This window comes from Mustela nivalis, assembly GCF_964662115.1.
Source record: "Mustela nivalis genome assembly, chromosome: 14".
NCBI lineage: Eukaryota > Metazoa > Chordata > Mammalia > Carnivora > Mustelidae > Mustela > Mustela nivalis.
The window spans coordinates 24,100,382-24,388,739 of record NC_139033.1 but is presented as its reverse complement, the minus strand read 5'-3'; the positions used below and the strand labels follow the sequence as shown (position 1 = coordinate 24,388,739).

At 45.7% G+C, this 288,358-nt stretch overlaps 2 protein-coding genes and 1 long non-coding RNA gene across 23 annotated transcripts; 1 reads left to right on the top strand and 2 right to left on the bottom strand.

The window, feature by feature from the left end:
• Positions 1-79,334: 79,334 nt before the first annotated feature.
• On the bottom strand, positions 79,335-269,651 carry FBXO15 (F-box protein 15; the record flags this gene model as incomplete). Of its 21 annotated transcripts, XM_082698871.1 has the most annotated exons (12): positions 79,335-79,441; positions 177,183-177,237; positions 232,735-232,859; positions 249,786-249,928; positions 250,916-250,998; positions 252,476-252,602; positions 256,160-256,384; positions 256,927-257,169; positions 260,231-260,335; positions 262,889-262,996; positions 268,592-268,690; positions 269,524-269,651. In XM_082698871.1, the coding sequence occupies 11 exons, from the start codon at positions 269,649-269,651 to the stop codon at positions 177,217-177,219; spliced, it is 1,407 nt and encodes a 468-aa protein (XP_082554997.1). In that variant the 3' UTR covers positions 79,335-79,441; positions 177,183-177,216. The 21 variants fall into 21 exon arrangements, with proteins under 21 accessions (XP_082554997.1, XP_082554994.1, XP_082554998.1 ...); XM_082698868.1 differs by lacking the exons at positions 79,335-79,441; positions 177,183-177,237 and adding an exon at positions 191,101-191,866; XM_082698852.1 differs by lacking the exons at positions 79,335-79,441; positions 177,183-177,237 and adding an exon at positions 226,894-227,281.
• TIMM21 (translocase of inner mitochondrial membrane 21) lies at positions 269,617-276,303 on the top strand. Its single transcript, XM_082698873.1, has 6 exons — positions 269,617-270,824; positions 273,459-273,521; positions 273,620-273,717; positions 275,544-275,617; positions 275,702-275,807; positions 275,887-276,303. The coding sequence occupies exons 1-6, from the start codon at positions 270,524-270,526 to the stop codon at positions 275,977-275,979; spliced, it is 735 nt and encodes a 244-aa protein (XP_082554999.1). The 5' UTR covers positions 269,617-270,523; the 3' UTR covers positions 275,980-276,303.
• A 1,356-nt stretch (positions 276,304-277,659) lies between these two features.
• LOC309847941 lies at positions 277,660-282,948 on the bottom strand. Its single transcript, XR_014302732.1, has 2 exons — positions 282,749-282,948; positions 277,660-278,175 (listed from the first exon to the last, which is right to left on the bottom strand). It is a non-coding gene; the product is annotated as an uncharacterized lncRNA (long non-coding RNA).
• Positions 282,949-288,358: the final 5,410 nt, after the last annotated feature.

Genomic DNA, 288,358 nt, shown 5'->3' with positions numbered 1-288,358 from the left:
AAAGCTGGTTTTTCAAAAATATCAACAAAATTGACATATCTTTCATTAGACTAACCAGAGAAAACTTAATTTATTAAAATTAAATTAAAGAGATGTTTATTGCCAACCTTCTAAAAGAAAAAGAATTATAAAGAAATCCTATGAACGACTGTTGAACAATTACATAATTTAGATAAAATGGTTGAATCCCTAGAAAGACATAAATTACTGAAACTGACTCAAGAAGAAATAGAAAATCCGATACCTCTAAAACCATAAAGGAAAATCTAGATGAGCATGAGTTTGGTGATGTCTTAATCTATTCTGGCAGCTGTGACAAAATATCAGAGACTGGGTGACTCATAAAAAACAGAAATTTATTTATCATAGTTCTAGAAGCTGGAAGTCTCATATCAGGGTGCCTTCATGGCAAGGTGAAGGTTCTTTTCTGAGGTATAAGTTGACAACTTCTCACAGTGTTCTCATCTCACATGGTGGAAGAGGCTAGAGATCTTTGGAGCTTCTCTAATAAGGGCACTAATCCCACGCATGAAGGATGCACCCTCATTACCTACCAAGCATGTAAGCACCTTTCAAAGGCCCCACCCCCTAATGCCATCATTTTGGGGGTTATAGGATCTTAACAAATGAATTAAGGGACAGGGCAGATACATTCAAACCATGGCTGGTGATGAGTGTTTAGACATGACATCAAAAGCCCAATCCAAGAAAGAAAATATTGATAATTTGGAATTTATGAAAATTTAAAACTCCTGCTCTGTGAAAGATGGTGTTAAAAGAATGAACAAAATAAGCCATAGATTGGAAGAAAATGATTTCAAAACATATACATGATAAAGGACTTGGATCGAAAATGTACAAAAACTCTTAAAATTCAGCAATAAAAGAACAACCAGTCAAATTAAAAAGTGGGCAAAAGTTTTCAACAGACACTGCACAGTGTCAAGTTTATAGAGCAACAGGACTTCTCATTCACTGCTGGTGCAAGTTCAAAATAGTGCAGCCACCTTGGAAGGCAGCTCGGCAATTTCGTACAAAACTACACATAGTCTTACCACAGAATCAGCAATCTCATGCCCAGGCATTCAGTTCACTCAACTGATTTGAAAACTTATTTCCCTACAAAACCTGCCTATGAAAATTTATAGCAACTTTATTTATAATAGCCCCAAACTAGAAACAACACAGATGTTCATTAGGCTAAAGGATAAACAAAATGTGTCTATCCATACATAAAATGGAATGTTATTCAGTATCAAAAAGTCATTAAGTATTGATACATACTAAGCATTTATCTTGAGTTAAAGAAACTGAACGCCAAAAAGGTGCATGATTTCATTTATATGAAGGTCTAGAAGAGGCAAAACTAATCTCGAGTATTATAAACAATATTACGACTGGCCTGAAGAGGGGTTAGAAGGATCCCAGGGATCTCTTTGGAATGCCAGAATTGTGCTATGTCTTTACTGCAGTGCTGTTTCATGAGGGTACATATTCTCAAAATTTATCCAATTGTAGACTTAAAATGAAAATATTTTATTTTATGTAAGCTGGATTTCAATAAAGTTGAAAGGGAAAACTATAACAAATAAGAGCTACCTGTTAATGAAGTACCAACCATTCTCATTTCCGATGCTCTTTCAGAATGCTGAAACCCTTAGATTTCGGTTGTCAATCTGACCACTACCTGGGTGGTCAATGAATGAAGGTCAATCAAAACCTTTGATTTTGGTTGTCAATCTGACCACTATCTGACCATTCACTTTGGGTGATATGATCGCCCCCTATCTCCTTGGAATAGTAAAAGTATATGGAAAATGTCAATCCTAACTAAAAATCTTAACTAAAAATCCCAGTGAGCCAGTCTGGTAACTCCTCCTCTCGTCACAATTTAATCCTAGTTAGCACTAGCAAGATCCTTTATGTATCTCTTCTTTGAAGCAATTTATACTGCTTTACTTTTCTAACCGCAGCTTTTTATTTCCTACAAAACTTCTCTCCATGTAACTCATGATTCCTTTGATATTAGTAGTGGCTACAATTCTCCCAGTACAAGAGCTCCATTTAACTATCTAAGCAATAAAAACTGAAAATAATTCACTAAAAACCTGTGTGTTTCACCAGCTAAATAATCTTCCCTTATTGGCTTTTGTAGCTCTAGATATTTGGGAGAACTCATATCTTTCTCATTATTTCTTTACCATCCAAATTAAGTCATCATGTAAATGCAGCCATCATGTGTTACCTAGAACGTAGCAGATGGTCTCCTGCTTTTTCCTGTCTGAGCCCCTGTCAACTACCAGGCAACTTTCTCCCTGGCATGTAACTCACTGTTCCCAAATAAAAAACAGATAGTCAGTCAATACTGATTTCCTCTGCAAGTCATTTTTTTCAGGGTGAATTTTTAACTTCTTACTGCTATAAGGTAATCATAGAGAAACATTTTGTGACTTCCCTAAAGACACGTAGTATATAGTCTCTAGCAGCACTGTGTAATACACATCTGATGCAAGCCATGCATGTAACACAAACTTCCCCAGTAGCTACGGTATAAAAGTAATAAAGAAACAGTTAAACTACTTTCAATGACACATTCTATTTAATATATCCAAAAGTATTACCAGTCAACATGTAACCAATGAAAAATTATTAGTAAGACATTTTACATTCTTTTTTCACAATAAGTCTTGGAAATCCAATGTCTGTTTTACGCCTGCACACCTCAATGCAGGCCAGCCATATTTCAGGGGACCCCTAGCACCCAAGGCTAGTGGCTCCCATAAGGACAGCACACCTCTGTAGTGATGGGTTTCTTTGAGTAGATGGAAATGTGCTTTCAGAAGCAACTGACTTTGTAGTGCCCAGAGCCAGCCCAGATAGAGTCTACACAGTGAAATTAAGCACATTTCCCTTTGCTTAGATCCAATTCCTTTAGTTAAGGGAAACTGGGAGCCTTTTTGTAAACACTCCCCTAAAAGTATGCAAATATCTAGAATTTTTAAAGAAACAAATTTAGAAACACACATCTGCTTAGGTTTCCAGGGCAGAGGTCTGGAAAATGGAAGGAAACATTCTGACACAAGTCACTGCAAGAAGCAAGAAGACAGGATTGGGAAAGCAGGTGTGGCCTGGCCAATAATGTTCAACTCATTATATAACGTGTCGTGACAGCTGCTGGTCTTTCTCACCTTCTTATCAAAGGTAGACCTTAGAGTTACATCAGTGCTAGTGCTCCGGACCATGCCAGGGCCGAATGATAATCTTACCAAGACATGATCTGCATGATGTACATCTTATAAAAATGCAAATAACCAGGGTGCCCTCAAGGCTTTAATGAACCGTCACTCTTGATCTCTGTGTATGGACATTTATTTTAGACTAAAGGATTCTGAAATCCTTCTTCTGATCAAGAGCCTGCTTCCTACTGTTTATAGGACATCTTTTAGGAGCCCTAGTATTCATTGATGAGGAAGAAACTGAATGGTCACTTCCAGAAGTCCCCCCGGTACAGAAAGCCACCTAGCACAATCAGGGGATATCAGACTCTGCTCATGAGAGAGCTTGGAGTAAAAAGTAGAGTGAGGAAGGCCAGCATACCTGGATCAACAGCCCACACACAGACAAAGCCAAGCTTGAATAGAAAATTCTGGAAATTCTATAATCTTAAGGTCCATATTACCATCTCCTTACTTTTTTTCCTAGTTGACCCATTTCTACAGCATGATTTACTAGGACTATTATATAACTGGACTTTTTGGTTAAATAATATTGACAAGTATGTATCTGTAGTCATCTATAACATTGGTAAGTGACAGTATGACAATATTACGATCTATAATTTTATAAGTATATCAGTTATACATTCTATAAACATGAGTTTATACCAGAGTCACCAAATGGTCAAAACATGGGATCTCATTCAGGCAAATTAAGAGAGTTCTCACATATCCACCAGCTTTGGTCGATGGGACTAAGCTTCCTTGTTCTCCAGCTGTTGTGATAAGGGTAGGCTTCCCTACTCCTCACCGAGGCCACCTCCTCAACTCTGTTATGAGTCTCCTACAATAGCGATCAGCTACTTCACCTACGTTTGTCCTATACACATTTTCAATTGACACCCTTAGCTGCCAATTCTTTACAACCATCCATCTAGAATATGTTCCAAAATTACAGGTACGCCTTGTACATCCAATAAGGTTCAACTCATTATATAATTAGACCACTTTCTGTATTCCCTAATTAATTAAATGGAGGGCTAGTGGTGAAGGAGGAGGAAGACGTTAGGAAAGATTATGTTCCCCTTGCTGACAGCTACAAACACAGACCTAAGAATTCGGGAAGTCACTTAAAATAAATTACTCAAGATCCTGGATCCTAGATGCTGCAGAAAAAATGAAAAAGACCACATCGCCAATTATATCTTGTATTTCTCTACCTGAAGTGCTGATGGCACTAGAGCAGATACGGAGTCCTTAATTAAACAAGGAAAATGTGCCCATCGTGAGCACCCTGCCAAGCATTTCTCCTTCCCACACATGCACATGACTTGGGACGCGCACTGGGTAAAACCAGGAGCCTTCATTCTTGCTTCAGGAAATGCTACAAAAGGCAGCAGCTTCTTGTCCTCGACCCCAGCCACCACCACACCAGATCTCAGCACCCTCCCCCTCCCATCATGACAACACCACACAGCTAAGTTTGCCATTCTAGTGAGACTTTCCTTTTAGGCCATTGAAGGGATGACATTGTGAGGCCAACCCTCCCTTCCTGGAGCAGAGCCAGCGGTACACACCGCAGTGTGTTCTCCTGAGGACTGTTAACCAAGCACAGCACAATCCTTGCACCCACGTTACCTTTGAAACAGGTTAAAAGTCACCTCGTCATTTCTACTGAAAGAGCAAAATGGCTCAGAACCTTGTCCCTTGACATTGCTTTTGATTCCAAGAAGAAATATGATGTGTAGGAAAAACTCAGTGGCGCTAGTAAGGAGGAAAGGAACCCGAGAGCAGCTAAGGGGAGGAGAGAACATGAGAACTGCTCGTTGACATCGAGTGAGCCACTCCCATGCTCCCCAAACCACTGGGATTTCTGGATTCTCTGTCAAAGGAACACATTACTAGAGCTGTAAACCCGAAGTTGCTCAGTTCTTGAACTGGTGAAAGCTTTGGAAGATGCAGGATTATGCCTTGCTTATCTCATCACTGTGGAGTTGTTTGAATCTCTTCCTAGTTTTGTGGTCGCTGTCTGCTAGCAAATGGTGCTTTAGGTAGACGAAGACGAGCAAGTACATACCCCCAAAGTACAGCCACATGGCTGGTATTTCATGAGAGACTATGCTCCGTCCCCCCCTTTAGTTTGACAGTGAATCCTTCCAACAACTACGTTCTGGTTTCTCCCATTTTGCAGACTAGGAAACAGAGCTGTGGAGAAGTCGGCCTACTAGCCAGGAGCACCCACTTGAGATCCCATTCAAACCCAGATAGATGGGTTTGGATATATACGAAATGATTGACTGACCTTCCTATTAATCTTGCCCTGGGAGTTAGCCATGGACAGGTCTGGAAACAGAGAGCCAGCTGCCAGCTTGGAAGCAGCTGGAGCCTGGGTCCTGAAGTGTGGGTGAGCTGCTTCTGTTGATGGCAACAGGAGGGGTCCCTACTTCCAAAAGCCATGGAGAGAGACTTCCTCTCCTATCTCTTCTCTCCACAAAGCAGCACAAACTCTTCTGTGGATTTTGCACCAACACATACTTCTGATCTCTCTCTCCCATCTGCATATATAAAACAGTCCTAAAACCAACATAATTATTCCATATTAACCTTTAACAATTTGAATGTCACTCTGCTACTCAGCCAACTTTTCTTGTAACTAACTCTGGAAAATGGAGGCAATAAATAGATGCTTATTTTTTAACATAAGAAGGTGTATCTCTAATGAATCATTTGCCCAATATTTAAAGAGCTATTATGCTCTAAGAGACACTGGAGAAAATTCTGATCAATGAAGCCTGGTGTCAGTACTAAATTATTTATTTATACACCAAGTATTTTATAAGATTGTTTTAGACTATTATTGTTCCCACCAAATTTTCTCTGAAATGTTATGTTTCAAATATGAAACAGTAAGTTCAAACCAACCTCACACCCTCTCTTTCTCTGCACACACACATACACACATGTTCATGAATACACATTTTCAAGCTACCCTTCAGCTCTGCAGAACTAACATGATTATTTTTGTTTGCTGCACAAATAAAGGTAAAATATCCACACTATTCCTACAAATACTGACAATGTGCTGATAAAAAAAAAAAAAAAATCAGAGTTAAACTCTTTCCCCAGAATCCTACTCCTTAGGAAAGGCAGGGGGAAAGGGGTGCAGAGTGTGTCTCTCCCTAAGAATATATACAGCCCCTTGATGTCCCTTGAGGCTTACAGAGTGACAACTCCCCCTCACCCAGCCTGTGGCTCAGGACCCATTCACACACTGAGGATGCTTGTACTAAGCCTCACTCCAGGAACAGGGAACCTGACACAGTCTGCAGAATGAAAATGAGTTATGTTCATGCACAGGATCAAGTCTGTACTCTGAGCTACTTATCAAGGGAACAATGATGGGCAGTGATCAGTTGATTACCATGTCAACTTCAGTATTTAAGATATTGTTTTAGATAGAATTTGTCTTATGTATTTACCTTCTCAATGTGTGCCATATGTGGGTTCAAAAATACAATCACATTTTTGCAAAGTTTTTGCAAACTGGTGCCCTGCTGGTCTTCTCCCTTGTTCATATATGTTTGTTTAGGCAGAACGACAGGTGTTTGTTTTGTAATTTATTCCATTTGAATGCTCTTAGGCAAATTATTCACTTCGTTAGTTTCCTGCAGTCCAAAACAGTCCCCATGGCCCAATATTGAACACTGAGGGCCAAGAATTTAGATTCCAGTTTATGTCCTTGCCAAGCCCCTACAGACAGAGAACTGTGGTCCCATCTAGTTTAAAGAATGTCTCTTCAACAAATCATAGATTCTGAGGACTGTTTCATTTATGCCATTTTTAAGCATCTATACATTCAAAATTCTAATGCAATTTCCAAGCACACAAATCTTATATAGCAAAATATAGTTCTAGTATTCTAGGATTTAAATTTAAAAATTGGTAGAAGTAGATTATTATTTAAAACTTATAATGAAGCTTAAAGTCCATGTTAAAATCTTCTTTAATAGAAACTGGGCAATGGGTATTAGATACCTCCTTTTAAGAGTTATAACAAAGAGTGCCTGGGTGGCTCAGTGAGATAAGCCGCTGCCTTTGGCTCAGGTCATGATCTCAGGGTCCTGGGATCGAGTCCCACATCGGGCTCTCTGCTCAGCAGGAAGCCTGCTTCCTCCTCTCTCTCTGCCTGCCTCTCTGCCTACTTGTGATCTCTCTCTGTCAAATAAATAAATAAAATCCTTAAAAAAAAAGACTTAAAAAAAGTCATAACAAAAATATATTAATCAATTTATAATTTTCTTCATTGTTTTGCCCATTTTGGATTTTTAGACTTATAACTCTTCTATCTTGTCTGTATTAAAATCATCAACTCAACTAATCTTCGTCTAAAGGAAATGAGTGAATTATAAATGAATACTTATTAATAAGGTCTTAATGCTTCTGAAATTATACTGTTTTATATTCTAATTATTTAAAGTAGGAGGACTTCTTTTTCATTTTCACCTGATGGTGAAAAATGTCTGGCTACCATATGTTTTTTAATCTCAAAAGGGAAAACTGGGTCCCCATCAAAAAGACTGAACTTCCTACTTGAATGTATTTAGCACCCTGGCTTCGATAAAATTAATTAATTAATTTAATTACACAAAATCTAATTTCATTGTGAGCACCTGGAAGAAGGTGGCAGTGGATTGTAGCTGCCGAAACCGAGAAGTCAGAACAGGAGATAAAGGAGAGAAGAAACATCAGCGTGGAAGTCCTGGCCAGAGATCAGGGAAAATGCAAAGCCTGGAGCACAGAGTAAGATGAGCCCCGTGAAGCAGAAGTGAGGGAGACAAAAATCAGTCTATGCAACGACACTGAGAACAGTTCCATGTGCCTTTTGGGTGCCGGGGATTCAGCAATGGTTGCAACCCTTTTCCAGTTAAAGCCAATCAGATTGTGCATAAATGGGGAACATCTGAGCAGTGATAGGCCAGCTTCCCATGGGACATTGGGTAGCATAGGATCTAAAGGTAAAGCACAGTTAGGGGCCAAACCCCCAACATCCAAATGCAAGTTATACTCAAGACTCAGCAGGACCCGGTTTCATCGGAATACATGCCCATTGAAATCAGGGGTCCACTTATCATGGAAAGGGACAGTAGAGGTTGAGAAGGGGCCTGTTCTGGGGTCTAGAGGTTTCACAAGGCCACAGTGCCGCTGGATGGATAAGACGTTGGCTTCTAGTTGACCTTAGACCAAGGCTAGCCTGTAGGGCAAGAAGATCTTGGTAACAGCCCTCACCAAGTAGAGGTAAAAATATCCAAAATATATAAACAGTAAAATTGCCATCAGGGGAAGGGGTAAGTGTCCCTTTGCCTGAAAGTTCAAGACTGATTGTTGCAAATGATCCACAGTGCTAAAGCTTTCCTGTGAAGACAGCTGTCTTCATTCCAAATGACCGAGCTTGAAATGGGACCGAGTGAGTTGCCAAGGTTTTATAGAGAGGACTCCACTTATTTTGCAGGGAGGCAGTCGAGGAGGCCTCATGGGATGTTAAACAGAACTTCAAAGAACAAACGAGGCCTCACCTACATCGGAAGATACTAGCACTCACTTTGGCTCTTCCCCACTCCTTCATTCCCAGGCGCAGAATGTTCTGGCAAGGCGCCTGGAGCCCCGACACCAGAGCCAGGCTTCCTGGCAAGGCGAGCCACATGGCAAATCTGTACATACCCACGGCAGGGTGTTCAAAGCACCGCAGATCTGAGGAACTCGGGGCATGCTTCATGTTTTCATCTGAAGAAACCCTGAGCACCACTTAATCCTGTAAATATCATCCCACAATTTACAGTCCACATGGCAGGGGACATGGAAGGCCAAAGTTGGGGCTGATTTCAGAAGCAGACCCACGAAATGACTTGTCTCCCAAAGACTTCAGTGATGTTTCCATGGCTTTGAGGGACTAAAACTCTGAAGGATCACTGACCCATCTGATTTAGACACCACAGCCCTCCTCTGCGTTGTCGGATGTGTTGGTAGAGTAGAAGTGGGCACAGACATTTCTAGTACCCTCAAAAATTCAAATTAATACATAAAACACATTTGTGGAGACAACTGGTGTCACTTATCTGACAATGGCATAATTTTTTCTACACGAAGATGTTTATAAAAAAAAATTTTTTTTCTGAGAAATTGCTGCCCCTGCTTTCCTTCCTCAAACAATTTGATGTCCAACCTGTCTTTTAGTGTTTTCATCTGAGAAGAAAATACTGCAACGTACTAAATAAAGACATGTGCTTGCTGATTTTGACAATGCAATTCAAACAACAAATTAGACTTGCTTCAGCTCAGCATTTCACAGTGCCAGGCTCACTCCAGGCGCCAAGCCCATGAGACGACTCACGGGTAGCCATGCCTTAACCATCAGAGTCATTCTCTAAAGATGCCCTCAATGCCGTCCCCGATTTCTCCCTCGCCGTACTTTTGTGACTATAGGCTACTGCAATGAGCCATAAACCAGTCAACGTTTTCTAACAAACGAGCAATGATATTCCACTCCGTTGTGCCTTAGAAAGGACTTGAGTCTTTACTTGCAAATCTCACCGAAACTTTCAACAGCATGCTATCGTCATTTCATGTAACGGTTATTTGCTGATCCCCTGCTCTGTGTCAGACGCTTCTAACCAGTAACAATACAGCCCAGGGAAAGCCCAGAGTTCTGCGGGTTCATGCGTCTACATCCTAGGGGAGGAAGCGTTCTGTAAACAAGTAAACAAGAAGACAGGTGCTCTGAAGCATGACATGACACAGCATGTTGGGGGGATGGGGATGGGGGAATTTAGCAAGGATGTCAGGAATGCTTCTCTCTGCAGGCGGCATTGGAGCCAAGACCTGAGAACCAAAGGAAGCAAGCACGGGAAAACCTGCAGAGCATCACTGCAGGCAAAGGAGCCCCCAGGAAAAGGGAGGTGGGAAAAGGGTTGGGAAAATCAGGGAATAGAGCAAAGCAAATGAGGCTTGAACACACTGAGCAGAGGGAATCATAAAGTGAGAGAAATCCGGAGACCAAATTTTATAAAACTGTAAAGACTTGGGATTATTTTTGCTCTGGGTTATTGGAGAATTTAAGAAAGAGGGATTTTCATATTATAATATCAAACACTTACATAGATGCTGTCCTAAGAACTTTAATGTAGTTTTATTTTTCTTTAGAATAATTATTATTCTTTGGCATTACAGTGCATACTTATTCATTTCTGTGATCATTTCCTGCATTTGTAAGCAAATTCCATCAAAGCCAGTGTTACTGTCTGCCTAGACCACAGCCACATCAAGAGTGTCCATATGGGTGTGAAGCACAAAGTAGATACTCAGTAAATATTTCAGGAAAAATATGAATAAAAGGATGAAGACCAGAGATGGGACAGTTAGCAGACCAGGGTCTGCTGTGGTTCTACCAAGTGTGAGACAGTTTTTCAAACATGTACATGAGATATCAATGAACAGCTTGCCATACAGATTTGGAGTTCAGAGAAATCAGGACCAGAAAAAGAAATTTGGAATTATTCACATAAAAACAGCCATGGAACTCACTGAGATAGACGAAACAATTGAAAATATTAATCCCAATAACAATAATAATAATAATAATAGTGTTATTTATCAAGTACTTGTGACATGTCAGACACTTGGCTAGGAAGGCAAAACTGTTCTCTTGGCTTGGACTGCATCTCACTTCTTGTTTTGCTTTTTATTCCTTAAGCCACACCTTGCAAGCCCTAAAGGATCAACCTTTTTAAAATAATTGGAATGGAAAACTTCCAAAATAATTAGCTCCATCCTAAAGGAAACGAAAGCTTTGACTCTTTCAGGAAATAGAAGGAACTATGCATTTTATTGTTGTAATAAGTAAAATAATGAGCCTGAGTCTGCCTCCAAGAGCAGCAAAAATGGAAACCAGTGGAATGCATTCAAAACTGCCCCATTCTGGACTGGAGGCCACCATGATGCATTAGATGAAAATTCAATTGCATGCAGATTTTTAACACCCTCTGTCCCCCTCAATCCTCTCCCATTCATAGATGAAGATCTGGCTGAAAATCTTCTCCTGTGAGTTGTATATTTTTGTCTTTCCCTTCTAAGTACAAAACATTTTTACTGTTCTTCCCCACAGTTCTGAGAAGGAGAAACACAGGGACAACCCTGACAAACTTGGGGAAGTATGCGATCAATGCCTAAGGCTGTTCAATAACCGAAGGAAATTAAGGAATTAAAGCTTGTTCTATATGCTCTTTACAAGTGTACTGCTAGTTTTTTCAAGAACCCGGTAAGCTATATACACTTAATAGTCTTCTATTACAGCTCAATAGTGTTTCACCGACTCCCACACTCAAGTGAGTCATCTACAGAAAGAGAAATCACCAGAGAGGGAACCAGAAACATTACATCCTGTTTATGCAGTTGCTTCTCCTTGAATTAGTTACTTACTAGACCAAAGAGTATCTCTATGCCTTTCCCTGGTTCTGGAAGATTTGTATTTAATAGTTAAGTGGCATTTTGCCTAGAAGTTGTCACACTAGATTTCTTTTTTAACATATAGATCCCCTCTGGTTTGCCTGCACTGTCCCCGTTTATAGCTCTCGTCCCAGAACCACCATTATTAGTGCCCCTTTTGCTCAGAAATGACCCTGAGTCAACAGTAAGTTGTATGACCATATAATAGTGTGGGACTCATTCATGGTCATTCCGGATGAGCACACTTTATCCCCGTGTTCACTAAGCAAACCTCAGTCTCTGCAAGGGAAGCCCCTTCCCTCACAGACTTCAAAAACTTTAATATCTGTCATGAGTTTTCTTTAGGGATGGAAAAGATTTTATTTCTCTAACATGAGAAGTACATACTTCTCTTGGTTCAATAGAACCTCTCACTTAACTGCCTTTCTTGAAAGGTCACGATCCCTACACATCCCCTTGAACATCTCTGTTAGAGGAAACTGGTTCATGTAATCTTAGCGGATTTATAGTTTATAGATGAGAGTTCTGTGGCCCATCGTTGCTTCTCCCTTCAACAAACATCACACATACTCGGCTCTTCATGAGGTGAATTTTGTTTTCCAAACCAGTGGTTAGAATCAATAGCCTAAGAATTGAACTGAAACAGATCTGGATGCTTATGAGGTCTCAACTGGAGGACCACGACAATGTCAGCCCAGCACTATGTCCTTCGGAGGATGCTGTTGACAATCAGCTGTGACATGACTGTTTTCAATGAGATTCTCTGTCCGCAAGACAATAGTCAGAGAGAATTGAACTTCCTCTCTACACACTGCTCTCAGTGTATGCTGTCCCTTACAGCAGTGATTAGAATGAAAACTGACTTTTTATTTGTAATGCATTTAATCTTTTCCAATTATTCATTAGAGCTCCTTTAGATACTGTAATAAAAACAATAGCAATAACTAACATTTATATAATTCTCCCTGGGTACCAGGCACTGCTCTAGGCACTATAAACAGATTAGCATTCATGCTCACTAATTCTCTGGGTGATTGGTACCATTATTAACCACCCACTTAGAGACGGAGGTAGCAGATGCTGAGGTTGTCACATGACCTCCCGCGCCCACAGCAAATAGGTGGCAGAACTGGGACACTAACCCAGGGCTCCTGGTTCCAGAGTGAAACTCAGCCTCTCTGCCTCTCTTCTTTGCTTAATTTACCCTGACATCCCTCCCACAATTTACTTTCATTTTAAGACAAGAATAATAATAACAATAAGAACAAAACAAAGAAAACTAAAAAGGAGTGCCTTACTTATGCCCTTGTCCCAGACACATCACCGTGCCAGAACTCCAGGCTGTAACCGTCCATTGGGTTATATAAGCCTCTTGTCCATGTTCATCATGGGAGTTCCTTTCTTTTAACTCTAAATTATGTGTCTAAGAAACTTGCAAACAATATATGAGCAGTATTTAGGAACTTGCTTTTGGGAAAAAATGTGAATTCTCTGAAACGTGCACTGAGGCATCTTCTAGAAAATACCATTATACTAGCTGTAAAAGCTGAAAAAATTGCATCCTTCTGATATTTTTATGCACTTATCTGTCTTTGGAGAGAGAATCAATGAAATGAAAGACAGGCAATAGAGTAGGTAAAGTTCTCTTATGACATTTTCTAAAGGACTCTGAAGAACAAATATTATAAAGGGAGAGGAGAAATGATATTACTGGATACATTAAATTTTGGAAGTGCTTTCGGTTAGGTCTTCAAGATCTATGAAGGAAAATGGTTTAAATGAAGTTTCTATGAGAAGATCTTGCTATATAAAGTCCTAGACTAAAGATTAATTAATTAACTTTAAAATCTATCCATTTAGTTATCCTGTAAGTAGTATCAGATAAAGTGTTAAGTATATAGATATACATGAATATAATATATATTAGTATGCATTTATATGTAGTATATTATATACTTATGTATATGAGTATGTATTCTAATATATTTAAGTATATACAAATATGGTATACATAGATGTAGTATGTATATATTTGTACTATATAGTTATTAAAAGGTATTCTGATTGCCAATTTCCAACATAGAAACGTAGGGGAGGGGATTCCTCCACACCAACAATTGTTTGTGATTCTAGCTGGATGCCTACCATTTAACTCAATTCTGACACTGTCTACACTGAGACTGCCTCCCATCCCAGAGATTAAGGGCTCAGACCTACAAGACTGCCCTTCCAACCCTGTTCAGATATCAGTTGCAAGTCCACGTTGCTACCTGTACTTCTGACTGACTGGCTGTAAAATCAGAGGATCCCATAACACCTGCCCCACATTGCTTAATTTGCTAGAGTGGCTCACAGAACTCAGAAGAGTATTTTACTTACCGAATTACCAGTTTATTATAAAAAAAATACAACTCAGGAACACAGACGGAAGACAGACATAGGGCAAGAAATGGGGGAAGAGCATTAGGTTTCCACAACTTTCCAGATGCACCCTTCTTCCAGCATCAACATGTGAAATGTATATATTTATATATATAGTATCACAATAGTGATGGAAGCTATACTGAAAATCCACATCGTAAATGTAAACATCATTTAATTTACACAGCAGATAGATGTGTCTTTTTTTTTTAAGATTTTATTATTTGACAGAGATCACAAGTAGGCAGAGAGGCAGTCAGAGAGAGAGGAGGAAGCAGGCTCCCCACTGAGCAGAGAGCCCGATGCGGGTTTCGATTCCAGGACCCTGGGATCATGACCTGAGCTGAAGGCAGAGGCTTTAACCCACTGAGCCACCCAGGTACCCCTAGATTTGTCTTTTTAAAGGACTAATGATGTGGGGCACCTGGGTGGTTCAGTGGGTTAAGCCTCTGCCTTCAGCTCAGGTCATGATCTCAGGTCATGATCTCAGGGTCCTGGGATCGAGCCCCGCATCGGGCTCTCTGCTCAGTGGGGAGCCTGCTTCCCCTCCTCTCTCTCTGTCTGCCTCTCTACCTACTTGTGATCTCTGTCTGTCAAATAAATAAATAAATAAAATCTTAAAAAAAAAAACCTTAAAAAAAATAAAGGACTAATGACAGAATTTCTTGTACTTCAAAAATGTGACATTTTTGGTGCTTAATCTTATCAGTAAATAAGAGTCAACATTTTTCCTCATTTAAGAGTACACACGAATTCCTTACGCATACCCTGTGTGAATGCACTCAGCCTCTACTACTATTACCCGAGAACCAGATGCAGTTCTCTCAAAGAGGTTTGGACCCCATGGGAAGCAGACTAGAACCCATGATACCATTTCATTGAGCCTCCTGAATCACAGGTCATGGCAGAGACCAGCCACCGAATATTGTACCCTAAAGATACCCTTAACGTTTTCACTTTTGAATCCTGGGTATGGGACACTCACTAGTTATTCATTTACTGTTCTTACACAGACTGGACTTCGGGAGCCCAATTTTTTGATCACATGAAATAGGGCTAAAAATTTAGTATTTATCTGTTTCACGGTTTTGGTAAGATTAAAACAGAATATTATAGGTAAAGTGGTCTTCAAATTATAAACCTACAAATGCTAATCATTTCTATTAGAACCAACTGGAAGAAAAAAATGTGTATTTTCTTTAATTTCCCTATCCCCTTAGTAAATATTTCAATGAGGTTGATTTTAGAGCAGGATTCCATAATAAAGTAACAAGAACCATGACAGAAACATTGAAGATGTCGAGTCTGTGAGCATTTTTCTAAGCAGAAAAACTTAGGCGTCCCCAGGAAAAGAAAGAAGGAGCTTTGTGGACTTCAGAGAAGTCATTTGAGGCCCCCAGCTAGTTCATGATCTGGGCTCCTCTGCCTCTATTTGCCCAAGAACAGTTCCTGCAGAACTTCTAGGAGATTCTGGAGCCACAAAGGAATGAAAAAAGGTCACGAGTCAGGATTTTAAGGGACCAGAACCAATGCCAAACCTAACAGTCTCTACCAGGCCTGGAAACAGCCTAACCCTATCAGTGACTGTGAAACAGTGACAAAATTCCCAGGGCTGCTTCAGAAGTAAAACATTGATCTAAGGCACATTCATGAGTCATTTTTGCAGGATGTAAGCCCCTTCGTGCACTCCAACCCTGGGCCAGCTGGAGCCCTAGAATTGGTTACACTGACCCTTGCTGGCCCGCCTCATTTCAGTCACCCAGGACCTGGACTCTGACAAGTTAACATGAATATGCCTCAATTCTATAAAGAACGCTCCATTGTGAGTCCTTTTGTGAATATGCATGCACCCTTAGCTTAAAACTTCCCCAATTGGGGGGAACACCTGGGTGGCTTTAGTCAGTTAAGTGTCCAACTCCTGATTTCATCTCAGGTCATTATCTCAGGGTCCTGGGATCCAGCCCCACATCAGTCAGGCTCTTAAGAACTCTCTCTCTCTCCTCCTTCTGCCCCTCCCCCCTGCTCACACCCTCTCTCTCCAATAAATATACAAATTTTAAAAAGAATTCTCCAATTTTGTTGTTCTGGGAGATGCTGCTTTGGGAAATACCCCATGTTCCTCTTGTTGCAAATGAAATTCTTTCTTTTCTACCCCTGGGTTGTGTCTTTTGGTTTGATGCTCACCAAGAGGCAAACCCAGTTTCAGATTATACTTTCACGTAAGTTTATCTTATTTTATCCCCATCATAACCCACAGCCCATGGAGAACTCAGGCACTATCATTACCAACATTTGGTTTTAGAGACAAGAGCAAGGAGATGTAATTTGGTCTTCAAACTTGCCTGAGAAGACTCATTAAGAAACGGGGCCCAACCTTGTCTTTCTTCTGCCCCACACCGCCCAAATTCAACAGTATCATCTAGAATTACAGCCCACTGGTTCAGTGTGTAGGAAAGAAACCCTTTCCTAGCCTTATCTGGAAGTGTCTGAACAGTAGCAGAGAGGACCCCTGATCCTGATGATTTGTGATGCTCAGACACAAAGGGGCAGGTACAGGATGGCCTGGAGGGAGCTGGCCTGACACAGCTCTGGGCATCACTGCACCCTCCGCGCCCCAGCTCCCTCTGAGGTCGTGTACGAGTCATCTCCACTCAGAACACGGGATTCTCCATAAATGTTTGTCAAGTAAGTCTAGCATGTTGAAGAGAGGGGTAATTTCAAGCATTTTTTTCTATGACTTCGTTATACTTGAGGAGAAAGAAAAATCACTTAAAAGAAAATTGATGTATGAGGCTCATTTGTGCCTTTGAGACTAATTTTTTTTATCAACAAAGTAAGGATGATAACACCTGTCAGCAGGAGTCTTTGCGTGGAAGGTGAAGAAGGAACCAAGCATTATATCTATTGTTTTCCTCTGTCTTTAGTCTTATTATTTCCAAGTTGTTAGGTGGGGTTCTTCCTTAGAAAAAAAATGAGGAAGAAGCCTAAAAATTGCCAAGGCAGAATCCATTCCTTCAAGCCTCATTATTACAGAGTGTAATTTTGATTTGCATTATGGGAACAAACAGCACAAACTGAAAAGATTTTCTTTAATCATTCAATTCATCACAATGTTCCCTTAGAGGGGGGGAAAAACAGTCAATAATAATGTTTAAATGTAGCAATTGCACCAAAGTAAAATACAAAAGTTCTTTTTGCTCCACGTTCATTTAAGTATTCAGTTTTTCTTGTGAAAAAACAACCTTTCTTTCAAAGCCTTACTTTGACAAGCATCCTCAAGATTGATGGAAAGAAGTAATCATGTAGAACCCTGTTTTCAAATCTCTTTACACCATTATTTTAAGGTTGCAGATCCAGCAGGGAAATAGAAGACACACCATTTAAATTCATTCAAAGGTTTAAGAAGGCAGAAATTTTATTAGAGACCTGTGGAAAAGAGAGAGCTGTGCTTCTTAACAGAATAGAAAACAGAAAGAGAAAATTTGCCAAAAGCCGGGGGTCAGAGTGGTCAGATAGATGTGGTTAACATGAAAATAGATGAGACTCCATCCTTAAAAGTAAAAGCATCATTTTCTTAGAGAGCCAAAGAAAAACTACTTTTTTTCCAGCTTTATTTAGTATACATGAAAGCAGGAATTATATATATTTAAGGTGCACAACTTGATGTTTTGATATACCTCCATCTTGTGCAGTGATTCCTGCAATCAAGCTAATTAACATACCCATTGCATTACCTCACACAGTTCCCATTCTATTTCCTGTTTGTTTTTGTTTTTGTGGTGAAAATACTTTAGATGACTCAACAAATTTCAAGTATATGATACAGTGTTATTAACTAGAATCAGCGGGCAGTATGTGCTATTTGCAGAGCTTACGCATCCTGCAAAACTGCAACGTCCTGCCTTTGACTACCATCTCCGCACTGTCCCCACCCACCCACTAGCCCCTGGCCACCGCCTTCTGCTCTCTGCCTCTGTGAGTTCGACTTTTTCAGATCCCACATATAAGTGACATTGTGTAGCATTTGCGTTTCTATATCTGGCTTATGTCACATAATACAATGTCCCTCACTTTCATCCATGTCATCACAAATGGCAGGATTTCCTTCTTTTTTAGGCTGAATAATATTCCTTTACGCTATCCATTTATCCATCCAACTAGGTTTACGTTTACTGGTATCTGTTGCAGCTACAATTCCATCCCTGCCCATGCTAGATAGACTTCAAAATTCTTGAAGTGTAAAAAAAAAAATAATAATAATAATAATAATCTATACACAATATAAAACCTGGATACCCATTACTAGTTTTTGTGTGAACTTGGCCCTAAGTGACTCCACCATTAAGATGGGGTTTGAATCTTCCTAAAACGTTATTACATTAATTAGAGAAAAATGTAAATAAATTTCTTAATGCAGGACCCTGCATGTAGTAAGTGCTCAGCAGTGAGAGGGCTAGGGTGAGGCAAGTGAATATTCTTTATCCTGATTGCTAAAATTTGGGCACTCCCCAAGCTTTGTGCCTGAGCCAGCTATCTCCTATCCTCCCTTTAGTGATAGCCAGTGGTGCTCATAAATATTAGATTGTTACTATGATTACAACCAGAAAGTTCATTTTGCAAGGTTTTATGTCCTTGCGTCTAAGACAGGCCTCATATCAGGTTCTTGAGAAAGGCTCAGTAGTTTGAGAAAAATGGTGGGGATGCAGCACCCAGCATTTCTCTTTCTACTTTAAAAGGTTAATAAGAATATATGATATTTAAAGACTGGTTTAGCTATTATTCTATCTAATAAGTGACCATGAGAGAATAAGATTTTATGCTATGTTTATTCATTCACTTCTATATTTTATAGGCATTAAGATAAAGTGAGTTTTTAAATTCCAAATTATATAAAAACTAAATAATATTCAGATGTGGAATTTCTATGGCTTTGTGATGCATGAAACAATACCTCATTCTCAGAATATTATATAAACTCTATTTGACTTGTTAATATAGGTCTAAAATGGCAGAGAGTAAGAAGAAAACACATTCTACAAAAAATATTATATAAATGTTAATCATATGTATGTATTAGTTAAATGTATGTTAATATTAAAATCTCGCATTTCTTGTTATTTCTCAAGTGCATTATGAAGATCAGAATAGTAGCCAAGAAAAGTAAGTTTTTGATGTTTGTAAATTTTAGAAATTCAAATTTCCCCCCAAAATACTTTATTTACTTTTTTAGCATTTAACTTTTTGCAAAGAAAACAATTTAGACACAGAGCACAGAAAAGAATCTGCCTAGCACGTTGCAAGTTACTGTAGACATAAAAAGTTTAAATGAAAGATGTGGTTTTTAGTCCTATTTTTGGTCGCTTTGCCATCTGAACTGACTTTCTTCAGCAAAGATTCTTGATGCCTATTTAAGTTTTAAATAAAATGAAAGTTTTAAATAAAATAAATAAAATTAAATAAAATTTCCTCTCACTATTCATTTCACTTCTCCTGTACCAGTTTACCCCCAGTAATAACCAAACTATCTCCTAATTTGAAGGACTTAATTTGTAATAAGATCTGTGAGAAAGGCTATACAAAGACAGTATGAAAAAAATGAGCTTTCTTAGAGAGATAATAAATGTAAAGATTTAAAAAACTTCATACAAAATCAGGCACAAAAAATGCCATTAAACTTGCACTATGACTGGTTAATTGACGTATGTCTAGTGAGAATGAGGACAGTGATTCTCATTACAAGTACAAATAAGACAAAATATGGGCCAGCACTTCCTGGTGTCACACTGGATTGTTTTTATTGCCCATTATTTATTCACAAAAGCAGGGGATGGAGAGTAAACTGACCTCACCTTCGACCTCGGATGGCTTGAGATATCAGAGAAGTGTTTCGATTCTCATTACAGGGAATAAAGAATTTCAGATTATCTTCACTCCTGATACAGAGAAAGCTGAAGATCAAGAGTGTGGTGTATGAGGATAAAATCAGAAATAGCTGAAACCCCATAGTTTATTTTGATGATGTTTAAGGTCAAGCCATTTAAATTTTAAAAAAAAAAAAAAACCCTCTTGATTCTTTCCAACCTATTTTACAGAAGCAAGTTCCTCTCCATGTCTCCTCTGAGTGTTCTAGAGTGGATTCCTGGTGCTTAAGCGTCCTTAGAAGAAATGGTCCTGGGCCAAGAACAGACGAAATCCTCAAAATAAATACACCCATGTCCCTTTGCCAGGGCACCAATCATTCTAGCTCTCTCTCAGTCTGGTAACCTTTAGAGAGATTTATAGAACATTTGGTATCAGACATGGGAAAATCTTAACCATCCATTTCTTAAATATCACCGTCTTTTGATAGACCACTATATTTAATAGAACTATTTAAAGATTTTACATTTTACAAGCTTACCAGCAATCAAATCACTTTCTTAATTTTTAAAACTCTATTTAGACAAGATGATACCTCATCAGAAATGTGTTCAAATTTTATGACCACCATCTCTAGAGAGTAAGGCACTATGGAGGATACTGCGTATATTCCTCACCTGTGACATTTATAACCCAGGACCAGAGATGCACATAATAGAAAACACCAAGATCAACAAGAGGTAGAGATTTTCCCATACACCTTCTACTCCCACATTATCAACACCCCCACTGGAGGGGTCCACTTCTTACAGTTGGTACAACTACACTGACACAACAGAACCACCTAAAGTTTACAACAAAGACTGTAGTTTACCTTAGCATATACTCTTGGTGTTTGTTTTACATCCCATGGGTTTGGACAAATGTATAATGATGTGTCCCCATTATTACAGTGTCATACAGAGTAGTTTCACTGCCCTAAAACTCCTCTCTGCTCTGCCTGTTCATCCCAGCAACCCTTCACCTTTTTATCGTCTCCACAGTTTCACCTTTCCCAGAATGTCACGTGGTTGGAACCAAATAGTATGCATCCTTCTCAGGTTGGTTTCTTTCACTATGTAACATGGACCTAGGGCTTCTCCAGGCCCTTTCCTGGCTTGGTACCTCATTTCTTTTTAGTGCTAAATAGTATTCCAATATCAGTATGTACCATTTATTTAGCCATTCACCTACTGAAGGATATCTTGTCTGCTTCCAAGTTTTGGAACGTATAAATAAAGCTACTATAAACATCTGTATGCAGGCTTAAAAGCATGGACATAACTCTTCAGCTCCTTTTGGATAGATACCAAGAAGTGCTACTGCTGGATTATGCGGTAAAAGTATGCTTTTATTTAAAAAAAAAAAAATCATCAAACTATCTTTCAAAGTGATTGTACTGTTTTGCATTCCCACCAGCAATAAATGAGAGTTCCTGCTGCTCCACATCCTTGCCAGAATTTAATGTTGTCAGTGCTCTGGATTTGGGGCATTCTAATGGGTGCATTGTGATATCTCGTTGCTGTTTTAATTTGCATTTCCCTAATGACATTTGATGTCATATGTTATTCACTATCTGTCAGTCTTCTTTGGGGAAGTCTTTGTTAAGGTCTCTGGTAGATCTTTTAATCAGGTTGTTTTCTTATTGTTGAGTTTAAAGAGTCCTTTGTATATTTTGGGTAACAGTCCTTCATCAGACATGCTTACTCTAATAAATTGTCTTTGTTGCTGACCCAGTAGTTTTGAGGATGAAACTTGGCAGGCTGATGTGTTGGTTTGCAACAGGGATAAAACTTCAGACCTTGCAAATCTTGACCACAGCTCCTTTGAAAAACTTGCAGTACCTCTAACCTGCCAAATATTTTATATGTATGAATGTACATGGGATCATACTCAACAAAATAAATGCTGCTGTGAACAAAAGGACATACACAAAAACGTCCATGGCAGCTTAACTCAAAATATTCCAGACTACAAGCAATCAATATATCCTCCCACATAGAGTAGTTAAATAGGTTGTGGTCTATTCATATAATGAAATACCACACACAACAAGGAAAATACATAACCTACTGACACCTGTAAGAATAAGGGTGTATCTCACAGATACAAAGTGAATAAAAGAAACCTTATACAAGAGAATATACTGCATGATTCCTATTACACAAAACTGATAATAAGCCAAAGCTCGTGGGATGATAGCAATCCACACAGTGATAGCTCTCGGGGGTGCACTGACTGGGATAGGATACAAAAGCCTTCTAAAGTAGTGAGAAAGCTCTGCATTTTACCTGCAGGAAGGGTACGTGGGTGTATACACATGTAAAATGTCATACAACTACAGAGTTTAGATCTTTTTACTTAATGTTTATTGTAACTCAAGTTACAAAAACATCTAAAATGGAAAATAAATGGATACAAATGCAAAGAATGTCCTTGAAACCCTTTCTTGTCTGTCGAAAGTTTACAAGTTGGACAGCCTCTTATGGACAAGCTACGAGGATGAGGTGTTCCCACACACGCCTGACAACATGTAGACCAATCCAGCCGCTGTGAAGGCTAACCCACAACACTGATCCCAGTTACAGACGCATGTGCACCTGCTCCTTCACCCAGACACCCCACTTCTGGGAATTTATCACATAGGAAAGGATGTGTGTATAAAGTCGTTCATGGTTGCATTGCCTGGTGAGGTCCCAAATGTTCATGCCCAGGTAACTGGTGAGACACACCCTGAGCTCTCCACACAACAGAACAGTACTCATGTGTAAGAGATGGAAAGCTCCCTGTGCACGCACATGGGAGAAGCTGTAGGAACAATGGTTAACTGAGAAAAGCAAGGTTCAGAGCCCTATGCCGTTCATATTTAAGAAAGGAAAAATGAGAGTATCTTTGCCTATTTGCTTTATTTGTACAGAGAAACCCAGAATAACACAGAAGGATGGGAAGAGAGGGTACAGGGAGTAAAGACAGGAAGGAAGTCCCTCAGTGTGCATTTTGTAACATTATGTTTCTCTTCAAACCGTAAGAATGTATTACCTATTCATAAAATTAACCTAAAAATTTTAGACAGTGCCAGCTCAGATGACTATATGTATAAAAAAATAAAATAAAATGAGATCCTTATCTCTTACTATACAAAGGAAAGAAAGAAAGAGAGAGAGAGGAAGGAAGGAAGAAAAGAAGAAAAGAGAGGAAGGAAGGAGAAAAAGGAAAGAAAGTCGAAAAAAGCAAGCTTGCAGAAAGGAAAGTTTGGGGTTTAAAAGGAAATATAGGAGAACATTTTTATATCATAAAAGCTAGGAAGGACACTACTGCATTAAATTTGAAAATATGCAGAAAAAAAGACACCATAAATAAATTGAAAAGCACAGATTGTGAGATGGTATTTGCAATGCGAATAAACCACAGAGTATTTTTGTAGAACATTCATACACAGCCCCTTCAAACGGATAAGAGACAAACAACCCAAGGGGAAACAGGCATAAACATGAACAAGGTAGCCAGAAGGGAAGAAACCTGAATGACCAATAAACACATGGGGGAGAGAGACACTAGTGTAATCATCTATGAAATGCAAGATGAAAGTGAGATACTTAAGACACCTATCAGATATGTAAGTATGATAACTATGATAATTAGAAATATCAATTAGGATGTGGGAAATGGAATTATACTTTGTAAAATGATACAGTTTGGGGCAATTTGAAGATCTGGCAAAGTTGAAGTTGACTTCTGGTCCAAAGATTCCACTTCTATGGGTCTCACCTAGAGGAAATCTCACACATGGGCATGAAAGACCCCACCCCAAAAGATGAACACAATTCAACTGTAACTCAGGATGGGGATAAATAAACCATGATTGATTTATTCAGTGAACCACTGCAGAGTGGTTAGGTGAGCATACAGAACCTACAAGTATCAACATGGGCTAATTTTAAAGACATTTTGGGATCAGAAAAGCCAAGTTGCAAAAGGATTTGTACAGTATGGTGTCATTTGTGCAAAAATTTCACAACTGAGTTTATGCAAATATATATGGGTACATAAATATGTGATAAACGTAACAATTTGGAAGTAAGCTTAATACAAATCAACATAAAAATGGTAATTGATTTTGGAGGAAAGCAAGCTAATGGGATCTGGTCACTCATTCAACAAATGTGTATTAAGGACTTCCTATGTGCCCGACACACGGCATGAGGGATGCTGGGGCGACTAAGACAAATTCAGGAAGTTTATCTTCCAGGTCCAGGGATGTGAGAGAGACAAACAATAAATGCGTCATGATCTCAGTCGTTTATATATACAGTGGAAACAATGGAGCAAAAGGAGAGAATGTCACCTTCAGTGCAGGGGATCCGTGTGGGAATGCCTCCAAGAGGATGTGCCACAGAGCAGAGATCGGACGGGAGGGAGGGAGGGGGTCAGAGAAGATCCGGGGAACGAGTTAGCCAGAAGAGCCCAGAGCAGGAATGCACTTGATGTGCTCAAGGAGCAGCAGACAGGCCAGGGCCAGAGAGGCCACCATTCCAGACCGTGCTGAGTGCTGGTACCAATGACCAGTGCGGATCCTTCTGAATGGGATGTGAGGACAGCCTCAGTCTGTTCAGGCTGCTCTGATAAAATACCACAGACTGGTGGTTTACAAACAACAGACATTAACTTCTCACCGTTCCAGATCCTGGAAGCCCAATCAAGGTGCAGGCAGATTCTGTGTTTGATGAGAAAATCACTTTCAAGATGGCCACCTTCTCCATATGTCCTCACACGGTGGTGGAAGGAGCTAGGTTCTCTCCGTAGGTCCTTAATCCCATTCGTGAAGGCTCTGACCTCATGCCCAAGGCACCTCCCAAAGACCCCGCCTCCTCATACCATTGCTGGGGGATTAGGTTTCAGTGTGAATGTTCAACCTACAGCTGTAAGGACTGGGTATAATTTGCTCTTTAGGAACCACTGGGTTGCTGTGTGACAGACTGAATGTAGAAGGTGAGTGGAAACAGGGTGACCAGCTGGAGGCCACCATGGAGGTCCAGGTGGAAGATGATGATGCAGAGAGTTGGTGCATTTCGGAGAAATCTTGGGTCAACGGAGGCACTAGGGGTGGGTGGGGGAGGGGGACAAAGCAAAGGCAGGAGTAAGAGAGTGATCCATTCATGCACAGCAAGTGGGGGGACGTGGACACCTTTTATGAGATGGAAGAGCTTGAAGGATGCACATACTTGGTTGGAAATCAAAAGTTTCGTTTATAAAATTGAGTGACCTGAGGTCAATGGCAGAGTCTCAACCTAACCTGAAACATCTAATTTCTTTCCTCTTTTTTTCTTGAAACCCCTAATTTCTTATTTTTAAAGTTATAGGCAAATACCAGCGATTATTAAAATGTGTTAAAAACCTCAGCAGTGGGTACATGAGTGTTGGTAACCCTCAGTTGCTCAACGTATTTCAAGTGTAACAAGAGGAATGGCCGAGCTGCCGACAGAGCTATGCTTTCCTGGTTCGGCCAGCCGGTTTTTCTGGGCTGCGGGAAGGTGAACCATAATGCCTTTTCTACCCAAGAATTAAGAAGAGGAGAAGGTGGTGGGAAGGAAGTGACCAGATGCGGCCGCTCCACCGGGCGCAGCTAGAAGCTGTGCGGAAAGCGCGTCAAGGCCGATGGGCAGAGCTGCTGCGCACGTGCCCTTCCGTGCTACTGAGCAAGGCTTCGCACGAGCCTCTCATCCCAGTGTCGGAAATCACCCTGCCCCATGCTCACGGCCCCCGTAGACCTGTCTGCATGACCACAGACCTGAGTTTCTAGTTCAGTCCTCCAGCAAGACGCCTGACCTCTGCCTGGCTCGGCCTTCTCACCCGGAGCAGACCCCACTCCGAAGCGCTGGCGCTGCAGTGTGTGCCTGAACCCCCCGCCTGATGCCCCTCTCAGGGGAAGCATTCAGAGAGCGTCAGCTGCAGGAACCCTTGCCATGAGTGATGCCGCAGGCGCCGTGTCACTCCTGTATCGGAGGCCGGATCAATAGAAAGGGAGAATTATGAGGTGATCAGACCTAAACATGCCACAGAGCACCCTAAAGACAGCAGGTCATGTGGGATCACATCACAACATTTTTACACAGAAAGGTCCTGAACTTGATCCTTGCTCTGTCTCCGTCCGCTCTGTGATCCTGAACAGTCACTAAAGTGATTCCAGCACCAGCTGCTTAATCCGAAAATGAAGATAAATCTGCCCTATGTCTTCTTGGGGTTGGGGCGTCAGGAGGTAGCGGATATTAGAGCATTTAAAGAGCAAGTGGGACAGCATGTCTGCCTCCCCACCAGAGCTTTTTCCACGAAACGTGGACAGGTGTGCCCGGAAGTGCGTCAGGCACGTGGACAGCCAGGTGAACGCAGCACTGACTTGAGAACCGGCAGCTGCAGGTCCAGTTCCTGCCTTCCCCGCAGAAATCCCAGCATGGCTTAGAAATGCCCTGAACCTCTCCTATCTCCTCACCCCACACCCGGCATTTCATTCTCTCTCTGCAAGAGAAACAGGTAATTCTCAGCTTCGTGCCAACGGGAGGAGAAACCTGCAGCCATCTGCATGACCAACCAGAAGCCGAACCTTCATAACTATGAGATTCGGGATACATTATTAAATGTTTTCAAACTCCATAAATGGGGAAAAGTGAGACTTCATGTGTAGAATAGTTGAAAGTGTTAAGTGTAACAGGTTGGGTGGAACGCCTTGGGCCGTGTTTAACCCATAGTGAGTGTGCAATAAATGTGTGCTCCCTTCTCTGAGAGCAGGTGGTGATCCTGTCTCTCGCCATATTCCACAACCAGGGATCACTATTCTCTCCAGGTTGGGTAACATAGCTCTGAGAATGGCTTCTTGAGCCCAAAATGAAACACGAGCGTACACCGACTGGAACGGCTAGAACAGAAGTGCATGGTGACAGCGACACAACCACGACATGAACCGGCTGCATGTCAGAAAGCCACACGCATCACACTGCAGACAGGTGACCAAGAGAAGTGCGAGTCCTTCCATTTGCCGTCGGAGCTTTCAACCTGGTCCTCACCTTCCTTTCTAGCCTTTGCAGGGGCCGGGAACAAAAGTGGAAAGGAATGAAGTCTGATGTTTTCATAGTGGAGGGAATGATTTCCTTTCAGTAGAGCAAGAAAGTGAAGGGAGAGAAACTTCATGGTGTTCTGGGTGCCAAAGACAAGAGACAGCGGGGCGAGGGGGATATGAAGACGGCCACAGGCATCCAAAGGCAGGAGACGAAAGCTGAGGAAGAAGGCGCCCAATGCCAGCTCGACAACCCAGGTGACCTACGAAGCATCCCTCAGTGATGATGATAAGAAAATCATGAAGTACACACATTCCTGTGCTGAGAGCATTTTTGTGCACAACCCAAAAAATCAACAACTATTTGAAGAGCTTCACTTATATATGCACAGTGCTTTACAGCTGACACAGTATGAGGCATGTTAATTCCTGAATGCTCTGAATAATGGTCATTATTTTAGTTTTATAGACGAGGAAACTGGAGCTTCCATGCCTCGGTTACCCATGATCAAACAGCTAGTTGGTGGCAGAGATACGCTTGAGGAGCCCTCCGATCCTAAACCAGGGATCCTTTCTTCTGTGCTGGGGAATCACACTGTGTTGCAGAGGCCAATGGCGACGTCTGAAGACATTTCTGATCACCACAGCTCAGAGGGGCTGGTGAGTGATGCCCTTGTGCTCTGGTGCCGGAGGTAAGGAATACTGCTCTGACACTGACAGTGTATGTCAGGCCCTGTAACAAAGAATTATCCACCCCAAATATCCATAAAGCCAGGATGGAGAAACCTGCCTTTATACCACAGCTAGCTTCCCAGGTATATGTTGCAAAACTGGTGTTGTAAACAGCTTTTTCTCCAGCTTGGAGGCAACAATAACCAAAGTAAAACCAAAATATATCAATTTTGCCTCTTCTTCCCTTTCTTCTTGGTTCCACCATCACCCAGGACCAACACGGATGTCTGTTTGCTTCTACTTTTGAGCCACAGCTAGTCACTGGTGTGTGGTCGCCCACACCACTGTGGATGGTGCGTCAGTCCATTGATCAAGATTATAGCACTTATTCAGTGACAGCAAAACAAATAAACAAAAACTAAAAAAGAAAAACAAAGATTAATTCCTTATTATATGTCCAAAAAGTGTTAGTGGGTCCCAGTCCCACAAATCTTCAGGGTTACAGGACACCAGAGGACTCACCATTTGGGAACTGAGCCCACAGCACACAGATCCCACAACTGCACGACAGGAGGCAGCTTGGAGGTTGCATTCCAGCCCTCACGCCTCCACAGCCTCCCCCCAGATCTAAGAGAGTACAGGGAGGCTGGGGATAAATGTCGGGGCTCTGGGAATAAAGGTGCCCCCGCTGCGGCGGAGAATACACGCACTCGCTCTCTCGAGACGGATGAGCTGAACAGAGAGCCGAGGGGGACCCAAGGAATGTTCTCTCTGGGAGGAGGTGGGATAACTCAGTGCTCCAGGGCATAGAATGAACTGCTGTCTCTTGTACGTTTAGGGCTTGGCCTCAGGACCAGTCAGCAGTGCCTCGCCCTTCACAGAAGTTGAGTCTGTAGTTGTGCGTTCAATTCAATGCCACTGAACGCCCTGTGTGTACAGGGAAGTATGTGCTTCGTAGGAACATACCAGGAACATGGGATCTCCAAGAAGTATGTGAAGGAACTGGAAGTTTACAACCGCACAGGGGTGTGATGGCGTGATTTTAGAATACGTGAAAAACGGCAACCGGGCAAGTCAATAGAGATGGGCGTTTCTAGGAGGGTTTGAAGCCCAGGACTTCTAGAAGGGGATAAGAACTGCACACAGACTTCTCAGACGCAATTCTGACTGCTTTAGGGGCATCCTGAAGCCTTGTGCTAAGCAGGACCCTGAGGCTGAGCCACAGACGAGCAGGTAGTTGGAATCAAAGTCTAGGTGAAGGGCACTGTGCTCCAGGCTGCCGGCTCTGCCCAAGCCTTTGCCCCCAGTCCCAGGCTCTCAGATGCCTGCGGACAGCTTCCCAGCAAACCCGCTAGCTACAGATTCAGGCATGCCCGTGGATTCTCCCAGGTTTGATAAATTGCTAGAATGACTCATGGAATTCAGGACAACACTGTACCCACAATCACAGGGGCTTTTTATAGCAAAGGGATAATAACCAGAGCCTGCCCTGTCAGAAGAAGAGACACTGCCATCCACAGAATGTCTGTCCCCCAAATTCACATGTTGAACACTTAACCCCCAGCGAGATGGCATTAGGAGCCAGGCCTTTGGGAGGGGACACAGTCATGAGGCTGGGGCCCGCATGAATGGGATGAGACCTCAGAAATTCCCCTCACCCCCTCCACTATGTGAGGACACTATGTGAGGACAGGGGAACATCTATGGTCCAGGAAGTTCTTACCAGATACCAAACTGGCCAGTGCCATGGTCTTCAAATTCCCAGCCTCCAGAACTGTGAGAAATAAATTTCTATTATTATAAGCCACTCGGTGTATGGTGTTTTTTGTCACAGCAGCCCCTGAGACACATAGGGTGGAGTTAGGAAGGTTCCGTGCCCTCAGGGACCCCTGGCCTTCTGGGCACCTGTCCATGGCAATGCGCACACAGAGAATTAACACCTCGGGTCCTCTGAGTTCAGTATCCAGAGTCTGTGCTGGGGTTTCCTTAGGCAGGAATGACTGGTTGAATCATTACCCATATGACTATCCAGTGTGCCTTCCCGCAAATCACTTGGTCGGTCTTTCTGGTTTGGCCAGCCCCCTCCCTGAGTCATGTACTTAGCCTGAGATACCAGGTGTGGTCAAGGAGCCCACCAGAAATCACAGAGACCCTCCTATCACTCAGATAATTTCACAGGGTTTAGAAGTTACCTCCCAGGAGCCAGGGACAAAGGCCAGAGGGGGATGTCTTGGGTAAGGTTAATTTTTCACTAAGCAGCAGGAAATACTAAAAATGTTAACAATGATTTTATTATTAATGAGTTCACCTATAAATCATTTCATAAATAGTTAATTATCAATGGTACTATTCATGAAAAGCAAATTATGTGCCAGGCCTTGTGCTAAATATTTTCTACAGGAATTTCCTTCACTTCTCATAACAACCTTTGCAATGGGTAGTATTTACCGAGGAGGAGACTAGTTTTATAGGGTAACTTGCCCACGTAATATTAGGGGAGGAGCCGTCGAAGCCACAGGCCTGACTCCAGCACAAATGAGCCTAACCACTCTGCTATGTCGCTGTGACCAATGGCCACTGTCCCTCTTGGGCACAGGAGTGGTACACAGGGTGCACAGCTACTGGCCTAGGACAGGTTTCTAGAAGGCAAGGAGTGGACGTGAGGCTTGGTTCCAGGCCTCACATGAGCCCCATGTTTGTTACCAACTCTGCAGTCAACAGCCACCTCTCTGCCGACCCCACAGCATCTCAGGGGACACCCCCACCCCCACCAGCTAGCAGAGTTGGGACAGGCTCAGAGCTGAGGAGAAGGGCCTCTGAACTGAGTCACACATGGAAGCCCGTTGGGGGGGTCTCTTTCTCCTCCACGCACGTGGTCTGTAAACCTGGATCCTACATCCTCTCTCTGGTGCTTCTCTGGAAGCACCCGAGTCCGATTTCCCAGCTCACCCTCAGCCCCTCATCTCCTGAGCTGTTTATTCTCTTCCCTTCATTCAAGGACTGCCCCGAGTGACCCAACCTAACAAGGGCCTTCCTGCCTTCAGGAAGACTTTCCCCTACCCCAGAAGCAGGGCTCTGCCCCCACGGCCAGGCTCAGCTCCCCCACTGCTCACTGACGCCTCCCACTGAACGGAGTCTTCCCTGATGTCACTTGAACTTGAGCTCTGCTCGCCGTCCCTCCCCATGGCTGCCCTCCGCACGCTTGCTGCCGCGCCCTCCTGACTGGCTTTCTCCTCCCACCTGCCCTTCCCTTCCTCTGTCTCGGCCCCGAGTCTACTGCCTTTGCCTTCAGTTGGCTCTGTGTCTCCAGCCATACTGGCATTTTTACCCCATTGGGGCAGGACATGGGCAAGAAGAAATTAGAAGATAGAAGAAATGTTTCAAAATTAGCTCCCAGTTTATGCAAAATGCTGGAAAATCGCTCCAACTAGAATGGCCAAAGAACAAAAAGTCTCCTAAGACTTTTAAACGTGCCTATCTCCTAGCCCTGTGGGAGACGATGCACATCAGCAGGGCCCTCACTCTGCACAACTTCTTCTGCCGCACCCGCTGATCTACCTTCACACATGTGAGCGTGGAGAGCAGGCTTTCCAAGGACACGCTCAGAACTGGAGGTTTCATCCAGCAAAGAAACAAATGATCATATCACAGCACGTGGAAAAGAAAAGGGGTGTCCATATTTTGGTATCTTGCTCCAATGAAATCATCTCCAAATGTACAGGGGGGTATGCTGGAGCACAGAAGCCAAGAGTGGACTTTATATGGCCAAGGATTTCTTCTGCACTCCCACACCGGCTCCAGAAGCCTACGTGTGTAGTTAGGGAAGAGTTTGAGAGATCAGCGCAAGCCACACTTGCCATCCTCTTTGGTCCTCGGAATTTTCTAGAGGTTGACATTAAAGACGCCCAGGACTGCTGTTTAAAAGTTGAAGTAGTTCTGAAGATCGCTTCTGGCTCAAGCAGCTATTTCAAATCTCCTAAAAGCAGCAAATTTGGCAACACTGGGAAGCAGCCCTAGGTTAATTGTTTACTTTGGACAGAGGCATCAGGAATGGATCCAGAGGGCATTTTCAGTTGTTCATAGGACACCACTGGTCAAATGCGCCCAGGCTGGAATCAATCAACAAAGGGAAAATGTCCCAGAGACCACGAGCCACAGCGACCCTTACGGGGAAGCGGCTCGTAGTCAAGACTCAAAAGCGTACCTTTCCCATCCTATGTTCACATCACGATACGCATGTTGAAAGTTGTACTTTTCTCAAACCCTGGCACGGCCGCTCCAGACACTGCGCTTTTGTTGCATCCCGTCCATGGGCGGCTGCGTTTCTCAGAATTTCTGATTATGCAAAACTCTGATTCAGTCATTCCGTCTCAGATTATTGTCAGACGTTCTTGGAAGTAGTCATTTCCTGACTAACTAATGCAAGAATAAAAACTGGCAAAGGTAAAATATTGCAGGGAAGACCCTGGAAACGTGCCTGCAGCAAATTCACAGCCTCGTTCCCGTTTGCGCAAGACCCAGTGCAGTGAGGCTCTCCGTGTTTTCTGCGTCCGAGATAATGTATGATCTCGCTTCACCTTCGGGAGTCATTGGGAGACCGGCGAAAGCCATGATAGGGGTCTGACCCGGTCCCTCAGATTAGAGGGAAGACTCCCAGGAATGCTACTTTCTGAAGGAGCCTGCAAGCAGCAGCGAAGGGAGCTTTAGACTCCGAACTAGGGCTCTGAGCGTCAGATTTAGGACGCAAGGAGGAGGGTGGCCTGGCAACGGCGACCGTGAAGGGCGAGACAGGGGGCGCACCCCTACTCGGGGACAGCGCCTTGTCATTAGGAAGGCCTGGGTCTGAGTGTATCTCACACACTTGCCCCTTACACACCTGTCCTTCACACATCTTACACACCTGCCCCTCGCACACCTCCTCACGCAGCTCTGGGGAACTTGCCCCAAGGTCTCCGCTGAGGTAGGGGGTGCCAGGCTCTTTTGTAGGAACATGAAAACGAACTCAGGAAGCAGCTGCGGGAGCCCAAAGGGAGGAGCTGTGGGAAGACTCCCTGGGCCGTTCCAAACGGACCCTTTATTCTCAGTCAAACGCCTGCCTGTCAGCCCCCCAAGAAAGGCGGTTGGAAGAGAGACAACAGCTGAAACAGGTCACCAGGTGTGTAGTTCAAGTCCTTCCAGGGAGAACTTGGAGGCTGAGAGCTTTTCCCTGGAGTGAGGTGGAGGACAAGGAGCCCAGGGGAATGTTAACATCATGCGGGATATCTGAGGTCCTTCTGCTGGGGCAGAGGTTTCTCTCCGATGGCTGAGGGACAACACCAGTAAGAAGAGGACCGAGCAAACAGGCCCACAGCACCACCACGAAGGGACTGCACGACCGTGGTCGTGGGAAAGCCTCCGGGACTAAGGCTAAACCCACCTCCCAGGGCCATGTGCAGGGAGAGGGAGGGAGAGTCGAGTCCCCGGAATCCTACTGAATGACTGCCATGGTCATTGCAAAGCACTTTATTTTCCCGTTATGGGCCTCACCTTGGAAGACGGGGCTCATCCAGAAGAAAGAGACTAGAACAAGGATCAGTTAGATACTAAACAACAGCTTCTTTTTGATATAACTTTGTAGCTCTCTTATTTCTTTTCCCATGGGAAGAAAGGGACACATTTAAAACATTTTATTCTATTATTTTATTTCCAATAAACACCTTTCCTCAGAAGCATCTGTGATGGGTTGACTTGTGCCTCCTAAAATGATTCGTCCAAGCTCAATCCCCGTGGGACCTACAAATGTGATCGTATTTGAAAACGGGATCTTTAGAGATGTGGTCAAGTTACAGTGAGGTTGCAGGAGATTAGGGCGGCCCCAATCTCGTGGGGAAGTTCAGGCGAGAAACACAGAGAAGACGCGAAAGCCAGGGACACACTACAGTGTTGGGTCTCCAAGAAAGATAACGCCAAGTTGGCCAGCAACCCCCAGAGGCCAGGAGACACACGGAACAGATTCTCCACAAGAAAGCAACCCGCCGGATACTTGAATCGCACACTTCGGCCTCTGGAACTGTGGGAGAACACATTTCTGTTGTCTTGAGCCACCGAGTGTGTCGTGCTCATTCATCACGGCGGCCTCAGCAAACTGAGAAAACATCATCTAAATTTTTCTCAAAACTTGGGGCGCCTGGGTGGCTCAGTCGGTTAAAGCCTCTGCCTTCGGCTCAGGTCATGATCTCAGGATCCTGGGATCGAGTCCCGCATCGGGCTCTCTGCTCAGCGGGGAGCCTGCTTCCCCCTCTCTCTCTGCCTGCCTCTCTGTCTACTTGTGATCTCTCTCTGTCAAGTGAATAAATAAAATCTTTAAAAAAATTTTTTTTCTCAAAACTCATAAATTACAGGGTTTTTGAAGCAGTGGTTCACTCAGTCACCACTCAGGTGAATTTACTGCTCATAGTTGTTACCCACCCTTCCGTCAATTATTTTACCTCATTCCTCTGATTCCCGTCTCTGAGCCAGCTGTCACTCTGGCCTCAGATAGGGTGCTTCCCCAAGTCTGCGTCTCTCTATATCTTACCCCCCCATCTCTCTGTCTCTCTCTCTCCCTCTGTGTCTCTATCTCTCTCTCCCCCATCTCTTTGTCTCTGGCTCTCTGCCTCAGTGTCGCTCTCCTTTCTCTGTGTCTGTCTCTGTCTCTCTGTCGTGCCTCCGTCCCCGCCATCTCTCTGTCTCTGTCTCTCTCTCCAGGCACCACGCGGCATGCCAAGCTCCAGGGCATGAACCCAGTGGGTTCAGCCCAGCCCTCAAGCAGCTTATCCGGAGAAGTTCTTCCAGGCAGTATCTCTGTCTGCCGGCTGGGGGTAGAGTATTCAAAAGTCATGCTGTCTTTATTTTCAAAACAGAAGAGAAAGCACCTACATGACAGTTCTTTTATCAACAGGAAACAGATGCCAACTGCTATCTTTTTCTTAAGCTATCTTCTTTTTAAAAGAAGGCAGGTGAAGAAATATTCAGATCAGTAACCGAGGAGTCTCACGGATCACTAGACCGAGGCAGTGGGGGGCATGGTCGCTGTGGGCCGCCAGCACCTTCCGAAGGGTTTACTTGGAGTAGTTTACTGGGCACAGAGCCCAAAGGGAGGAGAGATTCCATAAAGATGAGGAAGTAGCTGCTGTTTCTCAGAAAGTCACCACTAATACAGAAGGAAGAATCCCATCAAATTAAGTTTTTCTGAACTTGAGACGTCCTTGGGGACACAATAAACAAATGAAAAAAGATAACACATTAGAATACTCACAGGAGAGAACCAAAAAGGACAAATCAATATGTACAAACCCTTGCTGACTTGGGCTAAGTGAAAGGCCAATATTAATTAGTGAAAGGTCTGAAATATAGAACCTTACCTAAAATATCTGTTCATGACTCTCCAGACCACTTGGAAGCACCCACCCTCCTGTGTCTGCCAATAACAGGAATTGGAAATCAGTATGCCAAGTGAACTGCTGGGTCTAGGAGAAGTTTAGCTGAATCTGTGTTCTAGAACAGTCCAGCAGTGCGTGGAGAGTGTGGCATGTCCCCAGCAAGAACCTAGGGTCCAGACCTGGAGTGTGGGATTCCAACAGCAAGGGTCCAGGAACCTCACACACCTCACAGAAGTAACTAATGCCTTGAGGCAGTTGAGAGTCCAGGCCAGGAGGCCAGTGTTGGGTTCCAGTCCCAGCTTCCTTCTCACCAGCTGTGCAAATAAATGTGGGCAAGTGACCAGAATGTTCTTTGCCTCCACGTCCTCCTCAGGAGAGGAGCATGAGAGTAGCCCTCTGTCCCACGGGACCTCTGGGAGGCACACAGACAGTGCTGAGTCGAGCCAGCCACCTCTACCACCGGACCTACCATCACCACTTCTGGGCGACCCTTGCAGCTGAAGCTGGACGAAGAGATCCAGCCAGAGCAGTGACTTTAGTCACCCCTTGGGCCTGCTGTCCACAGCAACCGCAATCCTAAAGCCTCCGCCATAGAGCTGGGCTCCCCTCCCCCCTGCCCCGGGACACTCTCATCCCATCTCCCAGCAGAGTGAGTAAGTAACCCATGGTTATCCCAACTGGGGCAAAGCTGGCCCATTGTGCACCACCTGCCCCCACGTGGCCAGCCCCCAGCAGAGGGCGCCAGGCGGCAGTGGTGGCGTCCAGGTCTACTGTACTGTAGGAGCCACGAGGACAGCCTGTGCCTGGCCGTCACGCCCAACGCACTAGGTGCTCTATTCACGGCCTGTTCTAAAGCTCGAAGCCTGGAGCAGAGGCTGTCTGACACCCACGGGACAAACCCCTTCCTGACGGGTGCTGTATCCCCAGTGTCCTGTCTTCAAGTGCCATCAACGTTTCACAAGGTGCTCACGTGTGTCCTCATTGCCATGAGACTGCGGACACACACCGTCTTCCTATGTGGGTGTGCGCCCTGGCTTCCTCCTTCGAGCCCTTCCCTGAAAGCCAAGCCTCCAGACCCAGGCCAAAATCTGCAGACATACCAGTACGTGGAGCACATTCACTCCATCCAGCGGTGATGACCGAGCTCCCCACACTGCCCCTGAATGAGGCCCCAGTGGGCAGCACCCCAGTCTCTTCAAGCGCCATGATATTGAGCCACTGCCTGGGAGCTGGGCCCGGGTCTCTCCTCCTTAGTCAGCGGGTGAACCACCAAGGCCACAGCTGGAAGCTGAGGTGGTGGGACGGAGGTGCCCGAGCCTGTTCCTGTAACCAACAGAGCCTCTAGACCCACTCCAGAGTGCTCTCCAAAGAAATGTTTTCCGTGTAGGATTGGATGCTACACCGGCCTGGCCTGCTGGCTTGATGGCTCTGACCACACCCGGATCCCCACAGAGGCCTCCAGCCATGTCTTCAAGCCAGCAACACAGCCCCTTTCAAAGTGGGGAGTAGCTCCCCACTGCAGAAGGTATGCTGCTGCTCCAGATCGCAAAGAGTCTGCACTGACTCTTCTACTTGGGGATGAGCAGATGTCTCCTCGGCACCTCCATCCACCGTGGACAGCTCCGGACACATCAGACTCGCTGAGTCCCACATGACCTGACCATCCACAGAGCAGTTTGCACTTCAGCTGGACATGCTGCAAAGTTCTATTTTGTTCTAGGAAACTTTCAGAACGGGGAGCATTTGAGGCACCTGATAAATGAGTGGACACAACACTCTGCTCCTAAATGCCAGAGAATCTTACCCAGCAGCAAGCCTCCTTCTTCATCGTAGGGAAGGTGAATGCAATCCCATGCCATTGGCATTTATCTAAAAGAGGATAAGGCATTATGTCTCCAATGACTGGCACCTAAAACCTCATCAAAGCGGCCAGCCACTGACTCTGCAAGGGGCTTATCTCCAGCCTCATTGCATTTGTGTCCTCTTGTGGTATTCCAGGGTTCTTAAAGGCACTGGTGTTTGTCCCTCTCGCTCAGGTTCCTGTACTGCTTTATGAAAGGGTGTGTCCTCTGAGCCCCTTCAAGGAACCTAATTCTGATGATAGATTTTCTTCTCTCACATAATAAACACATCCCCACCTCTCTCCCACACTGAGCCTTCCTTCTGTTCTGTTCTCAATACTACACCAGGGCATTCGGGGATCTCAGCTCCTTCCTGTAATGCATTATGTATCTCAGCTTCAAGGGTGTATTCCAGCAGCACCATAGGTCTTGCCCCAGTGTCCCTGGAAGGATGCTGAATCACAAGGCAAGGCAAGTGCTCTCATGACCATAATCATCTCTTACCTACCACTTATCCAGTTCACTGCAGCCTTCATCATCAGGACACATGTGATCCAGATCTAGAACACCATCCCCACAACCACTTTCCCCTGGTCTTTTCCAGAACCAGAGACATACCTCAGTGTAGGTGCCATTTGGAGACACGTGATCCCAGAAACAGAAGTGGGGGTTGAGAAGAACAGAATAAAGAAAGAAAACTAACACATAGGTATGATATTGTGCTGTCCACCATTGTGGACATGAGCTTTGTCCTGCTCGAACCCCCTAAAGAATGATGTAGAAAGTGCCTCAGAATTGTTCAGAAGAAAGGAATCTTTTTCTACCAGCTCAGACTTCATTTATCAACTGTAACCCAATAGGTCAAACACATACACCGCTCTACTGTTGGGTTTGCACCTGAGCCCCCATCTCAGGCTCCAAAAAGCCAGGGAGTAGAAAGAGTGGGTCATGAGACTATGTGAAATTTCACAGGTCACATTGTGTGGAGCGCCTTTCAACATGAATAGAGCAGAAAAGAGGTCAGCAGAGAGGATACAAGGCACAAACCACATCCAATGTAGAAGTATAGAAGCTTAGAAGTAAAACCAAAAAGGCAAAAAAAAAAAAAAAAAAAGTTAGTAAGAGAGTCTTTGGTTCCGTCCAATTCTCATAGCAGAAGGAGTCTAATTGTGGACCTCGATGCAGCAGAAGACCCTTGGGTGCAATGAAAATTTGAGTCATGTGACTGACTCCCCTGAATTCCAGGCTTGCCACGCTCACTATCTAAATATAATTTGGCCTCCACATGACTCAGCTTCAGGAGAATGCACTAGAGAGAATGTGATTTTCTTGTCCTTATGGCAATTACAATCTTCATTATAAATTAATTAGGGCAAAAGGATTTGATACATCAGGCTCTTTTGAACTATATGACTGAGTCAGCAGTCCCAGGGCAAATACCCACACACAAGATTGACTTTTGAGACTGACATGATCTTGCTGTGACCAGGGAGAGAAGTGGGAAGAGAATTTTCAGGGATCCAAGTCACTAAGGTTCAAATGAGCCTGGAGGACAGGGGCTAGTAAAATTGCATGATTTGACTTGATCTGTGTCAATGGACTATTAAATCTTAGAAGACCACAATCTATAACATCCATAGATAGTGATCAGTTTGTCATAAGCTAAAAGCCTCCTTTGAACTCTGTAGGTAAGGTCCAAGAGGAGGTAATTTTCAGTATAAAATGACTCAGATAAGAAGTGCGTGTATGTGGGTGTGTGTGTGTGTGTGTGTGTGTGTGTGTGTTAAGAACACTTAATGCAAGATCCACTCTCTGAACAGATTCTTAGGTGTTCTCTGCAGCATTGTGAACTAGGGGCGCACAGAGATCTAGAGCCGATTCCCCTGGCCTGACCAACTTTCTACCCACCCAACTGCAACCTGCATTTCCTCTCCCTCGGCCCCTGGCATCCACCAATCTACCCTCTGACTCTGTGCGTCTGACGACTTGACACTCCTCACGGGAGTGGAATTGTGCAGCCCTCGTCCTCCGCGTCTGGCTTCCTTCACTCAGCTCCATGCCCTCCACGTTCGTCCGTATCATCACAAATAGCAGCATTTCCTGCTTCCCGCGCTGAGCGACACACCCCTGCATGTATGAAGCACCTTCTTTTCATCATTCATCTGTCCACGGATATTTTGGTTGTTCCTGCATCTCAGCTATGGAGAACACAGCTGCAGACAGGGGAGCCCTAATATCTCCTTGAGATCCTGATTGCAATTCTTTTGAACACCCAGATGTGGAAGTGCTGAATCATAGGGCAACTCTATCTTACTTTTTTGAGGAAGTTCCATGTTGCTCCACAGCGGTTTCACTCACCCCAACAGCGCATGAGTTTTAACTTCCCCACATTCTCACTAACACTTGTTCTCTTTGGCTGGTTTTTGACGGTTGCCTTCCTAATTTGTGTGAGATCATGTCTCATTGTGACATTGACTTGCGTCTCCTGACAATGTTCCCGACGGTTCCTGATGATATAGGACCATAGTTTCATACATGCTCTGACCACTTGTATGTTTTCTTGGAGAAATGTCAGTTCAGGTCCTTTGCTCATTTTTATATCAGGTTATTTAAGGTTTTTGTTTTGTTTGGGTTTTGGTTTTTGGTTTTTTTGTTTGTTTTGTGTTGTTGTTATTGTTGTTGTTGTTGTTGTTGTTGCTACTGAGTTGTTGGATATTCACCTGTTATCAGATACGTATGGTTTGTAAAATATCTCCCATTCGAGAGAATTGCTTTTTCAGTCTGCTGTTTCCTTTGCTGTGCAGAAAGTTTTTAGTTCTTTTTGCAGATTTTTGCTTTTGTTGCCTATGTCTTTTGGTGATATGTTCAAGAAACTTAATCATTGCCTAGACTAATGTCATGAAGCTCTTCCCCTGTTTACTAGATTCAAGTCTTACATTTAAAGCTTTAATCCATATTGAGTTGATTTTTGCATATGGCGTAAGAGAAGAGGAAAAAGAATTTCATTCTTTGGTGTGGGGGTATCCAATCTTCCCAACACCATTTGCTGACAACTGATAACACTCTGGCCTCTGCTGGCCTTCAAGTGAGGCTTTTAATCAATGTGTTTACAAGCCGAGAGTACGCAAAAACAAGCCAGGAAGGAATCAGAACTTATTATATGCAAAATACTACATATAAAAAAAAGGAAGGGCCCTCAAGAGCAGAGGGAAGGAGAAAACACCCCTGTGTGGTGAAGAAGTAAGTACAAGCAACATCATTTTGGGGTGTTTTATGTTCAGAGTCCTGGGGCCACAGGGCATCTGCCTTCAGAGTAGGATTTGCAATTCATATAATAGTCACGGGAGCTTGAGATCATCCTGTCTCCCCTTGCCTTCAGATTTCTTCCTTGGCCACAGGAAAAAAAAAGAAAAGAAAAAGAAAACAAAACAAACAACTTATTTCCCAGGTCCTAATAAGAGGATTGAGGTTCTTTGGTAAGTATAGATGTTCTGTCATTTTGGCCGAAAGGGTCCATGCACTGGGAAAATAACCACACCCCCTGCCTTCTACAAGCATCCCACACTCCTGGGTATTTGGGCATAAAGGGCTATTTAAGCAAGCAGTTCTCTTGCTTTTAGGATGTGAAGCGATAAACAACAGCTGTGATTGTTTAAATGCTGAAGTGGAACGGAATCAGTTTAATTAATCACAAAAGACATTTGCTGCAAGTAAGCTGCAAAGGCAAAGACACAACTGTGATCATACCAAACGGGGGGAACCGGAGAAGGGCGCTCTTCACTTCTTTGGGAGTGGTTTGAAAATACAGATGCATCTGTCCTTCTCGTTTGTTCTGGTAATTTATTGTACATATTTCAGGAGTGTATTGAATGCAGCCAGCAATGTTAGCCAGGCAGGAATGAATGCCAATCACAAGAATTTCAACAAGGTCGAGGGTTTCTTCCACTATAATTCAAAATAAAAGTAGCTCTGAGACTTCTCAGGGAAGATCTGGAGAAAAACTATGATGTAAGAAAAGGGAATCCTCAGTGCCAAGATATTCTTAGGGAAAGTGTCTCATAGACGAATCTCTTTGGGTATTAGCTATCGAAGCAAGATTGCCAGATAAACTTAAAATTTCAAGGGGGAAAAACACGCTACGTGTTGCTTATCTGAAATTTAAATTTAACGGGGTGTTCTGTATTTATTCTACGTTGTACCTGGCGACCCAACTCTGAGGTCACCAGTCTGACTAGATGACTCTCCCAGTAAAAGGTAACATTTCCTGAAAGAGTCGATACAACACGTATTTCAGCCAGTTCCGAGATTAACATGTATCACAAAAAAACGAGAAAGGAACTCTCCTCTGTGCAGGGTGAATCAAGGGCATCCTGAGAGTACCTGGAGGGACCTTGCTGGAGTCACCTAATGTCTTCGTGTCTCTCCGAGAGGGAGGATCTTACGGTCCAGTTCATCGTTACGTGGGTAGGCGTTGCCCCTGACGTAAGCAGCAGGTGAGGTGTGTACCTCTTCTTCCTGGTCTTCATACGAACCCCATAAGACACAACTTCATTGCAAAAAGTTGGACTCGGACCATCCGGCCACCTTCCCTGTGGGAGATAAGCAGGGATAGAGCAACGGAGAACTCCAGGTCGCTCAGCAGGAGCTGAGAACGAGAAGGGAAGCGGGGACGCCACGAGAAAATGAGGCTGTTCCCACGACATTTCACAGATCAGGCCTTGCGGAGCAGATGAGGAACGTCCTCCGCTGAAGCGGAGTGGAGAGTTGGCTGCGGAGACATGTGCAGAGAACATTCCTCCGGCCACCCAAGAAGCCGGAGCCTCAGGCTCATGATGGGTCTCTTGATTCCCTCATTGCTTTGCCAGGAGAGTGGAGGACTCTCCACCGGACAACCCGATCCATAGGGCAGGGACCAGGGGACTTCGCAAGGGGACGATGTGGCTCCTGCGAGAAGTCGGGAGGGAAAAGCAATGGGCCCGCCCGCAGCCCCCAACCCGGTGTGCGACCAGCGAACATAATGGACCTGTTTGGAGATGAGCGGCCAGATCCACAGAGAAAGCCAGTGAAGGCTGACGTTCATTTCACCAACTTCTGCTTCAGGAAACTGCTAAACAAACATTTGAAAGAGTCCACCCCTTCAGCATCCTCTCCCAGAGTTGGGTACGGAACCCGCAGTCGCCGAGCTCCGCTTGGTCCCGCCCTGACGCTCCACAAGCCAGACAGTCTCCCTCTGGCACATTCTCTACAGCTCATTGCATCCGGATCCTGGCAGACATCGAGGCCACCACGGAGACTGGCCCAACGCAGCCCTCCACCCCTCCACCTCTGCAAGAGCCAGATGCCAGGCAGGGGGGCTGCCTAGAACAGGGAGCCTTAATAGAGTCCCAGCGGGGGAGGGGAGAGTGAAAACACATTATCTAAAGACAGGTAGCTTGGCTTCTTTATTTAATGAAGGGAAAACAAAGAAATGTGCTTAACAGAGAAAGCATGCAGAACGGCCGATTCTACGCATCTTACGTAGAAAAACACAGTCAAGGCTGTAGCTGACTTGTTAACCTTGACTTGTAGTTTGTCAAAAGGGCCCTTCTTAACAAGGCTGGGATTCTTGGGCTCTGCCCATAAAAAGGTGTCACTGCAGCTCTGGCTGTTGAGTGACACATGGTCTCCCCTCCTCCACGGGGCTGGCGAGCAGCACCCCCGTGAAGGACGGGCTCCTACATGACCCCCAACTAGAAGCCAGCCCTCTACCTCCTGTGCTGGTCAGGACATGGCCCATCTGAGAGGCACCAGCTCCATCCTGCCGGCACCGGCTCCATCCTGCCGGCTGCAAATTGCTACGGAGCCAGGAATACCTCTGACAGACACTGCATCTGTGCTGCGGGTTTGAAAAAAAATTAGGGCAGAAGAAATTCTTAAAAATGCTTGCAGCAATTGCCATGCAGTTAGAACGCTGTGTGGGCCCCGCCCCCTCCCTTCTTTCTTGATGTGGTCATTATGCAGCTAATGGTCTAATTAGAACATTCGTGTTGCCCAGCACTGTGCCCTCCTGGCTTTGAGAACTTCAGGTTTGCAAAGCCCTAACTTTCCAGCGTCTAACTCAGCGTTAAATGTAAAGGAGGAGTAGCACAAACTCGAGGCGTAAAGTCGGAAGGCAGCTCGGAGCGTCCCAGGCATGCCAGTGACAATCCCCGTGACCTTGGGAGAGTCAGCAAATCCCCGTGTCCCTCACACCATATTGCGGCAGGGCCTTGAGTCAATAAGCAATGAAGTTAGCGCTGCGTCCTCCTGGGGAGGTGGCCGATGAGGCATCCATCATGTCGCTCTCTCCGCCTGTTCCAAGGAGCCAGCCTCAGAGAGCTGGAAAGCCACTTCCCAGGCCCATTAGGCGTCTGTCCTGTGGCGAGGTAGCAGCTGTCACCCTGCACAGAGGCCAAGTGGGGGCAGAGCGAAAGGCGGGTGTGGAGCAAGTACCCGGAGGTGAGGCAGGGCCTTGCCTCCAAGCCCAGAGAGGCCCGGCCTTCCCCTGCTCTTTAGGACCGGCAGGCTCCAAGTCAGCCCTGAGGCTGCGGTCAGGTCCAGGGAGGCAGGAGTCAGGAACCCAGAGCCCTAAGCGCCTCGGGGAGGCTCCAGACACTGACACTGTGGAATAACGCAGCCCAGTGAACCCACTTTGTTTTACAAAGAATGTGCTTCCGGGATACAAAGAGAAGACAAACAATACAGAGGAGCAACAGATGAGGAGGAAGAGTACTCGCCACCCCTTCCCCCTGGGCTCCATTTCCTGAGGATAACAGCTGCCACTCTCGTGTTCATTTTTCCAGATTTTTCTGCGCCGTCCAAGCACCCACACAAACATGTATCCACATAATTAATGGGTCCTTACTTTCTATGCAAGAAGTAACAGGACAGGGGCACCTGGGTGGCTCAGTAGGTTAAGCCTCTGCCTTCAGCTCAGGTCAGCTGCCTTGACCTCAGGGTCCTGAGATTGAGCCCCGCATCGGGCTGTCTGCTCAGTGGGGAGCCTGCTCCCCCTTCTCTCTCTGCCTGCTGCTCTGCCTACTTGTGATCTCTCTCTCTCTCTGTCAAATAAATAAATAAAGTCTTAAAAAAAAAAAAGAAGTAATAGGACACAAATGCCATTCTGCCTTTCTTCACTTCTTAGTTCCTGAATATGGTTTGAAGATGTATCACTATTTGGACGATATTTCAGTAAATGTAAGTCAGTGTGATTCGTCTGTCTGAATAACGGCACCACATGCCCTGGACCCATACACCCCCCCCTTCATTTAATCAGTCCCTTCATGGTAGACGTGTAGGTTAGGTTGTTTCTAGACTTTTGTTCTTACAAAGGCTGTTCCAATAAAAAATCTTCACACATGCTTTTGACTTTTTGAGCAAGCATGCAGGTAGGTTAAATCCCAAGCCCTGGAACGTCTGGGCCCAAGCATAAGTGCATTTTAAATGCTGTTTGCATGAGCCAAGCAGCTCTCCAAAGAAGTCATACCTCTTCACGTCTGCCCATGACAGCGGCTGAGCTCACTCTCCAAGGGGTACCTCTTCTGCAGCCAATAAAAGAGTCTGTATCAATAAAACGTAAAAGAAAAGCGTTGAAAAGGTTTACAAACATACCCTAACCAAGACCAAGTGGCTAAATACTAAATCACAGCTTAGATTGGACAAGGTCCAAGCAGAAGCAATCTCGAGCAAAATGACACATGTTGTAGGGGAATGAGAGCCAGGCACAGGCACAGTGGTCCGCGGTCTGACCTCAGGGCGTATCTGTTCCCCTGGACTCCAAAGCCCATGCTTCAACTTTTCAGCAATTATATGCCACTGGCTAGGTGACCCAATCATTTTTCACCAGTAAAGATGCTTGTTTAATGGGAAAACAATGTTACACATCGAATATGCATTAAGCATCACAAAGATACTCAAGCCGCTCACTGCTTCCATTCCCAGGGAGATAATATCTTGCATGAAAAGTTTTTACTACCTGAAGTTGAAAGCCAAACAGGATAGAGACCTCACGGGGTCTTCATCATTCATACATCTTAAGGGACACAACAAAGGATTATTCCTTCATTTTCTTTAACTTTACTTTTGCCTTCAGAAAAGTAGGAACTGCTCTAATTAAAAAGTAAATAAAATAAACTAAAATATAAAATAAAATAAGGCAAAATAAAATTCATGTCTAAATTTGAATCAGAAGTCTATTTCCTCCTAGTATGCTTAACTAGAAACAGAATAGTTTTGTGCTGGACAGATAAAAAGCTGTCAAGCTGACATTTTATTCCCAAGATCTCTACCAAAGTTGTCGAGAAAGGCAAACAGTCATTACTTTATCCCCAGCCCTATCAAGAGCCCCATTATTTATTTCTTCCATCATTTCAAAAGCTGAATGCAAATGCTTTCTCCGGCTGCTCCACCTAGCGGATCCCGCAGACAATCGCAGCTTTGACAGCTCCCTCGAGGCCAAGCCCCAATACCGGAGAGCAATCTTCCTCCATGTAAAAATGACATCATTTGTTTAATTTTCATAAGTATTTAATAATAGAAGTTACAATCTCAGGTTGAAATAACACCCACCCTGAAGATGAGTTTGTATTTCCCTTGGAGGGAAGAGAAACGTTGTCAAGATCGCAAGAAAAAAGACTGCCTTAAGCTCGCGTGGTAACCAGAGTTCCCCGAAGAATCAATCAAGAATGTCATCGGAAAGTGACTATGAGATAGTTGGCATGGTAACTGGGACACTGAGGCCGTTCTTTGTTGTCTGTGCTCACACTCATTTAGAACTCAGGAGTCATCATCCCCAGCAAGGTGGGGGGGGGGGTGGGGAGGTAAGAATGCTAATTAATAAAGTGTCGCCCAAATATTATGCACTCCCCAGCCACGGCAGCCGGTGCTGGCTCCACAGAGTGCGGACTGGTAATCACCCTGCTTTCTAATCTAATGAGATTATGATCCTTGCAGCGATTCCACAACCAAGGTGTTCACCATTGTCTCCGGGCAGAACGACATTGGGCAGTTTGATAAACCGGGGGAAGAAGCAACAGGCTGCCTCACACTCGGGGCCCTGACGCAGTGGATCACAAATGAGATGCGAGCTTTAAGCACACAAGCAATCAAGCGTGCACAGCGGGAGCCTAATGATTCCCATAAACGGCAGTTTAATCAAATGCTTTATTCCTGCCTGGAGTGAACTCGTCCACAATCCACAGATCAAATTTCACCCAGTTGCATTTTCCACCTGGTACAGCGAGATCTCCACTCTCCTGGCCTCCCCCCATCAACTGGGGTACACCCCCTGGGAACCTATTTTAAGCAGGTGGCCGGAATCGGCCCCCAAATCAGCACAATGAGGATGGACCAAAGGTAATTCCAGGTAAAAACCAGATGTAAACATGTCCCCGCGGCTCAGGTTCTAACACAGAAGGATCGTGGCTCCCAACACAAACTCAGGATCCGTCTGGACAAAGAGACTCCTGTTTCAAAAGCGTGCAGACTACCAGCGAAAGGGCACCAGAGACTCTTTAGACCGATGCCTGTGTACTTTTTGTCTTGGTAAAAGTTTCTGAGGCCTCAGGTGACTAAGCTGACTGTCCATAAGCCACAGTGGAAGAGAACCAGAGGAGGGCACTGGGAAACACCCCTGAGCCATAGCTCGGGTCTCTGGGGCCGCCCCTGCCCAGTTCCGGGCTCCGGGCAGCGTGACGCACACACACTGTCTTAGCACCGCGCCAAAGACCCGGAGCCTGAGAGCAAGGTGTGCAGCACCCGCGGGGTGCTGCCTCCGAGGACTGACTTCCCGGCTTACAGAAGGCTGTCTTCCTCTGTGTCTTCCCGTGACCTCCCCCTGGTGTGTGTCTGTGTCCCCATCTCCCCTGAAAAGGACACCGGTCATGGGATCGTGGCTGAAGGGATTTAGGAGGTGCCACTCTGGTGCGAGAATTATTTGGGGTTAAAGGTGATGGGAAACCAGCAGCTATAGGAAAATCTCTTTACCTCCCCATAAGTGCTTAAAGTAAAGTATTTATTTCCCCTTTCGTAAAGGAAATTTCCATTAATCGAGGTCTCCGCTCCAGAAGGAGGACTACTCCCGGAGATAATTTTGTTGTCTGAGAGATTCTCATCCTATAACCAGGGAAACGCTGTCTGATCTCCGCCCCTCCCCCACCCCAGAAACTCCAAACCCCCGCTGCTTCCTGAAGTTCAGGGTGGCCTGTGTCTCAGTCACCTGGCCACCTGCCTTGGAGTCGCGTATTTTTGTGAATCTCCCATGCATATGTGTCTAATTAAACCGATTATTGTCTCCTGCTTATCAGTTTTATGTCAACTTAGTTCTTGGACCAGCCACAAGACCAAGAGTACAAGGAAGCCTTTTCCTTCCCCTGCAGGACCCACCCAGATGACCTCGTTTTACCTCAGTTATCACTCCAGAACCTGTCTCAGAATACAGGCGCGTTCTAAGGTCCTGGGGGGTGGGGTGTCAGGTTTTCAACAAAAGAATTGGAGGGGACACAACTGAACCTACAGTCATTCCCTCACATGTCCTGGAAACCTGGAAAACAGGGGAGAGGAGATAACTAAAGATGGTGTGGGGAGAGAATCCCTCCCCAGGAAATGTGGGGTGTAGGCACAGACCACCCGTCTCTGAGAGCGCCCGAGAAAGAAGGCTCAGGGAGTCTGAGTGGAAGGTGTTAGCACCCTGTTCTCTGGTACCTCAGAAGCAGACAGGGAAGAGAGGTGGCCACCGAAAGGGTGAAGAGGACCTTCTGAGACTCTGCAGGAGTCTGGTTTCTCTCTGCCAGGAGGACCAGGACTTCCCCAGACACTCCGCTACCACTTGCTGGGGAAACAGAAGGAAAAGCAAAATATCCTCCCAACCCAGAAGCCCTCTCTGCAAAGGCAGAAAGAAAACACTATTATTACTGAGTTAGCTTGAAACTACCACGTGACAGGCATCACAGGCAAACCGCCAAGAAATGCAAAGATAGAAAGAAATCTCACGCAGAACATGGCCACGCAGATACCACATACTACACGCATGCTCTCAAGGGACACGATAACTAGTCCTCAAGCAGAAGACTTGACAGCACCGTTGGTCAGGCAGAGTTCATCCTACTCCAGCCTGGTCCTAGGGCAACCACCTGTGTTGGTGTTCGCTAGGCAGCTCTGTTCAGAGGAAAAACAACCTTCTCCTACCTTATGAGAGGAGGTAGCTTTGCAACGTGAAGCAAGCTCCCGCAAGAGTTAGACTTTGAGTCCCCCAACAGGGACTGGGAGATGGGGTGCTTCCTCCCTTCCTGGTGCTTGAGAAAGGCAATCCTGGGTCCCAAAGCTCACCAGAGACCTATCTAGTCTGCAAAGGGGTTTATATACACTTCAGAGAGAGGAGAAAGAATTTACAATGACACATTCTCTAAGGTAACTAGTCCAACACAGCAAGGAAGGGGATGGAAGTCTTCCCCCTGATTTCCAACAGGGAGAATCAGCTTCTTAGTTCTTACTTGTACTTGTGCTTTGCCCTTGTTTAAAGGCTCTGCCACATCCCCTCAGCAGACGGTGGTGGCCATGGACACTGTGCCCCAGGTGTTGGGACAGAACCCCAGTAGGGATCAGCTACACCTCCTTGGAAAGCCCTCAGCGGGCACGGGGGTGACATCACCACTGCTAGGAAGGATGGAAGTTAGGGAGGGAGCATGGAAATTGGTCCATGATGGTGGTGACGTTCAGGGGATGCCTGCAGTCGTTCAAGACACAAGCCTTACACTGAACACTTAGAGATTCTGAATAAAATAAAACCAGACCTGCGTGGGGACAGGGCTGCCGAGAGTCCGCGTCCACCCAGTGGGTCTGGGCCCCCCCAGGTGTCTCGGGGCCACCATCCATGGAAGGGGCTGCATGGCTCCTTCTTCCCCAAGGCAGGCGAAAGAGAGACAGAGACAGAGAGAGATAGTTAGAGAGAAAAGCCATAACTAACACCGGGAATCAGCTACCTAATCCCTGGAGGGCAGCAGGGCAAATGCGTTGTGCTGAATCCGAGACATTCAGTGAAAATTAACGAATTCTTCTAAAGTTGACGAGGGAGTTCAGAGGGTCACACACAGCCTTTACTATAAGCTCGTTAGATACAGACACAGTGCTCAAGGCATGTCTTCCTCTCCAGATGGAAGCCGGGATCCCAAACGCCTCTTTTAAAATGGCTTCTGCCTAAAGAAATAAAGAAATAAATAAAAATAAAATGACCTCTGCCAATTCTTGAAGATGTTTAAGACAGGAATCACAACTTCTACGTTATCTTGTGAAATGCATGAAAAATGCTTTTAAAAAATCAGATTGTTAAGTTTCTAAGAACACAAATAGAAAATATTTGCTTGCTCCCCCCGCCCCCAGCAAATTTCCCCGTATTTAGCTTAGAATCCACTGGGCACATTAAGGCAACAGGCCCGCAGAAAACCCCGCATTACAAGGTGGTGAGCCGATGCGCGTCTCCCACCAGCTGACTGTGGGCTCAGACGCCAGCTCTCTGCCCATAGCCATGGCCCAGGCCTTAATGGCCTCCCCACTCTCAGTCCACGCCCCCCGCTGTGAGTCAGGGTGACAACACAAATCATGAGGTTCTCAGAAGGCCTGAGTGAAACAGTATCTATTTTGTGAGTTATAGAGAATAATATTTAAGAGTTCCTGGCAAGTAGGTAGTAAATGCCTCATTGGTAAATGGTGGATATTGAAATTGCAAATATCCTTCTATGTGATAAAATGTCTAGTATGCTTACATTAAACACATACGTGGACTTTTTTTTTTTGAAAATGTGTTCCTTTACCCTAATCCCACTACAGACACTGCTCAGTTTCTCTAAGAATCTGTACTGAAATACCTTGATGATGGGGTTTGTCTTCATCTTTTCAGAAAGCATGGGTTTTTTCCTGCAATTCTGCATTTGTTAATCGAAGCTCAGTTTTCTTCTTCCCTTTCCTCAGACCGTCCCCTGTGTGTTGGTGTTCACTCACTCCAACAGCCGCCGCTTACAGCCTTCTCTCTTTGACTAATCCCACAATTTCATGAATATCGAAATAACCTCATCTTCAAAGTGCTGAGCGTTAAAATTGAATTTGGATAAACACGGATACCTAAAATATAGGTTAGGAAGAAAAAGGGATGATCAAAGGAAAAGCCCATGTATTCTGAAACCGTACCATGGATTCTTGGCACCTCACCGGGAGTGCGCAGCCCTCGGGGACATCGGAGGCCACAGTAGAGTCTAAGAAACATGAGGTGCGGAGTCGCCCCTCCCAGCCCCTCCCCCCACCTCCCAGGAACTGGGGTACCAGCAGGAGGATCAGGAGGGGCCTCTGGTTCAGACGTTCACCGGCTGATGCAACCAGAAGGCAGAGACCTCTCCTCATCGCGTGCGGAGCCCTCCCTCTTTGTGGGGAGCCAGACTTCACGAGGAACGGCAGGAGACACAACTTCTCTATCGTCTCTGGCACAGACACCCCACAAATACCTCTTCCCCTCTCCACTAGCCAAAAGCAAACAAACAGAATGTCCCCTTTCGAGTCAATCCTAGTGGCTTCTGTTCACACAGACACGACGGTTTCAGCTGCCGCTGAAAAGTTCCCTCTTCTAATAAAACCTTGTTCACTTGAAATAAACGGGTGTTGGTTTTCCCCACATTACAGGCCATTTAAATGAAACATTATCTCAAAATGAATTCTACACCTTAAATTAACAAAATATTCTGTGTTTTTTAAGCCAGGTACTACATAGAAGGCGTACTGGCTAAAATCAACAGTGACCTTACCTGAAAGCCTATCATCTGGAAGAAAAATAAGACAAAACACAAAAACTGTGTCACCAAGAGTTAAAGTTGACTAAGATTTGGAAAACAAGAGACAAGGGAAATTGGTCTCCACTAATAACTGCAGACAAATCCAAAGCAAAGCCTGTATTCTGGGGCAGGAAAAATATAACAGGCTCCATACTGGGGTGCTGAGCTGTCCCAGTCCACCAGGGATGTTGCCAGGAGCCCCGACGTGAGCTGCCTGGGGCCCAGCAAAAGGGACCAGAGCAAAACTTAAAGAAACCCTAGTTTGAGGACAACGATTATGGATGGAGAAAGAGTTGAGAGAGTTAGAAGAATCAGTGAGATCTGGTGACCAATGAGCCAGTGAAGGAAAGAGCTTTGGAAAGACAGAGTAACCAGTTATGTTGGCTGGGGTGGGGTTGGGGGGTGACTCAGGAGAAAAAACAAAACAAAACACGTTTTTAGTGATTGTATTTATGGACCGTATTTAGTCCATAGTCCATGGGAGAGCCCATCCATGGCTTCTGTCTTCTTAGTGACAGTGGCAGCCAGGTTCCTGGTAACTTCCGGTGAGCAGGGAAGGCTCAGCACAAAAAGAAACGCAGAGAAGGAGCCAGGGAGATGCCCAGCCGCAGCGAGTCTGTTTGACGGTTCACGGACTGGAGAAAAGCTCGGTGTACAGCCGGCCAATTTCAAGGTGAAACCGTGTCACCAAACAGGGAGTTGACACGGTTGTAAGCCATTAGACAGCAATCCCACCATCCAGAGGTGAGGGGCGTGAATATCCTCGCAGGCGCGAAGAACAGTGGAGTGTAGTAAAAAGACGACAAGGGCTGAGTTTAGGGTGTTTACCACATGTGCTTGTTTTCAACACAAGTTCACATTATTTAGTGTGTAATAACTACTACGTTTAAAAACCTGCTCACATTCCGAATTCCTGAACAGGTAACGTGCAGTACTCAAGCATCGGTACAAGCGGGTCCCAGCACACCACAGAACGGGATAGAACTGATTGTCAGATAGCAACGTTTCCCTTGTTTTGTGAGTAAATAGGTAGCCATGGCCTCCAGATGCTCGCCCCTCTCTGGAACCTGCTGGACCTTCCCATGATCCACAGACTAAAGAGACAATTTCCAGGAAAGGTAGGTCTTCCTCTCCAAGATCTCTGCCCACAACGGTCCCCTCCAAGTGCCCCGTTTCTCTGCACCCCAACCACGACCTATCCTGAATGTCACCTTACATGGGCGTACACGCCTATGTTTGTGATGAGAGAAGCCCCGAGTACCGGCTGTACACACAAAAACATATTTTCATCTCCCAGAACTCACCTCCTACTCTGTTCCCTTTGAGGTGAGATGCAGAACAGCCTAGCAGCGGCTCTCATCACCCAGAACATTCCTTCCCAAAGGCTACCAAGTGGCCAGTGGAGTCTGTCACCTTACGCTGAGACCAGCTCTTGAAAATCACCAAGGGAGGAAATGGTTTTAAAAGGTTTGCTCAGAAATTCTAAATTCCCACCAACTCTACATAAGTTACTCGCCAAGAAAACTGTCTTAAGCTACGACCTCCGTGGGCCACCGTCAGCTCTGGGTGAGGAGAGGGTCAGTGGTGGAGCCTGTTTCCTCTCCTGGGGCTTCAGTTCTGAGGCCAAGAACCCAAGAAAACAGAGCAAATCAGGCCAAAGAATGGTTGAAGAAACAGTGATGAAAATAATTAAAGTTCTTGGTACAGAAGAACTCAGTTATCAAGGGACATGAGTCAGTAGTAAGCTGAAGCCAAAAATGAAAGAGGAAAAAAAAAAAAAAAAGCCTGCCTTGGGGCATTGCTGGAATTCTTGCTTACTTTAGGAAAGTTCTCTTTTCAAAGAACATCTTGAATCTGTAAAAATTTGAGCAACAAGGAAATGCAGCAAAGAGAGAGCTTTGCAAGAATCTCTACTTTTGATAGCCTCAGCAAGTACAGTTTAAGAAGGAGTCGGCGGGGGAGGGAGAAGTTGGTCAGGGGAGGAAGGTAAGATGAGGGTCCTTGCTCTGGTTAAACTAGTCTCTGGCTAAGTGACCCCATGACAATCGCTCCTCAACTCTGGGCCTCATTTTTCTCAACTATCAGGAAGAAAAGGTGGCAGTCCATAACACAGAGCAGAGTTTATCCTCAATAGAAAACAGTTTTCCGTACCTTCAGGATCTGTCCCCGACGCGCTGAAATGAATGGTGTTGCAGTTCAAACTGCAGATCAAACTTGAGATCAAACAGGTGAATCAAACAGGGCAAACAAGCAAGTGAACACCTCCTTGTATCTCTCCTCTGATAACCCGTTCTAACTTAGCAGCTCAAGGCCCATATGTATTTGAAGGGCTCTAATATGCAGTCTTTGGTTAACAGGATTACAACAGAGAATGCGAATGGGCAGGGGGAAGGGAAGCAAAGACCCAGTGGTGAAACCAGGGGCTGCTGGCCATCATCCCCAGAGCCTTACACCCTTTGAAGCACTGCAGACTCCTGCTTGGAAAGGCCTTTACCCGAACAGACGCCTGCCTCACACAATCCACGTTCTCATCACTTGCTCCAACCTGTGTCGGCTAGGTCGTGCCCTTGAACATCATGATTTAGAAGCATTCTCCCTACTTTACAAAGATTAAATACGACACAAAAGACCTAGTCCTACTTGGTGTTTGTTTCTGCTGTTTTTTAACCTGGACATAACTTCACTGAGTCGTCGTCTTGAGCCACAGAATGACTATCCTGCCAAGACTCTTCTGTCGTTTAAAGAAAGCCAAATTCCACCAAATAGACTTTGAAGAGTCCCTTGAAGTAAACCTAATTTTAAGAATAGGAATGTAAGGAGAACAAATGGTCTGTGTATCTAAGATCCCTTTCCCATCCGTCCTGACAGTAGGTCCAAGGGCATAAACCAGAATGCTAATCGCCCTATCGGGGGAGCAAGGTCTTTCAATGCCATCCATTGCACCAGCTCAGGGTGAGGCAGGACCTCACTGGCTCCTCCCCAGCTCTATGCTCAGGGCCTGCTCCCGCCTCAGGCGAATCCTGCTAACTGGTCGCAGCTGCACTAGCCACAGGCAGGTGACCTTGACAACTTTGGTTGGAAAGAAAATCTTCCTGAAATAGTGCTGGGGAAGAGCTCTGGGGAAAGTTGTCTTCATAACGTGACCCTAGAGCTGGTCATGAAGGAAACCCCTCTTGGCAACAATTTCTTCAAAGAGGCAGGATGGAGGTAAAGGGGGAGGAAAATTCGTCCCCATGCACAAGGCCGGTAAGACAAACCTTATATTTACAGCATACGACTTTTGACATGAAATTCCTGCTGATAATTCATGGAGAATCATCACAGGCTGAGAAGCTATGCAAATGAGCTGTTTTCAAAGGAAATTTTTTTTGAAGTTTGAATGACTGCAAACTGATTAATATGATCCCTTTCACGGCTTTTTTTTTTTTTTTTAATCATAATTCTCCTTAGATCTTCCCTCTGAAACAAAGTTTTGAAACACTAAGTCTGCAGATCACAGTCATCCTCCATTCTGCACAGATGGTCAGCCAGGGACCGAGCAGTGGGACATGGGGGTTTCTCTCGCATGTTGATTAGAGGACATGCACCCCAACCCTTAGAAATGCTTGAAGCTTTCCAGAGCTTTAAGCAAGCAAATGACACTGATTCTCTAATGGTACATAAAAGAGAGGGTCGCGAGCACTAGTAGACATTAAATTGGCTGACACAGGTGGACCAGACCGTGAGCACATGTGGACATAGCACACGGGCACGTGGCCACGCCTCATGCTGTTGTATAGTAAGTTCTTGAGCATGAATTTTCCAGGTATCTTAAAAAAAAAAAAAACTTTTAAGAAAAACATATTGGGCTTTAAAAGTTTCAGAGAGAATAATATTAATCAGAAATTAAATGCCAGCATAGGTTTCCCAGGGAAATTTGGAGTCAACTCAAGCAGGCTGACATTTAATTTCATACACAAAGGCCTCATTCCAAATGTCTCAGAGCTCATCACAATGTCAGTGCATGGTGGGAGTAGGGAAGGTGCCAGAAGATGCTGAAGAAAAAGAAAAATCTACAAAGACTCATAAGGGAATGCCTATAAAAACCCATGCGCTTCTATGGTAGGTCAGTGATACGAATTTTAGTCTAAAATTTCCACTGGTTCCACTTTCTTAGAACGTATACTGTTAAAGGAGATGAGTAGAATGTCTGACAGAGCTGAGGTTCATAAACACTGAGCAGCTAGCTGCCCCAAAACATGGAAGCAGGGGGATGCCCACCAGAGCTCAGACTCCTCCCTCTGTCCTGGGCCATGACAACACCTGTAAGTGTCCCAGCACCCAGCCGCCTGCCATCATACGAGGCTGGCTGGCAGTGGCGTGGTGGGTAGAACATTCGATCTGGAATTCTAGCACCAGAATCTGTACCTCAGGATGGCTGCAAACCAGCTCCAGACCTCTGCAAGACACCTGAGTTCTATGAGCTGAGGCTGTCCCATTTGGAGAGCAGGATGGCAAATGGTCGGCAGGAGTGATGAAGAGGATATGTACCCACAAGGCAGTCACTCAATGTGCTTCAGATTAGCAGAATACTCATGTTCTTCTAGGATGTCAGTTTGGGGCATTAGGCATGGAATAGGCAAGATGTCATTGATGGAGACCCTTTCTTCAAAGTACCTTCCACGTAAAGATCATCAGAGAAGACCACAGATGAGGAAATTAAGGCAGAGAGAAGATAATTAACTTGCTGAAGGTCACAGAAGTAGTAAATGCAAAATCCAGGGTTCAAATCCAGGCAGGCCAACTACAAGGTCCATCCCTTTGACCATAATATACAGCAAATATTATCGAGGAAATTAAGATAACCAGTTTTATTTTTAGATCAGCTAAATTATAAATGGGAATTTGGGGAGAATTGGGAATTCTGATTGGAAGCAAATGTGATAAACAAGGTATGGTGCACTTTTGGGTCTTTAAATAACTAGATATTCTTAAATCTTGTCCTGGGATCTAGCAGTTGGAGCAGAATTTGGGATCAGAGAAGAGGGACACTGTGGACAGTGGGCCAGTGAAGTTGACTGGTCATCAGCAGAGCACACCTCTTTTATGATGATATTAATTTTGTGTCAACTTAACTGGACCATAGGGTGCCAGATATTTGGGTAAGCATTGTTTCTAGGCGTAGCTGTGAAGGTGTTTCCACACGAGATAGACATCTGAATCCATAGATTGAGTAACAAAGAATGCCCTTCCCAGTGAAGGTGTGTGTTGTCCAGTATGTCGAAGGCCTGAATAGAATAGAACAAAGGAGGGAGAATTTCCTCTCTCTGTCTGACTTCTTGAGCTGGACATTAGTCTTCTCCTGTCCTTGGTCTACGACTTCTTCCACCAGCTTTTCTGGGTTTCTGGCTTACAAACGATATATTGTGGAACTTCTCAGTCTCCATAACCACTTGATCCATTCCTTATAATACATCTCTTAGGAGAGAGAGAGGGTGAGCGATAACTTGGATTTGGGACTTTAGGACACTAGTGCATTAACTATAATTCCTAATCAGGGCTGGGATGGGGTGGGGATGAAACAAAGCATGTAAAGTTTTTGATAATCACCTGTGTTGACATACAGAAAGTCACAGGCATAAGGTTCAACTTGATTGAGGCTCTTTGGAATTGACCTCCGCCCAATGGAGTAGAAGCCTCCCCTGAGAGCAGAATTCAGGCTCCTCAGACTCCCCTCCAGCACGCAACAATCCCTCAGAAGGCTGCCATTTCTCGGTGCACCCTGGGCTCCAATGGGACCCTCCCATCTGGCCTGCCTCAAAACTCCCAGTTTTGCCCGGAAACTAGTTTGTAACAAGCAGCAGAGCTTGCCAATGCCTGTCTGAGAAAAAAAATCAGTTTTCTATCCACATGCCTAAACAAATAATAATAATTCATTTCATGTTAGGTATGTTACCTACTCTCTCAGAACTCAGTTGAAAAATACCCAAACTCATTTATAGAGAAGAACTTTGCAGAAATGCCAGGTGGAGATGTGGTTTGGTACAAATGTGTCCTTTAAGTACTGTGCACTCCTCTTCTGTAAACACTAAGTTCACTTTGTGCTGCACCCAGGGCCTCTTCCTGAGAGCTACGACCAACTATCACTCATGAGTCAAGACACTCTCAGAGTCCACTCACCTGTCCTCAGGCAGTTTGCTGCCTCGACTTACCTTAGCCTCTCCCTCTTCATGTGTTGGAGCTCCAGACTGAAAATCTCTGGCCAATAAAAATCTGTGCAGAAGGAATTCTTCCTCATGGATGTAACCTTAGTATTTTCTCTTTTGACAGAGAAATCAGCCCAGCACCCTAAAGATGTTGTCTAGAGAAACATTTGGCCCTCTGGCCTCTCATGTGAGACATATGCCAACAGTTCTAACAGCAGACAGAATGCCTTGCCCCATTCTGCCCTGCCAGGAAATAATCCCCAGGCCTAAATATGAAATTGGTATTGATCTGATGCCGTTGAACTTATGTCTGCTGTTTATGAGAGAAGAGTACTTGTTCCATGAGGCAGACAGTGATCTGTTTCACTCTAACGAGAGAGCAAGACCTAACAGGTATAAAGATTTTATCTTCTGTTTTCTAAATCGAAATAGCCTTGGGCTCTGCACTCCTTCCAGAACAATCTCTACAAGAGGGGTGCATCTTCTAGATGTGTCTCCTGGGGACGGGCTGGCATGCAGCCCAGGTGGTCCTCTGGATGGGGATCAATACCACAGGCTGACTTGAATACCTGAAGCCCCAGGAACAGGCCGCCCCAGCAGGAGGCTGTCACAGACTGTGGTAAGATCCCACCCATAGCCTACATTGGATCTGCTCTGTTCATCCTATGAATGGAGATGAGGATAGTGTTACTGATCGTTCTATCAATCTTCTTTAGTCTTTCCCTATCCTGTCAATTTTGGGGGCAATTTATCAATGACATACTTAATATTCATTTCTAGGACTCACGAAATTGTAGAAAACAGAATAGAAATGAGAAGAACACATGATAGCTATTACAGGTTGAATAAGATATATTGGTTCTTAACCCCCAGTACCTCACAGTGACCTTATTTGGCCATAAGGTCTTTGCAGAGGGAGTCCAGTTAAAATGAAATCTTCACGGTGGGCTGTATGCCAATGTGAACGCTGTCCTTATAAGAAGGGGGATCTGGACACAGACATACACGGAGGGGAAAGCCCCATGAAGATGAAGGCAGAGACAAGGGTGATGCTTCTAACAGAAAGGAATGCCAAAGACTGCCGGCAAGCCAGCAGAAGGGAGGAGAGGCAGAGAACGAGTTCTTCACCGCCTCAGAAGGAACCAGACCTACGGGCCCCTTGCTCTAGGACCTTGAGAGAGTGAATTGCTGTTGTTTGGGTCTGCTCGTTTGTGACACTTTGTTATGGTGGCCCTAGGCAGTTAATAGAGTGTCTGTCACAAAATAAAAGGGGCGTCCTTGGGCAGGCACAATGTCAGTGTCGGGGATATCGTAGAGGCATGGTACCTTATTCAATCATGCATGCAGAGCTTATCTTGTGTGTCAGGTTGGGGAAGACAGCAATGACCAGGAGGCCACTGGTCCTCTTTTAATGGAGCTTTCCATCAAACAGGAAATGTGTACGTACAATCCCCTGCCCCTGTCCATAAGAGTTAGTCTCAAAGCTTGCAAGTCATCCCAGGAAACACTGTGAGTTTATGAGGAATGGTGCCAAATTCCCTGCGTCCATCTTGAACATGAAAAAACAGAGATGATTATTTCAGAGCTTAGAATATGATTTTCCTCAGAAACATGTGCCAGTAACTCTACAGCCCTATAATTTCAAGCAATCAAAAGTTATAATTAAGTGTCTGCACTTCCAATTCCAAGGGAGAAAAGTACACAGAGTTCTTGATTTAGTGGTGGAAGCCAGTTAAATGAGCCTCTGGTGTGCATTAAGAAGCTGAGTGGTGAGGCGGTGAGAACCCGGGTCTAGAAGCCCATTCTGTGTCCACCTCCACGGCTCCATGGTCATGACCAAGGCAGCTCACCTTCTGGAGTCTCAGTTTTCTTATGTTATAAAAAACAATTATTCTGAAGATTAAATGGAACATGCTGTTAAATTTTTTTGTAAAAATATAAGCACTTTAATGCATGCTTTACTTTTGTGCTATAAACAACCGTTTACATTTTCCAAAACATTAAGTCACCAGTCTCATCAGCAACTGTATGAGGACAGTGGCCTCCACTATATTCTACATGAAAACTAAAGCCCTGATAAATGCCATGGCTCACCCCAAGTCCAACAGTCAAGGGAAGAGGAGAAATCAAACTTCAGTGCCTGCTCCCATCTCAAGTGTTTCCCACCCAGGCTGCTTCTCATCCAACCAGGTTCATTAATTTAGTCATTCGTTCTTCTTGGTTCTTATCACCAAACCACAGGGGCTAATCTGCAGTGCACTGGGAATCGCTAGCTGCACTGGGTCATCCCCAGATGAGCCCACAGGAGTTTTTCCCATCATTCCCATGGTCACCCACCCAGAGAAGCAGAACCTGGGTATATTGCTAATGGTGGGGCCTGAGAGCTCATTGGGAAAACAGCAGTCCTACAAGAGATGGGGATGAAGGGGGCACTGATCCTGGGAACAGAGAGCACGGAAGCAACAGTGACACAGGCCTCGGAGGCAGGAATGACCCAGAGGGGAGACTGCTCTCCACAGCTGGAAGGGCTTCTCGTGGCCACATCAGGTCTTTGGGCAGCACGTGCCACGTGCCACGACTGGCCGTGGAGACACAACCCCTCCCGCCAGCCTGCTTGGTTGGGTGTGTTTCTCCACATCATTCTTCTCCTTGGCTCTGATTTTCTACTCATCAAGCAATCTTCAGATCTGTAATTTGGTCTCTTGAGTGAATTCTGGAAGGGGGCCTTGTAAACGTCTGATCATTTTATCCCTGATTAAAATCCTTCGATGCATTCCCATCACCCCACAGAATAAAACCTTCTCGACTCACTTTCAAGGGCCTGGATGGTAAGATCCTTCCTCTCTCTCCAGGCTTGTAGCTCACCACCCCCCACCGCGTGAGATCTATGCTCAGACATGCCTAATGCTACAACACCCCCAGAGCATCCTGATCTCTTCGCCCCCAGGCCCTGGGGGCGCACTCTGCGTTCTGCCAGGGCTCCCTCCCCACTCTCCTCTGCTACAGGGGCTCTGTGCCCTCTTCTTGAACTTCCCTACTCCCAAGCCTCCTCTGAGGACCCAGAGCACCTGTGCTGAACTCCCCTGTTGCTTTTGGCGCATCTGTCCCTCTGCCCCACCAGAACAGGACGTTAGTGATGTCAGGGCAGGAAGAAAGTCTTATTTGTTACTAGATGCCCCGCAGAGTCGGTCAGCTTGTTTGTAACAGACACGGCGCAAGTGTTTGACAGCGAGCGAAAGGTGAAGTCTTGGGCCGAGCCAGGTCCCTCTCCCACTGCAGTTCAACAGCCCAGCCTAATCCCTCAGCCTGGTACCCGCCCCCCCGCACAAGCAGGCTTAGGACATGATGCGACCTGAGAGCCCTTCGGCGGCCTGGCAAAGATCCAGACACACAAAATGTGAACCTGCCCCAAGCTACCCACGCTGAGCTTCAAAATCCAACCAGCACAACTGGAAGAAACTCAAACCCCTGACGGCACAGGCATCCGAAGCCTGCGGGACGGATCACAGGCAGCGCGCAAAGTGTCCCTGGCGCAGAGCCACACAAGCACAGTGAGCCCAAGGGGCCCCCGAGTTTCCAGCGGGCACTGCCACTCTCTTACTCGGTGGCATTCTGGCTGCCAACAGCGATGCACCTCCACGGACACAAAGGGGCCCTCTGCTCAGATGCATCCATTGCTAGGGCACAAGGCCTGTGTGTCCCCTGGGGAACTCTGCGGCCTCACAAAGCCCCTTCCTCTTCCGAAGACACGTGAAGGCAGCACAGCCCAGCAACACAGTTCAATTTTCTCACTCCTGATACACTTGGATTGATTTGCAGGAGCTTCTACAAAATGATTTCTAGGGATGTGGCCAGCGGAATGATAGGGTCTTTGCTGTCTTAGTTGCCTTTTTAGACTGACCTGTTGCTGCAACTTAAAATCTACCATGGCCATGTTTTTTATTCAAGCACCCCCCCCCCCCAAAATCTGAAACAGTTTAAGAAGTTCCTACATGTTAAAAACATCCTGTTTTCAGCTGGGACATCTGGGTGGCTCAGTCGGTTTAGCATCTGCCTCATGATGTTGACTCGGATCATGATCTCAGGGTCGTAGGATCGAGTCCTGAGTCAGGCTCGTGCTGGGCCTGGAGCCCGCTTAAGATTCTCTCTCTCCTGCTCTCTCTGCACCACCCCTCCCCTACGCTCACACCCTCTCTCCCTCTAAAAGAAATAAATAGAAAATAAAAACATGCCGTAACCTTGGGAAAGGTCAGAAGCGACACTGGAGATAGGAAAGCCCAGGGATCACCACCACGTACTGGCGACGGCTAACGTTTTCCCGGCACTGACACTGACGCTGCACATGACATTCGGCAAGGGGCTCTGCAGCTATGGTCTTGTTTTAGAACACAGCAGTGGAAACGCTCTGGTCACTCTGTCGTATAGATGAGCAAACACACTGCAGGGAGGTCAAGTGCTTCCCAAAGTCCTGCAGCTGGTAAGCGGGACTCATGCCCATGCCCCGCAACTGCCGAGCAGCCGCTCTCAGCCCTCAGCCTGCCCATGGGCTCCCACTGAGTGCTTGGCAAGTTGAACAGTACATCTCTCACCCTTGAAGCTGTGCTCCCGTGTCCCCACTGCACGTACCAGTAAGGGACATGGGAACCAGGGGTTAGGGGACCTGTGGGATGCCCCAGGATGAGTCTGTGGTTGAGTCTGAAACAGAGGCTGGGGCTTCTGCAAACCGTTCGCCTTTGCTTTGGGCTCTAGCATCCCACATTCACCCTTCCCAAGAGCCCCCTTCCTCACTGTGCCTTCCACTCTCCACCTCCCTCTCCAGATGACCTGTGCTCACCGGTTACTCAGGACCACAGAGCTGGGCTATAAGCTGAGCCACATGGCCCAGCAAGGTTCCTGCCTCAAATCAGCCTCACAGAAGCTTCTTTACCCAGAGCAAAATGCCCCCATCCCCTTCCCACCAAATTCTGCCTGCTGCCAAGTATATGGGCATGTACACATGCATATCATATATGTGCACACATAGGCACGGGTGTTAGAGTGCATATTACTGTATTACTTTTGTTTTGAATCTATTTCTATAATTTTATATTTATATTTACTACACAATGTTCAAATATAATATGTTATAGATTAAGTACAACTTAATATAACAAATTATAAGCTGAGTTATATTTATTACTGTGCCTTATATTTTATATTATGCTGTTTTTATAAGCCACAGGCAGGAACCATACAACAAGTCTACAGATAAGTGTAAAGTCTAGTTCCTGGAATCAAAATTCATCTGGATGGGGAAGATGTGAGTAAGAAGCCACATCTACAAAAAGATCCTGGAGTTCTAGTCAACTTCGTGCTCAAGATGAGTCAACAGTACCAAAAAACCCACCTCAGACCTCAATGGTTGGAATGGAATGATCATGAGAAGAAGGCAATCCAGTCTGGCCTGGGATGGCCGGCCCCACCCTGGGCACCACCTGCTTCTAGAAGCCACAGCACAGGACAGAGGCAAGAGACACCCACAAAGTGGAGCACATCCAGGGCCAGCCAGCAGGAGTGTGACATGTCTGGAAACCATATAAGAAGTGACTGGCAATAAAAATAATTCAATGGACAGGATAATAAGTCCGTGGAGACCTCACTAAAATACAGAACTGTGAGGACATGAATATATGGGTTCGTGGGAATCCAAAATGTGTTAATGGAAGCTTACCAAAATACAAAAAAACCCAGCCAGCTAAAATAATTTCAACTGAACTCCCCATCTTGAAGACTCTCCTTCCAGAAGGGACTGATGTGATGTCAGGCCTTTTAAGAACACTAACTTGATAAGACATTCTGTACCCAAAGTTCTGTGAGCCAAGGACAGCAAAACCATTGATGTAAACAGCAGACCTACAAAATTACTCACCCTAAAAAAGTGCTGATGCCACATAGAGCATCTCCACACTCGAGGAAGTGTGTGGGCATCCCAGATGGTGTATGGAAGATCCATGGAAAAAAATGACTTTCTCAAGGGCATGTCATTGAAATGGTAACTGAATCCAATTCTTGATTCTTCCCAAGCGTCTGTGTGTGTGTGTGTGTGTGTGTGTGTGTGTGTGTGTACGCACATTCTCGTGAATACGTGAGAGGAAATTGATGTCTGTAGAATTAGTTTGTAGAATCTGTAGAATTCCAAGACAAGACTTGTGTTTCATCAGTGATCTTACATACACCACATTAGTAGTTTGTTACACGGTTCCCTCTGAGATGTCACGCCCGAGAGGGAGAGGGACAGAGGCTGGCCGGAATTCCTCATCCTGTTCCTCAAGGTTCACCTTCTTCACATTTTCCTTCTCCTGATGAGAAGTGTCCACCAAATACTCCAGTTCCCTGGTCAGGACTGCTGACCGCTTTCTCTAGACTTTCTAGAGTTTCAGGCCCTCCACACGTACGTGCCAATGCGCGATTGAAGACGCGGTCAGATCCTGGCACGGAGGTCACAACGACTATGAGTGTAGCTACCTGGAGAGGAATAGAGACGTGAAGTTGAAACAAAAGATTTCCAGAGGCTTCAATCAGCCAAGGAGAATAAGAGGAGAGAATGGTTGAGGCTGGCAGGTGCCTGCGTTTGCTGTGCGGCATCCTGAAGGCCTCTCAGCAGCTGGCAAGATGTGGACCTAGAAGGGGCCTGCACACCAGCAATTCGGCCTTCGTGAGTGGCCTCTCAGAAATTAATTCCAACCGTATTGGAGGTAGCAGTTTTTAATATTTTACTTCTCATCCTTTAAAAATATCATTATTGGGGCGTTTGGGTGGCTCAGTGGGTTAAAGCCTCTGCCTTCAGCTCAGGTCATGATCTCAGGGTCCTGGGATGGAGCCCTGCATCAGGCTCTCTGCTCAGCGGGGAGCCTGCTTCCTCTTCTCTCTCTGCCTGCCTCTCTGCCTACTTGTGATCTCCATCTGTCAAATAAATAAATAAAATATTTAATAAATAAATAAGTAAATAAATAAAAATATCAGTATTAATGTCCCCTGTGTCTCTGACATGTTCATTTCCACTCTTCACTCTACACTATCGCAACCTACAACTGAAGACAGTCACACGGTTTCTCGTAAACTCATCAGAAGTAGAGAGAATCATCTACTTGGGCTCTGTAGGTCAGAATTTGGGATAATTTACTCAAAGACGGTCTTCCTAACCATCCAATTTATTATCCGATTCCCTTTTTATTACAGACAATGCCGTTTATTCTCCATCACTGAAATATTTGTTAGTTATCAATCACATTCAGATAACTTCATGAGCTGCTTTTTTTTCCTACTATTTCCTCTATTAGTTGCTATCTTGTCCTCTAAATAAAATGCTACTGACAGTTGCTAACCACAACCTCCCTTGTTGTGATTTAAACTGACATTTTTGTTCCAAAACTCCCAAGTTTTCAGTCACTTTTGAAGACAACTGTTTCATTCCATTCACCTCTGTAATCAGGGCACCATAGCTCTCAGGGTCACTGCTCACATTTGAAGGCAATGAATAGTATTTGGGGGATTTTTTTGTGTTTTTTTTTTTTGTTGTTGTTGTTGTTGTTTGGTTGGTTGGTTTTATCTCTCCAACTAAGTGGAATCACCATAGAGTTTGTCTGGCAGGGCTGACCCTTTCTCCAACAAGTTCTTTCGAAGTAAGCTAAAACATAGCATAAATGTCCTATTTTTGTAAATTTCGATTGCCAAAAGTCTGTGTCACATTGATGCCATTGACAGGGCCCCTAACGCAGCGGTCCGGCTGTAGCTCCTCCTGGGCCCGTGATGCTGGAAAGGCTCCTGCAGCTGACAGCTTTCTCTCTTCTTTCAGGACAATTTTTTTTTCCTTCTGTTTCCTTTTCTCATGCCTTGATTCCAACGTTGTAGTCCTGCTCTTGGGCTTTTCGCAGTCCCTGACGTCCACAGCCCAGGGTCCTGTCTCGGAGCCCCGTCTTGCGGCACCGCCGTGTCTGGCGTGCGCTGTCCGCTGGGTTCCTCGTGGTCTCTCCCCACCACTCCGCACGCCAGGCCGCCCCGCACGCGCTCCCACACTGCTGCATTGCGCCGAGGGTCTTTAGTCAACAACGAGTGCGTCTGCCACCAGAGAGATCTTAGTCACACTGCAGAATGGCTATTATGTCGTGCTCACGTTTCCTCCCTCAAGATCGGCTTTCCCCACCGGCTGAATTCGGGAACTTGAAACCCAATGTACTTTTGTAAATTTTAAATTGAGCTCTCGGGGGTTCTTCCAAGATGCTGGCAAACTTGCCTGTGGAAAGTGGTCTCTTTAAAACCCGCTTTAAATTCAGAGTTTTCTCCATATTGTTGTTTATTGCCTCGAACTATCTTTTAGCAAAGGCATTTTTCTCACATGAATAAAAATTTCAAACACTTTAATGGGAACATTAAATTCGGCTTCACTTGGTTCTCCCAACTGCCGCAGGTCTTTCGTCAAAAACACTGACAGACCACGACTCTTTTCCACCTTTTCATAAGCAACTTGTTATATGAATCTATGAAATGAAAGCCCCCTTCCCCTCATCAGCTGGGCCCTGTGGCCAAGGGTCACCTCTATTTAACCATTTGGATTCAGACTGCAAGACTGTCCGATTCAGGAGCCATTTAGGCTCCATGAGCTGCTGCGTAGTCCCCGACGTCCGCCATCCGCTGTGACCGGCCGCTGCGAGCTCTGTGCTGGACGGGTACATGGAGAAGTGAAGGGGTGAGCGTTTTACACTCCCCTTGGTTGTGCTTGTGGAAAGTAACTATTATTCTCGCTTTATTTTGGAGGAAGTAGCTCATCATTTTCGTTTTAGGATTTGTACTTACGACCACTAAAATTTCTTTTAATTCCAAAATATTAATAATGTCACTTCCACTTCAATATTAAGTGAAAGGTCACAGTTGTTGGAAGAAAAAAAGAGAGAGAGAAAGAAAAGCTCTTGGACTTCTCCTGAGAGTGGTGATGGTAGAAGCAGTTCCATAAGGAACATTTTTGAAAGCCAGTAGACACCCTTAGCTCCCCACACAGCCCCGGAAGAAGCGGGGGCCTGCGAAGGCACGTCCCCGTCAGACGGGAGTGCTGTCCGCGGCTCTCCTGGCACACCGCAGCCACAAGCCTTTCCTAACAGACGAGGGCACCAGAGGAGGCCACAGGAAAAGAACCAGTGACTAGGGAAATGCATCGTCACGAGTCCTTCACACAAAACCACTTGTTGTAAAGTGGGTCGAGAACAGAATTATTCAAGAAAATAAAACCGTTAGTAGACTTGTTGAGTCCCACATTGGCTTCTTTGGAAATTCTGTTTGGATTCAACTTGTTTCTCGTTCTTCTCTCTCCACATCTGCCCACCCCCTTGTATTCAGTTCTGTCCCTACGCCCTTTTGCAGAAGCCCTGGTCCGTGCACTCTGGAGTTGGATTCTCCAGTGAGAAAGCCTGTGGGGCAGTGGCTGACAATTCTGTCAGTGCGCAAACACCACCGGGTTGTATCTCTTGAGGCCAGGAGCTCCTGGAACAGTGGTCTCAGGCTGTCTCGGCTGTGCCTGTGGGTAGATCTCCAGCCACGAGATGAAAAGAGCCTTCATAGAATCACCATGACAACATTAGTATAACTTGAGGCACTGTTTTTCCCATGAACCATGAAAAAAAAAAGTGAGTGCACACATTTTTTAAGCCATTAACTTCAGAGCTATAAAATTAGTGAACATATTTTACTTTCTCCCCCTCTCTTACTTTATCAGCTCAACAAGATGGTTGAGGTAAACCTGTCCACTAAATCTTGATGTGAAGCAAGAATAAATGGGTGTGACTTTTACAATCTGTCAGAATTTAATGCTGTTCGGGAAATGGAGTCTGGTTTTTCAGGTGCAGTGGTGATTACAGACAGCCTTGAAAGAATGTTCTTCTTATTACCTTTTTAGAGTCGCTGCGTCTGTCAGACCTGATCTTTCAGGGCCCCCTTGCTTTGTGTCAGCTATGCAAATGGCCTTAAATAAATGAAACTCTCTGTGGTCCCCCATCAAGGATGGTAATGCAGAAAAACTACCCACCCAAGCATTAGAATAATGCAGCCCTGTTTAAAGGACATGTCGTAGCTGCTAATAACACTGAAGACAAATGCAGGAAAATGGCTACACTGTGGTTGTACCACAAGCAGACAGAGGGCAATCACACATTTTAAGGAAGCTCTCAGGGATTTATTAATTACCCGGAAAAGGACACAGGAAGATCATGTCATCATTGGACTACAATCGTGTTGGAAATGGAGTTGGGAGTACATCTAAATCAGTCACCATGTTACGGACATGGCAGATATCGGCGAATTCTCTTTCATTGATTCTTTATGTGCAGTCATCATGCTCCATCGTTCCCAGTCAATCGTCTGAAGGCTCATGCTAGTTACTGACAGAATCGAAACACGTTAGCACAGGGAAAAAGTCAGTCTTGATGCTACTTGACATCAGCATCCACTCCTGAGTCTCTAAGCTGCCTTTCATGTTCGGGGAGGCGGGACCATCAACCCAGGGATCACGGCTTCTACTCCCTTAGTCACTGTCTGCCGGATAAAGGACAGTCCACCTTTTGCGGGTCACCTGGTGATACCCCTAGCCCACTCAACAACTGGCAGATGACAGCAGTTATGGTGACAGAAGAGGGAAGAGGACACAACGCACAGGGGGAGGGGAGGGATCCCATGTCAGAATTCCATCCCTGCTGCTCCCTACAGGTGTCAAACTGTCATCCTGTGGCCCCACAGGAAAACGACCTGTTCCATGCTCCCCCCCCCCCCCCCGCCCCGGTCTAACTGGTCTAACTGGTCTAACTTCATTTTAACAGAGCCCTCTGGTTCAACACAATTACTCGAGAGCTAGACATTTAACACCTGCTGTAACCATTTTGGAATACCATCATTTGCCTACGAGAGGAAGACACCGGAGGCCCAGACGTTCACTGGTTACGTGACACGGAATGGTAGGTAATTCTTGGGAAACTCACTGGGTGCGCCTGACAAGTCTTTGGTGACAGGCAACGCTGGATTTAGAGGCAGAAGACAAGCCATCCAAGTCCCAAGTGGACCCCTGAGAAGCTCTGTGGCCTTGGGCAAGTCATAATCTCACTTAGTCTCCATTCCTTTTTGTATAAAGGGATGGTACTGCTCCCAGCCCGCAGCCAAGCACTGTTAGGAGAACCAGTGTGTAACATTGCTGCTATTATATGACATGATGTTATGTTACTATATATTCATAACTATGAATGCCCTGCAGGCCACAAAGGGCTAGGCAACATAGAAGTGTGCTGTTCAGCATGCTACACACACCACACACAACACACACACACACACACAGGCACGCTTATCCTGCATGGCAATTACAGCAAGTCCACAGGTGTCCTCAACAAGAAAGGGAAGTAGCACCTAGTGGCCAAGAGGCAGGGACGCAACCACATGTCCTGGCCACCAGAGGGCTTCCTCCTCTCTGGGGTAAACCACCCACAGGACAAAGCCCTCCCTCCAGTAACCAGCTCTGACTTTAGGAAGCCCAGAAGTGTAGAGAATACTCAGTAATTAACACTGATGATGATGCCCCCTGGGTCTGTCCCAGAACTTCCACCTTTCCTTCCTCCAAAACGTGTGTGTGTGTGTGTGTGTGTGTGTGTGTGGCGGGGGGGGGGGAGGGGGGTGGTGGCCATGTTTACCTAACTACATGAATTAAGCAACATTCCATGGTCTATAAGGTTTCCGCGAGCTCAGTCCCTGCTAGGTAACAACAAGGTAGTCTCCCTGCAAGGAACACTTAACCAAATTTCATAAGAGACAAAGTCAGTCAAAAGGGTCTGTGGACAACCACTGCCCTCCTGTGATCCTGGAGCTCACACTCTGACTGAAACTTCTGAGGTGAACAGTAAGGGGCAAACCTCTCCCCTTTCCCAAAAGTATATTTCTGTATGAGGAAGGCACAGCCTCGGGCTATCCTACCTGTCACTCGGAGAACAGGCGCTGTTACTACGTGCCAGGCACCGAGAATGCAGACATCTCTTCCATCTCAAGGGGCTTCCCATCCTGCGCACACACAGCACACAGGGGCTGCTTGACCAGACGAGTGAGCAGCGGGACAGGGCACCGAGAGCCCGCGGAGGAGGGGAAGGGAGAGGGTTACAGATCTGGAGGCTAGAGAAGGTCTTCCTGGAGTTAATCCTTAAAAAGCCGAGGAAATCTGGCCAAGGACAAGGATTTCTCTCAATACAGGGAATAGCAGATAGAAGGCAAATAACGAGGAAGAACGTGCTGGGCGGGGGGGGGAGCATGAAGTGGGGAGTTGCAGAAGGTGAGACGGGAGACATGACAGGACCATGCGAAGGAGAACCTTCCGGTCTCCGGGAAGAAGCTGGAGGTCAGTCCTACAGGCCAGTGGCTCCATTTCAGGGGATTTCAGAGCCCTGTGATGATACGACAAAAGGCTCTGGTCCCTATCCCAAGAAAAAAGGGACAGACATCAAGCATACGCACTTTCTACCCTGCAGCCCTGCAAGCTGGTGGACTCTGGCTCTGTACAGAGCTCCGCGCCTGGAAGCTGTTTCAGGGCCTCAAGCAAGGGATGGAGGGGATCAGAGCTGTGTGTCCAGGACCCAGTAGCACAGGGACATTATCTCATCAAGGGATGGGGAGGGTCTGAACTGTGTCCCTGCAGGGGTCTCGTGGGCCATCAACAGACCTAGGAACAAACCCTCTAGGAGTGACTGAATATACATCTAGGGGGTGCGGAAAGACAGGCGGCCCTTCCGGTGTCAGTGTTTGGGATCAGGTTTTGGACCAGAGAAGGACAGCTCAGCTTGGGCCTGCCGGTGAGTGATCCCCAGGGATGTGTAGGAGGCAGGTGGGTACCCGGGTCGGAGCACCCGATGTGACTCTGGGCGCTGGATGGAAGTCCGGTCCTGGCTAGGGAAGCCATGCAAGTCCCGGAGCCTGCCGCTGGGGCCCGGCGCCCCAGCACGCCATCAGCAACGAGCCCATGAAGTGCATCCACGGAGGAGAAGGGATTCATTTTAGAATTTTAGATATTTTGGTACTTACAAAACAGAGGCTGAGAGCAGGCAGGAATGGGTGGGTGCGAGGAGAGGACGCTGGGATGTGGAAGAGGCAGACACGAGTCCACAGCGGGGACGATGCAATGGGAGAGGAACGGGAGAGAGGAGGAGGAACAGAGCAGAGTGGCTTGGTAGGTCCCCAGAGTGCAGGTTTAGAGGCAGGAACCGCCGCAGATTAAAACCACAAACATATCAGGATGGTCTCAGGAGGCCAGCAGGGGGTTTCCCGAAGACGAAAAGAAACAAGCTGAAACTCAATCTCAGTCTGCACAGAAAGGAGAGAGGAAGGCAGACGGAGAGACCTCTGGGTTTGCAACGACGGGCCATCTCTAGTAGGTCATGTCACATGCATATTCGTCTACTGGATAATATTAGAATAATCATTGCCAATCTTACAAAACGGGAAACCCCGTGTCCGAGTGACTGGCCTGAGGTCACACACACACACACACACACACACACACACACACACGATGAGCTCCACACCCTCGGGGCGGTGGGGTGGGGGGGCCAGCGCCTCCTGCTGGAAACCAGCCCCTAACAGGAGGAAAACCACATTAGGGGCATAAAATGCCTTCCCTTTACCTTCCCCCTTTTGAAAGACACACTTAAGTAAAACTTCCAATGCTAAAGGAAAATAGAAAATCTTTCTGCCACCGAATGAAAATGACACCAAGAGATCAAATAAATGCCAAAGGAAAAGGGAAAGAAAAAGTTAGAAATGCTTTTGTGTTCAAAATCCACAAAATGCACTTCCATTTATTTTGTAGTGATGGAGAATATCAACTGTTGGTAAAGCACATTAACTATGCTAAGTGCTCGCCTACGCATTATAGCTCCAAGTGATCTGCCAGGGCTCAAATGAGATGTTGAATAATGATGGCCCATCTTGCCATGTACCATTGCTGAAAATAAACCACCGTGCACAGTCCTAATCAGAGGGATGCCACACAAGGTTTTGACAAAACAGTATTAACTCTCATAATTTGGACTCCATAAATAAACTTGCCATATGTCAAAGACAGGTACTCATGGGTTGAGATGATCAGGGAGAGATTTTGCCCTTTTTAGAGTTCTGGAAATACATCCACCCTAAGCCCCACTCTGATTTTAAACCAGCATCATGGTGTTTCCATCAAGGAGGAGGTGAGAGACCTTTGGACGCAAAGAAGCGGCAAAAGCAAATTTGTGTAACTTCCAGAGACCGACACTCTTCCCATTGGGTGAAAAATCAATGGTCAAAGGTGGGTGTTGTGGCTTTGTTTTTGTTTGATCTGCAAGTGGCTATTGCAGGATTTCTTGATGAGGACCGTGGGTCCAGGGAACTCAGTCGACACGCCCTCGGTTTGGGAACAAGGCTCAGGGAATGAACCTCCACATGCTCAGGGCCGTAGTTAAAGGAAGCGTTCCTCTTGAAAAGTTAGCTTTGGCATTATGACTAAACAGAAGAACGGTCTTTGGACTTGTGAGTGTTCTTTGCACATAAAATCAGGAACTCTTTATTGCGCTCTTTCTACATGCAAAGCACTGTGCCACACACTGCAGGTGATGCAAAGAAGCAAAAGACTCCATCTCTATCCTCAAAAGACTCATGAGCGGAAAACAGATGGGTGGTTACCAGAGGCGGGGGTGGGAGTGGGGGGTGCGTGAAATGGACGAAGGCGGTGAAAAATACACACTTTCACTTACAAAATCAGTCCTGGGACTTAACGTACAGCACGGCGACTACAGTTAACGACGCTCGACTGTATATCCGAAAGTCGCTGTGGGAGTGTTTCTTGAAAGTTCTCAGCATAAGAACATTTAAAAAGCATTCGTGGCCCTGCATGGTGACTGATGGCCACGAGAATTATTGGGATGATCCTTTCACAATACACACAAACACTGACTCATGATGCTGTATACTGGAAACAAATGTAATGATGTGTGTCGATAATACCTCAATGAACGCAGCCTCACGGGCATGTTAGAAAAGACGTCTGGGCGACGGGAATGTAAGATGTACTACCAGGTTCAAGGGGAAATGAAATAGTGTGTCAAAGGGACGGTCGTATTCCTGCCGAGCGCTTCTGCTCGCTGCCTTGGTGAGAGTGACGTCACAGCTCCCGCTGGGGAGCCTGGCGCACAGCAGGCTCCGTGACCGTAGCATTTGTTCTTCCTGCTCTGTGCTGACAATACGAGCATCACATTGTGCTCAGTGAAATGTCTGCACACCCGAGCCCCCAACTATAGGCGCACTCCCCTCTTCTCATTCTAAGTTTTAGAGGGAAAGATGATCACTGAAGGAAAAGGGTATCAAACTGATTCGATTACCCAGTTCATGTTCACAGAGCAGCATGTGCTGTGCTCCCAGGCCCGAGTCAGGAACCTGCCCATCCACATCAGACTGTCACCTTTAACCCATCCACTGAATAATTTAGGAAAACATACATAAAATCATCTTGCAAACTGCAAAACACTCTCCCTATGTAAGGAACAGCGTCAGCTGCCGTGGTGCAGAAGATCAGCCTGGTGTAGCCAGGAGGCCCCAGTTCCCTGCATGAACTGTGTGCGCTGGGGCAAAGTAGCTTCATCTCAAACAGCTGACATTTCCTTATATATAAATTGGGCTGATAATGTAATTGTAAGGATTAAATAGCAAAATGCTTGCAAAGCATCTAGCATAAAGCATGGCATAAAAGAAGGTGTCTGTTATATTTTTTCCTTTTCTCTTATAGGCCCCAGGGGTTTTTGCGCTCACTGACTGTTTGATTGTCACAATTTAGCCTTCTAGACTGTAGAGTAGGGATCAATTTTATTTCAGGACCCACCCTTAATAGCTCCCAAATAAACACAATGTCCTTGGTGTTAAGCATTAAAGAGCCTAACTGATCTCTACCTGGAGATACAGAGAAGTCATCAAAACTAGCAAACCCCTAACTTCTTCCTTGAGGACCTCCTTAAATTCCCTGACAGCTGTAGGATAGAATCTCCAGGATAGATACCTTCTTCTCTAACTTTGGCTGTTTTTATTTTTATTTTTAAAGATTTTATTTATTTATTTGACAGAGAGAGAGCGTGCACAGAAGGGGGAATGGCAGGCGGGGAGAGGGAGAAGCAGACTCCCTGCTGAGCAAGGAGACTGACACGGGGCTCCGATCTTAGGACCCCAAGATCATGACCTGAGCCAAAGGCAGGTACGCAATCAACTGAATCACCCAGCCCCCCTAACTTTGTCTATTTTTTAAATGAAGAGATGAACTTCTGTACTCTGCCTCCCGCTGGTGTTCAAGCACCTTTACCACCTAGGAGCTTTATCCTGCCCTGTGAATCCTGGATCCTGAGAGCATACGTTTGCGTTTGAGTGCTGCACAGGGTGCCATGACCTCAGGCAAGCCTGTGGCAACCCAGGAACCTCTACAGTGTTCAATGAATGTGTGTTTCCCAAAACGTCAAGAGCCCAGAGGAAGAAGGTGAGAGCCTAAGTTGGGACCTTGAAGGAAGATCCCAAAAAGACCCCCTTTATGGAATGTGTTCTGGCGTGGTACAGGGTAGGGAGATAAATTAAAAGGAGTCCTTAAGAGATACTGCAGTATGGAAAAGTATACCTATCTCTATAAATGCCAAGAACGTTTGATCCTTGGAGTGGACCGTAAGACATGGTAGCTCTTCTCTCCGTGCTGTGGTGTATCACAAGGTCAGAAATCATCCCTGAGACTATGCAACCTGTCCTGACCTCCACCTCCCCCAGGGTTACCCCACAGTGTGTGGTAGTCATGGCCGTGAAGGGGAACACAGGGACACAGATCGTTGTTGCGTGAACAACGTCTGTCCTAGAGAAAAAGGCAGCCAGTTGTTCATTCTGTTGCTTTAACAGGCATTGTTCATAGGTCTACCCATGCTAATTCTGAAACTTTCAGGATTTTGAAGGGTAATCAAAGACACTGGGGAAGATCTGGCACAATCCCTAATTCCTATTTCCCAGATGCAGAAGCTGGTCTCTATCTAATTTGGAAACTTCATTCCTAATTACACACTAAATCAACTCTTTCACTAGAATGTCCGAGTTGCTCCTGAAAAAAAAAATATATATATATATATATATATATATGTCTTGGAAATATTGCATATATTACAGGTACATGTTTATGAGCACATGTAGATTGTGAATATATAATTATAGAATCCAAAATCCAAAATCTGGCTATGAAAAATTTCAGTCAGCGTTTAATTTTGTACTTTGTAATCACGCGTCACCGTATCTCTCTGCGTAATTACTACTTTGTTTGTCTCTTACCATCACCAGCAAAAGTCCCTATTCTTTAATTGGATATTAAACACATAGTCACAGTTGATAGAATGCATAAATGCTTTTCATAATGCTGGTCATCTGGAGCTCCGGCATATTAATTTCTGGCACAGCATCTGAGGTTTGATTGAAACTGTGGAAGTGACATTTGTATTTGGTTAACTTGAGGGCTTGCAGGAGCAAGGACATCCAGAATTTGCCTGCAGCAATGAACACTCAGCTGCCTTTCTGAGATGGGGGGGTCGGGGGGGTCAAGGAGTTGCTATTCCGAGCCTGTCTCAGCAAGTCCTAGGCATGACCTGGCTCTTTGTGCAAACTGAGAAGGTTGGGATAAAGGAATGAGCTAGAATTAAAACTCATTTGAGAACAAAAAAATAATAAACCGACATATTCTACTGAATGTCTATAGTAAATTATTTCTAACACCTGGTTTGGGGGGCACCTGGATGGTTCAGATGGGTAAGAATCCACCTTGTGATTTCGGCTCAGGTGATGATCTCGGGGGTCATGCGATCGGGACCCTCAGTGGGCTCCATGCTCAGCGGGGAGTCTGCTTGAGATGCCTTCCCTCTGCCTCTCCTGGCCAATGTAAATAAATAAAAAATCTTTTTAAAAAATAAATTAAGTAAAACCTGGTTTGGATGTGGCCATAGCACTCCAGTGAAGACACAGATTTGTGTCCAGTGAAGTGGTAACAGGAAATGAATACAGAGCTGGCATCCTCTGAACAGAAAGGAAATTGAGCCATCCCTAATTACCAGGAGCTCAGCAGACAGTGGCGTTCAGTGAAGCAAAGCCAGCCCCACAGAACTAAGGAGGCAGAAGGGACCATTTCTGCACACCGCAGCTACGCACCACTTGGCTGTCTGTGGAGGCCCCCACGACTGAGCTGCAGGAACAGGAAGCTGTGTCAGGGTTGCACTGGACTTACAGGGACCATGGCCCGGAGGTTCCCCGAGGCTAGGTACACGGTCCAGGTATAAGACCCGCACAAGCGGGTGTCCCTGTGGCACAAAGAAGGAGCTGAGAAAGTGCGAGACAGGGAATGCGTCGACTGCCTGCTTTACCCCATTTTACCTGCTTTTCCAGGAATTCTCCTATTATTCACAACCTAGAAGACTCATATTCTAATTTTGTGCATCTCAGACTGTGGCTGGAAGTGTTCTAATGAAAATGCATGCTTTGCTCGGGAGCCCATCCCAGCATAAATGGGATACAGACATAGCATAAAGCTGTGTCTCCAAAATATGTGGTGTGGAGCTGATCTCCTATGAACTGTCAGTGGCTTTTATGGTTTTTTTTCTTTATTTTTTTATTTTATCTTTTTATTTACTGTTATCTTTTAAAGATATTACTTATTAGAGAGAAAGCATAAGTGGGAGAGAATGGTAGGAGGAGAAGCAGGCTCCCGCTGAGCAGGGACCCAGGACCCTGAGATCATGACCAAAGACAGATAAGTTCATAAGCCAAAGACAGATGCTTAACCGACTAAGACACCCAGGCACCTCTACTTATTTTTTTTAATTACAAATTTTTATTTAAACTCTAGTTAATTAACATATAGTATAATTGAACTGCTGTTACTTGGCAGAAATTTTTGTTAAAAATAAAGGTGGCACAGTAAATTAAGCGTCTGCCTTAGGCCTAGGTTGTGACCTTGGGGTCCTGGGATCTGGCTCCCTGCTCGACAGGAATTCTGTTTCTCTCCTTCTTCCCCTCCCCTCTGCTTGTGTGCACACTCTCTTTCTCTCTGTTTCTCAAGTAAATAAATAAAATCTCTTTAAAAATAAATAAATAAATAATAAAGGTTCTACAATATAAGCTTATGAGAGCAAAGACCTTCTCTGTTTCGGTCATAGCTGTATCCCTAGCTCTGGGAAAATGGACAGGCCCTCAAACATCTGTCGTATTAATAAATAAAAGTATTAATGATCAAAAATGGGGAAAACACTAGAATATAATTACATAACATGAAACGGGTTTCTTTCTGTACGTTTTCTCAGAGCCGGCCAATCCCTAAGGTTTACCACAACCTTTAAGAGGCAATCCACCTGGCATGCTTCGCAAATGGAATTCACCGCAGAAACCCTTTCTCGCAGGTGGTCTGGACAGTGTTAGGCGGACTGCGTGAGACCAGCAACCTTCACGCTCCGGGGCCGCTCCTCCCGGGGCGAAACGCACGCGCCGCTTCCACAGCACTTGGTCTTCGATGGCGATGGTCAGCTCTGAAATACCATTCTCAACCTACTCCACAGCCCACCCCGGGACTGTACGACCCACCGATCGACTGACTCATCGACCCACAGAGAGAGAAAGGACTGTGATCTGCTGGGGGTGTTTGCTTCACAGGCGCCGCCGACCCTCTGGGGCCTCTCTTCTGGAGAGCGGCCTGTTTCCCGGCCAACAGTTCTGACCTATATTGATTCACTGGAGATGTACGAGTGAAAAACAAGTACAAAAACATCATCTCTGCGGCAAGAAAACAAAGGAAACGTGTCATCTGGCTCTTCCAAAGCATGTCATTACCAGGGTTCAAGGTCATGGCCTATGGGCGAAAGCAGCGGCCCGCCAGCAGCCAGGGGCGGGTGACCGTCCTCAGGTGATGTGGGAGGTGTGCAGGGGCCGACGGCGGCTGGCGCAAGTCCACCGGCCAGGGTCACGCCACACGCTGAGAGGGACTGAGTCCTGCTGCGATGGCAACAGCCCAGCAACCGTAGTGCACAGGCCCAGACCCCATCTTCCAGGGGCGAACTAACACGGATTCGTTCCACCAGATCGATACACGGAGCCAAGGCTCCACACCCCGAGCTCACGCAGTCAGCGGCGCAGTGGAGGGTGACTGCGGTGAACGGCTCTTCCCAGTCTCCTCCCCTGAGCTCCTGCCCTCACTCTCCGAGCATCTGAGGAGGCCCCCAGGTGGTCCCGAGCACCCCCCCTCCACTGCCACCAGCAAAGGCTCCCATTTCTCGGGCTTTGCCACAGGATTTCCCAGGCCGTGGGACTGCGTACCATCAAAGATGGGCCCAAACATGAGCCCAAAACAGATCTGGAGGACACGGCCCAGGAAAGTTCGCCTGTTGCTACGAATTCCACTGGGAGATTAAACTCTCTGAAGCCCTTCCCCTGGAAGGCAGAGGCGGCTGGCCCGGAGGACGAGTTCGGGGCAGCCCGACCCCCATGTCCAGCTGCACACTCCCCGCAGGACAACAGCCTGAGCCTGAAACACAGGTCCACACAGAGCAGACTCCATGAACACGTTCCCCACCCAAGTAGAGCCTCTGACTCCCCCTTGTCCATGATTCCCTGCCATTAAGATGGAGGTCCTGGTTCTGACTCACTCTTCATGATGACTCAGTAGGAACAGTGCGCAAAACTGTGTCACCTTGAGCAAGGTTTCTTTTCTCTTAAAACACCCCATAGTGGGGGCGCCTGGGTGGCTCAGCAGGTTAAAGCCTCTGCCTTCGGCTCAGGTCATGATCACAAGGTCCTGGGATCGAGCCCCTCATCGGGCTCTCTGCTCAGCAGGGAGGCTGCTTCCTCCTCTCTCTGCCTGCCTCTCTGCCTGCTTGTGACCTCTGTCTGTCAAATAAATAAAAATAAAACCTTTAAGAAAAATCCCATAGTAAATATTAAATACTCCGGAAGTACAGTGTCTTGTTAGATGAGGATTTAAAAGTCAGTGATAAAAATCGTGTCTGTTGAGAAGGGCACCCCCTTACGCTCGGTGAAGATAGAAAGGAACCGAATTAAAGTTGGACATTAATGAAGTCTAGAGAACACTTAGGGGATGGAAACAGAGCCTGAAGGGTGCACCGAGCAGTGGCTGGACGAGGGGACTGGACACGCACACGGGCCCGGTGGCCACAGGAGGCAGGGGGAGGCCGGAGGGGAAGCCCGCTGAAAAGCCCGGGTGGCCCTCGAGGCTGGCTGTCCTCAAATCCTGGTGGTCAGCACCAGGCCTGTTCGTTCAGGCCACGCCCCTTTCTGGGAGCAGCGTGGCCATGTGGCAGTGGCCTAGCTGTCACCATGCTCCGGCTCCGTGAGCCTGAGCCCCAGGCCAGGGCTCCTCCTGGCCCTCAGTGTCCTGACTGATTCGGGGTGATGTATTAACATGGTTTTCCCTGTGAGGGGGAGCGCGGTGGGAAGGCACGTTTCTGCCGTTCTTTGCACGTGAAGGTCTCTGCACCAGAACAGTGGGATACAGACGTTCATTAATCGCTATTATTGTACTATAAATTATACAACATTCGGAGGGGGATTTGGAGGAATGCACATACCCGGTCACATTCACATATCTTAAAAAACATTCCTAGAAATTACGAACGTTAATGTTTTCCCTCTGTCACCTATTTCTTCACATTTAAAAGACCGTTTTGAGCTCTCACATTAACAATGCTTTTGTTGTCATTTTCTGGTGTAGCTGTAGATACGGAGGCTGAGAAATTTAATTATTTTGCATAAGCAGAGAAGGACATAAGCTTGTATTAAAATACTTGGCTTCTGCCAAAGAGGGCAAAAAGAATTCTGTGTTTGTGGAGGGCTACTCTGCAAAGTTTCCTTTTGTGCCGAGTGACCCAGGTTTGGAATGAACAGACGAGCGGGCTCTGTGGCTGCTCCTCACTGGGGGCTCAGATGTTGAGACTGGCCAGCGTGACACAGTCCCCAGGAGTGGAGGAGTTCGCACCCATGACTAGGCCTTCCAGGTGGCCTGGCAGCCAGGTGGCCTGGGGGCGAGGTGGCGGAGGGGGGGGGGGGTCGCTCACGCCTTCCGATGCGCCCAAGGGTCTTGGTTTTCCCTGTGCTTCTGGTGGGCTCAGGGTGAGAGACCCCCCATCCCTGCTCACTCCAGTAGCTCCTTCACAGCCCCAGGACTGTCGTCACGGAGCCCAGGCCGTCATCAGGTGACACACTGACATTTCACCGAGTCTGGAAACGAGCAGAGCTTACGATGAAGAGAGGGACAGAAAGACAACCAAGGAGCGGCCACCATGTGTCCGCTGTCCAGCAGGCTCTGCGGTGCTCGTCTGACAAGTCGGCTCGTCTGACAGTGCCAGCTGTCACGGAAAGAAAATCATCAGACTCTTCGTCCCTCAAGCAGGACGTCTGGCGCACTGGCACACTGACTCGGCACGAATCGGTCCTTCCGTTATGTGACCCCCAACTCTGCCAGGCGCCGACGGCAGCCACATGATGGCTGTCCCACTGGAACTGCTTGTCCCCCACACTGCCCAGGCAACGCACATCTAGAGAATCAGACTCAGAACCCCCACCACGGGAAGTGCCACCCGGGGCTGTCACCCCAGGAGAGCAGCAGCTGGGGGCTGCTGAATGGCAGAGCATGTAGAGTCCAGAGAAAAGCATCCCTCCCCACTGGTGCAAAAACGAGCCGCTGTGCCTTGAGATTCCAAGGGCACACACAGGCCTACTAACAAGGATGGCTTCAAGGTATGTTAAAGAAGTTAGAACCAAAAATGCTGCTGCTGTAGGTTTCCATCCTTTGAAAAGGACCCGTCAGTAGTTAGGCCCACGAGTGTTTGTTGATAGCCCCGCCGTGCCTGACAGTAAGCCGCACGCAGTTTAAGGGATGAACCCAAATCCCTACAAGTGTACCTGGAAAGCCAGCCATGCAGACAACACAGAAAACATTAGCACGGCCTGGCTTGTGCTGGGTAGGTGAGCAGGGCTGTAGGAACTCAGGGGAGAGTGAAAAATGCAGCTGTGCTCAGAAAGGTGGGGCTTGACCCTAGCAGAAGACGTCATCTCGATGACAGGACGGAGGAAGGAATTCCAGGTAGAAGACACAGAGGGAACATGGCTTTATGAAAAGGGACTTCTTGAAAAAGAGTCGGAAAAGGGGCATCGCTTTACGTTTGCAAATCTCCTTTGTGTGTGGCTTGATGAAGGGAGCTGTATCCTCAGATCTGCTGATGCTCAGTCTGGTGCGGCTTCACGGGCCGTGCCGCTTCTGGAAAACTCCACCACACGCTCATAAGAAGACGAGTGGAAAAGGCAAATATTGTCCTATCAGCATGATGAAATTAGTTTTGACCTTGCAGACCCTGAAAGGTGGACCACTGCTATTTGACATGAGGTCCTGGCAGCAAAGACTATGCCCAACTCACCTATGGGTCCCCAGACACACACGGTCACAGAGTAGGTATCCAGTGAACCAATGGTAGACCATGTTCTAGCAGTTAACAGTCATTTGCATAAAAACAAATTATAGTTTCATCTACTCTTTCAAAAACATTGAATACCAAAATCCTCACCACAGATATAAATAGTGGGATGATCGACCATTCTGTTTCACTCCATCATTCTTTATGTCCATCAAAAAATAAAACAAAACAAAAAAATAGTGTCTACTACTGAGTAGTGACCAGAGCTTTAGAAATGTCTTCTTTAAGTTACTGACCAAAGAGCAGGCTAGATGGGGGCATTGGATCATACAGAGAAAAGCACTGGATTAGAAGAAACTGGATTCCAACCCACTTCTGACTGAACCAGCTGTGTGGTCTGAGGAAAGTCACATGGCGTTTTATTTTCTCGGCTATAAAAGAAAGCGGTTAAACAGCAGGCACTGCAGTGCACTTGACCTCCACCCGTCCGCCGCTCCCACTGCTGCTCCCGACTGCTCAGTAAAGGCACGTCCCCCTACCCCTCTCAAACCCCTGTTCTCAGGCACACCAAGAGTCTGATCAGAGTGATTTTTCTCCAGTAGACTACCTGCCCAGGGAAAAAGTGCTGTCACATTTTCAAATGTATGCTTGAGTCCCTTCAAGATTATCTATCTGAAGGAAACAGAGAGATATTTTTTTTTAATAGAGAATTCTTTAAGTGAGTGTATCTACAGAGCATCTTCTTTAGAAACAAGGCGATAGCAATATTCTTATCCTGCCAAACCCAAATGCCATTTTGAAGAGAGCGGAGAAATTACCAGCTGAGTTCTGAAATCCATTTTTTACATATGAAAAAACCACTTTTAAGAAAATGCGGAACTAACTTCAGCTAATTCAAATTTATAGAACCTGCACGTTTCATGTTTAAAAATCTGAAGAAGTAAACCCCAAGAGGAAAAATACACACTGTCCATACTTATAACAGTCTTTTTTTTACTTATATATCTATCTATTTATTTATTTATTTATTTGACAGAGAGAGAGAGAGGCACAAGCAGGCAGAGTGGTAGCCAGAGGGAGAGGGAGAAGCAGGCTCCCCACTGAGCAGGGAGCCTATGCAGGGCTCCATCCCAGGACCCTGAGATTGGGACCTGAGTTGAAGGCAGACGCGTAACCAACTGAGCCACCCAGGGCAAAAGTCTTAATGATAGCACACGGTCATTTCGTGGGTTTATAACTGTATCAAAAAAGTTTTGTGGATTGTGCACCAGCTTAAGAGTTGGGACACAGCACACCAGCTTCATCTCTGGGGGCAGAAGGTGCAACCACCCCCCAAGCACTGCGTTCTGGTGTTCTGGTTCTGGGTTCGCTCATGCTGGTTCTGACCTGGGCACCCCACATCTACCTCCCTCCCCTCCAGGGGACCCTGCTGCTCACTCAGGGCCCTCCAGGCTGGCACAGTTAACCCTTGGAGGCCAGAGATCTGTTTTCTAGATTGCTCTCTTACTAACCAGCCTTGTGAGGTCACTTGCCTTTGGCAAGTCACAATCTCCCCAGGCTTTAACTTTGTCATCTGTGTAGTGGGAACAATACACAGGCAGACACAAACTGCCTGAAAGACTAAAATTGTTCACTGACAAGGCGACTTGCCATGTGCAAAGCCACACCACAAATGACAATTACTGGTTTTCCTTTGATCCTTAAAGAAGGCTTAAAGTAGCCCTTTCAGTCAGGAAGCTCTAAAGAACTGGGAAACGTGGTCTTTTCTCTTGTTACTCAGAGTGCCCTGGCTCTTTCCTCCTACAAGGCCAGGTACAGAAAGCAAGGGATACATGCACAACTTCGAACATTAGTTCCCACGGCCTTCAGAAACTGGGGTAGCTTTGAGGTCACTTAAGGGCCTTGCAGACAGCCCTCTAGCAAACGGGGAGTTGGTGATGGATACGCGCCATCCCAGGTCGCACTGCTGGAAGCTGAGCATGAGGCACGGGGATGAGGCATGGCAATGACCCTTCTTCTCAGTGGAAGCTCTGTGAAGTGCCAAGACCCTCCAAACTGGGAACTGCAGATTACAGCAGCACCAGAAAAGTCTGCTGCCATCAGGAGCATTGGCCTTGCCTGGGGCCTTTCCTCACTGTTTAAAAGATTGGCAATTTACTCCACATAATGCTTTTCATACTGGGGGAGTATTCCCTGAGCATCCACTATTTCCCAACTTCTGCCACATGGAGGGCATTTACAAGTCCCTGACACTGTAAGTACTTCCTGTGGCTCACTACCGCTATTAGAGGAGGTGAATAAATTCGTCTAGCACAGTTTTATAGAAAAACAAGCTGTGTATGGGATGCCTGGGTGGCTCAGTAGGTTAAAGCCTCTGCCTTTGATTTAGGTCATGATCCCGGGTCCTGGGATCGAGTCCCACATAGGGCTCTCTACTCCGCAGGGAGCGTGCTTCCTTTCCACTCTCTCTGCCTGCCTCTCTGCCTACTTGTGATCTCTCTCTCTCTCTCTCTGTCAAATAAATAAATAAGATCTTTTAAAAAAGAAAGAAAGGTTCTTTCCATAGTTTGGCTATTGTGGGGGCTTAAGTGGGTAGGAGAAGAATAAATGAAACAAGATGGGATTGGGAGGGAGACAAACCATAAGTGACTCTTAATCTCACAAAACAAACTGAGGGTTGCTGGGGGGAGGGGGTTTGGGAGAAGGGGATGGGATTATGGACATTGGGGAGGGTGTGTGCTTTGGTGAGTGCTGTGAAGTGTGTAAACCTGGTGATTCACAGACCTGTACCCCTGGGGATAAAAATATATGTTTATAAAAAATAAAAAATTAAAAAAATAAAAAATAAAAAAGAAAGAAAGACAGGCTGTGGTTAGTTAAGTGGAAGAGTTAGGACTACAGCCATTTAGAAATCTATGTACTACAGCTCTGAGTCTCCACCTACACATTCGTCCCCTAGCACATATCTCCCAAGTGCACTGCCCAGGTTTAAGAGAACCTGTAACAGAAGCTCACAGCCTTTAAGTCTTTCAAAGCTCAGAACAGTGTACTAATGTGAAGAGATATGGGACCCGGAGACCTGGAAACATTCCAACCTCAGTCCCTGAAGGTCAGCCCTATCTCGGATCCCCAAAACCAGCAACTTAAGTTTTACACATTGTTTGCATAAATTGTAATATGTACATTTCTTTTGCAAGGAAATTCTGGGTTCAGACTTATAAAATTATAGCCTTGTTTTCCCATGTAGTTTAAATAAAGTCAACAATCTCAGAATGTACACAATGAAATGGCTGCTCTCATGCATTGAATTTGCAAGGAAATTCTGGGGTCAGACTTATAAAATTATAGCCTTGTTTTCCCATGTAGTTTAAATAAAGTCAACAATTTCAGAATGTACTCAATGAAATGGCTGCTTTCATGCATTGAATTATGTGTAGGACCACAGCGTCAACACTGCTTTACATGTTCATCATAAGCCATGGATTATAAGTTGCTTAAGGCTTCATTTTCCCCCTTTTTTCAAACCTACAGGTAATATGCAGTTATTTTTGCGTTTCAACTCAGAGTCAGTGTTTTGTTTTGCTCTGTTCTGTTTTTATCCATCATTTCCTTACTTTGGGAAGATATGATAAAATACAAAATACAAAATAACTAGATGAATGAGTATGGTACGGTATCTGATCCTTGAAATGGTTAGTGATGATGATATGATGATGGCTATAATTTTCAGGTTATAAAAATCCACAGAGACAAATGCTTCTATAGTAAAAATACAATTGGGACAAATTGCAGAATTACAGTAGAGAAATTCTAATGTGTTCAAGTAAAGTATCATCTATTGCACTGATTGCAACTAATTAAAACCACTTCGTTAATTGTGTTGCCATCAATAGAACACATGGAAATTTTTATTTTCAGTAGCAAAGAGACATAAGTGAGGTCAAAAGTGTTTGCCACACATGTTCTTTAAAAATTGCTTAAAAAAAAAAATCATAAGAGGTATCACTGGTATTCCCAGAAATAAGAGTCAGGATTTACCGAACATCCCCTGATTGTAAGGCACACTGCTACGTTCTCTAGGGAGTGCAATGATGAACAAGACAGTAGTTTGCCCTTAAGACCATTCTGGACTAGAAGATGGAAGAAGAGGCAGAATGAAAAGAGTACTAATGAGAGACAGAGAAAGATAGGGAGAGATAAATGAAATCTGACTCTGGTGTGGTAAGAAAATGTTTCAGATGAGGAGAGGACTTCTTGCCATGGAAGTGTCCATTGACAGATGAATGGATAAAGATGTGGCATATATATATAAACTGGAATATTATTTAGCCATTAAAAAGAATGACATTTTGCCATTTGCAACAACATGGATGGAGCTAGAGAGTATTATGCTAAGCAAAATAAGTCAGTCAGAGAAAGAAAAATACCATATGGTTTCAGTCACATACGGAATTTGAGTAACAAAACAAATGAACAAAGGAAAAAAAAGAGAGAGAGAGAGAGAAACCAAGAAACAACTCTTAATTATAGAGAACAAACTGGGGTGCTCAGGTGGCTCATTCAGTTAAGTGTCTGACTCTTGATTTAGGCTCCAGTCATGATCTCAGGATTGTGAGTTCGAGTCCTGCATGGGGTTCCTCGCTGGGTATGCAGCCTGCTTAAGTTTCTCTCTCTTGCTTTCCCTCTGCCCCTCCCCATACCTCCTCCCTCTTTAAAAAACAAACAAACAAAAACAACAAAAATCCCTATAGAGAACAAACAGATTTACCAGAGGGGAGGTGGGTTGGGAGATGGGGGGAGTGGATGATGGGAATTAAGTGTTCCCTTGTGAAGAGTACGGGGTGATGGATGGACGTGCTGAATCACGATATGGTACACCTGAAACTACTGTAACTCGGGACATTACTGAATGTTAACTTTACTAGAATTTAAACTAAAAAACTTAATTAAAAAGAGTTCTCACACAAAAAAGAAAGGAACATATGGAAACTTTTGGAGGTGAAGGACATATCTGTTACCTTGACTGTGGCAATGAGTTTGTGGTTCATGCCTATGTACAAGCTCATCAAACAACGTATGTTAAAGATGTACAATTTTGTGTGTATTAACCAGATCCCTTTACTTCAATAAAAGTAAAGAAAAACCCCTGCCAGTTGCATCGGTCAGTTCTTCTCTAGACAGGAGGTTGATTGGTTTGGTCACTGCATCTACTTAAGATGCTTCTAGTCTCAACACATGTGAAGAAACCAGCCCCACGCAATTATAAATGACAGGAAAAATACAAAATTAAGGATAATTTTAATTAGGTTAAAGCTTTTTGTTTTGGTACATAAAGGAATCTCCTTTAACTACAAAAAAAAAAAAAAAAAGAAAGAAAGAAAGAAAGAAAGAAAGAAAGAAAAGAAAGAAAAACCTGCTCACAGGAAAGTGGCCAGTTGTCCCTTACTGCGCAGATATTTAAGGCGCACCCGCTCGCGGGGGTCGGTCCACCTGCGCACCTGCCTGTTTGGCACAGCTCCAGGCCCAGAGGGGCCCCAGGGGCGGCGGTGCCCGTGTCTCCCGACCCCTCCTCACGCGTGACCCTTTCTGCTGAATTGGGGCAGTTCTCCTATTCAGGAAAGAATTCCTCCGTGTTGGGGTGACCCAAATCAGGAAGGGGCGGGTCGGAGAGAACCCCTGCCGGCAGGATGTTCTGCTGGGCGCGGCCTTGTTCTTCCCACCCCGGACCCCTTACAGAGGCGAGAAACTAAAACAAACAAACAGAAAGCGGATGGAGAAAGCTCCGTGGCGCAGGGGCAGCGCGCCCAGCGGCCCTTCCCAGCGGCTTCGTGGCTGGCGACGAGCCCGGACCCGCATTCCAGTCCCCCGCGCACACCTGCCTCCTGAGAAGGGCACCTGTGCGCCCGGCCAGCTGCGCTGCGTCTCACCTGCTGGGCCGCCGGCCGCCCGCAAGGATGTGCTGAGCTTTAAGGCTCGTGGTGGAAACCTCTCTACCACCAGCGCCAAGGCGTTCTTGGCCTATTTTGCTTTTCCTCCAGTCCTTTCCTTTTTTTCTAGAAGGAGGGTTTCAATGGCTGCCCTTGGTGTCTGTCTCTTCCGGAACACACTGCGATTCTGACCCCAGTTCAATTCCGACCATCCCTGTGTCTTGGGTTCTGTCGTGGTCAGTCCCTGCTCTGAGGCCTGACCAGTGAGGGGTTTAAACTAGAGGGGCGGCTGCCCCCCGGGGCCTCTGGTGTTAAGGCCGTCAAAGACCTGTGTCTTGTCCACAGGCTCCCGCACACACAGCAGGTGACACCCCAGGAGACACACTGCAGGGGAGGTGGCTTTGCACTTAGCCCCGACAACTCGTGTGCCCCTGTGACAGACAGCACGCGTACCAAGAATGGAGCAGCAGCCGCCCCCCCACCGAGGGGTAGCCAAGGGATCAGACAGGAAGGCCCCTGGACCTCTCTCCCACCACCCACACGTTTTCTTTTCTCATAAAGGATATGTTTAATGATACGATGGAGAGACAGAGCATATTTTAAGCAGTGTTAGAACAAAGAAACAAGGGGAAGGAATCCTGTAATTTTAAATCAAGATACAAGAAGAAAACCTAAATGTTTATTTTCAGACTTTACGAGTTACTACTGTGTTTAGGAGCCAGAGGTAAGAATTTATGGTGATTGTTTTATTCAAAACCAGCGGTGGAACAGGCAACATCTGCACACCAGAATATCCCTCCACAACTCTCTAAGAATCACACCTCGGATTCTGTGTGCAGCAATTCATCACGCCAGCGGGAGGGCCTCCCGGCAGCCCAGGGCTTGGCGAGGAAGCAGCTGGCCCCGAACAGAGTATGTAACTCAGCGAACAGAACCGGGGGTGGGGGGGGCGGGTTTCTGACTCCTCTGCTTCTTGGCACCTAAAGGCTGTTTGTCCTGTGGCAGAGCCGGGACACGAGAAGACCTAGTAAGACCATCTAGGGCGGGGGCAGCGGCAGCTTTGCGAATGTGTAGGAGGCAAAGGCAAAGGCAAGCGGGTGAGAAGGGGACCCAGGAGTAAACAACAAGCCGGCATAGATCCAGTGAGAGCAGAGATGGAGAAGAGTCTCCAGCCGCAGGTCAGCGGCGGGCGGGGGTGTCTAATTAATTTATCTGAAATTAACGCAAGAGGCAAATCTGCTGCAGTTCAGGCCCATGGGACCATTTGCTGGGGGGGAGGGTCCTTGGCATGCAGGGGACACGGATGACAAGCAGAAGGGGCTTTATCCCCCAACCCCATGCACCACGCCTACGGATGGTCCTTCCATATTTTGAATTTGGAGAGCTGATTCGCAGAGAACTGTTACATCTTTGTCTTGTTCTGTGGTGGTGAAGATGAGTGTGATTGTGATACAAGGACCGGCGGTCCCCCACCCCCCGGCAGAGCCTTCTGGAACAGAAGCTGTGTCTTCCCCTCCCCCCAGGAGCTGGCAGGCACCGCCCAGCCGGGCCCTGGGAGAGATCATCGGGGCCGGCGGTGGGGCCGGCGGTGGGGCCGGCGGTGGGGCCGGCGGTGGGGCCGGGACTGGGCCTGTTGGGCCCTGGTGGCGTTCCTTTGTGAAATTTCGCTAACCCACATGACTAACTTAAAAATGCTACTTAACTTTTTCTTAAATACTGTTAAATGCCGTTTAGCCTTTCTAAAGAGTAAGGTAAATGCATGCAATGAAATATTGTTCGTCCTTAATGAAGAAGACAGTCCTGCTCTGTTGACACCCTGGGGGAGCTTGGAGGCCATTTTGCTGAGTGACTGAGCCAGTCGCAGAAGCACAAGGACCGCACACCTCCACTCATGCGGGGTCAGGAAAACAGTCACGGAGAATCAGAGACTACGGTGGCGGTTGCCAGGGCCTGTGGGATGGACACTGGAGGTTGCTAATCAAGGGGCATGAAGCCCCATTATGCAGGACGAGATGAATACGGTCCAGAGAGCTGCTGTCCGACACAGCACCTACCATCGGACAGTACTTGCTCATACACTTCAAAGCTTCTTAAGACAGTAGATCTCATGTTGTGTTCTTACCACACTGAAAGAAAAGGAAGGGAAGGGAGAGAAAGAAAGAAGAGACGAGAGGAGAGGAAGTATAAGGTGTTATCGTATCAGTGAACGAATGGGTAGAACCTTGGTGGCAAGTTATCTACCCCACGACTGTCGGGGGCGGGGGGTCCCGCAGCCTTGGACCCCTGAGCTCTGCCGGGCTATTGGGCAATCTGGGCCTAGCCACGCTTTCAGAGCTAAGCCACCTACAGGTTTTCGTGCCCCTCTCGAAAATGAAGGGTCACTCTTTAAAGCTGGCTTCATAAGAAGTCAGGGCGAGAAAACGACTTGGCCGGCACTGCTCACAGAGCGAAGGCAGCTCCTGCTGCTGCCCTACCCATCCTAAGCCGACGCCTTCTCTTCAAGGCATGGAACACCCCGGGTCTTGGCCCCTGTTACTTGACCAAAGCCACCAGATGTGAGGTTAAAAACCTATTTGGTAGGGGAATGTGGGTGGCTCAGGTGATGAATCTTCTGCCTTCAGCTCAGGTCATGAACCCAGGGTCCTGGGATCGAATCCCCCCTTGGGCTCCCTGCACAGCAGCGAGTCTGCTTCTCCCTTTCCCTATGCCCCTTTCTCTCTCTCTTTCTCAAATAAAAAAATAAGTAAAAATCTTTTAAAAAGTCAATTTGGTAAGGACTGTTCTTTTTTCCTTTGTTTTCCTCTCTTTGGGGAATCGGGGCTCCCAGGAGAGAAATGTTCTCTCTGCTTCAACCCTGCAGGAATGTTCTGTCATCTTCCTGATGGTGGGGCACTCCGGCTTCTCACATTTTCTAACTCCTCGAGTCCTTTCCCTTCTTCCCCTACAACCCGGCCAAGCACAGAACACAGGAGCGGGTCACCAACACAGAGGGGCCGCTGACAGCATTCAAGAGACAGAGTCTTCACGGTGGGTTCAGTTCCCGGGTTTTCACCTGTGGATTCTGCCTGTGTGAATGGGAAGTCAGGGGCAGGGGAGACCAGAAGGTCCAGAGCCCTGTGAGGACTGGAGAGCCTAAAATATGTAGCTTTTCTAACAAGCGTTCTGAGTATCCACTACATAGGAGGAAGACTTGTGTAAAGGATAGTTCTTGTCCCAGAGTAAGTACACAGTAAATGTTGGTTACTGTTGTCTTTATCTGGTCTGGAAGACAAGAATAAGAGTAAGATGGGGGCCTCTGCCCTGGGGGTTAGGAATGACTGCAGTAAGCAGGCTCGGAGGGCACCCAGAGGGGAGCCCAGGACACGGCTACTCACGGCTCGTCAAAGGGCACATCAGCCAAACACCTCTGCCAGGCCACTAAGCTGTAAAGTTGAGGAAATTAAATTTGATCACAGCTGATTTTGTTGTGAAAAAAAAAAAAATTCTAGGTCATTAATGTGGGATTTCTATTTTGATCTTCAGAGACAGAGTACGATTCCTAAGGGCTTGTCTTCTGAGGCAGCACACGCACTGCCATCCGTCTTTCCGTCCCCAGACCCCCAGATCCTGGTTCCGCCGCGGGCCCTCCTCTGTTCAAAAATGATTTTATGCAAGTTTGGACTAAAAAATTCAAATAGTAGGAACCAAAAAAAAGGGGGGGGATGCAAGTTAAAAAAAGTAGGTGAAAGAAAATTATGCTAGAAATCAGGAATTAAGAGAAGGCCTGCAGTGGAATAGACACTTTTATTCTGAATTGGCAGATTGTCAGAACTGGAAGAGAAACTTTGTTTGTAGGCAAATTATCTTCTAGCAAGAGAAACAAGCAATTCACATTTCACATCATATTCATTGTTTTGTTTAGCCCATATCTAATGTGGCCGCGTGACAGGCAGTGTTCTAGAAGATTCCTGCCTAAAACCCAAGGAGGTCCCTAGGTTCATAACACTAGTTGGCAGGCGGGGGAGGAGTCTGAGGGAAAAGTCCAACCAGACATGCCAGTGAGCAGAGCTGTGTGAGCCCAGACAAGTTACCCAACCTCTCAGAGCCCCTGCTGCCTGCTGCTAAGACAAGCCTAGCAAGATCTACTCTCCAGATCTTAAGAAATGAAATAAAATGAAATGAAATGAAGATCCAAAGAAATGAAACAGGGCACCGAGTGCAGCGCATAGACACAGTAGGCAAGCTTTAATTAGTGGGTTTTTTTTTTTTTTTTTGGTACTCTCACGACCGTCACCATCAGCTTCCAGGAATCTGTCTCCACAGCGAGCCACCACCATGCTCATCCTTGTCTCCTCTCTGCTTCCTGTGAAGAAGCCAGGCCAAGACATTCTGCAGGGAGAGCGCTGATCTCACCCCTGCTCACACATCGCGACCCACGACGTCCCTGCCTTCCTTTTATGTAACAACGTCAGAGCAGTTTTCCAATCAAACTCCGTTATAAATATCCTTCAGGTAATTTCTCAAGACTCGTTTTCCGTCTCCTTCCTCACACATGTGGAGTCCCCCTGTAAAGTGTTTACGACGAAGGGAAAAACCTATACTGCTATTAGTGAGTAGGAAAGTCGAGGCTGAGAAAGATGAAGTATGTTTAGGAGATGATAGAGCAGCAGAGCTTACATTTTGGAAAAATAAAGAAGCTGAGAATAAAAAAAAAAAAATATTCCAGTGGCCTCTCAGTGATCCTGTGGTCTGACTGCTGTCTATTAGGGGAGGGGGAAAGGCACACTGGGGTTTCCTGCTGCATTCCTCGGGCCTCAGGGCAAGGATCGCTCTGCAGCTCCCCGGGCTGCCGTAGCAGCGCTTGGAAGAGCCCCGGGACTTTGCACGAACTCCGCGTAGCTAGGATGACCTGAGCCGTGAGACCTGTGGCCCGGTGCATTTTCGGACAGAAACCCTGGCCTTGCTCTGTGCCTGGGAGACAGTGTCCCGCAGGGAGGAGAAACTGAGGGACAGGGACAACGGGAAGGCTGAGACAGCGTCAAATGGAGATAAAAGTGGCCGAGCCGAGGCTGTGACCAAGCCCGAGCCCCGGAACAGCCTGAGAAACGAAGAGCGAGAAACGCCCTCACCTTGCAGGCCTCTTCGGACACTTCCTGGGCGTCTCCGGGGCCAAGTGGGAATCGAATCGGATCTCCGAGGGAGAGGCAGCGGGCAGGGGCACGGAGCCGGAGCAGCGCCCGCCCAGGGGGCAGCAGGGGCCGGGGCACCCTCCGCCGCGGCCGTGCCACCCCGGGGCACCTCCAGGGCCCAGCAGCCAGGACTCTGCGGTCCCCACGCCCCGCTGCTGGCGGATAGCCGGCCCTCCCCAGCCAGGGCAGGAACGAATTCCCGAAGCCTTCAGCTCCAGACGCGCGCCTCCCGGACAGGGAGACCTACCGACTGTCAATTCTGTGTTCAAAGGACTCCTATCCCAAAGAAACGTTTAAAATGAGGCAGTTTTACAGAAACCTGAGCGTTCTTTTTATCATTACTATTATTATCTTTATTATTATTATTCTTTCCAGTAAGTGTGCTGTTTTTTCCAGCCTTTTGCAGATCATTGTCTTGAAACAGGGGCCATAAACGTGGATTTTCTACTCACGGAAGCAATTGCATACTCAGAGTAGGACGGGGTAGAATGACAATAAAGAAAGGACAGGCTCGGGCGCCTGGGTGGCTCAGTGGGTTAAGCCGCTGCCTTCGGCTCAGGTCATGATCTCAGGGTCCTGGGATCGAGTCCCGCATCGGGCTCTCTGCTCAGCAGGGAGCCTGCCTCCCTCTCTCTCTCTCTGCCTGCCTCTCTGCCTCCTTGTGATCTCTGCCTGTCAAATAAATAAATAAAATCTTTAAAAAAAAAAAAAAAAGAAAGGACAGGCTCCTCTAACCGGCTCCCTGCTCGTTATTCTACCATTACGTTAACAAAGAAAGGAAAGAAAACCAATCCAGTCGCTTCCCCACAAATCTAAGGAAAACGGGTCCACTTCAAGGCTGTTCCGCATTTTCTGTCCTTTCTGGTACTCAGGTCCACAAACGCTGCTCTGCTGTCAAGAATCCAGAAGAGGAAGTGATCACCTTCCTGCTTATCACCAATTCTCCTAACCGAGTTAGGAGTAAGAAAACCAGAAAGCATGCCTCCCTGCTGCCACGTTTCCTGTATGGATATGGTTTGATGATGGTAAAAGTATTCTACATACTCTAAGTCTTTTCCAAAATGATGATATTACAAATGCACGGAGTAGTGGTTTTCAGTTTCTAAAGTGTTTTCCATCTACGAACTCTGTTCTTCTTAAAACCAGATACATTTTTCAAAACTATCTTTAATCCGAAAACTGATCACCACTACAGAAATCCTGATTTTCTTAATGACAAACAGTCTTTGACTTCAACACTCAGGATCTGCTGTTTTAATTAATGAATGGGAAATATAAATAAGCCTGTTAATGTGATTTCTTTCATTCAAATAAATGACGGCAAAATCCACCAACAGGAGACACCTGGAAACTAAAATTTATTTTATTTCAACATGGACCAAGCACCGTACTAAGAGAGAAGAACAACAACCCAGGATTTTACAGTCAAGCAGGAAAAAAAGAGAGAAGACAATCAGATATAATGAAAATGTGACGACCATTGTGTAATGGAAATTCATTTTAATGCTACAAATTTCAAACCTAATAGACTTAAAAAAATAGATTTGTGCTTAGGCACAAATCCTGGTTGTTAATGGTCAAAAGGGGTGTTTGATACTGGTGCCCAGAGATTGTCCAGAGCCTCGGTAACTCCTGTGTAATAGAAAACCTTTCCTGGTGCCGCACCACCTTCGTGACAAAAGCCAGAGTCAACACATGAGCTCTCCCACCCCGAGGGGGAGGAAGGACCCTGCATTCAGGAAGAGACACCCCTCTGTACAGATGGAGAGTCACTGTCGCGGAAGAAACAATCATAGACCAACTGGTACTCAATGCCCCCGATGCAAGCAAGTAATTATTCAGGAATACAATTGCCGTGAACAAAGGAAGATTAATAGAGAACACAGAGCTGAGACGATGAAGAAAAATCAACTAGCCTTAGACTAACATGGATGGTTTTCTCCAGTTTCAGAGTTGGAAGGAACAGGACATTAGCATCAGAGCACCATGAGAGGTGAAGCCTCTTCGGAGCACCTACAACATAGCAGTGGTTTTGTGAGAAATGAGGCCCCTATTCTTTTTCTTTTTTTTTTTTTTTAGATTTTTTTTTACTTATTTATTTGACATAGATCACAAGTAGGCAGAGAGGCAGGCAGGGGGATGGGGGGGAAGCAGGCTCCCCGCCGAGCAGAGAGCCTGACGCAGGGCTCGATCCCAGAATCCTAGGATCATGACCTGAGCTGAAGGAGGCCCCTATTCTTAGAGACATCCATACACACAGACTCAGACAAGTGCATTTAGCTAGTTATGCCCAGGTTAACCAAGTAAATGTCTGTATGTCTCTCTAACCCCTTAGTAGGGTTTTGGTCCACCTCAATAATGTTTTGGTCATCTTTACAATACCCCAAGTGAAAGAATCTCCTTCAGTCTCTGTTTTAGCCATTTTTAAGAACTTCACAAACACAGATTAATATTAGTCATGAAGGTTTTTCTTTTTTTCTTTTTTTTTTTTTTAAGAGAGAGAGCTCAAGTCTAGGGGGGCAGAGGGAGAGAGATCATCTTAAGCAGGCTCCACACCCAGCACAGAGCTTGATTTCACGACCCTGAGATCATGATCTGAGCTGAAATCAAGAGTCAAATGCTTAACTGACTGAGCCACCTGGCGCCGCAGCAATAAAGGTCCTGGTAAATAGCACCTTCTTAATAAATTTCAATGTAAAGGGTCCCACCACATAGATAGGAAAAAAGAAAAATATAAATTAGTATGTGGTTACAAAGATCTGACTTGGAAAAACTCAAGTTGTGGGCACATCTCTGTTTAAAGTCAGGAAACTGGAGGTTCCCTGAATTCAGGCTCCATTAGTCTTCACCTGTGGAGGCTCCTTGTCCCATCCTTCACCAACTTTCTCTGTCACTTTCAGGAGCTCCACAAGCCTCCCTTCAGAACCTGGTGAGCAAGTATCAGTAGACATTTGCAATACGGCAGTCCACTTGTACCCCTGACAGGAAACGTCGGACCGAAGGTCATTCCCCGTACTAATAATCTAAAACCGTAGAACGTTATGGGATCGCTGTCCCATTTGTAACTAACACAGAGAAAGCACACGATATTATATCATTTTCTTCCTGAGGGGTTATTGGTTTTCTGAAGGGCAGCCAGGGCCTTTCAACACCCACAAAATAAATGACAGAGTACCTCTGACACCATTCATCGGTTTGTCCCTTTGTCCTGGATGCATATTCTCAAGAGAGCCGCTCCAGGAAACCCACCAGCACTCTCTGCAGATGTTGCCGTCAGCAAGGAGAGAATAAAAGATGCAAATATGAATGTCAAAACCCCCAGAAATAGGGCATTACCAGATTCCTTATGCTTCCTGACCAAAGGCTTCTGTCAAAAACCGAATTCAATACTGACAACGTGTTCAAACAGGAAAGCATTTCTAGAAGCGACAGGTTATTTATTTATTTTTTTAACCAGAGCCATTCTCGTGCAAATATCAGAATATCAGAGGTCTCCGTGGTTGAATGCCCACAGTCACGCCCAGAAGGATGTGGATTCTTTCAGTTTTTGTGTTTTGGGGTTTTGTTTTTTAAAGAAAAAAGGTTCTTGCTCGATATATGCATTGAACATGATCATGATAAAATTTTTTAGCAATACATGAAAGTTTAAATAAGTACAGTCACCTAAAATACCACCATCCTAAAAGAACCACCACTAATATTTGGGGAGCACACTCCACATATCTTTCTATAAACACACAGATGCACATACACACGCATACAAATGGAATTGTATTATATATGATGATTTTACCTGTATTGGCCCTTCTCTCCCCAAATTCAGAGGCTTATTTCTTAAACAAAAGACAGAACATTCTTTGCCAATGTTTTTCTAAGCCACTGTCTGTGTATGCTGTTTATGTGATATCTTTATTGTACAGCTTCTGGATTTTTTCTCTTCCTCATGCATTCTCAATTCCCAGTCTTCGAAATCAACTTTTAAGATGTGAGGTTTTTTTCACTTATTTTTTAAATTCACCTAAAATTTTGTTATTTTGGGGTATGAGGTAAGAGTCTAATTTTCTTTTCTTCTTGATAAATTTCCATTTGTGCTAGCAACATTTATTAAGGTAATATATATCAACTGAATTGAAACACTAAGTTTGTCCCATATTAAGTTCCCCGTACATCCAAGACTTGTTTATGATTCTCTTTATGCTACTTGGGACTGTATATCACATTTTGATATCGGGCATTATTTTTGCTCATTCTTAGGTATTTGTCTTCTATAGGGAATTTTGATCTAATTTGAAATGTGGTTCTATTTAGGATTTAATTACCCATAACATGTAAATTGTAGAGGAATTTATTAACGATTTTCAATAATTAAATATTCCCATCCATGGCCAGTAATTGTGCTAATTGAAAAAAACATTTTTTAATCCTTCAAAAAACTGTATAATTATTTGTAATGTAGATCCCTTATCAAAGTCATGAATATTTCATAGCTTTTGTTGTTTTCCACATTTCTGTGTTTAGCTGGTCATTGCTAACGGTTAAGAAACTGTTGATTTTTATGTGTTAATCTTATACTCGTCAAGTCAAGTCTTCTGGGTTTTCCTTTTATGAAATCATATCTTCAAGCAAACGAAATGTTTTGCTTTTCTTTCCATCATTCAAGAAGTAGGAGTGATCCTGATACTCAGTCTAGGGTGTCTCCCTTCTGCCAGGCAGCCAAGCTGCACTCAGACTCAGCTGAGACCTCCTCTGGCTGAGGTCACCGTATAGCCCCATGGCCACCAAGGTCCGCACCTTCACCCAGATCTGCAGGTACAAGGCAGCCGAATTTCCCAGAATCTCCTGGGAATACCCATCACTACACAGCCAGGCTGCTTGTTTTCCATCTCTGTCACCTTCCACAGACAGAGTTCCTTTCTCATGCTCATGCTCACGCTCCAGGAAGAGAGAGCGACAGAAGCGGCATCCTTCTAGGAGACTGGAACACAGGCCAGGTTCCAATTCTCCCGTTTATCAGTAAAACCTATTCCGTGACCAGTACCCTGGGACGTTGTAGAAGTCACCTGGATCTCCTCCACGACAGGAGACAGCCCAGACGGGATCATTCTGCGAAGATGCTTTATTTTCCGATCTTCATAACAATTATTTAATTTTTCCCCTGTGAACTTTAGTAGAATCTGCAAAACAATTTAAGTGATTCTGTTTTCTTTCATTTATTCATTTCCAATTATCCACTAAAAGGTAAAAGAAACTCATCTCTGTTTAGAAATAACTCTATGATTTTCCATTTTAGTAATTGACAGTAATTTTTTTAAAGAAATTTCAACAGGTGATGGGGATGGAGTGCACCTGTGACGAGTGCCGCCAATGTTTGGAAGTGTTGAGTTACTGGACTGCACACCAGAAACTAATATAACACTGTATTCTCACTATACGGGACTGAAAATAAAATTTAAATACTGGAGTGAAAATAAAAATTTTTTTAAAAAGGAAGATAAAAAGAAATTTCAATATATGGAAGTAGTTTCTACTTATTTATATTTTACTTTGTATTTTTATTTTATCAACAGAACAAAAGTTAACAAGTATTTTTACTGTACTATATCAAATACTTTTAATGCCTCCAGACATGACCATACTGGTTTTTTCCTCCAATGAGGAAATGTAGTTTGATGTAGTATGTTGATACAATTCCTGATACTGAATTTCCTTGCTTTCCTTAAATAGACCTGACTTGCTCAGTATATTTTTCTTTTCATTCTCTTTGTTAACATTTTACTTGAAATGTTCATTTCTCTACTCATAAGTGACATTGATCTATATTATTTTCTTCTTTACCACCTCTATACGTTTTGGTATTTAATTTTTAAAGGCTTCAAAAATGAGTTGTGATCTTCCCACCTTCACATATAATCTGGTTTAATGTGACTTGGAAAATATCTTTTCTTTAAGTGTCACCTAGAACTTGGATATGAAACTATTAATCCTTGGGGCTTTTTAAATAATAGATTTTAATCCTATCTCTAATGTTGATTTGAATTTCCTATGTCTCCATTCCAATTTCGGTAATTTATGGTTCACTATAAAATCATCATTTCCCTCTAGTTTCCAAATTTCCCATTTCCCTCTAGTTTCCAAATTTGAGGCCAAGAAATACACACAGTTATCTCATAATTGTCTTCATTTCTTCTATTTCTCCTTCTTCTTTCTAATTCTTGTATAATTTTTATCTTTTTCCTTAGAGGGCTTACATATTTACTGGGCTTTTCCAGAGATAAGATACTTTTCATTTATTTATCTTTTGAATAAAGATAAATTTTCACATATATTTTTACATATATTTCACATATATTTCAACTTTTAGTTTTGCTAATTCTGTTTTCCAACTTTCTTAACTTTGTTCTATTATAATTTTTCAAATGATCTGATAAATTCCTATGTTCTTGGTCCGTACTCTCATTAATCAAGGCACTGAGGACCAACTTTCTCTGATCCCATATATTTTTGCATGACACTTGATCCATTTATTCTTTCTTAGATTTCTCCATTGATCTCATATTAACACTGTGTTTCATATTTTTGTTATCAATTTATAATTTAATTTATTTTCAGAGAATGTGTACTGTAAAATATCTTGGTTATTTTGCTAAGGTGATCCTTGTGGTCAGGGCATGACCAGGTTTTTTTTTTCATATTTCACTAAATATAAAGAAGAAAGAAAACTATATTCTTAATCCAAATTATACACTACATACTCAAATTTCTTTATTATGTTATTTAATTTTTTTCTGCCCTTATGAGCTGGGGTGTGTAAAGTCATGACACTTCTTTTTAATGAGTGGTTGTTTTGTGACTCTAAGACCTCACTCTCTTACCTCAAGTGCTTCCCAGTTTCACCTTGTCTAATACTGTTGTCATTCTCGATCTCCTTCTGTTTCCATTGTTGTCCAAGAGCTATTTTCTCATCCTTTTATTTTTAATTTTGGTTTTATACCTTCCATTGTATTCATTCTGCTTTCTGGTTTTCTCTTTTTCTTTTTCTTCTGTCCCTGTTTTGGTCAAGTAAACACTCATGTTCCTATTGATTATTATTTATGTAAAAGGTTCTCCTGTCCTCTGACATTTTCCCCTGGTGACCTCTCATAAAACTCACTATCAAACGCACATTTGTTTTGTGTTGTATGAAAGCCAGTCATCGGAGATGTGTCTCCACCAGACAGTCGATCCTCCCTTCTTGTTCTGCCTCTGGGCCCGTGGCTGCATCACGGGAAATCTTTGGGGTATTTTTGCTTTCTTTTCTCCTAAACAAGAACCTTCACTTAGTCTTTCCTTTCCTGTACCATCATTCCCACAGTGACTTCTAGGTTCTAATGATGTGATTTAATACTTCTAATGCTTTTGTTTCTGAACTGTTAGATGTTTTTTGAAAAATCTTGAATGTTATTTATTTTTTAATTCAATTTTATTTTATGTTAAATTCCAGTGTAGTTACCACACAGAGTTATATTAGATCCAGGTGTACAATATGGTGATTCAACAATTCGTACATCACTCAGCACCCATCACAAGTGCTCGTCACCTGTTTCTCCCCTGCCCCCACCCACCTCCCCTCTGGTGACTATCAGTGTGTTCTCTAGAGTTGAGCATCTGTTTCTCGGTTTGTCTCTGTCTCTCTTTTGTGATTTCCTTTGCTTGTAGATTTTTAATAACTACTGCAGGATTGTTCTTACTAACTTCTGCTTCCTCCTCCTTTTAATTCTCTCCCACATGAAGTACCTGTTGTGGTGCTTTTATTGTTTAGTTAGAGTCCGTTTTTGTGCATTGTCTACAGATGAGGTTTATGGATGATACAATCTCTGAATCATGAATATTTGTAAATCTCACTCACCCTGGCCGGTGGTGGTATCTGCTGCGTAGAGGGATCCTGGAAGAGAAGCTTCTTCTTGGAGATCAATACATACTCTCCGACGAGCTTCCAGAGCTGCAGAAGAGCCATTTCTAAACTTTTCTTTTCCCTCATAGGTAACCTGGTCATTCTTTCTTAGAGTATGAAAGCTTTTCTCTTTATTCCTGAGCATCAGACGGTAACTGGAATATGTCCATGTGTGTTGTGTCTGTCAGCCTTGGATGAGCCTCGGGGACACATTTAACTCTGTAGACTCAAGTCCTACTTACCTCCAGGAAATATTCCACTATTATTCACCTAATATTCCCTTAGTTATGGCACTTCCTCCAGAAGGTCTTTTCACAATGGATGTTTTCTGTGTGTTACACTGCCAGGATCTGCCCTCTCCATTTCTCTTTATATTTTTGTTCTATGTTTTAAGATAGTCCTTCTTTAGCCTTCTCAGCACTAATTCTGTCCTCACCAGTATTTTCTCTTTAATATCACATGTTTAGTTCTGAAAGTCTTGTATGCTGTAATAAATCTCCTTATATGCGCTAATTGTTTTCATCATTTCATTTGTCATCAATTCTTCTTTTCCCTGTTTGTTTGTCACTTTGTTCTTATGCACTCGGGACTCAGACAAAGCCGGTGAGACTTCAAGTGAGCAATCACTCCAATAACAGAGTAAGTGCCTGTACGTGTGCATGGGTGAGTACACGCAGGTGTGTGCAGAAATTCAGGTCTTCCCCAGTCAGTTGGCAGAGTTCCAACAGGTAAGTTGAAGTCCCTTTTCCATGGTACCAGGAAGAAGCATCTCTCTCCCCTTGTCTCCTTAGTCTTTACCCTAGAGAAGAATGAATGGAATAGACTTGGCCCACAGGCTCAGTAATTCTGCTTTCTAAATGTGTAGCAGAGGGGTGCCTTGGTGGCTCAGTTGGTTAGGCATCTGACTCTTGATTTTGACTTGGGTCATGATCTCAGGGTCTTAAGATCAAGCCCCACAACCAGGCTCCTAGCTCAGTGGGGAGTCAGCTTGAGATTCTCTTTCCCTTTGCCCCTCCCCCGGCTTTCTCTCTATCAAATAAATAAATAAATCTTTAAAAAATTAAAAATGAAAGTTCAGCAGATCTCTTTAGGGATTCTTGGACATGGGGAAGTTCTAGCCATCTCCTGAGAAATTCACAGACCCTTAAAAGCTAAGACTCTTCCCCATGAGCCACCAAATTCCTACTCCAGTGATCTCTGCTTTTTAATCTCCTGACCCCAAAATGGGACTACTTAGGCTCTGGCAAAGCCTGAGCCTCATTAACCTTTTGGGACACTCCTTCTGATAAACTGCACCACTATTTGACTTGGCAAAGGCGGTCAATAGTGAATAGTTAGGAAAGGAGGGCATTAGAATACATTCAAACTGCCATCTTCCCAGAATCTTGACAGTGTATGTTTCTACAAGCACTGTTGTACAGTTAGAGACAGATTGGGAATTAGAACAAAAACAGAAAAGGTCCCAGAAAGGTAGTACATACAAGTTGAACTATAGGGAGAATATTATAAAAGGGAGGGTAAACATAAAGATAAAACCTTTATGATTTCCCCAGAGCAATTAGGGAAGAAACATTTAAAATTACATAAATAAATTCTAAAAACCTCTGTAGACTTTGCATTGTCCCATATGTTTAGGCTCCAGTAAGGAAGGTATTGTGAATATCTGAAATATGGCAGAGCTATTTCATAGAAACATACACACACACACACACAGACACACACACACACACACAACACACATTGAGACTCAAATCTGTCATGTATTTTATTCAGTGCTTTCAATATTACAGGTGGTTTTTAATTTAGACCCACAATGTCACTTAATTTCCTGAAAGTCTAAAATTGGGGTTATAATTGTTAGCAGAACACTTCTAAGTTATCGAACTTGCAAGAAGACAGAAAAATCAAGAGTATTGTCTGAATGTTTGTTTTTGCTAAGAGACCTCATTTCACCCCTTAATTCCATTCATCCTGTTTAAGTGCTTTTTTATGAGACAGAAGAGTCAACATTTACCTGGAGCTGACGAAATCCCTTTGATTTTAATCTGGAATTGAAAGAGAAGTCCCTTGTCATGAAGAATAATTGAAAAATTAATCAATTCAAGATTCATCATATTTTTTTTTAAGTTTGAGCTAATATTTTTCTTCACGTCTTGAAATAAAACCCTAAATATACCGGTTGCAAATGATATTTTATGACTTTTAATTAAAAATTCAACCCTAGAAGACAACAGCTTATAATAAAAGTGATCTGTCTCCATTCCCATTATTATTTTGATGAGCGCTGCCTTCAGCCCATAGGAATCAAATAGCCAGAAAGCTTTTTTCAGATGCTCATTTAAATTTTTAAAAACAGAGAACATTTTCATTGTTCACAATAAAACAGGGTTGTTTCTTGACCAGGAAAGAAATCCAAGGGCATTCGGCAGAAACCAGAGCAGAACAATGTGGCCCCTGAACATACCAGGCATCAGTAGAATCAGGCAGAGTAGGAGAAAGTGTGGTCAGCCAAGTAAGGAGCTGAGGAGGTCAAGCATACAATGTAACCAAAATATCAGTGGCTTGACCAGTGTGCTGGGAGTCCCGATCAAGGTGAAAGCAAAATGGCTTGCAACTAGGTTGAGCACTAATGCCCAAGAAGCAGCTGACCAGGCGGCCAATAGGATGAGCACCATGGACAGCTCCAATTTAGCTCCCCTTTCCAGCCTGCTCTCTTGACCTGACCACCAGCACCAAAGCCCGAGAATTCTTTCTGAGGCCTCTCAGGAGCAAGTACTGGTCCACATTGAAATTGAAGGAATCACAATTATGAACAGCATATATGAAAGCACTTTTCCTGCTTTAAAATATGGTCTCTAGGACAAAGGGGTGCTTTCTTCTCACTCATCATGACCCAAGGCCTTTTTAATAGCATGCCTCTGTGTAAAGAACCAACAGACTACAGTGTATGAGAGGGAAAAGAGCCTCAGGAAACCCACATGTCTGCACTGGGAGGGGTCAGGCCCTATTAACACCCCCATATCCTGATCTGCTGAAATGCCAAGGCCTTCCTTGCTTCATCTCATCAAAAGCAAGAGCCAGCCATGACTAAGCCTGGCAATATTTAGGATCCTGTGCCACTGGGGGTCCTGCCCTAAGCCCTTTATTCTGTGTGGTGGTGTAAGCAGTCATCACTTCCCAGATAGCACCATCCTACTGTGTTTGTACATGTTATTGTGTCGGTATAAATAACCCTTCCTCAGCCCCCCCCCCCATGTCTATCCCTGGCTGACTCTTACTGGTGTAGAAGCCACTTCCCTTAGGACATCTGTCTGGGTAGATGCCCCCTTTGTGTGTCCCTCATTGGAATATAGGGTAGCATGTATTAAATACAGTAGGTAATTGCTCTTCTAATGGTCAACTTGCCCCACTCGGCTGTAAAGTCATTGAAATGAAGAATTATACTTTCTTGTTCACTTGCTTTCCTCTGAGTACCTTCCATTGTACCTGGCTAATAAGTATTTACATTTTTTGAAGGAATGAGCTTTTTCTGTCTACCTTGAATACTCTTCCCTTCTAAGATAATCATAATGTCATTATGTTTTATATCCTGTTAATAGTCTACAGGCAGAAAATGGCAATGAATTTGACTTCAAGTTAGAGTTGAAGTGGAATTCTGGGGGTATGACTGTGGGAGATAAAACACATTTGTTGCTGTGGTAGTTGGATGCCATCCTAATGAGGATTTCTCTCCCTACAGCACATTTAATTGCTGTCAAAGTTCACATGCTTCCTTCATATCACCTTGCCCCTCTGACTGTTCTCACAATGATCTTGGAGATACTATGTACCTTAGGCAAAGCCAAGAAAGTTCTGAAAAATCTCTCATGGATCTTTAGGAAGCATTGACTTTGGAAATGTGATGGTTTGTGTATGTAAGGGTTTTTTTTTTTAAATCAACTTTTCACTTCAGATTTATTGTGGCATAAATTATTGTCCCAAATTGTATTTTATGTTACCTGAAGCACACTGTTAGATTAAACAGTTGAGCAAGATGCTCTGTGATGTACAGTTGGCCCTTAGACAGGGTAGGGGTTAGGGCTGCCAACCACCGTGCAGTCAGAAATTTGTATATAACCTTTGACTTCCCAGAAACTTAACTACTAATAGCCTACTGTTGACCAGAAGCCTTATCAATAACATATACAGTGAATTAACACATATTTTTATGTTATATGTATTATACATTGTGTTCTTACAATAAAGTAAGCTAGAAGAAAGCAATGTTGAGAAAATCACATAATACTAGACTGTATTTATAGAACATAATCCCCATATAAGTGGACCTGTGCAGGTCAAACTTGTGTTGTTCTAGGGTTAACCATCCCATATTATCTCATTCACCCAGGCACTTATTTCAATCATTAGCCCACTTTTAAGTGTAGATAGTACTAGTGAGAAACTTTATAACACACATCACAAATCCCAGGACCATCTGTTCCTTCTCTCTTCAGTCTCAATGCCACCCTCAGAGCCCAAGAAGCCCTCTGGGACATGTCCACACACAAGTATGTAACAGAGAAAACTGGGGCACCCAGGTGGCTCAGTCAGTTAAGCATCTGCCTTTGGCTCAGGTCATGATCCTGGAGTTCCAGGATCGAGCCCCGCATCAGGCTCCCTGCCCAGCGGGGGGTCTGCTTCTCCCTCTGCCTAGGTCCCTCCTCTCACCCCCTTTACTTTCTCTCAAATTAATAAATAAATAATAATTAAAAACACGCACACACACAGAGGAAACCAAGCGACACATTGTGGGTGCCGAATTCTGCTGGGACGTTTCTTTGAATCACAAGTGGGGACGACTAGAAAAGCCAGACATTGAGACAAGGGAGGAGGACACATACCATGTGCAGGTAGCTGAGTCATGACAGGCTTCACGGAGAAGTATCCTCACCATACACACAAGTCCAAAACTAGATAAAACTAAATGGAGAGTAAATTTAAAATGATGCCTGTATACCCTTGATACTGAAGTTGATACATGCATGAATCAAAGCCCCTTCTTTTCCAAACTGTCTGAGGAAAAGAGCCTCAGTATTAGAATGGCTCTGCTGCCTGCAAAGAAACAACTTGTGAAACCAGTCCCCAGCCTTCCGAGGGCTTCTATAACACTTAGAGACTCATCAAGCAGCAACACCTAGGCTTGTCTGAACTCCTGATTTTTTTGCACTTTTCATAAAAAGATAATACATAATAACATGAGAACTTGGAGGCCAAATGCACCTTTAGTTGACCTATCCTTCTGGGGTGTCTCAGGGGAACATCGGGCTTGTGCCCTGTCCCCAGTGCATCACTGCAAGTCCAGCCCTGCTTGCCATTCAAAGCCTGCCTGCCCTGGACCCAGAGCACTCCGAAATCAAGTCCACCGTACCATCCCGTGAGCATCAGGGCTCCTCAAACGGAGCGCACCTTCCACGCTTGGCCTTGGCCTCGCCTTTCAGCTTCACCTCCTCCTGGCTCTGTTTGCTCTCGGCTCCCCCCACATGGACCTCGCTCAGTCTGGGCGCTCCCACAGACTCCGAGTGAGGCTGAGTCCAAACCATCCTGTTTCCTGGCTGAATTACTCTCTCATCAGACAGCCTGCCCTGCTCGTCCTGAATAGACCACACGGCCCTGCCAGTGGTCTCACACAATCACGTGCTTTCTCTGTGCTCTTGTCACACTTGTGATTTTACTTCTGTGTTTACATGGCTCTTTGAATGCCTCACCCATTAAACAATAAACCTCCTGGGGACCAGGGACCATATTTTGCTGTTCACTGAATGCCCAACACGTAACATTGCCTGGAACATAGTAGATGCTCAGTGAATACTTCTTCAATTAAAAAAAAAAAAGACAGAGGAACACAGAAAAGGAGGAAGACAGGGAGGGAGGGAAAGAGAAGAAGGGAAAGGATGCCGGATTTACAGAAAGTAAACCGGTATGTGCCAGTATTCAATGAAACTGGAATTTCAGGTGAAACTGAGGAGTGCTGGAGGAAAGCCTCAATCTTCCAAGTCTGCTGTTGCCTACTCACTAGTCCCGGGGCTGATCAACCATCTTAAAGGTCAGGGTACTGCTTCCGTGGAGGTTCTTTTAAAAAGGAAAAAGGAGCTACAATCCTGCCTCAAAGTCCATGTCAAAAATGAGCAACAGAGTTGCCCACAGACCCTCTGCAGTGGGTCCTCCTGCATTTCTGAGCAAGGAGGTGGGTGCCATTCGCAGCCCAGAAGCTCCACTCTAGGAAACAGATACTTCCAAGTGGGTCCTCAGAGGAAGTCCATCAGTTTTTAGCAAGACGGTCTTCCCGGCGGGTTCTCCCCATTCCCCCTCCACCTTCGGTGTTGACCCTCTGTGCCTCAGTGATCAGTCTCCCAATCAGTGTCATTGACCACTCTCCCTGAGTGTCTAGCCGCCTCTGCAAACCAGGGCAGTGAGGGACACTGACTTAGCCTGCAGAATCCATTCCGTCCTCAGCAAACCATGGGAAAGGTGGGCACACACTCAGCTGTGCGACGTCACCCCGAGCAACTGGAGGGAAAGAAATTATTTGCGCACCAATCTCTTAGAGCAGTACCTGCCACCCGGTAAGTGCTCGGCACATGGACTTACAAGGACTTCAGAAATTCCTTCTCTGAGAAACGTGTGGCCTTCTCGGAAGGACTCTGAATTCTCTCAGCTCGGGTGGAACACGGCCCAGGACGCGCCACGCAAACGAAGCTCCGGCTCTGCGTCCTAGTCCTGCCTCCTTCCGAGGCGCTGGCCACCACGCAGACCCCAGCGGCCAGCCAGCGACTTCAGCTACTTCCGAGTCTCGGCCTGAGCTTGGAGACGGTGCACACTCGGCTCCTGGGAGCCCCCACGTGCGTGCCGGATGGGAAGGACCTACGCTTTCTGGCGGGGTCTCCTTCTCAGAGGGACGGCGGGCCCACCCTCTGCGGGCAGACGTCCTGCCACCGTCTTTTCATCCTAGTACTCACAGTGCTTCCCACAGGACCTCAAATGACTGCACCAGGGAATAAAAAATATTAGGAGGGTTTCTGTCTCCCAGGTGTTTTGATTTAGTGTCCGCATGTTTACTAGGTACCAACTTCCTCAAGGCTTTCTGAGAGACTGACCCACTCAACTTCCAAGACCTCACAAATGCTGGGTTTCATCAATTTGAGCTAAAAAATAAAATAATAATAATAATAATAATAATGTCTCAAGCACGTCGCTGGCTTCTGTGGCTTCTCCACAGGTAGGACCCCCACCAGACTCTTAACCACCTGTGTCAAGCTGAAGACATGTGCAGTTGCCTAAACCGGTCAGCGCGGGTGAAAACTTTGTTTTTACTGGCCTCTAAACGTGAAGAAAGGGTGTAGATGCAAAGTTAGAAAAGCGAAGAAAAAAATCGAGGGGTTTTTATTTTGAAGTAACTAAAAAAGAAATTTATAAATGTTAAGATACTTTCAAAATAGCTCTTTTATCCTTGTGATCAAGTCTCTATAATCACCAGGAGAAATTATGGATTTAAATAGGTTTAGATTAGCCAATAAATGAGAAACTTTATTCCCAAATAATATCTCTCCACAAATAGAAATAAGATATCAAAGACCAATATTACATGGTATTAAAGTATTACATGTTGTACACATTCATTTGTATAAAATAGAAACTATTTGTAATGAGGGAGAAACGTTCCCTTAGAACATTTAGAAATGGGACGCCTGTGGGGCTCAGTGGTCAAGCCTCTGCCTTCAGTTCAGGTCATGATCTCAGGGTCCTGGGATCAAGTCCCGCATTGGCCTCTCTGCTCGGCAGGGAGCCTGCTTCTCCCTCTCTCTCTGCCTGACTCTGCCTACTTGTGATTTCTCTCCGTCAAATAAATAAATAAATAAATAAATAAATAAAAGAATATTTAGAAATGTTCCTTCCTATGGAAGAAAGATCTGAAGCAAATTACATTTTAAAGCTCAGTGTAAACAAAACAAAATGAAAACAGAGCAAGTTCCTACATAAACACAGACAGCAATGCCCAGGCCTGTGAAAGGATATTACAATTACTTGTACTATGTAAAGCCACAGGTTAATTATTCAGAGTGTAAACAGAGGTAGTAGTGTACGTTGATACAACTCACATGTTACAGAGTTCATTCTACTGCTAACTAGTGAGAGACTCATTATTATACAGCCACAAGAGATTTGACACAGACACACACAAAACTGGGGGCGGGGGGCAGAGGACAGACGAGATATGTTTGGGAAGCACTCTGAAACAGGGAACAACAGTCAAAAAGTGAGACCCAAAAAAATGCACAAATACCATCCCAGAAAAGAGCAGTGAACAGAAAACCTGAGCAATGGATGGGGTCGAAGCCCAGCAGAAATAAAGCTGTGTGCTAGAAACTCAGAAGGTCAGGTTAAGAACTTTGTACTAAAAATGTTCCCCGGGCCGTTTATTCTCACCCACATAGTTTATCTACATCCATGCGAGTAATTAGATAATAACACTATGCACACTGCATAGGTAGATGGGAAGTTAACCGTTAAAAATCACAGGACAAGTTAGAGGAAAGTACGTTTGAAACAGTGTCACTATAGAAAGCAGAAATGTTTATTCTAACATCTCCCCTGCAACCAGCAAAATGTGATATATAATCAATTTATAATTGATTGATGTATAATCAAATTATGTATAATTGATATATATAATTGAATGATTATAACTGAACACAATCAATTATCAGAATTAACTGAGTGGAGGGTCTCTATCACACAAAAGTCAGTGAGTAATTCCACAGCTGCTTGCAAGATGGAATCCCTGGTCTTGGGGAGAGCTGCCAACACCACGGGGCTCCCTCTCGCCCGCTCCCGGTCTGGGAGGCAGGGATCTGACAGGGATTCGGAGACGCATGAAGAGAGAACTGAAGGGAGAACTAGACAGTTCACAGCAGCTACTGGAGACTTCAATACCCCAATATTGGATGGAATAATGGACAACGAGTAGAAAAACTAGGCAGATGACCAACAAGGAAACTGAAGCTTTGAACAGTCCTGTAAACCAGCCAGATGTGACACGTCTATACAGCTCTTCACGCAGCTACCACTGACTCACTTTCTCCTCCAGCACACCTGGACCTTCTCCAGGGTAAACCACATATGAGGCCATAAAACAACTCCCCCTCAGGTTTAAAGGGTTGAAATTATATAAACAATGTCCTCTGACCACAATGGAATATAATTAGAAATAAATCTGAAATTTTTGGGAAATTCACAAATACGATTACTTTAAACCCTCTTTTTGTGGCAATGGAAATATTCCAACTCCAATTGTGGTGATCGTTGCATAACTCTGCAAATACACTGAAAACCACTGAATTGTGGATGTTCAATGGGTGAGCTGCAGGCCATGCGAATGATCGCCCAAAAAGTTGTTGGAACATTTAGAAATGTTGTTGATCAAAAAAGTTTGTTGATCAAAAAAGAACATCTACTTTAGCACACACACACGTAGAGTAATTTAGATAAATTTGTGAAAGGAAAATTTTTAAAAAAATTTTAAAAATTGATTTGCTCCAAAATATTCTTTTAGTTAGTGAGCTCCTTTGTACATTCAAAATCATTCTATTCACATAGTATTTCATAACGTTTCTGTGACTGATACGCTTGTTCTGAAGGTTCCAAGGCGTTTTGTTAAGATTACAGAAATCTTAAAAAAAGATTCGTTCCCATCGGAGTTTATCTCATTTATCCCTTCCCTCATCCAAAAGCAGGATAAAAAAAAAAAAAAAAAAGCCACTAAACAGAACTGTGATTCAGAAGAAGAGCCCCAATAACTTGAAAAAATGAAGACACTGTCCTCAAGCACATCGTGAAGATTTTTCTACATCTCAGAAACTCTTAATCTGTGAGTCAGTTATCATTTAGTTATTGTAGTAATAACACAGCAAATTAAAGCATCGTCTTTGCATTTTCTTCTATCAGTGTTTTTAAGATTATCATAAAATTTAAGCAGAAATCTCTGCACAAATAAAATCTAAACAGCAATGACTAATCTCCTCCCAAAAAGAGCTCAATACACACCTAGCTGTTTCCTTTAAAATACCAATGAGGACAGACAGAAAGCATATAACCATAGCAATAGAACAGCTGCCATTCATGGAACACCTTCTGCGGGCCAGGCTCGAAGCTCCCATTTCTCACTCATTATCTCATTTAACCTTCAAGGCAATATTACAAAGTCTGTATTACCAACAACCCTACTTCCCAGATGAAGGAACTGAAAGTCTGAGAAGTAACACAGTTTGACCAAGTCCAACACTTTGGTCAGGGTCAAAAGCAGGTCTTTCTGGAAGGCAGGCAGCCCATACTGATACAGCTGCACTGGTCAGTGAAATGTTGAAATTGTGTTGCACTGGTTGGTAAATAACCACTTCCCAAACTCTCTCCAACCCTCTACCTCCAGTTCCCCCTTCCCACTGCCCTGGCCACCCTGACACCTTTCTAGGCCCCCTCCGTCTTCCCACAACCCAGAACTGATGACTTGGCCCTTCCTACATGTATACCGTCTGACTGAGTGCGCCCAAGCCCTGTCTTAATAGTTGTTAAATATTTAATATCCGCCCCACACCCCACTCCCACATCTTCAGCCTCCAGAGTCCATGCACCTGCACACTGTCCCTCTGGAAACCCCATTTCCAGAGGGACAGTGTGCAATTCCAGAAGAGAGTTGATGACTGAGCCAACCCTGATGTCAGTCCGTCAGCTTCCTTTGTGTGTGGTCTTCCTCACAAGTCAGCAAGGCTGACTGCTGGCAGGGCAGGATCCCAGCGCCCCTTTCTGCACAACACGAACTCAATACTCCGCTCAGCACGGAGCAGGATCCACCCTTCCCCATGCACCTGCACAAGTGAGGAGACGAAGTAAAGTGAAGGCCTTGGCAAAACCACTTCCCACTAAAGTATCCTCAACACCATTAGTATCAATATTGTCATCACCAAACACTAACAAAGGCTCTTCACTTTTAACTAAACAATGGAATCGTTACTCATTCCTCCCCTAAAAATCGTATGAAACGGGTTAACTCTGCTCATTATGACAGGGAAAGGCCTGAATACTGGACCAGCTGCATGGCATTCCCAAGGCACATGGCAAACTAGAAGAAACTAATCTTGATGCGATTTTTTCATCTGGAGATCCTGCTGCCTCTTTTCATTTGATCTGAAAAAGTAAAGTGAAGTTGTACTTGCTTCAGATATTTCAGTTCAAGAAATATTTTGACTTAAAGTAAACAATTGAGAAAAAAAGACATTTTACTTGGTTAATTTAGTTATAATTAGTCGTCTACCGTCTCCCTTACTTTCCTCCTGGTTACAGTTTGTGTCGTAAGGAGGATGATGTACACAAAAACAATCTTTAGAACAAACAAATTCAGTAAAGTTGCAGGATACAAAATCAACATAATACAAGAATTAGTTCCACCTTTTACACCAACAACATGTCTGAAAATGAAATCAAGAAAATGATCCCATTTCCAACCACATCCAAAAGAATAAAACACTTAGGAATAAGTTTAACCAAGGAGGTGGAAGATCTGTACACTGGAAAGTGCAAAACACCAGTCAAGGAAATTGAAGACATAAAGAAATGGAAAGATACCATGTTCATAGATGGAAAGAATTAATATTGTTAATGTGTTAATATTGTTTAATTAATCAATTAATATTGTTAAAATGTCTGTACTACCCAAAGCAATCTACAGATCTACAGTGCAATGCTTACAAAAACTCCAATGGCATTTTTTTATAGAAATAGAAAAAATAATTCTGAAATTCTTATGGAACTACAAAAGACCCTGAACAGTCAAAGCAATCTTGGGAAAGAAGAAGAGAGTTGAAGGCATCATAGTCTTAATTTAAAATTATTTTGCAAAGCTATAGTAATCAAAACAGTTTGGTAATGACATATCAACAGGCCCAATGGACAAATGGGACAGAACCGAGAACCCAAATAAAACCCTGCACATACAGTCAACAAATATTTGACATGGGATCCGAGAATACTCAGTAAAGGATAATCTCTTCCACAAGTGGTGTTGTAAAAACTGGATATTCACATAGAAAAGAATGAAAATGGACGTTTATCTTACACCAAACACAAAAGTAAACACAAAATGGAATAAAGACTTATACATGAGAAACTGTATCTGTACCTCCTAGAAAAAAACATAGGGAGGAAACTTTTGACCTTGGCCTTGGCAACAATTTTTTGTGTATGGCACTAAAAACTCAGCCGACAAAAGCAAAAATAAACAAGTGGGACTCATTAAACTAAAAACCTTCCATACAGAAAAAGAAAAAATAAATGAAAGAACAATCTACAAATTGGGAGAAAATATTTGCAAATCATGTGTCTGATAAGGGATTAATATCCAAAATATATAACAAACTCGTACAACTATACAGCAGGGAAAAAAAAGATTAAAAGGAGGGCAGAGAACCCTCATAGACATTTTTCCAAAGAAGATATACGAGTGACCAACAGGTACATGAGAAGATACTCAACAGCACTGTTCCTCCGGGATATGCAAATGCAAAACCACAATGAAGCATCACCTCACATCTGTTAGGTTGTCTATTACCCAAAAAAATGAAACATCAGTGTTGGCAAAGATGTGGAGAGAAAGAAACCCTTGTACTATGTTGATGAGAATATAAATTAGTACAGCCATTATGGAAAACAGTATGAATTTCAAGAAATTAAAAATAGAAATATTATATGAGCCAGAAATCTCTCTTTTGGGTATATAACCAAAGGAAGTGAAATTGGAACCTGGGAGAGATGATAATTGGTGCTCTCATGTTCACTGCCGCATTATTCACAGTAGCCAAGATACGTAAACAACCTAAATGTCAAAGAATAAATGGAAAAAGAAAATGTGTTCTATACATACAATGGCATATTTTTCATCTTAAAAAAGGTCCTGCCATTTCCAACCACATTGGATGTGAACTTGGGAGGTCATTTGCTAAGTGAAATAAGCCAGGCACAGAAAGAAAAAACCGTGGATGGTCTCACTTATATGGAGAGTCTAAAAAAGGAAAATACATAGTCACAGAGAGCAGAACAGCAGTTACCAGGAGTGGGAGGTGGGGTAAATCAGAAGATGTTGGTAGAGTGTGTAAAAAGCTAGTTACATAGGAGGAATAAGTCTAGAGATCTAATGTAATGTGCAGCACGACAATTATAGTTAGAGGTAATAATATAATCACAATTAATAATGATAATACAGTTAATATTGAATACTGGAAATTTGCTAAAAGAGTAGATTTCAGCTGTTCTCACTAGACACACACACAATGGTAGCTATGTGAAAAGATAATGTTAGGTAGCTTATCTGTAGTAGTTTTTTCATTATGTATATGTAGGTGATATCACACTGTATACCTTAGATATATACCGTCTTTATTTAAAAAATGAAATAAAAAGGAGGATGTACAGTAAATACAGCAGAGAATCAAGGTTAAAAATAAAGGAGACTGGAAAAATCTTTCTCACACACACACACGCACACACGCCTAAACTATGTTTCATAGCCATTACAAGTATATACTTACTCTGTGTGGTTTGATATGACTCTACAACAATACGGTGTGTTACACGAGGCACATGGGTTATTGCCACTGTACAGCAGAGGATGCTGAGGCTGAAAAGGGCAGTGACTTGCTTCACAACACTCCACCCAGCACTATGAAGCCACCACCAGTGTCCCCATGAGGGCTGTTGGAAGGGAGAGAGGGACGCTACAGCCAAGATCTCCAAGAGCCCCCTGTCCTTCCCAATCTGCTGCCACTTGTAACTGTCCCATAAAGGTCTTTGCTAGGATGGACTCAGGTTTCCAGAACTTTCCGTGCAGAGTTCTCCCCATGATGCTACAGGATCCTCCAGGATGCCCTCCCTTTCTTCTCTGGAGTTTAAATTCTAAACCACCATGAGCGACTGTTTCAGACTTCATCCTAACTGTACCAAGAATCAGAGTTATTTCAGTGTTGGCGTTGAGCATTTCTTCCCATTGTCCTGACCCACAATCTCTCCCAGCACGTTATTCCATTCACCAGAGCTTTAGGTCTCCCCTCCCGGATAACACGACAGAACCAGAGCCTGCCTGGGACGTCACTGCCTCACACCAACTCACTGGGGAGGCAGCAATCCAGCAGATCCGTGAGCCGGGTGTGGGGGCTGCGTCCGGGATCACAAAGGCTGGGTGCTTGGTTTGATTTTACTCAGCAGCAGTGCAAAGGGAGGCCAGTTGTCAACCTTTGTCTTTGATCGCCAAAAAAGCATTTGAAGATTAATTTAAACATCAAAGGTAGATCATATGAATAGAATGCCTCCCCATTCCTGCCAACTATTATGATTTTTTAAACCCTGAATCAGTATTTCAACTGAATTCACATCTACGATTAACTGGCCTGCCCTTCCTCAAATTCTTTAAATCTTCGTTAGAAAACTCTAAGCTGTTTAAACCTTTAAATCAAAACAGGGTTGACTTTTAAATATGTGAAGCTAAAGTAAGCTCTGAAGAATTTAGAAAAACCTCTGGTAGCACATAGCTTTGGCTTAGTTTTCATTGGATTGTCCAAATTTTTCATTAAATTATCAACTTGCTTTTTCTCCAGAGTCTTAGTAATACATTTCCTGGATAAAAGCCTAAACCTTAAATTCAGATTTATTGAGGCTTATGTATAGCTTTCCCAACAAACACACACGCATGAGCGTGCGCACACACACACACACACACACTATACCAAAGTCATGTTAAATTCTTAGCCATGGTTTTAATTTAAATGCTCTACCATACTTGTGTATACCTTTAATATTCTTTTTTAAAAAGATTTTATTTATTTATTTGAGAGAGAAAGAACATAAGCATTCACGAGGGGCAGAGAGAGAGGGAGAAGCAGACTCCCCACTGAGCAGGGAGTTGAGATACAGGGCTCCATCCCAGGACCCCGGAATCACAACCTGAGCCAAAAGCAGACACTTAACCAACTGAGCCAACCAGGTGCCCCCACACTTAATATTCTTAAACATATTATATAATTGTGCACACATTCAAGTATGGGCAATAAATACTATTTTAACTTTAGTTTCAGTCATCTTGGTCAAAATAAGGTTATGCAATCATTTCTAAAAATTTTATATCTCTTTCCTCAGATAATCTCTTTGGGATAACTAGATTATTCAATCATGTATTTTAATCTTCTTTTCTCCCTCGACATCTGGATTAAACTGTCTCTTTAATAACAAAAATTATTCTGTTGTTCTCTTCTCAAAACAGAACTGCAGTAAGCCTCTCTCTATATCCAAATGCCTAACATAGGGCCTGGCGGGGAGTACATGTTCAGTAAGTGAGTGTTTTAAAAAAAAAAATAAACAATTTTAAAGGACTGGTTTTTGGTTTGTTGTTTTTTTTTTTTTTTTTTTTGAAGAAACTAAGAATCTCTTTCAACCCAAACTATATAATGAAAGAACTTCAAATCACTTTTCTGATGCATATGTATGAAATTACATGTTTAACAGAAAACATTTAGCTATAAAACACATGCCATCTCCTCTAGCTTATGTATCTGGTACATATCAATGATAAGAAAATATTTGAGTTGTGGCTATGTTGCCTCAAGCTTCAGCATTTTCAAACACCCCTCAAGAAAAACTAGTAAGTGGCGACGGGAAATCTAGGAGAACGTGGAAAGCACCGAGTTGGTAGGGTGAGCGCGAGGTGGTTGAAAGGAGATTGTATTTTCTGAAAGGAAAATATAATGCCCAGGAAAGACAGCAGCCCTGATGCTGCTGCAGGAGTATTTTCCACAGTCGTGGTTTATTGTCGATTATGGCATGAAATTGCTGGTCCTCAGTGAAGGTCTGGTGTATTCATTTAACGTGTGATTGGCCAATTATCGCCCTCTCAATTCATTACATTGAGCTTGGATCCTGTAGGGAGATAAGAAGCCCTTCGTTTCACTCTTGAATGAGTTCTTTGGTCATCCAAAAGAAGGATGGTGTGCTCTCTGGAAAGAGACAGCAGCTGGTGTCTCAAGGAGGCAGGCTGAGTGGACACAGCGATGTCCCCGCACTGCACATCCCTCCCCAGGCCCAGGCCAGTCTCCTGGCTCCATCCCACGCCCTCCCTCCCCAGGGCCAGGAGACAAGGCACAGTGAAGGCTGTCCGGTAAACCCCCCTGATTCCAGTGGCAGCCACCACTCTCAGAGCCACGAAGCTTGCAGGCAGCAGCCAGACAGGCCCAGAGCTGCACAAGTGGGCCATCACCGGCTTTCTCCTCACTGGGGGCTGCGATGCAGAGTCCGGAGCATAGTCTCCGTGGCCGGGGCAGGGGTGCAGCCCTTCGCACAGCACCTGGCATGAAATGCACGCTCAGCAAGTGACATATATTACTGGGCCTTGTGTTCCTGATGTAAGAAAAACAACGTGTTTCCCTTCCAGAAAGAAGAGGGATGAAAAACACGCGCAGCCGGCGTGAGAAGGAAGGTCTCCGTGTCCCTGGAGTCTTGGAGAGAAGCGGTGAAGGCGAGAAGGGGGGAATGCGACCTGAGAGGCCGACCGGTACGCGCAGCGCATCCGCGGGCGCTTCGGCTGCTGATTCTCAAGAATCTGAAGCCACTGCCAAGGGCCACGTTCGCCAGCTGTGGGCTCCGGGGTCTGCAGGGCTCCCCAGGCAGGGGCACCGCGTCCTTGCAGATGCACAGGCTACCCCCATGCTCCCGACAACCCCCCGCCCCAGGGCTGAGCTGCTTCCCGACCCCCAGGGAGCCCTTCCCTCTATGGGCCTGGCCTGGGCTCCTTTGTGCGGCTTCTCCCTCCCTACAAGAGTTCTTCCCGAAGTGCATTCCGGCTTCAGGAGTCGCTCCTCTCCAGAGTTCCTTGGTGCAGTGGTTTGAAAACAGCCCCTTGGAGCTTTGGAATAGATTTGAAGGATCTTAAAAAGCTCCGCAATAAAGGAACTTGTTTTACTTTGTTCAACGGACCGTGTTCCAAGTGTCTCTAAGCACAGAGCTGTTTTAAATCCTAATACCCATTAACATCCCGCAAAACTCCATTTTGTAAATATCTTCGGAGCTGCGGATGGAACATAGCGGGGCCTTCGGATGGGAAAAGACTGTCCTTATGTCGCTCACCCCTGATGCAAATTTAGCATCTCCTGGATTATTAGAGCGGAAAACCCACCAAAGTGAGGTCACTAGCATTGCTTCACTTTATATACAATTGTTGCGAATGTCATTCATCAGGGCTTCTAAATCATCCTGGTCATTGATGCACATGAGACGTCATTTCGTCCATTTATAAAGCACCTGTGTTAGGAGATCACAAATTTATTCTTTCTGAGTAGGTAACTGCACTTTTATATTATTTGTTTCCTTTGTAAATGTAGGGTTTTGTGCATTTAGAAACGTTATTCTAAGAAGGGGTCCATGGAGTTCACTAGATGGCCAGAGATCCAGGGACAGAAAGGGTGAAAATGGTCTGTTCTGCTTTGCCTTCGTGCAGGCTGGCTGGGCAGGCCTGCATGACCACGAGCTACTATTTTCTTTTTCTTTTTTTTTTTTTTACGACCTTATTTATTTATTTGAGAAAGAGAGAGAGCATGAGAGGAGAGGTCAGAGGGAGACACACACTCCCCATGGAGCTGGGACCCTGAAGTGGGACCTGACCCCAGAACTCCAGAATCATGACCTGAGCCAAAGGCAGTAGCCCAACCAACTGAGCCACCCAGAGGTATTATTTTCTTAAGGGTCTAAGGCTCTATCAAAAGCTGCCTATGGGAACATGAGCCAGCCTATGACTAGGAACAAGGATGCGGGGATTGTAGAGAGCTAGGAGAGCCCTGTGAAGTGCGGGAAGGAGCTCAGAGGCCACACAGCTCCCTCCACCCCTGTTGCCCGGAGCACCTTATAGGTGTCAAGGTCGAGAGCTGGGGCACCACCAGCTACTGGCTACCCTCTCCTGCCTATAAAAGAAAATGTGCAAAATATGGGAGGGACGGGAGGAGCCCTTCTTAGATAGCAGCTTTTCTATGACCAATTCTAAGTTAAATTCTGAGTTAATTCTAAGTTAAAAAGAACAGTGAGACTCTCAGGGAGCACCCGAGAGCAGATGTTGGAAATGCACGGTCACAGCATTCACACCAGGGAGTGTGTGATGGCTGCAGCGAGGTACCCGTTCCGCGGCTTGCAGGGCAAAGGCAGTATCTGGCATGAGAGGACTCACATTCAAGTTCTCCTACAGCACTGGTAGGACTAAACCACTGCGACTTTATCCCTGAAGGTGAAATTGTCATGAATGTGACAAAAAAAAAAGAATGTAAAGTCACCAAAACGTTGTGTTATCACATGATGACTGATTGTTGGACAAATAATTGTTGAGAAGTAATTATTACACAAATCTGAATCACGGCAGAGAAGAGCGCCAGCAATAAACACAGTTATTACAGGGGCGCCTGTGTGGCTCAGTGGGTTAAGCCTCTGCCATCGGCTCAGGTCATGATCTCAGGGTCCTGGGATCGAGCCCCACGTTGGGCTCTCTGCTTAGCGGGGAGCCTGCTTCCTCCTCTCTCTGCCTGCCTCTCTGCCTACTTGTGATCTCTGTCTGTCAAATAAATAAATAAAATATTTAAACACACACACACACACAGTTATTACACCGAATATGGCCACTGGAAGCAGAAAGGTTCAGGATTCTCAGATTTCTCAGTTTCCAGGAGATTTTAATGTGCGGCCAGAAATCACACCCTCAACTTACTATTTGCTCAACCCACCAACCACAATCAAGATTCTCAGTTCAGAGGCACCATGAGGGCCAGGAAGCCACACAAGCCAACCAGCCTGTAGTTAAGGACTTTGCATTTAATCCAGCGATCCGTTAGCAGTATCTAATGAGCTGTCTTTACTAGTAGGGGTGTCCAAAGTAACTTCACCCTTCTTCACCCACCTGCTCACACTTGATTCCAAGAGCCTACTACTGGTCATGCTGAACCCAGCCCAGTGTGCCCTGTGAGCAACATTTCCATCCTGCGTGACATCTGCTGATGGAGGAAAAATCCTCCTGTAAGGTCCTTGGGAGAGGAGTCCTGAGTCCAGAGATCCAAAGGGCAGATTTCCACTTTAACTGTGGACCTCGGGACATATGGTCACCCAACTTCACAGAGCCTGTTTCTCCATTTACAAAATAGAAATGATGACACCAACCACGCTGGAGGGTTAGGACTGAATAAGCACATTGTGAGAGGTATTTTTTCTAGAAGCACTTCCTCCTCTATTTTGTGTCATTATAATTGAAGCCAATTTCAATGTAGACTATATTTGCTAAAAATTGGAAATACCTCAACCTAAAAGCTTACAGTTACATGCATCAGGAACCAGGCACACCAGCGTCCAGGGAAAAGAACCGAGATGCGGAGGTCTGAGCTCCCACAGCCAGGAAATTTTCCTTTGCTCAGCACCTTTTCTAAGACAGTTCAAAGTGGACTTGCGTCTTGAGTCACTTATGCGTTATTTCAGTAGGTCATCACCTATACCTAAACTGTAACGTGATGTGGTTTCACAACACAATTATGCAAGATAGGAGGGGAAAAAAAATCACATTCCAAAAACCATAATTCCATACCTACTACCATATTTACATGCCATTTTCCCCTATTACATTCATTTAGTGACTTAGAGCAAATAATTCCCTTAACAAATAGTCCTTTTTCTCTAACTACATCTCTGTGTAATGAGGATAGAATAAAATTAAAAGTTCTCTTCCAATTTATTCTATTATTATCAAACCTTAATTGAGAAAGATAAATTTGCATATTTTAGAAGGCTTTTAAATGAATTAGCTAATGATAAAGTACTTTTGAATTTAAAAACTAAATATTAATAGGGAGAAGAAAGCATGTTACCAATTCTCCGCACCCTACTGTTACCTTGATAGAAGGGAGAGAAATGAAAGACTGTCATGAGGACCACCCGTCAGGAACAAGAGTAATGGCGGCTTCACAGCAGATACCTACGCTCCCACACTCTTCACTTGTGGAAATTATGCTTATGACTCAGAGCAGTGATGTGTATATGGTAAGTAATCAATTATCGAACTATTTTCCCTTTAAAACGAATTTTGTTCCAGTTATCTCTTGCTGTGTTCAAACTATCCCAGAACTCGGAGACTTAATACGACCATTTCATGTGGGTCATGGTTTGGGTTTGGGAATTCAGGAAGGTTCATCTAGGCAGTTCATCTCTGACCCATTTGGTCTGAGGCAGAGGGACTGGAGGGAGGACCCATTTCCAAGACTACCCTAGGGTTCCTCAACGTGTGCATGAGATCTCTCCTCTGTCCGTCTGTCTCTCTCCTCTCTCTGTCACTCTGTCTCAATCTCTGTCTCTTTCTCCATCTCTCTGTCTCTCTCTCTCACACACACACACACACACACATGCACACCTTCCAGAGCCTCTCCACCTCTCCACATGCCTCCAGATCTCACAGCATGGCAGCCTCAGGCCAATCAGGTTTCTTCCCAGGTGGTCAAGAGCTCCAAGCTCAAGTTGCTCCCTTGGGCCTCAGCTCAGAAGCTGGCAGGACATCTCTTCTGCAGTATACTTCTGGCTACAGTGATCACAGACTTAAGGGAACAACAGACCCTCTTGTGTCTCAAATGGCAGAGTCAAAAAATGTGTGGCCATATGTAATCTACCAGAAGTCTTTCAGGCAGTAGTTCCCAATCAAAGCAAATTTGTCCCTTCAGGGCTAGTTAGTGATGTCTGGAGACATTTTGGTTATCACAACCAGGGAGGCAGGTGCTCCTGGCACTTAGTGGACAGAGGCTGAGAACGTCATTAAATACCCTGCAGCTCAGAGTGTAAGGGCCTATTTAGCCAGAGCAGTTCCATCCTGACCGTGCCACCCTCCCCCCCGCCCCCCGCCTCAGGGAACTTACTTAAAAACAAGTCCTAGAAACCAGTCCCAGATAACAAAGCCCAAATACAAGGGTGGGTCAGGCCAGGTGGAGGTATCCAATCAGCGGGGACACATACTCTCTCTCCCTAGCTACCAAGGAGTATGGGCTTCACCCTTTGGGTACCCTTTGGGCAATTCTGACCAAGGTGATTGGCTAGTTCAAATAGCTACTATAGGGTAAATTGCAATTCAATTGGTTACTTACATGTGACCCAGCAGGACTGTGCGGCTTTCTCTGTGTTACAATCTCATTGGTCACCTGTGCGTGGCCAGGCCCAACCACATGGCGTTTGCTCTTAAAAGCTACTCTGTAAGGCAGAGAGATGTCGCCTTTTTGCAAGAATTGGTGCTGGCCGGTCAGTTTGATTCTTGATGCTTGGCGCGAAATAAAGCTTTGCTTGGCCTTCGCTTTTATCAGTCTCGCTCCTTTGACCATGGACCCAACAACAGGACAGTTGCCTAGCGATAAGAATAACCTGGCCCAAGAGGTCAGCAGTACCCACACTGAGAAGCAACACTTGAAGGTGTATCCACAGAATAACAGTGAGAAGTTATGGGTAAGCATCCCTCTCTCTCCAAATCCCCCTGGGATTTTTCTAATCCCTCCAGTTGGGATTAGAACAGAGACAGCATGCACAGGAAAGGCAGCATTACTCTATGATTTCAGTTCAGCGGAAGCACCGAATCCCTGATGTGTGCTAGGTGCAACGTGGGACCAGAGACCAACAAGACCCGGATGCCTGACCTCAGGACAAGTGTAATCCCAGGGTGAAGTGTGTAGAGGAGCAGTAGGACAAGCGCATAATTCATTATCAGCAATACAGAGAAGCATGAAAGCAATACTCTCAAATTGAGAAACTCTGGCTTGTTTTCTACTTCAACACGTTGATCAGTTTCAGACACATTACAGTGGATCGATGCATATTTGCTGGGTGGATAAACGGAACGAAGCTCCCATATAAGGAGGAGAATTGGAGAAAATGCCCAGCAGAGTGCCTTGTTGGAAAGGTCAAGAGCACTGAGTGTTACCAATCCCAGTGTCACTTGTCTTCTGAAGCAGAGAAACAGGGCATTTCTGTGTTTGTCCCCTGAAAGCAGAATCAAAGCCGTTGAGGGCGAGGTGGTTAGGAGAGGCACAAACTAGAGCTTGGGGTGTCCGCCAGAAGCTGGGAGCCAAGGTCAGGGACTGCTCCTTTGAGGACCACACAGCTTCTCACATTAAGAACAGCTAGGAAGGGGAGATGTGACAAAACCTACCCCTGAGTAGCCCGGTGCTGAGGCAGAGAAGAGAAGAGAAGAGGAAAGAACTCGGAAGGGCATCCAAACCAGGGGTGCCTGGGTTGCTTCAGATCAGGAGGCTGAGCTCCTGAGGTCTCAAACAAGGGGAGGAAGGGCCCATTTGCTCTCAGGAAAGGGTCTGCAGAGTCCTCAAAGGAGGACACACCTTTCCTTTGGGTTAAAGCAGACAGCCCATGCTGACTGGATGGTTGACTCAGTGAAGGAAGCCTGGACAGAATTTTCAACACATACGGAACCAGCCTGGGTCAACGTTGATTCTTTCTTTCCTAGGTTGGTTCAATTTTTCATCATAAATATTAAAATCCTATAATTAGTAGAAGAAAATACAGATGAATATTCCCATACCTCTGTTGTTTCATTCTGAGTAAAACACAGAACCTACCAAGAAGAAGACGGAGAGCCTGAGTCCCTGAAACACACGGAACACACACGCGAACCTGTGAGTAGAGTCCGTGTAGTCAGATACCAGGACAACTGGCGAAGGTCTACAAAAGTCCAAAAGGTCTGCTGTACAAATAATCGATATGTTTAATATATGATTTTAAAACCCTTAGAAATAAATAATACTGTAGATGACCACCCTGATGAAAACATAGGTAAAGAACATGAATGAACTAATTATAAAAGAATTTCTGGGGAGTATATGAAAAAATGTTCTTCACTAACAAACAGCATGAACCCAAACCGATAAAATACAATAATTGCCAAATAGTAATATATATACGAATACAAATAGATATTTTTGAGAGCAATTTAGCAAAGGTTTTAATAAAAGCAAAGGCATTTGACCCCAAGTTTCACTTGTAGATGGTCATCCTAAGCAAATTACTGCATAATAAACAGAAAACATAGACAGAAGATGTGTATCGTGCTGTTTATAAAAAGAAAAAAATTATAAGGAGCCTAACTGTCCAAAAACTGGCAATTAGTTGAGGAAATTATAGACAACTTAAGCCATCACAGTATTTTCATCTATAATGATAACAAGTATGTATGTTTATTGATATGGAAAGACGTGTGTGATATATTAATTACGAAGAGGACACAGGGAAGTCTGGATTCTATGATCCTGCTTTGTTTCTGAATTGATAGTTGGAGAGAACGATAGAGTCCGAAATGTCCAGAAATTTAATCATTGTGTTCTCTGGTTGGTGAGTGAGATTATGAGTGAATATTGTTGGCTTATCTGAATTTTCTCCAATGAACATTACTTACTCTTTTTAAGAGCTTAAAAGAAAAAAAAATCCTGATTGGAGGTTAAAAGTACAGAAGATGCATTTTAAGATTGTTAACATTAAAAATAGACACTGCAGGTTATCTTGCCAGCAAACGATGGCTTTATTCGGGAATAAAAGAACTGCAGTCCTGGACAGGGAAGCTGAGGCAAAACCATCAGCGAGGAACAAAAGAGAGAGGCGGGCTTGTTTAAGCACAAAAGGAGTAAGTTGGGAGGGTTATTAGGAAGTAAGAGCCCACGGAAGGAAACTGGGAATGGAGCTATTGGCAGGGACGGGGGAGAATGAGGAAAGCCCCTTGTGGAGTGGGATCCACCTGCAAGTCAGTGCCCCTAGAGTCAAGTCCTGCTCTTCCTGTTGGGTCTGCAATCGGCAGCTGAAACCTCAGGACTGAATTTCAGTGATGTTTCCCATCACTAATTTTCTTAAGATAAAGGAAATCAGACAGCAGATAAGGATGTGTGGTTATCTATGACTGGGACTCCCTACGGAGGAAAAAGCAAAACGTTCCTTTCTATCCTTGGGTATTCTCAGCTGGGACTCCTGTTAGAGCAGACAGTTTAAGAAGAGAAAAACAAACTGAAGTTTACTAACCTGTGTATCTCCCATGAGCAGGGAGAAGTAACGAAGAGGTGGGCTTGGGCTACAGAGCCACCCCCAGCTAAGTCAAAGGAAGGGGGCTGGGGAGTGGCCAGTTATAGGAAAGTGACCAGGAGTATGGTCCACAGGAGAAGGTTTGTTATGCTGATTTCATCATTCCCCTCTTTAGGGATTAGAGAAATCCTCCCCTTCCCGGCACACAGTGAGATTTCCTTTATAAATGTAAATTTCCCTTTCAAAAGGGGAACTTCTACTCTGTTCTCAGCGCCTCCCCTGTGTGTGCTATTTCTCAAAATAATCAGTTCAAAATAATCCTTATGCCAAAAGGGCCTATTTGGGTTGGCTCAGTCTGGTCTCCTACACCCGATGCTCCTCTAATAAACCAAGATTAAGGTCTTGCAACATGGCCGTATCACATTGGGTTCCAATCACAGGAATACTTTATTACAGAGGAGTGTTAACATTTATAAATTGTAATGTTAATCGAGCTAAAAACATTTTTCTCAAGATAAACATTTGGTTTGTGACAATCTAAGCCATTAGTTGATTCTAATTTTTATAAGCTCAAAGAAATTGTCATTGTCCCCAAGGGCAGTCTAGAGAGAAGGTAAAACAATAGCAGGTTTTATATTTGTCTTCAGAGGGTATTTGGTCCTTTGTGGTTTTTTTTTTTTAATTCTATAATTTATTTGTCATTGTCTATGGCACCATCTTGAAAATTCAACCGGGATCAGGCTGACCTCTTTTCCTTTGCAAGGAGCTTAATAAAAACTAAATAAAATTCACATTTTAACAGCAGTAATGTCTTAGCATCAGAAAATGATTGTCTTTCTAAATCTGCAAATAATCCATCTGGGTATCTTTTTGGCCTTTATTTCGAATTAGACTCAGTATTTGAGAACTCATTTACCCAATGCCTCAAAAAATTTTAAATTTTTGTTAAATAACTAAAGTGAATCGTGTGCTATAGGATTCTGTCCTCTTTGAAAGTGACATGGCCCCCCACAGGTGGCTGTGTTGCCTGCGTGACGTGCTCACCTCCTTCCCAGCCTCATGTCTGTCCAATTTGAAAAATGGGGAAAAACAATTTCCATTTCTTTCCTGCCATATAAGGGTTAACTGGATAGTCCATCAAGAGCAGAAGTAAGAACACTAACCTTGGTGGAATCCGCTTTCCGGACATATCAAATGAGCAAATTGAGTCAGAAGTACAACTCAGAGTCTGGAGACAGCCAAAGCCCCTCAGGGAGCTCCCAGTGCTGAAGTCACTTCCTACTCCCTTGTGGACCGGAGAAGTCAAGGGAAGCAACCTCCTCATGGACATGCTTTAATCTAAAGATATCGTTTACCCACGGCTTGTGACCTTATGGGTGCCAGCGACACCGACCCCACTGAAAACCAGCGACCCTTACCAGGACGCGCCAAACTGAAAGGACACAGGAGAAAGGTAACTTCCTGCAACATGCGACCGTTAGGTCCCCCAATAATGAGTCTGTGATTAAGGAGCGAGACTGATACAAAGTGAAGGTCAACCAAAGCTTTATTTCGCACCAAGCATCAAGAATCAAACTGACCAGCCAGGGCCGTGCCTCTTACAGAGAGGGTGACCTTTCTCTGCTTCACAGACTAGCTTTTAAGGGCAAAGGCCATGTGGTTGGGCCTGGCCATGCACAGGTGGCCAATGAAATTGTAACACACAGAAAAAGCTGCGCAGTCATGTTAGGTCACACATAAGTGACCAACTGAATTACAATTTACCCTATAGTTGATATTTGAACCAGCCTATCACGTTGGTCAGAATTGGCGCCCAAAAGATACCCAAAGGGTGGGGCCCATACTCCTTGATAACTAGGGAGACAGTATGAGCCCCCCCCCATTGGATGTCTCCACCTGGCCTGACCCACCCTTGTCTTTGGGCTTTGTTACCTGGGACTGGTTTCCGGGACTTGTTGTTAGGTAAGTCTCCTGGGGGACGGGGAGCAGGGACAGTGTAAGGGTCAGACAACAAGGTTATTGTTTAACGGATGGAAGCGCTCTGGCTAAATAGGTCCTTACAGTGACCATTAAACTCCTCCTAACACTAGTTTAAGGCCTAGCTCCTGCCTTCAGAAGGCTCATAGTTTTGCCAGATGCGCGGAGTTCCTGCAGAGAAACCCAGAGAGAATGGTCCCACGGCTACGCAGACCAGCAGGCACGTCATCTTCCGGGTCCCCAGATCTACCCAAAAAGGCAGAAACAAGATCAAAGGATATTAACTCCCAAACCAAAGACCTACCAGCCTATGTATTTTACCGCTTCCTTCTAGGAAGTTTTCCACTAATACGCTCTGCCCAGCCACGCAGAAGAGTAAATAGATTTGAAATCCGCGTGTACGTGCGCGCACAGGTGCGCACACACGTGCTGTGGGACTGGCACAAGAGGCCAAAAGAGAAGCAATCTATCTGGGTTTACCTTTATTGTTTCTTTGTTTTCTTAAGTATTTTATTAATGCCCGGTGACTTGCAAAATGCAAATATATGAAAGGAAGGCGCTCATATGAGAGGAAATGTTTGGTTCAAATAAACTATGACTTCCATCTATCATTTATTGCATCTGAATAAACAGAGAAGCCATCGAAACCTTTTGAATTTTAATCCATTTTGATGGCCTCTTTATATTCTTCCAGAGTGCCTCCCTACTTATATAATATAATGAACTGCCCACCTGATTCAGATTCTTCCACTGCCCAGTTAGGGGTAGAATTTGCATTAGCAGCCAGGCTGGATAGAATAATAGCAACCATTGTAAATTCAAATGCATTTTTATAGGAAAAGATACAAACCTCACCCTGGATTTTATTATGCTGTTTATTGCACACCTGGGGACCGAGTTTCATTACCTGCCGGCTGGTCAGAAATAGAAGAAAACGTTCATGAATCGATCTGTGTGAAAGAGGCATTTGATTTTTATGTTGGCTGGGGAGGCCCAGCTCTTTGTAAAATGAGTCCAGTCTAAACAATGAGCTAAAAGGCCAGCTGAAACAGAGCCATCCCTTAACCCGGTAGCACCAATTCCCCACAGCCAAAGCCTTTTATCCACCCCACCCCCCCACGATTGCCTCAGAAAGTGCTGTGAAACAGAAGGGCCACTGGCGGTAGGGTACAGGGTGACATGGTCAGCGCCCAGTGTAATGGCTAAGTGGGAGGCTGAGTTAGGTTCCAATAATAGAAAGAATTTTGGAGAGTCTCTAAAAGAGATCACAGTACCATTTCCGGAAAGGAAAACACAAGAGCAGTGTGTCTTACACACTTTCAGAGATTATTTTAAGAATACATTGAAAGTTAAAGGCTGTACCTTTCGAGGAGTCCCTGCAGAGTGTCCTGACCCAGGGTAAGCTGCATAAAAGGCGACAGTCATGTCTGAGGGGCCCATGAAGCCCCTCTGCCCTCATTTTAAGTCTTACTGCAAGGAGCACTAATGACCCCAAATGTATCTCCTTCCATCCTCTGAAGGATCCGCACCATAACCATGCCACCGGTATTACTGCCCCCTCCCCGCCCCCGAAGGGTGCAAACTAGAGGAAAGAGGGTGATTCTGTATTGGCCCTACATGCACAGCTGGCAAATGACAGAAAAGTGACCCCAGAGGTCACTGAGCCTCTGCGTCCTAACCCTCAACCCAGTTAACAAAATAATAGCCCTAAGTGCAGGGGGAGAGCCAAGCCTCTGACTCTGCCCGGGCTGAGACCTCCTGGGAGAGTGCACGCGGGCCCCTGCACAGCCCGTGGGGGGTGCAGCAGTAGGCCCCAAACCCCTGCCCTCAGATCTCTACAGCAGGTTTTAATACCCGGCCTCACTCTCTCGCCATCAGTTTAAAAGGAAGTGGGAAGAGACAGTTCTCGCAAGCATGTGGAGACAAAGAAATATTTGGTTATCAGTTATTTTGAACCAATAACCAAACCCATTATTTACATTCTATTTACATATGGTCCAGAAATAACTGAAGGCAACTGTCCAGATTTACTAATTCAACCGCAGAAAGATTTCTGTTAGTTTTGTTTTTATTAACCAGTTTGGCACTCTCTGCAGCCTAAATTTATAGCGTGGTTTTGGGGCCTCTTCATTGAGCCTCATTTGTGTACGTCTACAACCTGACCGTGAACGAGTAGACAAGTATTCATGGAGCAAAGAGAAGTAGCCAAGAGGTGGTGTGAGTCACGGGGGAGACGCGGGGCACAAACCCTGCGGCCAAGCTTGCTAACGACACACGCGCGCGCACGCGCAATTGTATGTTTTAATTAGACTCCTTGGGTATGCAGGGACTAAAGACAGAATTTACAACGGGAAATGGAATTTACTGGAAAAATACATAGAGAAGTAAGGAACCAAGGGCAATCCCTCCGCAGGTAGGCGAGGAGGCCTCTGAGGAATGGGATCCAGTGCAGGACACAGAGCATTCTCCTGGCATCCATATACCCGCTGGCCTTTGGCCCTGCGCCTCGCCCAGCCCCTCTCTGGTCTCTGACTATCCGCAGCACTCTGACTGCGCCAAGGCCTAGATTCCAGAAGCCTCGGTCCGCTCAGCTTATCGGCAGAGCCCTCCTCCCCGGGCTCCTTTGGAAAGGACAACAAACGGTCCAGGAGTGCGCTAGACTGTGTCAGCGAGGCCTCGCCCTGCCACCCACAGCCAGGACCATGTTCCCAAGAACCGCCTTTTCTGTGGGTCCCAGGAAAGGTTGGAGATGAAAGCAAACACTTCAGAACACTAACCACAGAGTTACCACGTGACCCCCTTCTAGGCATGCACCCCAGAGAACTGCCAACAGGATCTCAGCAAGTAACCTGTACACCAGTGGTCGTCACCAAATTATTCACAGTAGCCAAATGGTGGAAACAAGCCAAGTGTCCACCATGTGTGACCGGATAAAGAAAACGTGCTCTATCCATACAACGGACAGAGGGGTGTCGGCTGCGGCGAGAAGCGGAGTATTGACAAATGCTGCAGGTGGATGAACTCGGAAACAGGACGGGAAGACAAAAGCCAGACCCAAAAGGTCCCAGATTGTAGGTTTCAACCTACATGAAAATCTAGAATTGGCAAATCATAGAAACAGAAGTTGATTGGAGGTGACCGGGGGCAGGAAGAGGGGAGGGGGAACGGGAGTCACTGCATCACGGTGAGTTAGCTTCTGTGTGGGGTGAAACCAGAGGTTTTAAAAACAGACAGAAGTGACGGTTGTACAAAGTGTGTGAATGTGGTAAATGCCCCTGAGTTATACCCTAATAACAGTTAGAACGGCAATAGGTACGTTCTATTGTGTCACCACAAGGAGAGCCTGGACGGGATTGGAGGAGACGTCACCACTGCTGGATGCTGTCGCCGTCACATAAGGGACAGAGGGCTGCAGAGATGAGGGGTGCCCAGATGACCAGCAGGGCTCTGTGTAGTCCCTGACGGGGTCTCCCCAGGCCACTGTCCTACTGATGTGGGAAACAGAGGCAGAAGAAAAATTATTAAATTTCCTTATCCACTGACAAGCTCCTGAAACAGGCAGAGTGACATTCCTCTAGGGACTCTCCACCTTAAGGCTTTGCTAAGGGCAAGGGGCAATCTTAGCCGGACTGACCGCTACCCCCAACCAGGATCCTGTAAATCTACTTTAACAATTCCTTTGGAAACTTTATCTCTAAACCCTCCAAGATAGTGTGGACAATCATTCCCAAGCATAAGACCCACTGATATACATCTAAAGGGTCTCAGACAAAGGTTTTATTACTGGTAATGAATGACATTTTCCCCAACAACAGCTAGCCCCTCAAGGTCCTGAAACCTTGCTTCTAAAACTCCCTAGAGACTTTCGCCATGCCTGACCCCCTCCCAACCTGCAAGCATATAATGGGCCACTCCTCACAGCCCTGGGGCAGCAGCTCTTCCTGCCCATGGGTCCTGTGCCTGTGCTTTAATAAACCACCATTTTGTACCAAAGATGTCTCAAGAATTCTTTCTTGGTCATCGTCTCCGGACCTCACCCCACCAAACCTCACTTATAGTCTCAGACGTCATCACTCACAGACCTGCACGAGTTCCCACAAACCCCACTCGGGTTCCAGTCCTGCTGTCACCCAGCCTCCTGCCATCCCCCACTGGCTCGGCCCGGCTGCGTGCCCAGGGCTGACAGCTCCTCTGACCCTTCCTTGCAGTCCCTCCCTGAGCTGGGTAAGCACCGGGGGCCCACGTGATTGCTGACTCCCAGAACTCGCAGAGGGGCGCTCGTCCCGGCCTATGGGAGGACCCACTTCCTGGTCCCCTTCAAAGTTCTCCTCCAGGGGCAACAGCCAGGTTCTTCCTCGCTGATGGGGGAGCTGCGCGGGGTGGAGGGGTGACATCCACCACCGTCGGAGGAGCACTTCAGGATAGGAAGCATTTTCCCCATCTCATCTCCACACTGATGGCCAGGACTGTTCTTACCTTGGGAAGGGGAAGTGGACTCAGAATTACTAAGTGGTGGTGGCGGGGGTGGCTGGCGGCGGGCAGGGCTCCCCCCCCCCCCGCCCCCCCGTCTCTCTAGCAACACCAGGCTCAGCAGGGCTTCTCAGTGACCCACACTGGAGGCCCTATTAACTCCCACCCAAATTTCCACACTCAGCCTTCCTGGGCATTCAACTATGCACCAACCCCCCCTCCCCCCTCCAGGAAGCCTGGGAAGTTGGGCCGTGTTTTACAAGTGGTTATTATTGAGCTCATTAGCGTTAGCCTGTCTGTCTTTCACTGTGGTTATTGATTTTCGGACTCCCCCATCACAGAGCATCTGGGCACAAGCCCAAGACAGATGCTTAATTAAACTCTGAGCATCCCCACTCTTGCACACACACACACACACACACACACACACACACACACGGGTCCCTGGATAACAGATCAGACGAAAGCCAGGGAGGTCAGATGGCTCTGGGATCGTGGACAGTGAAAGCGTCCCAACTCCGTTAGGAACCTCCAACTTTGAACGTTCACTGCTGGCCAGACACACTGCCCTCACGTGCCCACAGCGTCCGGAGCAGTGACAGCCAGGCCCCACAGCAGCTGCGCCTTGCATCCTCTCGGACCTTCAGGGACATGCAGCTTCTCCAGGGAGGGAAGGTCCTTGTTACAGAGTTATTGGTTTTTTGGTCAGACTGACTGGTGCATTAACCCTAGTCCTGCGGTGCTCCTCAGTACAAAAGTCATTGTTTAAGCTCAGAGGCCACTGTACAAGTTGCCACCGTGCAAGGCTGACACTGTATCATGTTCCACGCGTCTCCTGGGAGGCAGCATTCAGACACAGACCTCTTGAGGGCAGCAGCATGGAAGTGTGCCCAATTTTTGTTCATACGTGGTGACGATTTTCCAATCTTCCCCATGGAAAAACAAGATAGCCATCCACCTTTCCCAGGGCTGTAAGTTTCACTCAGGGTCAAAGTTGGGACTAGAGCAGAGCTCTTGACCAGGGATGTATCCCCAGGGGACACTGGGCAACGAGTAGATACATTTGGGATGTCAGGACCGGAAAGGGTTTCTGGTGGGCGAAAGCCTGGGATGCGAGCCGGTGTCCAGGACGGGCCACCACAGTGAATCAGCCAACCAGTATGTCCACACAGCCCAGGTAGAGAAACCAGCACTAGGGAACTCCAACCCCATATTTCTTGTTCTAGAGACTTTTAAAGGGTTAAAATAATTAATCTTACATGTCTTCATCCATCTGGGCTGCTGTTACAAAATACAAAAGACTGAGTGGTTTAGAAACACACACTGATTTCTCACAGCTCTCAGTGTGGAGATCCAAGGTCCAGGAGACCGCTGATTTGGTGTCTGGGCACAGATGGCCACCCTCTTGCTGTGTCCTCACGTGGCAGAAGGGACAGGAGAGCTCTCCTGGGTCTCCTCTGTAAGGCATTAATCTCATTCCTGAGGGCTCCACCCTCATCCCCTAATCACCTCCCAAAAGGCCCTTTCCAAAGGTCGTCACAATGGGGATTAGGTTTCAATAGAGGAATTTGGGAGCACACACACCGTCGGGCCACTGTACCACATTACACGTTGATCATTTTCACTTGTACCTTAAAACCAGTCTGTTTATTAGCACAGATACAATTTCCAATATATTTAAAGTTCTTTTTCATTTACATGAGGCTCATAAGTATTTTCTTCTATGTCTGAACACTGGGAATCTATTCACTCTTTGTCCAGAAGTACATTCCCAGAGGGACACCTGGGAGACAGAATATACTTTTCCCCCAACTCAAAGAGGACTGAGTCCCCCCTCTTCAGGAGTAGGGAAGCACATCTGCATGGGGAAATCACACGTCCGGGGGAGAACATCTGCACTCACACGAAGTAGACAGTGAGAGTCGTCAGCACATAGAAATCCTGATGGACTGAGTAAGTCTTCCCTGAGATGGTCTGACTTGATTTGAACCCTCAAGGACTTTGAGAACCCTCAAAGACCAGACTGGCAGGGCACGGGGATAATAGGACCACGCAGGGCACAGAAAGTTTTGCTAAGCAAACCGCATGCAGATGGAGAGAACAAGGTGGCATGAGATTCCCACTGGGAGCACTGGAGGAGCTAAATGCGGAAAGTGGGCTGGGAACCAGATTGCAATTTGCCATGAATACCAGGCTTCGGGGACTGCAGAAGACTTAGGACCAACAGATCTAGAAACTGAACGAAGGGTTTTCAGAAATGTAATCAGTCACTCTGACGAAGATACCGCAGACATCACGGCAACTGGAGGTAACAGGAGGTGACAGGAGGTGACATACAGGAGGTGACAGGTGACAGTCAGGAGGTGACAGTCAGGAGATGACAGTTAGGAGGTGACAGTCAGGAGGTGACAGTCAGGAGGTGACAGTCAGGAGGTGTTGCGGGCCGTCCAGAGCCCAGCAAAGGTGAGTGGTGAGTAAACAAGACTTGTTCTTGCTGTTCTCATGAAGGAGAGATCCCCCAAGGAAGACCAGGGAACAAGGGAGGGGTGAAGGACTAGGAAAAGCCCTTTGGGGGAGGGAGCGGGGAGTAGGGTGTCCATTGTTTCTGAACTTTCAGTAATTCGACTCTGTAAACCTGCTTCTGCTTCCATCGCTTTATTTTGTATTTTAAGTTTGTAATATAGAAGTCACACTGGCTTTATCATTGGCCAATCGAATTGTTTATTTTCAACCATTATCCTACTTAATTTACCCATAGATTCTCAGCTACTTGGGTGTTTTCATTTTTTAACACACACTTAATGTGCATTGTCTTTAATTTGTTTTCCTACAAATAGTTTTAAGCACATTCAGGCAGTATGTTAAGCTTAAGGGGTAAAATAAACAGGATTCCTTCTCTCCATAAACTTATAGTCCAGTGGGAAGCAGCTACTAAACAAGTAATTATGAATATATCCCTGGCATAAATGTAATTTTAAATAAAGGGGGGGGGGAGGGAGAGCGAGAGAGATGCTCTAAGAGCTCATGATACGGGCCCTCCCTTGTCCTGGAATAAAGAAAAAAAAAAAAGCTCCCGGAAGAAATATTGTGGCTGGGACTTTAAGGGCCTGTAGGACTTTACTAGATTGTGGAAGGCCTCGTAGGACACCCAGAGGAAGCCGGGAAGAGAAGGAGGCTAGCCGTGTTCCCGTGGGATGACCAAGGGAGGGTGGCAGGAGGTGTGGAAGGGCTGGTGACGTTAGACCACGCGCCTCACCCTCAAGATACTGAAGCCAGGGTCACAGTGAGCCACAGACAACGTCGTCAGTCTGCATCTGTCCGTTCTCCAGTGCTCTGTGGATGGTGGGCTGGCAGGCAGGCAAGGGAGTGTGGGATAAGACAAATTCAGAAGCTGTTGCAAGAGCTCCTCCCTGAGTCAAGGTCACGGCGAGGAGAGGGCTGGGGGTTATCTGAGAAAGAGAGAGCGAGGCCTTGGTTTGTGACTGAGTGAGGGGTCCTGGAGAGCGGCCCTGGGAAGGGGAAGAAGATTCAGTTTGGACCCAGGAGGCTGAGCTGTCCTGCAGATGGACTCAGAATCAGTCCCGGGAAGGAATCCCTCTTGGCCCTGCTTTCTACAAATTCTCCCCTCCCCCCTCTCTGATATTCCTCCCTAGGCCCCTCCTGGGTCTCCTTCCCCCTCTGCCTTCCTCACCCAAGAGCAGGTGCAGGCCTGCTCCTCCTCCTCCCGGGGTCACCCCCCTCTCACCCTCTGCAGTTCTGCCCAAAGGCCCAGGCCCCAAATCTACCTTTTCATCCCCTTCTCCTGCCGCCCAGCCCCGCAGTACAACCCTCCACCCGCTGCCTTCTCTCCAGGGTCTCGCTGGCGCCGGAAGCATAACAAACATAAACCTGAGCTCATTCCTTCCATAAGAAAAAAGCCAAAGGGCCCTCCTCCTGCCTCCAACCCCCCTTAATGGCAGTGCCCTCCACTTGTCACCCGGCCCCAAAACACGGGATCCATCCTCCTTGGCTCCTGAAAGCTAGTCATTCCCGAAAATGTGTCCGTTCCCTTCCAGACCGCGGCCTGCCCGGTGCTCTGCCTTCGCTCCCACTCCAGGCCCGACACCTCTCTGACCGCGCGGAGTCTAACCCGGCATATCGTGCACATCGCACCAGGGAGGTGATTTTAGCTCAAGGAACTGACCGCATGGCCCTCTGGCTCCAGCGTGAGGACCGCGCCGGAGCCTGGCCCCGACGGCTGCCAGCAGCTCCTTGCACGCCTCCAGCTCGTCTGTCTCACGGCGGCCCTTCCCTCCTCCTGCCCCTGCGGCCTGGGACTCCCCGCCTGCAAGCCCGCTGCCCCCTGCTCAGCCGCTGGCCCCCAAGAAGCTTGCGCGCCTCCAGCCCCATCCCCTGGGGCTTCCCCGCTTCCTCCGGGTGCGCGGCGTGTCCCTTCCTCTGGGCTGCCACAGCAGCCGTCACAGCCTCATGGTCACGGGGGTCACAGCGTCGTGGAACTTACTGTTGGGCTTCTCTGTTTACAGTCCCCAGTCCCCGCCGCGAATCCTTAGGACCAGAGAGGCCACGGATCCCGGTCCGGGGAGCTCACCGGCTCGGAGTCCCGGCGGCACAGCGCAGGCAGGTCAGACGCCCCTGCCCGGGCACCATCCGCGGATGCCGGGGTGCGAGGGGCTCCGGGGGAGGGTCCCGCGCAGCTCTGCCAGACTGGGAGAAGCGGGGAAGTCCCGCGCTCACACGCTCACACGCTCACACGCTCACACGCTCACACGCTCACACACTCACACGCTCACACGCTCACACACTCGACGGAAGGGCCGTTGGGTGCACAGGACGGGCGGTGCTGCGGGGCCAGCTCGCCGGAGATCCTGCCACGCGTCGGAGGGCTGGACGTCGCCTCCATGTGCTCAAACCCGTGGAGAAACTGGAGGTAAGAGGACTCTACACGGGGAGCAAGGACAGGAGCCTGAAAGGTGACGCTAATTCTCTCCCACTTGGGGCGCCTGGGTGGCTCAGTCATTAAGCGTCTGCCTTCGGCTCAGGTCATGATCTCAGGGTCCTGGGATCGAGCGGCATCAGGCTCCCTGCTCCGAGGGAAGCCCGCTTCTCCCTCTCCCACTCTCCCTGCTGGCATTCCCTCTCTCGCTCTGTGTCTCTCTCTGTCAAGTAAATAAATAAAATCTAAAAAAAAAAAAAAAAAAATTATCTCCCACTTAGCCCTCCTCTCAGGATCTACATGCGGGAGGGTGTCGTGTCGTGTGTGTTAAGCATAGTCCACACCTAATGCACAAGAGGCAGCGTCTACACCCCGAGCCCTCCCGTGCTCCGACCCTGCTGGGAAGACTGTCCGAGTATGTCAGGGTGAGTCCACTACCCACAGAGCCAAAGGAGCCACCAGCCAGGACAGCCACTCCTGTTGAGAGACCCCACTGGGCAGTGGAGCTGCTTTCGAGGCCAAGTGACCTTGTTTTGTCCTGGGGAGTGCTTCCCATTGATTCTCTCTGCCAGAGCGAACTGCTCATGCAGGCAGACAGTGGTCTCTGCCTCCCTGTGGTGGCAACAGCCCTGGCTCCGGCTCAGCGTCCACGTGGGGGACCGCTGTCCCCGCCGTCCACGGAGAAACTAGCCCTGGAGACACTCGCCGTCCTCACCCGCGGGAAACGTGCGTGTGTGTGAGGAGAGGATGACATTTGGGAGAGAACAAAATAGCACAACATGTAGGAAGTTGCGAGAGAAGATTATTTAATCCTCTTCCGAAATGCTGGCTAGGCTCCAAGAGCAGTAGGCAGAAGACCAGTTTAGAAAAGTGAAAGCCAATCTGAATAATGATGAGAGAGCTTGTGTCAGGAACCGGCCCAGCAAACTCATTTATAGCCTCGAAAATGAGGGAATAATTGAATCTTCCTGTGGAAATGAACATGGTGCCGAAAAAGAGATCAGTTGGCTTTCTCTCCCCCAGTCCTAGAACTCATGCTTCTGCCCTACGCAGTAGGTGAACAATTACATAATCAAAGGAAAATCTCTCTTTACTTCCTGGCCTCACAAAAGACATTGGATTCCGTTCTGCAGAGCACATTCCATTTAAACAAGTTCCAGGTTGTGCGGTCTACACCCCATTTTTTTAAGTCCTAAAATAATGCTGCATCTGAAGTCACATCCTAGAAGATCTGTTCTTTCACCAAAAGCAGAAGGAATAAGTGGCCTTCCTTGAAACTCTCTCTCTGGTGGTGAGAAGGTGAAGGGAGAAGCCAGAGCGCCTGTGCCGGGTGAGCTCGACCCGCCCAGGAGCACGTGCCCTGCCTTTCCTGCCTCATCTGGAAATGGCACAACCAGGAGGAACATGGTGGTTTGGGTCTGGCCACAAACCCCAATAATCTGGCCGGTTTCACTGTCAGGGTAGTTCTCTCCTCCCCTGCTCTACTGCTTTAGCCCCAAAAATACCGTTTTACAACAAAAATAACTCACTTGTCTCAACACCCCCATAATGCACTGACAGGCGCTATGTAAATAAAATACACAGAAATTATTTGTGATGATAAAAAAAAAAAACTTCAAAAATCATCAGCGTGAAATAAGAAAAGCACAGGATCAAGGTTTCCAGATCGGGACCCTGGTCGTCAAGCCATCTTCTATGAAGCCAGACTTTGGAAAAACCACGTCCACTTCAAGGTGTGGCCCGTTTCCACACACTCTGGGACATCCACTCTATACACACGGTTTGCACGCCTAAGCACACACACGCGTGCATGCCCCAGGGTGCACCACAGCTTGTACAGATGCAGGTGCACACACGGGACGCACACAGATGGCTCATTTGCCCAACTAAGAAATCAACTTTCCTACGAAGAGAGAATCACATCGGTCTTTATAATCATGACCGCAAATTTCTAACAGGCCTCAGGCATTAATAAATCTTTCAGTCACTAAAGGTCCTGCTGAGCAAACCTCCCCAAACTTGAGAAAAGCCCACCCACAGCCAGACCCTCTGTGTGAGTCAGAAGCCCACAGGACTGCAGTGTGTGTCCCTCACTTCTCTGACCCACAGACGAGCGGCGCTACTGACTAACTGACCTTGCGCCCTCCAGTCCCTCATCTGCGAGTGACCCTGCTTAGATCACTGAAAGACAAAGCTGGTTTTGCCTTCAAGCCTTTGTGGACCCCTCTCTGTGAATGAAAATTCAAATCTACAAGTCTCCCATCTCCCCCCCACCCCGTCCACCCATCCCCCCACCGTCTACCGCCCACTTCATCTCCTGCTACTCTATCTGATACCCAAAGACCCCGCACTGACTCCCTCCCCAAAGCCCTGCTTCCCACTTTACCTTGCAATTCCCACTTCCTCAACGTTCTCTACTGATACGCCTGCCTATTGATTTTTATCTTTCCAGTCCAGATGTTACCTCCTCCATCAAGTTTTTCCAACCCATTCTTTTTCAGATACTAATTTAACGACCTCGGTCTGGTAGATGGCCATAATCACTTGTTATATCCTCTATTATTTCAACTCCCAACCACTAGTCTGATCGCAGGGTCAGATACATATAATTGGAGCATCTTGATAAATAGATACACAGATTCACAGAGAAACATACATACATAAATACTTTAATGTCCATGTACCTCTAGACAGGAACTGATAGCTCCCAGCTTTGCATCCCTGTGCCAACCATGGCCCCCGGCATACATTAGGTATTTGAAAACTTTAAGTGACAAAATGGAAGGATAAATGGAAGGAAAGGAGGAAGGAAGGAAAGATGTACTGATGAGTGAACAACGAAGTGGAGGGGTAGAAAGATGCCGTTCACGTAAGAGCCCAAGTAAATATGACTTCACTCCTGCAAAAAGGGGGCATAAACTCCAGGAGGTGGAATTTGAGAGTGTCTGGTCTCACGGGGCAGGGCACCTCCATCATGAAAAACACAGGTCGTAGAAACCGACTCACTGGCTTTCACTACTTGGACTTCATGTCTATCTGAAGGTCAGTCTATGATGTCTCAGGTCTGCCAGTCACGGCAGCTCCACTTGTCACCATAAGGAGCCGCATCCTGCCTGATTTCGTTTAACAGCTACGCAGTGTTCATTTTTCTTCTTGGAGTTTCTCGTTTCAGTTCCTCCACTCAAAGAGATCATCTCTTGCGGACTGTGGGGGTTATCTCCATCTACCGGAACGCCGTTAGTTGTCGCTTGCAGGATATGTGTGCCCGCTCTGCTTGTCTTTTCTCAAATACATCTCGTCGTCACCCCCCTCCCCGGCATCACATACGTCTTCTCCACTTCCCGTCACTGCTGTTGGCCTGGGCACAGGCTGACGGACAGACGCCGGGGAGGAAAAAACCTTCCACACTATTACGACTTCTATTTTCTGTCATTTTCTTGTGTTCCCCTCATTAATCACCAATTCTGCCTTTCAAAATACTCGTGTTTGTTGACAGAGAAATAACTTCATAAACCTTAATATAAGTTCTAAAGCTTCCTCACCACACACCTTCCCTGAAATCATTCCCCACATTGATTCCCCATCAAGCAACCTCCTCCACAGACATTTCCAGAACAAATGAATACACACAGCCTTTTTTTCTTTTCTTTTCTTTTCTTTTTTTTTTTTTTTTGGCCTAGACAGAGCACAGATCCCTAAAATAGAAGAAAATATATTCAGTATAGAGCATCAAATCCAAGATATATAACTTATAATGTAAGGCTGGACACTAAATTGAGAAGTAATTTTGCCATAAGCAGAAATGATGAATATCTTTCCCAAATGGAAAGGCCCCGACAGCAAGACTATAAAAATCACATTACTATTGTTACATATTCATGTGACTACAAATGCATCAATAAATAGACATGCGAGAGGCCATAGATTCTGTACATATGGAGACCATATGCCTCAGGTTTTCTGGGAAAGAAATATTATGTCCTGTGTACCCATATGTACAGTCATCCCGGCTGGCCATGTGTCCCAAATTTTGGCTGAGAAAATATGGCCACCAAGGATTTCATACACAGTTACGGCAAACCCCAAGCAACGGAAGGAGCGATGTGGCTAGCCACGGTTGCTGTAGCAGGGGGTCCAGGCAGACAGCAAGGTATCAGGAGCAACTCTAGAGTAAAAGGTGGAAAGATAGAGTCTCTCATACTTATCACAGGATGTGGAGGAGCCAACAGTATATTTTATAAACTCTCCAACTACAGCAGTACAGAAAGAAACAATTAGAAGCAGTCACAGGCCTTTTACAGGAAAATGTTTGGTAACACGCATTTTCAAATACATATGCATTGGAGGGAAGGCTCACCCTGGCACTGTGGGATTAGCAGTTAAAGAAGAGAACTAGCGGGAGCATTGCAAGCACAGGGCGGTTTTCATGGCTGAACACAGAGCTCGTGGGGCCACAGGCAGGGCAGGGTCACAGACAGGCAATTGCAGGGGCATTTCCCTGGAGATGGACAACGGCTCATTAAGACTGGGATTATGCTGTTGGCTTACCTGAATAGGATTTGTTTGCTATCACGTAGAGTGATTCCTCAATTAACCATTTTGTGGAATATGGATGATTCTTCCTGGATAACACCTTTGTAAGAAATTATAGTTAAGATTTAGCCTCTGGGGTTATATTCTGTGGATTCAAGACCTAGTTTGCAAGGTCACAGACTTGTTATTTGACTGGTTTAAGTTATAGATTTCTCATCTGTAAAATGCAGCATAATTCCAGCAGCTCCCATGTAGTAAAGAACTTATCGTGGCCCAAAGTCCAGCCCCTGCCGCCAGCTCCTGGGGACAGTCTTTCAGCCTGGGGATCTACTGTCTGGTCAAAGTGTTTTTGTTTCCCCGGGGGGCAGGGGCAGGTTCTTGGGTGGCACAAGACAGTCTGACAGTGTGATTTAAGGAGCGGCTTTGTCTTGTAGGTATCGGCTCAACCTCGAAGGGCTAAAGACTCAGGTCAGCAACGTGGGCTGTTGGTCAGGTCTATGTGATCAAGCCCCAGTAAACACTCTGGACATCCCAGCTTAGGGGAGCTTCCCCGGTTGGCAATGTTCTGAGCACACTGCTGCCCGTCCTTGCCCGGAGAGGTTGGCACTGTCTGTGACTTCACTGGCAGAGGACGACCAGAAGCTCTGCATTTGGGACTTGCCTGGACTCCCCCTGTACACTCTCTTTTGCTGGACTAAACCAGAACCATGAGTATATTAGCTCTCAGCGAGTCTGTGGACGCACAGGAGGGATCTTGGCTCCACCCAAAGCCGTGAGCAGAGTCAGAAGGGACTGGTCCCCCCAACTTCATGCCATCCCCTTCGTTTGTTATGAGGATTAAGTGAGACAATCCGCGTGAAGGGCGAAGGACGGTGCCTGCCCCCAATAGTCCTTAATCATTACTGGGTTTGTGGTGTTGTTCTTCCTAAAATCTCAATTATCCACGCATTGTTAAAGAAAGTTGTCTTCCCAGGGTTAGACCTCCAGAGCACATGTGATTCTGATCCCCACTGTGCAAACAGACCAGTGCTAATCCAGGAGCCCCCCAGAGCTCCACAAAGAAGACAGCCTTGCTGTTCCCTACACTGTCACCCGTGATCCACTTGGACTGTTAGGTACAGACATTCCTCATAAGACTTCCCTTGAAGAAAGCATTCCAGAGGTCAAAATTACTGAAAGAATCATTCTCCTAAGCGACAGACTCCTGCCCAGAGTGGGCCACTGGGGATCTGCACAACCAAATTCTATAATCTAGTGTTGATGCATATAGACAAGAAGACCTTCCAAGAACGGAAGCCTTTCATAACAACCAGATAGGATCTTAACTCCCTTAGCTTAAACTGCTTTTGAGGGAACTAAGCTGATGCCGATAGGTGAATCTGGCTCCTGATCCAAAATGTCTTGCTGCAATTTGAATGACGACCCAAGGGTAAGAGGACAGTCCAAACTGACCTGACGGTCTGGGCGGTCTGTCCGCCCATAGAGAATACCAATGAATTTTCATGTGGAAGTGGTGAAATGAAATGTCGCCATTAAAGCTACTGAATCACCAAACCCAGGCCATTACAGACCAAATGAAAAATTACTTTATTACCTGGCATTCCCTCCCTCCCAAGTACTGGATGATGAAGAATCACACGCCCACGCACACTGCCCACCACGTGTGGGATAAAAGCACAGCGTGAGGTGCCGTTTGGCACAGGTGCTGTAGCAGCACCAGGAAACTTCAGGTGGGGGATAAGCCACGCATCACTCTCGGCAGAGACTTTCTTGCTGCCAATTCAGGATGTTCTATAAAAACCTCCCTGACCGGAGCTCGCCCAGCTGACCTGCAGATGGCTCCCACCAGACAGAGCATTTTGCAGTTGTCCTTAGGAAAATATAGAAGTGCTTCAGGAAAGGCATAGCTGTGTGAATTTTTAGCTAGATCAAAAGAAATGCTAGTGATGAAACCTCTGCATTTAGGGGGGAACATGTTCCATAAAGACTAGGCTTTGAACAATTGCAGGTAGAAAAACTGCTCCTTCTATCATCAGAATACCAGCCACAAACAAAAAACTCTGTAGTAATTGTGTTTGAGAAATGCTCCAGTGCGTATCCTCCTCTTGGAAGGCCGTTATGCGTGCAGAGTACAGCACCTGCTCAAGTTCCCACGTGCGAGTTTTTGGGTCTGACCCTGGGCGGAACCATCGCTGGTTTGGCCTCTTGCTTGGGCCATGGCGGTAAGGGATTAAAGGCTGGACCGCTACTTTCGTTTGGGCCTGTTGTCTTAATCAGCTGGCAGCTCAGCTCTCTCCAACTGTGCTGAGGCCCTGTTACAGCATATCACAGCATTAGAGGCTCTAAGAAATCCCACAGGAAAGACATAGCTCTAACTAGGCATTTTACGAGCCTATTTGTCTAGAGAACTTCTGCTATATGGCACCTATCAATAATATTCTTTGTGAAATATGTAACTTTAATAGAAACTCAAAGACAAGGAAATGGCTGCCCCATGAATTACTGCAGACCCGCAGAGGCCCCATGGAGAGACTCAGAACAACAAACAAAAATACATATCAGAATAGCAACACCCTAACCCATCCCTGGCTATGAAGTTTATAAGTGATTTAACTTGAAGGAATGAGTTTCAACACCAGGACACATTAAAGTTAACTATCCTTGCATATTGCTATAATCAGCTCTGTCCTTGAGTATATCATTAAAAAACTATAGAGTTAATTACAAAGTGTGGATTAATGCTTGTTGAAAAATACTTGAGTGGTTTGTCTGAAGTCCTGAATCAAAATGTCCCTTCAGATTCTAGAGCAGATCTAAAAGAGTTCTAGGGTAACTAGTAGTGTAATTGGTGCTCAGATCAGATCACCAGGCCAGATGCCCCTTACTGAATGCAGAGTCAATGGGAACTCTTTCCAGTGGATGGGCTTCTCCTTTTAATGGTACAGTGAAGCCCTAAGAGGAGCCACGATAAGCAACGAGAGGCACTGCCCTCTGACCCTGAGGCCAGTGTCTACCAGTGGACTCCTGAGTGCTCACCTCTGCGTGAGGCATGAGAAGAGTTTTGAGTGAAGCGGCAGACCCTCTCAGGACAGAATGTGAAGTCCTAGTGCATACAGAGTGCTCATACATCAGATTCAAAACACATGCACCGGAAGAAGACCGTCAGGTGCCAAGTGAATGGCCCAGACACTAGTTTGAGTTCAAGGAGAAAGATGTCATCACGCACTGGAACATGTCTTCCAAATAGAGTTTTGTGCCTTTGAGTCTGCGGAGAATGGGAACCCCAGTAGATCACAGCAGGAGGACCTCTCTATACTCACCCCTGAGACTCCCCGAAACCAACGTCCCAGGCTGGCCCAACAGGAAGCGGCGCTGGGAAGAATCACCATCGTTCAGAAACGACCCAGATGCCAGGTCCCCATGCCACAGAGCAGAGAGCTAGTGGAATAGGTATGAAAGCTGGCCATTAAAATGACAGCAAGAGATTTAGCAGCAACCACATAAAATGCAAGATAAAAGTTTATGGAGACTATTACACTTCACGGTGAGAAGGGTAAAGGAGCTGTAATGAGAGTTTGTAAGACGGAAAGTGAAGGAAGTCACGTGTGCTCCCTGGCTAAGACTGGGACGAAGGAGGGATGCTGACACAAATCTCCCTCTCCCATGCCAAGATATGAAGGACTAGCGATTTATTAAAGAATTAGTGGTGTAACAAGGAAGTGTGGTCTTAGAGCTAGCTAAAATTTACAGCGGACGACCTGCTAACTCTGGTATCCAGCAGCTGTGGCGGGGGGGGAGGGCGCTGCAGACAAGGTGGGTGGTGGGTATTAACACAGGAGAGAGGAGCGTGTGGAGATAAAAACATTTTTACAGAACACTCCTGCTATAATCTTTGCTGAATTGGTAATTCCTCTTAGTTTATGAAATTCCTCAGAACGCAAGGTTCCCGTTGGTCACGGTCCTCAGCATGTTCTTCAGAGCAGTCTCTACAATTAAGTTATAGTGCAAATGCAAATACTCCTGGGGGGTCAGAAAATAAAATGTGCTCAGACCACAAACTTGATAATGCCAGGCCCAAGCTGAGTCCTCAAAATGCTGAGGACAGTTGATACTTCTCTCCACCTGCTCCTTTCAAATATGAGTCTGTGCTCTCCCTAACCTCCTTCCCAAGAATCTGAGGAGTAATGCTACAACAGCAGCCGTGAGGGTTTGAGTTCCTCAGAGAAATTGTATGGAGTCAAGGGAAAGTCAAAAACGCTCCTCAATATCCTTTCAGTGTCAGGAACTCCCTGAGCAGCAGTGACGTGATTTGAGAGCGTGTTCACCCACTTGCGCCCCCCAGCAAGGGCATCTGGCCTTCAGCAGGCACTTCCCACAGCCCGAAGTGGCAGGATTACCCCCCTTACGGACACCTGGCAGTCCCCGTTACCCTGAAAGCTCAACTGTAGACTCCCGAGCCGATATCCACCGACTAGACTTTGCACACCTGTCAGATGGCTGCTTCTTTCCAACATAGGGTGCTCTGGGAGGCAGCATGATGGCCTGCAGAGGAAAGCTGAGCTGGATTTGAATCCCAGCACTGCCGCTTAGTAATTATCCAAACTTGGGAAATTTACCTCAGCCTCCCCAGTAAAGTAGACACAAAACACATTTTTGAGTTGTCCTAAACATGAAATGAAGTATACATTCATTGATTAGTCTCTGAACCCTATTTATTGAGTGTTTCCCACATGACAGGAGTGGTATTAGGCACTAGAGATGCACAGGGGTTCATGGTTGGAGTTAATCTGGAACCTCCACTCCCCTGTATCTGTGTTGGGTGTCTTCTGCAGGAGGACACTCTGGGCCTGTCCCTTATCTCTCCCTCATTTTCCTCCAGCAGGGACTAGGCAGCTTACCAGGTAGATGAGCTAGAAAGGAGAGCTGCCCTGGGCTCAGTGCTTTCTGTGGGAGCTCCTGGGGGAAACTCAGTTCCTACAGGGGAGCTGTAGAAACAAGCCTGCAGATGGGGAGGAAATGAAATGGGAGGGGCCCCACCTTCCTCACTTGCACTGGATCTGTTAAATGCTGGTATTTGATCCATCTGCTTGGGAAGAAGCATGCTAGATTATCATGTTCAAAACCCCAAAGTAGGTTGGGCCCCCGTACTCACAGGATTTGCATTCTAGGAAAGTGAGGAAGAAAATAAGCAAGCAAGAAATGAAACGAACATGAATATTTCAGATGGTGAGAAGTCTCATGATGAAAATAAAACCAGGACAGAGAGTGACAGGTATAAGGGTTATCATTTTAGACAAGGACAAAGGACATGCCCCACAGAGGCACTGGTCCTGTATGGGTCTCGCTGGGTGAAATCCAAGTGTCTGCCTGTCCTCATCCTTTCTGGATTCTCTTGGGGAGAACCCGCATTCTTATCTCCTCCAGCCTCCCCCAGAGGTCTCCCACATTCCTTGGCTCGTGGCCCCTTCCTCCGTCTTCAAGAAGCCATCAACAGCAGGTTGCCTTCTTCTCATGCTGCATCATCATGATCTCTTCTGCCTCCCCTTTTCCACTTTGAAGGACCCTCATGATTACACTGGTCTCAGCCAGGTAATCCAGGATAATGTCATCTCAAAACACTTAGCCTAATTGCATCAGCAAAATTCCTTTTGCCATGTGTAATAGCATAACTGCAAACCCCTGGAATTAGGATATGGACATTTTGAGGGAACAGTTCTGCCTACCACTCATGGCCCTGTGGAACTTCGTGTTCATGGGAAGTCTGCTACTCAATGCTTCTGGGCCAACATGGGCCAGAGAGGTTTCTTTAACCTGGTTGGTACCACAAGAGGAGACCTGGCCCTTCGGTAGCGTGTCACTGCCAGAGGAGGGCATGCCTGGGTTTCCTCTTGGGAACAGCAGGGAGAGCAGAGGTGCTTGTTGAACTCTTAGGGGTGATCTCATGTTTTTGGATTCTAATTAACATTCATGACTGAAACTTGCATGGCTAATTCATTACATAAAATATTCACTCCTTGAGGTTCTCTTGCTACTTTAATTGTCATTATGCATAAACTATGTTACTGCGGATGTATTAGTAAATCAGTCATACTTTTGAACCGGAGTAAAGACCATCACCCACCGCTGTGGCCCTGGCAGTAGGCACTGGAGGACTTACTTCGTACAGTTATGTCAGCCCTGCTCTCTCAAATTTCACCATCAATAAATAAAGTTGCCAGATGGAAAATAATCATTATTTGGCCCCAGAAGTCAGTGATGGGACTAACAAAGTACAAATAAATCAAGTCCATGTTTTGACTGGGACTCTGAAATGAGGTGGGGAAGTGGGGCATAGATACCCAGATTGTCTTAGCTAAGGCAAATGTCTCCACTGTACCAGAAAACCTAGGGGTCTTACCCATTCAGAGCCTGTGCTGTACCAATCACGCCCACGATTCCAGGAAGAACCTGATCTGCCAGAGCATAGATGCCATGCTCAGAAATCAAAAGGGTCTAGATTGGAAAGGTCAGGTCTAGATTGGAAAGGTGCCCTGACCAAGGGCTATGCCATCCCCACGCCCGTCCCTTCCTGACTGTAATTGCACATTTGGCTTAGGTCTCTCCATCTGCAAAACAAAAGCATTAGACGGAAGCTTTGGGAAGGCCTCTGCAGCTATCACCTGGGGTGTGATGGTCCTAACAGGTTCACGAGAGGCTGTGCTTCTGGTCTGGATTCACAGAGTGGGCACTCAGCCCTGGATACGCATCCCAAGGGGTCTCTGTACTGACAGTCATGTTGCTTACACTCCTCTACTCTGTCTTTTCCTCTCCTCTTTTGTACACCTCTTGACCCAGTTTTCTGAGCATCTAATGAGAGTCTGAGGGGAACCAGGGTCCCCAAGTGTCCCTTGACAAATGGAGCCGTGGAGGCCTCCATGGGTTTGTTGTGCTGCTTTGCATTTAGCCTTCTCTTGCTCTTCCTCTCTTCGTATTTGGGGCTCTATGTTCTGAAACCTGTGTGGATTCCATTCATTCTCCTCTTCCTGACCTCTGAATCTGTGAGTTTGAATTATTTTCCTTTCCTCATTTGGGAAGGTTTCCAGGCAGAACCATTGAATTCTTCCTGCTTCTCCAAGTCCATTCCTCTTTCTTTTACCAACAAACCTATTTCTGGACTATGTCCCTTTCCTAGAACAAATTTCTAGCATCTTCTAGGAACATATGGCCAAGAAGTAGACTTCACATCAACCTTATGACTATATCCTTGGAGAAGCATAGCAGGACTCATGGGCATGTCACTTAGGAAAACATTCACAAATAGCTTCTAAATTTGTAAGAGTTAGTAAGAATCAGTTGGCCTCAGTACCAGTAACAAATAGACCCAAATCTCAGTGATCCGACAGTTCACTGATGAACTCCTTCCCACCCACACAGCACTGAGGGACTCCAGGGCATCTCTACATGTGCCACTCAGGATCCAGGCTGCACTTCTGTTCTTGTGTGGCACCTGTTTCTCCAGTAGGGAAAAGAATGACCTTCAACACTCAGACAAGCTCTTAAGCACCTTCCCTGGGAGATCGTTAGAGTACTCCAGTTGTGCTCTGTTGTCTAGAACCAGCTACAGGCCAAGGAAGTAGAGTATTTTCTGTGCCAAATCAGCAGAAAAAGTGGGGCCTTGGGAATCATAAGCCACCTGCTGCCTTCTAGCAAAGAAGAGAAGTGGTAGTAGGTCTGACAGGAGGGCACCTTGACCTTCCCACAGCATACAACTTCGAGGTGCTTTTGTACATGAATGTGGCCATCAGAGGAAGCCAAGAAACCCAGCACAAAGTTAAGAACACAACAATGCAGTCAGGGCCCTCACAGCAGAAGGGCTGTGAGTGAGTTGGGAAGTGAGCCCAGAGCAAAGCTGGTCAGGGGGCAGGGTAGAGAATGTGAGGCAGAGGAGGGGTGAAGAGCTAGAAGAGCAAGGTGGTCCACTTCTTCTGACACTTTGAGTAATGTAAAGGACCTTCAAAATGGGTCCTCAGAGGGGAGGAGTGTGTTCAGCTCCCAGATACCATCCACAGACTAAATGCTCACATTAACTTCAGTTAATTTATCTTTTTCAGAATCCTATATGATGATTACTGGTAGGAGTGTGAGCACCTCTCTGTCTGTCCCATATCACCTGAGGTGCTGGATAGGGAAGTGCCACCCAGGTGGTATTTTCATAAGTGAGTGTCTGTTCTGCTCTAGAGCTTTGAAATGAATTACAGCCTGAAATACAGTCATTCCACCAAGGAACATGTGACAGGGAACAGATAGAGGTCTCACCTGGGCAACAACCTGGGCACAATCAGACCAATAACTCCACTGAGAATTACAGCAGGGCCCTGGGGAGGCTTCACGTCCCACTACCTCCAGACAGCACAAGTGTACCTTGCCAGCCACTGAGAATTTGGCCACCCACCTGCCCAGATTTCTCTATGTGGAACCAGCCTTATGGAGCACACCTCTCTTCTCTTGCACTTCCTGCCACAGAAGTATCTTGTCAAAGGATATGTAGGAGGGTCTTAGGATGGCCTCCAGCTCACCAAAGAACAGAACAAGAATAGTGAGAGAGAACCTTGGGGTCTTCTTTCAGACATATTGGTAGCACTCAACTGTGTCAAAAGCTACACATCCTGCACCTGTCCATGTATGTGTCATAAAATAGGAATTGTCCCTATCAGCCTTAAGAACTCTTGCTCCTTGCTTCAGTAAGAACTGAGGGACAGTACGCTGGACTGCACTGTTTGGATGCCTACTGGATTAGAGCACCTTTAAGGCAAGGTTTGAGAAACTATCACAGGAGGCACCGGGGTGGCTCAGTGGGTTAAGCTTCTGCCTTTGGCTGGGGTCATGATCTCAAGATCCTGGGATCGAGCCCTGCATCGGGCTCTCTGCTTGGCAGGGAGCCTGCTTCCCGTCCCCGCCCCCCCCCCCGCCCCGCCTCTGCCTACTTGTGATCTCTCTCTCTCTGTGTCAAATAAATAAATAAAATCTTGAAAGAAAGAAAGAAAGAAAGAAGCCACCACAGGTGGCTGATGCCATCAGACCAGCCCACGGATGGTTCCTTCTGGCTCACGCAGCCACCCCAAATCAGTTATAGCAACTGGGTTTGCCTATATAACAAAGCAATAATTACAAAAATGGCAAAAAAAAAAAAAATTAAGGAATCAGCCACTACTAAAAAGTTATTGTGTGTGTGGCAGGTTCTGAAGCTTAATGTACTCACCTTGACCCACCCAACAGATTGCAGTAATGTACCAGATGCCCAGTAGGGAGATTAACTGCCATACAGAGAGCATGGATGGTCCCTGCCTTCAGGGACTCCCACACCCCTCAGCTCACCAGCTGAGTAATTTTCTATTCATTAATGAGATGAGATGACTGTAAATTCACATTCAACTGGTAAAGTTACCAACAACATGCTTATTAAAATTATTTGTCTCCATTTATGCCAGGATGCATTAAAATTTTAACCAATCTCCTCAGTATTATTCCTCAAAACGTGTCCCAAGAAAGAACATGACATCATTACTATCAAGATACAGATCATTTCCTGCCTCCTTAATGCCAGCCTATCTCATAGAATGTGGGCCTGTTCTCTGGGACCAGAGCAGATCGCCCTCTTCTCTGAAGTCTTCTCGGACCAGCCAGACAGCCTTTCCTCTGAACTCTGACAACATGAACTTCAGGAATCTGCCTTCCCTTCCTTTCATGTGACTGTATCTTACCATGCCTATTGCAATATAAACTTCTCAGTAGCAAGAATAAAATACATCTACCCATAGACCCTTCCTTTCATGTGACTGTATCTTACCATGCCTATTGCAATATAAACTTCTCAGTAGCAAGAATAAAATACATCTACCCATAGACTCTACCATAATAGTTTACCTACATTCTACCTACCTACCAATATTCTACAAATATTCTACGGCCATTAACAACTGTATATGATTACTAGCAATTCCAGGATGGAACAGGAGAGAGTAGAGCTCAATATTAGGTCTGTGACCTAATAATGCGACCTTGGGCAAGTGAATCCCTTTATTCCACACCTACATAAATCAAATAATAAGGGTAGCTCCAAAGGTCACATAGATACTAATATTTCTGAAGATGCTACTAGTTACTTGGTCATTATATATTCTCTTTACTGGTAAAAATCCCAATTTTTTTCACCACAAGACCCTCTGTTCTAGCTAGAGATATATAAGCAGATTTTTTGTTTATTTGTTTTTTAAAGATTTTATTTATTCATTTGACATAGAGAGAGATCATAAGTAGGCAGGGAGGCAGGCAGAGAGAGAGGAGGAAGCAGGCCCTCCATGGAGCAGAGAGCCCGATGCAGGGCTCAATCCCAAGACCTTGAGATCATGACCTGAGCCGAAGGCAGAGGCTTTAACCCACTGAACTACCCAAGCACCCACCTCTTACTATTTAATGCAAGCTGACAAAGGCATAGGATGCTGGTCGAAGACAAAGGACCTTATTGCTTATGGCTAGAGCAGTAACCAGAGCTTTCTGTTCTCCATTCCCCACATCCATATAGGTGACAGCTGGCCTAGACAAATCCTGCAAACACTGTTTGCTTTACTAAAAGGAAACCCAAGGCCCAGTACTTCTTGAGCAAATAGCAAAGATTTTAACAAGCAGCAAACAAGCCAGTGCCCCATCCTCTGGGGAGTAGGCAATAAACTTCACCTCCTAGATGACTAGCTCTAGATATGGAGACAGATAACGTCTTGCAGCCTGACACACTCCCCAAGAAAGTGCAGAACACTCAAGGCTCTTGGCCAACTGCCTCCTCTGACATGCTCTGAAAAGTAAATTATTTTAATATTATCACATTAGATGTTCCAGAAATTGAGGCACATAGAGCCACACTGCAGTTATGGGGTTTGTTTACTGAACCAAGCTCCGAAGTGCAGCAATGTTGGGATATTGACAAAAGATTTACACTTCTTCAAGACGCTGCCGGAGTTATCACCAAGTATCCTGCTGCTCACTGATGCCTAGAACCAGTTCTCCTGACTTTGAACTATCTGCACCATTCACTGAGTTGTATTATAGCCAAATGCTTGCCCTTCCAAAAAAAAAAAAAAAAAAAAAAAAAAACTGAGGCACTTTTGCTGAGTCAGGACATGTTTATTGTGTCATTCAGTGCTCAGAAGGTACAATTCGTTCCTAGTTGTTCATTAACATTTTTAAGAAAAGTACACAATGTTCAACAAAATTAGAGCCAATATTAAATGTCAGTAAGGCTTAGAAATAAAACACACTGTCAGTTTTCAAACTTAGAGCCAAGCCCAGGAGAATTCAGAGTGCTGACTCATAAGAGAAATCTTATGGTTTTTTCCTAATATTTGGCCTCTTCAATTATTTATTTTTGTTTTATTTAAATTCAAGTTAGTTAACATAATGTATTATTAGTTTGGGGGTAGAATTCAGTGATTCATCAGATGCACATAACACCCAGTGCTCAGTCCATCACGTGTTCTCCTTAATGCCCGTCCCCAGGTACCCCATCCCCAACCCCTCCTCAGCAACCCTCAGTTTGTTCCTAGAGTTAAGAGTCTCTTAGGGTTTGCCTCCCTCTCTGATTTTATCCTACTTCATTTTTCCTTCCTTCCCCGCGTTCATCTGCGTTATTCCTTACATTCCGCATGTGAGTGGGGTCCCGCGGTAACGGTTCTCATCCATAGAGAGCCGGGAGCCACGATGACGCCCATTGTAGAAGACACTGCGCTCTTGAACACTTTGCACAAGGACAATAAACTCTGGTTTATGGCCGCATGAAGATGGAGAAACGTGTGGTCGCGTATCAATGAGAAGCCGCGGCCCCGGAGCAAGGTTGAAAGGAATGCTACGGCGGGGCTACGGGGTGGGCGGACGAGCCCGCGTCCTCCCGCCCAGCAAGAGCAGGAGGCTGCGGGCCCCACGGGGCGGACGTGCGGGAGGGTGCGGGCCCCACGGAGCGGACGTGCGGGAGGCTGCGGGCCCCACGTTGCTGACGTGCGGGAGGCTGCGGGCCACACGGAGCGGACGCGCGGGAGGCTGCGGGCCCCACGGAGCGGACTGCGGGAGGCTGCGGGCCCCACGGAGCGGACGTGCGGGAGGCTGCGGGCCCCACGGAGCGGACGTGCGGGAGGCTGCGGGCCCCACGGAGCGGACGCGCGGGAGGCTGCGGGCCCCACGGAGCGGACGTGCGGGAGGCTGCGGGCCCCACGGAGCGGACGCGCGGGAGGCTGCGGGCCCCACGGAGCGGACGTGCGGGAGGCTGCGGGCCCCACGGAGCGGACGTGCGGGAGGCTGCGGGCCCCACGGAGCGGACGTGCGGGAGGCTGCGGGCCCCACGGAGCGGACGCGCGGGAGGCTGCGGGCCCCACGGAGCGGACGCGCGGGAGGCTGCGGGCCCCACGGAGCGGACGCGCGGGAGGCTGCGGGCCCCACGGAGCGGACGCGCGGGAGGCTGCGGGCCCCACGGAGCGGACGCGCGGGAGGCTGCGGGCCCCACGGAGCGGACGTGCGGGAGGCTGCGGGCCCCACGGAGCGGACGTGCGGGAGGCTGCGGGCCCCACGGAGCGGACGTGCGGGAGGCTGCGGGCCCCACGGAGCGGACGCGCGGGAGGCTGCGGGCCCCACGGAGCGGACGCGCGGGAGGCTGCGGGCCCCACGGAGCGGACGCGCGGGAGGCTGCGGGCCCCACGGAGCGGACGCGCGGGAGGCTGCGGGCCCCACGGAACTGCCGTGCACACTCACGGGGGCGGGGGCGGCTGAGCAGCCGGACGCCCGCCGCACAGGCCGTCGCGGAGGGAAATGGCCGTGGGCTGGACGTCGCGAGCACGCGCTGAAGACTGACTTCCCCGCAGGTAAACCGGCGGCCGGGAGGGGCTGGGAGCCCCACGCACACCCTGAGCCCGGCATTTCGAGCCCAGGGAGAGCCTCGCTGCTGAGCAGGGCGTCCGCGTGGGAAGGGCCGCGCACGCGGGATAGCGTCCCTGTGGGTGAAGCCGGGCTCCTTGGTGACAGACTGACCGCGCCGCAGAGCCCTTCTCGGCCGCACCGCGCAGCGCCCGAAGGTTCGCCGGGACGAGGCCGGGTGCGCGGCCAACCCGCGGCCTCCCGCGGCCGCGCCACCGGGGAGCCCGGCCTGTGCTCCAGCTCAGCCGAGCCCACGCGCCTCGCCTCCAGCCGGGTGTGGACGCAGGGCTCGGCCCCCGCGCTGCCCTGCCTGGGTGGGCGTGGAAGCTGCGGGGCTTCGGTCACTCCGTCCGTGAAGCGGCCTAATGACTCGCGTTTTCCCAGTGGTTTGGGAGGATTAGAGCTATTTTGCGAGTAACTTCACCTCCATGTATGTGTGACCACAGAAAGTGCTTCATAAGGCATCGGTAATAGTGTGTGTGTACGTGTGTGCACGTGTGTGTACGTGTGTGTACGTGTGTGTACGTGTGCACAACCACGTGCATCTCCTGTGTAACTTCCCACTACTTGTCTTGCTCACCTCCTGCGGTCGCTCCGGATGCGAGCTGGCCCGCCCGAGCGCTTCCAGAAGGTGCTTAAACCCCAACACCGATGTAGTTCCCCAAGCCGGATTACACCTGTGTTCTCTTTCCCTCCGCAACCCGGTCCGCTTCAGACGGTTCCCTCCGTTCAGCTTCCGCGGACGTTCTCCTCTCCACTCCGACCCTCCGAAGAGAGGCTCGGCGGCTCGTACCCTTTCACTTGCAGAGGTCAAACGAGTTCTGAGTTCTCCCGAGACTCACCCTCCGGTCAGAATGGATACCTGAATAAGCAACGGACTAAACCGAGATACTTAGGCTCACTGCTTCCTGTGCAACTTTTCTGAAGGATGATTCTCAAAGTAAAATAAACAGGTTCTACCATTTGTGTGCCATGTAGAAGCGGTGACTATTTTCTGAACAAAAATCTATATTCATAATTGGATAATAATTTGGTCTTATTTTTGTACTTCTGTTAAAATTTGTTAAATGTGCAATAGTAAATCAGTCATTTAAAAAATACAATAGAACGACACAAATTACCTTAGACTTTAGTATTTCACAGGCTGCTTTTAATGGAACACTTACAGCATATATATGCAAGAGTTGTCTTATAGCTTGAACATACCAATTTTATGACATTCAGCAGAGACACAAACTCAATATAGATTTATAAAAATATAATGTGCTATAAGAGAACAACAGAACATAATCTTTGATCTTGAGGAACTTAATAAGATTTATATACAAGTGAAATAGAGAAAAACAATGTTTAAAAAGGGAAAAGGTGGGGCACCTGGGTGACTCAGTGGGTTAAAGCCTCTGCCTTCAGCTCAGGTCGTGATACCAGGGTCCTGGAATCGAGCCCCACATCCGGCTCTCTGCTCAGCAGGGAGCCTGCTTCCTCCTCTCTCTGTCTGCTTCTCTGCCTACTTGTGATCTCTGCCTATCAAATAAATAAGTAAGGACCTATTTAGCCAGAGCACTTCCATCCAGTTAAATAATAACTTTGCTGTTTAACCATTAAACTGTCCCTGCCCCTCTTCCCCCAGGGGACTTACTTAAAAACAAGTCCTGGAAACCAGTCCCAGGTAACAAAGCCCAAAAACAAGGATGGATCAGGCCAGGTGGAGACTTCCAATTAGTTGCCGGGAGGGGCGCATACTGTCTCCGTAGCTACCAAGGAGTGTGGGTCCTGCCCTTTGGGTGCCAATTCTGACCAAAGAGATAGGCTAGTTCAAATATCTATTAGGGTAAATTGTAGTTCAGTTGGCCACCTGTGTGTAACCTAACATGACTGCGCAACTTTCTCTGTGTGTTAACAATTTCATTGGCCACCTGTGCGTTACCAGGCCCAACCACATGGCCTTTGCCCTTAAAAGCTAGTCTGTGAAGCAGAGAAGCATTCAGTTTGATTCTTGATGCTTGGCACGAAATAAAGCTTTGCTTGACCTTAAAAAAAAAAAAAAGGAAAGGGTAGAAAGATGTTCAGTCTCTAAAACTAACCTCATGTGTAAAGTGCCTGAGGTATTGATCGTAATGTCAGCTGGATCCTCCAGTTCCAGAAATTCTTCTCAATGCTACGTGGAGATATTTTTTCATGAAAACTTTATAAGGATAACAGATGTTTAGTGAAGAAAAAAAGTCACACTATTAAATTAACAACTCACTACTTACTTACAGTTAATATTAGCCCCAATATTTTGGCAAATAACAACAAATATACAGGCATGAACTAGCAAGACTAGGGAGTCAGAGAAACTTGGGATTAAAATTAGCCCTGGGGTACCTGGGTGGCTCAGATTGTTAAGCATCTGCCTTCAACTTGGGTCATGACCTCTAGGTTGTGGGATAGCGCCCCACATCAGGCTCCCAGCTCAGCAGAGAGTCTGATTCTCCCTCCCCTTCTGACTCTCCCCATGCTTGTGCTCTCTCTCTCTCTCTAACTTTCAAACAAATAAATAAGTCCCTCCCCCATTTTTGTAAACAGAAATCCTATACTAAATGCACATGCATTAAATGGCTCTATTTTCTTGCCCAAGCCCAGGCTGACACTGCACCTTGCCTCCATTCTATGTCTCCATGAAGCACCAACCAAACTCTTATTTACTAATCTCAAAGTGTATACTGGAGGACAGGGATCTTTGGGAGACTTCTCCAAGAACAAAAGAGCTGGCAGATACCATTTCCTTCCCTTGTCCCCCAGCCTAGATACATGGACACCTGCATGAACCTGTGCACATGAACACTCTATACCTAGCTTGCTAATGGCATATTCTCTTGTGGATCCATCCTCCTGCAAACCCATCCTTGGCAAGAGCCCATCCAAATCAACAATACAAGTGTGGTAGTGTGCAAGCAGCCACAACAGGGGCCAGCACACCCCAAATTTACTCCTGCATAGGGGAGAGGTGACAATAACCACATATACCAAACCAGCAGCAGCTCCAACAGTGAGTTGGGGACAGAGAGCTGGTCTGACCACAGGTCCTAGCAACCAATGAAAGCTCCTTAGGGAACAACACAGGGAAAGCACCCTATGGTCTGATGCTACTGCATCTCTGCAAACATCTGGTCTGACTCAATTCAAGCCCAATGCACCCAAAACTGGCCTACTAACAATACAGGAACCAAGCCCTGCCCACAACACACAAAAAGAGCCATTGCAGATAACTGAACTGAAAGCAAATGCAACTCCGCTACAGTAGCAGAGCAAATTCAACACACATAGGAGACACTAGGTTCTGGTGAACAGAGGATATTGCACTGTAGGGCACTACAGGTCTTCTTTATTAAGCCACTATTTCCAGAGAAGGAGACAGAGCTGCCTTTCTTAACACATAGAAACAGATAGAGTGAGACAAAATGAAGAGACAGGAGGAATATGTCCCAAATCACAGCAAGAGAGCTAAATGAAACTGAGAAAAGTAATATGTGTGATAGAGAATTTAAATTAATGGCCAGAAACATACCCACTGGACTTGAGAAAAGAGTGGAGGACCACAGTGAGACCCTCAACAAAGAGATACAAAATATAGGATAGAACCAATCATAGATGAAGAACTCAATAACTGAAATTAAAAATACACTACAGGGAATAGATAACAGACAAGAAGAAAAAGAAGAGTGAATCAGTGACCTGGAGGGCAGAAAAGTGGAAAGCAATCAAGCTAAATAGGAGAAAGAAAAAAAAACTGATTAAAACCTAAAAATAGATTAAGTTACCTCAGCGACATCAAGCATAATAACATTTGTATTACAGGGATCCCAAAAACAGAAGAACGATAAAAGGAGGTAGAAAAATTTTTTGAGGAAATAGTTGAAAACTTCCCAAATCTGGTGAAGGAAGCACATATCCAGATTCAGGAGGCACAGAAAGTCCTGAACAAAATCATCCCAAAATGGTCCACACATAGTAATTAAAATGGCAAAAAATAGTGTTAAAGAAAGAATTTTAAAAGCAACAAAATAAAGTCATTACATACAAGGGAAACTCTGTAAGGCTATCAGCTGATTTTTCAGCAGAAATTCTGCAAGCTAGAAGAGAATGGCATGATATATTCAAAGTGCTGAAAGAAAAAAAAATTCCACAACCAAGAATATCGTATGCAGCAGGGCTATCATTCAGAATAGATGGAGAGATAAAGAGTTTTCCAGACAAATAAAGGAATTCATCACCATGCTTACAAAAAAATGTTGAAGGGGACTCTTTCAGTGCAAAGGAAAGAACATAAGCAAGAGTAAAAATAGTAGGAAGCACAAAAGCAGTAAAAATTAAGTATATTATAAAAATAATTCAAAGGATTCACAAAACAAAAGCATGACACCATACACCTAAAATGTGGGAGGGGGGAAGTAAAAATTTAGTGCTTTAAGAATGGATTCAAACTTAAGCAACCATCAGTTTAATAGACTGCTATATGCACATGATGTTATATCTAAAACTAATGGTAACCACAAATCAAAAACCAGTAATAGATGTGCAAAAAATTAAATAAAAAGGAATCCAAGTATATCACTAAAGATAACCAGCAAACCATGAGAAAAGACACTAAGAGAAGAAAGGAACAGAGAACTACAAAATCAATGATAAAACAAGTTAAAAAAATGGCAAAACATAGGGTAACAAAATGGATAAAAAACAAGACCCATCTATATGCTGCTTACCAGAGATAATTTTCAGACCTAAACACATATGCAGATTGAAAGTGAAGGGATAGAAAAGCATTTATCATGGAAAATAGAAATAAGAAGAAAGCTGATAAAGTATCAGACAAAACATACTTTAAAACAAAGACTGTAACAAGAGACAAAGAGGGACATTATATAATAAAAAAGGGAACAATCCAACAAGAAGATACAACATTTTAAATATTTATGCACCCAACATGGGAGCACCCAAACACATAAAGCAGCTAATAAAAAACATAAAGGAAGGAATCAATAATAATATAATAGTAGTAGGGGATTTTAATGCCCCACTTAAATCAATGGATAGATCATCCAAACAGAAAATCAAATAGGAAGGAGTGACTTTTAATAACACACTGGACTAGATGGATCTCACAGATATATTCAGAACATTCCATCTTAAAACAGCAGAATACACATTCTTCTCAAGTGCATATGGAACATTCTCCAGAATAGATCACATATTAAGCTACGAAGTCTCAACATAAAAAATGCTGAAGTCATACCTTGCATCTTTTCAACCCACAATGCTACAAAACTAGAAACCAACCACAGGAAAAAAATCTGGAAAGAATATAAATACATAGTGGCTAAATAAAATGCTACTAAACAATGAATGAGTCAACCAAGAATCAAAGAGGAAATGAGGGCGCCTGGGTGGCTCAGTGGGTTAAGCCGCTGCCTTCGGCTCAGGTCATGATCTCAGGGTCCTGGGATCGAGTCCCACATCGGGCTCTCTGCTCAGCAGGGAGTCTGCTTCCTTCTCTCTCTCTCTTCCTTCCTCTCTGCCTACTTGTGATCTCTCTCGGTCAAATAAATAAATAAAATCTTTAAAAAAAAAAAAATAAAAAAAAATAAAATAAAAAGAGGAAATGAAAAAGTCATGGAGACAAATAAAAATAAAGACCAAATAGTCCAAAATCTTTGGGATGCAACAAAAGCTGTGCTAAGAGGGAATTTCATAGCAACACTTCCCTACCTCCAAGAAGCAAGAAAAATCTCAAATAACCTAATCTGACACCTAAAGGAGATAAAAAATAACAACAAACAAAACCTAAAAACAAAACCTAAAACCAGCAGAAAGAAGGAAATAATATAGATTAGAACAGAAATAAGTGATATCAAAACTAAAGAACGGGGCCCCTGGGTGGCTCAGTGGGCTAAAAGCCTCTGCCTTCGGCTCAGGTCATGATCTCAGGGTCCTGGGATCAAGCCCCACATCAGGCTCTCTGCCCAGCAGGGAGCCTGCTTCCTTCTCTCTCTCTTTCTGCCTGCCTCTGCCTACTTGTGATCTCTCTCTGTCAAATAAATAAATAAAATCTTTAAAAAAAAAAAAAACTAAAAAACAATAAAACAGATCAATGAAACCGGGAGCTGGTTCTTTGAAAAGATCAACAAAATCGATAAGCTTTTAGCCAGATTCATTAAAAGAGAGAGAGGATTCAAATAGACAAAATCAGATGATAGAGGAGAACTAACAACAATACAGAAATACAAAAAAATATATACAGAAATACAAAAGATTATAAGGGAACATTATGAACATATGAAAAATCATATACCAACAAACTGCACAACCTGGAAGAAATGGATAAACTTCTAGAAACATAACATCCAAAAACTGAATCAGGAAGATATAGAATATTCGAATAGTCTAATTACCAGCAATAAATGTAAGTCAGTAATCAAAAAAATTCCCACCAAACCAAAGCCTAAGATCAGGCATCTTCACAGGTGTATTCTACCAAATATTTAAAGGAAAGAGCCCATATGTTCATCAACAGATGAATGAATAAAGAAGAGTGGTATATATATATTTAGATGGGTAGATAGATTATATATATCTCATATATATATATGTATATATATATACATAAGTATGTAAATTATATAAAATATATATATACACATATGTATGTATGTATATATAATATATAATGAAATATTACTCAGCCATCAAAAAGAATGAAATCTTGCCATTTGTAATTATATGGATATAACTAGAGGATATTATACTAAGTGAAATAAGTCAGAGAAAGAAAATCCCATATGATTTCAATCATATGTGGAATTTAAGAAACACACAAAACAGATGAACATAGGAGAAGGGATGGAAAAATAAAATAAGATTAAAGCAGAGAGAGAGGCAAACCATGAAGCTAACCATGAGAGACTTTTAACTATAGCAAACAAACAGGGTTGCTGAAGGGGAGGTGGATGGGAGGATGGGGCAATTGGGTGATGGGCATTAAGGAGGGCACTTGATGTAATGAGCACTGGGTGTTTTATGCTACTGATGAATCACTATATTCTACCCCAGAAACTAAGAATATACTATATGTTAACTAAATTGAATTTATATTAAAACTTTAAGAAATAAAATTGATACCTATTCTCAAACTATTAAAAAAAATAGAATAGGAAGGAGAGTTTCCAAATTCATCATATGAAGCCAGCATTACCTTGATACTAAAATCAGATAAAGGCACTTAAAAAAAAAAAAGTTAACTATATGCCAATGTCTCCAATGAGCATAGATGCAAAATTCTCAACAAAATATTAGAAAACCAAATCCAACAATACGTTAAAAAGATCATTCACCATAATCAAGTGGGATTTATTCCTAGGATGCAAGAGTGGTCCAATATTCACAAATCAATTGACATGATACACCATAGCAACAGGAGAAAGTATAAAAACTATATGATCACTTTAATAGATGCAGAAAAAGTATTTGACAAAATACAGCATCCATTCATGATAAAAACCAGATCATTCACCATAATCAAGTATGATTTATTCCTAGGAGGAAGTAGGTTTACAGGCAATGTACCTCAACATAAGGCCATATATGAAAAATACACAACTAACATCAAACTCCATGGTGAAAAACTAAGAGCTTTTTCCCAAAGATCAGGAACAGCGTAAGGAAACCTACACTCACTACTTTCATTCAACATAGTACTGGAAGTCCTAGCCACAGAAATCAGACAAGAAAAATAAATAAAAGGCATCCAAATTGGTAAGGGAGAAGTAAAGCTTTCACTGTTTGCAGATGACATGATACTGTAACTCTAAAGGCCACCAAAAGGACTACTGGAACTGATAAAAGAAATCAGTAAGGTCACAAGATACAAAATCAACATATGGAAATTTGCCGCATTCCTATACACTAATAATGAAGCAGCAGAAAGATAAATTAAGAAAACAGCTCCATTTACAATAAAGTAACTAAGAATAAACTTAACCAAGCAGGTAAAAGACTTGTTCTCTGAAAACTAGAAAACACTGAAGAGAAAAATTGAAGATGACATAAACAACTGAAAAGATATTCTATGTTCATGGATTGGGAGAACAAATATTGTCAAATGTCCATACTACCCAACAATCTACAGATTTAATGCAATTCCTATTACAAAAGCATTTTTTACAGAATCGGAACAAACAATCCTGAAATTAGTATGGAACCACAAAAGACTCCAAATAGCCAAAGAAATCTTGAAAAAGAAAAGCAAAGCTGGAAACATCACAATTATGTATTTCAAGATATACTAAAAAACTGTATTAATCAAAACAGTATGGTACTGGCACCAAAAAAGATATATAGATCAGAAGAACAGAATAGAAAGCTCAGACACATACCCACAATTATATGGTCAATGGATCTTCAACAAAGGAGGCAAGAATATGCAAAGGAAAAAAGATGGTATCTTCAACAAATGATGTTGGGAAAACTGGACAGCTCCATGCAAAAGAATGAGACTGGACCATTTTCTTATACCACATACAAAAATGAATCCAAAATGGATGAGAGACCTGAATGTGAGATCTGAAACCATAAGGGTAGTAATTTCTCTGACATCATAGTAGCAACATCTTTGTAGATATGTCTGCTAAGGCAAGGGAAACAAAAGCAAAAGATAAACTATTGGGACTGCATCAAAATAAAAAGCTTATGCACAGCAAAGGAAACAAACTAAAAGACAACCTACTGAATGGGGTAAAATATTTACAAATGACATTTCACAAAAGGGCTTGTATTTAAACTATATAATGAATTTATAAAACTCAACATCAAAAAAAAAAAAAAACCCAAGTGAAAAAATAATCCAATTTTAAAATGGACAGAAGACATGAGCAGACATTTCTTCAAAGGAGACCTACAGATGGCCACCAGGCAATGAAAAGATGTTCAACATCACTCATCATCAGGAAAATGCAAATCAAAACCACAATGAGATGTCACCTCATGCCTATCAGAACAGTAAAATCAAAAACACAAGAAACAATGTTGGTAAGGATATGGAGAAGAAGGAACACTCATGGTCTGCTGGTGAGAATGCAAACTGGTTCAGCCACTTTGGAAAAGAGTATGGAAAAAATTTAAAAGGAGAATTACTATATGATCTAGTAATTCCACTTCTGGGTATTTACCCAAAGAATATAAAAACACTAATTTGAAAAGATATATATATAATTTGAAAAGATATATGTTGAAAAGAAACCTTATGTTTACTGCAGCATAATTTAAAATAGCCAAAATATGCAAGCAACCCAACTGTCCATGAACTGATCGACTGATGAATGGATAAGAAGATGTGGTGTGTATGTATATATACATATACATATCACACACACACACACACACACACACACACACACACACTAAAATTTTATTCAGCCATAAAAAAAGAACAAAATCCTGTCATTTGCAACAACACAGGTGAATCTAGAGGGTATAATGCTAAGTAAGTCAGTCAAAGAAAGACAAATACTTATATGTGGAATTTAAGAAACAAAACAAATTAACAAAGGGGAAAAAAAGAAACAAACCAGAAAAATAGATTCTTAATTACAGAGAACAAATTGTTGGTTACCAGAGCGAGGTGGGTAGGTGGGACAGTGGGTAAAACCTGTGAAGAGGACTAAGAGTTCACTTAGGATGAGCCCAGAGTAATGTGGAAGACACTGAATCACTCTGTTGTACACCTGAGACCAATGTGTCACTGTACTCTAACTATACTGGAACTAAAATATTTTTTTAAAACTTAATAAATTAAATGACTAGCAAATGGCAGTGCCTTCCCCTGAGCCTGGCTTCAGACTTCCATTCTCTTGAGAGTGCAGTGGCATTTCTCTCTCGGGCTGATGCCCTCTACAATGACTACCATTACAAAGGCTGTAATTTACTCCTGCTGGCAAGGGTGTGGAGCAGCCCGACTCCCATGCACGGCTGGTGGGAGTGTGCAGGGGTTCCACCACTTTGTAAAACTATTTGGCAGTTTCATAAGTTAAACAGAGGGGGGGGCTGAGCAGCTCGTTCAGTTAAGTCTGACGCTTGGTTTCGGCTCAGGTCATGATCTCAGGGTGTGGGACTGAGCCCCAAGCCAGGCTCCACACTCAGCGTGGTGTCTGCTTGAGATTCTCTCCTTCTTCCTCTACCCCTCTCCCCACTCGTGCTCTCTCTCTCTCTTGAATAAATGAATGAATGAATGAATAAGATCTTTAAAAATAAATGAATAAAGTTAAACATACACTTACTATACAGCCTCAGCAATTTCATTTCTTGGCATCCACTTTAAAAAAAAGGAAAAACATATGCCCAAAAAAAGACTCACACATGAATGTTCATAGTGGTTTTACTCATCATAGCCCCAAACACAACAACCAAATGTCCATCAACATGTGAATGGATTAAAAAAAGTGTGTTTCCATGCAATGGCATCCCATTCACTGATTTTTTTTTTTTTTAAGAATATGTTGTTGAGACAGACAAGACAGATGAATCTGACAGTGTTCAGCAAAGCCATGTACAAAAGAGTACATCCTCTCTGTTCCATTTATGTGACAATTTGCAGTTACACAAACTGAGCTATTGTGATAAAAATGTAAGTGGTTGCTTCAGGTAGGGAATTGGCTGGAAACAAACATAAGTGAATTTTCTGGGGTTTTGAAAATATTTTATCTTTTGATAGGGTAGTTTCAAAATTCCTCAAATGTATACCTTAAAATATGTATATTTTATTATGTACAAATTATACTTCTAATAAAATTGCAGTAACATTTTTATATTTTGAAGGTTTTGTTAATGACCTTTAACTTGCCCACACTTTGATTTAAAATTTAAAAACTGCACACAGGAAACATTTATAAGCTCCAAATAAGTGACCTTATTGGTATTAATAGGCTTTGTTCTCATTCTCCTAACTGCATTTTTTCATTCTGGCTGCTAGACATATAAGTAGGAGAATTTATTAATGTCAAATTTATGGAGAGGCTGAGTCTATATTAATATGGTACATCAATTATTTATAGATCACATACTATATACAATATGGCTATATAAATTTTCCCTCCTTATGAAATGATGCTATTAATCCACTGCCAAACAGTAGCACATGTCATTTCAGCAACAGGACACACTATTTCCTTTAATTTGTATAAAGCTGTGAGTAGACAGTCATGGTGCATGCATGGCAAGTAAGAGTGTAATCAACAAAGCATGAAAAAAGGTGTTAATGCACATTGACTCTTCTTTCTGCCTTGGGGTAATTAGGAAAAAATGATAATTCACTTTAATGTCTAGTTATATTTTTTCTTACACTTTCAGTTTCTCAGAACATAGTCTATATCAATATAATCGATCTTTCCTGACAGCCCATACCTCTCAATCACTACATACGAAGACAGGGATGAATTGGTCTCTCACATGTTGGATGACTTTGAATCACACACGTGGGCAGTGTTCCTCGACTTGTTAAATGTCAACAAGTATCAGTAGGTGTTAAATTGAATTATCTTGCAAGTATTAGTATTAATATGATACATTAGCTCTTTGTACTTGTGATAACATATTCCTTTCTCTTTTTTTTAAAGATTTTATTTATATATTTGAGAGTGAGAGAGCAGGGCAGGGGGAGGGGGGGCAAAGGGAGAAACAGACTCCCTGAGTCCGCTGAGTAGCGAGCCTGACTCAGGACTTGATCCCAGGGCTCTGGGATCATAACTTGAGCCAAAGGCAGACGCTTAACTGACTGAGCCACCCAGGTATCCCAGCATAGTCCCCTTTTGATGAGGATTATATATGCTAAAATTCAATTGAGAATTGTTATATCTGTTTGGATGTGTATTTGGCCTAGAATTTTCCTTTGGTGAAAGTACTTTTTATGACCATGTTTTAGCATCTGAATTATAAGACATCTGAATTTCACCAAAGCTCCTCAGGTTATGAGCATAGTAAGGTTACACTTTCATTAATATCCAGAATTATCAAACTCTTGGCCCCCATCAATATAATTCCCTCTGTCAAAGTCTTTCACTTATTTCTGGGAATTGTCAGGAAATACCCTGGCATTCTAAAAAATAAGTCTCTGAGGTCCTCACTCGTGTGTTTAAGAAAATCCACATGAGGATGGCCCACACCAGGAGCAATGCTTCCAGAATCTTCTGGGAGAATGCTGCCTGCCCGACAATTGTCCTCCAGCACTCCCCAAACTCCACAGTTGTCCCAGTGCCCCTGACAGAACTGGGGAGAATGTCCTTTCCCCAATAAGCTGGTGGCCAGGCCACCCACCTCACAAAGCCCCATGTGATGGCAGTAGTTCCTCTTCTATGGACAACCCCTCTTTCCATTGGGGTCAGATTTTGAGGCAAGGAGACTCCATAGGACAAACCAAACAGGTTTCTGGACCTGACTTTCACACCGTGATCTAGAATTACTAAAGAAGAGAGAGATCTATTTTTTATGGAGGCTCCAGCACACAAGACAGAGAGGTGTTTCAAGGTGGGAGTCCCCCCCACCCCGCTAGCTACCATGGTCTATGGAATTCCCTGCAAGAATGTAAGACCACGGTCTTTTGGTAACCATGATCTTTTGGTCAATATTGAGGGCAGGGATCCAGTTCAAGATCTCCACCCAGGGATCAAAGTCTATACAGTTAGGACCTTAGCAACAAGGCCCAGTTCGGGAGTCTGCTGGGTAGACTGGGTCTCTCACGCTCCTTGGCCTGGCTGCCAATGCCCTTCCTGTAGCAGACAAAGTAGCCCAGGAGCCTGGCATCATGGGTACCGCGCCAGCTCCCAACCTGCAGGCTTCCTGGTAGGATCTGTCACTAAATGTGCAGCATTATCGACTTGTACAAAGTTTAACATGCCACTGAAGAAGAAACCCAGCACAGTGAACCATACATACATGTAGCAAGAAGCTCTGGGTGCTCAGCAGGCAAGTGCCTGTCCTCCAGAGGTGTCCGTCTGGGAGCTGCTGGCCAACAGCTCCCTTCTCCCCCTCGCCCTGTTGGCCGTGCGCCATGGCAGCAGAGACCTGCATGTGCTCCTCGGGGCTCCTGGCTCTGCAGAGCTCAGCCATGGGTCCTGTGGCTCCATTTCCTCCTCTGTCCTCCCAGCCTTGGGATGGTAGCGGAGTCCTGCTGTTGCTAATTTCTGGGATGCCTGATCATCTCCTGGTTCGCTCATAACATCTCCGTTCCTTAAGTAACAGATGAATCCCACTAATTCCCATCTGTTGTAAATGCTTGAAATTGGGTCTTTTTTGGAAAATGAATTTCTTAAGGTGGCTTCCTGGTTATGACCTCCCCAACTCCTGTTTACTTAAGTAAAAAATGACATGAATCAAGTACCAACGTTTTAAAAATGTCTTGAATGATTGCTTTAGTTAGTCATAATTAAATATTTGACTTCAAAAAGCTTTCCAGCAAATTTTTCAAGTCTGTATTCTTATACATTATGCTTGTATTTTTAAACTTATTTTACACTTTTATTTTACTTGTGTTGCTAATTCATAAATATCCCATCAATTTTAAAACATTTTATTCCTTACGATGTCATCTATTTATCAAATTCATTAACCCATTGATGAGTTATTGAACTCATGATGAACATTCTCCCTTTTTATTAACTATTATGATCCTTTTTTATTCCTAATTTTATTTATTTGCCATTTTATAATCTAGTCTCATAAAGTGTTATCAATTTCATTAATATTTCTTAAAATAAATGTATTTGGTTCATCGGTTCTGTTTATTTCTTGTTATGCAAATTCTGCTATTATTTTTTTAACCTGACTTATTTCTCTTTGTGTTTATTTTTAACAGATGCAAGTATTTGAGGTCACACAGTTTCCTAAGTATTATTTTGGTAGCATTCTTTTAGTATCGACATGTGGTATTTATATTTGTAGGCTATGTAATGCACTATTACAACATTTTTGATCTCTTACATGATGGGGCATTGTCTGAAGTTCTTTTTTGTTCCATAGAATTCTGTAGCCTGAAATTTCATCATTATGCATTTCTAATCCTGCTTTACATAATGAACTTTGCCTTTTGTTAATTCATCTTCCTTCTCAAATGTCTAATCTGTTGGGTCTCTGTGGGATCTTGGGCTGCAGGGCTTGTCTGCAAATGTTCGAAGTCTTCCGGGGTTGGAAACAGCCTCTCTCAACAGGCACAGGGGAGAGGGTCCGTCTGGTCAGGCACTGGTCTCTCCAGTCCCACTTCCCCCACCACTGTTTTAGAAACAAGGTCAAAAGTCACTCTCATTTTACTTATTTTCTTAAAGTTACTCTCATTTTAATACATCAGTCTTGCCTTTTTCTGGTTCTTATACACACATGCCTTATGCTTTTTCTTTTCGTTTACTTGATAATCACGTTCTCCAGGTCACTGAGAACTGCTCGGATGTGACCCTCTTTGAAACTCCCTTGTTCTCAGGTTGTTTCCAACCAGTGTCCATTGTAACCCTCTGGTTATGTTTTCATTCATTTTCTCATTAAAGTTTTTGTTAACAATGATTCCATTCAGGGTGGCGTTGTGGGCACAGGGGAGCTGAAGCAGTCAACAACACACACTCCCTTCGTCCTAGAGTGGGCAGGTCAGCGGGGGAAGGCAGAGGACAAACACTCAGCATGTCCGCAAGGGTGAAGGGCCGCAGAGGTGACGCAGGGTGGGAGAGGCACCCACTGCAGGGACATCACCAGAGCTGGGGGCTGGGCGGCACGTGGTAAAGGCCTGAAGGAAGGAAGGGTTTCTGCAGTCAGCCGAGCTGTCCGCTGGAAGGACACTGTCCGGCAGCCGAATCCCTCCCACCCCCGCCCTTTCGTTTTTCTTCCGTAGACCATTTGTACCACAAAGCTAGGAGTTGTGTTCGGTCACAGTGCGCCTTCCATACAGCTGACCCCTTTCTGGGCAGTCCCTCTGGCCTTCACAGCTTCCAGGCATCTGCGTCTCTGGGACGGACATGCTCCACCCGGGTTCCAGGGCACCGCGTGTGCACACTTGCAGTCAGTGGCTGTTCGCCATCCGTACACACTTCCTTTCCCACGGGAGTCGCAGGCAGCCCTTAGAGGGTACCACGTTCAAAGCAGGGTTGCAAGTATGCCTCTGAGCTCCTGTACGACGGCTCTTCCCTTCCCAGCTGCAACAACTGGCTACCCAGCGAGAGTTAAATTCCACTTCTTGATTTTCCCCTTCTCTTCCTCAACAGCGCAGCCAGGAAGCCATTAGATGAGGCCAAGGGCGGCCCACAGCCCCACGGGGGGGTAGGATGGGGAGGAGGAAAACTCTAGAGGCTCAGAGTGGGGTACGGGAGCCTGAGAGGGATGGAGGGTGGGAATGGGGTGGAGCACGGGGTGTTAGGGCGCATGGGCGGGCAGGGTGCCCGCGGAGGAGGGAGGCCAGCCGGCAGGGTGGGAGCCTGGGCAGGGAGGCGGCGAGAGAGAATGCTCACACACAGGGACACCGCCCAGAGAAGTGAGGATGTTCATTCAGGAGGATGAAGACAGGCTGCTCATCACCAGAGAAGAGATTCACACGTACGAAAATAGAGGAAACCAGTGTTAGATTCGGACTGGAGGGGTCAGTGCAACTGGAAAGTAGGTAGATAAACAGAATAGATAGATAAGCAGTTACACAGAAATTTATCATACAAATCCGTGTGTGTATGTGTGTGTGTTCACATGCACACATCCCTACCTCTCCCCATGAAGAGGGCTTGGGAAGGGTTCTGCCCTGAAAGCAACAAACACACCTTATGGCTCTTGGTTCCTAAACACACCATCCTCCCCTAAGGAGAATGAGCACTAGATATAGAAACAGTGGCTGCCACGGCCGGAGCAGGAAAAGTACAAGATCTGCTGGGACATCCTGCCGTGCCAGAAAGAGAGGACGCAATCAAAGGAAGATAGAAGAACATCGGGTCCCGACCAGGGAGATGAAAGGGCTCCCTCTAGCCAGATCCGGGACAACGCGGGAATCAAAACAGATGTCAGCTACGAAATAGAACTTGCTGAATAAATGGGAAATCGTGATTCCATAGTGACCAGTAAACACATGAATAGGTTGAAGTTTGATGAGAAGGGATTATTGAAATAATGTAACATATCAAAGGGGAGAAGAGTCGTTTTTCCAGGGAGAAGCTTGGCAGATCATCCCTTCACCAAGTGATCCGGGTAAACACCATCAGAAACGAGGCACTGCAAATCGTATGCTGCCTCAGAGGATGTGCTGAGAACACAGCAGCCTTTCGGGGCTGTCCCGGTCGAGGACAGAAAACCTGAATCCCATCATGACAAAACGGCAGGCAATCCCAAATTGAGAAGTACTCGCCCAAATAACTGCCCTGTGACCTTCAAAAGTGTCAAGAGCATAAAAAGCAAAGAGAGTCTGAAGGACCATTCCAGTCTGAGGGCGCCTAAGACACAGGACAGACAAGCAACATGTGATTCTGGATGGGACCGTTTTCCCACAACGAGCATTGCTGGGACGACTGGTGACAAGTGAATGGAACAGTGATAACATAGCGATAATATCGGTATCATTTCCTGGTGGTGATGATTGCGTATGTAGGAAATACACCTGAAATATCCAGGAGTCACGGGGCATCAGGTTGGCAACTGATTCTCCAGTAGGTCGGGAAAATAGAAGGTCTTTGTGCTATATTTCCAACTTCTTTATAAATTTAAGATCATTCCAATTTTTTTTAAATTAAAACAAAAAATAAAACAAGAAGAAAGTGCATTGCTCTTTGAAACGTGCCAGTTATTTCTGAAACACATTTTTCTCTGCCTTTTATGACCTGCCCCTTTTTCTCGGCCGTCTTCCCGGGATTGTGTGTGTCCCCAATCCTACTGACTGTAAAGTATTTCCAAGTGACTCAGTCCTCTTGGAAATTGAGATAAAATTTCTTTTCAATCTAAATCTCTCAGCCCAAGATCTCCTCAAGATTGTTTTTTCTCTGAGACAAAAATGAAGAAGATTTCTGACTACCAAAAAGAGTTCCTTGTGCTCAGCATAAAACATCCTGCAGATAATCTGTGTCAAGGTTACTGAAAAGTCATTTGAAAAAGAAATTAGAAATTGTCTTTTTCTGATTATACACTTCGTGCTAACCCTCTCCTTCATCTGGATAGCAGACATGCTGGGTACAATATTCCACCTGTCACCATGGTTTAATAGAAATCCAGAAAAACACCACAAAAAGCAATGTACCTTATTGGTCATATGGAAGACATTTATGACTGTATGGCTCTGTGTCAAGGTTTATTCCATTAATGCTAAAATAAATGAGTTTGCCTTATTTCTAGACATCTGAAAATCCTCTGCAATAAAGACCTATTTACTTGAGCTGCATCAATAATCTAAAATAATAAAAATAAGGCAGGAAAGACCAGCAGCCCTGAAGTTTTTCACTTCATGTAGAGGTTACCTCGTTCTGTGTGTGTTGTGGTTGCCCCATATCAGTTGACTATTGTAGGGATGCACATGAACACATTTCACGCTCTCAGCATTCCAACTGGCTGTATTATATATGCACAGTTCACTGCCATATAAAATACGGGATTATTAGAAGAGCAGTCTTAATTAGTATATCATTAACATAGCAAGAGTCAGGCTGATGAGTTAATGGTTCATAAATAAAGGCTAATGAGTTAATGGTTCGTAAATATTCCTCTTATTTTAATTCTTCCATCTCTTCTGGTTACCTGACCCTTGCATGGTCATGGCCAACCATTTTCATGGTCACAGAGTCAATGTTTTTTTCCTGCATGCATCTAAGATACACATTTGTGAAAAGAGGAATTGAAATAAAATAGTTTCTCAGTATTGAACACACACACACACACACACACAAAAGTAAGTAGTGCCCTTCTGAATGTTAAAGACATGAATAGAATAAGTGTTGACAACTTTTGAAGAAAAAATCGACTTATTCCATCTTACATTTTGCATGTCATAAAATAAAATATTCTGAATGCTGAGAAGTGGTTATCAACCTCAGATTACCAATTATCTAAAATTATAATTTAATGCACCAAATGTTTGAACATCATTAATATGGTCTTTATGTGTACAAGATGTGTTGAATACCTACTGGTCCATTTCAGGAACCATGCTAGGCAGTGGAGAAAGAAAGATCAATAAAGTAGGATTCCATCCTAATGACTGCACAGTCTAAAACTAACAGCAAATGAGCCCAGAGATCACAGCAAACGTGCAAAAACTCCCACAGGTCCAGTGAGAGTGCGGAGGAAGAAACATCAGCGCTGCAAATGGGAAGCAACACTGGGACCGTGTCTTGCAGGAGTTTATTTGACCAAGTGAGAAGGACAGGAAAGGAAAGGGCCGCACACAGGCCCAGAGAGGTGCAGGGGAAACAGCCAGTGTCCCCAGGGAACACCTTAAGGTAAAAGAGTGGCTGACAGCGGGGTATGGGGCACGGATTGGGCCCTGAGATTGTCAGGAAAACCAACCTCCTTCAGCCCCTCACTTGCCACACCAAAGAGCACCAACTTAGGTAGGAAATGTGGTCACTTAAAAAAAAAAAAAAGATTTTATTTATTTATTTGAGAGAGAGAGAGAGTAGGGAGAAGGGAGGAGGGGCAGAGGGAAATAGAGAGAAGGAAACAGATTTCCTGCTGCGCAGGGAGCCAAGGGACTTGATCCCAGGACCTGGAGATCATGACCTGACTAACTGACTGAGCCACCCAGGCACCCCAGTGTGGTCACTTTTAAGATACAAAACTATCCACAAAGTCTCCTGGATGGGTAAAAACCTCAGCACACTGCCTTAAATTAGCCACAAAGTAAACATTTGCTCAAGGGTGTTCACGAATCCTCCCGCTAACCTGATGACCGAGTGCGGGCAAGAGACTCCATCTTGCGCCTTCCATCTCGTGCTCCCCTCTGGCGCACAGATGGCACTACCCTAGGTGACGATGCTGTGACCTCCCCCTGCCCCTCGATCTAGAAAAGCTGGGGATTAAGGCCCACATAGGGGCAGAGAATAGGGCCAGGTGTATAGTGGTCTGGATAATCATCCCCTCTGCCGGCGCGCTGCCCCTGCTGGTAAGATGCCCTGGACACAACGGTGTAAATGGTGCACAATGGCTTGGCTCTGTTTTTCTGTGTTAAAGTGTCTTCCCAGCCCAGAGGACACGTTATGGACCCTCCTCCACCCTCTAACAGGTGACATGAAAGATACGCTACAAATCCAACAGCCGTCTGATCAGCCTTGCTCCAAAGCAGTTTATTGTTATTCTCTGAGTAACCAGCCAGCTCGACGCACAACCAGTCCGCAGTTGGCCTTAACAGGTTTAGCTCTTTTTGGTTCCTGCTGTCAAAGACAGCCAGCAGATAACCTAAAAAGAAACTTCACATCACAAAATTTCACCAATTTATTGAATTGGGGGGAGGGGAGCATTTAGTAGTAATAGGAATTCCCGGTGTGCCTGGATGGCTCAGTCGTTCAGTGTCTGCCTACGGCTCAGGGTCCTGGGATCAAACCCTGCATTGGGCTCCCTGCTCCACGGGAAGCCTGCTTCTCCCTCTCCCACTCCCCCTGCTTGTGTTCCCTCTCCTGCCGTGTCTTCTCTGTCAGATAAATAAATAAAATCTTTAAAAAAAAAAAAAAAAAAGGAATTCTTGAAAGCCCAGAATTGTTACTTTTCTAATTTTTTTTCTCAGGAATATCCATTGACCAAAACCACGCCAGCAATGGGTAACCCAGTGGACACACTAAAAAATTAGGAAATACGCCTATATGAAAACGTTCTGTAACTGGCATGTGGCCCCATCTCTTTCCTCTTTCCTGCCAAACTCCTCCAAGGATAACCCTTGTGTGTGGCCCCAGTTCCCGCCTCCCACTTAACGCTCGAGTCTACCCTCACTTGCCCTGTTCTGAGAGTACCGCAAGTTCACCTGCACCTGTCTACCGCAGTCACATCCTGTTTAACCTCTGCTGGAGGGACAGCTTGTATCTTCAAAGGAACCACAAAAATGTGTCCCATTTCCTGTTCTCTTCTTAAGGTATGACCTGTGACCTTGTCCCAGCCTCATCAAGATGTAGGGTCTATGTCCCCTCCCCGTGAACCGGGAAGACTTTAGTCACTGTCTCCACGACTAGAGCAGAGCGAAGTGGCACACCATGCCTTCCAAGGCAAGGTCACAAAGGACAAAACAGCTTCTGTGATCGCTCTCCCCCCTTCCCCAGGGCTCCTGTCCTCCGAACCAAACGGCCATGCCAGGGACATCCCCACTGACAGCATTAACCACCAGACGTCCTTCCTCGAGGAGCATTTGCTCTCACTTAGGAGGACCAGGATGTCTGGTGCTCATGCACCAGCATGACTGCGTGACGAGCACTGTGGTAGGGAGCCCCGAGCGCTAAGGGAACACAGGGCGGACTCCTAGCCCGACAAGGCAGGGATGGGTCTGAGGTAGTCAGAGGGGCTTCCAGGAGGAAGTGAGAAAAGCTTCCCAGAGAAAACTGTCGCTCCAGGGGCAGGAAGGTCTACCCTGAGATCTGAAATGTAAGTAGTGGTGGGTAAAGGGAGTGGTGGAGGAGAGTGGGGAAGCGGGTAGAAGTGTACCACCAGGTACCTTCACCATCGAACCCACCCATCTCTTCCAGCCTCACTTTCACTTATTCTCTCCATGCCCCTTACTAGGCTACAATTACAGACAACCAAGAGTGTAGTCACTGTCTTTGTTCAACAAGCAAACACCGAGTTTATTGTCTAGTGTGGGAGTGTGGTTATTTCACCTAATAATACACCTTCATTTTGCACCTTTACTGATGAAAAGAAGGAAAGACGACTTTCCAGTACATGGGACCATGACCCAAGAATACAAAAACAGATCTGAAGAACTAAAGGGTACAAGTTTGGGAGAAGCTGAATTTGAGATCATTATCTAATTGAAGACATGCAGCTGGCAATTGAAAGTAAAGGTTCAGGGAGAGCCGTCGTCCTGAAGACGGCGGTACAGCATGGTGAGGGAGCACCACGGTGGCAGGACAGCAGCGTGGCCGTAGAAGACACTCGTCCACAGTATGGTAGCCGGGTGGCCTGGTGGCTAAGCACACAAGTGCCGGCACCCGACGGAACTAAGTTCAAATCCCAGCTCCACCACTGCTCAGCTCTGTGATCTTGCCGGCCTCTGCTCCCGCAGCCTCAGCTGGGAAATGGGAACGAGCGTGAAATCTACCTTACAGGGCTTGCGTGAGAATAAAATAATGACGGGCACTGTTATGAGGGGGACATGTTTTACCACCATGTATAAGAAGACTCAAAGCCAACTTACTTTTAGCAACATTTGGAAATAATTTGTCTCCCTTAAATTCAGGCATTCTTCCTAACAGCTGAAGAGAGTTCCGTAACCCAACCTGTTCCTTTTGATGCTGGCTGCTGGGAGACTGAGTTAAGTGTAATAGTCACGGTGAGCCGGAATGTGGAACATTAGCACAGGTAGTATTTACCTTCCTCCGCTTTCCACATCAGTTCCGTTTGGTATTTAATGGCTTTCCTCTAATATCTCTTTATACCAAATTGCCTCAAATCCTTTTGTGGAACCAAATGTAATATAAATATAAATAAATAAAATTCACTGAAGGAAAATAACTTTGAGGTACAAAAAATACAAAATGTTTCCACAATGCTTGTTCGAAATAATGTAAACCAAACGGAATTCCTGATTTTAGAAGTGGCGCTCCAGCTACCCAGCACAAACGGCTTCTCTAGGCTCGCACGCCTGCTCACTCACCTGCGAACCCCACCTCCAGCACCTCCTCCTCGGCCCCCGGAGACCCTCCGCTCCCGGCGCACTTCCCTCATCCGTGTTCGCCATCTACACGCTCTTCTTGGGGACGTCCTGCTCTGTGGCTTTAGGCACCATTTCCTCAGCTACGACTCGCAAACTGGAACTGCCAGTCTTCCTCCCTGAGATCCAGATCCTTACCATTTCCCCTTGAGAAGGTAAGAATTGTTTTAAATTCAGTGCAGGTAAAACTCAACTACTGATTGTCACCGTAGGCCACCTCCAACCCCTGCCAGGACTGCTTCTCCCACAAGCTAACATCTTTCCCTCTCCACTATTTCCACCTGCTCCAAGCTGCCTCATTGTTCACCGGGACAGCTGCAACGGCATGGTCAACGTACGAGCCACTCCGTGGCTCACAGCATCCTTTGGTTACTGTTTCCCTCACAAACAGAGTAGCATCTCACCCTGCGATGGTTTCCATCACAAAAAAAGAAAAACCTAAACCTCTTTCTGGGATCTGCAAGGTCCTACACAAAGAGACATCGCAAGCGCTGACCTCACCCCTCCCACCCCCCTCTTCCTTCTTAGACTCCCACCAGCTCTCCTCTGCTTCCCTCTGTCTCTTTCTCTGCGGGGCTCCTTTCTGTCTCTGGACACTCTGGCTAGAATGTTCCCTCCTGGACCAACTTGCTGCCCTCTCTCATCACAGGGATCTCAGCTCAAATGTTACACACTCGGAGAGCCCCTCCACCCCAGCAACCTCCCCCAATTACTGTCTAAGCCATTACCTGACATCTCCAAGTACCCCTTCCTACTGTGGAGAGACCACAAGGTGCCTGTCTATTGCAAAGCTGAAGGTGTGGAAAGGGAGAGGTTCTCTCTCCTGTCCACCAGGAACTGGAGCACTCACCCATGACCTCAGTCCACCTGGGACCCTGACCCGTGAGGGACTGCCCACAGCTGAAGCACCAGAGGTTGAGCGGGGATTTGAGAATAGGGAAGCAGTGTGCTTCCAGCCTCGCAGGGCGGTGCAGACAAGCCACAGGGGAGGCCCGTGTTCCCATATCAGGGCCTTGGCAGTGCCTTGCCTCTCCTTACTCCTTACCAAGCCTTCTGGTAAGCAGCCTGACACACTTGCAAAATTCCTTTTTGTTTCAGCTGACCAATTTGTGCTGTCTGCTACTAAGAACTCTGGCCAGCTCCTACTTACCATTATCTAAAATTATGTTATATTATTTTGTTATTATTGTTATTACCTTATTTATGTATTTTTTATGTATTTTCTATCCATCTTGCCCTCTAAAAGTAGAGTCAGGGTGGAAAGTTTGTCTTCTTCACCAGTGTGACCCCAATACATAGTAGGTCCTTAATAGATATATTTAGGGCTCTTATGAACAGAAGTCCTTTGTATTTTATATGCTCCTTTATAACCCCAAATGTACTCCTATAGATTTAAATTATAGAGAAATTTAGATTAAAAAAAAAAACTTTTAAATGGATTTTTGAGATGGCAAAGAAACTGATGCCAAGACCAAATGCCGCAGAACTCTGATTCATCCGTCTGAATTCAGGCCAGAAGGATCTAAAAGGAACTACAGATCTGGTAGCTGCAAAGTTATCTAATATCTTATAAGCACCAACCATTCAGGAGCCGCATGCACATGTGACATGATCAGCTGGGCCTCCAGGACAAGGCTCTGCCTACAGTGTCCTTTCCTGAGACAAAGACCTAAGCCCACCATCACAAGGCTCCTGTGTGCTTTGGTTCCCAGTCACAGCGACGCACCTGGTAACGTTTGCAGAAGATCAGGACAGGGACTGACGGTGAGCCAACCACGTGTCCAAAGACTAAAGGTGCCAGGGGTTGCATGGCCCCTTCCTCCTGGCTTTTCTAGCACTTTCCATCTGGGTGCATACCCAGAAGACCAGGAGGTCTACAACGGTACCTGTTCCTAAAGGTGTTTCAGTGAGATGAAATAGTGTTCCGCCTCCAGTAGACGAACCGAAAATGGGAGTAAAAGAGAGAAACTCAAGGCGACCCAAGTCTTTTGCCAGAACTACCGAGAACCAGTTAAGCAGCACAGAGCCAGACACACGGTCAGTCGTTTTTTTGTTTTTTTGTTTTTTTCTTTTCAGCGTAACAGTATTCATTGTTTTTGCACCACACCCAGTGCTCCAAGCAATCCGTGCCCTCTATAATACCCACCACCTGGTTCCCCCAACCTCCCACCCCCCGCCCTTCAAAACCCTCAGATTGTTTTTCAGAGTCCATAGTCTCTCATGGTTCACCTCCCCTTCCAATTTCCCTCAACTCCCTTCTCTTCTCCATCTCCCCATGTCCACACAGTCAGTATTAATAAAAACCTACTTGAAGAAATGAATAAAAACACCAGAGCTCATCTACTTCTCCCTACTTTGGAGATCCTTAAGTTGCGTTAGGTCACGGTTTCCTCTGAGAGACGCTAAGGAATACTATAGACCCTAGACCTGGCAAGAGCTTGTCTGATGACCCGTGTATTTCGCACAATATCAACGCCTCCATGGTACATGAAGCAAATTCCTGGAGACCCTAGAAGTGCTCAGACCCAGTTCCTGAACCCATAGCCCAGATTTAACCAACATTAAAATTCTCTGAAGGAGGGCACAGTGCGGGAAGGTGGTAGGCAATGATGAGTCTACGATTTAGAAAATGAAGGAGAGAGAATCAGAGCAGCCCTGGGGTCAGGAAATACTGTCTCGTCTCCTGCCTCTGCCCAGCCACCCACTTGCCTGCACACCTCTTCTTCCAGAGCTGGTACGAATGATTCCATGAGCCCTTCCAAACCCCAGCCCAATGACGCTTACCGTGCTCACTGAAACTTTCCTCTCTGTCACCCTGTCACCACGTCGACAAAGTTCTCTAGGAACAAAAAAAATAAATAAATAAAATAAAGTCTCTAAAGTTTCTTACCCTTTTAGGAAAAAAAAATAACATTTCCAAAATAAGGTGTTCCCTTAAATAGATATGTGCCTGTCTCAGCAGATCGCTAGAATTGTCACTTGAGAACAAATGTAAGAGAATCAATCAAGAAGCTGCATAAATATTCCTGGCTCTTGCCTCCCACCCCCTCCAGGAAGCTCCGAAAAGCACTGGTTGTGACAGTGAACCCCAGCGTGCGGCTGTCTGCTCACGTGGGGGCGATAACTGCAGAGCCACCACGGGGCTGCTGGGAGGTCAGCGGTGTCAGCAAGGTCAACAACAAATTCTGGACTCAGAGCATGCTAACCTAGACACACGGTCTGGGTTCCAACACAGAGCTCGCAGGCGCGTGGGATAAAGCAAAGCCGTATTCGGCTGCCCGTGCTGACGAGGTCTCAGGAACTCTGTGCCGGGGCCATGAGCGTTAACTTCCACGAGTGTATTGTCTCGCTGCCCCAAGGAGCGATGCCCCAAATGCTACTTCCCAAGGAGACTAAAATCCTGGACAGGGCGCCTCACTGGCGCAGTCAGTGGCACGTGGGACTCTTGATCTCGAGGTTGGGAGTTCAAGCCCCATGTCGCATGTAGACATTAAAAATAAAATCTTGGGGCTCCTGGATGGCTCAGTGGGTTAAGCCTCTGCCTTTGGCCCAGGTCATGATCTCAGGGTCTTGGGATCGAGCCCCACATCAGGCTCTTTGCTCAGCAGGGAGCCTGCTTCCCCCTCTCTCTGCCTGCCTCTCTGCCTACTTGTGATCTCTCTCTCTCTCTCAAATAAATAAATAAATAAATTTTAAAAATAAATAAATAAAAATAAAAATAAAATCTTTAAAAAAAATTAAAAAATAATAGAAAAACAAAATCACGGAGATTTCCTTATCCATAGAAAACCTGCACCAACAGTTGTAGGGGGCAGGCCAGTTCAAACATGGTAAGTGCAAATATACTTTTTAAGAGTCTCTCTTCTTATCTGGATACTTTTAAGGAAATAGAAAGCTAAAACCATTGTTTTAATAGTAAAAAAAAGATTCACTGCAAATTTTCCTCATGTCATGGTATTCTTCTCTATTGCTGGGCATTACTTTCAGACCAAGGGTGTAAGGATTTCATCTCCAGGTTTCCTGCTCAAGCTTGTCGTGGCTCTTGTAGGGCCAACAAGCAACACAGCTCCCTCTTTCAAGCACTCGGTTTCATTTCTTAGGGAGAGGTCCCATGGAGATGGTTACTCACAAAACGACCCTTCATTTCAGGGCTATTAAAAAGTTTCCATTGAAAGAAACAGGCCAAGGCGGGCATCATTTCTCTAGGACGAAGACAGGAACGGTCAGTTGCGGCAGTCACAGAGGAGTCAGTGGAAAGGTAGAGGAGTGACTGTCCTCTGGGGGCTGCCTTTACAGGGGAAATCACTGTCACACTCAAGGCCAAGGTCAAGGCACCCTGGCCGGGAATGCCCTGCCTTCCTGTCCTAACTTATCGGGGCAAATCAAGCAGACCCCTCCCTTACCCTGGGAGGCTCTGCGGCTCAGCTAATGGAATGATGAATCCTTTGGACAATGTGGATGGAAGAAAATAAAACACATGAGTAGACCAGCTCACAACGAGCTCAGCAAGGCGAGGGGTCCTTAGAGTGTCACGGGCGTGGGGGTGCACTCCTCTAGACTGCTCATCTCCCTGAGTGCTGGTCATAATCTGAGGGGTCTTCAAGCTCAGTAGTACTCCACTGTATATGCACATGTGATATTTAGGTTGTTCCCATATCTTAGCTTGTGAATAGTGCTACAGTGAACACAGGAGTGCTAACATCTCCTCAGTATCCTGATTTCAGTTCCTTGGGAGGAATACCCAGGTGTGGACCTACTGGATCTATGGCAGTTCCAGTCTTAATTTTTTTTGATGAAACATGATTCCACTTATATGAGGTATCTAAAGCAGAGTCAGAGAGTAGATTGGGAGTGGCCAGGGGCCGGGGGCAGTGGAGACTGGGGAGTCCCAGTCAAAGGCCTGAAGTTTCAGTTAAGACTGACGGAAGAGCCTAGGAACCCGGTAACCATCACAGTGCCTCTAGTCAACAATACTGTATTAAAAATCTGTTAAGAAGGCAGATCCCATGTTGTGTTCACACCAGAATAATGATATTTCCATTTCCAGAAATGGAAAATTTAAAGAAAAAAAGGATTTGACAACTACTTCTTGTAAAGGTAATGCAAAGCTGTTTACCACTTAGATGCATTTGTATTAATACTAAGAAAGGATTCTCGAGTAATGGAACCACAGGAGTTCAGGCATGGGCTTGTAGCTTCCTGGCCTTCCTCAAAACACCCTATAGAAACATTTCCTTTCTGCCAGCAGAGGCTGTCCCTGCCCCAAGACTCACTCCAGGAATCCTTATCCTGTTTACATAAAGCCTCAGTTACGCCGCCTCTAAAAGTTTATTTAACCAAAGCCACCAACAGATTGACTTTTCTTTAAGTCAGTTAGTCGGTCAGCTGGTCAGGAACATGTAAGGACCACCTCCTCTGTGATGCCCAAGTTGCCAGGCTTGACAAGTACAAATATGGAACCCACCCAAGTTCACAGGGAAGCAGCACCGTGAGATCAATGCCTGCTGTACCTGTGCTCAGTGAACGAAACACATCTTCCTCGCAATGTAAGACATCCAACCAATGTGTTTGTCTTTCTTCTATCAGCTATGGTAAGGAAGCAAAACAAGCTAGAAGGCAGAGGGCTAGGGTCTAGAGGTAATTTATTCAGACTTCCTACTCTCCGAGGATAATAAAAGGTAGTAAATCCTGAACTAAACGCAGTCAGCGGCAGGGAGCCGCTCAGAATTTAATCTACTCCAGATTAGTGACAAATCATACCAGTCTAATTTAAAATACAGTGCTTTTCAGTACTGCATATGTTTAAAACATTCAGTTTTCTCCTTTGGCTTCAAACAAAGAATACAATTCCTTCATTTTTTCAACAATACTTCTTAAATTTTTCTTCTCCTCCATAGCTGAAAAGGAGCTTTCTTGCCTGAAATACAACTTCTGCACCCATAAAGCAAGTGCATTTATTCGTTAACTACATTGCATGAGAATGTGCATGATTTAAAAACTAGCGACTTTCCATGAATTTAACAAGGGCACTGGAACTTCCCATGAATTTAACAAGAATTTAAAGAGCCATCTGCATAGACAAAGCTGAGAGATGATTAAATGTAAAGCAAACTAGGGAAGCGGGGGCACACCCCTTCCTCCTGGGCTCTCCCTTTAGTCCCTCCCAGTTTCTTCAGACTCCCCGACATCTATGTGGGCCGACTCCACCTTCTGTGACCAAGGGCAGAGGACACTGAGCAGGGTACTGGGGCTGCCTCTGTGGGCTCTCCACTCGGACCCCCGACATCTTGACCAAGCTCTCCCCCACGAGACTGAGTTCTCCTCGTGTGGCTACCAGCACAGTTTCAAATGTAGTTTCTCGGTCCTAATTAATGGAATCGAGTTCACTTCCATTTGATACATATGAAATAAAAGGCCTAGAATCTTCCAGAGGACTTTGTGCCGACAATTAAAACAACTTGCAACTGCTAAGCGCACTTCATGTAGGTATGTCCATAAGAGACACATGACACACACTTCCATGTGATGCCACATATGGGCCTTGGGAACATTCAGCTCTGACACATGGGCCTTGGAAGCTCTGTGGCTTTTCCTCCTGTCCCAGGGCCCCCACACCATGCCCTCCAGAGCTGCACATTCGGTGACCCACCACCACTCCACAGTACTGACTTCAGCCCCAGTTTATGGCAATGAGGGCAGGGATACCCCATCCACGTCAGAACACCGTGAGGATCTCTAGAGTGCTTGCTTCATATATTGAGTTAATACATAGTAAAGTTAGATGGCTTCTCCTTTAGGATAGGAGCTTAGCCATTCTCAGCAAACCTTTGTTGCCTTTTTTATAAGGCCCCAACATAAAGAGCCCTCAGCTTGGTACTGCTGACAAGCAGAGGCCGCACTGAGTAGGGCCCTTCCCACCTGTGATGCAGAGGTGCTCAGCCCCAGAGCAAACGCCGTGGCACATGGCAATATTACTCTCCCCGGATTGCTGCTCATCTGCCTCAACTGCAAGGAATGGCCCTGATGACAGACCCCTGGGGGCAAGGATTTGGTAGGAAGGTGTGAACCACGAGCTCACCCTGGGATCATCTTAAACATCTCCTGCATTCAAAAGCACACACTCAGGAAACAACCTGAGGAGATAAATGAAGACCTATGAGGAGATTTCTCATGGAAACTGAACAACTATATTTCTGAGATGCTCTGGCTCTAATCCTTCTTAAAGACAGGAAGGTGATGAGGTGATTTATTCAAATAACTTCCCGTGGTGATACATATAAACCATTTCAAAGATGAGCTTTCTACTTGTTCAGTGCCCTACAAAAAAGACTCTGCCTGCTTTTCTTAAAAGCTTCCTAACATTTAACAACCCACCCTGGTTCCACTTTCAGCAGTGACAGCAGCACTGTGATGGTCGTGGTGGTCATCATGCTGGTGGTAGCAGTAAAAGTAATAGTAGTAGAAGTTCTGCTTTCAATTTGCAGGAGTTTCTGAACTTTTTGAAGGTCGTAGCCATGGATGAAAGCCATGGGTGTCCTCCTTAGCATGGTGGATAGGTTACACACATATTTTGATTAAATAAATACAAATAAAAATTCATAACCTGATTATAAAATATACAGAATAATTATTATGGGTTGAAATAAGAGGTCAAAATTCGGCAGTTGAAACCCCAACCCCCAGCCCCTAAGAATGTGACCTTTTTTGGAGACAGGGTCTTCACAGAGGTAAAAGTTAAAATGAGGATGTTAGAATGAACCCTAATCCAATACAACTAATGTCTTTATGGAAAAGGTAAATCTGGACACAGGGACAAATGTAGAGGAAAGACGATGGGAAGAGTCAGAGGGAGAAGATGGCCGTCCACAAGCTACGGAGAGGGGCTTGGGACAGACCCTTCCTTCACCGCCTGAGAAGGAACCATCCACCAGAACTTGACTTTGGACATCCGACCTCCAGAACTGTGAGACAATAAAATTCTGTAGTGTAAGCTGCCCAACCAACAGTACTTTGATAGAGTCGGCTTAGCAAACCAATACTATAATTTTTTGAGATTCCTTCCTGTTGAGATGTGTACCTATAGTTCATTTCACTGCTGCCTGAACATATACAGAATTTATTTGTCCAACTGCTTGCTGGTGAAGTGTTTCCAGGGTTCTCCTGTGTTGAGTGATGCTGCTGTGGACATACTGATACACGCCTCTCTAAGCAAGCAGCAGGTTCCTCTAGGATGCCCAGAACTAGAATTGCTGGATCAACAGATGCATGTTTCTTCCACACAGGTTGTTTGGAAACTGTATACACCAACTTACACATCTATCACTAGTGTGGAAAGGGATTCTTCTGCTCCTCCAACGTGCCAACACTGGATATCATCATTCATTTTTACCTATCTGCTGGGCATGAAATTGTATCCCATCGCAGAGGTAGGTAGATGGGGGTCACTGACTGATTTCCATTTACTATTACCAGCATCATTATTTATATCTTGTATTAACTGATTTTTCAACTTGTAAAAAACCAGAAACTATGATTTGACGTTAATATCTTATGCCTCAAAAGTTGTCAGTTTATGACATGAGAACAGTTCCCAAGTAGAGAACTTGTTAGCAGCCTTTCCAACATTGTTCACTCCCAGTGAACCCCCCCCCCCAAATGTTTGTTTCCATGTAGAACTCTAAGTTCAGAGTGATCTCAGTGACAAGATGCACACAAAAGCCAGAGACCCTGTGGAAACTAGCGCTGTGCTAGTCTTTCTAGATCCATATTGTGAGTATTGATTCACCTTTATGGATGTAATTTTTGGTTCTTGTCCAGACGAGTCCCCATTAATGGTAAAATATCATCTCCTGGCCATTAGAAATCTCATCATATTTTTAGGAAACTGTCATTCTTTGGGTATATTCATCTCATAACAACCTCTTGAGGTAAGAAGGAAGATTGCTCTCAGATCCGTAAGGAAAGAAAGCACACAGACGGGATTTAATTTCCCAAGTGTCAACCTACAGGTCAGTGGTAATATTTAAAATAAAGACTGAGTGTCCAATGCCCCATTGCTGCCCCATCCATTAAATGATGCCAGTTCCCTTGACAAGCATTAGCCTTCAGCTCTTGATCAGAAGAAGCAGAGCTGGTATACACCTCATCTAGTCTTCTTGACATGAGCTTAAACTGGTAGAATCAGTATTTTAAAGCTGAAAGAAGCTTTAGAAATCACCTTCATCCAATCTCTCCCATTTTAACTATTTCAAAGACAAAACACAAAATAGCATTCTTAAAACCACACACCTAGTGAGCTATAAAACAAAAGAAAGAATCCTGGGGGCATCTGGTGGCTCAGTCGGTTGGACGTCTGCCTTTGGCTCAGGTCACAGTCCTGGAATCCTAGGATCCGAGCCCGGCATCCGGCTCCCTGCTTAGTGGAGAGTCTGCTTTTCCCTTCCCTCTGCCTCTCCCCCAACTCATGTCCTTTCACTTTCTCTTGCTCTCCCTCAAATTTATAAATAAGTAAATAAATAAATAAATAAATAGAAATTTTTTTAAAAAAGAAGAAGAATCCTGGATCGTCAGCGTCCCAGAACTGAGCTCCCTCCACAGGACGCCCATACAATTCCCACTGTGAGCTGGGCTCCGACATTTCACAGTTAGCACCTGTAAGAGAACTCCTTGTTTCTCTGGACCGGTCTACAGACCTGAATAAATTGCAATTAATGATGGAAACTGGACATTGATTCCTCTCCAGTCAAGAAATACTACATGACCAAAGAATTTTTCTTCCATTCGAGCAAAGAAATCTGAGTTTGTATGACTGATATGAATAAAACAATGTGAAAATTAAGAAAGCTCAGAAAAAAAATATGAACATGGTGATGCCATGCCAGTTGCAAAGCAAAACTGATATTCACATAGAGAAGAATAGGAAATATCATTTACTGGCACTTTCTAGGTGGGCACCTACTGGTCACTATATAGACTTCATTTTACTTTTCATAAGGTCTCTTCTTTTTCCTTTCAAATTTTTATTTAAATTCTAGCTAGTTAGTTTCAGGAGTAGAATTCAGGGACTCATCACTTACATACAACACCCATGCTCGTCACAAGTGCCCTACTTCATGCCCTTCACCCGTTTATCCCACTCCCGCCACCTCCCTCCGTTAACCCTCAGTTTATTCTCATGAGTCTCTTGTGGTTTGTTTCCCTCTCTCTCTTCCCCCCTTCCCATAAGTTCATCTGTTTTATTCTTAAGTTCCAAATATGAGTGAGATCATATGACAATTGTCTTCTTCTGACTGGCTTATTTTGCTTAGCATAGTACTGTCTAGTTCCGTCCATGTCATGGTAAATGGTAAGATTTCATTTTTTGATGGCCGCATAAAATACACACACACACACACACACACACACACACACACACACCCCAGATCTTCTTTATCTATTCATCCTCAGTGAACACTTAGGCTCTTTCCATAGTTTGACTATTGTTGATAATGTTGCTATATACATTGGGATACATGCATCCCTTCAAATCTGTATTTTTGTATCCTTTGGGCAAATCTCATAAGATCATATTAATATCCCCAGTTAGCATGTTAAGTAATGGTGGCTTTGCAAACATAAATAACCAGCCTAAATTAAGTACATATCAAGGTTGTGATTCAAACCCTATTATAATGCCTTATACATGCAACTATAATTTGGTGTGGTAAGCATTTTTTTGTTGTTCTTGATGATAAAGTAAAAATTCAGTGTAAGTATGAAGGAGACAAAAAGTATAGATATATATAGATGTATAATCTATATTATTATAGATTATATTTATAATAACCTATATGATGTATTATATATATTATTATAGATCATTATGTAATAATCTATATTATATATCTATAAATGTATAATAATCACACCCCCTCCAGAAAACTGCTTTTAAAATCCGAGTCTCTGTTGCCTTAGAGATTACCCAAAGATGGCTGCTATCATTCCTTTTCCCCCCGAAAGTGCATATGCTCCACCCTCTTCTCGAAGTTGGCCTCAAGATTCCTCTTGACCAATGGAAAGGGCAGAGATAGGCAATGTTGGCTTTCAGTGGAGGCTTTGAAGATCTGGTGGTTTCTGCCTCATCTCTGAGGAGAAGCTGGCCGCCACAGGAAAAGCCCCACTACCCCAGACCTCCTTGCTGCAGAAAGCCGTAGCTAGCTGCACGGATCGGCTACACTGGAGGGAAACTGAGACCCCAGGCCTGGGAGCAAAGAATGCTCGGACCTCCCAGTCCAGCCCAACCTCCAGAGAAACAGAGCACTGTAGGGGAACCCAGGAGCAGAGGAATCCCAACCCAACCACTGGCGAAGCCTCGTCAAGCTACAGAGTCATGAGAAATAACAGATTCTTGCTGTTTTACAACCAAAAATAACTAGGATTTCATCCTGAGAGATCATCTCTGCATGCAGGAAGCTATGTTTATATGCATATCCCATACCTATTTTGTCCTCTGCCTTTGTCACCCAGACACGCTTTCCATCTTCAGGAGCAGTGACATTCTTCTGGGATGTGGGTTTCGCTGGCTGCCCAGCATCTCCTTGCGTGGCTCTGCGGTTTGTGTGAGGATTCCCGTGCGGCTGAGCAAGCAGCTGGCTTCTCCGTTGTCACAAGCGGACACGACATCCGGAGCGCACGGGCCTGTATGCAAATCTGCGCCCAAATCATCCACTGTCACGGATGAATTCTGGATGTGGAATTAGGGCCTCCAAGGATTCCGTGTTTTCCTGTGGTTCTGGTCAAATTGTCTTGAACAAAACTCATCCCAATTCCACTGGTCCCGGCTGTGAAAGAAGGCGGTCATGTCTGTGCCCACAGTCTCACACCGCCAGGCACTCTGTTTATTACTCACTTCCAGTGCGGTAGAGGAAACGTGGTCGGACTCTCGTTGCGTTCATTTTCTTTCCTTAATAGAGGGTCAGACCTTTCTTCGCGAGTGTGAGGTGCCCGGCGCAGCGCGCTCAGCTGCCCCAACCGCGTGATAACGTCAAACGCAATGTCTGACATGCAAGGGTCAACAGACAAGGCTACCAGGAAAAGTGCATGATGGAAAGAATATTTTTAATACATGAATGACAGGAATAATTTTGTAGTAAGGCCTAACGAGTCATAATCAATTTTTCTGACAGAAGAATTTCACAATCCATTGATTTAAAATCACATGGTTGGATGAGGACGTTTCAGAGCATTTGTACCCGCCACTTACACTTGTTACCGATCTTTATAGAAAACTGCAAATCCCTTCTTGAGCAAGCCATTAATTGAGAAAATACATTTCAACCTGATAAAGCTTCTAAAACCATTATTTTCTACTATAAACTTTCAGTAGTAGGAATTAATTCTCAAACTCCTCTTCTGCACGAGTTGATTTTTTTAAAGATTTTATTTATTTATTAGACAGAGATCACAAGTAGGCAGAGAGACAGGCAGAGAGAGGGGGTGGGGAGCAGACTCCCCGCTGAGCAGAGAGGCCGAGGCAGGGCTTGATCCCAGGACGCTGGGATTATGACCTGAGTGGAAGGCAGAGGCTTTAACCCACTGAGCCACCCAGGTGCCCCCACAAGCTGATTTTTAATTAAATAAAATAAAATACTACCAGCTTTCAGCAGTCATAGGTGAAAAGTTCGATGTGAAACATTACTCTTGGCACTAAAGATAAGCAAATACAATCAAATAAAAAGCAGATCTGAGCAAACATCCTTTATAACGTAACATGCTACACAAACAGAACTTTTCAAATCTACATCATTGAAAATTTTCTTTAGCTTCACTTGTTTGAAATATAATAAATAGAGAATAAAAAATGAAAAAATCTAAATACTTTGACTTAAAGTTGAGAATACCACAAATACAACTTCAGAGGTATGCTGCATTTTCACATTATTATTAAAAAGAAAAGGAACTGAGGTTTTGCCAGCCTCACTCCTGCCTTTCTGTTTCTTCTCCGACACCCTCCCCCGTGCATTCGACATCGCCACGGGTCCCATTTCTCCCCTCCACTCCTCGCGTGCATACTGGGTGCTCATAACCGCGCTGAGCTCCCGGGGAACGTCAGCTTCTACAGGCGTCTACTGGTCACAAGCGCTAGAGGCGAGCAGAAGCAGCGTCAGCTGACAAACGGGGAAACTCAAAGTGAAACAGGTTAAGATGCTTCCTGTAGTCCCAGAAACGTCCTCTCCCTGGGAATATTCTCTTAGTGTCCTCAGCGCGTTCCAAGCCCACACTGATGCCAGAGAGCTCCCAGATCTGGATCTCTAGTCCCAAGTGCCCTGCGTGCCAGAACCATCTAGCAGCCTCTCGCTCCACATTGCCACTCCCATGTCCCCCGGGCAGCACTGCCCACAGGACACATCGGATCCGCAGCTGTGGTCTTTCTTCCTGAGCCTGCTGCTCACTCGACGTGCCCTGGTGCTGGGAGGCAGTATTGGCCCTCAGAGGCCCCTCCGGAGCCCGAGAGTCCCCTGACCACCCAGCTCTCCTCCTAAACACTCAGGCCTCCAGCCAGCGCTGCACACGGGCCTCCAGCCAGGCCCCCAGCAAGACCTTGAAGATCAAACACCGTATAAGACTCTGCCACTCACTCCCGCTCCAGTGGGAAGACGGAAGAGTCCAGTGACATTTAAACAGAAGTCATTATCATCATATAAAATGGCAGAATGTGACAGGGCAGAATATGAACGGAGCTCAGCTCGGGAGGGTGGGGATAGGTGTCCAAGGAGGCAGGAACGGAGAGGTGGGGACAGCCGGACTAGACGGAACAGCACGTGCAGGAGGGAAGGGCAGAGAGGAAGATGGGTGCTCGCTTACAGGAGGGAGCGGTCCAAAGAAACAAGGGAGCAGAAGCCGGATTTTAAAACTCGGTCTACTCCTCCACTTCCAACTGTCCCCCAAAGCTACTGCCCCTCCCAGTGTGGAGTACGGCCACAGCCTGCCAGCGTGGTTCTCCCCTTCCACTCTCTCCTTCAGTCACCTCAACACTGAGGAAGGAGTGAAACCCGCACATCTGATCACGCCCGTCCTTGCTCAGAGCCTGTGGAGGCTCCATACCCCCACCACCCCCCAGCTCACGGGTGAGCTCCGCTGGCCTGGCCGCCCTCCAGCCACACGCAGCACACCAGCCCATCCCCCCCTGGGGGTCCTTCCTCGCCCTTGCGGTTTTCCTGGGGATCCCGGCACAGCTGTCCTGTCTGGCCCTCCTCTTCCTCCCCACCGGAGCACTTCTCCCTAGTTACCTGGGACTGGGTGGGCATCATTCCAGACAAGAATATGCCTAGAAACCCCGCCTGTCAACAATGCTTGGTGCCAAGAAGCCAGAGATGCTCCTTGGACGGGTCGGGGAGCTGAAGGACCCACTGGTGGGCTGAAGAAGAGGAGCTCCTCCCCGGCTTCGGTCCATCCCCAGCCGCGCTCTTGCCGGTGCAGCGAGCGCCTCCTGCTAGATGCTGGACACACAGGCGGGGCCCAGCCAGCCTGCCCCCCTCCCACCCCCCCCCAGCCAGCCTGCCCCCCTCGCACCCCCCCAGCCAGCCTGCCCCCCTCGCACCCCCCCCAGCCAGCCTGCCCCCCTCGCACCCCCCCAGCCAGCCTGCCCCCCTCCCACCCCCCCAGCCAGCCTGCCCCCCTCCCACCCCCCCCAGCCAGCCTGCCCCCCTCGCACCCCCCCAGCCAGCCTGCCCCCCTCCCACCCCCCCAGCCAGCCTGCCCCCCTCCCACCCCCCCCCCAGCCAGCCTGCCCCCCTCGCACCCCCCCAGCCACGGAAACCAGAGAGGTTAAGTCCTTCTCCATCACAAAAAAACTGATTGTACCACAGGAGCTTTTAAACAGACACAGATTTAAAACCTGCTTTCACTGCCTGCCTAGGAAACCGTGGGTTGTAAGCAAATTTGAGGCCCCGGTGCCCACTGTAGAAGCCCAGCGGCCCCACGGGCGAGGCAGTCCACCAGGTCATCCTTTCCCTGGACAACAGGGGTAGACACCGCCACTTCCTGGGAGCTCATCCCTTCCAGGCACTCTTCCGCTTTCCTCAGGAGGGAGAAAGAGCAGGAGCACAGCGCGGTACAGGAGAGGGGGCTCTCGCCCAGCCCACCGCATTTCAGGAATTCAAAGAACAGAAGTCCCTTGGCTCTCGGATGAGTCCTCAGAGCGCTGAAAGAATGAGCATAGGTCGGGGGCGGAGGGACCAGCAGCTTCTCCAGCAGAGCAGCAGCACCCCAGGAAGAGGGGAGGCGGGGTCCTCGCCCCTCCACGGTGCTCCCTGGCCACCACGCTGACCCACAGACCCCCTCGGGGTGCTGCAGGCCACAAGGCACTCGGTCTCCCACGGTGCCCGGAGTCTGCAGCGCCTCCTCCGCTCCTCCTCCCGTCGCTGGGGCAGTACAGGAAGGCAGGGCTTTACCATCTCTCGCTCGTGGAGAACAAGCCACCACCAGAGGCTTCCGCCAGCATCATCTGGAACCTCGAGGACAGGAGACCTTGCAGGCTGAGGTTAGTCTCCCCTTTGAGGCTGGAGGTCGCCAGGAATGAGAATAGGTCTGCCTGCCCCCTGGTCACAGGACGGATGCCCCAGACAGTGCTGGAAGAGGCAGGTTTTGCTGGGAGGATAAGGCCAATTTCAACGGAGAAGTCCGGCATAGAGGCGCTGCTGGCTCTCGCACGCAAAGGACACTGAGTGGAGGCTTCTCTGGAGCCGCGCGTTCACACACGCACAGCTGTGACTCACCTGCCCACAGGTGTTTGCACAAATGCTTAAAGCCCCCCCAACCTGTCTCCCAGGGAGACATCCCCCCCCGGGGACTCTTCCCAAGTCCTGTGACACTGAGTGTTCCGGCCCCAGCCCCAGAGGCTGCTGTTCGGGGCCTGTCTCTGCCACTTGCTAGGTGAGCCGGAAGGGGATAGAAGGTGGTCTCCGGTCCCACAGGCAACACGAGTGCAGCTACTTCTGCACGGGAGCCCCTATTCTGTGTTCTCACCAGTGAACCGTTTCCGAACACCCTTCCCTGGCTAACCCCCAGCGTCAGCACGAGATGGGGAGAGTGCTAGCTAACTGGTGTGGCATGGGTTCTAGCCCAGCCTCCTGGCCCCACTGCTGCGCCAGGTCCTGCAAGGTCCCCGAAGGGCTCTCCTGGCCGCTGATGTCTAGAGGCTGCTTCATTACAGGAGAGGATCGAGGCTCGGGTCAGGTCTTGCTATGGAGGAGAGGGTGTGGGATTGGGGGAGCAGAATGCCCACGTCGCCGGTCCTGTCTGTCACACATCGTGCTTTGTATACAGGCATGAGAGCACATACTGACCTAAGCGAGACTGCAATTGCTTAGTGACTAATTATAACTGTAGGGGGCAGAAGGTTCCAGAAGGCCGATGCTGGCCTTTGGTGTCAGATCACCTGAGTGTCACACATACTCTGTCATTATCAGCCCTGCCACCTTCACTGCCTCATTTGTAAAAGTCGGGAGAGCGGTACCTCCCCTCCGGGGTGCTGTGAGGACGGACTGCACTATCGGAACGCCTCTACCCAGCACCTGGCACGCAGTCCCCGGGGCCTTCTGTTCTTTCCTGCTACACCTTACGATTGGGTCAATAAGAAAGAGAATTCTAAAAGTCACTCGGTCATTCCAAAAAGCAAGTTGTTGTTAAAAAAAAAAAAAAATCCTCAAAAAGAACAGAGGGGCAGTTTTAACTCCCATATAATTTAAAGCAGACTGGGGAGGAACAAAAGGCGCAGGCACATTTTTTTCAAAAGCATTAAATATACCATCAATGGGAGAAAACACTGAAGCATCTCTAGATCGTACACTCTCATACAGCTCTTAATTGTTCCAATAACTCACTTCTACAGAGAGATGGATTTACCGTTGAAGGAGATGATATCCTGTTAATATCTCATTAATAACAATTACATCCTTCAGGAACTGATACAGAAGACAATTCAACGGGTTCAAAAGATACAACTTGAACTGTATCATTTGATTGGAAGGCTTCTGATCATAAAATGTCCATAATTACTATTATTCTCTTCATTATTGGGACCCAAAATTACAGTGCTGACATCCCTTTAGTGACAAAAGCACTTTTCACAGCCAAAACATTTTAGCTGCGGCTGGTGAGTCTCTTTTGATCGGAGCTCTGCTGGATGCAGCTGCAGAGTATCTGAGTCAAGCTATGTTCCTATGTTCTCATTCCGGCTGGAACATTTCAGCCTCTGCTGTTTTGATTGCAATATTGTCCAGCAGGCTGGGCTTATGATCGATTCACGTTATTAAGATGACTAACACTCTCTCAGACGGCAGTTGAAGTCCACAGCAGGAGCAGCTGAGACAGTGACTTGACTGCAGATCCAGGCAGAGAGGCGGTTAACGTACTTTCTCCGATAGTTCAGCACTATCTAAACGGGATGCACTTAACATCCTATTGGCCACTGGGGTTTCTTGAGGACCCTGTAAGTGGCCAGAAAGAAGAGTCCTAAGAGTGGTGTTCCCAGGGGGAGTATGATGAATGCCAAGATACACACAATCAGTCACTGCTGCGATAAGCATCCTAGAGTCCCGGGAGGAAGTCAGAGGTAGGACTTTTGTACAAACACATCAGAGATGCCTGGATAGCCCATCCCTTCTTTAAAACACCACCTGCATTCTGCGTTAGGGGGTAGCACCAAGAGATACCCAACATTGTGCCAGAGTGGGCACCTGCCCAGGGTGAGCCAGCAGGATTTTATTGTTACCTGGAGAGTTGGAATTGAAAGTTAAAAAGCATCCGTCTGGAGTGGGTCCTGCCAGGCATTGACCACATAAGCTCACATAAAGGTGGAGACATGCCTTGCACTCAAAAGCCATTTGCTTATTGATGTTATGTGCAGACAAGAGCTAAAAGCCCACAGGGAAACCAGTCTACAAAAACAGCATAAAGCAGATGTACATGAGAAATGAACTTCTGGGGGAGAGAAGACACAGAACACTTACCAGTACCACTAAGCCCTCTTGCCTACAACTGGGAGCTATAAGACTCTATCACTACCATAGGTCCTCATCTACCTTCAAACTAGGACACCTGAGAAACCCAAGTACCAATGCCAAGGGCCACCACTGCCCATCCCATAAGCAGCCCAGGGATGGGGCTGATGGGCACTGGGAGCAGGGAAGGGAGACATCTCCTACCACGACTCTAAAAGGACCTTCACAAATCCCTCTGGCATTTGTAAATTCCTTCATGAACTAAGACCTGAATCACAAATCATTTTTTTAAGTTGGATCTTCTTGCTCTATCTTCAAATATAATTCTTTCTCCAACTTGCTTATTCTACATAATGTAAAAATATGAAATTGGAATCAGAACATGTGGGCTCAACTCCCGGCTTTATTACTTCCTGTCTGTGTATGGTGGGAAATTCTTTAATCTCCCTGAATCTATCTTTCCTCCTTTAAAAAATAGAGATGATAGTGGTATCTGTCAACTATTTCTCTTTTGCCTCCTTTACAAAACTTCTCTAATTGCCCAAGGAGGATGTTGGAATGGAACCTGGTTTATATCTCTACAACAACAATGGACATTGTGACAGCTAACTTTATGTGTCACCTAGACTGAGCCATGAGGTACAAAGACACTTGGTCAAACATGATTCTGGGTGTGTCTGTGGGGCTATTTCTGGAAAAGATGCACATTTAAATCAAATTGCCTTCCATGTGGGTGGGCCTCATCCAATCAGTTGAAGTTCTGAAAAGAACAAAAAGATGGACTCTTTCTGGAGGAAGAGAAAATGCCTCCTGCCTGCATGCCTTCAAACTGAGACACTGGTTTTTTCCTGCCTTCAGACTCAAACTGAAACATCCGCTAATTCTGAGTCTCAAGCCCGTTGAACTCAGACTATAACCACATCATCAGCTCTTGGGTCTCCAGTTTGCTGACAGCAGATCTTGGGATATCTCAGCCTTTGTAATCATGTGAGTCAATTCCATGTAATAAATCTCCTTCTATATATATATATGTACATCTTATTGGTTCTGTTTCTCTGGAGAACCCTAACTAACATAGACATATCATATTACGATTCTCTGCATATATTGATTTTCTCCATCATACTTTGAGACCTTCCGTTGCACAACACATAGTACAACACAGGCAGAGAGTAAGTGCTCAATAAATGTTGAGTGAAAGAATGTCTGCCTTTCAGACTGGCTTTTGTGACTGTTGAGAGGCATAAACAAAACGTGTGAGTACTCAAAAATGGCACAACTCCATACAGAAATTAGATATTTTTCCATAGTCATCCTCAAACCCAATCTTACTAGAGAAAATCAAGTCAAACTAGGAATCAAGTGTTTCTAACCTCTCCATTATCCAAGAACCGTGATTAACTCTAAATGTAATCAAGGATTGCCTATTGTGTGTGTGGTATATTCTTGGTCCTGAGGACAAATGATATAGACAGATCCCCAAGATTCTATTCAAGTGGAGGTGGAGGCAAACTTTAAACAACTAAATGCATAAACAAGCAAGATGACCCCAGTAATGAAGAAAAATGGAGAGGAAAACCAAGCAGGGTCATCCCAGGCCAGGGACTACATTAAATGGCACCACCTCCCCCACTAGGAGATCTTCCCACTTTTGTGTTTTTCCAGCACCTTCTTCACTCACTTTCAGTCTCTCCCACCTCAGGAGGGAGCTATAAACAAACTCTGGATTCATTCAGTTTATTCTCTTAACACAGAATTTTGATCACATCATTTTCTTGCTTAAAAAGCTGTATTTTCTGACTTCCTGCAAAGTAATATCCAAATGACGCACTGGTACCTAAGGCCTCTGGGGTCTGTTCTCAACCCCTCCCCAGCTTCCCATCCTGTTAATCCATGGATGTGCCTGCTACTTCCCAGTTCATGGGCATGCTGTGCTCCACCTCCACCACTGCCTTCATTCACTCTGCCCCCATGAGAAGTCCCCTCTTCAAGTCCTCTGACCTTCACATGTGCACAGAATCCACCCATTACACAGAGAAAGGTTCAGGGCACATGGTACCTGCTTAATAAATATTAGTTCCTTCTCTCCTAGCTGGAATAAAATGCTTGCTCCCCCAAGTCTCACAGCACTTGGTCCAAAACTCCCGTCTGGTGCTGATCTGGCTCTGCCTCATGTTATCATTCTTTAGGAACATGTCACATCTTCCATCTGGGTTATTATTTCCTTAGGAGAACAAAGTGTCTCAGTCAACTACATTTTTCCTATAGTCCAGTACAAAACAGCATTCAATAACTGTTTGCCAAGGGGGTGAGTTTGGTGAATAAACAAACGGCCCACCAAGTAAAAGAGGAAGAAGCCCAAATTTTTCATAGTTTCTACTTGAACCACTAATGTTACATTCACAATAAGTCTCATATGGATACATTCATCATTCCATATGGCCTTGGGTGATCCGTAGTCATCGCAGAAGTTCAGAAAGTGAGAGTAATTTCTTTTTACCAAGGGTGACCGTTTTAATGACAATTCAGAAAATCATGTGCTAGCATAATTATGAACCATTTCCAACAATTAAAAATATAAGTAGTTTTTAAGTTTCCTTTCACACAAAAGTCTAAGGTTTGAGTCTAGTGACTCTATTACACAATCATGGTGACTCTTCCTGGCAGCAGGACACCCGCGGACGGGCCCGCACAGTAGTATCAGGGCCTGGAAATCCTGCGGGAACGTGTGGCACCAGGGATGGTTGGCACGATTGGGAGGCTGTCTTAACCATCCAGCCCCAGGGGAGCCACAGATGACTGTGGCCACATGTGGAGCCCTTGATGAGACCAGAAAATGGCTCGATCCTCTAACTATTGTCCCACAGAATCATGAGCAAGTAAAATAGCTGTTGTAAGGCACAAAATTCCAGGTGTTTTGTTATGTAGCATAATTGATGCGCTGTCTATCTCTAGAGGAATAAATAAGAAATATGTGGGAAAACACATACTGTGGATCGTTGACAATCTAGTTAAAAGCAACAAACTAGGTATATATTCAGCAGCAGGAAGAGATGACCAAAAAAAAGTAGAGAGAAAAAAGAAAGCGAGTGAGATTTGTAGAATTACAAATTTGTAGAATTAACAACACTAAACTATCATCATATACCTGACAAGGATATACGTATACCTAAGGCTAATCAACACGCATGAGTGTGTACAGCAGAGGCAACAGGAGTGACCACTGGTATCGAAGGTTAACACTGCACAGTTCACCACAGGGTAACGTGGGCGCCACGACTGCTCAGTAGACTCGAAGCAGAGGGCTCTGCCGAGACCGCAGTGAGTCAGCCACAATCTGAGGTATTCGGTGAACCTAAGTCTTTACAATTAAAAGTAACATTGTTTTTAGAGATTCCCAAAGCAGATTCCTTTGCAAGTGTCTTTAGGTTTTCATTAACCAAGTTAAATCCTAGTAGTGAAATATGTCTGTGGTTTGTGCAAGAAAGATGACACAGAAATGTACCCCATACTCAAAGAACAGACTGACCGGATATCAAAAGACTGGCAAGGGGCAACTGGGTGGCGAAGTCAGTTAAGCTTCTGACTCTTGGTTTTGGCTCAGACTGTGATCTCGGGGTCATGGGATCAAGGCCAGGGTCGGGCTCCACGAGGAGTGCAGTGTCTGTCTAAGATTCTCTCTCCTTCTCCCTTTGCCCCTCCCCCTGCACTCCCTCTGTCTCTCTAAAATAAATCAATCTTAAAAAAAAAAAAGTCTTTAAAAAGACTGGCAAATGAAAGTACATACTTATGCTTTAAATTAAAATGTTTAGAAGATGCATGCCAACATTTCTTTATGATTCCCCCATTTAACCAATTTTTTTCAATTGAGGATCCAAATATTGGGTTACTTCAGATTGCGGGCTGCTTCTGAGGGTGACAATATACTGCTCAGACTTGTTTCTGTCACGGGAGCAGTCTACACAAATGGGTGTCCCAACTCTCAGTCATCCTGAGGTGGGAAAAGGAAGTTGACCTTAGAAGGGTACCGGGCAGGACCTGACCCTTCTCTCTGGAGGCTAAAGATTCTGGGAGCAGGGACAGAGCCTTCAGATCTGCTCCCTGGGAAGGCACTGGGGCACTCACCGCAGGGAGCCGGTGAGGCAAGGCGCAGACCAGAGCCCCTCCAGGGCAGCCAACCCCGGAAGGGAGGATCGGGACACATGGATGCTGGGTCTAAGAAGGCTTTCACTCACTCTAAGGTTTCTTTTCAGAATCTCAAGGCCCTTCCTTTCACTCACAGCATCAGTGGAGTCGCCTGGCTGTGCAGGAAGCAAGACAGGAACTCCGAGCACACGAGAAGTGAGCTGGCCCAGGGTCCAGATGTTGGAATCCCAACCGCCAAAGGTGATGGTATGAGGAGGTGGGGCCTTTGGGAGGGGCCTGGTGGTGAGGACGGAGCCCTCCTTATAGGATTAGTAGTATCCTTACAAGAGAGATGCCATGCAGCTCCCTAGCGCCTTCCCCTGGTGAGGACAGGAGAAGCGGGACCAGCTGGGGACTCTCACTGGGCCAGGCTGGCCCCTGCTCTTGGACTTCCAGTCCCCAGAACCGGAACAGTCGATGTCCGCAGCTCTGTGCCACAGCCGCCCTGATGGACTGAGGCGCTGGGCCATGTGCCCAGTGAATGTGAGCCCATCTGAGGTGGAGCGAGCTTCGGAGGCAAACAGAGCGAGCACCCAGGGACCCCCGCCTGCTGGAAAAGAAAGAGAAGAAGAGCACAGAGAGCAGACAAAGGAGCCGGTGTGTGTGTGGCTGTTCCTGGGCTTCAGGTTACACAGGCAACTGAGGGACAACACGGACAGCTTAATGACACTGGAAGAAGTTTTAGGACTCTAAGCTCCCAGACCGAGCGCCCAGACCCCACAGGGGTGCTTGGGAAGCACCCGGGTCAGTGAGGAGCAGGAGTGAAGGACGAAGCACAGACCAGACTGTTTACCGTGCCTTCCCCGGGAAGGGCTGGGCCAGGCAGGGTAGGCGCGTTTAGGATTGGGTAGTTTGAATAATGTCGGCCGGCTCTGGGCTAGGGGGGTGGTCTCCAGCCACCTGGACCCTGGTCCTGGGGGTGGTGGGGTCAGAGGAAATCCTGGCTGGGGTGTGCAAGGTCAGAGAGGGCTGGGGTGTGGGATGCTGTAGGAACCAGGAGCCCCGGGAGGGGTGGTCTCCACAGCTGGCAAGGCCCCCAGCACGTCAAAGCACCGTCAACTCCAGAAAACAAAAACATGACTACGACGGCGTGCAAGTCAACTACGACGGCGTGCAAGTCTAGCAGATGTGTTCTCAGAGTTTACTCTCATGATTGTCTGAGTGTGCGTGGGTTTTCCTTTCACTAACTGATATGACATAATATGCAAACATATTTAATACTTAAAAATATGTTCATTCTCAAAAATAAAATTTAAAAAACCCCGTTTCCTGCTTCATGTATGTAATGTCTTCAGGGATGCCCCTGTTATAAGTCTCTAAATGTCACCCTGTCACTACCCTATTTAAATCTCTCCTGTGGCACCCCAGAAGTGGATTTTTTTTGTTGGAAAACACACCCCCACCCTCCAGTACCGGCCCCAGAGCAGATATCCAGCTCCCGCCTGGAGACTAAGAAGGCCAAACCATTCATGTTTTATCTGCACGTGACAATGTTAAAAAACCTTCACATTATCACTTAGTGTGCGCCGGTAAGCATTTGCATGCATGATTCTATCTCATCCTTCCAACAATATCCTCATTTTACACACTAGCAAGTTGAACTTCGTAGCTTAAGTAACTTGGCCCAGGTCACGTGTTTGGGAAGCAGCGGAGGAGGAAGCGAAGAGAACCTGTGGCTTTCAGGTCCCTCTGGACCTTTGCGCCTTATGGTTCCTCTCATGGCTGTCCTTCCTCTCCCTTCCCACTGCCACAAACAGTCCCCTCCACCCAGGGAAATTCTGACAGGTTTCCTCCCGACTCTACCCCGTGACCTCCCTTTCCTTAGAGCATTTTTTTGAGCGAACTTGCCATTGTAAATTCTTCGTCTGCCTCTCAGAGAAGTAAATCTGCTCCCAGCCACAGTCCAGGAACGCCTTTCTCAAAGACCTGGGAGCCAGCTCTTTGAAATGTGACCTCCAGGGAGACAGGCCCCAGTCCCAGTCTCCAGGGGAGGCCTGGCGCCTACCTTGTAGTAAGTGCCGGTTAGCAAGAGAAGATGGCCCGACCGCCTTGATCACTTCCCCCCCCACAACCTTCCACCACTTAAAAGCCTGCAGTCTCTCTCCCCGCCAGTAGAGGCAGGAGCCCTCCTGGGCATGGTCTCTCCGCTGGAGCTCTTCTCGCGCCACACCGGGATCCCACGAAGACCACGTGCTTCCGTGAGCACATCCCCGTCCAGCTGGGCCCCTCCAGATGCCAGGGGTTTTGCCTTGCTCATCTTGGTATTGCTATCCTCTCTTTCCCAGGCCTCTGGGGTTGAGCACAGAGCACAGAAAGCGCTAAGTATTGGTGGAAATACCAAATGAACGAAGCAAACAAATCTTTAAATGATGACTGATTTCCGATCAGGAGGCATGCAAATAAGAGAAAAGCATGCATTTGATGTGTATTACACCAGCAGTTTCCAAATTTTAGGATGAGGTTCCTTTCAGCTTCCTAAGTCTCTGTTATCTACTTTTTCCCAATTCTGCTCACCATCTGCATTCCAGCCCGTGTCACTGTGGAGCACAGCCAAGTCATGATCCACAGACACAACTCATTGTGATACGTGTAACACAGACAAATAACAACTGTATTAGTTGGACATTTATGACCGTCCAGGTGCTTCCCATCTCATTTAAGGAAGAATCTACTGTCATTCTACAGATGACATTTTACAGTGGACAAAAGTGAGACTCAGAGAATTAAATCCCATGCACAAGGTTATTCAGTGAAGGGGAGGCCGAGCCTTGACACCAAAATCCATGCTTTGACTTTCCGCCAGCCCGCCTGCCTCCACGCCAAAGGTCACTCGCAAGGAAAACCAAACCTGACCAAACCTGGAGAACTACTGGTGATTTCTCCTGAATGTGACAAAGAGCCCTCAAGTTTAAAACTTATCAGATCTCTGCAGCAATTTCTCCTTCATTCTGTCCGAATTTTTGTGTGTGTTTTTTTTATTATTTTTATTAAGATATAATGTATTATTAGCCCCAGTGGTACAGGCCTGTGAATCATCAGGCTTACACATTTCACAGCACTCACCACAGCACCTACCCTCCCCAATGTCCATAACCCAACCACCCTCTCCCTACATTCTGTCTTTTTTGGATCACTGTACCGAGACCTCAAAAAACCAGGTATCTTGAAAAAAATTAATTAAAAAATAAAACCCTTTTCTAAAAACTTAGGGAGAAAATGTTTGGTGAGAAGACCACAGAAGCTTTTCAGTTTTATCACATTGGCTTTCTCTTACTTCTATACCCTCTTCTCTTCTCCACAGGCATCAGTGTGTTCTCTATCGCACACATGCATGCACGGACACGTGCTCACGCACTTGCACAGAGAGCTCTCCTTCCTCCTTGTCATCACTATCTGTCTTTTCCTTCATTAGTGCAGTAGATGTCTCCATGTTTTCACTTTCTTGTCTCCCAAGAAGAAATGAGAAGCTCTGCTCTAAACAATGATAGGTGGACCCCTCTCAACACCTGCACATAATCAGCAGTCCTTATAATGTCTCCTACAATTCGCAGGTGCTCCTTACAGAGCGTAGAGGCACCAGACAGGTGCGTGATGTGGTCGTACAAATGCAGCCCCACCCCCACTATGCCGGGAGCCTGGGGGACCCCCAGAAGTCCCCGCTTCCTCCCGCCCCTGACCAGGCCCAGGCAGACCAGGTGAGGCATCCACATCACACAGCAGAGACAGCACCTACATGCCCAGCACCGAGAGTAAGAACACAGCACCATCGGCTTCCGTTTTACTATAACTGAGAAAGCTAAGTAGGAGTTTAAAAGTGCACCCCTCCACTCTTCCATCACAGAAACGCACACAGCTCATCTGGTCAGGAGGAAGCCGTCGGCCCAACCCTGGGTAGTCAGTAGGTCACAAAAGCCTTAGTTCCCCCTTTACCTCGCCTTTAGGCCTCACACCCATTCAAATCTCCTAAGGTCCATGAGGAAGAGCAGAGGAGCCGCTGGAGAGCAGGACCTCCCACAGGCGCCTTCCCCATGTGCGGGCAGTGATTCATGCCCACGCAGCAGGGGTTGTCTCCATCGGTAGATGATGGACCTGGGATGCAGGAAGAGAAGGATGGGGTCCCAATCGCACCCAGGGACCTGACAAGGTTATGATTTGACCCTGGATTTGTTGAACTTCACAGTGTTCCTGCTTTCTACTTTGTCCTCTGCATTTTACGTGTTTATTAAGCACACTTTCTAAATGAAATGCAGATTTTTAAAGTGACTTTTTTCAATATATGCAACAGACAGAGGTAAAATGCAAAGGCTGGGGGGTTGGGTGAAGACGGTCTCCTTTGAAGTCCAAAGTTCCGCCGTTTGGACCCTTGGTTGTGTTCTTTTCCTCGCAGGTCCTCTTCTGTCCCTGTGTCCAGCTGACCACCCCCTCCACACCTGGCCCCAGCAGAAGCCCGTGATCTTCCTCACACCTGCCCTCTTGCAGAGCTTGGCAGCCAAAACCAAATGATGGTGATTCTCCATTTCCCATGGCTACTGATAAAATATATGACCCAAATCATAAAGCCAAATCCTCTCACTTACAAAATGTCTTTATCTTTCAAAGCACCTGCCCATGAGAGACATCATTGCGTTTGTTCTTCCGGGTTCTTTGGGGCCTTGTGATGGACACCGAGCAAAACCATGGTCAGAACCAAAAGGACAAGTCAAAGAATAAAATGGGGACACGGGATACTAGGCTATACATGCAAAGTCCCAGAGTGTCCTTCACTATCCACGACATCTATTTGCTTTTCAAATATTAAAGAGCAATTATCTCCTTGACCTACATAAAGTAGAAGAGTGTAAAGAACTTGCCAAGCTTGGTAAAGCAGGCCACAGTGTGTTCAGAAATAAAAACCACTAACATGCTACTCATTGAACCAAGCCAGACTATGGTGGAAGACTCATAATGGATTTGCATTCATTTATTCATTAAGTAAATTACATTTTTATTGGGTATTGATTGCATGCCAGGCACTGTGCTTTATCAGTGCTCTAGGAGGAAACATCCTCTGTGCTTCCACTCATCAGCATCACCTTTCATCCAAGAGGACTGAACCTCCCAGCTGTACCCAGAAATAGATGTGGTGAACACCTCTCCCTGGGGGTGCCGAACACCACGCTTCCAGTATCAGCTTGTGCCGTGTTTGCAGTAGGATTTTCTGGTGACTAAGAAAAGAATCTCTGGGAGCTTTAGAAAGCTAGTAACAGATAGTATTCTAGGTGTGTTCCAAACTTTTTGCCTAAATTTCCATCTTTCTGCTGCAAGGCAACACAGTCCTATTCTCAGGTCTCTTTTGTGAGATTCCAGAGTTGATGCTAATGACCTTGAAGTACATTCCTACAAGAGAGCAACAGGATGTGAGCCATGGTGCAGGGTTCACTACAAGCCCACTTGACTCGCCCATCACCTAAAACAACTTTGCAAATTGGTACATAATCACGATCAGCCCCAGGATGACTCAAGGGCCATAATTGTCTTAATGAGGTTTTGTAGTTCCTCCCAGTCAAATCTGGACGTGACAGCACAGCTCTAAGGGTGAGAACTAAGGACTTGGCTGTGCATCACTGGTCCCTGCTCACAGCAGAGGCTGCTTCTTGCATTGCATCGGTTCTGAAGTTACAGAGAGTAGCTCTCTTCCAAGCAAGAAAAAAGTGATTAATAACTAGCATAGTGCACACTAATCCAATGTACGAAGAAAAGATGTCAAAGCAACCGATGGGCATGTTTGCAATCACATTGTTCTCTTCTTGGTCTGATAAATGTGTATCTTAAAACTCAAATCACAGACACTTTCTCCATTCAGGTTTTACAGTTACACCTCATTTTACTGCACTTCACTTTCTTACACTTTGCAGATACTGCACTTTTCTTTAGAAACTGAAGGTTTATGGCCGCCGTGCATTGAGCAAGTCAATGAGTGCCATCTTCCAAACAGGATTTGCTCACTTCACATCTCCGGGTCACAGTTTGGTAATTCTAACAATATTCCAAACGCGTCTGTTAGTATTATCTTGGTAACGGCGCTCTGTGATCACTGACCTCTCATGCTGCTACTGGAATTGTCAGGAGGCACCATGAACCACACCCACACAAGATGGACGACACAATGAATCTTGGGTGCGTTGACTGCTCTGTCAACCCCACATCCCCCCATCTGTCTCCCTCTGCTCAGGCCTCCCTATTCCCTAAGACACAATAATATTAAATTAGGACAATCAATAACTCTAAAATGGCCGCTGAGTGTTCAGGTGAAAGGAAGAGTCACACATCTCCCTCTTCAAACCAAAGCTAGAAATGAGTAAGCTTAGTGAGGAAAGCATGTCAGACGCTGAGACAGGCTGAAAGCAAGGCCTCTTGTGCCAAAAGTAGTCAAGATGTGAATGTGAAAGCAAAGTTCTTGAAGGAAATTAAAAGTGCTTCTCCAGTGAACAGAGGTATGAGAAAGCAAAACAGCCTTATTGCTGACAGGGAGAAAGTTGATAGAAGATCAAACCAGCCACGACAGTCCCTTAAGCCAAAACCTAACCCAGAGAGAGGCTCTCACTGTCTTTCTCAGCCTGTGAAGGCTGAGAAGTGAGGAAACCACTAGAGAAAAGTTGGAAGCTAGCAGAGGTTGGTTCCTGAGGCTTAAAAAACTGTCTCCATAACATAAAAAAGTACAAGGTAAAGCAAGAAGTTCTCCAGAAGATCCAGCTGAGACCATTACAGAAGGCGGCCGCAGTAAACCACAGATGTCAATGAAACAGCCTTCTGTTAGAAGAAGCCACCGAGGACTTTCCTAGCTGAAGAGGAGAAGTCAACGCTGGGCTTCAAACTTCAAAAGCCAGGCTGACTTGTTAAGGATTAATGCAGCCGTGACTTTAACCTGAAGCCAAAGTTCGTTTACCACTCCAAAAAATCCTAGGGCCCTTAAGAATTATGCTAGATCAACTCTGCCTGTGTTCCGTGAAAGGGAAGACAAAGCCTGGACAACGGAACATTTGTTTAAAATATGGTTTACTGCATATTTTTAAGCCCACTGTTGAGAACTGCTCAGAAAAAAAAAAGATTCCTTTCAAAAATTTTACTGCTCACTGGCAATGCACCTGGTTACCTAAGGGCTCTGACGGAGATACAAGAAGATTGATATTGTTTCCATGCCTGCTAACACAACATCCATTTGGGAGCTCATTGATCAAGGAGCAATTTTGACTTTCAAATTATTGTTTAAGAAATATATTTCAGAAGGTTACCGCTGCCAAAACGGTGATTCCTCTGACGGATCTGGGCAAAGTAAATGGGAAAAAATTTCTGGAAAGGATTCACCAGTCTCGATGCCATTAAGTGATTGGAGCACCTGGGTGGCTCAGTTGGTTAAGCATCTGACTCTTGGATTTGGCTCAGGTCACGATCTTAGGATCATGAGATCAAGCATCATGTCAGACTCCTCACTGAGCATGGAGTCTGCTTAAGATTCTCTCTCTCCCTCTGCCCCTTCCCCCAACCCCCGCCCCCGCCAACTCTCGTGCTTTTTCTCTCTCTCTCTTTAAAAAAAAATTGTGATTCATGGGAAGAGGTCAAAAATCAACATCAATAGGAGTTTGGAACAAGTTAATTTCAACCCTCATGGATGACCTTGAGGGATTCAAGACTTGAGTGGAGGAAGTAACTGCAGATGTGGTAGAAGCAGCAAGAGAACTAGAATTAGAAGCAGAGCCTGAAGAAGAGACTGAATTGCTGCAGACTCATGATAAAACTTGAATGGGTGAGGAATTACTTCATTTGGATGAGCAAAAAAATGATTTCTTGAGATGGAACCTACTTCTGGTGAAGATGCTGTGAAGACTGCTGAAATGAAAACAAAGGATTTAGAATACCCCTTAAACTTCGCTGATAAAGCAGTGGCAGGGTTTAAGAGGACTGACTCCAGTTCCAAAAGAAGTACCACGCGTAAAATGCTATCGAAGAGCATCACATGCTACAGAGAGATTGTTCGTGAAAGAAAGAACTGATTAAAGCAGCAAACTTACTTGTTATTTTAAGAAATTGCCTCTGTCACACAACCTTCATTAACCCCCACCCTGGTCAGTCAGCAGCCATCAACACTGAGGCAAGACCCTCCCCCAGAAAAAAACATTACATTACAACCTGCTGAAAACTCCGATGATGGCTGGCAATTTTTAGCAATAAAGTATTTTTTTTTAATTAAGTTGGGTACATTTTTTTTAAGACATAATGCTATTGCACACTTACTATAGTGTAAACATAACTTTTATATGCACTGGAAAGCCAAAAAATTCATTTGACTCATTTTATCATGATCCTCAACTTATGGAGGAGGTCTGGAACTGAACTGCAACATCTTCGAGATGTGCCCGTATATTTGAGGGTTCATTTCGGCTCACAGTCCTTTGTTGAGACCTTCAGGCATGAAGGATTGGCATGAAAGGGCTGGGTTAGGAAGAGACTGTATGCAAGTCAGAGACAGCAACCTCCACCCACTTTTTGTTCTCTCACGGTGCTTTTGAGAAGTGCTAACTGAAGCAGTAAATGAGATTATAGGTTTATTTAATTACAAAGATTTCTAAAAATTTAAATAAAACCAAACTTCATATATATAAACTTAAAATCAGGAAATCATTTTTAATACAAGTCTACAATATACAATTATACAATATACAATAAACAATACAATACAATTTACAATACAATTATAAAATATACAATGTCCTTACTATGGAACACTAAATATCCTAAAATGTAGCATAGATAGATGATAGATAGATTGATAGGGACAGACAGATATGGATGAATAGGTGGATGGGTAGATGGGAGGATGTATGTATAGATAGAGACTCGATGTATACTGATGATGGCTTTAACTTCCATACAAAATACTTCAAATATATCCTTACAGATCCCTTAGTCTCTTAATATTTTGCCAACAGTGGCTTCACAACAGTTGTTCTAAGTATTCTTAGTCCTTTCACCACCTTTACCTCCCTCTCTACCCATTCACCTGAAAGTTTACCATTCTCATGAACATTTTTCATGTCTTAAATATATTTTCTATAAATGTGCATTTCCATAAAATATGTGGGAGTTGTTTTGGAAAGTGTTAAACCTTATACAAATTGTATCCTACTATAATATTATGTTTTTGAGATTTACCCACATGCATGCATGTACTTCTGGCTCATTCACTTAAACTAATGTTTTCTAAGTACTTCACAACTTTAAAATTCATTTTCTTGTTGATGAACATAACAGAATTTTTCCAATTTCATGCTATCACAAAAAAAATAGTGTTAAAACACAATATATCTCTTCTTGTACACATGTGCACAGATCTCCCACTGATATACACTTAGAAATAAAATTGCCAGATTGTTGAGTACACCAATTTTCACCTTATTGGAGAATACAAATTTTTTCCCAAAGTACTGTACCAATTTTTACCCCCACCAGCAAGACAAATGTGTTTCTAGGATCCACATTCTGACCAAAACTTGGAATTGTCAGGTCTTTACATTTTTTTACAGCTGAAGAGTGGGAAATGGTACCTCAGGTTTTAATTTTAACTCCTCTGGTGACTAGTGAGGTGGGCTGTTGTTCATAAGTTTAGTGCCCATCCGTCCTGCCTGCCCTGAGACTTGTCTGTAAATATCCTATGTCATTTCCTAGTGAGTTTTGAGTCTTCCACTTATTGCTTTCAAGAAATTTTCATACATTCCGGATATTAATCATGCAACAGTTATATGTTTTACAAGCATCTCTCAGACCATGGTTTGTCTTTTCACTTGTTTTTGAATGGAAGTTTTCTTTACATGTAGTCAATCTGATGTACATTTTCTTACATGGTTTGTGATGTTTTTGTCTTTTTATTTAAAATCCCACCCTATGCTGCAGTTAGATATTCTCGAATATTTTCATTTCAAATTTGAAATTTTATGTCTTTAGTCCACCTAGAATGTATTTTTGTGTATGGTGTGAAGTATGGAGTCTAATTTTATTTTATTTTATTTTTTTTACTTAAATTTGATTTAATTAACATAAATACTGTATTATTAGTTTCAGAGGTAGAATTTAGTGATTCATCAATTACATGTAACACCCAGTGCTCATTACATCCAGTGCCTCCTTAATGCCCATCACCCAATTACCCCATGCCCCCCACCCACCCTCCTCCAGCAACCCTATTTGTTTCCTATAGTTGAGTCTCTTATGGTTTGGCTCCCTCTCATTTTTATCCTATTTTATTTTTCCTTCCCTTTCCCCATGTTCATCTGTTTTGATTCTTAAATTCCACACATGACTGAAATCATGGTATCTGTCCTTCTTTGATTTATTTGGCTTAACCTAATACCCTCTAGTTCCATCCACATTACTGCAAATGGCAATATTTCACTCTTTAAAAAAAAAAAAAAGATTTTAGGGGCGCCTTGGTGGCTCAGTGGGTTAACGCCTCTGCCTTCGGCTCAGGTCATGATCTCAGGGTTCTGGGATGAAGTCCCGCATCGGGCTCTCTGCTCAGCAGGGAGCCTGCTTCCTCCTCTCTCTCTGCCTGCCTCTCTGCCTACCTGTGATCTCTCTCTGTCAAATAAATAAAATCTTTATTAAAAAAAAAGATTTTATTTTTTTGACAGAGAGAGATCACAGGTAGGCAGAGAGAGAGAGAGAGGGAAGCAGACTCCCTGCTGAGCAGAGAGCCTGATGCGGGACACGATCCCAGGACCCTGAGATCATGACCTGAGCCGAAGGCAGAGGCTTAACCCACTGAGCCACCCAGGTGCCCAATATTTCACTCTTTTTGATTCCTGAAAAATATTCCTTTGTATATATGGAATTTACCTATTCATCAGTTGTTGGGCATCTGGGCTCTTTCCATAGTTTGGCTGTTGTGGACATTGCTGCTCTAAACACTGGAGTGCATGTGTCCCTTCAAATCACTATTTTTGTGTCCTTTAGATAAATACTTAGTACAATTGCTGGGTCATGGGGTAGTTCTAGTTTTAGCTTTTTGAGGAACCTCTGTATTGTTTTCCAGAGTGGCTGTATCATTTTGCATTCCCACCAAGAGTGTAGGAGGGCTCCCCTTTCTCTGCATCCTCACCGACATCTGTTGTTTCCTGAGTTGTTGTTTCAGCCATTCGGAATGGTGTCAGGTGGTATTTCACTGTCGTTTCAGGTGTATTTCATTGTCATTTTGATTTGTATTTCACTGATACCAAGTGAGGTTGAGTCTTTTTTCATGTGTCTGTTGGCCAGCTGTATGTCTTCTTTGGAGAAATGTCTGTTCATGTCTTCTGCCCATTTCTTGACTGGATTTTTTAGTTGCTGGGTGTTGACTTTGAGAAGTTCTTTATAAATTTTGGATATTAGTCCTTTATCTGATAAGACATTTGCAAATATATTCACCCATTCTGTAGGTTGTCTTTTGGTTTTGTCAACTATTTCTTTTGCTGTGCAAAAGCTTTTTTTCCTGATGAAGTCCCAATAGTTTATTTTTACTTTTGCTTCCTTTGTCTCAGAAGATATGTCTAGCAAAAAGTTGCCTCAGCCAAGGTCAAAAGGGGTTGCTGCCTATGTTCTCCATTAGGATTTTGATAGATTCCTGTCTCGTATTAAGGTATTTCATCCATTTTGAATTTATTTTTGTGTATGATGTAAGAAAATGGTCCAGTTTCAAGCCCCACATTGCAGTCTTTGCTTGGTGGGGAGCCTGTTTTTCCTTCCCTCTCTGCCCATCATTCCCCCTGCTTGTGCTCTGTCAAATGATTAAATATTGAAAAGAAAGAAAGAAAGAAAGAAAGAAAGAAAGAAAGAAAGAAAGAAAGAAAGAAAGAAAGAAAGAAAGAAAGAAAGAAAGAAAATGGCCCAGTTTCACTTTTCTGCATGTAACTGTCCGATTTTCCCAACACCATTTGTTGAAGACTGTCTTTTTTCCATTAGATATTCTTTCCTGCTTTGTCAAAAATTAGTTGGCCACAGAGTTGAGGGTCCATTTCTGAGTTCTCTATACTGTTCCACTGATCTATGTCTGTTTTTGTGCCAGTACCATGCTCTCTGGATGACTACAGCTTTGTAATACAGCTTGAAGTCCAGAACTATGATGCCTCCAGCTTTGGTTTTCTTTTTCAGCATTATTTTGACCATTTGGATCTTTTCTGTTTCCACAAAAGTCTTAGAATTATTTGTTCCAGCTCTGTGAAAAATGCCAGCGTTATTTTGATAGGGATTGCATTGAATGTGTAGATTGCTTTGGGTATTATAGACATTTTAACAATATTTGTTCTTGCAACCCATAAGCATGGAATGTTTTTCCATTTCTTTGTGTCTTCCTCAATTTCTTTCATAAGTGTTCTATAGTTCTCAGAGCACAGAACTTTTACCTCTTTGGTTAGGTTTATACCTAGGTATCCTATGGTTTTTGCTGCATTTGTGAATGGGATCAATCCCTTGATTTCTCTTTCTGCTGCCTCATTGTTAGTGTATAGAAATGCAACTGACTTCTGTGCACTGATTTTATTTACTACAACTTAGCTGAATTCCTGTACCAGTTCTAGCAACCTTTTGGTGGAGTTGTCCAGTTTTTCTATATACATTATCATGTTGTCTGCAAAGAATGAAAGATTGACATCTTATTGCTAATTTGGATGCCTTGTATTTCTTTTTGTCATCTCATTACTGAAGCTAGGACTTCCAGGACTATGTTGAACAACAGTGTTAAGAATGGACTTCCCTGTCATTTTCCTGACCTTAAAGGGGAAAAACTCAATTTTTCCCCATTGAGGATGATATTTGCTGTAGGCTTTTTGTATACAGCTTTTATGATATTAAGGTAGGTTCCCTCTATCCCTACACTGTGAAGAGTTTTACTCAAGAAAGGATGCTGTACTTTATCAAATGCTTTTTCTGCATTTATTGAGAGGATCAAACGGTTCTTGTCCTTTATGTAGTGTATCACATTGGTTTACAGATGTCGAACCACACTTGCAGTCCAGGAATGATTCCCATTTGGTCATGGTGAATAATCCTTTTAATGTACTGTTGGATCATATTAGTTAGTATCTTGGTGAGAATTTTTGCATTCATGTTCATCAGGGATATTGGTCTGTAATTCTCCTTTTGAGTGGGGTTTTTTAGTTTTGGGATCAAGGTAATGCTGGCCTCATAGAATGAGTTTGGGAGTTTTCCTTCCAGTTCTATTTTTTGGAACAGTTTCAGAAGAATAGGCACTAACTCTTTAAATGTTTGGTAGAATTCCCCTGGAAAGCTATCTGGACCTGGACTCCTGTTTGTTGGGAGATTTTTGACTATTGATTCCATTTATTTGCTAGTTATGGGTCTGTTCAGGTTTTCTGTTTCCTCATGTTTCAGTTTTGGTAGTTTACATGTTTCTAGGAATTTACCTGTTTCTTCCAGATTGCCTAATTTGTTGGCATATAATTATATTATCATAATTGTTTGTATTTCTTTTGTGTTGGTTGTGATCTTTCCTCTTTCCTCTTTCCTCTTTCATTTTATTTATTTGGGTCCATTCTCCCAAATAAGGAGTCTAATTTTTATCTTTTGCATATGGCCCAATAATCCTAGCACCATTTATTGAAAAGTCCATCATTTCGCATTTGAATCACAGTTCTACCTTGCCATAAATTGTTTCCATTATGTATGATTTTCTTTCTGGGTTCCCAACTTCGTGTGTTTGTAAATCAATATTCTACCCTTGAGCTAATTTATACTGTTTTAATTACAAAATAAGTCTTCAAATTATGTCTGTTGGCTTCTTCGTCAAAATTCTTCGTCTTCTTAATTCTTAATCCTGTAGTTTTTTCATATGGCTTTTTAATTGTCTTATTAAGTGTAAAACATTTTAGCAATGAGGTTGCAATTAGATTGCATTTGTAAGTTATTGGGAACTGGCATTTTTAGAGTAAGTCTTTCAATCTACAAAAATGGTAACTCTATTTATATTTTCTTTAATGTCTTTTGAGAATGTTGTATGTTTTCTCCATAAAGGTCTTACAAATTCTTTGTTGAGTTTGTTCCCAAGGGCCATAGAGTTGTTTGTTTTGGTTTTGGTGGATTTTTTTGTTTGTTTGTTTTTTGGCAATTATAAATAATACATTATTTAGTTAAAGTTTCTAATAATTGGTCTTTAAAAGAAATTGATTTTTACACATGGGTATTATATCCAGAAGCTTTGATGAGGTCTCCAATTTTAAAACTCTTCCAATGGGTTAGTTTGGAGTTTTGATGTAGAAAATCATATCATCTGCAAATAACAGTTTGAGTATTCCTTTCTAATCATTTTTCCCCTTTTTCCAGCCTTCCTGCACTACCTCAGACTTTTATCCAAAACAGTTATACAAAGTTCATTAATGGAGAAAATTAAGGCATTTAGGAATGTATACTTAAATTGTTAAAATATGGAAATAAAATAAGGATGGATAACCTACAAGTCAGGATAGTGGTTGCCCTTAAGAGAAAAGAGAGAGAGTTTTCATTGGAAAGGCACCTGGGGACCTGTGGGGTGAGGCCAGTACTGGGGGGGGAGGGTATTGCAAGGTTTTGAATCATAGTAGTTCATCAATCTGTAAACTTTTTCTTCAAGCAGTTTTTCTATGTGTGTTATAACTTAAAATTTTAAAAAGATTTTTAAATTATTTTAAAAATGAAGGAGAACACTCTGTTCTCACATGCTCCAGAACAGTTGGTAAAATGTTGGTATTATCTGGTCCTTAGTCAACATAAAGTGAGAAATCAGTTTTAAATTCTTTAAACATAGTGAGGGTTTTGTTTTTAATATGGGTTTTTGATTATTGGATTTCTTTAATGATTTTATTTTATTCACATGTTCCATTTCTCATTAAATCAATTTTTGTTGTGCTTTTCCTAAAAACTCATTAGTTTTCTTTGTTTCCCATTGAATAAATTAGTTCATAATCTTCTCATATTTTCAATCTCCATCACATCAGTCCTCTCGTCCTTTTTTTTCCCATTGTTAATATCATTTACATCTACATCCTTTAAAGGTGATTTTTATTTTCCCCTTTGTACGTCATTATGTACTTTGTAAGATTCTTACAAGAAGCGTGCATTGCTTTTGTAGTCCATGACAACCTAAGAAGCCTATTTCAATTTTGGGAGGGAAAAATAAGGCCTCTGGGCATTCTTTTCTAAGGTGAAGTGGCACTGGATGGGGCAGCAGCCTCACCCTCGTGTCCTAATTACCTGTCCAGCATGTCACAAGTCAGGCTCGCTAACATGTATATCAGGACAGGAAAATGGATATCACATAGCACCTTTTAAAATAAAAACAATGCTTGTATAGGGAGGATTATTAGAGCACATATATTTGCCTTTGTATGGGCACCTTGCCCTAAGGAAGCCCCAACCCTGTGTTGTCCCCAGTTTGGGAAGGCAAGTACATTTATGCCAAATCCTTGCTCTCGGGGTCGCCTGAAAACAGGTGTTTCATTGTTTCCTTGACCACTGGCTACTGGAATGAAATTTTTGCCAACATCCACAGAAAGGTCACTTCTCTCTACGGGAAGAAAGTAGACCGGGCTATTTTCACCAAACCCTAAAGTTCTGAGAGATTATAGGAATGCAATTAGGATAATTATCTCATTAGCTTTTCAAGCAGGAGTCATTTGTCAATTACTTGACTTCTTATTTGTCATGCCCCTTAGCTGCTCCTTGGCTTTTGTTTTAAATGGTAGTACCACATGATCTCAATTTATCTTTACCTTGTATCTTAAGCTATAGAGCAAAGTAAGTGAAAAGGTCATCGTCATAGGTCAGTGTTTAACTACCCATTTCTTTTTTACTTCTCAGAGACAGACAGGCCCTCCCAACTCCTAGTCTCATCCTCTGTACGCCACACTGTCTGCAGAGTTGGTTGGCTAAGAGATAGTTCTCCAAATGACAGAAGCAGTGGATTATCATTTGTAAGGTTCACAGGTTGCTAAAAGAGGGCTTATCCCAACGTTTCTTAGGTGACTTCCATTCCAATCACATGTATCTCTCAGAGGCTGACTCTGGTTGAGGAATTTCACCAAAGCTACGTCCCCAAAACTCAAGCTATTTACTTCTCCAGAAACACAACCATAAAATGTGCTGTGAGCAGAAATTTGAGCACAATTTCCAGTATTCATTTGCCTCTAAAAATAACTTACCTAATCTCGTTATTTGCAGCTCAATTATTTGAGTCAAGTTAGGAAGACACAAAATCGCACTCACTTCGATGAACTAACTCACTGGGGTTGGACATGTGTTGACTGCCTACCACAAGAAGGATGACATCAGTTGGTTCCTGTAATCTCTTTGGCAAACTTCAATGAAGAAGGAAGCTTCATCAATTCCACATGTCCCTTCTATGGGCTTTATTTAACATGCTGTCTCAGTCAGCAAGCTTCCCTTCTAAATGACCTCTTAGAAGTCACCGTGAAAGTGAACCATGAAGCGAGAACCAGGACGCATCCACTCCTTCAATGCCCAGATGGTTACAGTAAACACTCTAACCTCGGCGCAATCTCAGTGCTCCTAGCTTTCTAAAATTGAACGCTTCAGCTGCATCCTGCCTTCCTCATCCACACATTAACGTCTTCCTTTAGATTTGCTCACAGTTGAGCTGCTGAGGAGGAGGGAGAGAACCACGCCACAGCGTTCAGTGCCATCTGCAGCTGGTTGCTATATATACCGGATTTACAATCCCAGGACGGGCACAACTGACTTCCTCTCATACGGAAAAATGCTCCAATATTCCAGTACAGCAAGTGGAAAACAGTTATGAACCCATTTTTCATTCACAGGGAGTTTCAATTTCCGCATGGACAGGTGTCCAGAAACTTTCATTTGAGCTCTGAAATTTTAGGCATGTCTTCAAGTTAAACAGACATTGAAGGTTGAAAACAGGGCAATTACTGTTGAATCACAGACAAATTTTATTACAGACTGTGGTAGAGTAAATGTTGTAGAGACAGGTAATAATTTGTACCTGCTATGTACTCAGTAAATATTTGTCATGCTAGATTTAATAACCTGAGAAGGGGCCTGAGGAAAAGCAGCTCTCTTCACTCTGTCATAGCTGTGGCTTCGCCTGTGTTTCTCAGAATTGGACCTTGTCCTCTACTGGACTTTCTAAGGGCATCCGTGAGCTCCACAAGGAGTTTCTCCTCTCATTTCCATGTGATTTGTCATACTCCACACTGCACCAGTGGGACAGTGAGAATGCAGCTATCTACCTGAGGCTGAATTCCTGGTGGCCTTGATTTATGATGCAGAACTCTTTGGGAATATTTTCCCAGAAAATGAATACTGCTAATGTTTCTGGGGGAAAGACTGGGGAGAGGGAGTGTGCAGTACGAGCCGCATTGTGTGTTTGTCATTGCAAGTCACCGAATCCCCACCTACCCCTACCTCCCGTCAAATCCACACAGGGATGGTGTCCGTCACATTGCGTTGTGCCTGGACTACACAAGATGCTTTGACTTCCATCAATCAGTCACTCCTTTGGAGCATGCGGATTCTCAACTGCCCACTCAAAGAGCCCTGTATATATTCATTACGGGATGACTGAGAGCAGCATTAACCTCTTGACATCAAGCACCTGGGATATTTGCTTGCAGCCTCCTCACCCAATGAGACAGCACATTCCCCACCAGGGATGGCCCGTTAGAGCAGCCAGTGCTGCTCCATCAGACTGTGAAAGGCTCAGGAGACTCCTTGGCTCAGCCAGGGCACGGACTTCCTCCTTTGAGTCTAGAGATCTCAAGAGACCCCCTGGCTGGGTTGTGCATGTTTTGAAGACAAGGAGGAACAGGACAATCCCCTGCATATACCGAACGATGTATCCCATGTGCTAGGAGCCTACTGAGTGAGTGTTTTGTGGATGAATAAATGTATGAATGAATGAATACCTCTGAGGTCCCTTCTGCTAGCAGCAGTTTCTCGGGAGGAAATGTACAAATGTCACCTGATGGATTCAGGGCAGATAGGAGAAGGAGAAGCCTTCCAGCCCTAACCAAATATTACACAGGAGTCTGACATCTGGTCGTGACTTTCAAGAAGGACCTTTTATGTCTATTCAATGTGCACTGACAGAGTCTGATGAACTAGAATAAGAAACAAAAACATGCCCTGGCTTTGTCCCATAATGCAAGTCATCTATTCCAACCTCTATTCTCTTTTCTTAGGCCTTCTCAAGACTGCCTTCGCCAGGCCAGGTCTCCCCTGCTCTCTCAGCCCCAATCTTCCTGCCCTTCACCCTCTCTACCCCCCTCACTCTATCCTTGAAAGAAGAAAGAGTCTCCTGTCCCCTGATCCTCTAGTGACATGGTCAGCTATGTGGGGCTGCCAGCAGACTAGCCAGAGGTTCTCCAAGTGGGGTCTTGGGAGAAGAGCCTTGGTCTCATCTGGGAGCCCATTAGAAATGCAGATTCATGCCTCCTACTCCAGGTGTTGTGAACCAGAAACTCTGGGGGTGCGGCCCAGAGTCTTAACGAGTCTCCCGATTCAGACGTGAGCTACATTGTGTGAACCCTCACTTTCATCTAATCCCCCAACGCCCTCCTGAGGCCCTTCTGGGTGGGCAATGTGATACTGAACAAAAACGGCAGCTTCAGAGCCCAGGACGGGCCCTTGGGAGGATGTACGTCTGGGGGGGGGGGCTGCGGTGGGGTTGACAAGCACAGGAAACACAAAGTAGGCATCAAGCAGCCAGAGGAAGGATGACAGAGAAAGGAGAAGACCCACCCAGCAGGTGGGAGGAACAGTGTGCCAGTCAGGGTCCCCAGAGAAGCAGAACCAACAGGACGTAGGCCTGTCTACGGTTAACTTTAAGAAATGGCTCCCTCCTTCGTGAGGGCTGGCCCGCAGATGGGCAAGTCGGACAGGGTCCGTGGATGTGCAGTCTTGAGGCCAAATTCCTTCTCCTCTGGGAACCCTCAGTTTTTACTCTTCAATGACAGATGAGGCCCACAGAGATAATGGAGGGCAACCTCCTTTACTCGGAGTCAAATGACTGTAGGTGTAAACCATCTCTATAAAATCCCTTCACAGCAACACCTAAGTTAGCTCCAGATGGCGGGTAACACAACTGACCACAAACCCTAGAGACACACCTCCCTTGTATGGCGATTTTCCAAGGACTGCTGTCACATGAGATGGTGCCATCTAAGACTGCAATTCCCAGGGGACCAAAGTCCCAGAAGAGGTGGAAAACCTGCCATTTTAGCATAAGTTCTCAGCCCAGAGATCACACAGCTAGAGGGTGATGTCAGATAAGATCAAATTTGCTCCCCACACTTGTAACTGAGGCCAACAAATAGGTGCGGAGCAGCTACTAAAGACACAAAATTAGGCATCTTTTCCACTAGCAGCCAGACCTCATCTCCCACCCTTTCCTAGCCCGGAGCCAGGCCTGGGCGAGCTGTGCGATCTGCTTTACCAGGTGGTGAGCGTATCATGTCATCTTGGTAACCACAGCACCCAGATTCCGGCCCCGCGCTGAACAGGTGCACAATACCTGTTCGAAGAACTGATCATCATTGGGGGAAACAGGTTTTCTATCTGTGGTTTAGAGTGAGTGCCGTGAAGCATGAGCCAGAACTTGCCACTTAAATGTGACATATTTGCAGGAGATCAAGGAAAATTGACTCATCTAAACACCCCAGGGCTCACACTGAGTCTGAAACACAGAGTTTACGCTCATCGGCTACAGGATGATCTCCCCGCTTTCGGAGTCCAACACAGTTTGAAGAACCGAAGGCAATTCTCAGTATTCCACCCGAATTCCAAGCCCATACAGCATACAAAGAGAACAATTTCCTCACAGAGCTCAGCTTTACCGATGGGCGGGGAGGCCACCATACACAGAAGTAATGCTCTCTGTTGCTATTAGGTTTTTAGCATCAATCATAGTGACTAAAATGCATGGCTATACTTCCTAATTTAATAATACCCTTGAAGAATAAATGTGAATGGTAACATAAACCCATGAGATTACATTATGCTCTCTGCCTCCGGAATGAAACTCTTAACCTTTTCCTCACACCATGTGGAAGGTTTTCCGTTTTGTTCCCCTGCCCCCTCCCACTGAAACAAAGTTTTGCCATCTGGGGACTTTCTCCTATGGAGATCTTTGAGGATCTCTGTAAAAAATAGTTATAAATGTACCATAATTATCTCCTTGTGAAAGAGAGAAGAGCCTACAATTTATGGCTGGGCATCACGCGGGCCTATTTTCGCTGCACACAGAGCGCGTAGTAAATAGACACATCACTTAGCCATTTCAGAGGGCCGCTTCCGAAACAGCTCTCTCTTGCAGGACCACTCACTCCACTTAAGCAGAACGAGTAATAGGGCAAATCAGCAATTTTTTTTGCGGAACAGTGGCCAACAGAATCTTATTACAGAAAGAAAGTATCATGTTCTGGGAAAATGGGCGGTCAGGGTTTGTAAATCTGTAAGAGACACCACTTAGTATCTCATTCTATGACAACTGCAATTTCTTATGCCCTAATCAAAGGCGAGAAATCAGTACGTATTGAAAAAGCACGAGAACCAGGGGCAACGGAGGACTACGGAAGTGTCGGCCGGATGTGAATAAAAGATCAAATAACTTCTATTGCAGGCTCCAGAGTCTAGTTGCATCAGAATCTAACCGAGTTCATGCAGCCGCAAACTAGATTTCAGATTTTTAAATATTTTATTATATTACAGCAACATTAATAGAATTACACATAAAATGTACTCATAATTCCATGACTTCAACAAATCAAATTGCATATATTTGTCCATTTTCCCATCTAGTCCCTGTTATAAAAAATATATATATAATTTTTGGTGAGCTTAAAGCACACTGAGGCTAAGAAGTACTTGACATTTTAAATCCATACAGAATGTTTTTAACCCCACCATTTTGACCCGGAGGATGTTTAGTCCCTATTTATCAATAAAAAACATTTTCCTCAGAATTACAGCAACAATAAAGGCCATTAAACCTACACAGCACTTTGCTGGGCTCTCTAGACCGTGTAAGGGGACTGTGTGCACTGTTTCCTCTTGATAGCGCCAAACCCTCTCCACGTACAGTTCACAACACTACCCTGACTCACTGGTTTGTTGTTTTTGTGGTTTGTTTTAAACATTTTTGCCACTAAGCATTTTGTTACGTGCTTATTACTTCTTCGAGATCTGTTTTTATGTGAGGTTTTGGCGACCATCAGTCTTCTTTTGGGCTTACCGTCTGCACCAAGGCTAACTTTTTCTGAGAATCTCCACAACCAAAACATCACACCGCTGAAATGGCAGAGTCTACACCTCCTGCCCCATCCGGACACACACCGCATGATATGACTTCTGCTCCTCACAGGACAACAGCCACCGCGACTGACTAAAATCCCCTGAGCAGATGTAACAGAGCACGCTCCCCTTCAGCTGATGTTTTAGGACTTGCCTCAGTTTCCCTTTAAAAATGGCAGAGGTGGAGCCGGGTGGGATCAGACGCACACTATACACCACCAGTCACCCAGGAGCCACATTTTTCTTGACAGTTACTTAGTCACAGGTGTTGGCACCTCACGGAGAGGAATACTCAGCAAGAGTTTATTAAAATGGGGGGCGGGGGGGAGACCCCCGGGTGGCCCAGTCGGCTAAGTGTCAGACTCTTGGCTTTGGCTCAGGGGTCAGCAGAGAGTCTGCTTGAGACTCTCTCCTCTCCCTCGGCCCCTCCCACTCGTGCCCTCTCTCTCTCAAATGAAGTAATCTTAAGGAAAAAAAAAAAAAAAAAGCTATCAAGAGAGGGCATGTGCTTCCTAATAAGAGAAGGTCCTGTTTCTCAAAGAACACAAGAATGGTGTCTGGAGCGCCCGGCTAGCTCAGTGGGTTAAGCGGCCAACTCTAGATTTCGGCTCAGGTCAGGATCGCAGGGTCCTGGGGTCACGCCCCGCATCAGGCTCCATGATCATCGGGGAGTCTGCTTAAGGATTCTCTCTGTCTCTCTCCCTCCAACCCTCCCCCTACTCACACACAGTCTCTCTAAAATAAACAAAAATAAAACTTAAAAAAAAAAAAAGAATGGTGCCTGAATTGAGTGCCCATCAGAGATGCTGCCACGTGGAAATACTATCCATGTTGACTTTTTTTAAATTGTGGTGAGAACCTTAACATGAGACCTATCGTCCCAACAAACTTTGAAGCGTACAGTACTGTGAAGTGCAGACACCGTGTTGTACAGATCTCTCGGGTTTACTCATCTCATATAACTGGAATTTTATGCCACCAAACACCTGCCCCAGGCCCCTCTTGCCCAGCCCCTGGTGGCTGCTCTTCTCCCTTCTCTTCTGAGCTGGACTATTTTAGACACTTCAAGTAAGTGGACCCATCAGTATTTGTCCTCTTAGGACCGCCTTCCTTCACTTAACCCAATGTCTCCAGCATTCATCCACGAATAGCAGGATTTCTTTCTGTTTTAAGTCTTAAAAACCTTCCACGTTATGACACACCACATTTCCTCCATCCATTCACCTGTCTGTGGATGGACTGCATCCCTATCTTCGCCATTGTAATGAGCATGTGGGTGCAGAAACCTCTTCAAGATCTTGATTTCAGTGCCTTTTCATATTCACCCAGAAGTGGGATGATGATAGCTCTGAATCGTATGGTAGTTCTAGTTTCCCTTTTTTTTGAGGACCCTCCAGCCTGTTTTCCCCAGTGGCTGCACCATTTTATATCCCCGCCAACAGGGCACGAGGGTTCCTGATTCTCTGCAGTTTCACCAACACTCACTATCTTTGGTTATACATTTCAGCTGTCCTTCCAGGGGTGAGAAGATCCCTCACTGGGGTTTTGATGCAGATTTCCCTAGGGACTGGTGATACTGATCACCTGTTGGCCATATGCCTATCAAGTCTTCGGCCCATTTTAAAAATCAAGTTATTTTTGCTATTGAGTTGTAGAACACCTTACTGTCTCCCAGAAGTCTTGTTTTGCCTTTCCCAAAGTAAGTGCCCCAGAGTATGCATCAGTATGCAGCAACAGTTAGGTGAATCTGTTACCAGATGTGCACCTCTAGGCATGTAATCCCCCTGAACCACAGCTCCTCATCGTACAATGTTGTTAGTACACCACCTACCCCATAGGGGTTTTAAAGATTTTTTTTTCCCAAACATACAATGTATTATTAGCCCCAGAGGTACAGGTCTGTGAATCGCCAGGTTTACACACTTCACAGCAGTCACCATATCACATATCCTCCCCAGTGTCCATAACCCCACCACCCTCTCCCTACCCCCACCTCCCGTCACCCTCAGTTTGTTTTGTGACAGTAGGTGTCTCTTATGGTTTGTCTCCCTCCCGATCCCATCTTGTTTCATTCATTCTTTTCCTACTCCCCAAACCCCCCACATTGCATCTCCACTTCCTCATATCAAGGAGATCATATGATAGTTGTCTTTCTCCAATTGACTTATTTTGCTAAGCATAATACCCTCTAGTTCCATCCACGTCATCGCAAATGGCAAAATTTCATTTCTTTTGATGGCTGCATAGTATTCCATTGTATATATAGACCACATCTTCTTTATCCATTCATCTGTTGATGGACATCTAGGTTCTTTCCATAGTTTGGCTATTGTGGGCACTGCTGCTATAAACATTCGGGTGCACGTGCCCCTTCGGATCACTATCTTTGTATCTTTAGGGTAAATACCCAGTAGTGCAATTGCTGGGTCGTAAGGTAGCTCTATTTTCAACTTTTTGAGGAACCTCCATGCTGTTTTCCAGAGTAGTTGCACCAGCTTACATTCCGACCAAAAGTGTAGGAGGGTTCCCCTTTCTCCGCATCCTCACCAGCATCTGTCATTTCCTGACTTGTTAATTTTAGCCATTAAAGATATTTTTTTAAGTAGCCTCCATGCCCAGTGTGGAGCCCAATGTAGGGCTCGAACTCATGATCCTGAAATCAAGACCTGAGCTGAGATTAAGAATCAGATGCTTAAACAATGAGCCACCAAGGGTCCCAGGTATTTAAGGATTTTAAAGATAGAGGTAAAGCTTGTTACACAGTGCCTGGCACAAAATAAGTTCTTAATTTTTAAAAATGAAAGTTATTGGGACGCCTGGGTGGCTCAGTTGGTTAAGCAGCTGCCTTTGGCTCAGGTCATGATCCCAGGGTCCTGGGATCGAGTCCCACATCGGGCTCCTTGCTCGGCAGAGAGCCTGCTTCTCCCTCTGACTCTGCCTGCCTCTCTGTCTGCCTGTGCTCGCTTGCTCTCTCTCCCTCTGTCTCTGACAAATAAATAAAATCTTTAAAAAAAAAAATGAAAGTTATTATTTCATGGTGAATTTCTCACTTCCTCCCCAGCCAACGGCAAGTCAGGAAGAGAGCATAGGTGTTTCATCTCAAGTATATGGGTACTTTTCTGAATTAGACACATAAAAACGAATATCCTCTTTATACCCATTTTACTGTAACCCAATCATATGATTATATGTCAACCAGTTAACAAACATTTGTCTTCAGGGCAATTCCCAAAGTTCAGTGTATAACCCCCAAGAGGCCAAAAGTTGAATGAGAGGGTTAATAAAAGGCCAGCTGTCTAGGCTGGGGTTGAACAGTTTGGTAAGACTCTAAAATCTGACACTCCTAGGTAAATCCGACTGTTCTGCTTTTCTCAGACCACACACTCATCCCCATGCATTTCAGGAACAAAACATAATTTTATGTACACCTGAAATGATGGGTGTGCGAGCCTGAGTTCCTGCCTGATTCCCCTTGTTTCTCCTGTTCTGCTGAAGGCAGGGCTCGTTGCTGTTTATAGCTGTGCCCAGACCAGCCCTCTCCTCCCCAACCTCGCCTGCAGCCTCCCCGATCTCACCCGCAGCCTAGCCAACCTCACTGCCTTGAACACGGGAGAGGCGACTCCCGCTGTCCACCTTTCGTTCCCTGTCCTTAAGCCTACTGATCAGCGCTCAGTGCAGGTGGCTTTCAGCCTCAGGGGTTTCTGTGGCCCATGTCTTGTCCAGTGGAAGTTCAAGGGAAATCCAGATGTTATTCCGCGAAGCTGCAGGAGACTACGAAGACATCCCACGCCAAAGCTGATGTGATATTCCACAAACGAAATGTACTCTGGTGTGTAGGACCCACACCTTCACTTCCAGTTCTTTAAAGGTGCATTCTTCACGCTATGGGCATTAGGAAGCCTTTTGCAGAATGACTTTCTCATGGGTGCATTTTCTTTCTACAAGTTACCATCAGACTTATCAGAGGTTAATGACAATGAGACAAGAGTCAGGTCACATATAAAAATCACCTTCAAGAAGGCTGGTCAGATCTTTGGTCTGATTTTGAACAGGCAAGATTTTGCATTTGGAGTACAGCTGAAATTAAAAATATGTCCCTTTTATTCTACACTAGTGGTAGGTATGCTTTCCTTGGTTTAGCTCACACGTGTTTCCTTTGCCAACCACATAATTAAGAGTTTGCACCTGTTACTTGTGTTGCATTAACTCCGTGAAGAGTCCGTCCTCATTGTATTTAAGACATCCAGCATGGGGGTGCCTGGGTGGCTCAGTGGGTTGAGCCTCTGCCTTCGGCTCAGGTCATGATCTCAGGGTCCTGGGATCGAGCCCCACATCGGGCTCTCTGCTCAGCGGGGAGCCTGCTTCCTCCTCTCTCTCTGCCTGCCTCTCTGCCTACTTGTGATCTGTGATCTCTGTCAAATAACTAAAACAAAATTTAAAAAAAAAAAAAAAAGACATCCAGCATAACTCCCCCTACTTGACAGTCAAAAGACCTCCACTCAGACAAAGGAGTATTAAAGAGTAAAGGCTTTTATCTTACGTGTTGACAACTTAATATCACTACATGCAACACAAAGATAGCTAGCCCCCTTAAATTTTTATTATTTGGCTTGGGCATAATGTGTGAGCATTTATGACACACACCTATATATCGTAACCCTTGAAAAACATCTGCCCTCCCCCTACTGTTGATTCCAACAGCTGTGAAGTTGGGTCCAACGAGGCAGGCACATGCAGTGGGCGGGTGGAGGGTCCACACACTCCGGACAGGATGGGGAGGGCTCCTCACTTGAAGCAGCCCGGTGAGGGAGGGTGGTAAGGACATCCATGCAAAGACGTGGCTGTCAAATGGTTGGTTTTGGCTGGGGCTGGGGCTTTTCTTAACCCTTGTCCCGAGCCAGTCTTGAGGCTAGAGGCAGGTGAGTCCCCTTCCTGGGAGGCTAAGTCCACAGACCACCAACCTCCTTAGCAGAGGGGCTCTCACACTCTGGCACCTCTCTGCACCTGCCCTAATGGCCCCAGTGCAGGCAGTAGACAACCAGGACAACCCCCATCCAGAGGATTCTCCAAACCTGCAAACCCACCAGGAGCTTTCAAACATGAGCTATCCCTGCTGGGCTTTCCATTCATAAGACGCCCCCTGAGTGCCAGTGTGCCATCACCCTGTCCCCAGGCACAATGTCCCCCACGGCCCAGCTTCACGGGGAGCTGCCTTTCATCTCTCCAAGCCTTGCTATGCTGTGTCCCAGCAGCAAAAGACTCTTGAAATCTCATAACATGGTGGCACCACGAGGTTTCCGTGCCCACGTGGGGTGAGGAGGCCACAGGTGCAGGAGTGGGGGGTGGGGGGGCACCGAGGCATGAGATATGGGTGAGGATGGGCAGGATGAGAAGGGTCTCCTTGTGGCAGAGCATGCAATCACGGTGTGCCAAGGTGTGGAGGAGGCATCTGGCCAGAGGGGAGTAGCGGGAAAATGGACTGTCTCCCCAGGTCCCTCCACTGTGAACACATTATTCTGTCCTCTGTAACAGCAAGTACCTTCCAGCAACACACTCGGAGACCATGTCCCCATGTTGTTCCTCATATTTTCACCCACAAATTTTTGCATCCATTGGTGATTCTTGCCTATAAGAAACTACTTTGAGTGGGGGCACCTGGTGGCTCAGTCAGTTAAGCGGCTGCCTTCAGCTCAGGTCAAGATCCCAGGGTCCTGGGATGGAGTCCCACATAAGGCTCTCTGCTCAGTGGGGAGCCTGCTTCTCCTTCTCCCTCTGCCTGCTGCTCTGCCTACTTGTGCTCTCTCTCTTTCTGTGAAATGAATAAATAAAATCTTTTAAAAAAAGTAAAATAATCTACTTTGGTTTTGCCAAATGGTGAAGACAACTTTTTTAAAAACTAAAAATAAACTTAGAGGATGGCAGTTGGTCAATAAAAGCTACAGAAAAAGAGAAAATACTTTTTTCTTAAGCTTTTATTTATTTATTTGAGAGAGAGAATGAGAGAGAGCATGACTGGGGAGAGCTCAGAGGGAGAAGCAGACTCCCCACCAAGCAGGGAGCCCAAAGTGAGACTTGATCCTGGAACTCCAGGATCATGGCCTGAACTGAAGGCAGTCACTCAACCAACTGAGCCACCAAAGCACCCGAAAATACTTTTTAAAAATATCCATAATTGAAGTATGAAAATTCTTTAAATGACCCATAATAAATGAAAAAGATTTACTCCAAGACATGTTATCTTGAAATTTTAAAATACCAAGCAAGAAGAATAAATTCTGGAAGCTTCCAGAGAGAGAAGAGAAAGAACAGGGGGTCACATACAAAGGCAGAACAATCAAAAAAGGCAGGATCTCCATCCACAGCAAGGCTAGGATATGTGCACATGTTAAAACTGTCTTCACGTTCTAAGAGAAAACCTTTGCCATCCTACAGTGTGTACCCAATTAAATTATCCATCAGACGTTTTCAGGAATTCACGGATCCAAAATGTGTCTCCCACATCACTTTTTTTAGAATGTAAAAAAAAAAAAAAAAAAAAAGATAGATATAAATCAAGAAAGACTCTCATCCCACAGGAACATCCCAGGATGAGAGCTGTCCAGCAGAGCTAAAAAGAAGTTTAAAGCAACAGAGGCAGAACTCTGGAAATGAAATAGCCTGGGGGAAAAAATAGAATTTGTACATTATTTGATATGATTGATTCAGGAAAAAATACTGAAAAAATTGACCACCATATGAAAGATTGAACTTCTTGGAAAATTCAAGGCTCACTAAAGCCATGCAAGAAAAAAGGGAGACAATTATTCATCCAAGAAAAATAAAAAGTTGTAAAAGAAAGAAGTGCCCTATTACTCTCTGTGACTCGGCAGGGAACGGTATCAAAGCTGTAATTACAAACCATAACAAATTCTATAAAATTGCCCCATTTGACATGCTGCAAGAGAGGTGGCGGCTGGAATGGGAAAGCTATCTTTTATCTACCTTCAGTCGATAGATGTCTAAAACTGCCAATTCCAGAAACAGCCACAGAAGAATATTATTGAGAAATACAGGGGCAAATTTGAGAAGAAACAGCTTTAAATGGCTGAGCGTGATCTCAGACCCACTGAAGGGCAGGTGAGGGCAGGACCGGGTCTTCTGGCACCATTTGGTGATGTGGGGTGCACCCACGGTGTTCTGATAAGACACAAACGCCAGGACTCCATGAATGTCCTTCTTTGGCCACGCTCCCCCTTCCTCCGACACCGCACAGAGGTAACTCAGACATGTAGGGCTCCCAGACTCATCAAATCAGAATTTATGCCTGTCTCCTTCATGCTCCCGTAGCTGTGGGTATAGTCCTTATAATTTCTGTGGTTTCAACCATCGTGAGTATTACGAGACTGGTATCCTGTTAGAATCCGGAGAGAAAGAAGTAAACAAGGCAGCAGGGTCCTGCTCACGGGCCTAGCAGTCTGGTCGGCAGACCTTACGCACGTACTCAATTCCATATAGACAAGAGTTCTAACAAGACACCCCGGCCCAAGACTCTCTACCGTCACGGAAGTGCCTGGCTGCCCATTCCATCCAGATAGCTTTCCCCTGGGGGCAAAGAGAACCGTACTCTGTCCCTGGCTCTGCCTTGCTTCCTACATTTCCAGGACATCTATGTCCTCCACAGTTTAACTCAATGTGTTCCAGGCATCACCACCCACTGTTCCGTGGTCGTTTTCCAATTCCGACCTGAAGGTGACGCGTGGTTTTCACCACTGCCTCCCCTGATGTCTGGTCCAACCTATGACTCCAGCCACTGCTTCTCCATCCCCCACGCTCACTCAGGTGGGGCAGGAGCTCTGCACCCCTCTGGTGGTACCACGAGATAATATGGCCCCTGTTCTCCGCTGACCCAGATTTCAGATTTCTCCCTTCCCAGGGCTCCAGTCCAGGTCCCTGAGGTCAGGACGGCAGGGATGGCATCAGGGCAGGAGCCCTTTGTACTGTCCCATTTCTTCAATAGATAGATATTGAAGAAGAACCTGATATCTGTCCCAGATCTTTTCTTGTTGTCTTCAAGCAGCTCATACACACACACCTCTCAAGGGAGGAGCTGATCTGATAGCTTAGGATGAGAAGGGAAATAGAGAGGAGGCGACACACACCGACAAGTCCCCCATCGCGCCCTGAAGCAACACGTCATTTCAGAAATCACTTACGAGGGTAACCTTAAGTAGGAGATAAAAACGTAATCAAAAAATAATCTGTACAATTTAAAACAAATTTAGAACCAAATCCCTAAAATAAAAGCACGCACGCTCAGATGCATGGTCCCCATATTTGAAAGCCAAGTACCTCTCAGTTGTCCTAAAACACCTGCACAGAGGATGTGCTCCCCTCTAATTCAGCCTTCCGGGGTCTCCACCAATATCCGGCTGGGGGCGTTCACTGCAGTTGTATCGCACTTTGTTCTTTTAAGCAATAACAGTTTCTTCTGATGATTTCAGATACATGTTACCTCAGGAGATAGGCACTTGTCGACTTGACTTTAGTTTCACTAAATACTAATGTGGCTGCTGAATGCCGTGAACACAGCACTTTCTCATTTTAATGGACACATGAAGTTCATATTTAAGTGTACTTTTTCATTTTGGGTTCTAGCCAATAAAGAAAAAAATCCTCTATCTCTACAACATGTACACACACACACTCACACAAAAACATATACACAAACATATGACACACATACGCATGTGCATAGTAATCACACACACATGCACAGACACATGTGCACACACACACACATGTATAGAGCCATCACATGCACACACACACACACACTGATCACACACATAGTATCACAAGATAACATGCTTAAGCAGAATTCCTTGTCTTTTAAATTGTAAGGGCAGAAGAGAATATCTTTTCCCTTATTTTATACAAATACATGCTATTTTCTTGTTTTAAAAATTTAACTTAATTCTCTAAACATTACTTTTAAAATGACCCAGGAATCATAATCTCTAATGTGAAAGAAGAAGGCATCAAACAGACGACTGCTTTATTTCAACTTCCAACACCAAGAACACAACAGGTGAGCACTCCAAAACAAACAAACAGCAACAGGAGTTCGCCACCTCCTGCCAGTACTTAGTACGCTGTCCCAAACCACTGGTTTATTTTTGCTGTCCTCAGGTAAAGGACCAGGCTGACGATGAAGTATTCTTCTGTCTCCTTGATCCACACCAGCTCCACATGTACTTTTCCTTCCGAGTCCACGTAGTCAACACAGTAAGTCTGTCCCAAGAAGTTAGGCCCATCAGAAGGCCCAGAAGATCTCATGCAAACGGGGGAACTGAAACACCAAAAGGGCTTCCCATATTCATCCAAAAGGGTTACATCCATTATAGAACAACTCTATAAGATAAACACAAATACTCATGAGTGTAAGGACAAAATGGCCAGCTGGACCTGATTTCCAGGTCGAACGGACACACGCACAAATGTGTAAATGAAGCCTTGTCACGAAGGGTGAAGTGAAAGTGCAGGGAGGACAGAAAATAGGAGAGCATTACAGAAGCAGGTGGGGCCACACCAGGACCGGGGGAAATCAGGAAGCGCTGGAGGGACTAGGAACCGGGGCGCTAGGGGACAGTGGCGTCATGAGGGCGGCCGGGAGGCTGCCCATCACCTCCACCACCGCAAGCAGCCACTAGTGCCAATAAATGCATCTCCAGTAAACAAAAGAGCACTGAGACAGGGACGGAGGCCGCTCAGAACTGCCCAGGTGACCGTTACATGCCTGCAAAGAGACGGTAAGCCAAGCCCTCCGCTGCCGGAGGCAGTATTCACAAGCCACACTGAGCAAGGTAGAAGGGGCGCTAACCTCCCACTCTCTCTCTCCCATCGCTGCAGAAGAGCAGGGTCTGAGGAGAAGAAACGTGTCCTTGACAGACCTGCCGCATCTACCATGCCACGCAAAGAGTCACTGCTCCACGGGGACTTGAGTCAGGGGGAGATGCTGCTGCTGATGATTATTAATGAGCTACAGTTTTACATTTTTTAACTGTGGTAATACACATGCAACAAATCTTCCCCTTCATAACTATTTTTAAGTGTGCAGCTTCCTGGCATTACGTGACACTGCTATGCAGCCTCGGCACACCGTCTGCCTCCAGAGCTCTTTCCATCTTGCAAGCCTGACACTCTGGACCCATGAAACGGTAATGCCCCAGCCCTCCCTTCCCGCAGCCCCCGGGAACCACCATTCTACTCAATGTTTCTGTGAACTGGGCACTCTCGGTACATCATGTAAGTGGAATCCTGTAGTATCAGACCTTTTGCGTCTAGCTTATTTCATGTAACATAGTGCCCTCAAAGCTCGTCCATGTTGTAGCATGTGCCAGGATTTCCTTCCTTTGGAAGGCAGGACAGCAGTCCACAGCAGTGGACACCACACTGTGTTTCTCTGTTCAGCTGCAGGCGGATAGCGGGTTCCTACCACCTTTTGGCTCTTGTGACTAAGGCTGCTATGAAATGAACATGAGTATGTAATATTAGCTCTATTTTTTAACATGTTCTCTTTACTAGCCACTAATCCAGGCAGTTTACATATACTATTTTATTATATCCTCAAAAATTAATTATCTTTCCCAAGAAATGATGAAGCAGTATCAAGGCTAAAATCCTCTAACACTTCCCGTTTTATGGTGAATGGCTCATGATTTGCCATGACTTGTGCCCTGTGTTAGTGTTTTATTAATTGGAATTTAAATGCTTACTCTTAGATATCTGTATAAAATGAACATTGATACCAACCTAACTATAGACACACAGATATTACAGATATCTACATAGAGAGAGACATAAACATATTATAGATGTCAGCATAAACACTGCTTTCAGAGATCTACACATGGTTCAATGTGGCCAACAGCGTTGACCATATGGACCTGAGTATGATCAGGCCAAAGAGTCCCACCTCAAAAAAAGTGTTTCTCAGAAAGAAACTAAAGGAACAGAAACATTCCAAAAGTTAAAAAAAAAAAAAAAGAGAGAGAGAGAGAGAGAGAGCAAGAGCTGGTCTATTGAGTGAGTGATGAGAAATGGTTCCCCCCTCTGGAGGAGGCCCAAGTGAAAAACCAGCCCAGAGGAACCACCCCCAGTCCCCGATGGCAGAGAGTGCGGCCCAGAGCCAAAAGCCCCCGTGCACATGAGGCGGGGGTCACCCGGCGAGACAGCCGGAGGAGCCCAACATCAGACCTCGCTCCTGATGCCCTTCTGGGTCCCGGAACAGCGCACGTCCACCCACCACCCCATCTGCTTCTGGCACAAGAGGGCCCGCCGTTCACAGACCACGGAGAAGGGCTCGCCGGAGTGGAGAACAGCGGAGCCACAGCCAACCCTGTCTGTGCTGAGGTCGCTGAGCCCTTCTAGAATAAACAGCCATCATCAGTCACACTGACCCACTGCCCTTCGTCATGTGAGCCGCGGGCCTTAGCAGTCTCTCAGGTCTGTTCCTCAGAACCTCGTCGAAATCCAGCGGCTAGAAGCAGGAGCAAGGAGAGGACCATGGAGGAGAAGGGGACACCCCGGGCTGCCCCAGCACTTCAGAGGCAGGTGAAGGAGGACATCGCGGAGGAACAGTCAACAGGTGTAAGAACTCTTCCAGAAGAACCTGTGCCCTCCAGGAAACGGCTTCCTCTGTCCGCTCCCGGCCCCCAGCCGCCAGCCGGGCGCGCTCCCGACGCCCACCCGGGGTTCTAAAGGCCTCGTGCTCTCCAACCCCTTCTTACCCCACGGAACACCCAGCACATGGCGGCCCAAAACCCTCCAAGTGCCTCCCAGGACACAAACTTAACTCCAAATTCTCTACCCTGGGATGTGAGGCCCTTCGTGAGCCCCCCCACCCCCGCCCGCCTCTCCACCTGCCTCCCTGCCTCCTGCTACTCCCTCCCCCTCCTCGGGGCATTGCTCACGGAGGGGTGGGGGGAGGCCGGTCACACTGGGGTCACACTGGGGAAGTGCAAGGTGGACACGCAGCCGCCCCAGGGCTCTTCCGCCCCTCCCCAGTCCCCGCGGACACCCAAGCCCTGCTTCACAGAGCGCAGAGGCCACCTCCTCACGCACATGGGGTGTCGGGCTCCTCCCAAAGTGCACACTCCTTCAACCACCCAGCACTGCCAGCAAACCCGCCAGGGCATCTTTCCAGGGGCCGGGGTGGGGACACAGCCACCGTCACACCCAGAACCCGTGACGCGCCCATCGGCGGGCTTCACTATTCTTGCACAAAGCACAACCGCAGTTATACTAAAATATCTAGCTTGAATCACAACGGATGTCAAGCACCGTACAGATCTGAAAGTGACATTAAAATAACACCAAAACTGCCAAAGCACGAAGGAGGAAGGACAAGGGACGGGTATGAGAAAAGCCTTCCCGAAGGAAACTCGCTCCCTCAGCACTTCCGCCAGGAATGGAGAGAAGGCACGAGAGGGTTTGGGTCGGACGACATGGACTTCTCCCGAAGCCCGCAGCAGGCCGACCGCCCCGGCCGTCCACGCCGCGACTGTGAACCCACGGCGACCAGTCAGAGGGCAGCAGCCGCGGCAGGCAGCTCTACTACGCCTCTGAGGTCACAATCTAACTTTAAAAAAAGAAAAAGAAAACTCATCAGCAAAGATGTGATGTTTTTAAATGTTTAAATGTTGACAGTTGAGTAATCACCCACATAAAATAACGAGTTGCTGACACTGGACTGTAGTCACTCAGGCGACAGATATGTTTGGTCTGCATGGCCTCCGGGCAGCGAGGGTGGGCTGGCGGCCCTCACGCCCCCGTGCTCCTGTGACGGAGAAGACCCCTCTGGGCACGGTAAAGCAGGAGGCCCTCCGGGAGCCCACCCGTGACCACACGGCAGTTCGACAACACGGCGCCACAGGCAGCTCCTCCCTCTGTCATTACCACGATCGTTAATATCCGTCCCGGGCACAAAGTCACTGACCTGGGGGACACTTCCTCACTGACCTGCGCCCCGATGGCGTGCTGGGCGACAGGCCAGGAGGCTGTTTCCACAATTTTCACCACAAGCATGCCACTTTGTTTTCTGGTGTTTAATAGCTACATGTATCTAAGAAACCTTTTTATAGTTTACCCTTGTTCATCAAATGTTTTTGACATCTTGAGAGCAATTTCTTAAAACGTTTTACAGTTTCACTAGTCACACGGCTCAGATGCCGGAGGGAAATCCCCGATCTGCGCGGCGAACACAAGGGACAGGAAGGAAATCACTGACTTCAGCTTTTCTCCTTTAGGAACTCTGAGGACACCTCAGTCCTAATACCGAAGCCCAAATTAGGAACAGGAAAGTACAAATGGTCCTCACCCAGCCGGAGCTGGCCCGTGGGAGAGGGCTCAGCCGCGGACCCCCACTCCACCTCCCCCCGGAGCCCAGCTGGGAGAAGGAACTGTGGGGGGGACGGTGTGCGGGGACATGCAGTCCGGGCCTGACCTCAAGGACTCGAAACCTCATTTTCAGATACAGCCATTTTGCTGGAAACATGCACTCCTCAGTCATGTCAGTCTAGTGACCTACAGAATCACGGCCTGGAGCTCATTTTGAAGCTACAACTTTGGCCTCTGGTTGTAAAAAATCTGTCCCCGCATTTGCAGCTAAAATGCTATTTAGGATGGTCTGTTCCGCAGCTTAGTCTGCCCTACATAAGGTCCCACCAGAGACGCTGTGTGTGACAACGAGAGCTGGGATAGAGCTTTGCTTCTCTGCAGAATGACTCCACCTCCCTCCCTCTGCTCTCATCCTGCTCCAAATACCAGAAAACACAGAACAAATTACATCAGTTTTATGACCACACAGACATGTTAAGTCTTCTGTATCTGCATTCTGCCTTTCTTGGATCTCAAGGTCTACTCCAACTTTAATATTTCAGTACATATTTTTATAAGACCCATTAAAAAAGCCAGGTCTGTGTTCTTAAAGACATGAAACAATATTCTATTGTATACGATAAATACTCTGTACCAAAGTTTAAATATTTCTTTACAAATAAAGAGAATAAAGCAGTTCATTGTATCAAACAGCAAGTGGCCCAAGAGCTATTAATGATAATTAGCTGTTTTTAACACTCAATGAGAACATGCTCTCGTGACCATCAGTAATTGTTCTAACAAGCGTCCACACTCGTACAGAGGCATGTTACTGAAGACAGAGGCCACTGGCTCACCAGGGATACACAAGTCCGATTCATCCCGTAAAACGAAGATGGAGAACAAGGAGAAGCAGGGGCAGCCATGGGCACGAGATCACAGAAGAAATAAACTCTGTCTCCAGTGCTCTCACCCTCCTCCGCCCCTTTTCTTCCCTCCTTCCCTGCCGACTCCCAACCACTAAATAAACTCTCCCATCCTTGTGGCGAATTTTTGGTGAGGCACAAAATGATGCAACTGTTCAAGGAAGGGTATTCAAGGAAGTCTCTGTATCCTGACTTATAACTTGGAGTAAGAGCAGTTAAGACAGTGAGTAAATGCTACTTGTGCGGTCCAATCTAGAGCTCCACTTTCTCTCCACAAGACAGACAGACAGACAGAGGGGCTTCAAGGGATGGCAGGGATACCAAAATGTCACAGCATACTACGCACCACTCCTGCTCCGCCACACTCCACAAAAGACAGGTGGCACTCAAGCATTGGTTGAACTGATAACTGGCTGCCAAAAGTGAAGAGAATGTGCACATATCTTCAGACATTACAATAGTAAAACCAGGACTTAAAAAGCAGTATCATAGATATACATTGACAGACATTTTTTTTATTACACAGAAGCCAGGTTACATTAAGAAAATAAAACAAATTACCTTTATACAGCCATCGAAAACATCAGTTCTCCAAGAGAGGCCAAATTTTCCAATAAGAGGTAGGTGTTCTGTGTTATTTTTAAACCTTATAACAACAAGCTTCACATATCCATTTTCAATGGATCCTGAAAAAATGTAAGATTTTGTAAATTACAACATACCCATGTGAGACAAGTCAAGACTCTCGAGCCTTGCTGCTTCATAAAGAATGCCTCATCTAGCCATGTCCTGGATGCAGGCATCTGGCTGGAAGCCGGCAGCATGCCCGTGCTCCAGAGACAGAGACACGAGTGTGGACCCTGGAAACGTGAGCCCCCCCCCCTCAAAGTGGGGTGGGGAGAGCCGCCTGGGGTGAACCTGGATCTTACCTGTCACCGATGAGAGATTGATAAGGAGGCCGAGGCTCTCCTGATTTGATTAAGCTCACAGCAGGACAACAGTACACAGGAACTGGAGCTTCTCAGAAAGCTGATGCCGGAGTGGCCCAGACATGAAGTGTTGGGGAGCAAGGAGGGCGATGTCCCCAGGACTGAGGACCTTGAGAGCAGGGCAGTAGGGAAGAGATGTGGAGCCCCATGCACACGAAGGGAGACAACATCTTTCACGTGCTTATTGGTAAGTAAAAATCCTTGCACTTGCTGCCAACAGCTTAAGGACAGAGGCCCTGCCCCTCCTCTGATGAGATAAATGTTGACTAAGAGTCACCTGGCCTCCAGCAAGGGCCCAGGACGACCCAGGCATGCAGGTTCCACTTTCCAAGGCCTGATGCTCGGAGAGCCTCCAGGACGAGGCACTCCGCACACTCTCCTAGCGCGCCCTGAAAAGTGACCAGCACGCGGGACGTTAACAGCTCCTTCATTCCTACCTGGCAAAGGGAGTCACGGGGCAAAGCAGATGGAAGGATGGGGAAGAACAAATGTTCTTTGACCTTAGAACAAAATAAAGCCAAAGCTAGGCTGCCTTGGGAGCCAAAGCCCTACCCAGGAATTCGGCACCGTGTCGTCCCTGAAGCCGAGCCTCAGTGCCGCTCTGCCAACAGCCTCTCCCACGACACAGTAATGGCTCTGAGCAGGACAGCCCATTGGAGCCGAGCTTTCCAGCCCTGCAGGAGGGCACCTGGAGCCTGTCTGTCCCTAGGACAGAGGCAGCTCACCATGGCGTCCCCTCCCTGCTGAGTAATTAGCGAGAACCCGGCAGCTTCTCTCCTCCTCTCCCCCAGTGCGGGAGCAAACGCCAAATGACACCGACCCTTCCCAGCCACAGCTCCCTGTCCCCTCGGCAGGGCTGGACCGAAGCAGGGAGGAGATGAGTGAAAAGCCAAGCCTCTGAGGAGACGCGGTAATGACATTCTGAGCGGACCAGATGTGGCTCTGCTCTGCTCTGTCTTACTGCACAGCCATGTGCAAAACCGAGAGAGACCTCCGACCGCTGGCGTGCGCGCCGGCAGCCAGGCAGGAAACCGTGAGTTCATCTTCCATGTGGCTTGTCCTCAGGACACTGCAGAAAATGGACCCCAAAGTACAACAGCCAATAACATCTCACTGGCAATTGTCTCAGCTAATGAACATGAAATCTCTGTGGAAGCAAGGACTGTTGTTATTTTATTACCAAATATTCTCCCACTTCAGAACAACTTTAACATTTGCAGGATCTTGAAAGGTCAGAGCTCTCTCTGCACACTCTGTAAGTGCTTGTATCTATCAGAGAAAAAGGTTAAGCTCACCCTGCATTTAAACAATCTGTGCATTGAATGTATGTGTGAAAATGTATATATATAAGATAGGCAAGACTTTTGAGTACTGTATGCCAACCACTGGGTCAAGCACTTTATATATAGTGCCTTAAAAGAACTGCTTTAAAATATCTTAAAATCCTACTATTAATTAGGTATTATAGTTTTCTGAATTCACAGGTGAGACAAGGACACACAGAGATAAACAGTACATCATCCAAGGTCATACCATTAAGTGGCAGAGACATGATTCACACATTATGTGTCTATTATAAGACGGATCTTATAGCAGATTAAAACATATACAAAAGGGGAAACATAATCTCCTATTTTCTTAAATACTGAGAATTTATAATACAGACTTAAATTCTCACGTAGTTTTGTTTTCGTATTACTGCCAGTAGAGAAAGACCTATAAACTAGCAGACAATATACACTGGGGAATCCCTTCCAGCTCCCCAAATCTGTGGCACTTCCTGCATCTGTGAGTCCCAGGCTTACTCATCTGCCCTCCCCAGCCTTCCTATAACTAGGTTAGAAGTGGCATGGGTTCCTTCACTAGAGCTAACACTCACCACTGGAAACCATAAAACTCTAGAAAAAAACACAAGCTCCTTGCTATAGGTCTTGGCAACACATTTTTGGATCTGATTCCAAAAGCAAAGTCAACAAAAGCAAAAGTAAATAAATGGAACTGCAGCAACCTAAAAGGCTTCGACACCACAAAGGAAACCATCAATAAAGTGAAGAGATAACCTACTGAATGGGAGAAAATATTTGCAAATAATATGGCCAACAGAGGCTGCTATGCCAAATATATAAAGAACTCATAAAACGCAGTATCAGAAGAAAATCCAATTAAAAAAGGGACAGAGAATCTAAATAGATCTTTTTGCAAAGAAGGCATCCAGATGACCAACAGATACATGAAAAGATGCTTACATCACTCTTCATCAGAGAATGCACAACAAAATCACCGAGAGATGTCTCCTCCCACCTGTCAGAATGGCTGTTATGAAAAACAAACAAAACAACAATAACAACAAAAACGAGAAATAACAAGCATTGGTGAGGATGTGGAGAAAAGGGAACCCAAGTGCACTGCTGGTGGTAAGTAGCTGCACTAATTTATTACACTTCCCACTATGGAAAACAGTATAGGTGTTCCTCAAAAATGTTTTTTAAAAAACTACTATATGATCCAGCAACTCCACTTCTGGGTATCTGTCCAAAGGAAATATAATCACTAGGTCAAAAAAAACCTTTGCCTCACCATGTTCACTGAAGCATTATTTACAACAGCCAAGGCATGGAAACAACCTAAGTGTCCATTAATGATGAATGGAAAAAAATATGTAATATACATATAAAAAATCATATCAAAAAATATGTAACACACAAACATACACACACACACACACACACACACACACACACTGGAATATTATTGGCCACCAAAAAGAAGGAAATCCTTCATTGGCAAAAACATGGATGGACCTAAAGGACATTGTGCTAAATGAGCTAAGCCAGACACAGAAAGACAAAACCCTATGATTTCATTTATATATGGAATCTGAAAAACAAAACAAAAACATAAAACTCATAAATACAGAGAACACAATGGTGGTTGCTAGAGGAGAGGAGTGAATAAAATGGGTGAAGCACGTCAAGAGATACAAACTTACAGTTACATAATATGTAAGCCACAGGGATGTAATGTACAGCATGAAGACTATAGTCAAATATTTGTAGAGTATACTTGAAAGTTGCTAACAATTTCTGTATGATGACAGATGGTAAGACTTATTGCAATGATCATTTCATGATGTATAAATATCCAATCATTATACCATAAACCAGAAAGTACTGTAATATGCCAATTATGTCTCAATTAAAAAATGTTTTTAGAGATACCATTAAGAAAGCGAATAAGCCAGGCACAGATTGGAAAAAGATATTTGTAGAACATTTATCTGTCAAAGGATTGGTATTCAGAATACATAAAGAACTCCTATAATTCAAGAATAGACAAGTCGTTATCTTTAGAAAGGTGAAAGGATTGGTAGACACTTCAAAAAGAAGATAGGAAAATGGCCAAGAGATACAGAGAAAAGTGCTCACCACTACTGGCCATTAGAGAGGCACAAATGAAAGCCACGATGATCAATCTCTCTCCCACACCCTGGAACAACTAAGATTTAAAAGACTAATAACATTAAATGTTGGCTGGGATACGGAGCAACCAGAACACTCCTACAACACTGCTGGCAATATAAAATGGTACAAACACTCTAAAAAAATATTTTGGCAATTTCTTATACATAAAATGTTCGTGTACATAATAAAATGTCTGACAATTTTTAATACATTAACCTCCCCAAAACCCAACAATTCCAGTTCTAGGTACTTTGTCCAGAGAAATAAAAAACTTATCTCCACAAAAAAGACTTTCACAAAAATTCTGTAACAGCTTTATTCAGGATAGCCCCAAGTAGGAAACAACCGATATTCCCCATCCGTCCACAGGAAGACAGGAAAGCAAATTGTGGCATATTCATTCAATAGAGTATTAACCCCTCAATAAATAGGAATGACATCAAGACTTGCAACAGTATAAATAAAACTCAAGGCATTTTGCTGAAAGAAAGAATCTGGCCACAGAAGAGTACATTTTGTAGGATCGCACTGATATAAAGTCCTAGAAAAAGCAAAACTATCTATGGTGGGGGAAAAAAAATCAGAAAAATGTATGTGGGAGTTCTTATACTATTCTTGTAATTTTTTCTAGGTTGAAAATTACATCAAAATAAAAAGTTGCCAAAAAAGTAGCACTCAATGAAGGTGAGCTGTTAGCAGCTCTATCAACCTTCCTCTGAAGGCTCCCTTCTGCTTTTGACAAGGAGGTGCTCTTTGCCTATCCAACCTGTAACTCTGGGAATGCCCAAATCTGTGTCCTCACATCTTCTTCCTCTTCCCTTAGGGAGTTTAGTCCCTCAAAAGCTCAACATTCACCTGCGCAGCTCATAGCACCTTCATCCTACACTAATCTCTTCCTTCTCTAAGCCCTGCTGCACATCCACCTGAACATTTCATTGTACCGGATTGTTTCTGCATGTTAGATGTTTCCTAAAATAACCTACTGTCTGTGGGAATAAAGGTCATGTCTTCTATGGCATGATTAATGGCACTACTAATAACATTTCTCATTTCTCAGCCATGATTAGAATTCAATTGTTGCCCCATAAACAGAGCCCAGGAAAGGCAGGAAGTAAAGAATGCTGGGAGGAGAGACGGACTGGTTGGTCTGACGGAATGATTCTCCTAAGGCAAGCAAGGAGAAAAGAGAAGGGGTGAGAGACAAACAGTACTGGCTGTGGCGGGAAAGGCAACACCGGCTCACTGAACACAAGCCTGGGCACTGAGTGGTGCCCTCGCGTGCCATCTGAGCGACCAACGGGAATTCACGGACTGGACGTCAGGAAGCAACTCCCAAGCCGGTGTGTAAATCTTGGGTAAAGAGGAAGGAAGACCCTACAAACTCAAAAATATGTCATCAAGTATTAACAGCTGAAACCTACAGAGACACCAACATTACAAAGGAATAGTTAATAACAAGACAGAAAGTCATCAGACTCAAATGATCGATAGAATAGGCACCTGCTCTTCAGGTGAGAAAATCTTGAGTATTTCCCCCTTTCCTTGCTGGGTATCTATCATAAACCCCTTCAAGGCAACATATAGCTTCTCTCTTTTTCTCAGCTAATTTTTTTCAGATACCTCTCTTGTTTTCCAAACCCTGATACACATGAAATTTCAGTAGTTCAATACAGACACAGATCGTGGACTATGAAAAGAGAGGAGGTCTCTGAGTGTGATGAGGATCAGAACTTTCTCCCCCAGTTTCACCTGCTGTGTGGACGGCAAGAGTGAAATGAATTGGAGCCGCGAGGGAACAAGCCCGGAAGAAGAGAACACGCAAATCCGTAGACAGCTTCCCTCCCGTCCAGAGCTGGGGAGGAGAACACGCAAATCCGTAGACAGCTTCTCTCCCGAGTCCAGAGCTGGGGAGTTGACAACATCAGTAAAATCTCCTAAGTCTCTGAGTCTCTACTTCTCTCATACTAGCAAGAACCCTTAACAGGCTACACTTGCTGCTGGTCTTGGGCCCGGTGCTGGTGACAATACTCGATTTTCAACAGGATGAAGTGTGTACTGAGACTCTTTAAAAACTCACTGCTCCTTAACTGAATAATGTTTCAAAATAACTTTTTCCATTGATGTAAAAATTTAGATTTTTTCAGGTATTTTTCACAAGACCCAATCCTCTCTTCCATGCCTTTGGACCAATTTTGCCTAAATCCAGTTGAATTGAGTACACATTACTTTTTCTAGGCTACTCTTTCCAAAGATGTTTAGGGACAAGGTGTATGTATATTTGTTTTGGGCTCTCCAGCATCTGTTCTGCCTTTCTCACCAAGCCTGTTCTTATATTCCTCAAAGACACACCCCCGGGTCAGTCTCCATATTTCAGATGCCAGGCTCAGATACGGAGCTTCCCACTCACCTGGCACAAGTCTGAGTCAGGGACGAGTTCCTAAGCCAACTACAGCCAAGTAGGTGCAATGAAACTCTTGGGGAGGGGGTGCTGGGAACGGGAACCTCACGCTAGGACATGAGATCTAGAGCTAGCCAGAGCTGCTGGGAAAGGAGGAAGCATAACTCAGAATACAGTGAAGCAGGAAGAATCAGAATGGGAGAGAGGAGCAGGGACAGACAGCCTGTCTAGACATATCCAGTCCCACTGACAGGCAATAAGCCTTTGCATCAAACTGTCTGAAATAAAACCTTCTCCTGGATTTTTCAACATGAAACTCTCTTGCTAAGCCAGTTTTAGGTTAGGTTTTCCATAGTTTTCAGCCAATTGTTTTCATCTGTACAGAAGTGGGGTTTTCCTTTTAAAAATAATTTTTGAATCAGAAAAATGAATATAAGTGAAAAAATAAGAAGATGATGATGGGAAAACATATTTGAGATGATGCTGCGACACAAACAGCTCCATGCAGGTCCCAGAGGAGGTCAGGGCAGATATATTTAGGAACAGAAACTGGGATATACTTTCTGGAAAGAAGTGGGACATCTTTTTCTCTGAAACAGAAAAGAACCCAAGAACACAAAGAGACTGTAATATAGTGACAATGTGACAGCAGATGAGAGAGGAAAATCAGGAAGCACAGAGGTGACAATGTTTCTTAGCACAGCAGGTAGTAAGCTCAAGAATAAGGAACAGAGCAGGAAGAGGGCTCTGATCGTATCTAAACAGCCCTTACATGACACATAAAGGGGACTTGACGCGAGTTAAGACTTCTGGGTCGCAACAAGGGGTAAATCGGAGTCTGATAGCACCAACGGTCACGCATTGGTGATTTCCCCCAAGGGGCCAGGGTGCACTCAAGTGAGGAAAGCAGAGTCACGGGGAGCAGGGTTTTAGTCATCCAACGCAGGGATGCCACAGGGCAATAAGGAAAGGGGCTCTCAGGTGACTGACACCAAACACGGAACCCCAGCTGTGTGCCCTGAAAATCACGGCAGAAAGGGAAAGAAGAAAGAAGAAGAAACAACCCAAAAAGGTCTGTTGAAGACACAGAATTCATGGACGGTAACATCTTTGTGACCTAAGAAGTGGCATTACTAATTTCAACATCCTGACGGTCTACAGTTCTAATAACAATTAAATTCACACAAGAGAAAAATTAGAAAACCCATTTCTTATGTTTCTTATTAGGGGTAACTTCCTCAAACTGCTTATTTTAAGAGATTCCATTTTTCAGTATTGCCTTAATAAATATCCATGAAAAATCACAATGTTTACTATTTAAACAATATCCTAGAAAGTGAAAACAAACAAAATAAAGACCTCATAGCCTTCCTTTTGAATTGTTTTTAAAATTCAAATCACCAGAGAGAAAGAAAAAACTCAAAATGTGAGGGTGAATGTCACACAGAAGTCAGTGCAGAACAGCAGGAGACGAGAGGGACCCACACAGACGCCTCTCCTCACTGGGCCTGACTTGGACACGGCCTGGGCTCTTCTGCCGCCATTTGGAAACCCTTCCATTTCTAACAAGGAGCCCTGCAGTTTCATTTTGTACTGGGTCCCACAAATCACATGGCCTGTCTCACCTCCAGATCGAGTACTTCAGCCCCTGAAGAGCCCTGGCATAAAAGGTATGGCGATGTGTTCTCCTGTTCTGTGAACAGTAATCTGTAATCCTGATTTTTCATTATGGTTTACCAGATGGACAAAATAGGGAAAATGTACTAACCCCCACCAATGAAGATGCTGTAAAGAATTATCTGTTCTAATTTTCATAGATAATCACCATCCAGACAGGACTGTACTATTTCTAATGTCTTCCTGTTATGATAAATGTTTAGGGGGAATAATCTGACCTGGAAACATAGAAAGTAATTAGTATCCACAGAAGGAACAAAACAAGTCATTTATTTTTGGAATCACAATAGTAAAAATGAGATAACACACTACATATGAAAAACATCCGAAACAAACTATTAAAACTTTATAAGCAGAATTTCTTTAAAGACAGGGTATCTGGGCTTATCAGGTTCTGCTGCTAAACAACCGAAATCCCACTTTTCTGGAGAAAAAGGAAGTTCTGAAACCGATACTTCTTTTTCTCCCAACATATTCTAGTGTGTCTTACAGACATAAGTATTGAACATGCATTATTTAATCAGCATTTTAATGAAGAGCACGTTGCAGGAACTCTGTAGGTCATAGCCTGAATCTAAGAGATCACGGAAACATGAGCTGCAAAAATTCCCCCATGATGGCAACACAGAAAGGAAGCCTCAGTGAGTGGAGGGTCCACACAGAGAATGCTTCTCAGGAGGGCAGCGACAGGGACTTAAATAAAGGCAAGAGAAAGTCTGAAACCCTAAAAGGAAAGAGATCACTGCCTGCCTTCCAAACTGACATACACATTTAATGCAAATCTGGTCAAAATCCAAACGAGATATTTTAAAATCTGGCTGAGTGGTTATTAAACACACTAAAAGACCATCTGGATGAAAATAGAGAAAACCTAGATGATTCATCAGTAAGAAATTTCATATTGGAGGAGGGTCACATCATTTCATAACAGAAATATGAGAGGGTACAGGTGGGTTCAGTCGGATGAGCGTGACTCTTCATCTCAGGGTTGTGAGTTCAAGCCCCACTGAGCGTAGGGATGACTTAAATAAATAAGCAAATAAACTGGAAAAAAAAAAACCCACAAGTAAAGCTCAAAATATCGTCTTGCTTGGTAGGGACATAAGAAGGAGGGATGCTTATTTTCAACAGAAAAAGTCCTAAGAGGGAAGGGCTTGGGAATCCATCGGCTTTGTACATTTTATGTCAATCAAAAGGAAGTGGGGGTTTACACACATGAGATCCAAAAATGATATACACTAAATTTTTAAAAGACAAAAGACAGAGAAGTGAGTTGGGGGAAGCCAGAGGGGGAGACAAACCATGAGTGACTGTGGACTCTGAGAAACAAACGGAGGGTTTTGGAGAGGACGGAGGTGGGAGGTTTGGTGAGCCTGGTGGGGGGTATTAAGGAGGGCACGTACTGCATGGAGCACTGGGTGTGGTGCATAAACAATGAATTCCGGCACAATGAAAAAAATTAATTTTTTTTTAAAAAGCAAAAGACAAAATAGAGAAAATATTTTCAAAAAACCACAACTCCTATAAATTGTAGAAACAACAGAACCAATCAAATAAGCACATGGAGATTCAGTTAGAAGATAAATGTAAAAACGGACGTCAGAGCAGCAGCCCAGGCCAAGCATCATGGCGGGGCCCCTAGTACCTACCTGACGCTGAGAGTCCTTGGAATGCAGGCTCAGCTGTGGCCACACTTTGCAAGCAAGGACACAGTGCTGGCCATGGCCACGTGCCTGTGAGCAGCAGCAGCGAGGGGGCTCCTGTGACGATGCCTGCCCCCGGCCTACCCAGCGGCCGCTACAACCATCCACCTCTACTGTAGTCAACAGCTTCTGTAAATAGTCAGGCTAACATTCAAAGACACGTGCAGATGTAAAACAACCAGATGTCACTTTCACCTCTCAAATCAGCCAATATTTTTCAAAATAACGTTCATCACAATAGCACTACAATCATAAAAAGCCAAGACCGAAAGGCCCATGAGGAAAGTGGGCTAATACATCATGATAAAACCGAACAATGGGAGGTCATACAACTTTTCAAGGTCAAATGTGCTAAAACGATGTACTGACATGGGAAAATGCCCCCAGCGGAAAGGGGGAAAAGGCAGAGTGTGTCATTGTTCACGGAATGTGGTCCACAGATAGAAACAGAGCTGGGTGTTTGAAAATGGGCCAAAATATAAACAATAGTTGTCCTGGGTGATTTTTATTTGCTTCTTTATAAACTTCTGTATATTCAGAAATTTTAAATCCTATAATAAAAAAGCATTCGTTTTTAAATGCGTTTTTCTAACAACTGGAAAAGTCAAATGACAGAAGCAACATACTTTAAAAATCCTTTCCCTGTGCTTCTTTTCTATCGTGCTCCCTCCCAATCCTGATAAAAAGGCTACAACATGCTGTCCTGGGCAAAACCCTTTTCCTTCAGGTTCTGAAAATTGGTAATAATTAGCTTGATATAAAGATCAAAAAATACACTTTCCTTCATACTTTGCATTGATGATCATGCCTTTTTTCAAGCTCTATTTTCACTTCAAAACGCAGCTGCAGTATTTCCTGCCTGCTCCTTCCAGAGGCTGGGCCGCACTCCCAGGGAAGTGCTCCCGGACACTCGTGCGGAGCAGAGTCAACACAGCAGCCCGGGGACTGTCTGCTGGTGGGGCCGACCTGTGCCCATCCCAGCACTTGGGAGTCCACCTGGGTCCCCACCGCGTCCTTCCAAACCCACAGCAGCAGCTCCTCCCATCGTCATCGGAATAGCCACGTGGTTTATGCTGCGCATCCTGCCCTCTGGGGGCCTGCAACAGTGCCAGGGACCAGTCCCCAGAAAGAACCCCGGGCTCTGAGTCTTTAAACAAGCTTCTCAGGCAGACAACTTTTCATGCATGTTTTCACACTCATTCCGGGAGAAAATAAGCACCTCCCAGGCGACTGCCCCACACAGGGCAGGCCCCACACATACCTTCTCCCTACCGATTTTGCTCCGTACCTGTTCACCATAACAAACCTTAGCCATCAATACTACTACATCCTAAGTCCTGTGAGTTCTCCAAGTGAATCACTGAACCCGGGGTTGGCCCTGGGGTACCAATGCCAGCAGTCCACCCACATTTCTGAAAGAACAAAGACAGCAAGCAGACAAAGAAACTACACTTCTACAAGCTTAAATCACGGTTTCACTCACAAACCCCTTTCATTATTTCCTTCACTGTTTATCTCTCCTACCCATTGCCTCTCATAAATCCACTTTAGGTGATAAAATATTTCTTCTCCTAAACATCCTTTTAGCTTTATTTTAGGGACCATACACAAAGAAGCAGGTAGCAAGTATGGGCAGGTAGAGGGATCATCAATTTTTCTTTGAAGAGAGAGAATATGGATCCTTTTAAGAAACCTCTGAATCCATCCATGACTTGTCAAGGTGACAGAACACATAAAAATACAAAGAGAAAACTTCTCAGTTTCCTTGGGGGAGGAATACTACAAAATTCCAAAGGGAGGGAGTGAAAACTTTCAGGAAAGAAGGAAGGACACAGATCCTTTCATTCACAAGGAGGTAGTGCTGAGAGGGAGGAACTCCTGCCCTCAGTACAATGTCTGACTGAGGGAAAATAATGTCTGAAGCTTGAACAATATCTTATAAAATGAGGTCCTAGGCTACTCCTGAGCACTCCAGAGTGGAGCCCGCTCTGATCGGAAAGGGTGAAGGCAGCTGAAGAATCCTGCAGGGCTGGACGGTCACCAGCCTGGGAACGCAGCGCACCAGGCCAGCGCCGGGATCCTAGAGGCATTAGTGATGGCTTCAGGTGGATGAGGACAGGCCTGCCGCACGCAGGGGCCTTGGTGGGGAGCCGCGGAGGTCCTGCTCATCCTGGGTGTCTCCCACCGAACCAACTCGGACCTGACCACTTCTCTGTGTCAGCAGCCCCACTCCAGGCACCAAAAACTAACCAGGGTCTTCCACTTTGTTTGTAACAGTAACATGTGTGGTAAAAAGGAAAAAAAAAAATCTAAAGAACCTTGTAGCAAAGTCCATGAGACAAAGTTAAGAAAAGAGAACAAAGGGCTGACTTGTTCAGAGAAAATACTGTGACAGAGAAGCCGAGCATCTCAACTGGCCAGAACTCACTCTGATATTTCACTTCAATATAAACATGGCACGAGCCTTTGGATTATGTGTATTCCTGCAGAGACCATTCTGAAGAGCCTCTCAGCCCATTTTAGCCAAACGAGTCTATATGATGCGCTCTACACTACAGCGCTAGAGGAACACACATGCGTCCTCTAGCAGAGGAAGGCATGCTCACACACACAGGTATATCGTGGTACAACTTATTAAAACAGCTAGTAATTGCTGTGCGGTGCGCCCCACATTTGGGAGAATAATCTGATAAAAGACTCTGGAGGCACAAAAGATGTGTACAGCTTGCTCCCATCTCCGTGACACCGCACACTCCTGGTCAGTGGGTTATCATGAGGTCTGGCCAGTCCCCTCCACGCATTTTCAAAATTTAATCAAGACCTGGATGGTGATCACATGAGTGTTTGCTTTACGATAACCTGTTTGATGCATTTCTCTGTGTCGGTGCACAATACAAAGAAGTTTAATTTTAAGAAGGAGAAAAGCAAGGGAACAATTAGTACACTGAACGGTGGTTAACACAACACACAGAACCAGCCGGAAGGGACACCCAGGTGGCTTCCAAGTTACTGGTAATGGTTCATTTCCTAAACTGTGTGGTGGTTACATGGGTTTTATTGTTTATTTGTTTGTTTGTTTTTCCGTAGTCTGTACACACATCATATGTAGGAAAGAATATATTATCTCACATTTAAAATTTTAAAACAAAAATTTTGTCAGCCATTCTATATGCACATGGGTATGTCTAAATGGATGTAGACTCAATTTTGCAAGTTGCATCATAAATTCCCACGGGGATTTTTTAATAAAACCACAGGGAATTTGTGGACTAAATTGGTATGTCCTCAGAATTCTTATTTAAAGGTGGAATGCTGGAAAAGACCCTACACAATCACCAAATTCAGGCTCCGTTTAGAAGTTACGTCATATTTAATTAAAGCTGTGCCCTTTCCATGCCCCAGGTCTCCTGCTAAGTAGTCTGGACCCCCACCGTTACCCTATCTGAACACTGCGCTGGTCACCTGGTCTGCCCTTCCAGAGGACCCCCCAGCAATCCCACGTGCCCCGCATGTGCCTGCCACCTGGCTCAGCAGGCTCCGTGTCAGACACAGCTATGCCCTGTGGCCGGCACATGTGCGTTCACTGCTTGTTGACGAATGAATCAGATACACAAATGCTACCTTGTCCCCTTTGCTTCCTCTGCTGCCTACAGATGGCCTCGTTAGAATCAGGCCGGGTTTCTCACGTCTCACTGATGACACAGAGTGGACAGAACCACATCAACGCTAGGGACACGATGATAAAACCTTTTATCCTTGATAGGGAGAGAAAGTGTTCTTAAAACGCAGGGCAAAGTGCTGTCATCCCCCACTGCAATGACAGGGCCAGAATTACTAAATATACCACATGGTACCCCCAGAGAGTCTCTCAGAACCTGCAGAGGACATTCCAGCTTGTACTTTCCTCAACTGTGAGAAGACGCCGATGGCAGCAGCGCCCTCTGCTGACTCCTGATCGCAGAAGCACATGCGGAGGAAACCAAGGCCTCTCGCTTGGGCAGGCTGCTCAAGGTGGAAATCTATTTTCTAGCTGTGAAAAGGGATGAAAAGTGAGTTGCCCTCATCTCAGCTTCCCGTCCTCCTCCAACTTCCTCGGTCTCTGGGTCCAATCAGCCGGCCTACCCAGCGGGCCACCAGCATCAACAAAACAGTGGCTCCGGGCTGCCCCCACAAGCCGCAGAGAAGGACCCAGAAGGACTACCCCGAGGACGCCAACACTTTGAAAAGACTGACCAAGTCACACACACAAGAACACGTATTTGAGAAGCACATCACTGAAAGTACAAATATACGGAAGACAGCGCAGCCCAGTGTTCAAGACCCACGCTCTGGAGACCGGCCTGTGCGGGTGCAGACAGCGCTCTAATATTAAAGAACTGACCTACACTACCAGCTGCAGCCTCTCACCAATAACACGGGAGAGAAAATAGTACCCAACTCACCAGCTTGCTATGAAGATTACGTTGAATAATTAATATAAAACAGTGCAGTCTTCCTGCACTGTGGTCTTCCTCATTAAGGGCACTGCTCAGGTATAAGGAATGCACACAAGGCTTAATCGAGGTAATGCTGCATTCGTTTAGAACTCTCCTGAAGTTCTACACACTTAGCCCTAAGACAGATCTGACGTAAGAGGACAGGAAGACACAGCACAGACTCTCAAGGAGAGTGTAGATGGTGCTAGATAAGAAAGTCTGGAAGTGAGAGGGCACTTGAGGACGTCCTCCAAGAGAACAAGTTCTCCACTAATGGGACCCAGAGGGCAAACATGTTTGTACCCTGCAGACAGACCACTGCAAGTTAATAGCCCCCTCAACAGTATATAACGGAAAGAGAGAGGAGATTTTCTTCTCTATTTTAATAACAGAATATAGTTAAAAGGGATGAAGTACTGAGAAGAAAGGCAGAATTTTCATGCCTTCATAAAACTGGGAGGGCTGTTCCCAGGGCAAGGCCCTGAGGAGAGGCTGCAGAGCACACTCAGGTCCAAGAGGGCTCATTCTCTAGATCACCTTCAGTTCCTTCCTGAACCAGAGACTCCAAGATCCTGCACACAGCAGAAAGAGAACTGAAAAAAAAAAAAACAAAAAAAAAACAAAAAAAAAAAAACAAGAAACCCTGAGAATTAAACAATAAAGCAGCCAACTCAAAAAGCTAGAAAGAGATCAAAATAAACCTACACAAAGCAGACAACATTCTAGGAAATCATATAAATACTAAAAACTGATTCAATGAAAAGTAAAAAACCTGATTATAACCAGATCAGAAGCAGATTTTAAAAAATGAAACTATAAATAATCTGAGTGTAAATGGAAAAACACTAAATACCAACAGCAGCTTAAAAATAAGCAGACACATGACATGAGAAGCTTCTGTCAGAAGCTCCAGGATGTTTCCCACTAGAAGACAGACTGAGGAAACCGGCTACATGAATAGCATCACAGAGACGGAGTCATGTGGGCATCAGTACTGCCCAGAGACACAGTTGACATTTACCCACCATTCTCAATATTTTGTTTTAAATCCAAGTACTTTAGGAATAGAAAGTTCCTTAACTGCCTTGTATAAACACATAATACAAACCTAGAACAAACATCCCCAGTAATAAAACATTTTATTGACTCCATATCATTATTAAGTTAGAAATCCCCCCACATAAAAGGGAATTTGACAGTCTATTCCAAAAGTATATGTGCATTTGCCCCTTGACCTAGAAATCCTCAGAAAGTATTCCAAAGACAAACTGGCGAAATATAAAAGGAAATATAAAAGGAAAAGGTCATTTATTTACTATACCACTCTCTGTAATCATGGAAACCACAGACAGAAACCATTAACAAACTGCCTACCTAAAGCTGGTTTCAAAAGAGAGAATGAGAAAAATCTCCATGTCATTCTAAAGAGTAATCTCCAGAATCTATTACCAACTGGAAAAGAGCAAGGAACTTTCTAAAAGGAGTACAGTGTGCCCCTTTAGAAAAGCTGGGAGAAATAGAAACACATGGACCTGTAGCATTGTATATTCAGAAAAGAGCATCTACAGAATAAGCCAAAGGCCAATATCAATACACAGGGTCACCACTGGAGGAAGGGAGAGAGCAGGGGTGAAGGACAAGGTAGGAGCAAACCTCCCCGGGCTTCCTTGTTTATAGTTTCAACCATAAACCATGTAAATGTGGAATGAAAAATTTTTAATGTAAATATAGAAGGAAAGTAATCCCGAAAAATAAAAAAATCAACTGAAACAAATCACTCTGGTAAACAAGAGTCCACAATGACACTAAACAGCAAAGAAGAGAGAGAGTGCACCAAAATAATCCCCACCACATGGAGTGATGATAACATCAAGTCCTTCATCTGAGCATTGGTGGTCAAAGAGAAAGCTCATTAACCCTGCCACTACAGGAGCCCACCAGTTAATATGGGGAATTTCTTTAGAAAATCTCAGGTAATAAATGTATAAGTATTAGAAAATCACTATTCATAAGAAAAATCACCAAAAATTAGAAAATCACCATTTTCTAAACTCTAAATTAAATTGATTCAGGCAAGGATTAGTAATGGATATCAAATCTATTAAATGAAAGAATTCTGGGAAGCAGGATATTCAGAAATGAAGTATAAAATTTCCCCTATAAAATATTGTTTCCAAAAATGTTTAACTTGAGGGACACCTGGGTGGCTCAGTCAGTTAAGCATCTGCCTTCAGCTCAGGTCATATTCCAGGGTCTTGGGATTGAGCTTGGTTTCGTGTTCCCTGCTTAGTGGGGAACTTGGTTCTCCCTCTACTTTTGCTGGTCTGCGCTTGTGCCCTCTCCCTCTCTCTCTCTCAAGTAAAATTTAAAAAATCTTTAAGAAAAAAAAAAGGAGGAAACAACAAGACAAAGCAGAACAGGGGGCCTTCTACATTCCTCTTCCATTTCACTCAACTGAGGTCTGTCCCTCTCAGCCTTCTCCAGTCTTTGTCTCGGCTTTGGTGAGCATGACAAACATGGATGCAGTATATACAGAAGGGTGGTTTCTCTTTATTCTTATCCTGGACAGATGCTACACTTTCTCGAATTCCTTCGAGAAAGAAGGGAAGAAATTTGGGCGGGGGAGGCACAGCAGGGCTAAACAGTAAGGAAAGTATCAGCAGAAAAGATGAGTAGAGAATATTCCAGAAGGCAGAGAGATTGTAATGAAGGAGACAGAGCCCAAGACTAAAGAGATTAGATCTAGCCACGAGATTTCATAAGTCCTAGGATGAGGTATGGGTATGGGAATACAGAGTGCCAACAGATGATCAGTGAAGAGACAATTCTTAACTCAGATATAAAAACTGGTCCCCTGTTGTCTCCAACCTTTTAATTTCATACTGAAACAAAAAATCAATTAGTTTCACCTTTCTTGGTAAAGAGATTGCGAAATGTGCCACACAGATAGAAAATTCCACCGCTGTGCATATCAACATGGAGCTGGTAGCCATGCAGTCCGTACTCTGGGTGGTCATCCAAAAGAGGGGTATGAGGAGGTAGCTCGTAGGGGCTAAAAAGCAAAACAAAACATACACACAAGTTTGTCAACAACACAGATAAAATGTTTAAGCTGAAAATACTCTTTAAAAAAAAAAAAAATAGCATCCATCCAAACACCAGCTCCTATCAATCGTCTACAGGGTTCCCAATAGTCTTCCACACCAGGAACTTGAAAGAACCGCCTTGTGTTCCCCTCACCAACTTCTATAAAAACGGGCAAAAGAATGAGTTCCATAAGTATTCCCCAGATGACCATGGAGGAGCGTGTTTCTGGGACGTGCCTAGGCCAGCAGCTCTGCAAAGACAGCTCTGCTCATCCGGAGTCTCAGGGGCCAGACGATGGAGCTGCCCGGCAGGAGAAGGCACCAAACAACAGACCTACAGAGCAGGAACCCTCGCTGAAGAGCCACAGCTGTGATGAACACTTCTGTTCAGTAAGAAAAACCTTACTGGGTAAGGCAGCAAACTCAAAAGCATCCAGGAACTTTTCAGATAATTTTTTTAAAAAATTGAGTATGAGAGCAGTCGTGAGATGAAAAGCATATTCTCCAACTAAAGACCTTCAAGTTCATTGAAAGACACACACTGTGTGGACCAAGCAAAATGCATCTGCAGACCTGACTTGGCCAGATGTCTGCGTGCCTTGCAAGATATGGAAACGCACGTTAGCGCAAAGAATGGGAAGCATCTTGAGGCACCGGCATCTTGTGGTAACGACACACTGTCCTGTATAACAAGCTCATGACACGCTATCCTGCCCCCATAATACTGTTCTACTGGGGACATAATCCTGAACCCAGAACAAATAAAGCAAATGTGTGCTCATGAATAATCCAATTATTCTAGCAACAGCTAAGTAATTACACCTGTTGGCTTGTGTCTACTGATTGAAAACAGAAGATCTTGTAGCTATTCTCAGGATATTAAGATGGTATCAACTTCTAATCCTTTATATTGACTATACAAAAATTTAACACACCCACATATAAATACATACACAGTGGCTGAGCCTAACGTGCTCTTCTCCACAAGGTGATGGAAATGAAGATTTGCCATTACAAAAGCCAGTTCTTCCTCCCTCTGAAAAGTTAATTAGAAAGAATACATTTTCAACTGAAATATTTTAATCTTTCACAAGGTCGCAGCACATTCATCTTATGGATAGATGCAATTTCTTACCACTGCAAGATCACCACAGTCCTAAAGCATTATCCCTGCTAATACATTATTACCATCCAGGAAGATTTCCATGGTATATTGACAGCAGGACCACGATTCACCCAAATACACAGAGCAGGTGGTACCAAAAGGATTAACATCCTGTGATGTCAATCATATCACCAGCACTTGTGAAATATCAAAATACTCTATTATACGTGCATCGTGAAAATACACATGGTTAGTTCCAGGTTCTTTCAAAATCTTTCCCAAGATAAGACAATACTGGTAAGACCTTCACATATACAAGATTAATTCCACAAATACTTCACATTAGTGGCACAGGTTCCTCTCTTGAGTACCTGCTTAACTTGGCAAAGCCAGGGGGAATGAACAGATTCAGCCACCAGGTTGAGTAGCAGAAAATGTGACTGTAGAGGAACAGACATCCGTTCCTGCCCAAATTCACAGCTGACACTGACTGGTGGAAATAACCCAGAATGGTCAATCCGAGGCACCGCTCTCCAGTAGCCAGCCAGAGGATGACCGGCCCAACCAGGGTCCTCATAACTACGTACGCCAACACACAGATGAATTCAAGTCAAGGAGGTGCCCAACAAGCCAACTGCTGTGTGGGCTACAAGTCACCCTCACACAGAGAGCGAGGGAGGGATAGGAAAACTGATGGCCCCAGCAGGTTGAGAAAGACAAAGTATGACAAGAGGTCGATGCCGTAGATCTTCGTTCTGTCGAGCCTCGCTCAGACTTGTGGACTGCTATTCTCATTTGTGAACTTCCATCTTAAAGCCCCCACAAACTGAGGCCACGGATCTCCATCCACATGTGGTGCACAGGGAACATCACACTGTTATGCTCGTGGCCAAAGTGACTTCCCAGAAAGTAACCCCAAAGGAAGGAGCCAGTCAACAGTCTCACCCCAGGAAAAAAGAAACCTCATCTAGTGGGAGAGGAGAATCTTTAGACACTGTCTCCTGAAAGGCAGATTACATGTAAGGCCACAGGTACCGGCTCAGAAACACATGTGGAGACTGGGTAAATACACAGTAAGAGACCCTCTGGCAGACACGGGATGTGAGAGGAGGAGGGAGCAGGGACTGCTGGGAAGGAGGAAAGGGGAGGCTCCCATGACATGGGAGGGAGAACATGAACAAAACCATGCAGAGAGGAGCAGGTCACCTATCACTGGTGACAGCAGAACAGTAGAGGGGCCTCCACTGAACAGGGGGTCGTTTAGCTAGGAAAATGAAGTTGCTGGAGCATAAAACAGACTGTGGTTATTGGAAGGTTGGAGGGAACTCACATTTGGGGTCATGCATGACGGTGAGTCAACATGGAGCGGGAGGGAGACGGCATAGTGCAGGCAGGCACGGAACCTTACCTTCCACAGCCCCACCAGGAGGCCTGGGTGTAGACAGAAGATCCGAATCAGGCTGTCCCAGCCAATCATGGTGGATTCAGTTAAGTTACTTAGATTGTACTTTGCAATTAAAGAATGCCACCGAGGTCTTTGTACATCCATGCCAAAGAAAGGAAAGAGAGAAATGAGTTTTCACATCTGGAGTATTATCAGTTCTGTCTAGTGTACCCAAGAAGACTTTAGAAGAGCATGCTAATAATGTGCACCCCGTTAATGAACGGTGTGGGCAGGGTCGGGACATAAACAACTCCTATAAATAGCAGGAAAATGGACACACCCAAGTTTCCCACCCAACCGGTTTCCTTCCCTTCCTCCTCGCTCTTACTATCAACTCAACAGCTCAGTCAGAAGTCGAAGAGTCATGAGGGTGAAAAAGAACCATCTTCTCTCCTCTTCCCCTCAGAGCCCAGCACAATGCTATCATCAAAAGTAGATTCCCATATGTACTCCTAATCAAGGGATATAATGCATAAGCAAAAATGAAATATTTTAAATGACAAAAAGGAGGTGGTCTCAAGGTGCTGTCTGAAAGCAGATATATATACCTTTTAAAGTTTTATCAAGGATAATTCAGAGAGGGTAAACATTTTAATATTGGAAAATGAATTTAAACCAAAATCTCCTGACTGCTGTCATGAAGGAGATCCACCGTGAACTGCGCATTGAATTAATGTCCAAGAGGGAGTAACAACTCAGATGTGTAAGGAAACACAACTCTGCTATTCATCATAAGAGGTAAAAATGACAGAATGAAACTTCTAAAGTGCTACAATGATAAATATAGATATATCTATATAAGATATATAGATATATAGAAATCATATAGATGTAGAAATTAAAGGCAGGTGAGCTCTCAGTGGCCAATTAACATAGCCTACCATTTGAGGCAAGTCCCTATGGAACTGGGGCCATGTGGCCTTCCAGCATTCTTCTCCAGCACCTAAGACACCAGCTGGCAGGAGAAAGGTATTCAAATGTTCACTTAGTAAAAGAATCAGAAAACTAAGGAGTTCTGCGGTGGCACTGTTTCCAAATGGAAGCGTGAGAGGGGGAGGCTTTAAGCATCAGAACCAAATCGGCAGCTTCCAGACTAACCTGGTCTCTCCCTCAATCTTCAAAGGACTTTTTGGGCTGAAAACCAGTTAGGGAGTGGTGGTCGCCAAGTGTGTGTGTGATGTGTGACCTAAAAATATACCCCAGTTAGGTAGAATACACAGTGAGAAAGCCAAACACAGGGTTAGGAACCTAAGTCTGACATCAAGAAAACCTTAGATCCAACCCCAAGGTGCCCAGAAACGGTAGTCACTGCCTCTATGGTTATCCGTGTGGACAGATGAGGCTGAGCAGGGCATGAAAACCCTCCTCTCACACTCTTCAGTGGGCCCAAAAGGAGACTAGTCAGACCACAGCTGCACAGCAGTTTAAACAGACTCCAGAGAGAACAGGCGAAGTCCCTATGTGCCTCGGCCTCCCAGGCCACACAGAGAGGAGAAATGAAGGCTAATACCTTGGAGACATATAGCATAAATCACAGCATGGAGAATACTTGCAGAAAAGAAAATTTAATGAGTCTGACTAGAAAGGTTTCAAATACAGGAAAATTCAAATTGCAAATTACATAAATAAGGCTTTCACTATTCTTGAAAATCTTTTCACGGAGGAAACAAAAAAGACTCAAATAACAATCACCAAGTTTCTCCTTTGCTGTCACACAGATGCATGTGAGAATTTCTACATGATGAAAGCATTCACTCTCCCACTTGCAACAAAGAGCCCCTCAAAACAGATTCCTAAAAAACACTTTCAATGTCTGTTCCCCACAGCTTGTCAAACACTTTCTGAAGTCCACGGAGTTTTAATGGAAATAAATTACACTAAATCAATTTTCCCAATGAATTCTAGCAATTCCCCCACTGCACGGTATATAGGATTCCTGACTCATATGGCAGTTTTCAGAAGCAAAATAGCTTTAACTCAGCTTTACAGTTCAAGCCTATCCACTGTGTCTTCCATGACCATCTTAATTGATGTTGACAGTGTTGTCCTAATACTTTAAATAATATTTTGTGATATGCCAAGTAACATATTGCTTGTATTAGTACAGAGACAGTGGACTGATTCTCCAAACACCATTTCCTAGTGCATGAAACTAAACACTATCTTAGAAAAATCTGGTGTCTATCATGACACCATACGAAATTTCAGAGATTTATCCAAATACAGGTACCAATTATAAAAGTGAACATGCTTCCGAAATATCTTCAGTAATGTAATCAGGGAAAATCATTTGTGTGTTATTTTTAGTAGCATTAAGTTTATTTTCAGAATACAATGAGACCAGCTTTATCACCACTGAGAAGCCCAACGCTCACATTCCCAGCACAAGGAGAAACCTAATCCTGAAACATCCTCAAAGTATCAGCACCAGAGAGCTGAAGCTAAAACAAGGTCCCGGGTTATAAAGTTGTAAAAATGTGTCTGTGTCCAGGGAAGCTATGAAAGAATGCTCTCGCACCACAATAATACCTTCCATCCCAAGGACACATGTGACGTGTGAGAGAAACCTGGGGTGGAACCCCAGCACGCAGGCTGGTAGGAACAACGCCTGGTAAATGCCATGGCAACGTCAATGGATGCCGGGCAGTGAAGAAGGCAGTTGAGGGCAGGAAACCAACCCCATAGGCAGCTATGACCTGTGTACCTCTACCTTCACCGTGCCTTCTATGTAGCTGTGCTCACACTCGGAGGTCAGGACGGTAGAGAAGACAGCATCTGGCTTTTAAGAAAAAGAGACTAATGACCAGCAGAGTGAGTGGGAGAGACTTGGAATGCATGTGGACGCAGCACAGAGCCCTAAGTGAGGACTCGGTGCACATCAGCAAGGGACACCCACGGATCTGACTAATGCACTTTACAGTGAAACCTTCTGGTCCTCTTCACAACAGCCACACATGCTCAGCATTCCTCACCATCATCACTAACCCCTTCCACACATGGGAAAGCTGAGGCACAGAGAGGCTAAGCCACTTGCCCAAGGTCACACATCTAGTCAATCCAACAGAAAGGCACATAAAAGTAAGAATCATTACCTTAGGACCTAATGTTTAAACTATGATTACCGTATCATTTACTAAAAATAGATATAATAGCTTTGTATATCTTTGTGTTAAAATGGTTAAAACTAAGGACTCAAAAGGTTAGCCATCAGTCACCTAGGAATTTTGCTACTGAGAATACTATTCTCTGTTAACGAGAATACTACTCTCTGTTACAGACAACTAACATATGAGGACACTAAATTTAGATCTAATCATAAATGTTAAAAATCCATTCCTTTTCTATTCTATAGTGATCTGCAATGCACGAGAAGTCTTTAAGATGAAATCAAATTAAAATATGCTGATGGTATTTTTTTAATTTATTTATTTGACAGTGATCACAGAGAGAGAGGAGGAAGCAGGCCCCCTGCTGAGCAGAGAGCCCAATGTGGGGCTCGATCCCAGGACCCTGAGATCATGACCTGAGCCGAAGGCAGAGGCTCAACCCACTGAGCCACCCAGGCGCCCCTGCTGATGGTATTTTTAACGTACAAGTATTTATACCTAAGATGTTCTCACCCAAAGGTTTTGTTGAATTAGTACTTACCCATTTTTGGAGGGGGCTTTAGACCGGTCCATAAAAACTGGCGTCACACCACACAAATCTAAGGCTGCCAGCATGGCCAGCTGTGGCCAGTTTTTGCCATACCACAGAATCGTCACTGACGAATCATGTACAGAAAGGTCAGTGTGTTCCATGACGTACTCTTGTCCATTTTTTGCTTTCAATATAATTACCCAACATAAACCAGATATTCTGGAGAAAGAAAAGCTAAAAATGATTGCCTTGTTGCAGGAGGAAAAAAAAATGAAACAACAACAACAAAAAAACCCGTTAAAGTCGACTACACATATCATCTCTAAAGTATCTAATTCCTGAAAGCTGAAGCTGAAGTTCTCCAAAAGCACCCCACATAAATGATCAGTTCATCAATGGTTCTCTCTACAGAGCTTTTCTCCTCACCCATCAGTCACTGAACGCCTCCCATGTTCTCGGAACTGGCGATACACAAGTTCTGCCCAGAAGGAAGGGTGCTCTGGGTGCTCCTGCTTGACTACAGCAGATTCCTAGGTTATTTCTGCTTCACATAAAAACTTCGGGCCATGTATACGGAATTGGGAAATACTATACAGCTAACAAGTGCACAGGAACATACGAATCTACCAAAAGACGGTCCCTTACAGGCTAAGCTGCACCTATGTGCTCACACACAGGGTCCCCTGGGTTCTCATCCTTCCCACAGTGACGGGCACATAAATGTTAAACGGGGCCCTCAAGTAACCGCCGCGCATGGCTCAAGAGGCCGCTTGTACCTGAGGGCCTCTTTGGTTTTGACGGGAAGGCCTGTGTCAGGGTTGACAGGCTGGAGAACCTGAGCGAGCACGGCTTTTACAGACGCTCTTTGCTTTGTAATAAATTCTTTCTTCCAATATCCAGCTTCTTTATCCTCAACCGACAGTGACTTCATAGATACAGCGGTCTTCTCTGCTGAGTTAACTTTCCAGTTACATCTTTTAGGTGAAAATGCAGTTGTATAGATTCTGAACCAAATAAAACTGGGGGAGAAGAGCAGCTACATTAACTAAGAGACACTGGCATGCCCCGCAGTAGCAACAGATTACCTCAGAGATGCACAATCGTTTTTAAACAGTCTGAGTCCACGAATAAATCAAACCAAACATTTACAGTCCCTTGTGTGTTACAGTGAACTGCAGTTTGAGGCAAGGGTTTCAGATTCACCAACCCCAGAAACACACCCTAAAAGGAAAAGCTTGTTTCCCAGGGTCAAATTGAAATGAGTGATCTCATGGTCTTTGGCATCTCCAAACCACCACCTTTCTACAGCAATAATGGAAGAACAGATTGCAGAGAGATAATAAGAAATACACCTGGTGATTCCTATTGTGTACTTTTAAGTATGTACCTTTTTAAAAGATCAGAAGAGAACCATATACACATACACACACCGACAAATGTCAGCAGCAATGGAATTGGATGTTATTTTTGATTTCTATGTTTTAATTTTTCCACAAGGAACACATTATGCTTGCATAAAGAAAGAAAAAATTCGCTGCCTATTGCGCGAAAAAAAAAAAACCCACAGTATTTTTTGAGCACTGTGTTAAGTCCTCACTTTGAGGACTTTGTAAAGGTTAACCAGTTTGATCATCAGCGAACCCAGAGAGGAGCTACTATCACTGACCCCACGGAGCAGACCCTGTACCGGAGCCCGCGTGCGAAGCTGCGGCCGAGGCGCGTCCGCGCATGTTGAGGCGGCGGAAGCCCCGGGGTCGCCCCGCAGCCGCCGCCAGCGCTCACACACCTGCCCGCGGGGCGCTCGGCCTCCTCAGCAGCAGCGAACGGACTGGAGGGAACCAAGTAATGTGCCCGACTGCCAAGAGCCCGTCGGCCACAAGCCTGGGTCCAAATTCAGCTCAGAGCCTCCCGCGCCGGGGGCTCCCGGGCCCGGAGCTCGGAGCGGGGGCGGCCAGCGGGGGCGACGCCAGCGCCAGGCAGGCCTCTCCCAGCCAACGGTCGCCTTCAGGGAAGGGCAGAAACTGGGGGGCAGTCTCCTGCGGGGCACGGAGCCGGGGCTAAACTCCGTTTCCTACAGTGAAAAGTGCGCTTCACCTGGATAAACGCAACGACACGCTGACCTCGGCGTCGTGGCCCGGGGGACGACGTGGCCGCGGCCCAGGGGCAGCGAGGAGAAGGCGGCCCCGCGCTGGGGACCCCCGCGCCCCGGAGGCAGGCCTGTGCCCCCCGCAACGCCGCAGCCGCGAGGCGCCCCGCAGTCACGCCCGACCGGACCCCACCGCGACACCAAGTCTTCTGCCCTCGGGGATCCGTCGTCTCGTTCAGGAACATCTGGCCTTGGCCACCTGAGCTAAGGGCTGCAAAATGACGACGACCGAGGTCCGGCGAGGTAAAGCTGACGCGGTTTCGCCAAAAGCCCTTGAGCGGGCAGTTTCATCGACTCCCTGGACGGAGAAGCTGGTCCCCGTCTCCGCGGACCGGCGTCCCTCGCCCTCCGCACGGCGGACACCCGCACCGCCCGCAGCCGAGCCGACTCTGCTCCCGGGCACGCGCCGGCTCCCGACCCGCGAGCGCGCGCCCGGGGCCCACGCAGCCTCGGGCACCGCCACACCTGCCATCTGTGCCACCTGTGCCACTCTTTATAGAATTAAAATCCTGTGTGGATTGTTCCACGTAATTATTTATAAAATACAAATGTCAAGTATAAGACGCTTCAACAAGTACTTAAAACCCAGACACGTTCATTTGTTGATCCCCATCCTGTTGGAAGACTGAGGTGGATCTGAGGACCAGAGCGTATTTAGCTGTTCTGACTACCAGTCAGGCACACACAGACTTCAATCAAACAAGTTGTTGACAAAATGGGCCCCATTTGTTGTTCTAATGAACAGTGTTAACGTGCCCTTTTTGAAGACTGACTATAATATCAGACAGTGACTCTTAAAAATAAAATTCAATATGTGCGGGGGGTGCCTAGGTGGCTCAGTCGGTTGAGCACCTGATTTTTTTTTTTTTTAAGATTTTATTTATTTACTTGAAAGACAGAGCACAAGCAGGAGGAGTGGCAAGAGCACCTGACTCGCTGTTTCGACTCCAGTCATGGTCTTGGAGCCGTGGGATTGAGCCCCTTGTTAGGCTCCACGTTCAGGGTACAGTCGGCTGGAGATTCTCTCCTTCTCCCCCACGCCCCTGCTCATGTCTGTGCACACGTTAGCTCTTTAAACAAATAAAATCTTTAAAAAAAAGTAAAAAATAAAATGCAATGTATGCAATTAAGATAGTTCTTATAATAAGAAAACAAACACACAGATAATTGCATCAGAAGCTCAGATTTTTAAAGGACAACTCCCAAGAAAGTGGGATGGGCATATAATTAATAAGGAAAATATGCAAGGAACATCACTAGAGGTATGGCCCCAAATCCACTGGAAGGCCCAGTGCCTACACCATCTGAGCCTGTGAAGGTCAGTGGGGAGAGGTGATGTTTAGAGAAACAAAGCTATTTATAGTTTATCAACTTATTGAGCAATCGGAACTCTATCCTTTAACAATGTAAGAACCCCCCAAAAAAGCTAGTTTGGGATTTTTAATTGATCTCTTTCATGAAAATGCCTTACTGCACTTTGCTTTAGTGAATGTCTTCACCTCTTATTAGAAGTCATTAAGAAAGAGACACAAAAATTGCTTCACATCCATTCTAGAGTTATTGTCAAGAACAGGCTTATTTCCCCTGAACCCACACTGAACCCACTTGTGTGCATACTGACACACACTGACACATACTGACACTGAAGATACAGTCTTCCATACAGGAGACAAGAGCACAACAATAACAAGTTTGATCTTTTTCAGTTCATGCAAAGATACTCCTTTTTTTTTTTTTGAGTGTATAAATGCGAATCATTGGGAATATCCATTTGACCACTTAAAGCATTAGACATACTACATCTGTGTCTAGAAACACTTTCAAAATTAATTCTTTTAAATTTAAAAAAATTAGTCAAAACAGTGTTACTAGTTTTCATGACTTCTATCAAAACACCATCAAAAGAGGACAGAGAGATTTGGTTTTCTCCTTACTTGTCATTGGCCAGGTGATAAAAGCGCCTGTTCACACATCCAGTACACAGCAGGGTCACAGCATCCAAGTAGGAAAAGATCTTCAGTAAGATTTCTGGGGGCATCCTGGGAGGGGGAAAAAATCAGAGAGGCAGGCAAGCATCTGAGCTAAAAGTTACCCAGAAAACAACTGGCTGTTCACCACCAAACAGAGAGCAACCAGCACCCCTCCTGTATGAGAGGCAAACTGCATCCTTATCCTCCACTGGTTTCTCAAGTGAAATGTCCTGCTACCACAGTCCTCATGACCTAAACGAATCCAGAGACCCAAGGTCACGGCAAGCTAACTCCCTTGGCACGTTACCCATATTCACACACTGTGAGTCCACAGGCAGGATTTCCCCATCTCCCTCATGAAAGTACCCATCAATTCTTTGATGAGATAAAAGGAAGTAAGAGAAAAAGAATGGATTCTTAGCTATTCATTAAAAAATAACACAAAATCTTCCTCCTCAGAAAAGAGAAGATGAGGAGGAGGAGGAGGAAGCTGGGATAGGAAATATCCACTTACCTTCCACCTAACCCATGCCACCCCTCCTGCGCCCCCTTCCAACACATCCTCACACTTGAAGCCTTCCTCCAGCACTTTAAGGAAACTCCACGCCCCATAAGATTTTCTGAACTCTCTTCTCCTTTCTCATTTATTACCTAAATAAATGACATTGAGCTGAATTCTCAATACCCCATGTATTTCTATGATCTTGCACTTTTACAAAACAACTATCAGAACCTAAGCATGTCCAGAAAGACTTGCCAACGTTAGGAAGTCAGGAACGGGCACCTCTGGACCTGAGGCTGGAAGAAAGCAAGCCACAGAAGACTGTGGGGCAAGGGGCAGGGGGCCTGGGGACAGAGAACTGGGGCAGTAAAACCCTTTGGCCAATTTAAAATGGCTTGCCCCTATCTCCACTTATGATTTCAACAACTTTACTTTTTTAAATTATAATGAAAGTCAGGTTATCAAATGTTTCATAGGGAAATAATCGGTCCAAATATTGCGACAATAGTGAGAAAGAATGAAATGGACCCTCAGAGAAAGATGATGAATGCAAGACGTGCCTGGTCTGTGCCACCAGGCTGAGCTCCGCCCACTCAGCAGCTTTGAGGATATTCAACCAGAGACTCCCTGATTCGTTAAACAAGCAGTTTTGCTTAGGGATTAATTAAATCCCTCCTGCCAAATGAAATTCCTTACATTCAGAGTCAATAAATTAGACACTTCAAGTGGCAAAATGTTGCTAACGCAGAGATGGCAAAGTTGCAAGAAAATACACTTTGTGACCATTTGGATTACCCGTTGCACAGTTTTCACATCTTGATTCAACTGTTTCACAAAAACTCATAGTTACTATTTTATAAGCAAATGTAATCTTAAAAAAATGTAGAGCTGGGCTTAAAGAAAACGTTTCAGAATAGTATCTGGCAAATCTTATCCAGGAAGAATCATTTAATTAGACTAAAATCCTATTCAAAGGCCATTAGAGAGGTTCACCTTCCTACCCAGCAGACTAAGATAATGAAGGGAGGAGGGTTCTCCCTGTACTTCTAGCAAAAGCAGAAAACCCCCACTTTATAGTTAGAACGGTAGAGATCAAAGACATTCTTAACTATGGTTCATGAGGTATCCTCAAAGCTGGAAAAATCACTGTCTACACCATACTGGGTCACTGTGTGTGGGATTCTAATTGTTCCATACTGCAGAGGATGGAGGTAGGGGAGGATGGGGAAGGAGACAGGAAAGTGAGAAGCAGGACAATCCTAGAAACTCACAAAGTGTCAGAGCACAGTATCTAGTCCAGAGAAGGTCCTCGGATATTTGACAAACAGATAAACCACATGAATATTCGTTCTATTTCTTGTATCATATTATTGTATGACAGATAGTGTTCTCAGAGTATAGTGTTTAAAGGTTAAATTGCTGTCCTTAATTCTTTTTTAGTTCTCATTTCTTTTTAAAAACACCTGAAAGTATGTACTCTGGTAGCCCAAAACCTGAGATCAGGCATCTTACGTTTGAATCTGGATTTTGCGATACGCAGGCTATGTGAGCCCTACTCCCCCCACTGGAAACATCCGCAGTGCCCACACGTGTTCAGGGTGCCAGACAATGCTTAGCAGAGAGGTGGTGCTCCAGAAGCCTCGGTACAGCACAAATCCACAGGCATCTCAGGATCAAGTTCAAACAATTAGTTTTAAAAAAACAAACAAAACAAAACAAAACAAAACAAAAACATCCTGCAGAACCTTACCAGGGCAAAATGGGCTTGCAAAGCTCAGAAAACTAACAGACCCAAAGGCCCCTGGAGCTTTTAGAACACACTTTAATCTCCTTTCCACGGTTTCAAGCATTTTGATCAACTAGAACGTGAATAATTTTGAAGAACATTTTTTAAAAAGGAAAATTTACTTGTCAGTTTTAGAAGTTCACTTCATAAACCTAGTCTAATAATGACAGTGGTGACAGGCTGATGACTCACAGCACACTCTCCATGTTGTACTTTCTTCCTACGCAATTCTATTCTCAGCTCAGAACAGCAGCTTGGTATGCACAGCATTGGAACTTTGTCTAAGAACTCCACCCCAGAGCCCCCCAGAAGAGCGCCATCTACGAGGACTCACCGCTCCAGAGACACCAGCCGGTCTTTGGGGCGCTGCTCACAGTGCTTTCCCCGCCGGGCACACTGGTTCAGGACAGCCCTGCTTGCACTCCTGGCGCCTGGCCCCTTTCTGAAGGTAAGATGGAAAAATCAAATTAGAATGACAGATGACCTGTCCAGTCCCCTCTACAAAACCGTAAAGAGTTCATAAACTCCAAGAATGACTCACTGTAAAAGTTTATCTCGGGAAAGGGAAAGGAAAGGAGGAAGGAAGGAGAGAAAGAAAGAAGGAAGTGGGGAGTGGGGTGGGACAGGAGAGGGACTAGAAAACATTCCATGTGTCCTGAGTAAGTCAGTCTGAAACCTGGACTCACTCTGATGTGTTTTGAACAAAAAATTAATCGCTTCTGGCCCTTTGGCTAAGATCAAGTGTAGTAAACAAGAAGATTAAATATTTGCTTTTATAGTCTGTCAACATATCAAAGAGGTGCTGTAAAACTCATTTAATGGAACAAAAGGAAATCTTCAACAGTGGTCAGCTTCAACAGTGCAACAGCAGGAACCTAACAAAGAACAGCCTCAGTCAAGTAAGAAAAACCTCAGATTTGTGAACCAGAACTGCCCACATAATCTGCAGCTTTTCAGGTCTTGGAGGGATGGTAACGCTCCGACCCTAGCTCTGGCGACCATTGCCGCGGAAACACTAAGTACTCTGCTCCAATTTTTTTTCACATTTTAAGTATCTCACATTCAATGGAATATACTTTAACTGGCCATCTATTTTTTTATTTTAGTGGTACAAAAAAATAGTAAATCTTACAATCAACAGCTTTTAAGATTCAATGAAATAAGGTATACTATTTTATGCAGTTAGTTCTTTTCAGAAGTTGCTGAAATACATTTTTATTAAAAACAGCCCTCCAGGGCGCCTGGGTGGCTCAGTGGGTTAAGCCGCTGCCTTCGGCTCAGGTCATGATCTCAGGGTCCTGAGATTGAGTCCCACATCGGGCTCTCTGCTCAGCGGGGAGCCTGCTTCCCGCTCTCTCTCTCTCTCTCTCTGCCAGTCTCTCTACCTACCTGTGATCTCTCTCTGTCAAATAAATAAATAAAATCTTTAAAAAAAAAAAAAAAAAACAGCTCTGCTCCACCGCGGCTCTGCAGGGATCTGAAACCCGGCCAGAAACCCAGGAAGGCACGGGGCCCACAGCCTTCAGTTTCCAGGCAGCAGCCCCCAGACAGAGCTACTGGTGCAGACACTTGGAAAGCTTTGGGAGATGCTTCTTGACCACACACACAAACACACATACATCAATTACTGGCCCGCCTCCCACCCGGCGTGTGACTAAAACCTAGGGGATAGGTTCCACTTACCCAGTTCACCAACATGCATGTTCTCCGAGTACGTACTCTGTTCACCAAGAGTTTAGCCCCCACCCCCATTTATCCTACCAAGCCGATTCCCTGTGTATATTTGGACTAACAATCAGGAAGGATATGGGCAATAACTGGAGGCACAATGAGGGCCATGAGATGTTGGAAGGAACGGCAGTAATCTCTGGAAGTGGAAGAACAAATGCCCCAGGGATGGATCTGAACAGAGGACGGTCCGAGATCCCAAGTGTGGCCCACCCCTCAGAGGCACAGGGATCATACAGCCCACAACCCAGCACAACCTGAAACCCACGTGGAAATGGGCACGCTGCCACGTGCACACCCGCAAGCATTCAGACGTCTGAGGATTCCCCACGGGCTTCTGAGCAGCCAGAGAATGAGTCTGTCCTCCCTTCAGAGGTTTGTCTATATCACGCCAGCCATTGTGCTGGTCGTGATCAGCCCTGGATAAACACGAGCTAGCATCTGCACACTGGCACCTCCACCTGGGACAGGAAGGACATGGGGAATCTCCCCAGATCCTCGAAGGTAACAAATTCACCAAGGTAAAAAACACTGGCTCCCCAGGCCTCTCCATGCCAGCTTCTACAAAGACACTCAACCTGCCAGTGAGTTCCTGGGAACACAAAGAAGCTAGGCAGAACCGCTGGTACCCAATCTGGGCCCAGCAGAACAGGAAGGGAAGGAGAGCAGGCGGAAGAGGCCCTCCTTTGGAAAGCTCTGCCATGCCCTCCCTCTTTATTCAGAGATCTCCGCCTATGCACTCGATCTTTGTATTCCTGTGGAAAGTACTACTTAAGCAAAGCTTTCCACAAAAGAAAAGCTTCAACTCCACGGACCTGGCTCTAACACAATAATAAGAAGTAAAATACAATTTCCTAATTGTGTTAGTGTCCTAGGGCGGCCTTAACAAACTGACTCAAACTAGCTGGCTTAAAACGACGGAAATTTATTGTCTCAGTCCTAGAGGCCAAAAGTCCAAAGTCAAGGTGTTAGGAGAGCCATGCTCCTTCCACAAAGTCTCCTCCAGAGAAGAATCCTCCCTTGCCTCTTCCAGCTTCTGGTGGTTGGTAACAATCCTTGGTGTTTCTCAGCTCATGGCCACTAGGATGACCAGCTCTAACCTCCGTCTTCACCCAACCATCTTCCCTGTGTGTCTCCGGCTCTTCTTATCAGGACGTCAGTCACATCCTAACCCAGTGTGACCTCATCTTAACTAATTACGTCTGCAAAGACCCCATTTCCAAATAAAATCACATCCTAGGGTTCTGGGTGAGCATGAATTTGAGGGACACCGTTCAACACAGTACACAATCTTTAAACATATGCATTTTAAGTGATTTAAAAGCACTCCTTATTTGAAGTGGTCAACTTCTTGTAAATTCTGTGCCAATCTGTATTACATATTCCAAGATCAAATAAATACCTTTACTTGACAAAGGACTCTAACAGATAAGCTTTAAGTAAAAGGCATTTCTATTACTTCTTCATCAAATAATACTACCTGTCGGGACTTCCCAGCCAGTGACCCTTAGAGCCCTGGCAGTATGAACGGTCATGCCAAGAAGCCTGGAGGTCTGTATCTATAAGCTGTACACAGAGACTGGGGAAATCTTCCTTAACTTAAATGAATACTGCTGGAGTCTTCAAATATAAATTTGTTTAAAAGCATTAGTAAATTGGGATGTCTGGGCGGCTCAGTTGGTTAAGCATCTACCTTCGGCTTAAGTCATGATCTCAGGGTCCTGGAATGAGCCCTGCCTCAGCCTCCCTGCTCAGCAGGGAGTCTGCTTCTCCCTCTGCCTGCTACTCCCTCTGCTTGTGCTCTCTGTCTCTAACAAATAAAATCTTAAAAAAAAAAAAAAAAAGCATTAGTAAATTGATAACAGTTTTTTCCCATACATATTTATGCAATCAAAAAGTGTCAAAAAAATAAAATCTAGGGGCGCCTGGGTGGCTCAGTGGGTTAAGCCTCTGCCTTCAGCTCCGGTCATGATCTCAGGGTCCTGGGATCAAGTCCCGTATCCGGCTCTCTGCTCCACAGGAAACCTGCTTCCCTCTCTCTCTCTCTCTCTGCTTGCCTGTCTGCCTACTTGTGATTTCGCTCTGTCAAATAAATAAATAAAATGTCATAAATAAATAAATAAATAAATAAATAGAATCTATTACACCCTAAGTCTTTTCCAAGGGAGTCAAAGAAAAGTAAATTGACATGCTGTATCGATCCGTTTCAGTCTAGCAAACTGGTGAGAACCAAATAAAGAACACCCCTTCACTGCTGGGAGCGCAAACTGGTATCAACAATACAGAAGCCCAATCTAGTAGCGTTTGTCAAGAGCCTTAAAAGGCACGTGTATTCTTTTAAGAATTTCACTTGTACAAGATATATCCCAAAGCGAGAAAATAAGCCCAAATATGTGACTCAAGAAAGTCCATCTCAGATCTGTCTACACTGACAAACTTCCAGAGCAGGACGCGGACTGATGAAGCGGCCTGGCTCCACACCATGCGCAGTGCTCAGCCAGGAAATGGACATTTCAGCACAGTGGAAGTGTCTGCACTGGACACGAGCTCACGGCGTCTTCCAGATGTCGGCACGGCGGGTCCCTCACCTCCTTCAGGTATGTGTGCAAATGCCACCATCCCACTGACAACTCCTTTGGCTGTTCCCTCTCAAACTCCAACCCATACTACACACACACACACACACACACACACACGAGCACACGCCACATACACGCGCACATACTTTAGGCCCCCTCTTTCGTGTTTTGCTTAGCACATATCACCATCTATCACTACACATCTTATCTACTTGGTTCACATCACTGGAACTGCAAGCTCCACATCCGCAGGTCTTTTGCGTAAGTTTTGTTCACTCCTCATTCTTCACCTTCTGTGCCTGGTGCACAGAGACAGTTAATAAATAACCTGCTACATTAATAACAGATCAGTTGAAAAAATCAGGTTATATCAGGATAGACTACATAATCATATTTTTGAATTTGGCTCTTAAGAGAAAAACTAAACATGCACAAAGGAAAAAGGTCTGGAAGGAAAGACAAGGTATTAACCAGTGATATGCCTGATTCACAGGATTACAAGGTTACAAGGTTTTGGGGTGGTGGTTGTTTTTAAATGGGGGCTGGAGAATTAAAATGACAGAATTCCACATATTTTCTAATATTTCTTAATATGTTGATTATGCAATAAACTGTGGGACATTAGCAGTTTTAATTTCAAAACTAAGAATTCCATACACAAGAAAGTCTGGACTCACAGTGTGATAGCACAACCCTTTAGGCAGGAGCAGTGATTCCAAAGGCATTCACGCCATTCTGGATTACCAGTGGCCCTGAAATCTGGGCACACAGCTGCAGAAAGCTCAAAAGTCCTTTGAAATCTCCTACTTGAGGTGCACCTGGGTGGCTCAGTGGGTTAAGCTTCTGCCTTCAGCTCAGGTCATGATCCCAGGGTCCGGGGATCAAGCCCCGCAGCGGGCTCTCTGCTCAGCGGGGAGCCTGCTTCCCTCTCTCTCTGCCTGTGTCTCTGCCTACTTGTGATATCTCTGTCAAATAAATAAACAAAATCTTTAAAAAAAAAAAAAAAAAAAAAAAGAATGGAGACCTCACCAACTTACAGGCGGACATGCGAGCTCCCGTGCCAGGCTCTCTAAGTCCTTACCAGGTAGTTCACTCAACTTACAAAGGAACAGAAGATTCATCACATAAAAACCCTCCGGCTCCCCACTGATAGAGCTTTCTGTATAAGGACTAATTTTAGTAATCGTCGCCAATTGATTAAAGGTCAAGGTTCCAAGTTAAATGGCACTGTTTCTGTCCTACAGAAGTTCTGGAGGCCCGGTCCCCGTTTTAGTTGTCCCGAGGCGTGTGCGATGCCCAGCACGATTCTCCAGAACCAACCACCACCATAACACCCAGGGGCAGAGCGCCGCTCCCGAAACCAGGGTGAGTGGGCAATGGGTTCGAGGACGACCATGGGGCCATAGCCTGAAGATTCGGGAAAACAGGAAGCAACTTAAGTTGCTGAACTGTTCAATAACAGAACCGTTTTTACAGGTAAACAGAGAGACTTGGTCTATTACAAGGCAGAATACGCATGGGTTTTTTGTATCTTACGAATCCTCAGGACTTGCACGCAAAGGAATGGCGAGAATGCAAACTGTTGCTTGTGTTGTCCCTCCGCCCGGCAAACACTGGGACGCGGGGAAGCACGCGAGGAACCGCGCACCACCGCACGGGAAGAACGAAGGCGGCAGCGCGAGCGCGCACGGGCGCCGCCGGAGACCTTCCGCCGAGGAACGAACCATTACCCGTGGAGTAAAGCCGAACATCCTCTGGGCGCGCACCTGCAGCCTCCGGCTCCCCGCCCCTCCGCATCGGGACCTTCTCCGCAACGCGGCCTTCTCTCCCTGCGGAAGAAGACCCCCTCAGAACGAGAGAGGGGACGGGCTCCGGCCGTCGGGGCACGCGCACCAGCCCGGCGCTCGGTCCCAAAGACGGGCAGAGGGCACAGGGGGCTGGACACCGACGAGGGGCTGCCGAGGGCCCTGCCTGCGGGGTCTGCGACGGGGTTTCGGCCCGAGCTGGAGCTCCGCGGCGGGACTGCGCCCCGGGCGGGGCGGCTGCCGAAGACTCTCTCCCTCTCCCTCTCCCTCTCGCTCGGCCTCGGCCCGCCCCAGCTGTCTCCCGAGGAGGAGCGAACGAAGGGAAGCGCCAGGCAGGCCTCCCGGAGGTGGAAGCGCAGGGGCTGCCCCGGGAACGCGCGCTCGCCGACCCTCCCCGACATTCCGTGCTGCGGGGCGCGCGGGAGCGAAAACGGGTACCTTCTCCTGAGGGGAGTCCGCTCCCCCGCCTTACACACTCGGGAGACGGAGAAAAGTGACTTCCGGCCCCGGAAGGAGCGAGCGGCTCGGAGGACGCGCTCTGCCCGGGCCCCTCCCCGCCCCTCGGGGACCGCACCGGCCCACAGGCGCAGCGCATCCGAGGGAGGCCGAGGCTCCCAGGTCCCCACAGGGCCGAGAACTGACCGGAGGGGAGGAGGGAGGCTGTCGGGGAAGTCGGCTGCGGGGACCAGGACTGGCGGAAACCGCACGTCTCCGGGCTGAGGGAACTTCCGCCCGCGGCTTCAGACCTCTCCCTCACCACGACGAGCCGCGAGCAACACGCCGCGCGGGGCCCACGGAGGAAAGTAGGGGGAAGGGCGGCGGGGTAGTGACCCGACCCGCGGCCCCGGGACAGTCACCTGAACCCGGCGGGCCCGGCAGCCTCCCCGTCGGGCCCCGTGGCCGCGCCGACGCCTCCAGGCGGCAAACGCAGCGCCTGGAGGCCGCGCCAGTACAGCTGCAGGAGCCGGCCGCGTCCCGTCGCCATGGAGACCCAGCGGCGCGCCGGAGGCGGAGCGGCGGTCGGGGGGAGGAGCGCGCTGCCCGGCGCCCCGCCCACTCGGCTCCGCCCCGTGTACGTAGGGGCGGGGCGAAGGGGAACACCACCTCTCCTTCGGCCCCAGAAGCTGTTCTAGAAACTTCGAGAGCCGTGCTTCTTCGCACGTCCCACGGCCTGATGCTGAGGACGCCTCCCGGCAAGCGGGCCTCTGAGTTTTGGCCACTGGCGTTGGGCACTGCGACGGCCTCGCCCCTCCCCACGTGCTGGCTCTGGGGAAGTTTGTGTTCCGCTACATCATTTGCCCATGAGGAACAGCAAAGCCGCAATCAGACCGAGGATTTCCCAGTTTAAAGCCGTCTCAGAGGGTCACAAGAACACCCAGCTTGTAATCGCTAATCTGATTTTCGTCAACTGCGGGATCACGCCGCCCACCCGCCGGCGCCAAGTACGTGCGGCGCAAGCATAGGGAACCCGGAAGGTGGCGGAGGGGCCAAGCGCGTTCTGGCCGCCTTGCACTGTGGGAGTTGTAGTCCTGATGCCTTTCCCCCGGCGGTAGCTCTGTGAAGAGTGAAGGCCTGGAACTACTATTCCCAGGACTCCTCGCGGCTTCCCAGGTTACTTTGCAGAGGCATGGCGGGTAGTGTGTGAATGTCCGTACGGAAGGTAATTAAAACACTTTAATTCGAGTAAAAAGAGCGCGGAAGGGAAGAGGAGGTGGACGAGCCTCTTTCGTGAACTAACGTTTTTGCCGAACACGCCGTGCAGAACCGCCGGCGTGAATGTGTGGCTCTGTGTGTATTGGGTAGTGAAGCTTCGCTGGACGTACTTGGCATCTTCCCAAAGCGGAGCCCTTTCCTGTGATGATGATTTGTACTTGGTTACGAGCTGCACAGTGTGCGGAGAGGATGCGCAGGTCGTCGGGGAAGCGGCTGTTCCCGCCGCCCTTAGTGCTTAACAAAGCTTGCTTGAAGACTGCGCCCAGCTTGAGCAGGGGTCTGCAAGAGCGAAAGAGAACGGGGCAACCGAAGTGTCTCCTTGGAGTCGCCCAGAAGACCCTCTGGACGCAGGGGCAGAGTGCCCAGAGGGTAGGGGACGACGGCAGCAAACAGGTGTCTGTGCACAGTGAGAGAGGGGAAACCGTCGTCTCCACGTCACAGAAAGGTAACGGGAGTGATCAGTCTGTCGGCCAGCGTGGCGGGAGCTGCCAGTGTCCTTTGACACAGGTTCGGTGCTAAAAATAGAAAAACAAGTCACACAAATGGGAAGGTAGGACCGTGCCACACGGTTCAGAATTTGAGAGTGTAGACCTGCAGCTTTCTTCACAGACTTAGATTTCAAAGTTGGTTTTTACGTAACTTTGTTGAATTATGTCTAGAAACATTTTCTCAACTTTGGTTAGTTTTAGTGTGGAGCTGTGTCAAACTTAACCATTATTTAGAAGTTTATAATAAGTTAGTAGATTTCACAGATGCCATCTCATCTCCGTTGAGTTTCCTGTTCACTTCATCGAGGGACATTAAAACTCTATATATGAGGCACACTTCCCCAGTTTCATAAAATGAAAGTTAAAACCATATTTTCCCAATCTTAATTTCCTAATAGTCACGTCAGTACTCTTTAGAACAACGAACCACTCACGAGTATTTCTTGAGTTTCCATTTTCTCTATGCTTGACACTTGAACGGATGCTAATGGGTGTGCCAGGGAATTCCTGTACACAAATGGATGAGCACTTAGTGAAGAAAAAGGTAGATACAGAGTGCGAAACAGTGAAAACACAGTAACTGTGCTACAGAGTACCAGGGAGCGTACGATAGATATGGAGTAATTGGGTGGAATCAATATGGATTATGAGGCATAATCCATAGGGATCAGCTCAGGCAGGTCAACTCAGCACTGCCCTTGAATGACTTCTGAGCCCAGATGTTGGGATAGACTCGTCATGCTACAGAATTAAATGTGTTCAAAACAGCATTTACCCTGGATGACATGGGCAGCAATAGAAAGAACATAGACAATAGGAAAGACAAAATGTAATTCTGTCAGGAAAAGTCAGAGTTTTCACAAATGAGCTAATGAATTTAATGTTTATTATTTTATTTCACAAATAATCTGTAAAAAAAAAAAAGTACAAAGGAAGCAAACGGTTGAGACATCCATGATTATACCGTGCAAAGATGACTTTTGCGAATATTTTGCTCTATGTCATTTCGATACATATAGTTTTTGACAACATTAACCAAAACAAAACAAAACTGTATCCCATCAATGGTTTTGTAATCTGCTGAACATGGAGAACATGTACATAATCTTTCGTCCGTGATAGCCTGAACAGGGTTGGGGGGATGATTGAAAGTGCAGCACGAATGAGCAGCCTATATGCAGAGGCAAAGGCACAAACTGTCAAACAGCATGTGTCAAGTCATCTGGTTCCAGCTGGGCTACTGCTTCCACCACAGATGGGTCCTGGCGCAGGGTCCTGTCCTCCTCGGTACCGCCACTCAAAGGCAACAGCCTCCCTGATGACTCCGTGAACGAGGGGGAGCAGTGTTCCCAAATGTGGGATATGTTGCCCACAGAGTCCAGGGGTACCTACCACACATCGTGGTATGGGATGCAGTAGTTTCTTTCATTTGGGGTGGGGTGTCTTAGCATGCCCCATGCAGCGTACCCCTAAGAGTTTTATTTATGTGGTCAGTGAGCCCTGGATCTGTGTTCTGGGTTCACGCCCCCCACACACACACACACTTAGAGTGCATGTGTCCATCAAGCTTCCTGACACACATGCTCCTTGTTACTCTGGGCTCTGACTAATATGGCATGAATAGAAAGGACAGATGTGCTGTTTTGCAGAATGTCCACAGCAGCATTGTCCAAATAAAACTTAGCACGGGGATAGAAATGTTCTACCTGTATGTGGTCTCTATGGTAGCCATTAGCCACATGCGGCTGTTCGGCACTTGAAGTGTTGCTGGTGTGATTGAGAAGCTGAGTGTTTATTTAATTTTAAGTTAACTTAATTGTAAAATTAAACTTAAATAGCCATGCATAGTGTATGGTTACTGTATGAGACAGCCCAAATCCAGAAGGTCTGGGTCCCTTAAAACAAGGTGCTAACAAGTAGGAGAGCTCACGAATCCTAAGTGAGACCGTACACATACGCTGTTGCCTGTGCCCCGTTCCTACACACCATTGCTGCTGCTCCTTCTCAATAGAGACGCCTTGTCTCTGCAGGCTCCTCGTGTTCTAAGTTCGTTCATTACCAACGCTCTGAGTTTGTTCTGTTAGTGCTGTGTGTGCGCCCAGTGGGGGCGAGGTGGTGTGAGAAGTGAAGTGACTTTCAGAGTCGAGGCCTGGGGGGTATAGCTCAGTGGTAGAGCATTTGACTGCTGAGTCGAGGCCTGTTTCCAGCCCTTGGGCCACAGCTGACAAAGCAAACACTTGATCTGGGAGCAGCAGAACGTGTCCAGCGCTGCCCAGACTGTAGCATGTTTTCCTGCTGGGGGCCTGGATCACTTGTTCAGGTGTTTCTTCATCTTAGAAAGTAAAGAGTATTAAAATAATAATACCAAATAAAGTATGATTCCACAGCCCAGAACTCTGCTGAGGTTCTTTTGAAAACTTTCTTCAGGTGGTTCATGATTCACAGGGAGTCTTGGGAGCAGCCGCCCTCGAGCACATGCAGACCCGCCACGGGTCCCCGATCCACATGCCCCGATTCATGCTAAGAACGCCGAAGCCGCGCGCTGCCCCCGTCGGGCCCACGTCTGACTCCGCCGTGCTCTCTCTCCACAGTGAAAGAAGCCGGAAGAGACTTCACCTACTTGATGGTGGTGCTCTTTGGAATCAGTATCACAGGTTGATCACAGCAAGTACAATAACTACCCTAAAGCCTTTGTGACTTCACATTTGTCTCGTTCCTGCTTTGCTTGATCTTCTTTTTCTGTGATTTGCAGGTGGCTTGTTTTACGCAGTTTTCAAAGAACTTTTTTCTCCATGGAGTCCTAATAAGGTCTACGGGAAAGCCTTAGAAAAGTGCAGATCACACCCTGAGGTTAGTTTTCCAGGTGGAGTCCCGCACATACTGAAGATCAGGAAAAATCCCGGGGCCGAGGTGGGGGCGGGGAGCAGAACACACCTACTGGTTCTGAGACTAGTGTTTATATGGTAATAAAGTCATACGAGTCACACAGTTGGATTGTGATTAGAGTATTAGCTGTCTGTACTGGAAGTGCTTTAGCACCACCCAGAAGTCTGTGTAGCAGTGTTTTCATCCCAAGATTACAGACGGTCACTTGTCAGAGATACTAAACCCGTAGACCTTGCCAGAGGATTAAACTCCTGTGGTAAGTTCCTAGGCCTGTAAAAAACCTGATTCATGACCATGTGATCATAGCAGTAATTACTGACACTCACTGAAGGCACATTATGCACCAGGCACCACACTCAGTGCCTCGTCGTTCTTGGCTCTCACGGAAGCCGCTGGTGTCACATACTACGACTGTCCCATCAGCAGAAGGGGAGGCTCATGCTCCAGAGATGAGCTAACTTGACCAAGATTGCTGCGCTGTAAGCGGGACAGCCAGGACCCAAGCGCACGTCTGTGTGACTCCAAAACTTACGCTCCTCAGCGCAGCGGGCCCAGAGCACTACCCAGGGGCAGGCTGGCGTCCGGAAAAGTCGCCCACGTGCTCTTAGGGGTTTTGCCGGATGGAGGACTTTCCGTGCTGCTTTCCCTCACAGACAGCCAGCACAGCCGTTGTACGCCAGAGTTCCTGCTCTCTGGCTGGAAAGCTTCAGCAGGGACAAATGTGACTCATTGAAATATTGGTCTGCATACCTCGGAGGAAAACCGCAGATAGCACCAAAAACTCTGGCACCTTCTCAGAGAGCGAGGTGTGTGAGAAACAACTCACGTCACCCTGGGACGGGAGACGAATGATGCGCAGGTGCCTGACTGGTGTCCCTGGGGCCCTGCCCCCGCTCGCTCCCCACATTTTCTAGTCCTGTCTGGGAGGAGACCCCAGGCTGTCGGGCTCCGGCTCCTGGCTCTCTCAGTCTGTTGATTCTTATCATCAGACTCTGGGCCGTCGGGAACCACGGAGGAGGAGTCAGGGAAACACACCTCTGAGTAAGGGGGAACTGAGCAGGGACTAAGGAAGGCTCCAGTTACGTTTTTGGAAAGACTCCAAAGTATGTGCCCTTTAAATTCAAGAAGAGCTACATTTCCACATCATTGTCCATTTTCCCATTAGGAATCATGGTTTTATGCTTCAGATCTGGCTTGTTGTTGGGTCATTGGAGGCTCCCCCGGCATCTGAAGGTGATGTGCTCCCGTGGAAGTGCTCCTGAGCCGGGGGCGTGAAGTGAGGCCCAGCCACCAGTTCTGGAAAGCGAGAAGCCTTTGGGTTTTGTTCAGTTAGCAAAAACACGTACTCGTGTAGGCTCTTCTTTGAAGAGAAGCGGTAAAGCAAACTTGTTTGGAGCGCTGGGGAAGCCTGCACTTGTTTTCTTTGACCGTTTTTAGTGACTCAGAGAATTGTCTTGTTCTTGTAGCTTTGAGCATTAGAGCCATGAGAATCATTTCATGAAAAATGTTCCGATATGTGTTTAAACCCTTGCCCGCCTCTTGTGCTTGGTTTCTGTGGGAAGTAGGAACCTGCGGCAAAGCCGGGGGTCACACCACAGTCTCACGGACTTCAGTGTCTACGGGAAAGACATACTTGTCGGGGCGGTTTCTCCATCGTTGGACTTGTCGTCTAGAGAGGGTCCGAGGTTCTCGGTTTCCTTAGAAAATCACTTGGTTTCTCAGAAAATATTTCCCTGGGAAGGCTGAAAGGTGGAGGCCTTACCGCGTCCCGCGCCGCGTCTGTCCCACAGGTCATCAGCGCCTTGGGCGAGCCGGTGAAGGGCTACGGGGAGGTGACGCGCCGCGGGCGGAGGCAGCACGTCAGGTAGTGCGCGTCGCGGGCATCTGGGGAGCTTGGGGTCGTTTCTGAGCGACGGGGCTTGCAGCTGTGTTCTTTGGCTCCCGACAGTTTCATTGAATACGTGAAGGACGGGCTGAAGCACATGCGCGTGAAGTTCTACATCCAGGGCTCGGAGCCTGGGAAGCAAGGAACCGTGCACCTGGAAGTGAAGGAGGTGTGCGGCCCGGGGCGCGGCGCGGGCGGGACGGAAGCCAGCGACAGAAGTCACAGCTGGAAATGTGTTTGTTTTTCAGAACCCAGAAAGTGGCGAGTATGAATTTCGGTACATATTTGTCGAACTCGAGCCCTTCCCCAGAACCATCATCATCGAAGATAATCGATCCTGAGGCGGTTGCAGGACCCCGGCAAGCACGGCTTCTGGGCAGAGGGGGCGGAGGGCGCACCCCCAGCTCTGCTCTCCCGACTCCCCCCGCCTCTGCGGGGTAAGACACGACAGTGTGTAGCACAGAGAAGCGCCCGGAAGTGGGTCACGTCGCATTTAGACACGCTGCCTGGAGGTTCTCGTAGAGGGCAAAATCCCGAAATGGAACATAGTCTGTGCTGTCTCTGACTCGGTCATGGACAGTATTTCTGCTCTAGTTAATATCCTCTTTCAAGATAAGAAAACTTTGTTATTAAAGCTTACACCATGTAAATAAAAGAGTTGTGAGAACTCTGTGCTTTTATGTGGTATAACTGTATAAAATCTGTGAAATAGAGTCAAAACTAACCAAAAGATGTCAGAAGCAGCTTGCTTCCATAGACCAGAATCTGACTTGAACACGTGAGAACATTGGAGGACTGCAGGAAGTTCACGGGCAAGGACATGTAAGCAAACTCCACAAGGCTTGTGGCAAGGCTGTGGTCACGGCGGGTATCCCGTCCTTCCTCCTCAGTGAGTGGGGACTTTGTGCGCAGTGGGAGGAGCGCACGCCTGCTGGTTGGGGCGGGTGGGGGGGGTCTGGGCCCTCAGGTGTGCATAAGACCTCGATGTCCCGGCTAGTTAGGACGACAGGGAGAGGACAGATGCCAGCATCCGACCACAGGTGGCATCATGGAGTGTCCCCACACCCTTTAGAATGGGCACCCCTCCCAACGGCCAGAGGGGCGTGGAGACCACTGAGCCCGGTGCGAGTGATGTTAGAATGTCTTTCTGGGAGAGGGCAGCTCTGCTTTACCGCAAGCATTTACGGGCGAGCGGAGAAAAATGTCCCTCACAAGAGTGTAGTCACATGACTGGAAAGCATCCGTGCACCAGGAGAGATCTAGAAATGCCCTTATCCGTTGGGCACGGGGTGCAGAGGGCTGGCACGTCATGTGACAGCAGGGTGGAGGCTTTTCTCCAGTAGCGATGGAGAACATCAGAAACGAGCAGGAGTGGAAGCCCCCTGGTCTCTATAAAGAGCTGGTAGCTGTGTGACGAGCGAGAGCCGGGGAGGAGGCCAGCACCGAGGGTATTAGGACAGTTAGACGATGAAGCTGGAGAAGGTGCTACCGTGGAGACATGGTTGGGAGCTAGGAGGACAGGATTCTGTAGCCAAGTGGGTGTAGCATAGCTCTCTGTCCGCCTGGAGTGGCCACAGTAAGAATTCGGGAAGAGAGCAAAAATGGTAAGTTGTGCGTCCGCATAAGGAGAAGCTGCGTCAGCCGGGCGGCTGGTCCAGAAGCAACAGGAGGGTCGGGTCTGGAGCTCTGAGCAGAGCAGAAAAGGCTCCCCCATCGCCACAGCCTCAAGCCATAAGCTTGTTTCAGGGAAAGCACCTCCTGCCCGTGTTCCTTCATGTGGGCCTTACAGTCACAGGGGCTGACCGGGGCTCCCCTGCAACTCGGGGGAGCGCAGGGCCTCATTAGTCCCAGGAGCCGGAGCCTGGACCCCTCGCGCAGGCTCTCACTCTTCCCACCCTCCCGGGCCCACCTGCGTGGGGCAAGGCGGAGTCGTTGCTACCCTCGGGGGTTGGGAACCAACCTCCAGGAATTCCCATTGTGCTTCACCTCCCAGCCCTCACCCCGTACACACGCAACAGAGAGACAATATGCCTGAAAAACGGCCTGGTGACAGGCTGAGGGAGAACTGCTTAAGGAAATAAGCTTCCCTTCCTGCCCCATGTGATCTCCTTGTAGCCAGGCAGCACGGGGCCCCCGTGTGCTAGACATTACGATGAAACCTCCAGAGCAGACACGAGGCCAGGGCTGGCGGTGCTCCCTCCCGGGGACCCAGCACGTCAGGTGCTCGAGTCCTCAGCGCCGCCTGTTCAAGGCTGAACCGAATAACCCACTGCCTCAAGACCCCTAACTTAATCACGACTTTGTCTAATACGACACTCCCAGGTTCTGGGGATTAGAACGTGGACATCTCTTTGGGACCCACCATTCTGAGGCAAATGAAAGCATCGGCCAGAGCCATCCGCTTGGGTGACCTTGACACCGGGGATTCGCCTTACCGCTGCCACTCAGCTTCCTCATCCCTCCGACGCAGACAGCAGTACAACTGCTGGTGGTTTCCACATATGCACGCTCTCTCGCTTGAATAAAAAAATAAAATCCTTTTAAAAAAAAAAAAAAGTAAAAAAGAAGTAAATCTCAAAAGGTCAGATTCATGAACTAGAGCGCGCAGGCCGCATTCCTTGCCCTGGGTACCCAGTCCGCGCTGGCTGCACACGGACGGTGACTTGGCAGGAGCCGCGGCATCGGGTCGCGGGAGGGGTGGCAGCACGAGGGAAGAGAAGAGTCATAATGAGCTTTGTCGGGAATGACGCTCTAGTGCCAAGAGGGGTCTCATTTATGAGAACTCGTTGTTCCTGTTCACTTACTGTTCCCGCCACACGAGAAGGCGGCGGTGGGAATGTTCATTTATTTAACCACAATTGTCAGTATTGTTTTGGAGATAAGTAAACACTAGCAACAACTAAATGCTGAGGAAGCATATGGCTTTCTGTCTGTAGAGGAGACTCTGAAGGAATATATTGATTTCTTGATGAACCAAACAGGACCCCTGGTCTTTGGCACAGATGATGAAAATCAGCCGCTTTTCCTGGAAGTGGCAGGCTGCTGTTCTGACGGGTCGCCAGTATGTGCTGTTAATTTTCCTTAGCAACAGTTGAGATTAAAACGACAAATGTAATTAAGCTCAATGTCACAGTCATTGACAGGAATTTGTGTTTAGCCTACAGATGCATGAAATGGACATAAATAGATAAAAATAATGTATGTCACTTCAGTCGTTTCAACTAATACACAGGTCGTGATGGGCTCATTATTTTTCATTTCAAAGCATTGTAAAAATGTTCATTTCTGTCCTTACCAAATGCAATTGCCTCATAATTTGTGTTATTAATACTGACTTGCTCTATTGTTAATTTATTTAATTGAGGAATGCCAGCGCATTTGCTAAGGACCTGTGCAGAAGCTTCTGGTTAACTGTGCCACCCGAGGCTCCGGTTCTCCAAGCTCATGCTCGGGAATAGCAGTGGGGGCATCTGATCACGGGAGCAAGTGCAGTGCTCGGCTTGATGACACCCGTCTTTGAAGTGTTCTGGATTTGGATCCTGTGGCTGCAACCCTGAGGGTGCTTCTCCGGTGGGCCACAGGATTCCTCCTAGACGGAGCACACCTGCAGACTTGCGTGTCACGAGAGTCGGGATTCCGGTGCGTTTTGAGCTCTGAAGAATCTTTAAACAGGAGCCAAATACCTCATTATCTGGGTGAGTCAGGCCTCAAGGAAATAGGGGGATGCGATGGCTCTCGTTTAAAATCCATCAAGCACCCGGGCCCACGATTTCTCCTCCGTTGTGCCCCCTTCTCTCCATCACTACCCCAACTCCTCTCTTCTCTCATCTCCCACCTCCTCCCACTCCTTCGCCTCCTCGTCTTCTCCTGATTCTGTCCTGGACAGACTATAATAAAGACATGTCTAGCCACAGACCCTCTTGACAAACATTTATGTTCTTTCTTGTTAATTTAAATAGGGCAAGATCAGTTTGTGGGTCTCACTGGAGCCAGAGAGGTGAGAATGCATCTTTCCGGTTGCAGGACGTATAGGATTAGAAACAAGCCCATCCATGTTGTAGCGCTAACACAGGACCCCATCTAATTCTCAGGCCAGTTCCTTAACGTTTATTTCCTATTCAGGTGAGTAGGACCAGTGACTCGGTCTACTTTTCCTAAGAGAAGCAATGCAGCTTTATCATCAAACACTTCAGCGGTGGGGCTGGCTAGTCTTCACAGTGTTTCCATCGGCTGAGGCCTGGGGAAGAAATGAAGTGACGGGGCTTTCCGCCGTGGGTGAAGGTAAGCAGCTGCGCGTGGGGGCAGGAATGTCTGCCTTCTGCGCAAGGACCCCACAGCAAAGTCCAGCTCGTCTGCAGTCACTGCCTTGTCTCAGCTCTTCCCGGGGCCACTTCTCTGCCAAGGCCCTCCCTTCTTCCTACCCTATCCTGTTGTGCTCTTCGTCCTCCCGTTTTCTCTGCATAAGGTGCTGGTTTTAGTCTCAGGATGTATGTCCTTTCATTCCTCCACTTTGTGTCTCGAGGCTGCTCTCCCAGGTGCAACCCCCACCGCTGTCGCACCCAGCTCACACCTGCCCCGAAACCTGGTGCGCCACTTGCTTTCCCCCCAACCCCCCACTCAGCCCAACGCCTGGGATGCAGCTTAGATAAAAGGTGGGAGGGCTGCTGATGGGGAAAAGTATTTGCTCCTTGGCTGAGGACACTGGATTTCCTTCTCCAAGTAAGGAAGTAAGGGCTCCCAGTAAGGGGAGCCATTGACAGTTTTTAAGAAAGAGACTTGTGTTACGATGATTCTGGCAGCCAACTGAAGACTGTATTAAAGAGGCAAGACGTTAAAAGGGAGGAGAGCCTTGCTCAGAGACTGTGTGACGGTCATGAGAGGTGATAGAAATGGGGATTCTGGGGCAGAAACAGACCTGGGAGATACTAGGAAGCAGAATTTATGAGGACTGCAACGTCCAGAGCAGAGAGATCAGCCGGAGATGGTCTCACGGTGACATTTCTCAAAATTCACTCCATGGATTTTATTAGATTTTCTACTCTATTTTTAAAAAATAGTTGGTCGGATTTTGAAAAACGCTGAATGACATTTTAACTTTAAAACAAAGCTAAAAAGACTTTTAACTGCAGGACTTCTGAGGGCATTTATGTGGCCATTTACAATGGTCAGCATCTAAGGGAAAGTTAGAATGAAGATGCACACACACCAGCCCACAAGAACACACAGAATACATACATGTTTATGCCTCAAGGAAGAGTCACAAGAAACAAAGTCTGGAAAGCGCTACCTTGAAATGTCTAACCTTACATTTGAGGAGGTGGATGGTGTCAGAGTGGATATAAATGTTGTAACACAAGGGATAAAAAGTTTGGGGAGTAAAACTATACATTCAGCTTTGGAATCTGAAATGCTGCTGATACACAGACGTCCAGCACTCAGCCACAAATTCAGACCTCAGAAGACAGATCGGGATGGAGACACAGCTCTAGGACTTGTCCCTGTAGAGACGATTCTTTAAAGATGGAAAATTAGAGGGACGCCTGGGTGGCTCAGTTGGTTAAGCGGCTGCCTTCGGCTCGGGTCATGATCCCAGCGTGCTGGGATCGAGTCCCACTCGGGCTTCTTGCTTGGCAAGGAGCCTGCTTCTCCCTCTGCCTCTGCCTGCCACTTTGTCTGCCTGTGCTTGCTCTCGCTTCTCTCTCTATGACAAATAAATAAATAAAATCTTAAAAAAAAAAAAAAAAAAAAGATGGAAAATTAGAGACCCGGAAGGAGAGGAGAGACTGAGCAGGGGAAGGAATAAAAATACTGGAAGACACAGTAGCCAAAACCAATTCCGAATTTAGTGAAAAGCAATGGTCTATAAATCCAAGCAGCCCAGTGAGAGAGAAAACACCAGGAAAACTACACATGGGGGCCACCTGGGTGGCTCAGTGGGTCGAGCAGGGACTCTTGATTTCAGCTCAGGTCATGACCTAGGGTCATGGGATGGAGTCCTGACTTGGGTTCCGTACTCAGGACAGAGTCTGCTTGAGATTCCCCCTCTCCCTCTGCCTCCCATTCTCTCTCTCTAAAGATAAATAAAATCTTAAAATTAAAAAAAAGAAAGAAAAGAAAAACTACACATGGGTCTGTCGGGCTTAAAATGAGGGAAACAAGTAACGAGAACAGTTTAAAACAGGCAGGGATGGGCGCCTGGGTGGCTCAGTGGGTTAAGCCGCTGCCTTCGGCTCAGGTCATGATCTCAGAGTCCTGGGATCGAGTCCCGCATCGGGCTCTCTGCTCAGCGGAGAGCCTGCTTCCCTCTCTCTCTCTGCCTGCCTCTCCATCTACTTGTGATTTCTCTCTGTCAAATAAATAAATAAAATCTTTAAAAAAAAAAAAAAATAAAATAAAACAGGCAGGGAAAAGAAGAACATTTGTAGGAGGGGAACAAACACAATTCACCACACTGAGAGAGATCCTAGCACTGCTGGCTTCTGTGGGCTGGGAGGACCCATCGGAGTGGGGTTCAGAACATTCTGGGGTAATGACTGCAGAGATCTATGCAATGGTAAGACTCAAGAATCTTACCAACCATGTGTTCTGTCTGTAAATGATACCTCAGTTTAAAGGGGTAAGCAGAGGAGCAGAGGGAGGAAAGAGCAGGTAAGCAGAGTGGCCTGAGCCAGAAAGACCCAGGACTGGGCTGTTTCCCAGGTCGGCTGCTGCGGGGCTGGGGTCAAAGTCCCAGCAGGAGCCCGAGCTCCACCTCAAGGATACACACACCTGTACCGGCCCGGGCAGCAGGCCAATTGGATCAGCATCTGGGGTAAGGCCGGGGCATCCCTGATTTCAGGCACTCTGGGGATTTGGTGTAAAACAGGTGTCAAAAACCTCTGAGCCAGACCAATCACCCCAACACTATTTCTCAAAACCATAGGATCATCCGAATAGTTTTAGAGCTTTCGGAAGTGGGATGGCTTCCAGGGGGCCTGCGTGCAGCCTTAGGGTCTCCGGCGGCGGCTGTCACAAATGACCACAACCTGGCTTGCGGCCACAGAAATGCAGCCCAGCAATGCCAGGCCAGGGTCACAGCACCACCCCCAGACCCCAGAGGGGAACCCCTACCTTGTCTCCTTCTGCTGCTGGTGGTGGTCCGTGTCTGTGATTTCCAGCTATGTCTGTCCAGTCTCTGCGTCCCCAGTCACATGGTGCCCTCTCTGTGTGTCTGCCCCCTTCTCCTCTCAGACGGACACCAGCTCTGTCACGGGGGGATTCAGAGCCATCTCTGTCGGGGGGGGGGGGGGCATCTCAAGATCCTTAATTGTACCTGCAGAAGAGTCTTCCCAAATAAAGGCACAATCACATGATCCAGATATTAGAACACAGACTACAGGGCCCAAGAATCTGTCATTTTTAATGGATTCCCTTCATAATATGTTTGAACTAGAAACAATGGGCCAAGGGCACATTCGCCACCGGCTCTCGCTGCCTTAGCAAGCTCTTTGTTCTCTTGGTTTCGAGGTTGGTTTTGTCTCGCTAACGGGCTGTCTCCTGACTGGGGACACAGACGCCCCGTCGCGGGCCGCACATCCCGGAGAGGCGGCGCAGGGTCGCAGCCCGCAGCTCCTTCTCCAGGACCCCGCCCTGCGGGCCCTGCCCCCTCCACGGCCTCGCTGCCCGGGGTCCGCTCCCAACTGCTCGCCCCGCATCTGCGCTAATTAAATAAAACCCCGCGCGCCGGTGACTCGGCGTCAGGACGTTTCCGGCCGCGGAGGCGACTTACTGCCCTGTACCTGCTGCGAGCAAATCGCGTCGCCGAGAACGCGGCTGCCGCGGGGCTCCCGGGGCGCCGGGGGGCAATCGCGCCGGGGCGGGGCGGGGCGCCGGGACCCTCCGGCCCGAGCCTCCCGTGCCCCAGGCGCTGGAACTCGGAGCCAAGTGTCCCAGAGTGACAGTGTACCCTGAACTGTGTGACTCACGGGTTACCCGAAACACTCGACTTGAACAGAGCGGCCCCTTCTCCGTCCTGAAAACCTGATCCGACTCCGCAGTCTCTGCGCGGTGCGAGGTCGCGGCCCCCGCGGGAACCGGCTCCGAAACACCCCGAGCGGCTCAGCAGCAGATGACAGGCGCGTCCCCGTCGGCTCTCGGCCAAACCGCAGCGGGATCTGCAGGTCAGAAAAACAACTGGGGCCTTTGTCCACCTTAAGGCCTTTCACAGATGTTACCATGAAGACCTTGTGACATGATGGCCGGGGAGAAATCCCACGTGTGATGTTCCTGCTTACCTGCCGTGGACTTAGAAACACCCCAGGCTCTGTATGGGAATTGCGACATTATGAAGTTGTATTCAGAGAACCCAACAGCGCGTTACAATTCATGGGAGACCAGCCTTCGGATTTGAGCATATTTGCAGAATGAGAAGGAAGATTGACTAGTTTAATGTGCATAAAGGCTTTAGCGTAATTAGATTCTGTCTTTTGGTCAAAATAATTTACATAGCAGAAAGGAAATAGGCCCTTAGCTCTGAAGCGTTTTTAATATGCCTTTCAAAGTCCTTGTTTGAGATTATAATGAGCACGATTTGGAGAAGTACTAAAGCTGTTTAGTATGTCCGCTTTAAAGCCTTGTCATAGGGTTCAAGTACATCTCAAAACTCACCGCCTGAATGCCAGGCATGATTTTTTTTTCTGCTATGAAACCTGTCCTCACACACAGCACTCAGCATGTAACATTTCTTCTTGCCATCATTGTCTTCTCTCTTGACTCTCCCACTTGATTGTGATTTAAGTCCTGTTTTCCCAGCCTGGGATTGCCTGCACGAGTGAGAGAACAGGAGGTCCCATCCAGGAGCACGAGGAGTAGGGGACAGGGTCCCAATCTCACACTCCCACTCAGGGTGCAGGACGAGGTCAGGACATTGGATTAAGGCCCACCCATGTAACCACCTCATTTTAACGTCATTACCTTTCTAAGGACACTTTCTTCAAATAAGGTCACCTTCTGAGGTTCTGGGGGTTGAAACTTCAATACATGAATTCTGAGGGGACACAGTTCAGCCCATAAAAGTAGGAGACTGTACATAAAGAATTTGGAAATAAGGTGACATCTGGACAGCAGCTTATTCTTAGAAAGTGTTTAAAAAGAAGAAGAAGAAGAGTTCTCTGCAACTGCACTTACTTGCAACTTTTCTGTAAGTTGGAGAGTGTTTCAAAATCTATTAAAGAAAAAGAGTCACCGGCGCATTGAAAGTTCTGTTAAGAGGTGGCAATTCACCAGAATGGCTTGAGGCTGTAGCACCCAGTCTCAGCTCTGCATTTAGTCAAGCTTCTTCCTATCCTTTTCCAAGACAAGTGTTCGAGGAAGCAGACCGTCCTTCAGATAACCCACTATCAAATGTTGGCATGAATGCTTAATATTCTGACGGAAAATGATCCTGGAAAGTATAAAATATTTACAGCCTGCTGTCTGCTCTCCTCACTTGAGGAACAGGCTCATTTGTACACAAATGCACTTGGGCTTCTAGGAGCAGACGGTGCCAAGAGATAAAGACTAAAACTTCAGAAGGCAGAAGTGGGAGCGGGAAACCCAGCAGAGGGAGACAGTCCCCGTGGGGAGCGAGCATCTCTACGTTCTTGCGATGAAGAACCGGAACTGGCATTGCTGTTTAAGTTCACCAGTTACACTTCTAAATTTTAGATAAATCTCCCTTCTGTGCCCCAAAGATGTGTTACTGCACTGGGCACGCTGGTATCATCGTTCCACAGGGCCACCAGGCAGGGATGTGTAAAGAGACATTGTGAAGCCCTCGCCTGCAGGCAGGGCAGGGAGGAAGACTAGTCCGTCTAAACTATCACCACCTGCCCACTCACCGCTGTCCTGCTGGGGATTGCCGGCAGCCGTTCCACTGAACCTGCCCCTTCCTTTCTTCAGGTCCCTCTGACCCAATCACAATATCGCAATCCTCATTGACATGTGCTGTCAAGGGATCCCAGCATCCGTAGTAAGCTATGTTTAGGTCTTCTCTAATTCATTCGCCGAGGCCATGCTCCAAAACAAGAAAACGCACGTATGTGACAAATACACACGGACCTAGGGGAAAAACCACACACATTCATACAGACACACACAAACATTCCCCCACTTTTTAAGACCACTAGAAACCAAGACTGCCCTGTTACATTCATAGGAGTTTTTGGTGCATTTCATGTTGACTTTTCCTTTCTGAGCATCATTATAAGTTCACAAGACTTCAAATTGTATTTGATTGAAATTTAAGGCTGTCATAGTCTTTCCGATGTTCACACTGTTGTAGTTAGGTTAGCAAAAATCCCTCTGTGCTACTTTTGTCTTGACTCCACTGAGACCCCTTACATGAGAACATATTTCCAGGAACACTGGTTGTGGGGAAATAATATTAAATAATATTAGAGGTTATAATCTGGGCAGTGGGTGTGCATATGACATTGGGTGAGCAGAAATGATGGTCCTGCTGTCCTTACTGGGCCACTTTTTATGATGAAGCTGGAGAAAATATTTCTCTCAAGTTGTAATTTTATTTACTTTATAGGGGGATGGGGGCAAAGGGAGACAGAGAATCTCAAGCAGACTCCACACAAAGCATGAAGCCCAATGTGGGGCTTGATCTCATGACCCTGAGGTTATGACCCAAGCCAAAACCAAGAGTTGGACACTTCACTGACTGAGCCACCCAGGTGCCCCTCAGGTCATAATTTTAAATTAAATTATTTTAAATTTCATTCAATTTTAATCAATTAAAATTGAAATTAAATTATTTTAGTTTAATTAAACATTTTAAATGTAAAAATTTTTGGTTTCTATTTTATTTCTTCAAAGACCATCTATTCTAATTTTTAAAACTCTCTCCAGAACTATATTCATAAAAACCCCCCTCCCTTTAATAAGCCCCATATTGCTCGTGAACCCCCCTTCTGTAGTCAGTGTGTCGACAGTTCCATTCAGGAAGCCCGTTGTATTTCTGTTTGTGGAATTAAAATCTGAAACCACATACAGGACACAGACCATAGACCTTACAGCACAAGCCAATGTGCAGGGAGCTTTTTGTAGAATTGGCCCTTTCCAATTTCCATAGTCCCTTCACCACAGGAGGCTTAAGGGTAATCCCCCTACAGCTGCCATTTTGAAAACACCCCCCCCAACTCCATGAGACCGAACCATAAGGTATTATCTGCTTCACAGAAATGTATAGATGAATGGTTGAAATAGACGAAAAGTATAGATAAAATGGTTTCTACAAAACCAGTGTAGCCCGTCTTACTGCTCATATGTTTTAACGAAAAGAAATGGCTTTAATGTTTACAAGTCCTTGGTAAAAATAATGTGTTGTATTTCACGAGGAGTATTTTAGAAGATCTTTTTCAGCTTGCCTCATTACACTTTAACACATACCCATAAATAAATGAGAACTTGATTCTTAGAAGAAGAGGAAATCTCTCTTCTCAAGGTGTGACAGCTGGTGGACTTGAAAGGGACGCTTTGCTTTATGTTATTGACTTCTTTTATTGGCTGTTCTTCTCTGAAGAAGTACAAGTTGCCAATTAGGGAGGGGTGATGTGCAACACGGAAGGACTCTTCTGTTTACCAAACGTCTCAGCTTAGCTCCTTTTAAAAACAAGACTCCGGACTACGCTTAGAGATGATTTCTATACCATGGGATATTATTAATAACCAGACCGAGGTGTAACACTAATTTTTAAAGGCCGAGGAGCCCAAGAAGGTGGAGAATGCAGGTCTGACTCCTTCTATTAGCTACATCATCCCAGATGGAGCTGGTGCTTCTGCTAAGTGCCTCAGAACATTCTAGAAGGGTCTGGAGCACTGTTGCATAGGGGACGTTTCAGGACCGTGAGAACAGGGTAACGTGGGAAAGGTAAAAATGTGTGTCTTCCTAAGTGACACATTCAATGTAGGCAATTTGGAAGTTTTGAGGTGTGTGTGGAGCACTGAGGGCCTCTTTGAAAGGTTTCAATGCCTGTGGGCTCCCTGAGGCTTGGGGAGGGAAGCTGAAGTGGAAGGCACAGGAACAGTTTAGGGGAAACTCGAGTGACCCACTGACCAGGACAGTTTCCACAGCAGATTGATTTCCAGGTAATGGTAAAAAAAAAAAAAAAACCAACAACAACAAGGCAAATCCCCTAATTTGGGCCAGGAACCCAGTCGGGTCTGTTTGACTTTACAGTAATTACTGGCATCTATCTGGATGCTTGGGTGGCTCAGGTGGTTAAGCAGCTGCCTTCAGCTCAGGTTGTGATCCCAGGGTCCTGGGATCGAGCCCCGCGTCGGGCTCCCTGCTGAGCTCCCTGCTTCTCCGCCTCCCTCTGCCTGCCACTGCCCCTTCCTCTGCTGTGCTCTCTCTCTCTCTCGGATAAATGCATAGGTTGACAGATAGGTAAAATCTGTTTAAAAATAAAATAAAATAACTGGCATCTATCAAACACTTTATATATGCCAGACGTAGGCTAACTTTCTTCTTGTAAACTATCTCATTCTCCTCGAATACATCAAAAATAAGTGATGCGGGTGCCATTATCATCCTCTCTTTGCAATCAAGAATACTGAGGCACAGAGTGAGGAAGGACCTTGCAGAAAGTCCCAGGACAGCCATTGCAGGATCTTAGAAAGCCGACGGCATGGAGGCTGCGACCGCTCCTTGCAGCCCCGGCAGCTGGCGTAAAGGACAAGGCCTGTGCTGAG

Excerpts from the sequence above, each read along its gene's own strand:
- TIMM21 (XM_082698873.1), top strand. The coding sequence starts at position 270,524 with ATGATGATTTGTACTTGGTTACGAGCTGCACAGTGTGCGGAGAGGATG. Across the intron at positions 270,825-273,458 it reads CGTCTCCACGTCACAGAAAG|TGAAAGAAGCCGGAAGAGAC; the intron begins GTAACGGGAGTG and ends CTCTCTCCACAG. Across the intron at positions 273,522-273,619 it reads CTTTGGAATCAGTATCACAG|GTGGCTTGTTTTACGCAGTT; the intron begins GTTGATCACAGC and ends TGTGATTTGCAG.